Here is a 288,358-nt window from a genome sequence, read left to right as displayed (position 1 = left end):
GTGGCTTTGCATGCATCTGACTTAAGTGCGGAACTAATGCCTGTTTCACGGGCATACATCCTTGAAGAACTTTTATTGATGTGATTGTGGTCGCGCTGCTCGAAGCGTTACTCTCCTGCGCCCTCCACAGCTCGGCGGATGCTGTCCAAAGTGGCGTCACCCTTCACCTTTCACCCTTCCCCAGGCCGATCCTGCCCCGGAGTCAAAACTCTGCGCAATGCGCTGGGCCAAATCCACTACCTTTTGTAGGATTTTCCATTCAAAGGCACTGGTGTTCCCATACCAGGCTATGGTGCCACTGCGCTATGTCTCCAAATCTAAACTCCATCAGATACAAATCTAACCTGCCTTCCTTCCAGGAGTTAAGTTGGTAAATCGTTATGCAGTAGTGTTCACGGATTTATTGTCCATTCATAAATCTGATGCCAGAGGGGAAGAAGCTGTTCTTAACACGTCGAGTGTGTGTTCAGGTTCCTGTACCTCCTCCGTGATGGTAGTAATGAGAAGACGATATGTCCTGGGTGATGGCAGTCCTTAATGCTGGACGTCACCTTTCTGAGGCATCTCCTTTTGAAGGTGTCCTTGATGCTGAGAAAGCTCATGCTGATGATGGAGCAGGCTGAGTGTATAACCCTCTGCAGTTGTTTGTTTTCCTCTCTCTGATCCAGCGCATTGCTGCCCCCATGCTAGCATCTGAAGTTTCCTGTGTCTCCATTTAACGTGGAGCAGCTTTGGTATCAGCACACAGGGTTTTGAATCCGGGGCAGGATCCACCTGGGGAAGGGTGAAGGGTGACACTAAGGTGGGACAGCACCCACCCAGCTGCGGAGGGCGCAGGAGAGTAACGCTTCGAGCAGCGCGACCACAATCACATCAATAAAAGGTCTTCAAGGATGTATGCCCATGAAACAGGCATTGTATTCGCACTTAAGTCAGATGCATGCAAAGCCACACTCCAACTGTTTGAGTAAATATTTTGCGTGGTGTGTTTGGCAGGTAGGACGCTGGATGTGGTCAGCAGTTAATCTGGCAGTCACCAAGCCCCTGGTCCCGGTCCAATCTCCGTTTCCCTCTCAGCTCTGTATCTGGGAAGCCAGAGGGAATGAGTGTGGGTACACAGGACCTCCCACTCACGGTATTACAGAACTGCCTATGCAGCAGTTGGCAGCTGGACAGACACAAGCCGCACAGCTCCAGATGTTTACGAGCAGTTTTATTTCACCTGAGGTGTGCTCTAGCTGCTGGCATGTGCCCAGCTTTGCAGCAAGATCTAAAGATAAATGGCTGTGGCAGGGAAAGGAAGAACTTGCTTCAGTCTTGAAGACGGATCTCAGAATCAAATATGGACTGTTTACTCTTTTCCATAGATACTTCTTGGGCTGCTGAGTTCCTCCAGCATTTTGTGTGTAATACAAGTAACTGTTTGATTGTGGTCATACAGTATATATATAAGGATAGCTTATAGACTGATTGTGTATGCTGTACATTAAGAGACAGTAGGTGCAGGAGTGTTTGTGCGTAAGGTGACTGACTGGAAATTATAAAGTGACTCTTGGCAAGAGGAACTCTTCTAGGTAGCAGCAGGGCAGATGAAAAATTCAAAGTTCAAAGTAAATTTATTAACATGTCACCATGTACAAATCTGAGATTCATTTCATTTTTTGTGGGCATACTTAATAAATCCATTTTTGAAGAATAACAATAATAGGATCAATGAAATATCGCGCCAACTTGGCAGTTCAGCCAGAGTGCAGACGACAACAAATTGTGCAAATATAAAAGAAAGAAACAATAAATAATAAAATAATAAACGTACAAAGGGGACAAGTTGCACTCGAATCCGAGAGGGACCAATATTCTTGTGGGCATGTTTACTAGAGCTGTTGGGAGTGGTTTAAATTAATATGCAGAGGGGTGGGAACCAGGATGATAGAGCTGAGAATGAGCCAGCAGGTTTACAAGTAGATGATGGGTGTAATATGAATGTAAAAAAGGACAAGCCAGTGATTGGGTACAAATGCAGACAGAGCAAAGGGTTAAATTGTTTCACAGAGGCAAAATTCAAAAGGGCGAAAAATGCAGGACTGAAGGTGTTGTATTTAAATGTGCGCAGCATCAGAATAAGGTGACAAACTCGTGCACAAATAGAGATTGTTCAGTATGATGTTGTGGGCAGCACTGAGTCATGGCTGAAAGAAGGTCATAGTTGGGAGCTTAACATCGAAGGATATACTTTGTACGGAAAGGAAAGGCAGGAAGGCATAGGCAGTGGTGTGGCTCTGTTGGTAAGAGATGGGATTACATCTTCAGAAAGAGGTGACATAGGGTCAGAGAATGTTGAATCTTTGTGGGTGGAGTTAAGAAATTGCAAGGGTAAAAATAAACATTATGGGAATCATGTATAGGCCTCCAAGATGTGGGGTTGAGACTGCAAAGGGAGCCGGAAAAGGCATGTAATAAGGCAAGTGACAATTGTAATGGGGGACCTCAATATGCAAGGGGATTGGGAATATCAGGTTGGTGACGTATTGCAAGAGAGGGAATTTGTTGAATACCTACAAGATGGGTTTTTAGAGCAACTTGTGCTTGACTCTACTCAGGGAAAGGCTAGCTTAGATCGGGTGTTGTATCATAACCCAGATCTTATTAGGGAGCTTAACGTAAAGGAACTCTTAGAACATAAAACATAGAAATCTACAGCACGTTACAGGCCCTTCGGCCAACAATATTGTGCTGACCTGGATTTCAGTGCTTTAAAAGGGATGGCGGGGAGGAGAGGAGGAGTGGTATTACTGATCAGGGATACTATTACAGCTACAGAAAGGGTGGGTAATGTAGCAGGATCCTCTTTTGAGTCAGTATGGGTGGAAGTCAGAAACAGGAAGGGAGCAGTTATTCTATTGGGAGTATTCTATAGGCCCCCTGATAGCAGCAGAGATACCGAGGAGCAGATTGGGAGGCAGATTTTGGAAAGGTGCAAAAATAACAGGGTTGTTATCATGGGTGACTTTTATAACTTCCCTAATATTGATTGGCACCTGATTAGTTCCAAGGGTTTAGATGGGGCAGAGTTCGTTAAGTGTGTTCAGGACGGATTCCTGTCACAGTGTGTCCAAGACGAATTGCTGTCACAGTATGTTGACAGGCCGACCGGGAGAATGCCATACTAGATCTAGTATTAGATAACGAACCAGGTCAGGTCACAGATCTCTCAGTGGGTGAGCATCTGGGGGACAGTGACCACCGCTCCCTGGCCTTTAGCATTATCATGGAAAAGGATAGAATCAGAGAGGACAGGAGAATTTTTAATTGGAGAAGGGCAAATTATGAGGCTATAAGGCTAGAACTTGCGGGTGTGAATTGGGATGATGTTTTTGCAGGGAAATGTACTATGGACATGCGGTCGATGTTTCAAGATCTCTTGCAGAATGTTAGGGATAAATTTGTCCCAGTGAGGAAGATAAAGAATGGTAGGGTGAAGGAACAATGGGTGACAAGTGAGGTGGAGAATCTAGTCAGGTGGAAGAAGGCAGCATACATGAAGTTTAGGAAGCAAGGATCAGATGGGTCTATTGAGGGATATAGGGAAGCAAGAAAGGAGCTTAAGAAGGGGGCATGAGAAGACCTTGGCAAGTAGGGTAAAGGAAAATCCCAAGGCATTCTTCAATTATGTGAAGAAAAAAAAGGATGACAGGAGTGAAGGTAGGACCAATTACAGATAAAGGTGGGAAGATGTGCCTGGAGGCTGTGGAAGTGAGCGAGGTCCTCAATGAATACTTCTCTTCGGTATTCACCAATGAGAGAGAACTTGATGATGGTGAGGACAATATGAGTGAGGTTGATGTTCTGGAGCATGTTGATATTAAGGGAGAGGAGGTGTTGGAGTTGCTAAAATACATTAGGACAGATAAGTCCCCGGGGCCTGACGGAATACTCCCCAGGCTGTTCCACAAGGCGAGGGAGGAGATTGCTGAGCCTCTGGCTAGGATCTTTATGTCCTCGTTGTCCACGGGAATGGTACCGGAGGATTGGAGGGAGGCGAATGTTGTCCCCTTGTTCAAAAAAGGTAGTAGGGATAGTCCGGGTAATTATAGACCAGTGAGCCTTACATCTGTGGTGGGAAAGCTGTTGGAAAAGATTCCTAGGGATAGGATCTATGAGCATTTAGAGAATCATGGCCTGATCAGGGACAGTCAACATGGCTTTGTGAAGGGCAGATCGTGTCTAACAAGCCTGATAGAGTTCTTTGATGAGGTGACCAGGCATATAGATGAGGGTAGTGCAGTGGATGTGATCTATATGGATTTTAGTAAGGCATTTGACAAGGTTCCACACGGTAGGCTTAATCAGAAAGTTAGAAGGCATGGGATCCAGGGAAGTTTGGCCAGATGGATTCAGAATTGGCTTGCCTGCAGAAGGCAGAGGGTCATAGTGGAGGGAGTACATTTAGATTGGAGGATTGTGACTAGTGGTGTCCCACAAGGATCTGTTCTGGGACCTCTACTTTTTGTGATTTTTATTAACGACCTGAATGTGGGGGTAGAAGGCTGGGTTGGCAAGTTTGCAGATGACACAAAGGTTGGTCGTGTTGTAGATAGTGTAGAGGATTGTCGAAGATTGCAGAGAGACTTTGATAGGATGCAGAAGTGGGCTGAGAAGTAGCAGATGGATTTCAACCCGGAGAAGTGTGAGGTAGTACACTTTGGAAGGACAAACTCCAAGGCAGAGTACAAAGTAAATGGCAGGATACTTGGTAGTGTGGAGGAGCAGAGGGATCTGGGGGTACATGTTCACAGATCCCTGAAAGTTGCCTCACAGGTGGATAGGGTAGTTAAGAAAGCTTATGGGGTGTTAGCTTTCATTAGTCGAGGGATAGAGTTTAAGAGTCGAGAGGTAATAATGCAGCTCTATAAAACTCTGGTTAGGCCACAATTGGAGTACTATGTCCAGTTCTGGTTGCCTCACTATAGGAAGAATGTGGAAGCATTGGAAAGGGTACAGAGGAGATTTACCAGGATGCTGCCTGGTTTAGAGAGTATGGATTATGATCAGAGATTAAGGGAGCGAGGGCTTTACTCTTTGGAGAGAAGAAGGATGAGAGGAGACATGATAGAGGTGTACAAGATAATAAGAGGAATAGATAGAGTGGATAGCCAGTGCCTCTTCCCCAGGGCACCACTGCTTAATACAAGAGGCCATGGCTTTAAGGTAAGGGGTGGGAAGTTCAAGGGGGTATTAGAGGAAGGTTTTTTACTCAGAGAGTGGTTGGTGTGTGGAATGCACTGCCTTAGTCAGTGGTGGAGGCAGATACACTAGTGAAATTTAAGAGACTACTAGACAGGTACATGGAGGAATTTAAGGTGGGGGTTTATATGGGAGGTAGGGTTTCTATCTAAGAGGTTCTTAAAAGACCCTGTTGTATCCACCACCACCACCACCAGCAGCAGTGCATTCCACACACCCACCACTCTCTGTGTGAAAAGTTTACTCCTGACATCCCCTCCGTACCTATTTCCAAGCACCTTAACACTACACCCCCTTGTGTTAGCCATTTCAGTCCTGGGAAAAAGCCTCTAGCTAACCACACAATCAATGCCCCTCATCATCTTATACAGGAGAAAGATCATAATACGTTTGAATTCATACTGAAATTTGAAAGGGAAAAGCTAAGTCACATGTATCAGTATCGCAATGGAATAAAGGGAATTACAAAAGCATGAGAGAGGAGCTTGTCCAGGTGGTTTGGGGGAAGATACTGGCGGGAATGGCAGCAAAGCTGAGGTGGCTGAAGTTTCTGAGAATAGTTCACAAAGCGTTGGATAGGTATATTTTACAGAGTAAGAAGGTGATAAGGTGCCACATTTGAGGCTGCTTAACAAGTTAAAATCTTATGGTGTTACAGGAAAGATATTGGCATGGATAGTGGAATGGCTAACAGGCAGAAGGCAGCGAGTGGGAATAAAAGGGGCCTTTTCTGTTTGGCTGCCCCTGACTAGTGGTGTTCCTCAGGGGTCAGTATTGGGACCTCTATTTAGCACATTGTTTGTCATTGATTTAGATAATGGAATTGATGGCTTTGTGCCAAAGTTTTTTGGATGATACGAAGATAGGTGGAGGGGTAGGTAGTGCTGAGGAAGCAATGAGATTGTAACAGAACTTAGACAAATTGGAAGAATGGGCAAAAAAGTGGCATATGGAATACAGTGTTGGGAAATGTATGTAATGCATTTTGGTAAAAGGAAAAATAGTGCAGATTATTATCTAATCATTTGATGATGATGAGGGAGAAGGTTCAAACATCAGAGGTGCAGAGGAACTTAGGAGTTCTCATGTAAGACTTCCAGAAGGTTAATTTACAGGTTGAGTCTGTGGAAAAGAAGGTATATGCAATGTTGGCATTCATTTCAAGGGGTATACAATATATAAAAAAGTGATTATGCTGAGGCTTTATAAGACACTAGGTAAGTTTTAGGTCCCATATCTCAGAAAGGATATGCTGTCATTGGAGAGAGTCCAGAGGAGATTCATGAGAATGATTCTGGGAATGAAGGGGTTGACATATGAGGAGCATTTGGCAGCTTTGGGCCTGTCCTCACTGAAATTTAGAAGAACGTAGGGTGATTTCATTGAAACATGCCAAATATTGAAATGGCTTGATAGGGAGGATGTGGAGATGGCAGGAATATCCAGAACTAGAGGGCGCAATCTCAACACTGAGGGGCAACCCTTTAGAACAGAGATAAAGAGGATTTTTTTAAGCCAAAGAGTAGTAAATCTGTGGAATCCTCTGCCACAGACTGTGCTGGATGCCAAGTCCATGGGGATATTTAAGGTGGAAGTTGATAGTTTCCTGATTGGTCAGGGCATCAAAGGATAAGGCGAGAACTCAGGTGTATGGACTTGAGTGGTATCTGGGATCAGCCATGATGGAATGGTGGAGCAGACTTGATGAGCTTAATGGCCTAATTCTGCTCCTATGTCTTATGTTCTTATGGTCTAAATAAATAAGCAATAAATATCGAGAACATGAGAAGAAGAGTACTTGAAAGTGTGGCCATAGATTGTGGGAACAGTTCAGTGAAGGGGCAAGTGAAGTTGAGTGAAGTAAACCCCTCTAGTTCAAGAGTCTGATGGTTGAGGGGTGACAAGTGTTCCTGAACCAGGTGATGTGAGTCCTGAGGCTGCTGTACCTCTTCCCATTATCCATTGTTGAGGCCCAAAGGTTGAAGTCCTGTGATTGATGAGTCAGGAAGTAGAAACCTGAAGGTTAAAATTTTGAGATTGGTGAGTCTTGAAGTTGAGGTCCAGAGGTCAAAGTTCCATGATCATCGTGTCCTGGGGTAGTCAGAAGGCTGACGTCTCTGACTGTGAGAGTCTGCGACCAAGGACTGGAGGCCCAGTGGTGTCCTGTCCTCAGACTGGGGACCTGTCTGTGTGTGTGAGTGGGTTGGAAGAGACTTGCTGCTTTGCTTTGTTTTCGTTCTTCATTTTCTTGTTGCTTGCGTTGCTCTACTGCACGTGCTGGATGTGCGTGCTGACACCAGAGTGCGTAGTGACACTTACTAGCTGCATCACAACATCCCTGGGTTGTGTTGGTTGCTTAACGCGAATGATGCCCATCACTGTATGTTTTGATACACACAAGAAATAAATGAATCTGAGTCTGTGGCAGACACTGAGTCATCGAGGGCTTTCGGAAGGGAGCTGGATCAGCACAAGAGCAAATCATTCAACCGAGCTCCCAGGGAAACGGGTCAGACAGGGTGGCTGTAGCAGGAGCTGGCACCAACACGAGGGGCCGACAAGCCTCCTCCTGTGCCGCCACGCTCCTGTGCTTCTGTGGGACCAATCCATCACACTGACTGCGAGACGGGTGCCAGTCAGTCAGGGAGAGGGCATACAGAGATGGTGAGTCACATTTTCTGCCTGTAATTACAGTTGCTGAGCTAATCAGTAAGCAATGCACACTGCTGCACAGTCAGGCTCCCGCTGCTCGCTCCTCGGACTGCAAGCACCAAACCTTCTCTCCCAGTTTAACACTTTGTGCAGAAGACTTCTCCTTAGCCTTTTCTTCCCCTCTTGAATTGGATTCGGTGCCTAAAAAGGGTCATCAATTCAAGCCCCTCACAGTGGAGATCAGAGTGCATTACAAAACATTAAAAGATTTGCTTTATTTTTATTATTTTTGATCATTTAAAGATTAGACTCATTGAAACACTGAAACATACTGTGAAGCGTGCCATTGGTGTCGATGATGTGCTGGGGGCAGCTCTCCAATGTCACCATGCTCTGGCGCCAACATTGGCATGTCCACAACTCACTCTAACTCATACGTCTTTGGAATGTGCGAGGAAACCAGAGCACCCGGAGGAAATCCATGCAGTCACGGGGAATACGTACACACCCCTCATAGGAAGTGGCTGGAGATGCAATACGATCAGTGATCATTGGTGCTGTAAAACGATTGCACTAACCTCTACGCGAAGAGTAAGGAGGGAGTGCCACAATGGCTGCTGAGACAAGGAGTTAATCCAGGAACCTCGACCACTCCATTCACGTGACTATTTCAGCACCTTGGAGGGTGTTAGTTATGGGGAGAGATTGGATAGATGAGGCTGGATTTCCCCAGGGTAAAGGAGGTTGAAGAGAGACCTGATTGAAACATATAGGACCATGAGAGACTTGTATAGGGCAGATAGTGAATGACACACAATGTTCCCTCTAATTTTTTTAGAGCTGTGCGAACCAACCATTGCTCTGAGCAGGAAATTTTTTCAAGGCCTGAAAACTATGTGGCACTTTATACGTTTTTTTTAGTATGCATACTATGACTATTTTGAATGAAAATTGAAAAATCACATACTTTTGATTTTATTTATTAATTGAAGCGTATAATGAAATGCAGTACAACAAAGAAAATCTTCTACATTTCATAAACTTTTTCTAGCTGTGTCCAATGCCAGCTGCGAGGCAACAAAGGCTATGTGCGCGGGAGCATGGCAGCTACTGTGCGGCCGTACACCAGCACACCCATGCAGCTTAGAATGAACAGTGGTTATACAGCCCAGTAACACGTTCTTCAAACCCAGCTGTCCATACCTACTAAAATGCCCATCTAAGATATTCCCATTCCCCCACGTTTGGCTCGATTCTATATAAAGCTTTCCTATCTGTATATTAAAGAGATTTTTTGAAAGAAATGAGCTTTACTTGTTGTGTGTACATCAAAACAATAAAACATTCAGTCAAATGCATTGAATAAACTTTTCTTGGGCTTCCAGCCATGTACAGGTATCGATTATAACCAATGTTTTGAAGACAAATTCTGCCATCTTCATCAGGGATGATGCCTGGGTGCGTCTAGACCAGTAGTATTAATACCCCTGTGTCCATCCCTCCTGATTGGTTCGTACTCATCTGATCAGGTTTCCACTCTTCCATTTCATTTACAATTGAATTCCAGTTCTTACTTAGAGTGAGACCTTCGTCTTTGTTAAAATTCTTTTCCTCTAGTTTGTATTTCAATAGCTTCCTTTACCAAGCAGTTCCAAAGGCCATCGGCATGCACCGTAGTTTTGTGCATCATTTGCGTCAATGACCAGCACAGTGAGAGGTTGTGCAGGGGCTAGCCTGCAAGTGTGGCGATGTTTCCAGTGCCAACATAGCATGCCCACTCCTCATTAACCTGTACACTTTTAGACTGTGGGAGAAACCTGGAGCACCCAGAGGAAGCCCATGCGTTCATGGGGAGAACGTACAAACTCTTCACAAATAGCAGTAGGAAATGAACCCTGATCACTAACACTGTGATGCAGGGGAAAGAATACTGAGGGCAAATAACTAATAGAGAGTGGTGGGTGCGTGGAATGCACTGCCAGCGGCGGTGGTGGGGTCGGATACAATGAAGTCTTTTAAGAGACTCTTAGATAGGTACATGGAGCTTAGAAAAATAGAGGGCTGTGCAGCAGGGAAATTCTAGGTGGTTTCCAGAGAAGCTTACATGATTGGCACAACATCGTGTGCCGAAGGGCCTGTAATGTGCTGTAGATTTCTATGTCCTATGTTCTATCAATAGTGATGTGGATTGTGCTGATGGAGTTTACACAGAACTGCAGACAAAAGTAGAGACATGGAATGCAGCAGTGATGACACCCAGCTTTTCGGAACTTCACTAATGATGTTCCAATGTGCACCCACTGTTGTGATAGAAAATTAGATTTACTGTTAGGCCTGTGGATTACCATTTCACTCTGTTATCAGCACCTAGTCTGTTACTTAACTAAGACTTCCTGTCACCACCGTTCAGTTATCAAAACATAGTTTTACTGGTGATCTTGTCGACTGAGAATGTAAAAACTGTATCAAATGCATGATCAGGTCGACCAGTTGGGTGCCCATCAGTTTTTAATAAAGTGCCCGTTATTTTAAACACCAACTCCATGTGGCCTTTCAGTCTGCTCCTGTAATAGTATTATGCTAGCCTCTGCACCACCGTGCTACCCTGAGTGATCACATTATGTAGCAGGAGCTGTTGACTGTATACATTGGATCACCTGATGTATTGGAACATTTGAGTGCATTACAACGTCTCAGCATTATAAATCACCAGCTTCGGTTAGGTCACACAGTGAGTTGAAACTCCTGCATATATTAGATTACAATACCTGAGTTTATTGGATTGCTAAGGGGTATCAGATTACTTATGTGTACGGGCTCAATTGGGTGCATTAGATTAATTTAATGTATGCAATCCCTTAGGTCTGTTAGATTATCCGTGTCTATTGGGTGCATTCCTCAAGTTTGACCTCCTGTAGTTAGCCGAGGGGTGGTAGGGGGGACAAGTTCCCATTACTTGTTAAATGCTCCCAATGGCGTGTGTCTCAAATAGCCTCTGACAACCAACTCCAGCGCTGGACTTCACATGTGGCTTAGCTACTAAGCCCGGCGGAACTGTCTCTACTGACAGGAGAAGGGGCAGAGGCAGTCTACTGGTGCTTCGGCCAAACGAGGCTCGTCGGCAATGGTTGGCAGCTCATCTAGGAGAAGGAAAACTCAGATCTCAAACCTCTGGTGCCTTGTGGCTATACCCACTCATGGGGAACGATCTGGGAGTAAACCCCAAGGAAAATCTGGAGCTGGAGTCCCTAAGGCAGTCCTATATTGATTAAATGCTGACTGCCATCTCCTGCGATGTTATATGGGACAAATTGTACCGGTCTCTGCCATTTCTTTGGATTCATCATCTGCTTGGAGAGGGGGAGCCTTCTGCGTAGGCAACAGCTTGTGCTCCATATTGTATCCACATGGCTTGCATACACAGCTATGATAGAGCATCCATAGTTGACCCTGACCAATGGGGAGCCTCAATTGTGTGCAGATTTACCTCAATGTATAGGATCTCTTGGGTCTGTTAAATCACCTGTGTCTATTGAGTGCATTAGGTTGCTTGAGTAGGAGCATTATAGACTTCTTGGTGAAGAGGCTAATGTTATCAAAGACCCCTCCCAGCCCAGACATTCCCTCTTCTTTCCTCTCCTTTCGGGCAGAAGATACAAAAGCCTGAAAGCAGATACCACCAGTTCTAGGACAGCTTCTATACCACTGTTGTAAGACAATTGAACAGATCTCTAGTTTGATAAGACCCACACTCTACCTCACCATAATCTATGCATCTTATTGTCAGTCTGTACTGCACTTTCTCTGTGACTGTTAATACTTTATTCTGCATTCTGTTATTGTTTTCCCTTGTACTGATGTGATGGGTAGCAGGCAAGACGTTGCTCACTGTACCTTGGTACAGCTGGCAATAATAAACCAATGTACTAATTTAGATGCAGGAATTTGATGCACTGGATCAGGGATTCCCAACTTTTTTTATGCCATCGACCCCTAACATTATCCAAGGTGGCCACGGAGCTCGGGCTCTTCCTTCAGTTAGTCCTGACGAAGGGTCTCGGCCTGAAACGTCGACTGCGCCTCTTCCTATAGATGCTGCTTGGCCTGCTGTGTTCACCAGCAACTTTGATGTATGTTGAGAGACATTGGATTGCTTTGTTCTATTAGATTGCCTAAGCATGCTGGATTCCTTGGAGGTTCTGGACAATCACTTGGGCCTGCAGGGTGACCTGGGGATGGGCATGCAGGAAAACACAAGTGAATACTATAAAGCCCTCAGTGAGTGGCCAGGATCGGGGGGGGGGGGGGGGAAACATTTGGTCTCATTCTCTTCCCCATTAGGGACTGTGACTGACCTTCCATCTCTCGACATTGGCTTTACCAGCACGCCCGCAGATTGTGTTAGTTATTAACGCAAACAACGGATACATGAGGGGCATGGGCCAAATGTTGGGAAATGGGACTAACTCAAGAAATCAGTTTGGACAGATGGATGAATTGGGCCAATAGCTCTTTTTCTTTACTGTAAGACTCTATGACTAGAGTCAACTTAAAATCCAATTTTTAACCTCTCTATTCAATTTTAGACCATACAACCATAAGATATATAATCTTTACCTAATTAAATGGCCACTGAGTGCATTTTCATGGTCTTCTGCTGTTGTACCCCATTAATTTCAAAGTTTTACATGTGCATTCAGAGATGCTCTTCTGCACACCACTGTTGTAACACGTGGTTATCTGAGTTACTGTCGCCTACCTCTCAGCTTGAAGCTGTCTGGCCATTCTCCTCTGGCCTCTCTCACTAACAAGATGTATTTGCCTACAGAACTGCCAATGATTGGATGTTTATTGTTTTTCAAACCAATTTCTGTAAACTCTGGAGACGAGCAGGTGCACGGATGTAAATACTAAAGAGGCCACTGAGTGTTTTCCCGCAACACACAAAAATTGCTGGTGAACACAGCAGGCCAGGCAGCATCTCTAGGAAGAAGTACAGTCGACGTTTTGGGCCGAGACCCTTCGTCAGGACTAACTGAAGGAAGAGCTAGTAAGAGATTTGAAAGTGGAAGGGGGAGGGGGAGATCCAAAATGATAGGAGAAGACAGGAGGGGGAGGGATGTGGCTAAGAGCTGGAAACTCATTTCTGCATACCTCGACACTGTTTTATCCCCGCTTGTTCAATCCCTTCCCACCTATGTTTGTGACACTTCTCATGGTCTGAATTTTTTCAATGATTTTAAGTTTCCTGGCCCCCACCACTTTATTTTCACCATGGATGTCCAGTCCCTATATACCTCCATCCCCCACCAGGAAGGTCTCAAAGCTCTCCGCTTCTTTTTGGATTCCAGACCTAACCAGTTCCCCTCTACCACCACTCTCCTCCGTCTAGCAGAATTAGTCCTTACCCTTTATAATTTCTCCTTTGGCTCCTCCCACTTCCTCCAAACTAAAGGTGTAGCCATGGGCAGCTTCGCCTGCCTTTTTGTTGGCTTTGTGGAACAATCTATGTTCCAAGCCTGTACTGGCATCTGTCCCCCACTTTTCCTTCGCTACATCGACAACTGCATTGGTGCTGCTTCCTGCATGCATGCTGAGCTCGTTGACTTCATTAACTTTGCCTCCAACTTTCACCCTGCCCTCAAATTTACCTGGTCCATTTCCAACACCTCCCTCCCCTTTCTTGATCTTTCTGTCTCTATCTCTGGAGACAGCTTATCTACTGATATCTACTATAAGCCTATGGACTCTCACAGCTACCTGGACTATTCCTCTTCCCACCCTGTCTCTTGCAAAAATACCATCCCCTTCTCGCAATTCCTCCATCTCCGCCGCATCTGCTCTCAGGATGAGGCTTTTCATTCCAGGATGAAGGAGATGTCTTCCTTTTTTAAAGAAAGGGGCTTCCCTTCCTCTACCATCAACTCTGTTCTCAAATGCATCTCTCTCATTTCACGCACATTTGCTCTCACTCCATCCTCCCGCCACCCCACTAGGAATAGGGTTCCCCTGATCCTCACTTACCTCCCCACCAAGCTCCAGGTCCAACATATTATTCTCCGTAACTTCCGCCACCTCCAACGGGATCCCACCACCAAGCACATCTTTTCCTCCCCCCGCCCCTTCTGCTTTCCACAGGGATCGCTCCCTATGCGACTCCCTTGTCCATTCGTCCCCCCCATCCCTTCCCACCAATCTCCCTCCCGGCATTTATCCTTGTAAGCGGAACAAGTGCTACACATGCCCTTACACTTCCTCCCTCACCACCATTCAGGGCCCCAGACAGTCCTTCCAGGTGAGGCGACACTTCACCTGTGAGTCGGCTGGGGTGATATACTGCGTCCGGTGCTCCCGATGTGGCCTTCTATATATTGGTGAGACCTAACGCAGGCTGGGAGAGCGTATTGCTGAACACCTACGCTCTGTCCACCAGAGAAAGCAGGATCTCCCAGTGGCCACTTATTTTAATTCCACGTCCCATTCCCATTCTGATATGTCTATCCACGGCCTCCTCTACTGTAAAGATGAAGCCACACTCAGGTTGGAGGAACAACACCTTATATTCCATCTGGGTAGCCTCCAACCTGATGGCATGAACATTGACTTCTCTAACTTCCGTTAATGCCCCTCCTCCCCTTCTTACCCCATCCCTTATTTATTTATTTATTTATTTTCCCCTTTCTTTCTTTCTTTCTTTCTTTCTCTTTTTTCTCCTTCTGTCCCTCTCACTATAACTCCTTGCCTGCTCTCCATCTTCCTCTGGTGCTCCTCTCCTCCCAACCCATGATCCTCTCCCTTCTCCAAACTTGTATCCCTTTTGCCAAACAACTTTCCAGCTCTTGGCTCCATCCCTCCCCCTCCTGTCTTCTCCTATCATTTTGGATCTCCCCTCCCCCTCCCACTTTCAAATCTCTTACTAGCTCTTCTTTCAGTTAGTCCTGATGAAGGTCCCGGCCCGAAACGTCGACTGTACCTCTTCCTACAGATGCTGACTGACCTGCTGCGTTCCACCAGGATTTTGTGTGTGTTGCTTGAATTTCCAGCATCTGCAGATTTCCTTGTGTTTGAGTGTATTTTCCCTCTCAGCACGGTCTCCTGTCTTCTCCCGAAATCTTCGCTTAGCACTGTCTGCTTCAATTATGCCATTATCTAAGAAGAACCTGGTGACCTGCCTCAATGACTATCATCCAGAAGCACTTACATCCACAGTGACGGAGTGTTTTGAGAGGTTGGTGATGAAATGCATCAACTCCTGCCTGAGAAGCAACTTGGATCCGCTTCAGTTTGCTTACTGGCACAACAGGTCCACAGTGGATGCTGTTTTATTGGCTCTTCACTCAACCCTGGAACATCTGGACAGCAAAGGTGCAAAATCAGGATTCTGTTAATCAACTACAGTTCAGCATTCAAGACCATCATCCCTCAAGACTAATCAATAAACTTCAAGACCTTGGCCTCAATACCTCTTCGTGCAATTGGATCTTTGATCTTCTCACCTGCAGACCCCAGTCAGTTCGGTTTGGCAACAAAATCTCCCCCACAATCTCCATCAGCACAGTGCGCCACAAGGCTGAGTGAACAGCCCCCTGCTCTACTCGCTTTACATTTATGACTGTGAGGCTAATCACAGCTCCAATGTCAGATTTAAATTTGCTGACAATGCTACTGTCATTGGTTGAATCAAAGGAGGTGACGAATCAGCATGCAGGAGTGAGGTTTAAGTTTGGCTGAGTGGTGCTATAACAACAACCATAGCCATAAAGTGGCCACAGAGTGTATGTATGTATGTATACACATATATACTGTGTGTATATATATATATATATATATATATATATATATATATACACACATACACAGTGGATTCCTGTTAATTGGGATACATCAGGACCAGCACATTTAGGCTTAATTAAGCAGCTGCCCCAATTAGCCGAAGTTTCATGAAAATAATTAGAGGTTTTAAAAAAGACAAACTACCATTTGATGAGTAACAAATTATGCATTTCAATGAAATACAGAAAAAAATTCAAACACTTCTAATCCAACTATGGTATAGGTTGGGTACCCCTTATCCAAAATTATAAAATCCGAAAACTTCTGATATCCAAATTTATTTAGAGCACCAACATAATGTAACAAATGGAAAATTCCACAAGTTGCCGGGTAGGTTCCCAGGCGATGCGCAGGTCTCCGCACCGCAGACCGTTCTGAGAAGTGACCCCACATATGTACTTTATTAGGTTCACCTGTACACAGGCTTGTTAATGTAAGTATCTAATCAGCCAACTCAATGCATAAAAGTGTGCAGACATGGTCAAGAACTTGAATTGTTGTTCAGACCAAATATCAGAATGGGGAAGAAATGTGATATAAGTGACTTTGACTGTGGAATGATTGTTGGTGCCTGATAAGGCAGCTTGAGTATCCCAGAAACCACCAATCTCCTGGGATTTTCATGCACAACAGTCTCTAGAGTTTACAGAGAGTGGTGCAAAAACCAAAAAACAAACAACCAATGAGTGGCAGTTCTGTGGGCAAAAATGCATTGTTACTGAGAGAGGTCAGAGGAGAATGGCCAGACTGGTTCAAGCTGACAGGAAGGTGACAGTAACTCAAATAACCATGTGTTGCAACAGTGGTGTGCAACAGAGCATCCCTGAATGCTTGATAAGTCTAATCTTGAAGTGGATGTGTTTCAGCAGCAGAAGACCATGAACATAAACAATGAGGTAGTGTTCATGGGTTGGTTCATGGACCATTCAAAAATCTGATAGCAGAGGGGAAGAACCTGTTCTTAAAACATCGAGTGTGTTGCCTTCAGGCTCCTGTACTTCCTCCCTGATGGTAGCAGTGAGAAGAGGGCATGTCCAGGGTAATGGGGGTCCTTAATGATGAACGCCACCTTCTTGGAGTATTGTCTGTTGAAGATGTCCTCAGTGATGGGGAAGCTACTTCCCATGATGGAACGGCCAAAAGCAATGGTTTGGTATGGTCGCCGCACAATTACATGTTTTATTTCTAAAAGACCACTTGCATGGAAATGAAACTCTTATTTCAACAGGACTGGGATCACAGAAGTATCATAACACAAGAAATGTTCCCCCACGGATCAGTGGTCGGATCAGATGTCAACACTGTGAAGGTGAAACCCTCGACCGGCCCATTTCGGCAGAGCAAGACTTTTTTCTTAAACTGGAAAATCTTACTTGCTCCTGAGGGGAAACCTTAGTGTAAACACAACTTCGTTCTGTTTTTTAGCCAGCAGAAATGATAAGTCATGGTCATTTAGTTCCTTCATAATATTTCGAGAGGTTTAATGTCCAATTGCTTGGCAAGATTTTCATCAGGTCAGGTAATTGACTTCACAATAGATGTGTTGCTACAGAAGCACAGTGCTCGGTGGGTTAGTGAGGCTGTAAACACTGGGTGTGACATTTCAGCAGTGTCCAGATGCAACAACAGTCTGAAATTATTTCTGTTCATCTTGTAGACACGCAGATACACTCATGGCTCTGTAAAGGTCAGCAGCAGAGGCTAAGCCAAATTTCCTTGATGACATCAGTGGAAAGGCCATGAAGTTTGTGGAAAGCATATCTAAGTACTGGCACTGGCGAGCATCCAGAGGAGGATACTGGGAATGAAAGAGTTAACATATGAGGAGTGTTTGATGGCTCTAGGCCTGTACTCACTGGAGCTTAGAGGAATAAGGAGGGATTTCATTGAAACCTATCGAATATTGAAAGTGTGATAGAGTGGATGTTAGGAGAATGTTTTCTATACGGGGGGGGGGGGGAGGAGTCAGGACCAGAGAGCATAACCTCAGAATAAAAGTATATCCATTTAGAACAGAGATGAGGAGGAATTTCTTTAGCCAGAGGGTGGTGAATCTGTGGGATTCTTTGCCACAAATGGCTGTGGAGGCCAAGTCATTGGGTATATTTAAAGTGGAGGTTGACAGGTTTTTGATTAGTAAAGGTATCTAATGTTATGGGGAGAAGGCAGGAAAATGGGGTTGAGAGGGATAATAATTCAGCCATGATGGAATGGCAAAGCAGACTTGATGGGCCAAATGGTCCATTTCTGCTCTGATGTCTTATGGTATTAAATTTATTTCAGCTGAAGTTACTTCTTTCATTCTTCTTTTGTGGAGGTGTCCCTTTCTGCCCATTGATGCTTCCCCCCAGCCACGCCTCCTCCATTTCCCTAACACTTGTGCTCACCTTCCCACCACTAACAGTAACAGAGTTCCTCTGTCCTTACCATCCCATGAGCCTTCGTATTCAACACATTATCCTCCACAACTTCTGCCATCTCCAAAGGGATCCTACCACCAATCATATCTTTACCTCCCCCACAATCTATTGTGGAGTCATCTATTGTGTTCTGTGCTCCCAACGTGGCCCCCTCTACATCAGTGAGACATGTTGTAAATTGGGGGGCCATTTTGTCGAGCATCTCCGCTCCATCCATCAAAAGTGGAACTTCCCAGTGGCAAACATTTTAATTCTGATTCTTATTCCTATTCCAACATGTCAGTCCATGGTCTCCTCTTGTGCCAAAATATGGCCACCCTTAGGCTGGAAGAACAACACATTATATTCCGTATGAGTAGACTCAAACCTGATGGCATGAATATAAATTTCTCATCCCGGTAAAAAAAATCCCCCCCCCTTCCCTCTTCTACTCCCCACACTGGCCTTTTATCTCTCCTCACCTGCCTATCACTTCCCCCTGCGTCCCCTCCTCCTTCCCTTTCCTCTATGGTCCACTCTCCTCTCCTATCAGATTCCTTCATCTCAAACCTTTCATACCTGTCTGGCTTCACCTGTCACCTTCTAACAATCCTCCCTCCCCTGCCCCCACCTTTTTCATTGTGGCATCTTCCCTCTTCCCTTCCAGTCCTGAGAAGGGTCTCAGACCAAAATATTCACCTACGTAGACGTTGACTGACCATAGGAGCAGAATTAAGCCATTTGGCCCATTGAGTCTGCTCTGTCATTTCATCATGGCTGATCCAATTTTCATGGGCCAATCTCCAGCCCTCTTCCTGAATACCTTCATGCCCTGACCAATCAGGAAACCTCAAATATAAGTAAAGATTTGGCCTCTATAACTGCCTCTGGCAGCAAATCGCACAGATTCACCACCACCTAGCTGAAGAAATGCCTCCTCATCTCTGTTCTAAATATCGCCCCTCTATTCTGAGGCTGTGTCCTCTGGTCCTAGACTCTCTGACCCTGGGAAACATCCTCTCCATATCTATTCTATAAAAGCCTTTCAACATTCGATAGGTTTCAATTAAGTCACCTCTCAATCTTCTGAATTCTAGTCAATACAGGCACAGAGCCATCAAACGCTCTTCATATGACAAGCTATTCAATCCTGGAATCATTTTTGTGAACCTCCTTTGAACCTTCTCCAGCGTCAGTACATCCTTTCTAAGATAAGGGGCCAAAACTGCTCACAATACTACAAGTGAGACCTCACCAGTGCTTTATAAAACCTCAGCATTACGTGACCTGCTAAGTTCCTCCAGCATGTTGTGTGTGTTGCTATGACTATTGCTCCACATGCATTTGCTGCTCCCTGCATCAGAATTACTTCTGCAAAGGCATTAAACTCCCCTCCTTCTGTAAGTTACCCATTACAGAGTCTTTAACACCCTGACCTGCTCATCCCTCCTTGCCCACCTCTCCCTGACCCCTGGTATGTTTCCATGTCCTTGCAGTAGATGTTAGACCTCCTCCCTCCACTATGAGACATAGGAACAGAATTTCTGAACGACTGAAATTCCACTGAATTAGTTTAGAACATAACATCTGGAAAATTATAAGGAATAAACAAAATCAGCACTGAAAAGGCGGAAGGTCTAATGTTTCCTGGAAGGGATGTTGTTTTGTTTTACACAGAGTTGTGGATGTTTGGAACACCCTGCCAGAGGTGGTGGTAGAGGCAGGTATGTTAGGGACACTAAAGAGACTCCTAGATAGGCATTTGGATACATGGCCAAATTTTGCAGGTAGCTGGCAAAACCTCTAGATATATGTACCTCATCGGAGCTACTATCACTGCAATCTGCAACTTGTAATTTTTCTTTAATAAACATACTTTTGAACTGTGAAAATGAGCTAACAATTTCACAATTATTTAGTTTTTTTTCGGTATTCTCACAGTTTGTCTTCTTTTGCACATTGCTTGTTTGCCAGTCTTTCTTTGCATGTAGTTTTTCACTGATTCCATTGTATTTCTTTGTATCTACTGTGAATGCCCACAAGAAAATGAATCGAAGTATGACATGCGTATACTTTGATACTAACTTTACTCTGAATTTTAACAACTTTAACTTTGAAAGGAAATGAAGGGCTTTGTGGGAGGAAAAGGTTAGACTGATTTTTGAGTAGAATGAATGGTCAGCACAACATTGTGGGCCGAAGGGTCTGTACTATGTGGTTCTGTTCTATGCACTATGTTCCACCATTACACATCCACTGTAGTGTAGCATCAGTGCTGCTGGGGAACGACTGTCAGTGGAGCTTTCCCAGAGGACCATGATCAATTCATTCTCCTCATTACCTGAGGGTAGCCCAAACTCTTACCCTTGCAGCTGGACTTTCATACGCATCAGCTTCTGCCAGCAACAAACAATCTTCTGGAGAATATCAGCGGGTTGAGCAGCATCTGTGAGAGGGAGAGGAACTGCTGAGGATCCAGACGGAGACCATGAATCAGGTTGAAACCCTCTGCACTGATCGGAGTGGCAGAACATAGCACAATTTTACCACCGGTGACTGGTGTTCAATTTCCATTGCTATCTGCAAAGAGTTTTATGTTCTCCCCATGACCACATCGGCTTCCTCTGGGGTGCTCCAGTTATTTCCCACATTGGCAGCAGAGGCATGGCAACACTTGCAAGCAACTCACAACACATCTTGGATTGACACAAATGATGTGTTTCTCTGTATGTTTCAATGTTTCAGTGTACATTTTTCTCTCCCTGATATAACAATCTGACACTCAATGTCAGTAAGACCAAGGGATTGACAGTGGACTTCAGGAAGGGGAAGTCAAAGGAACACCAGTACTCATCGAGTGATCAGCAGTAGAAAGAGTGAGCAGTTTCAAGTTCCTGGGTGACAACATCTCTGGAGATCTATCTTGGGCCCAACATATTGATGCAATTACAGAGCAGGTTATACTTCATTAGGAGTTTGAGGAGATTTTGTGTGTCACCAAAGACTCTGGCAAATTTCTACAGATGTACCATGGGGAGCATCCTGACTGGTTGCATCACCGTCCGGTGTGGAGGGCCACACAAAGGATCAGGAAAAGCTGCAGAGGGCTGTAAACTCAGCCAGCCCCGCCATGGGCACCTGCCTCCCCGCCATTGAAGATATCTTCAATAGGCACCCCAAGAAGGCGGCATCCAACATTAAGGGCCCCCATCACCCACAACATGCCCTCTTCTCATTATTACCCTTAGGGAAATGGTGCAGAAGCCTGAAGATACATACTCAGCACTTTAGGGCAACTTCTGATGGGGACACTGCCACCAGATTTCTGAATGGTCCATCAGTCCATGAACTCACAACGACCACCTCACTATTTTTTCTCTCCTTTTGCACTACTTGTTTATTCTTGTGTGTATGTATACGTATGGATTCCGGTTAATCAGGACACATCAGGACCTGTACATTTTGTCCTGATTAAGCAGCTGCCCAATTATATGAACTTTCATGGAAATAGTTAAAAAGGTATTAAAAAAGACAAACTACTGTTTAACTGAGTAGCAAGTTGTGTATGTAAATGAAACACAGAACAAATTAGAACACTAACAATACTGCTACAGTATTATAAAGCTCTATTAGTTCGTAATGGTTACCAGCTCGAGAGGAATTCATCGAGGTATGCTGGCATAGGATTCGACTGGCAAACTATCCATTCTTAGCCCCTTAAAGCATTGAGATTCAACACTTTTCCCTAAAACCGACAGTTTCTTTTCAATCACTTCCTGACAACATAACAGTTATGTGATACATTGCATTCTTTGAACCAGATAGTGTTGCGCGTTTGTAGCAGAGGGAAGCGTCTGGTGTGGCACAATAAAAAGACTTCTTTCATCGGTATTGTAGACATAGACCATAAGACCTGGAGTGAATTAGTCCATTTGGCCATCGAATCTGCTCCACTATTTCAGCATGACTGATCCATTTTTAACACAGCCCCGATCTCCCGCCTTCTCCCCATATCCCTTCATGCCCTGAAGGGATATATCACCTGCACAGAGTTTTTGAAGCAAGTTCTGTAGGTTTCAATACAGCATCAGCACTACCTTTCTTGCTGTGGGCTTTCTTGAATTTAATGTGATGCCTACACTTCCACCGAGGCAACCAACCACTTGTTACTTATAATCTTCGTGACCCAGCTTCTCAGCTAGCTCCTTGGACTTGTTTTTTTGACATTGGTCCACTGACAAACGCACACACATCTCATCCAGTTACAATGGGAACCATTGATTGAGGTCCTCTTCAACATCCGGATCCCTTACCTTCACACTTACATTTTTGGAAATTTCCCTTTTGTCCCTCATTCTCACAGTTTATCTTGCTGACGTATCGAGTGTGCAATTATAGATTTCGCCACTCCAGTTATCCCTACCAGCTGAAGATAAGCAGTGTTAAGCGGATGGCTTTTAATTTGGTCCCGTGAGGTAATATTTTTGGTTAGTGTCAAATATTTTTGTAGCATCTTGGCAAGGGTCTCAAACATTTCAAGTCAAAATAAAAAAAATCAAACTGATCAAAAATCATTGCTTTTTGAATCGGCGTCTGTCAGCCCAAATGGATAACATAAAACAAGCACATGCAACTGACGCATCTATTTGCTCTAAGCGCAGTGTAGTGTCTGGTGACTACACAAGTGCATGTGACTGGCTGTGTCCTGTTCCAGTTAAGTGGCATGGTATTCCAGATAAATAAAGGCAATCCTGACTATCTTCTCGATATGTCTTTGTTCTTTAAGAGTTGTCCCAAATAAGTGGCTGCCCCAATGAACCAATGGCCCAATTAAAATTCTTATTTTTATGTATAGTTATAGTAAATTTTATATATTGCTGCCACAAAACAACAAATTTCATGATATAGGTTAGTGAAAATAAACCTGAAACAAAAGAAAATCTGCAGATGATGGAAATCAGAGCAACACACACAAAATGCTGAAGGAACTCAGCAGGCCAGGCAGCACCAATGGGAAAAAGTACAGTCGACGTTTTGGGCGAGACCCTTCAGCAGGACTGGAGAAGAAAAGCTGAGGAGTAGATTTTAAAGGTGGGGGGAGGGGAGGGGAGAGAGAACCACCAGGTGATAGGTGAAACCTGGGGGGGAGGGATGAAGTAAAGAGCTGGGAAGTTATTGGTGAAAGAGACAGAGGCCTATGGAAGAAAGAATAAAGGGGGAGGAGCACCAGAGGGAGGTGATGGGTGGGTAAGGAAATAAGGTGAAGGAGGAATAAGGGGATGGGGAATGGTGAAGTGGGGGGTGGGGGGAGGCATTACAGGATGTTTGAGAAATCGATGTTCATGCCATCAGGTTGGAGGCTACCCAAACGGAATACAAGGGTCGCCTCATCTGAAAGGACTGTTTAGGGCCCTGAATGGTGGTGAGGGAGGAGGTGTAGGGACAGGTGTAGCACCTGTTCTGCTTGCAAGGATAAGTGCCGGGGGGAGATCAGTGGGGAGGCACAAATGGACAAGGGAGTCGCGTAAGGAGTGATCCCTGCGGAAAGCAGAAAGTGGGAGGGAAGGAAAGATGTGCTTGGTGGTGGGATTCCTTTGAAAGTGGCAGAAGCTTGAAAGAATTACGTGCTGGACGCAGAGGCTGGTGGGGTGGTAGGTGAGGACAAGAGGACCCTGGTAGGGTGGTGGGAGGATGGAGCAAGATCATAATAAACCTGTTTCTGATTCCTTACTAAAGTGTCCTGAGCTTTGGGCTTTCGGAATTCTGCGTGTTTTCCTTACTCTGTACCTCAGGTGTGCTCGCTAATTCATCAATATGGAAATATTTCATCACTCAGACCTGGAGAAAACCCAGAGCCCCTGCGGTCTGTATGTGAATGTCATGAGAGTTTAAGACCAATGCCAAATAGACATGGTGCCCAGAAGCCATGCCCAGATGGAGCTGCCCCAGAGCAGCTGTTGGAGTCATGTTTCTCCTGCTGGCAGTGGAGCAGTCCAGGGAACTTTCAACGGCTGCTCTAACTTCCCTGACTATAAGCGCTCACCTCTGCCCTTCGGGCGGGCCGCATGCCCAAGGATCAAAACTGCACATTCCACAAAGCTGGATCCTGGCTGGTTAGTCAGGAAAAGGAACGGTCTCACTGGGAACGAAACCTGATGTGTTCCAACAGAAGCAGAGAAACGTTAACATTAGATCTGAGATGCAGAAATGGAGGAAGGGCCACTATTAACTGGCCTGGCTTACAGCTGACTCCTCCTTCCAGTAGAGGAGTACCGGTCCCCGTAGTTATGCCCGAGCACACCGCTTGACCAGTATCCTGACTGGTTGCGGCATGGCCTGGTAGGTAATACCAGCGCACACGGATGCAAGGGTTTGCGCAGGGTAGTGGACGCAACCCATCCCGGACACAGCCTTCCTCACCACCAGCAGCATCTGAAGGTCCTGGGAACTATCGAAAGCCCATCAAAAATATTGCATTCTCTTTGAACACTCCAAAAACTTTGAACTTGGGCATCAGATGACAGCTTGCAATAGTCTGGAGGGACAATTTGAATGTACAGCGCATCAGAGAAGTTGCAGCATGTAGTGGACTCATCCCAACACATCACAGACACCTTTGGTAGTATCCACAGGAGATACTGCCTCAAGAAGGCCATATTCTTCTTCAATGCTCTTGAACGGAAAATCCTACAAAAAGTAGTGGACACAGCCCGGTCCATCACAGGTAAAGCCGTCCCCACCATTGAGCATATCTACCTGGGACGTTGTCACAGGAAAACAGCATCCATCTTCAGGGACCCCCACCACCCAGGCCATGTTCCCATCTCACTGCTACCATCAGGAAGGTGGTACTGGAGTCTCAGAAGTCCAAGTTCAGGAACAGTTATCACCATTCAGCCATCAGGCTCTTGAACCAAAGAGGATAACTTCGCTCAACTTGACTTGCCCCATCACTGAACTGTTTCCATAATGTACGGACTCACTTTCAAGTACTCTTCATCTCATGTTCTCAATATTCATTGTTTATTTATTTATTTTTTATTATGTCTTTCTTTGTGTATTTGCACAGTTTTGTTGTCTATTGCACACTGGTTGAATGCCAGTTAGTGCGGTCTGTCATTGACTCTATTATGGTTATTATTCTAGTGTGGATTTACTGAGTATGCCCTCAAGAAAACAAATCTCAGGGTTGTGTATGGTGACATATATGTACTTCGATAATAAAATTACTTTGAACTTTAAAGATCCCCAGTATCTGGGCCATGCCTTCCTCTCACAGCTACTGTTAGGAAGGAGGTTCAGAAGCCTGAAGTCCCACACCAGCAGGTTCAGGAACAACCAATAGGTTCGTGATTGGTTGACTAGATATTTGCATTAACAAACATGTGCAAACGTACCTAATAAAGTGGCTGCTGAAATTTCAATGTACACGTAACAAATAAAATTAACCTTAAAAACTTCCCATGCATATTTTTATTGATGGCAATTCACAGCAATGTGTCATTGCACAATGGTATTGGAAGAGTTGGCATTGAATGGTCACTGTCCTCTCCAGTCAGATTCCTTCTTCTTCTGCCCTTTACCTCTTCCACCTAACACCTGCTAGCTTCTCACTTCATCCCCCACTTCCCAACCCACCCTGCATCCCACTCACCTGATTTCACAGATCATCTGCCATATCGTACACTTCCCCCTCCTTGCCCCCCCAGACTTCTGAGGAAGAAGAATTCTGATAGAAGGATGGTGGACCATGGAAGAAAGGGGCGGAGGAGGTGAACCAGAAGGAGGTAGTGGGCAGGTGTGGAAATGAGAAGGGGCGAGAGGGAAATCAGCATGGGAAATGGAAAATAGGGAAGAAGGATGGGAGAAATTACTGGAAATTTGATAAATCAATGTTCATGCCATTGGGTTGGAGATTACCCAGACAAAATATGAGGGTTGCTCTTCCAGCCTGAGTGTGGCCTCATCATTGCAGTAAAGGAGGCCATGGACCAATAGTTCGGAATGGAAATGGGAAGTCGAACTGAAATGGGTAGGTATCTGGAAATCCCTCAATTGGAGTTCCCATTCCCATTTCTCCCTCCTCGGCCTTCACCCTTTTTGGCTCCTTTCCAGTCTTGGTGGGTATTGACTGTTTATTCCCCTCTGTAGACGTTGCCTCACCTGCCGAGTTCCTCTAGCATTCTGGGCGTGTTATCGACCACAGGGCCTGAGGGTTGGCATCTCCACTGGAGCTGAGCTCGTGTGACAACACAGCTCTCAGTGAAGGGTCACCCTGGCCCAGTCCGAGCACCCGCGGGCAAGCACGGTGTTGTTCTGCAACATGGTGCATGCCAGAGGGAAAGAACGCGGAGAGTAGCCCTTAAACATACTGAGGAAAAAAGTTTTAACAGCACAATAATTTATGTCTGCTTGCTTTCCCTTGCTCTCACACAGTGTTGTGCCAAGTTTCTGGATCCTCTTATTTCCTCTCTCACTCCTAATGCCATATTTCACTCCCTCGTCTGAAATGAAAGAGTCAGTCGAATGTAAAGTGGGACCTGGGAGCCGACCCTGTGACCAGGAAGCAATAACTCTATGATTTAAAGCCCCCTATCACAAAGTCATCTCCTCTGGCTGAGAGGAGACTTTTTTTCTTGACTGGTCAGTTCAGACCCCATCCCCCCACCCTGGAGGCCAAGCGGTATCAAAATAAAATGACAAACAAAAACTTAGTTTCAGTTTGCAGTTCCTCCAATGTCACTTGTTCCTTGGAGAGCAATTAGAGAGAAGATTTAACCCTTTCATAGAACATAAAACATAAAACAGTACAGGCCCTTCGGCCCATGATATTGTACTGACCATTTAACCTACTCTAAGATCAATTTAACCCTTTTCTCCCCGCATAGCCCTCCATTTTTATTTCATCCACATGCCCATTAAAAGTTTCTTAAATATCCCTGATATACGTGCCTCTACCACCACTTCTAGCAGTGCATTCTGCACACCCACCACTCTGTGTGAAAAAAACTACTTCTGATATCCCCCTATACTTTCTTTCAATTACCCTAAAAGTATGTCCTCTCATACTAGCCTGGGAAAAAGTCACTGGCTTTCCGCTCTGTCTCTGCCGCCTATGGAGGAGATTTGGTATGTCACCAAAGGCACTGGCAAATTTCTACAAATGTACCATGGAGAGCATTCTGACTGGCTGCAACACTGTCTGGTATGGGGGAGAAGGGCACTACAGTGGATCTATACAAGCTGCAGAAAGCTGTAAACTTAGTCAGCTCCTTCATGGGCAGCAACCTCTGTAGTGTCCAGGAAATATTCAAGGAGCGATGACTCAAAAAGGCGACATCCATCATTAAGGACCTACATCACCCAGTATAAACCTGATTCTGATTCTGTCAAGCCACCTTTCATCCTCCTTCATTCCAAAGAGAAAATCCCTAGCTCGCTCGATCTTTCCCCATAATACATGCCCTCTAATCCACATAGCATCCTGGTAAATCTCCTCTGCACCCTCTCTAAAGCTTTTACATCCTTCCAATAATTAAATCAGAAATGAATATAATATTCCAAAGTGTGGCCTATTCAGAGTTTTATACAGCAGCAACATAAGCTCACAAGTTTTGACTCAATTCCCTGACTAATGAAGACCAACACTCCATGTGCATTCTTAACCACCCTATCTACTTGGAAAACAACTTTGAGAGATCTATGTACTTGGAATCCACGATCTCTCTGTTTGTTCACACTGCTACAAATCCTACCATTAACTTTGTACACTGCTGTTAACATCCACATTCCAAAGTGAATCACTTCACACTTTTTTGGGTTGAACTCCATCTGTCACTTTTCAGCCCACTTCTACATCCTGCAAATATCTCATTGTAACCTACGACAACTTTCTACACTGGTATGGAAGTTGTCCTGTCCAAGACCGGAAGAAGCTGCAGAAGATCGTGAACGCGGCGCAGCACATCACACAAACCAATCTTCCGTCCGTGGACTCACTTTACACCGCACGCTGTCGGAGCAGTGCTGCCAGGATAATCAAGGACACGACCCACCCAGCCAACACACTTTTCGTCCCTCTTCCCTCTGGGAAGGCTCAGGAGCTTGAAGACTCATATGGCCAGATTTGGGAACAGCTTCTTTCCAACTGTGATAAGACTGCGGAACGGATCCTGATCTAGATCTGGGCCGTACCCTCCAAGTATCCGGACCTGCCTCTCGGTTTTTTTGCACTACCTTACTTTCCATTTTTCTATTTTCTATTTATGATTTATAATTTAAATTAATATTTACTATCGATTTGTACTCCAGGGAGTGGGAAGTGCAGAATCAAATATCGCTGTGATGACTGTACATTCTAGTACCAATTGTTTGGCGACAATAAAGTCTAAAGTATCCGCCATACCACCACCCTTCATGTCATGTGAAAACTTGTTAATCCATCCTTCCACTTCATCGTTTAAATCATTTATAAAAATCTCAAAGAGCAGGGGTCTCAGAACAGATCCCTGTGGAACATTGCTAGTCCCAAATCTCCAAGCAGGATACTCACCATCTACTACCACCACCTGCCTTCTGTGGGCAAGTCGATTCTGAATCCATGCAGCCAAGTTTCCTGGATTCCATACCTGCGGGCTTATTCTAGAAGTTCAAGTCTCCCATGACATCAACCCAATCCGAAGAAGTAGAATGAGTGTAGTTATCCCCTTTTGTTCAAGAGCCTTATGGTTGAGGGGTAGTAACTGTTCCTGAACCTGATGGTGAGAGTCCTGAGGCTCTTGTACCTTCTACCTTCTACCTGATGTCAGCAGTGAGAAAAGAGCATGGTCTGGGTGGTGAGGATCTTTGATAATGGATGCTGCCTTTTTACGGCAACTTTTCATGGTGATGTGCTCAATGGTTGGGAGAAACGAGTACTCTCCCATACCTTCCCCTGAAGATGTCCATCCCTGAACAAAGCCACATGAAGCCCCCTTGCCCTCCCTGTTCCTCCTCTGGCCTGCAATGTCTGCTGGTTGCAGGGAGTCTGTTGTGCCCCTGGCCCTCTCCTTTCCTCCTCTGGCCTGCAGTGTCTGCTGGTGGGGAGAGCCTATTCCTCCTCGACCTGCAGTGTCTGCTAGTGGCAGGGTGTTTGTTGTGTCCCCGGCCCTCTCCTTTCCTCCTCTGGCCTGCAGTGTCTGCTGGTGGCAGGGATCCTGTTGTGTCCATGGCCCTCCCTGCTCCTCCTCCGGCCTGCAGTGTCTGCTGGTGGCAGGGAGCCTGTTGCAGCCGGTCTGGGTTACTCATTCCACTACCACATTACTCGCCGCTCTTTTTGTTGGAACGGTTCTCATTGAATGATGTCAGCGGGCAGGAAGGAGCCTGAACCCATGGCCCTGTCAATCCTTCACTTCACTGAGAAGTGTGCAGGTGATGTCTGACAATAAATCTTGATCTAGTGAACTTGGATGAAATGGTTCTGACACGCAGTCTGTTACTTGCAGCAGCGACACTCAAGTACTTCATTTTTCATGCATCTTAGTGAGTGATATAGACCACGACTACAGCAGGAAACAGGCCCTTCAGGCATCTAGTCCATGCTGACCTGCTTTCCTGCCTAGTTCCATCAACCTGTACTTGGACCATAGCTCTCAATAACATTGCCATCCAAGTACTTATCCAAACTTCAGAAGATGATAATGAGCTGCTTTCTTACAGTCATAAATTCATATGAACTACAGCAGATACAGGCCCTTCAGCCCATCTACTTCATGTCAACTGTCTACTCCCATTGATCCATACCAAGACCATAGCCTTTTATACCTCCCCCTTCCATGTAACTATCCAAACTTCTCTTAAAAGTTGCAATTAAACACACAACCACCACTTCTGCTAGCAGCTCATTCCACATTCTCACCACCCTCTGAGTGAAGAAGTTCCCCTTAAATTTTTCACCTTTCACCTTAAACTTATGACCTCTAGTTGTAGTCCTACCTAACCTCAGTGGAAGAGACCTTCTTTCCTAATTGTATAAACTTCTATCAAATCTCCCTTCATTCTCTTGTGCTTCTAAATTATGAGGAGAGATTGAGACACCTGGGACTGTACTCATTGGAAATCAGAAGAATGAGAGGAGATCTGGTAGAAACATATAAAATTATGAATGGAATAGGTAAGATAAAGGCAGGAAAGTTGTTCCTACTGATAGGTGAGACTAGAACTAGGGGACATAGCCTCAAGATTCGGGGGAGTAGATTTAGGATGGAGATAAGTGGTGAATCTGTGGAATTCTCTGCCTAATGAAACAGTGAAGGCTACCTCAGTAAGTTTATTTAAGACAAGGTCGGATAGATTTTTGCATAGTAGGGGAATTAAGGGTTATAGAGAAAAGTCAGGTAGGTGGAGGTGAGTCCATGGTCAGATCAGTCATGATCTTATTGAATGGCGAAGCAGGCTCGACAAGCCAGGTGGCCGACTCCTGCTCCTATTTCTTCTGTTCTTTTGCTCTTATATCAGGCTAACTGGTCTATAATCTCCTTTCTGCTGCCTCCATCCTTTCTTAAAGAGTGGAATGACATTCACAATTTTCCAGTCCTCCGGATCCATACCAGAGTCCAATGATTCTTAAAAGACCATTACTAATGCCTCCACAAACGCTACCTCTTCAGAATCCTAAGGTGCAGTTCTTCTGGTCTGGGTGACCCCTGCAACTTTAGGTCTTTCAGCTTTTTGAGCACTTTCTCTCTTGTAATAGTAACTGCACCCACTTCTCTTCCTTCACACTCTTCAGTATCTGGCACACTGCAAGTGTCTTCCACAGTGAAGACTGATGTAAAATACTCATTTAGTTCATCTGCCATCTCCTTGTTCCCCCATTGTTATTTCTCCAGCCTTATTTTCTAGAGGTTCTATATCCACTCTCACCTCTCTTTTATTTTTTTATATATTTGAAAAGGCTTTTTCTGTCCAACTTCATATTGTTTGCTAGCTTGCTTTCCTATTTCATAACCAGGTGATTTACTTTTTTCAGACACATACTCACATATTTTCCAAATCCCTAACTGAATTTTTTAAATTCCCCTTTACTTACCAAGGAAAATTATCTTACAATCAGTGGTGTAATTTTCCCTGTTTCTGTCTAATAATACATTGGTTTAATTTACATAACACCAGATTACCATTAATTACATTCATCAGGCCTGCAAGAGCATCATTATTGCCCAACACAAAGTTATTGCATGTTTTAAAATTTTACCGTTACCTTTTCTACCAATCTCCTCCCAGCTTCTTACTTCATTCCCCTTCTCCCACTCACCCACCTTCTCCCTCACCTGGTCTCACCTATCACCTGCCAGATTGTACTTCTCCCCCTCCCCCCACCTTCTTAGTCTGCCCCCCTTCCTTTCCATTCCTGATGAAGATTCTTAGCCCAAAATGCCAACTGTTTATTAAGTTCCACAGACGCAGCCTGACCTGCTGAATTCCTCCAGCATCTTGTCAGTTCATTGAGCTTGGGGAGCATCTGGCACCATAGACAAGGCGTGAACTCCCAACTCTGTTGCCTCAGAGACCTAACCTTCTGGAGGAGACCTCTTTGCTATACCTCACCTTTCTGCCGCTGAGTATAAAGCCCGTAAAATTTCATGTTTGTTTATTTAGCGCAGAGTAGGCCCTTCCAGCCCTGAGGCACGTCGCCCTTGCAACCCCCGACAACCCCGATTAACTCTAAACTAATCACACAGAACAATTTACAATGACTAATTAACCTACCAGTACATCTTTTGACTGCAAAAGGAAACCAGAGAACCCAGAGAAGAGCCACACGTTAGATGGGGAGGATGCACAGAGGCTCTTTACAGACAGCAACGGAATTGAACTCTGAAACAAGCCGAGCGGTAATAGCTTCACACCAACAGCTACGCTACCACGGCGCCCAACGTTTTAGGACTTATACCCAAGTGATTTTTTGTTCAGACACATACTCCCATCTTTTCCAAATCCCTATCTAAATTCTTTAAATTCCACTTTACTTACCGAGGAAAATTATATTACAACCAGCGGTGTAAACTTCCCTGTTTCTGTCCAATAATGCACTGGTTTAATTTACAAACATTAGATTACCATTAGTTGCATTCATTAGCCATGCAAGAACATCATTATTGCCTAACATAAAATTATTGTAAGTTCTAAAACTTAGACCAAGGTTTCCCATTTATCTAAATCGTTCTATTTTTTGAAAACCTTTTGACAAGTTAGTGATCTGAAATTTCTCTTTACAATTGCACCTATGCTAGTCCAAAACTCCTAGATCTGAGACTCTCTATCTCCCTCAACTGGATCCTTGACTTCCCGACCTATGACCTCAATCACAGAGGGATATCCCATTAGAACAAAGAAGAGTAGGATTTCTTTACCTAGTGAATCCGTGGAATTCATTGCCATAAACAGCTGTGCTGGCCAAGCTATGTCCTATCCTGGATAACGTTGTTCCGTTGTTCACGGATGGTAAAAGTCTTAAGTAATAGTCTTAAGTCTAAACATTTAACCACTCCCACTTCAATACCTGAAAAACATCTTCTTCCCAAACGCTTTTGTGCAGCTGAATTATGCTACACCCTAGCTCGCCAATGGCCTTTGAGTGTTATGGACTATCAAAGTCACTTGTTGCATATAGATGTGGGAATTTATGTTAATTAAGCCATACCACATGCATTGTAAGTACCTGTTTTACATGGACTGGAGTGGCACTGCAATCTCGTTGCTTTGACCATTGACAATGAAGTTCTATTCTCTTGCTTCATGGAGCTTAATCCAGACAAGTGTGAGGTGCTGCACCTCAGTAGGTCAATTGTAAAGAGACAGTACACAGTTAAGGGCAACAATAGTGCTGGTGAGCAGAGGGATCCTGGGATCCAAGTTCATATCTCCCTGAAAGTGGATGGGGTTGATAGGGTGGCTAAGGCGGCAAGTGGAATGCTTGCCTTTAGTAGTTGAGACATTGAGTTCAAAAGTCAGGAAATTATGTTGCAGCTTCTTTCAAACTCTAGTTAGGCCAAATCTGAGAGCATTGCACACAGTTCTGGGCATCCCATTATAGAAAGGATGTCAAGGCTTCAGAGCTGGTGCAGAAGTAGTTTAACAGGATGTTGCCTAGATTAGAGGCCATGTATTTAAAGTGGGGGCGGGGGTGTGAGGGGTAAATTCAAAGGAGATGTGAGGGGCAAGTTTTCTTTTAAACAGAACAGTGGGTGTCTACCATGCACTGCCTGGGGTGATGGTAGAGGCAGATACATGAGGGACTTTTAAGAGATGTTTAGATAGGCACATGAATATGAGGAAAATGGAAGGGCTGGACATTGTGTAGGCAGAGGGGATTAGTTGAATTGACCATTTGATTACTGTTTACATGGTTCGGCACAACATTGTGGGCTGAGGACCTGTTCCTGTTCTATACTATTCTATGTAAGCCAATAGCATCTACATATCCTTCTTAGCTGTGATCCCACGCTTAAACTGAAAGAAAACATGTATTTCTTGGGACAATGGTTCAGAGCCCAAGGGGTTAATTTTTCAATTCTTAATTTCCTTCTGCCACCATGGGGAAAGAACCTAAATATAATAATGCTCAAATCATTTATGCCCAAGCTGTTACTTAGAGAATTATAAACCGGTTTAATCTCTTACTGGGGAGTAAGACTTACAATCTGCAGTTGAAAGAGTTAAGTTCTCTTTAAAATGTGACCCAGACGTCATCAATCAAAGCCACCTCTCAATTAACATTTCTCCAAATAAAATGAACCAAACTCTCTTACTTTGGGTTAGAAAGTTGGCTCAGGTAGTGGTGCCAAGTTAGAACTATCAAATTTCTTGCTCATTACATACAGCAGCAGATATTCATTTCCATTGTCTGCCTGTTGCTGTCTGAGACCACCAATCAGTTATAAACTTACCATTCTGGTGCTAGTAAAGCTCCCTATAAGATCCAGCTCCCATCAAGTTCAGAAATATCTTCTGCTTTATCTCTCCTTTGCCTATTCCTAATAAAGACCCAAATCTTTAGAGGAACTCAGCAGGCCAGGCAGCATCTATACAGGGGAGTAAACAGTAAATGTTTTGGGCCAGGACACCTTATCCTGAACTATTGAGTTCCTCTAAAGATTTGGGTATTCATTCAAATCTCAAAACATCGACTTTTTACTTGTCTCCATAGAGGCGGCCTGACAGGTTGACTTCCTCCAGGGTTTTGTGTGTGTGTTGCTCAAGATCTCCAGCATCTTCAGAATCTTGTGTTCCAAATCTTTAGAGCCATGAGATGTGCATCAAAGTACAATTTTACTTTGAACTTTGACAGAGAGCATCCTATCTGGAATCAACCACTCTGCCAGTGATTGCAAGAAACTGCTGAATTGTGGGCACAGCTCAGACCATCACAGGAACCAGCCTCCCTTCCATATATTCTGTCTACACCTCTTGCTGTCTGAGTAAAGCAGGCAGTATAATTAAAGACCCAGGACATTCTCTCTTCTCCTCTCTGCCTTCAGAGAGAAGGTACAAAAGCACATATGACTAGGCTCAAGGGAAGCTTTGACCCTGCTGTTATAAAGCCAGTGAGTACTTTCCCAGTATAATAAAACTTTGACAATCTACCTCGTTACACTCTTACACCTTATCGTCTGCCTGCATTGCACTCTCTCTGTGTCTGTTGGAGCTCCTTCTGCGTTGTTATTGTGATTCACTCAGTTCTGCCTCAATGCACTCTGTAATGATCTGATCTGATCTGTATGAACAGTGTGCAAGGCAAGCTTCTCACTCTGTCTTAGTACATGCCACATTAATAAACCAATTCCAATTCCATTTCAAATTACCACTTATAAACACATACACTCAGTGACTACTAGCTGATAAAGCAGCCACTGAATACATGTTCATGGTTTAGAAACAATGAAACATAGAAAACCTACAGCACAATACAGGCCCTTCAGCCCACAAACATGTCCCTACCTTAGAATTACCTAGGCTTTACCCATAGCCCTCTATGGGTGGCTGCTGTTTCAGAGATACTCCTCTGTACATCACTATTGTAGCATGTGGCTATTTCAGTCTCAGCTTGAAACAGTCTGGTCATTCTTCTCTGACCTCTCTCATTAACAAGGCATTTTTTCCCACCGAACTGGGATCACTGGATGTTTCTTTTTATTTTTCACAACATTCTCTGTAAACTCTAGAGACTGCTGTGCATGAAAATCCCAGGAAATCAGCAGCTTCTGAGATACTCAAACCATACCTTCTGGCACCAACAATCATTCTGTGATCAAAGTCACTTGGATCACATTTCTCCCCATTCTGATGTTTGGTCTGAACAGCTGAACCTCCTGATCATGTCGGCATGCTTTTATGTACTGGGTCGCTGCCACATGATTGGCTGATTAGATACTTGCATTAATGAGCAGGTGTACAGGTGTACCTAATAAAGTGGCCACTGAGTGCTACAAAATATTCATCAGAATCAGCTTTATTGTCACCAGCATGTGACGTGAAATGTGTTAATGTAGCAGTAGCACTTCAATGCAATACATAGCATAGAAGAAAAAATGAAATAATAATAAATAAATTACAGTACGGTATACGTATATTGAATAGATTAAAAATTGTGCAAAGAAACAGAAATACTATATATTAAAAAGTGAGGTAGTGTTCAAGGGTTCAATGTCCATTTAGGAATCAGTTGGCAGAGGGGAAGAAGCTGTTCCTGAATTGCTGAGTGTGTACCTTCAGGCTTCTGTACCTCCTACCTGTTGGTAACAGTGAGAAAAGTGCATGCCCTGGGTGCTGTGGGCCCTTAATAATGGACGCTGCCTTTCTGAGACACCGCTCCTTAAAGATGTCCTGGGTACTTTGTAGGCTAGTGCCCAAGATGGAGCTGACTAGATTTACAACCTTCTGCAGCTTCTTTTGGTCCTGTGCAGTAGCCTCTCCCCCCATATCAGACAGTGATGCAGCCTGTCAGAATGCTCTCCACAGTACATCTATAAAAGTTTTTGAGTGTATTTGTTGACATGCCAAATTTCTTCAAACTCCTCATAAAGTATAGTCGCTGTCTTGTTTTCTTTATAATTGCGTTGATATGTTGGGACCAGGTTACGTCCGCCGAGATCTTGACACCCAGGAACTTGAAGCTGCTCACTCTCTCCACTTCTGATCCCTCTATGAGGATTGGTTTGTGTTCCTTCATCTTACCCTTCCTGAAGTCCACAATCAGCTCTTTCATCTTACTGGCATTGAGTGCCAGGTTGTTGCTGTGACACCACTCCACTAGTTGGCATATCTCACTCCTGTACGCCCTCTCGTCACCACCTGAGATTCTACCAACAATGGTTGTATCGTCAGCAAAGTTATAGATGGTATTTGAGCTATGCCTAGCCACACAGTCATGTGTATACAGAGAGTAGAGCAGTGGGCTAAGCACACACTCCTGAGGTGCGCCAGTGTTGATCGTCCGTGAGGAGGAGATGTTATCACCAATCTGCACAGACTGTGGTCTTTGGGTTAGGAAGTTGAGGAAATAATTGCAGAGGGAGGTACAGAGGCCCAGGTTCTGCAACTTCTCAATCAGGATTGTGGGAATGATGGTATTAAATGCTGAGCTATAGTCGATGAACAGCATGCTGACGTAGGTGTTTGTGTTGTCCAGGTGGTCTAAAGCCGTGTGAAGACCCATTGAGATTGCGTCTGCCGTTCACCTATTGTGGTGATAGGCAAATTGCAGTGGGTCCAGGTCCTTGCTGAGGCAGGAGTTCAGTCTAGTCATGACCAACCTCTATAAGTATTTCATCACTCTCGATGTGAGTGCTACCGGGCGATAGTCATTAAGGCAGTTCACATTATTCTTCTTAGGCACTGGTATAATTGTTGCCTTTTTGAAGTAAGTGGGAACTTCCACTCATAGCAGTGAGAGGTTGAAAACGTCCTTGGATACTCCCACCAGTTGGTTCCCGCAGGTTTTCAGAGCCTTACCAGGTACTCCATCAGGACCTTCCACCTTGAGAAGGTTCACTCTCTTTAATGACAGTCTAACATCGGCCTCTGAGATGGAGATCACAGGGTCATCAGGTGCAGCAGGGATCTTCACAGCTGTAGTTGTATTCTCCCTTTCAAAGCGTGCATAGAAGGCGTTGAAACATTAGAAGGTGTCATGCCACAAAATAACAAATTTCATGACCTATAAACCTGATTCTGAATCTCTGACCGTGTCATGTTCCATTTCTCTATCCAGGCCATACCATTGTGCATTCTACAGCCTAATCAAGGAGCACACAGAGGTTAACAATCCTCCCAGATCCTAACTGCAGTGCTGCCTCACCCACACTCTGCTCTGTGCTTAGATGTCTGTGTGCAAACCTGGAGCAGGGTTTGAAGCTGCAGCTATCCAAATCTGAGACGAGAGTGCTGAGTACTGGACAGCAGCCAAGCCGTAATAATGACCAATTTATACTGCATAATGAAATAGGATTCTCTTTGACTGGAATCCAGCTGAAACAGAGCGATTTGTAAACTTTGTGTAGCTTTACATAATTGCATCAGTAAGCCTTTATCAAAATAAATCCACTTCAGTTTTTCCAACTTAAAAAAATTTTCCCCAAATCTTAAAGATTAGCTTTACTTGTCTCATATACTTTGAAACAGCAAAACATGCAGTGAAGTTATTTTCATAGTGAAATTATATTATATTTTTCATAGAATGAAATTATATTTTTGCAACAGTACGTTTTCTGCTATCGTAACTATATGTGCTATAGGCTGTGTGCTATGTGTGACTGTTGGTATTGTGTTTTGCACCTTGACCCAGGAGGAACTCTGTTTCATTTGACTGTATGATTGAATGACAATTAAACTTAAAGATCAATATAAATACATTGTTTGTGACGACAACCAACTCAGTCTGAAGATGTGCTGGAGGCAAACAGCAAGTGTCACCATGTTTCCAACATAGTATGCCTGTTAGGGAGTATTCTGGAGTTAGGGCATATAACAAATATTAAGTTCAACTGCCACCCTTCTTCAGATTTGGATGTGACTTGCAGATGGAATTTAAAATGCAAACACAATGAATAGTTTTCCTAGAGCTGTGGACTGAAGTTGATTGCAAACGAGACGATGCTGAATAACATTCATTTTGGGTGTCTGGAGTGTCAGTGTAAAGAAGGAGGCATGAACCTGTATGTAATTCAAAGGAAGCATTGTAGATATATTGTAACTGCAGAACTGTCTTGCTCTTACCTTTGATCTTTAACATATAAATATGACGTGTAATATTGGATCAAGAGGCCGAGCATGTCATTTTGTTGAATAAAACATTTCTGTATCCACTAGCTTCAGGGTCTCTCCAGTAACTGTGTTCACATTACAATATGCCCACAATGAAAGTGTTTACTGTCCACTGAATTTGCACACAACCGTTGTGTTAATCATCTGCTGCCCCACCTGTGGCCAAATTTGAAGTCACCACTTTTACCTCAGTAGTCACCTCAAAACCCACAGTCTTGGGCAGAAGTAAATCATCCTCGAGTCCTTGGGACTATTCACAAAAGAAGAGTGATCATTTTTGGTCCCCCGATTCTGTTCCTTTTTGATTCAATTTCCCTTCAGAGGATAATGTCCCAGTCCAATAAATAAGATAAGATAAAATAAAACTAGTTATCCTGAAGAAAATTATTGGTACAAGGTTGCATAGTCAGAAATCATCATCATCATCATCATCATCATCATCATCAGGTGCCATGCCCAGTTTGAGCTTTGACTGCCATGGCCCACACACTCCTGTTTCGGGTCAAGAGGATCAATTCATTTGAATTCATTTCCAGTTCTCTGGCTGCTGTCTCCATCATCATTTGTCTTTGTCTTCCTCTTGCTTTCTTCCCTTCAATCTTTCCCATAATTACCGTGCATTCTAACTCCTCTTTCCTAATCACATGTCCAATGAAGTTACGTTGCCTTTTCATGATCTCACACATCATTTCTCTTTTTGTGTTTGTTCTGTTCATGACATCCTCCTTAGATATTTATTTCATCCATGATATTCTTTGCATCCTCCGCAAAAACCACATCTCTGCTGCTTCAATTCGTTTCCTCATGTTACTAGATATTGTCCGACATTCTGAGCCATATAACATAATTGGATAAACGTAACATTTCAGTACTCTGTGGTGGGTTGTCATGCCTAGTTCAGTATTGGTCAGTATACTCTTCATTCTCGTAAAGGTGTCTTTTGCCATCCCTATTCCTCTTTTGATATCCATGTCGCACCTGCCATCTGATGTCACCCAGCTTCTTAAGTAGCAAAAGTTTTGTACTTGTTTTATGTCTTCCCCGTTTATTCTCAGCCTGCGGATAGGATTCTCCTTCTTTTTGGATATCACCACAACATTCTGTCTTTTTGCAATTGATAGATAGACCAATTTTTGCACAACACCACAGAACACAACAACAGTGAACACAAGAACACGGAACACAAAACACAACAATACAGAGCACAGCAGCACAGAAGACAACAACACCAAACACAACACAGAACACAACAACACCGAACACAACACATAGAACACAACACAGAACACAACACAGAACTTAACAACACAGAACACAACACAGAACTTAACAACACAGAACTCAACAACACAGAAGACAACATCACAGAACTTAACAACACAGAACTCAACAACACAGAACACAACAACACAGAACTCAACAACACAGAACAGAACAACACAGAACTTAACAACACAGAACTCAACAACACAGAACACAACAACACAGAACTCAACAACACAGAACACAACAACACAGAACACAACACAGAACTTAACAACACAGAACACAACACAGAACTTAACAACACAGAACTCAACAACACAGAACACAACAACACAGAACTCAACAACACAGAACACAACAACACAGAACTCAACAACACAGAACACAACAACACAGAACACAACAACACAGAACACAACACATAGAACACAACAACACAGAACACAACAACACAGAACACAACAACACAGAACTCAACAACACAGAACACAACAACACAGAACTCAACAACACAGAACACAACAACACAGAACACAACAACACAGAACACAACAACACAGAACTCAACAACACAGAACACAACAACACAGAACACAACAACACAGAAGACAACATCACAGAACACAACAACACAGAACTCAACAACACAGAACACAACACAGAACTCAACAACACAGAACACAACAACACAGAAGACAACATCACAGAACACAACAACACAGAACTCAACAACACAGAACACAACAACACAGAACACAACAACACAGAACTCAACAACACAGAACTCAACAACACAGAACACAACAACACAGAACACAACAACACAGAACACAACAACACAGAACACAACAACACAGAAGACAACATCACAGAACCCAACACAGAACACAACACATAGAACACAACTACACAGAACTTAACCACACAGAAAACAGCAAAGCAGAAAACAACAATGCAGGACACAAGATAGAACACAACAACACAGAATTCAGCAATATGGAACACAGCAACACTGATTTCTTCAGCGGTTTGATCAGGGCATGATTGCGCAAGCGTGTAGATGTCAGCTGGTTAGAACAGCAAGAAGAGTTTGAAAGGAGATGGATATTTCTTCAGTGGTTTGATCGGGGCATGACTGTGGATGTCAGCCAGGTAGAACAGCGAGAAGAGTTTTAAAAGAGACAGCTTTATAGAGCAGGTGAGAGAGGAGCGGGTAACAGAGTAGAATGAGACAGAGTAGGAAGGCTTTGGCTCAACGGGGCTTCGGCGATAATGGGTCAAAGCGAGGTAGGTTGCCTGTATAGAATACAGACAGGAGGAAAGTGTATGAAGCCGGTGTTCTCTGCTTGGTGTCAGATGAAGGAAGTCGTGGAGACTCCCAGCCTCCCAAATGGCCACATCTGCACCCAATGTGTGGAGCTGCAGCTCCTTAGGGACCGGTTTAGAGAACTGGAGATGCAGCTCAATGGCCTTCGTCTGGTCAGGGAGAGTGAGGAGGTGAAGAGAGAAGCTAAAGGCAGGTAGTCACACTGGGCATCAGGAAACAGATAAGTAACAGTCAGGAGAGGAAAGAGCAGGAGTCAGAGGTTAGAGAGTACCACCTGTGGCTGTCCCCCTTAACAATAAGTACTCCTGTTTGAGTGCTGTTGGGGGGGGGGGAACAGCCTACCTGGGGGAAGCAACAGTGGCCGCGCTACTGGCACAGAGTCTGGCCCTGTGGCTTAGAAGGGTAGGGAAAGGAAGAGCATGGCAGCAGTGATAGGGGACTCTATAGTTAGAAGATCAGACAGACGATTCTGTGGATGCAGGAAAGAAATGCAGATGGTAGTTTGCCTCCCAGGTCCCAGGTTCTGGGATGTTTCTGATTGTGTCCACGAAATCCTGAAGTGGGAAGGAGAACAGCCAGAGGTCGTGGTACCAACAACATAGGTAGGAAAAGGGAGGTGTTGTGAAGAATTGGTGAACCCAAATGCAGGACACTGGCACGGAGATAGAGTTGGGATGCAGATGAGGGTGTGAATGTGGCTGGAGCTGAACGGCAAACAGTTTGTTAGGTGTTCAGGAAGGTTTCTTGAAACAAGGTGTAGATAAGCCTACAATAGGAGAGGCTATACTTGATCTGGTATTGGGAAATGAACCTGATCAGATGTCAGATCTCTCAGTGGGAGAGCATTTTGGAGATAGTGATAGGAGATAATTCTATCTCCTTGACCATAGCATTGGAGAGGGATAGGAACTGACAAGTTAGGAAAGTGGTTAATTGGAGGAAGGAGAAATATGAGGCTATCAGGCAGGAATTTGGAAACAGATGATCTCAGGGTAACATACGGAAGAAACATGGCAAATGTTTAGGGGATATTTGCATGGAGTTCTGCATAGGTACATGCCAATCAGACAGAGAAAGGATTGTAGGGTACAGGAACCATGGTGTACAAAGGCAGTTGAAAATCTAGTCAAGAAGAAAAGAAGAGCTTACAAAAGGTTCAAACAACTAGGTAATGATAGAGATCTAGAAGATTATAAGGCTAGCAGGAAGGAGCTTAAGAAGGAAATTAGGAGAGCCAGAAGTGGCCATAAGAAGACTTTGGCGGACAGGATTCAGGAAAACCCCAAGGCATTCTACAAGTATGTGAAGAGTAAGAGGATAAGACGTGAGAGAATAGGACCAATCAAGTGTGACAGTAGAAATGTGTGTATGGAACCGGATAGCAGAGGTACTTAATGAATACTTTGCTTCAGTATTCACTACGGAAAAGGATCTTGGTGATTGTAGGGATGACTTACAGCGGACTGAAAAGCTTGAGATATTAAGGAAGAGGATGTGCTGGAGCTTTTGGATGTACCCCAGTCTACTGTGGGAAGCGAGGGAGGAGATTGCTGAGCCTCTGGCAATGATCCTTGCATCATCAATGGGGATGGGAGAAGTTCCAGAGGACTGGAGGGTTGTGGATGTTGTTCCTTTATTCGAGAAAGGGAGTAGAGATAGCCTAGAAATTATAGACCAGAGAGTCTTACTTCAGTGGTCGGTAAGTTGATGGAGAAGATCATGAGAGGCAGGATCTATGAACATTTGGAGAGATATAATATGATTAGGAATAGTCAGCATGGCTTTGTCAAGGGCAAGTCGTGCCTTACGAGCCTGATTGAATTTTTTGAGGATGTGACTAAACACATTGATGAAGGTAGAGCAGTAGATGTAGTAAATATGGATTTCAACAAGGCATTTAATAAGGTACCCCATGCAAGGTTTATTGAGAAAGTAAGGAGGCATGGGATCCAAAGAGACATTGCTTTGTAGATCCAGAACTGGCTTGCCCACAGAAGGCAAAGAGTGGTTGTAGATGGGTTATATTTTGCAGAAGTTCAGTGACCAGTGGAGTGCCTCAGGGATCTGTTCTGGAACCCCTACTCTTGGTGATTTTTATAAATGAGCTGGATGAGGAAGTGGAGGGATGGGTTAGTAAATTTGCTGATGACACAAAGGTTGGGGGTGTTGTGGATAGTGTGGAGGGCTGTCAGAGATTACAGTGGGACATTGATAGGATGCAAAACTGGGCTGAGAAGTGGCAGATGGAGTTCAACCCAGGTAAGTGTGAGGTGGTTCATTTTGGTAAGTCAAATCTGATGGCAGAACACAACAACACAGAACACAACACAGAACTTAACAACACAGAACTCAACAACACAGAACACAACACATAGAACACAACAACGCAGACTCTTGGCAGTGTGGGGGATCAGAGGGATCTTGGGGTCTGAGTCCATAGGACACTCAAAGCTGCTTCGCAGGTTGACTCTGTGGTTAAAAAAGCATACGGTGCATTGGCCTTCACTAATCATGGGATTGAGTTTAAGAGCCGAGAGGTAATGTTGCAGCTGTATAGGACCCTGATCAGACTCCACTTGGAGTACTGTGCTCAGTTCTGGTCGCTTCACTATAGGAAGGATGTGGAAACCATAGAAAGGGTGCAGAGGAGATTTACAAGGATGTTGCCTGGATTGGGGAGCATGCCTTATGAAAATAGGTTGAGTAAAGTCGGTCTTTTCTCCTTGGAGCGACGGAGGATGAGAGGTCCCTGATAGAGGTGTATAAGATGATGGGAGGCATTAATTGTGTCAGAGGCTTTTTCCCAGGGCTGAAATGACTAGCACGAGAGGGCACAGTTTTAAGGTGCTTGGAAGCAGTACAGAGGAGATGTCAGGGGTAAGTTTTTTACGCAGAGTGGTGAGTGCGTGGAATGGGCTGTCGGCAACGGTGGTGGAGGTGGATACGATAGGATCTTTTCAGAGACTCCTGAATAGGTACATGGAGCTTAGAAAAATAGAGGGCTATGTGTAACCCTAGGTAATTTCTAAAGTAAGGACATGTTCGGCACAGCTTTGCAGGCCGAAGGGCCTGTATTGTGCTGTAAGTTTTCAACATTTCTATGTTTCTAACACTGTAAACAATAACACAGACCACAACAACACAGAACATAACAACACAGAACACAAGAACACAGAACACGAGAACGCAGAACACAAGAACACAGAACATAACAACAGAGAACACAAGAACGCAGCACACAACTCAGAACAAAACAGCACACAACACAACAACATGGAACACAGCAACACAGAAAACAAACACACAGAACACAACACAGAAAACAGCAACATAGAACACAACACAGCAGACTGCAATGCAGGACACAGCAGCACAGAACACAAAAATACAGAAAAGCATACAACACAACCACAGAGGACAAAGCAACACAGGACACAGGAACATGGAATGCAATGACACAGAACACAGCAACACGGAATACAGTAACACAAAACACAAAAGCACTGAACACAATAACATATTACACAGCAACAGAATATATTAACACAAACACAAGAACACAGAACACAACAACACAAAACAAAATATAACAGAACACAACACAGCAACACGAAGGACAACAATGCACAACACATCAACAGAGAGCACAGCAAAATAGAATGGAATAACTCAGAACACAACAGCAAGGAATGCAGCAACATAGAATACAATGACACAGGACAGAGCAATGCAGAACACATCAACATGGAACACGATAACGCAGAGCACGATATCACAAAGCACATGTACTCACAACACAACATCACAGAACACAGCAACGTGGAACACAATAAAGCAGAACTCAGCACCACGGATCGCAGCAACACAGAACACCACAGCATCACAGGACACAAAAACACAGAACACAGCAACACAGAACACAACAGCAGAGAACAGTAGAGTCTCTATAGGCTGGGTTAAGAAATGACAAGGGTAAAAGGACTCTAATGGCAGTTGTATACAGGCCTCCAAACAGCAGCCAGGATGTGGATTACAAATTACAGCAGGAGACAGGAAAGGAATGTCAGTACGGCAATGACATGATAATTGTTGGGGATTTTAATATGAAAGTGGATTGGGAAAACAAGGTCAGTAATGGACCTCAAGAGTGAGAATTTGTAGATTGTCTAAGGGATAGCTTTTTAGAACAGCTTGTTGTAGAGCCCACTAGGGGATTGGCTGTGCTGGATTGGCAATGATCCAAAGGTGATAAGAGAGCTTAAGGTTAAGGAACCCTTAGGGAACAGTGGTCACAATATGATTGAGTTCACTTTGAAATTTGAGAAGGAGAAACTAAATTCGAACGTGACAGTATTTCAGTGGAATAAGGGAAATTACAATGGTATGAGAGGGGAACTGGCCAAAGTCGACTGGAAAGGGACACTAGTAGGAAGGATAGCAGAACAGAAATGGCTGGAGTTTCTGTGAAAAGTGATAGAAATGAAAGACAGATATATTCCAAATAAGAAGAAAGTTTTGAATGGAAGAAGGACACTACCGTGGCTGACAAGTGAATTCAGTGTCAAAGTAAAAGTGAAAGAAGGGACATACAAGGAAGCCAAAGCCAGTGGGAAGATAGAGGACTGGGAAGCTTTAAAAGACTTGCAGAAGGAAACTAAGAAGGTCATTAGAAAGGAAAAGATGAATTATGAAATGAAGCTCGCGACTAATATCAAAGAAGATACTAGAAGTTATTTCCAGTATGTAAAGGGTAAAAAAGAGTTGAGGGTAGATATAGGACCAATAGAAAATAACGCTGGAGATATTTAATGAGAGGTGCAGAGTTGGCAGAGGAACTTAATGTGTATTTTGCATCAGTCCACAGTGGAAGACATCTGCAGTATACCGCAAGGGTCCCCAACCTTTATTGCACTGCGGACCGGTTTATTATTGACAATATTCTTGCGGACCGGCCGACCCGGGGGCAGGGTGGGTAGGGTTGCCAACAGACAAGAGTAGCAGTCAAATACATTGTGTTTACCCCAAGAAAGACTACGATGACCATGAAGCCTTGCGCGAGCGCCAGTGTGCATGCATGTACATGCCGATTTTTTTCCTACAAATTGTTTTTGGCGATTCTGTTCGGGGGGGGTGTGGTAGTGGAGTTAATCACGACCGGAACATAGGTGATAAGTGGCTAATACACTCAATTTCGTTTCAAATAGGGTTCATCTAATGAATTTAATATTAAACACACAGCGCATATTTTCCTCGCATGAATATAGTGATAAGTCAATTATTGGGGAGGACAGGGGAGTTTGAAGTAAGTGTTGAACAAACTTCCAGTAGAAATGGTAGAGGCAGGTTCGATATTATCATTTAAAGAAAAATTGGATATGTATATGGACAGGAAAGGAATGGAGGGTTATGGGCTGAGTGCAGGTCGGTGGGACTAGGTGAGAGTAGCGTTCGGCACGGACTAGAAGGGCAGAGATGGCCTGTTTCTGTGCTGTAATTGTTATATGGTTATATAAGTCAATAGCATCATAACATTTTAAGTAACGTTTGAATATTAAACACACAGCACATATTTTCCCTGTATGAACATATAAAATCATTGCAACACACCAATATCGCTGAATCAGTGGGAGCCCTGGGCTTGTTTCCCTGCAACAACACGGTCCTATTGAGGGGTGACAGGAGACAGCAATACTCGAATGGGTTCCTTATGTCCAGTCTATTCCGCAATTTAGTTTTCTTTGCATTCATTGCAGAGATATGTTGGAAATGGAAGCAATGTTTTCAGTGCTTCCGTGGCTATCTCAGGATATTTAGCCTTGAATTTGATCCAGAATGCCGGCAGAGATGTTATGTCAAGCATATTTTTCAGCCCGCCATCATATGCAGGCTCGAGAAGCTGATCTTCTTCCTGCGCTGACATGGATGACGCGCGGGTAATGACCTCGCGTGCGTTCAAGCTCAATAGTGGGCGTGACAGGGAATGAGGAAAGGTGCAGCTGACTCATATCACCAAATCATATTGTTTCCTCGCAGTCCTGTAGCACATGCTTTGCGGCCTGGTACTGGTCCGCGGCCCAGTGGTTGGGAACCGCTGGTATACCAGACATTCGAGAGTGTCAGGGAAGTGAAGTATGTGCAGTGAAAATTACAATTGAGGAGGTGCTCAGGAAGCTTAATGGTCTGAGGGTGGATAAATCTCCTGGACCTGATGGAATGCACCCTTGGGTTCTGACGAAAGTAGCTGGTGAGATTGCAGAGGCATTAACGATGGTCTTTCAAGAATCAATAGATTTTGGCATTGTTCCGGATGACTGGAAAATTGCAGATGTTACTCCACTATGTAAGAAGGGTGGGAGGTAGCAGAAAGGAAACTATAGACCTGTTAGCCTGACATCAGTGGTTAGGAAGTTGTTGGAATGGATTGTTAGGGTATGAGATTACAGAGCCATGGAGGCACATGACAAGATAGGCCGAAGCCAGCATGGCTTCCTGAAAGGAAAATCCTGCCTGACTAACCTACTGCAGCTTTTTTTGAGGAAATTACAAGCAGGGTAGACAAAAGAGTTACAGTAGATGTGGTGTACTTGGATTTTCAGAAGGACTTTGACAAGGTGCCGCACATGAGGCTGCTTAGCAAGATAAGAACCCGTGGAATTACAGGGAAGTTACTAGCACGGGTGGAGCATTGGCTGATTGGCAGAAAACAGAGAGTGGGAATAAAGGAACCTTATTCTGGCCGGTTGCCGGTTACCAGTGGAGTTCCACAGGGGTGGGTGTTGGGACCGCTGCTTTTTACGATGTATGTCAATGAGTTGGACTATGGGATTAATGGATTTGTGGCTAAGTTTGCCAATGATACAAAGAAAGGTGGAGGGGCAGGTAGTGTTGAGGAAATAGAGAGCCTGCAGAGAGACTTAGATAGTTTAGGGGAATGGGCAAAGAGATGGCAAATGAAATACAATTTTGGAAAGTGTATAGTCACGCACTTTCATGGAAGAAATAAACGGGCAGACTATTATTTAGATGGGGAAAGAATTCAAAATGCAGAGATGCAAAGGGACTTGGGAGTCCTTGTGTAGGATACCTTAAATCAGGGGTGGCCAACCTTTTACATTCCATGCGTCCATTTTTTCACGCATGAGTTCAGATGCAATTTTTTCATGCAGGAGTTCTATGTTAACATATTTTTACAAGAATTGAATGGGGGTACAAGAGTCGTATGGCATATCTGAACTCATGAGTGAAAAAATTGACGCATGGAATGTAGAAGGTTGGCCATCCCTGCCTTAAATGTTAAGCTCAAGGTTGAATCAGTAGTGAAGAAAGCGAATGCAACGTTGGCATTCATTTCTAGAGTTATAGAATATAAGAGCGGGGATGTGATGTTGAGGCTCCATAAGGTACTTGTGAGACGTCACTTGGAATATTGTGTGCAGTTTTGGGCTCCTTATTTTAGAAAGGATATACTGACATTGGAGAGGGTTCAGAAAAGATTCATGAGAATGATTCCAGGAATGAGAGGTTTACTATATGAGGAACGTCTGGCAGCTCCTGGGCTGTATTTCCTGGAGTTGAGGAGAATGAGGAGGGATCTCATAGAAACACTCCAAATGTTAAAAGGCCTGAACAGATTAGATATGGCAAAGTTATTTCCCATGGTAGGGGAGTCCAAGACAAGAGGGTACAACTTTAGATTGAAGGGCAGCTATTTAGAACAGAGATGCGGAGAAATTACTTTAGTCAGAGGGTGGTAAACCTGTGGAATTTGTTGCCATGAGTGGCTGTGGAGGCCAAGTCATTGGGTGCATTTAAGGCAGAGATAGATAGGTTCTTGATTAGCCAGGGCATCGAAGGGTATGGGGAGAAGGCGGGGAAGTGGGGACCACTGGAAGAAATGGACCAGCCCATGATTGAATGGTGGAGCAGACTCGATGAGTTGAATGGCGGACTTCTGCTCCTATATCTTATGGTCTAGAACACAGCAACAAGAATATAATAACATGAAATACAACCACACAAAGCACAACACAAACACAACAACACAAAACAGAGCAACACAAAACACCACCACACAGAACACAACTCAGAACGCTACAAACCGAACACAACACAGACGACAACACACAACACAGCAACACAAAAGACAACAAAGTACAACACATCAACAGAGGGCACAGCAAAATAGAACACAACCACACAGAACACAATAATGCAGAATTCAATGGCAATGAACACAGTAACAGAGAACTCAAGAAAAGAGAACACAATAACACAGAACACATCAACATAGAACACAACAACAGAGAACACAGAAATACAGATCAAAATAACACAGGACACAGCAAAACACAGATCACAACAACACAAAAGACAACAAAACAGAGCACATTAACAGAGAACACAGCAAATCAGAACAAAACAGCACAGAACACAGCAACACAAAACACAATAACATAGAACACAGCAACACAGAACACAACAACACAAGAGCACAGCAACAGGGAACACAGAAATACAGATCAAAATAACACAGAACACAGCAAAACACAGAACACAACAACACAAAAGACAACAAAACAGAGCATATTAACAGGGAACACAGCAAGGCAGAACACAACAGCACTGAACACAATAACGCAGGTCACAGGGACACAGAACACAAGAGCACAGCATCAAACAACACAAAATACAATAACACTGAACTGCAGCACAGAACACCGCAGCACAAAACACAATAACACAGAATACAGCAACACAAAAGACAACAGAACAGAACACAATAGCACAGAGCACAACAACGCAGAATGCATCAATGCAGGATACAATAACACAACACAACACAACAACACAAAAGCGGATTATTGGCACCCAATTGCCCACCATTGAGAACATCTACCATAAACGCTGCCTGGGCAGGATGAAAAGCATTATCAGGGATGCATCTCACCCTAACCATGGACTTTTTACTCTCCTCCCATCCAGTAGGCGCTACAGGAGCCTCCGCTCCCACACTAGCAGGCACAGGAAGAGCTTCTTCCCTGAGACTGTGACCCTGCTGAATCTCATATCACAGCGCTAAGCAGTATTGCATCTGTATTGTACTGTCTCAATACTTTTACTTTTACTTGTACTGTCTTAGAAACGGGGATGGTGCCGGAGGACTGGCGTATTGCTCATGTTGTTCCATTGTTTAAAAAGGGTTCTAAGAGTAAACCTAGTAATTATCGGCCTGTGAGTTTGACGTCAGTGGTGGGTAAGTTGATGGAAAGTATTCTTAGAGATGGTATATATAATCATCTGGATAGACAGGGTCTGATTAGGAAGAGTCAATATGGATTTGTGTGTGGAAGGTCATGTTTGACAAATCTTCTTGAATTTACTAGGAAAGATGACGAGGGTAAAGCAGTGGATGTTGTCTATATGGACTTCAGTAAGGCCTTTGACAAGGTTCCACATGGAAGGTTAGTTAGGAAGGTTCAATCGTTAGGCATTAATATGGAAGTAGTAAAATGGATTCAGCAGTGGCTGGATGGGAGACGCCAGACGGTAGTGGTGGATAATTGTTTGTCAGATTGGAGGACGGTGTGTAGCGGTGTGCCTCAGGGATCTGTACTGGGTCCAATGTTGTTTGTCATATATATTAATGATCTGGATGATGGGGTGGTAAATTGGATTAGTAAGTATGCAGATGATACTAAGATAGGTGGCGTTGTGGATAATGAAGTAGGTTTTCAAAACTTGCAGAGAGATTCAGGCCAGTTAGAAGAGTGAGCTGAAAGATGGCAGATGGAATTTCATGCTGAAAAATGTGAGGTGCTACATTTTGGTAGGACTAATCAAAATAGGACATACATGGTAAATGGTAGGGCATTGAAGAATGCAATAGAACAGAGGAATCTAGGAATAATTGTGCATAGTTTCCTGAAGGTGGAATCTCATGTGGATAGGGTGATAAAGAAAGCTTTTGGTATGCTGGCCTTTATTAATCAGAGCATTGAGTATAGGAGTTGGGATGTAATGTTGAAATTGTATAAGGCATTGGTGAGGCGAAATTTGGAGTATTGTGTACAGTTCTGGTCACCGAATTATAGGAAAGATGTCAATAAAATTGAGAGAGTACAGAGGAGATTTACTAAAATGTTGCCTGGGTTTCATCTCCTAAATTACAGAGAAAGGTTGAACAAGTTAGGCCTTTATTCTTTGGAGCATAGAAGGTTGAGGGGGGACTTGATAGAGGTATTTAAAATTATGAGGGGGATAGATAGAGTTGACGTAGATAGGGTTTTTCCATTGAGAGTGGGGGAGATTCAAACTAGAGGACATGAGTTGAGAGTTAAAGGGCAAAAGTTTAGGGGTAACATGAGGGGAGCTTCTTTTCCCAGAGAATGGTAGCTGTGCGGAACGAGCTTCCAGCAGAAGTGGTTGAGGCAGGTTCGATGTCGTTTAAAGTTAAATTGGATAGATATATGGACAGGAAAGGAATGGAGGGTTGTGGGCTGAGTGCAGGTCGGTGGGACTAGATGAGAGTAAGAGTTCGGCACGGACTAGAAGGGCTGAGATGGCCTGTTTCCGTGCTGTAATTGTTATATGGTTATATGGTTTTATATTTGTGTGCTGTAGCACTTTTTTTTATTCGCAGTTATTTTGTAAATAACACTATTCTTTGCATTTCTGGTCAGATGCTAAATGCATTTCATTGACTTTGTATCTGTACTCGGCACAATGACAATAAAGTTGAATCTAATCTAATCTAATCTAATCAAAAGACAACACAGAACACATCAACAGAGAACACAGCAAAGCAGGACACAGCAGCACAGAACACAATAATGCAGAACACACAGCAATGAACACAAGAACACAGAACACAACAACAGAGAACACAGGAACACAGAAAACAACAGAAGAGAACACAACAGTGCAGTACACAGCTACACAGAACACAATAACATGGAACACAGTAAACCAGAACACTGCAACACAAAACACAGCTAAATAACACAACAAAACAGAACACAAGGACACAGAACACAACAAAATGCAGCAACACAGAACACAACAAAATGGAACACAATAACACAGAACACAACAACACAGAACACAACAATACAGGACACAATAGCATGGAACACGACAACAAAACACAACACAGAATACAACAGAACACAGCAACAGAACACAACAACACAGGACACAATAACACAGAAGACAACACAGAACACCACAAGCAACAAGTTAACAGTGAACCTGACTGCTTTGTTGCCTCCCACCCATCCACACACACGGACAGTCCCCCACCCCCAGGTTTGGCATACAGCCTCCAGCCTCTGGGCTTCAGACATCGGGCTTCTGTTTCTGGAAACCTGATTGACTTTCGGGTTTTGACCTTTGGTATCAACACCCACACTAATCAAAGATGGATCACAAACTCTGGGCTTGAACTCTGATCTTGCTAACTGACAATCCCTTGTGCATGGACATCAGCTTCCAGGGTCTACCAGCCATCCACATTGCTGGCTTTTAAAGTTTAAAATTCAATCTAAAACTTCATAAATGTCTCCATATACACCCAGAGATTCATTTCCTTGCAGGCATACTCAATAATCAAATAACCATGACAGAATCAATGATGGACAGCGCCAACAGGGTGGGCATCCTGTGTGCAAAAGGCAACAAACTGTGCAAATACTAAAAAGCAGTTAAAAAGGGTATGTTATGCAGGACTAGGTGTTAATGTCCCTTATTTGCACTCTGAGTCATGCTGCCTAGACTCTGTGGGGTGGCCAAGTGAGAGGTGGCATCTTTTGGGTTATCAAGAGGGCGGCCTCTTTCCTCAGTGTTTCGCTGATAGGCCCACGACACCTCCGGAGGGTTCAGCACTGAATCCCAGCATCCCGGGCTCACCCCCTAGATGCCTTTCACTCATTTGGGGGCCCAGATGGAATCCTTTCTCTTCATCCAGAGCCACTGACTACTCTTTTCAGCAGCTCTGGAGAGGTCTTTGACTGCTTGTCGGTGTGTCTTCCCTCGCACTCCCAGCTCCCGGATTAGCCTTGATGTTGATGTGGCTACATCAATAAATAAATAGATAGGTAGATGGATCAACAAATAAATAAATCATAGATAGATAGACAAATAGCCAAATAAATAAATACATTTTGAGAACATGAGATGAAGCGTCCTTAAAAGTGAATCCATAGGCTATGGGGACAGTTCAGGTGTGGAAAGGACATCTGGAATGTCCTCTGTCCTATGTTCGTATAGTTGGCCTTCAAGAGCAGGATGAAGGCTTGGACACCATATGTCCTTCATTATCCTTTAATCTGACCTAATCTCTAACTCCTCCGCATCCCTGTCCCTAAACCCCAACCTGACACTTAACTCTCCTCTCTGTCCCTATGAACTTAAAGAGGAACTAAGTCTGAGCCAAGACCTCAATGGAAACCCTAGCTGAGTCCTATCTTGACTGATGTTCTGAGGTCGCCTGCTTTATATACTTGTCTTTCAATTATGGAATACTGCACTCTTAGGGATATTAGAATGTTAAGCCTTCCTTCAGAGTTGAACCTCAGAATACACAGCTAGCCCTCAGTACTGGGTCTTCACAGCCCTTTGCCTTGGCAACAAGGAGGGCTGCCACGAGAAGCAGTCTACCTCCACCATCCAGGTCCTGCTCTCTTCTATGAGACCCTACCACCAAACACATCTTTACCTCAAACTCCTTTTTCCTCAGGGATCACTCCCTCTATAATTCCCTGTCCATTTGTGCCTACCCAGTAATCTGCCTCCTGGCCCATATCCATGCAAACTACAGAAATGCTACACCTGCAGTTCACCTCCTCCATCACCTCCATTCAGGGCCCCAAACAGTCCTTCCAGGTGAGGGCAACACTTCACCATCAAATCTGTTGGGGTTGTCTATTGCACCTAGTGCTCCCAATGCAGCTTCCTCTACAATGGTGAATCTGTCACAAATTAGGTGACCACTTCATCAAGCTCCTCCACTCCCAGCAAAAAGCGAAATTTCCTGGTGGCCAACAACTTTAGTTCCTATCCCCATCCTGTTCCAACATGTCCACCCATGGCCTCCACGGTGAGTTGAGCAGCAACACTCCAGCTAGAGAAGCAACACTTCATATTCCGTCCAGATAGTCTCCGACCTGGCGACATGAACATCGATTTTTCCAACGTGTTCTAATCCCCACTCTGGCCTCTTACCTCTTCTCCTCACCTGCTTATCACCTCCCCCTGGTGCCCCTCCTTCTTCCCTTTCTCCCACGGTCCACTCTCCTTTCCTGTCACATTCCTTACTCTCCAACCCGTTGCCTTTTCCATCTATTGATTGCTTGCCAGTCTTTGTGCACAATTTTTTAATTGAAGCTATTGTGTTTCCTTGTTCTGTGAGGAAATGAATCTCAGCATTGTATATGGCGACATACGTGTACTTCGATAATAAATTTACTGTGAACTTTAAACTTCGTTTTGAATGTTAATCCCTCATTCAGAGCGGAACGCCATAATACGCAGACACCCCTCAACTAAGGATCTACCCTCACAGTCCTGTGCCTCTGCAAGGTCACTACAACAACCAGAACCTCAGAATCACTGGAAATGTGCAACTGAGAGAAAGGATGGCTGCAGCTTCGGAAGAGCAAAAAGGCCCCAACAAAAAAGCCGAGGGGAGCACCCGGCTCCGGGCAAACTCTCTCCTCCCATAAACAAGGCAGCGAAAACAACTCACAGGCAGAGAAAACATTACCTCACACTTGCCCTCCTGTACAAACATTCCACTTCAAAGTCTCCCTCAGCAGGTTTATGCCATTCTACACGTGTATGCATGACCATTTAATGTATTATTCTTCCCAGTTTCTCAAACAGCCAGCATTACTTATTTTGTTAATTTTGGAAAGGCCTTGCTCTCAGGAAACCACTTGATGCCTGTACAGCTTTGAACAATATGTAGGCCTATCAGTGCATGTCCTTGCTTATTTTAAAATTTGGAATCCATAAAGTGCGCTAACATAGGACACTCAAGTAGCCCATGCGACATAATACTTGAGGCTTTTTTTTCTTTTTAATTCCTCCGTGTTTTATCAAGTTTACTGAAAAGCACACACACCGTATCTTTTGTTTTATAGAAGTTCGAGTGCACAAAGAATAATTTGACCACAATTGTCCCACTAGACTCTGATGAATTAATAAAATTTTTGTCTGCTTCAAGTCAGGCGAGAAGGCTGCACAGATGTGTGAAACCCAACTGGCTTGCACTTTCAGCCGTCTCCATACCCTTGCATTCCTCTGAGCAGCTGACTTTCTACATTCTAATACTGGAAGGTTAAGAAAGCAAAAGTCAGCTCTCTGACAAACTCCTACAATTCTGTTGCAAAGTAATTTCTTTTTAACATGAAAAATTCTCTAATGTTTACAAATGTTCTGCCAAGCAAGATGTTGGACTGTTTCTTTGAAGGGTTTAATTAATGGAAAATGGCTCCAGCCTTTCCTGGGCTCCTAGTTCCCACATCTTAATTTATTTTGCCTCAGGTCAAAGACTCCTCATCAGACCCTTCATTGTGTTGAGAGACTGTGGACCTGAAGCATGTACCACTTCTCTTTCCTCAGATGCTGCCTGAACTGCTGAGTGTTTCCTGCATTTTCTGAGTTTATTTCAGATTTTGAGCTCAGCACTGACTGCCAACACTGAATACCATATTTAATTTTGCTCTCTGTCATTGGCCAAATCAAAGGTGGTGACAAATTAGCATATAGGAGGGAGATTGAAAATCTGGCTGAGTGGTGCCACATCAACAGTCAACATCAGCAAGACAAAGGGAGGAGAAATCATGGGTCCATCACAGGTAAAATCCTCCTCTCTACTGAGCACATCTATACACGGCACTGTTGCAGGAAAGCAGCATCCACCATCACCACCCAGATCATGCTCTTTTCTCACTGCTGCCATCAGAAAGAAAGTACAGGAGCCTCAGGACTCACACCACCAGATCCAGGAATAGTTATTAGCCTTTAACCATCAGGCACTTGAACCAGTAGGGATAATTTCACTTGCCCATCACTAAACTGTTCCCTCAACTTGTGGACATACTTTCAAGGACTCTTCATCTCATATTCTCTATAATTATTATCGATCTATCTATCTATTTATTTATTAGAATTGTTTTCTCCTTTGTATTCGCAGTTTGTTGTCTTTTGCACATGGTTGTTTGTTGGGTATGGTCTTTCATTGATTCTATTGTGTTTCTTGGATTTACTGAGTATGCCCACAAGAAAACGAATCTCAGGGTTGCATTTGGCAACGTATATATACCTTGGTAATAAACTTTGAACTTTGAACTTCTGCAACGCAACTGGTGCCAAACTTTAATTGTTTCTGCCGTTCCTTTGGCTGATCAGCTGTGTAGAGAAGAGGAGCCTGCTGCATGGGCAGTAACTTGCTCTTCATATCGAAATGTCCTGGCTTGGGAATCAATATGCAGGCAGCTGGGACGCAACAGCCACGATCGACCCCAACGAATGGAGGGCCTCAAATTTGGATTTCCAGCATTTGTAATTTTTACACACTTTTCATTAATGTGTTCCTGACCAAATATTCTTCTGCAGTGATATTAATTAGATTTGATTACTGATATATGGACACGGAGAGAACTCCCTTTTCTTTTTCAAACGAGTACAGTAGAGACTATTCCATGCACTTCCCAGCAACACAGGTTTGATGTTTTGGTAATTTCTAATTGGTGATTGGTTTATAATTGACTCATATTTCAGGATACAGTGAAAGGCTTTGTTTTGCATGCCATCCAGATAAATCACTTTAAAGGTAAGTACATTGAGGCAGTATGAAGAGAAAAGCAGTAACAGAATGTATAATTTAGATTAGCAAATCGATTTGTTATTCTCAGACGTACAGAAGCACAGTGAAAAACTTTGATTTGTGTACCATCCATATAAATCATTGCAGGACATCAGTTCATTGAGGTAGTTCAAGGGAAAAGCAATTACAGAGTGCAGAATTAAGTGTTATGGTTACAGAGGAAGTGCAGTGCAGGTAGACGATAAGGTGCAAAGTCACAACAAGAGCCCATCTCATCGTACTAGGGGACCGCATAACAGTGGGGTAGAAGTTACCCTTGAGCTTGGTGGTTGGTGCTTTCAGGGTTTGATATCCTCTGCCTGATGGGAGGTGAGAGAAGAGAGAATGCCTGGGGTGGCTGGGGATTTTGGCTATTCTGCTTGCATTACCGAGACAGTGACAAGCGTAGACAGGGTCCACAGAGGGGAAGCTGGCTTCTGGGCTGTGTTGAGTTGTGTCCACCACTCCCTGCAGTTTCTTGCAGAGCAGAGCCGTTGGAGCGTGTGACTGGAATCTGGACCGCATCGCCTGCAGGTGTGGTGGGGCAGATTTCTCTGCAAGGGGGAACCGAACGAACCCAAACTGAGGAAGAACTTGAGGGTAGGAGACGGTGTGGTGAGTTATTTGGAAGTAATGAGGTGCTCCTGTGAAGAACAGAATGGGTTGAACGGCCTCGATCTGTAGACCTCTCACATGTGTTTGACATTTTCCCTGGAGGGGAGGCTGGTTTCCATGATCAGCTGAGCTCTGTCCACCGTGTGACCTTAACACAGATTAAAACCACGGGCTGTCTTGTAAATACGTGGCTCATTCCTTGAGATGATTCAACCTGTATTCCGTGCCTTCGTGACCCTGAAGCCAAGCACACAGTGCGCTGTGCCAGGACATGACACTCTGGAGGAGTAACCCGTCATGACCAATCTCGATCCAGTCTCTGCGCTTCCAAAACCATAAACTCTGCTTGGTTTGGACGCTAGAAGTGGGCTCTGCTTTTATGAAACCAAGTTTAATTTCCAAGAATATTAATCTTGGGTTTTTCCAATTTTGAGAAAAACAAATTTAAAAAAGCAAGAAGTGGTTCTTGGCAGAAAGCATAGGATTTAACAGAGTGAGTACACTGCGAAGTAATGCTAAATAAATCTCACAGTGCTGGCACTAGGCTGACGCAGGGACAATTTTCTATATTTTTGTGGGTGAATTTTATACCCATTAAGATGATTGATGGCAGTGCTGGGGGTTTGGAATAGTTTTTTCAACTTTGCCCAACGTTCTAAGTATCAAATTATAAAAGGCTCACAGGATCACAATAGCATTTACCGGACAGAGTCTGTTCTCTTTAGTTTCCCCAGAATCTACTCAATTCCAAACCAGAGGAGGGCATTGTGAATTCCCACTCTTCCAGCCATCCTCTATGAGTGCAACAATTAAACTCGGATTGGATTCAGAGTCAGGCCATTCGGCCCATAGAATGTGGGCTAGCATTTATGCTCTACTTCAGTTTCCCCCCCCCCCCTTCATTAACTGCCCTTTCTGCTTCATTTTACTTACAAGATTCAAGATTCAGGATCCCACCTCTCCAACATAGTACACTAGAGGGCAAAGCCCAGACCTGCTCATAAAAGATTCAAGGTAGTTCAATGTCTTTCCTAGTACACGAGTGTAAAGAAGAACAAAATAATTTTTACTCTGGATCTGATGCAGCACGGAAAAAAAAGATTAAGATTGTTATGAGCACCTGTATTTGTTAATTGTTGTCTTATCCAGAGGCATTAAACCTTTGTGCTTTCTGTTTAAACTTGTCAAGCTTATTTTGACTGCCACGGGTTTTCAGCAAACTGTGATTATTTAAAGTGGACTCTTATCACAGGGTATTTGTGTTTCAAAAGTTATTTGTCTCACTATATCACTCGATGAAATCACTGCAGTTCAGTTGGAGTTCTGATGAATAAATTCTTGTTTCTATCTCTATATAGGAGTCAGTCATTCCTCTACAACTGATTTCAGTCATCTATCAACACACACCGTGACATTGGGACCCCCACGGAAAGTGGATCCGGTGGAGGTTCAATAGCTGCTTGGCCATTGGTCGGCTGGAGGCAAGGGTGCTTTCTCAATGCTTGATCTGAGGCTACGTCCTATGTCTCCCAAAGCTATCTTCTGAGTTTCTTAAGTCCACGTTCCAAGCTTGTCTCATCTACATTCAATGTCAATAAGTTTCCCAGGTTTTCCATGGCCCTCAAGGTGTCCAAGGGCTATTCCAGGTTTTTGGGCTATGTTTCTGAATTTGGTTCTATGTTCCTGAGTTTGATGCAATGCTTCTGAGCTGATCAGATCTGTCTTGAGAACATCAGGTCTGTCTCAAGTTCCCCAGGGCTCCCTGGGCCTTAGGGAGGAAGGTACTGTCATGAGGCCTGCATGCCTGTGCATCGGTATTTGTTAATTGTTGTCTTAACTAGGGTCATTAAGCACTTGGGCTTTCTGTTTAATCTCGTCAAGTTTATTTTGACTGGCACGGGTTTTCTGTATTCTATGATCATTTAAAGCGGAGTCCCAATTAGTGCTTGTTGCGGAGTCCTTGTTTTTGGAGAGTGATTCATCTCGCAGTTTCGCTCAGTCAATCAGAATTCCTATGAATAAATTCTAATTTCTGTCTCTACATGGGAATCTGTCATTCCTCCACTCCTGGGTTCAGTTCAGTCATCTGGTGCGTGACAAAGATAAAGAAGATAATAATTTTAAAGAACACAATAAATACAAATACATAAGATAGTTCTTATACATAGATTGGTTGTATATCCATAATGTGATGCTAAGCATAATAATGTCTGTACATAAGGGGACTGAAGCAGAATGGGATTCAGAATAAGAATAAGGTTTATTATCACAGATATCTGTCATGAATTTGTTGAGCTGATATGTGTCGAAATACAAACACTAAGCAATAAGCACTGTCTTGTACCTTGCACATTTTGTTGCACTATTTATTTATTTAATAATTCATAGCAACTTTTATGTCTTTGTACTTTAGAGCTGCTCAAAACAACTAAATTCACATCGTATGTTAAGGTCAAATCAAATTCATTATCGAAGTAGCAGTACAGTGCAATACATTAAAACAAAGTTGCTATCAGTTACAACAAGAAATAAGCAAGTCATGCAAAGAAAGAGCAAAATTAATCATGGGTTCATAGACTGTTCATAAACCTGAAGCTGGAGGGGAAGAAGCTGCTCCTAGAATGAGTTCCTGTACCTCCTCCCTGAAGGTAACGATGAAAAGCGAGCATGTTCTGGATAGTGAGGTTCCCTAATGATGGCTGCTTTCTGAGGCACCACCTTTTGAAGATGTCCTCGATACTGGGGAGACTATTGCCCACGATGGAGCTGGATGGGCATACAACTTTCTGCAACTTTTTCCAATCCCCCCCCCCACCATACCAGACAGTGGTGCAACCATCTGGAATGCCGTCCACAGAAATTTGCAAGTGTCTTTAGTGGCATACCAAATCTCCTCAGAACTCCTAATGAAATATAGCCGCTATTGTGCCTTCTTTGTAATTGTATCGATATGATGGGCCCAGGACAGATGCTCAGAGGTGTTGACACCCTGGAACTTGAAACTGCTCACCCTTTCACTGCTGATCATTTTCATGCTGGCTGTCAAACTTTGTTGCACTCATCCAATTGGTCTGCATTTGGTCTGTAGCCTTCAGTGTTTGGCTCCAACTCTCTAGAAGGTGTTTTTCTGTTCCTCAAAACTTCTTGTGGAGGAGGAAGGGGTCAAGGACTTGTGGGTATGTGGTAGTGTGGATTTTTGGGGTAGTGTGAAGAAAATGATTTTCACACGGTGGATGGTTCTGTCTGAGTGCGCCTGTTGAAAGTTTGCTTGCGTTAGTTTCAGTTGTGAACTTCAGAATGGAAATTGGGTAGATATCAGCTGCTCATGAACCAGATCCCCAGCTATGAGTATGTAGCCCCAATGCCTTGTGAATAGCCTCAGGACAGACGAAGACTACCTCACTATTTTCCCCTCTCTTTTTGTACTACTTAGTTAATTTAATGTTCTCTTTTTTATATATACTTAATGTAATTTGTAGTTTTTGTTGTTATGTATTACAACGTACTGCTGCTGCATAGCAACAAATTTCATGATCTATGCTGGTGATATGAAACCCGATGTTGATTCTGATTCAGGTGGACCTTGAAACTTACATTAAAATGTGTCACTGCTGTAAAATCCAATCAGCAAGAATTGTGCTAGGCAGCCCACAAGGATCACAATGCTTCTAGCACCAACGCAACACAACCCTAACTCATACGACTTTAGAATGTGGGAGGAAACCAGGGAACCCTGAGGAAACCTACACGGTCATGGGAAGAATGTGCAAACTCCTTACGGACACTTAAAGTAGAGTTTGGCAAGTTCTTGATTAGTCTGGGCATCAAGGGTTATGGGGAGAAGGCAGAAGAATGGAGCTGAGAGGGATAATAAATCAGCTATGGTGGAATGGCATAGCAGGCTCAATGGGATGAACAGCCTAATTCTGTTCGTATGGTCTTATGGAAAGGAATTGTCAATGTTTCGGCTTGAAATCCTGGATCAGGAGATGACAGCTTGTCAACTACAGATGATCTTTCTGGGGGAGGGGTAAACAGGAAAAGTGAGGGGACAGAAAGGATTAGAGCAGTTACTATAAATGTGAAATAAGGGAAATGATAAGAAGAGCAGGTCAGGCAGCATCTACACACAGTGGCCACTTTATTGGTTATACCCATACATCAGCTCATTAATGCAAACATCTAATCAACCAATCATATGGCAGCAACTCAATGTATAATAACATGCAGACATGGTCAAAAGGTTCAGTTGTTGTTCAGACCAGTTGATGTTTCCTCATCCTGTTGGGAAATGTGAAGAAAGATCCATCCAAAATCAGTGCAGCAGAGATGATTCAGCTGTAAGTGACATTTTACTAATAAACTGCAAAATAACAATCCATGAGGGGCCAGAAAACAAGACAGAATGGATACTTAACACAAGATAACCGAGGGCTAGAAGCAGCTGGTTGAGGCTGGCTGGTTCAATGGGTGAACAAGGACTGTAGATGAGAGCTGGGTTTAAGTAGGTTGCAGGTGACTCCTATTAGCTGGGTGGAGACTGGGAGGTGCCTTCATGTGCAGGCCTGACAGGTGATAGCTGTGTCATCACCTGGTAATACTACAGGAGACCAAGTGGGGGAAGCTCAGCTCAGAGCAGGCATGAATGGACCTGATATTCAGCACCATTGCTAAATATGGGCAAGTGATCTGGTATCCCTAGTTCTATTCCATCACTGGGAGAACCTATAGCTCTAAATATCACCATTCTATGGTTGTGAGGTAAAACTCAGTAGAGTGAAAGTGTTGGGGCAGTGGGGTGCAAGAGCCAGCATTGCCACAAAGGAAGAAATGGCCTCTAGATGCACAGGGTGAGCCAATGCTAGAAAGAAAATGTCTACCAAAGCTGCCGACAGGTCATAAAGTCCAGGGTAGGTTGATGTGGTGGGTAAGTTACTTGAATGTTGGACTATTGACTGAATGGTGTCAATCCTAAAGATTTCCAACTTAACATCAAAATGAATCCGGAATTTTAAAAAAAGATGTGAAATTACTGGATTGGATCTTCCTTGCTTCAACTACAATTCATATTTTCAATGTCATTTATTTACTTTTTCATTATTTGCATGATGGTCCTCTTTTGAACATTGGATGTTCATCGGTCTTTGTTATGTATGATTTTTCATGGATTCTATTGTATTTCTTTATTTTCCTGTGGGTGCCTGCAAGGTTGCATATGGTACACATACTTCGATAATAAATTTACTTTGAACTTTGAACTTTCCTCAGGGAAGGAGATCTGCCAGCCTTACTTGCTGCAAACTACACGTGACTGGCAGGAGATCTGTGCCTCTAGGCAAGGGTCATTACAGAACGTACAGACAGCTGAAAGGGAGCACTCATTTACTCCGGTCAGTAAGACGTGTGAACACACCAGCACAGAGATCTCGGAAAAGTACAGGTTAAGTAATTAGCTGAGGTAAGCGTTAGATTTCCTTGAGCACATGTCTGTTAAAACCTTTCAGCAAGCCTTGTCCGAACTGTTAGGCAAGAACACACTTGGGAAAAATTATTTTAAGGCCTCATCATAAAAAGTTAGCCTTAAATTTCTCATTTTTTTTAAAGTAACTATGGCAACTCAAGGTAGGGGCAGTGAGGGTAAATGTGCTGTAATGTCTAAGCATAATGAGGTTCTAGATACCAGGGAGAAGAGCACGCGGTGTGAGTGAGAGAGTCAGAAGCTGGACAGGGCAATGGGTTGTGGTGGTCTCTCCATTCCTGATAATTGTCCTAAGGTCTGCTTTTCAAACTACACAATGTTTTAGAATCAGCTGAATAATAACTAAGAGGGGTTAACGCTGGTTAATAGTTACCTTGGGACCAGTACCTGTGATATATTGCCACCTCAGTGAGACCAGACTGACTATGAACACTCCCACCATGAGAACCCTTGCTTCGTCGATTTTGCAAAACAAAATCTGGAATTCAGTTTGGAAAGTTTTTTTTTGTTTCAAATTTTCCTTAAATTCAAGCATTACGTTAGCATGCTAGCTGTGATAATTTTGACCACTTTTCAATGGTCGCCTGGCACCAATTTTATTCAAGTTCAAGTTCAAGTTTATTGTCATTCAACCATACAGCTAAATGAAACAATGTTCCTCTGGGGCCAAGGTGCAAAACACAGTCCATATAATTACTATACAGCACATATAGTTACAATCCAGCAAAATCTTGCAATAAAGCTCACAAGCGTAGCGCCATGATGGTCCATGGAAAGACACAGTAGTGTAGCGGTTAGTGCAGTGCTCCTACAGCTTGGGGTGTCGGAGCTCAGAATTCAATTCCAGCACTGTCTGTAAGGAGCTCATACATCTTCCCCATGACTGAGTGGGTTTCCTCCAAGTGCTCCGGTTTCCTCCCACAGTTAGAATACAAAATAGATAGTAGGCTAACTGGTCATTGTAAATTACCCTGTCATTAAGCTAGTGTTAAACAGATGGGTTGCTGGACAACGCGGCTCATTTGGGCCCAAAGGGTCTGTTTTGCACTGTATCTCTAAATAATATTAGCACAAATCTCTGACATGGCCTGAAGATTGATGGTGCATGGGATGTTGTCCTGGAGCCACGTTTCTGTAAGAATAGCACGCCGCAGTTCCTCAACTCACACTGAATCAGTTGCAGATGAAGATAATTCAGCTTGTTTTCCTGCAAGAGCAATGTTGACTATTATATTTAATATTATTCCTGTCACCTGGTTTGTTCTTGAAACCCTCCCATGTTGCTCTGAGAGTCTCTCTAATATCTCATAAAAAATAGTTGGAGATGCCAGAGACCACAAGTGCTGGAATATATAACATTCAAGATGCTGGAGGAACTCTGTTAATCAGACAACATCTGTGGAGAGAAATGCAAAATGTTGACTTTCCACTTCCCTCCACAGATGCTGCTTGACCTGCTGCGTTCCTCCAGCATCTTGTCTGTTGCTCAGAGATAGTTTTTCACCTTGGTTTGAATTTCAAAGGACTCTTCGAGCATCAGTGGCATCACAGCCAAAGGCAATCCTCAGCCAATCGTCCAGAAACGCTGCATCAATTGCAGCCTATCTGGCAGTGGGTGAGGATGAGATCCCAGCTTAAGCAACTTCCACCAGAAGGAACAACCGCAAACACCCCCACCTTCCCATGGATCCCATGTTGGTGACTCAAACGCTCTGCGGTCCAGAAGAACTTATTGAGGAGGACACCACAGTCACCAGGGCAACAGGGTTAAATAAATAAATAAACAAACAAGTAAACAAACAAACAAATAAATAAAACTAATAGTCACATTCAAGTAGCAGGCAGGCAAGAGGATTGTGGGAAAGCCTAGTGTGTAAAATCCTATCACACCATAGTAGTGTGCTAAAGGCAAAGTCCAAACCAGCTCGTAAAAGATTCAGGATTGGTTAACGTCATTTCTAGTAATCGAAAGTAAAGGAGAATGAAAGAATTGTTACTCCAGATCTGATGCAGCACAAAAACACTATAAATATAAATGCATATGATAGTTCATATGTATTTTAATATAAAATACAGCTTAATGTGAAAAAGACAAAGGAGCTGGTGGTAGACCTGAGGAGAGCTAAGGCACCGGTGACCCCTGTTTCCATCCAGGGGGTCAGTGTGGACATGGTGGAGGATTACAAATACCTGGGGATATGAATTGACAATAAACTGGACTGGTCAAAGAACACTGAGGTTGTCTACAAGAAGGGTCAGAGCCGTCTCTATTTCCTGAGGAGACTGAGGTCCTTTAACATTTGTCAGACGATGCTGAGGATGTTCTACGAGTCTGTGGTGGTCAGTGCGATCATGTTTGCTGTTGTGTGCTGGGGCAGCAGGCTGAGGGTAGCAGACAACAACAGAATCAACAACTCATTCGTAAGGCCAGTGATGTTGTGGGGATGGAACTGGACTCTCTGACGGTGGTGTCTGAAAAGAGGATGCTGTCCAAGTTGCATGCCATCTTGGACAATGTCTCCCATCCACTACATAATGTACTGGTTGGGCACAGGAGTACATTCAGCCAGAGACTCATTCCACCGAGATGCAGCACAGAGCATCATTCCTGCCTGTGGCCATCAAACTTTACAACTCCTCCCTTGGAGGGTCAGACACCCTGAGCCAATAGGCTGGTCCCAGACTTATTTCATAATTTCCTGGCATAATTTACATATTACTATTTAATTATTTATGGTTTTATTACTATTTAATTATTTATGGTGCAACTGTAATGAAAATCAATTTCCCCCGGGATCAATAAAGTATGACTATGACTACTATATACATAGATTGATTGTATGTCCATAAAGTGATGCTAGGCACAGGATTTTCTGTAAATAATGTGGCTCTGGCAGGAAGTGATAAAGGAGTGCTGGTGGGGGTGTGGAGGGATGGGTTAGTGAATGGAGATGTTGATCAGCCTTACTGTTTGGGGAGGTAACTGTTTTTGAGTCTGGATGTTACTTAGCCTCCTCCCTGATGGGAGAGGGACAAACAGCCCATGAGCAGGGTGGGCAGGATCCTGCATGATGTTACTGGCCCTTTTCCAGCTCCTTTCTATACATATGTCCTTGATGACAGTTCTGGTTCTGGTGATGTGTTGGACAGTTTTGACTACGTATTGTAGAACCTTCCTATCTGCTGCAGTGCACCTTCAGAGGTGCTCTCTACTCTGCACCAGTAGGATGTGAGTACAGATGTGCGTAGTCCAGCTCTCTTCTGCCCCCTCAAAAGAGAAGAAAGTAGAGTAAAAAATGTGGAGATTGTGTATAAGCAGAATCTCAGGAGCACTTGATTGCATTGGTTGTAAATATGTTCAAGATTCAAGGCTGTTTATTGTCATTTTTCAATGCACGAGTGTAAAGGAGAACAAAATTATTGTTATTCCTGTACTTATAATAAGCATAAAGGACATGATAAAAAACTAAAGTATCACAATAAATATAAACACGAAAGAAATCCTATGAAACACATTGTACAAGTAACTGGTGAGTATGGTGGTATGTACACTAGATTAGCATATATACACTACATTACTGTATATACTGTATACTAGATTAGCTTATATACATGGAAAGATTGTATGTACATAAAGTGCTGGAATAGAAAATGACTCTGGCAGGAGATGATGAAGTAACAAATTGAGTCTTCGCAAGAGGAGCTCTTCTAAGTAGCAGCTTACTTATTTGCTGATCTGGCATCGTCCCTCTTCCTATTCAGTCCTGAGGAAGGGTCTTGGCACAAAACATCATCTGTTTATACCTTTCTATAGATGCTGCCTGACCTGCTGATTTCCTCTAATATTTCGCGTGTTGCTTTGGATTTCCAATGTCTGCAAATTTTGTTGTGCTTATTACTTACTTAACCCGGCTGGTGGCATAGTGGCATCAGTGCCAGACTTCGGGACAAAAGGTCCTGAGTTCGAATCCAGCTGGCTCCCCTGCAGGCTTTCCATCCATGCTGGGTTACGAGCTGGTGATCTCTTTGGAAACTCACCTGGCAGAAGGCAATGGCACACCACTGCTGTAACTTGCCTCGTACGTGGTTCCCTACTACGTCAGAGAGGCATGGAGGGATATCATCCGCTAACTGGAGAAACTCCTGATACGACGTACCTTTCCTTATATTACTTACTTACTGCCTGTTACACTGTTGCTGTATGGGGTAGCAATGAAGGTCCTCCATCTCTGTTTGTGTCACAACCAGGGATCGTCCTTAAAGAAAGATTTTTCTTGTCAGTTAGTATGTGGGCTGTACTTTCTCAGTGTCACACAGTGGGTATTCATTATCCTAGACAAGAATACATCTACGGATGCTGGAATTCCAAGCAACACACGCATAATGCTGGAGGAACTCAGTAGGCCAGGCAACACCTATGGAAAAGAGTAAACAGTAAATGTTTTGGGCTGAGACCTTTCATCAGAACTGGAGAAGAAAAATGATGAGAAGTCAGAGTAAGAAGGTGAGGGAGGGGAGGAAGAAATACAAGGTAGTGGGTTATAGGTGAAACCGGTGGGGGGGGGGGTTGAAGTAAAGAGCTGGGCAGCTGGAAGCTGGAAAGAGATAAAGGGCTGGAGAAGGGGGAATCTAATAGGAGAAGACAGAAGTCCATGGAAGAAATGGAAGGGGAGAAGCACCAGAGAGAGGTGATGGGCAGGTAAAGAGATGAGATGAGAGAGGAAAATGGAAATGAGGAATGATGAAGGAAGTGGGGAGCATTTACCAGAGGTTCAAGAAATCAATGTTCATGCTTTCAGACTGGAGGCTACCCAGATGGAATATAAGGTGTTGCTCATCCAACTGGAGTGTGGCCACATCGCAGCAGTAGAGGAGGCCATGGACTGACATGTTAGAACGGGAATGGGAAGTAGAATTAAAATGGGTGGCCACTGGGAGATCTTGGTTTTTCTGGCAGACAGAGCGTAGGTGTTCAGCAAAGCAGTCTCTCAATCTACATCAGATCTCACTGATATACAGGAGGCTACATTATCCTTGGATTGTTTACCTTTTATATCTAATTGTTTGACTTTGCAGTAGCTCTGGTTTTTCGCTTTGTATTGCAAGTGTCTCATTTGGGATCATGGGAATCGTTAAGCTGTCTTTGTACTTATCACTTTTATTCAATTTAGGATAATCTAGCTAGTGTGGTATTTTCAATGTCCGGAATTACTACGTGCTCCAGGGTGTACTTCAGGGGGCATGCCAACCATTCTTTGCTCGGTCGTTGTGGTTTCTTGTCTGGTGAAACTCAGATAGAGTTCTGTGTATCGTGGGTAAGTTCAGTTCATCAAGATTCTGTATTGTTTGCCTGAGCTCTTGTTAGTTTTTCTGATTAATCTATGTAATACATCTTTGGTTTTGGTTGAATTGCTGAAGTCACCTTGATTCCTGCACTTGAGTTTGCTAGTGACCCTGACAATCTGTCCTTGACCAACAGAAAGCAAGTTTGGTCCTTGTCTTGGTGGTTTCAGGCCTTATTTCATCCTACCAGTAGTTCCTCTCGGTGTTCACTACTGTCAACTACGCAGGTCTTAGGTGGAGACTCAGGAATACCGTGATACACAGATGTAGAAGGATTCTTCATTGCTTTTTCTGTAACAGTTTTGTTTGACTAGTAAAGGTTGTTAGCCAAGAGCTGAACCCCTGAACCAGGAGGACTAACCACCATTTGACCTGTTCGACATGGATGACCCTACCAAAAGCCAAAGCATAAAGCCCTGACTCCAGCCAACGTAGCTCACCGGGTCATTGAGGCACACAAACACCCAAACCATGACAAGGTTTGGTCCTCCTGCAGATAGGTAGCAGCAGTGCGTATGAAAACACGTTAGGACAGTGACTCCCAGCGTGGGTTGAAATGTGGAGTCTAAGTGTAAGGTGGCACTGCAAGATATTGCATGTGTTTTCCTTTGCAAACCTTGTCTGTGAAATGATTGAACTTTACAGAGAAATGTTGGGGGCTTGTGGTGATTTGAATAGAATAAAGAACGTAGAACAGTACAGCACAGGAACAGGCCCTTGTTGAGAGGCCATGATGTTGTGCTGAACCAATTAAATTAGTAACCAAGTGGCCAACTAAACTAATCATTTCTGCCTATACAATATCCATATCCTTCCACTTCCCTGGCATTCATGTGCCTGTCCAAGCGTCTCTTGGAAGTCTCTAATGTTTCTGCCTTTACCACCGCACAAGGCAGCGCGTTCCAGGCACCACCACTCTCTGTGTAAAAGAACTTGCCCCTCATACCTCCTTTGAAATTAACTCCTCTCACCTTAAACGGATGCCCTCTGGTATTAGAATTTCAACTGTGGGAAAATTATACTCTCTGTCTGCTCTATCTATGCCTCTCAAAACCTTATAAACCTCGATCAGATCATTTGATCCGGCCTCAGTTGATTGGAGGGGACAACAGGACTGTTGGAGGCTGCTCATGAGGGAAACGAAGGCTGCAATGCAGTCAGTAACTGACCAGAGCACCAGTCCCAGGACCGTCCCTTGCCCTGTGACACTGGGCAAAACCAACGTCTGCATACAGTCAGTAACTGACCGGGGCACCAGTCCTGGGACCGTCCCTTGCCCTGTGACGCTGGGCAGTGCCAACCTCTGCAATGCAGTCAGTAACTGACCAGGGCACCAGTCCTGGGACCGTCCCTTGCCCTGTGACACTGGGCAAAACCAACGTCTACAATGCAGCCCGCCCCATCTGCATGCCTCCCTCTCTTCTCGCTGCTACCATCGAGTGGGAGCAGCAGGGAACCTGGATCCTGCACCGCCAGGTTCAGGAGCAGTTGTTGCCCTGCAACCATCAGGCTCCTGGACCAGACACACTGAACTGACTCCACAGCCTGTGGATTCATTTTTGGGGTCTCTGCAGTTTGTGTTCTCAGCATTATTTGTTTTTTTTTATTATTATCACCATTTGTCCTCTTTTGTTTTGCACATCGGAGTTTGTCAGTCTTTGCCGTGTGTGTGTTTTTTGTAGATTCATTATTTTTTATTTAAAGATACAGTATGGAACAGGCCCTCCCAGCCGAATGAGCCACACCACCCAGCGACCCACCTAGTTAACCCGAGCCTAATCACGGATAAGTTACAATGACCAATTAATGTACTAACTGGTACATCTTGGACTGTGGGAGGAGACCAGAGCACACGGAGAAAACTCATGTGTCACAGGAAGGACATACAAACTCCTTACAGAGCAGCATCAGAACTGAGCCCTAAGCTTTGATGCGCCGAGCTGTAATAGCATCACATTGACCGCTGTGACCCTATTGCATTTTATTTCCGATTCGCTTGTGTTTCTTCATTTTGTTTTGTGGTTGCCTGTGAGAAGGTGAATATCAAAGTTGTAAATGGTATACATACTTTACCTATGGACTCATTTTCAAGGCTCTTCACCTCACATTCTTGACATTTATTGCTTATTTATTCATCATTACTATTATTTCTTTTTTTTATTTTGAATTTGCAGTTGGTATTTTTTGCACACTGGTGGTTTGTCTGTCCTGTTGGGTGCACTCTTTCATTAGTTCAGAATCAGGTTTAATATCCCCAGCATACGTCGTGAAATTTGTTGTCTATTTTTAATTGTTACCTATTATCATTCTTGGATTTACTGTAAATGCCCACAAGCAAGCAAATCTCAGGGATGCATACGGTGAGATATATGTACTTTGAAAATAAATTTACATTGAACTTTGAACTTTTGAACTGTGAATAAATGCACTTTGTATTTTGAAGTATCTTATATCTTCTTCGGGTCCAATTTGGCCAGCCTCCCTCTGATTACTCCTTGCCCTAATTGTGTACAACATAAACCTTTTCCCTCTCTATAGCGTCCTTCTCCCCACCCTCTCTGGATGGCAGATAAACATTCCTTTATTCGTTGACTAACTGCTGAAGGAGAAGAGAGAGAGTGAACAGATGCCCTGAATTTATACTGGAAGCTTGTTAATCCTGGGCCAGAGGCAGGAGATGGGAAAACGGCTAATGTTCCACTTTTTTTTCCAACAGCAAGGTCAAAAGCCTGATCCTGGGAATTATCAGACTTGTAGGCTTAACGTTTTGTAGCAGAAAAATAAACAAGGAGTCTGTTAGCAAGGAAACAATTCAAGCTTATTTAACAAGCATAAAGGCAATAACTCTAAACCTACATGGATTTGTGAAGGGTAGGTGATGCATACCAAATTTATTGGCATTCTTTAAAGAGCAAACCGGATTGGTGGTGGATTGTTATATCTCGACTTACTGAAGACATTTGATAATGTGCCTTGCAAGGGACTAGTAAATAACGGCAGGCCCGGTGGGACTCGGGGAAAGTACTTGTCGGTTAATACGTGGCCTAAATGATAAGGAACAATATACTGAGGCTAGAAATAATAGTTCTAATTGGACAAGGTCAGCCAAACGAGAAAGCCCAAGGTCAGTCTAAGGAATTCTGTCATGTTTGTGCCGTTCAGAAACAGTTTTAATGAATGGGTGTAAATAAAAATGTCAGTCTTTGCAGAGACTGCAATGTGTGTGGGGGAAAAAGGTACTTTCCTCTCAGTCATCTTATGTTCACTTTATGGTCATACAATCAATCTATGTGTATAAGCTATCTTATCAATTTATATTTACTGTGTCTTACTGTGCTCTTTATCTCATTGTAATTTTCTTGTGCTACATTGGATGCGGAGTAACAATTATTTCATTCTCCATAGCACTTGTGTACTGGAAATGACATTGAACGATCCCGAATTAAATAATCTTGAATACTGTGAAGAATTTGAATTTCTCTCTCAGATCTCAAAGGTGTGCTGACGGATCAATTGGCCTTGTTAAGTTATCACTTAGAGTGTAGATTAACACCAGAGAGAATCAAAGAACGGATGATGAATGTGTGAGAGAGAATGCTTAGCAAAGATGCCAGAAAAAAGCCAGCAATGTCATGAAGGAAGCCACCCACCCTGCTCAAGGACTGCTTGTTCCACTCCCATCATGGAGGAGGCTACGTAGCTTCCACGCCAGGACCACCAGACCATATGCTATCTTATGTCTTTATATTTATTATGTTTTTTTTACTCATTAGGTTCTTTACCACAGTAGCATAGTGGTTAGCACAACACTTTGCAGTGCAGGTGACCCGGGTTCAATTCCTCCCAATGCCTGTAAGGAGGTTGTACGTTTCTCCCTGTGACTGCGAGGGTTTCCTCCGGGCTCTCCTGTTTCCTCCCACAGTCCTAGGACGTACCAGTGGGTAGGCTGATTGGTCATTATAAATTGTCCAATGATTAGACTCGGATAAAATCGAGGATTGCTGGGCAGCACGGCTTGAAGGACTGGAAGGGCCTCTTCTGCACTCTTTCTCAATAAGTAAATAAATAATGTTTGTCTTCAGCTGCATCAGATCTGGAGTTCTCCTTTATACTTGTGTACTGGAAATGACATTAAGCAATCTTGGATCTGGGATGTTAAAAGCAGTGAAGAGGAATTCTGAGAAAGGGCTGCAAGGATTCAGGGAGATGGTGAAAGGAGACCAGACTCCATTTGTGGGGCTTCGGGCCAAGTCCAATGCAAAATAACTAGAATCCAGGAGTATTTGCAACATGAGCCTTAAAAGTCCCACAAAAAGAGTCCACAGACTCTCTAATAAATCCTTCAAAGTGTATCCTAAGACTCCTGCCCTTTCCTGTAACAGCAGTGAGCGAGAGGGAGAGAAAGACCGGTCAAATGCAGGCAGGCAGTGCCAAGCACCGGCCTGCCCTCCGCACTGGTCCTCATCGACATCAACCTTGGCCATTGCTTCAACGGCAAAGAAGCAATGGAGTTGACCGTGGGCTCACGCCCAACGTTCCCTCTGAGGTGTGCGTGTGCACACATCTTTTGCTGCTAGTGCACAGTGGAACTTAAACTGCACACAGAAGTTTGTCACCCTCTACCTCATTGGTATATGAAGTATATTTCACGATCGTACACATTCTACTTCCTTTTCCGGTTTCTGATGCGGACGGAGTTGACAATGTGGAATTTGCGATGCTTTATCTGCAGATTTTAGAACTGGCTTATTTATATTGCTTTTATTGAACAAATTATTCAGTGAGCACATATTGTTATCACTGGGCAAAAAATTGCACACTACAAGATTTTTGCATACACTGGTCATTACAAATTAGAGGGAACATTGCTCGCACCCTCGACACCTCAATTGAGTAGAAGCTCTTTCTCTGTAATGTAACACTATATTCTCTATTTATTTTTTTCTCCTACTTATCAACTCCATGCAATTACGTATGGAATATCTGTCCGGGCAGCACATAAACTAAAGCTTTTCACTGTGTCTCAGTACACAGGATCAGATTCATTATTCTTGACAAAAGATGTAAAATTTATTGTTTTGCAAGTGCAGTACAACACAAAGACATGAAATTACTATAAAGTACAAAAATAAATAATGAACACAATAAAAGAAATACAAGGTAGTATTCATAGGTTCACAGACATGTTCAAAGTTCAAAGTACATTTATTATCAAAGTACATATACAATACACAACCTTGAGATTCGCCTCCTTACAGGCAGCCACAAAACAAAGAAACCCAAAAGAACCCATGAAGAAAGAAGACCATCGAACATCCAGTGTGCAGTAAAAAAGCAAATCGTGCGAACAATAAAAGTAAGCAAACAGCATTTGGAATGTAAGTGAGCCTACAGACACGAAGCCTGGAGCAGGCCACCGCCTCAGCGTCAGTGCAGCGAAAAGTGGAGTAAATGTTGCGAAAGACAGCCAACAGAACTGGCCTGACCCTAGTCTCCGGTCCCCACACTCTGCCTTTTCAATCCATCTGGCCTGGCATTTAAATTGATCAAACATCGGTTCGTTCCCCATTCTAGGACCCAGGCCTCATCGCATCGATACGCTCTGGGCTTTGACACCTCCACCACGTATCGGCCCGTACCCGATCTTTCCAAATCAACCCAGCGCTTAGATTCTGATTCCAACTCTACTTCCTTCTTAATTTGCTGACAAGCCATTCTGCCATTCTGACTCATCCTATGACATTTGTTACCCTCTGCCCTCCCTCCCATTTTCCCCCTACAGCTAAAAAAATTAATTTCAATAAATAAAATCAGAATTAACAAATCTAATCTCAGGATCAGTGAGCACTTGAATTTAGAAGAATGTGGGGGGATCTCGTGAAACCTACCGAATGTTGACAGGGTGGATGTAGAGAGGATGTTTCCTATGGTGGGAGTATCTAGAACTAGGGGGCACAGCCTCAGAATTCGGGGTGACCTTTTAGAACAGAGGTAAGGAGGATTAGTTTCTAACCAGAGTAGTGAATCTGTGGAATGCTCTGCCACAGACAGCTGTGGAGGCCAAGTCTGTTGGTATATTTAAAGCAGAAGTTGATTGTTTCCTGATTCGTCAGGGCATCAAAGGATTTGGCGAGAAGGCAGGTGTATGGGGTTGAATGGGATCCGGGATCAGCCATGACGGAATGGCAGAGCAGACTTGATGGGCTGAATGGCCTAATTCTGGTTCTATGCCTCGTGTCAAATGGACCACATAGCTTCTTGTACAATAAGATGGACTTATCAGAATCAGGTTTAATATCACTGTCATGTTGTGAACTTTGTTGTTTTGCAGCAACAGTACATTGCAATACACAATAATAAAAAACGTATATGTATATATACTAACAATGTACTCTTTTGCTGACTTCTACACTTCATTCTGCGTTGTTCTTATGTGAACCTACAGAAGTGGGGTGTAGCGCTTTCGCTGGCTGCTCGCTGTACAGAACCTACTCTCCCCTGGCATCACAGGGGCTGCAAGGCAAAGAGCCACCAGGACCGGCACAGAGGCTGCTGAGCAAGCCCACAGATGGATTTGGATCGAAAGGCATGAGCCGCAGACACAAGTCAGGGCCTGATCATCCCTGGCCGGGTTGCATGGGGGAGCTGCCTGATGTTGAAAGACCCAATACCCCAGTTTATTTGACTGATGATTTGTCCGAGCACATTCTATGGCGTAACTCAGCATCATTTATTTTTTTCTAGCTCAATGCGCTGTGTAATGATTTGATCTGTACAAATGGTATGCAAGGCAAGCTTTTCACTGTATCTCAGTACATGTGACAATAATAAACCAGTACCAAAAGGACTGGAGGGCTTGAGGTTTATAAAATCATGAGGGGTTTAGATAAGGCGTTGTGCTTTCAACTACTTGATGAGAGACATGGGATCGAAAATAATTGGATTGATTTTACGTTGTCAAATCAAAGACAAAATGGTTCTATCTTTCATTAAAGAGCTTTTGAATATTTCTCGACAATGTTGTGTTTCATTCTCAGAGGTTCTGATTTAACAGTCAGCACGTTTATGTGTGGTGGATTCCGTCAGCAACAGAACGTGGGACAGTTCTAAACCTGCTCCGGAGGGAGGAAGTATTTAATGTCCCCAGGGTCTAGGAGCAATTAATTAAGCAGTTGAGAATTCCAGCTTGTTTTTACAGAGTTATGGGCTCCAGATAGATTTGTGTTGAGAATGTTGGAGTGGGACTGCGCAAGGTTTAGTCTCATTGGGAGCAGAAAGGCTCCAGTTTTGGATTATGGTGGGAAAAACCAGGGATCATTAATGAACGGTGCAATTCTTTGAAGCAGCTGCTAGAAAATATTGTTCTAGTGACCGTTCGATGATTTTTATTAGATTGGATTTGTTGAGGGAATGTGAACTTGATTATATCACTCTGTACTTCACCAAGTAAGTGTGCTCTTTCTCCTATCTCAATTAGCTTAGGTGACCAGATTCTACCAAGTAGATAACTGGTGACATCACAAAGTTATGACCAACAGCAGGAGTTTCTGGAAACACTCAGCAGGTCAGGCTGCATCTGTGGAAGGCGAGATAGTTTCAAGCCCAGAGTCTTTCATCAGTACTGAGACAGAGAGAAACAACTTCAGTCAGTGTCCACTTCATTAGGTACAGGAGGTTCCTAATAAAGTGGCCACTGAGTGTGGACCTAAGTAGAAGAAAGCAAAGGTTTGAAAAAGGGGGATTTCTCTGATGAGAGCACATAAAATTGTAGAACTTAGAGTACAGCACAGCAACAGGCCCACAATGTTGTACCAATTTAAATAAACTAGGAATTAAATGCCTATCAAAACTAATCCCTCCTATCTACCCAGTGTCCATATCCCTCCATTCTCTGCACTTTCATGTGCCTCTCCAAGAGCTTTTTCATGTCTCCGTCATACTGGCCTCCACTACTATCGTTGTACTATATTCCAGGCACCTATTACTGTGTATAGAGTCATAGAAGACTACAGTAGAGTAACAGACCATTCTGCCCATCTAGTCCATGCCAACTATTCACTTGCCTAGTCCCATTGACCTGCAACCGGACTGTAGCTCTCCATAAACCTCCCTCCATGTACATATCCAGAATTCTCTCAAAGGTTGACATCTAAACCAACCCCCGCACATGTATAAAACTTTCTCTACATCTATGCCACTCATAACCGTATAAACTTTTAGCAGGTCTCCCCTCAGCCTCCATCACTCCAGTGAAATTACCCAAATTTGTCCAGCCTTTCCTTGTAACACATGTCTCTAATCCAGACAGTAACCTACAAAAAACAAGAGATTCTGCAGATGCTGACATTTTATTTATTTATTTGAGATACAGCTTGGAACAGGCCTTTCGTTCCTTTGAACTGCAACACCCTGATTTGATCCTAGCCTAATCACCAGGACAATTTACAGTGACCAATTAACCTACCAACTGGTAGGTCTCTAGGCTGTGGGAGGAAACCAGAGCACCCGGAGGAAACCCACACAGCCACAGGGAGAATGTAAAGACTCCTTACTGGCAATGGCAGGAATTGAAACCGGGTTGTTGGTACTGTAATGCGTTGTGCTAACCACTACGCTACCGTGCTGGCCCAGATTCATGGTCACCAACACATAGATGCTGGGGATTGAACCCAGGATTTCATACATGCAGATTTAGTGCTCTCCCTCTGAGCTACAAAATCTTGAAACACACACACACACACACACGCACACAATGTTAGAGGACTCAGCAAGTCAGGCAGCTATGTAGAGGAATAAATTGATGTTTTGAGAAGAAACACTTTATTAGGCCAAGAAGTACATGGAGCTTAGAAAAATAGAGGGCTATGGGTAACCCTAGGTAATTTCTAAAGTCAGTACATGTTCGGGCAACATTGTGGGCCGAAGGGCCTGTATTATGCTGTAGTTTTTCTATGTCTATGTTTCTAAGTAAGCTGGTAAACCTCTTCTGCATCCTCTCCAAAACTTCCACCTCTTTCCATTAATGGGACAATCAGAACTGAATGTATTATTCTAGATGTGGACTAAACTGTGTTCTATGAAGCTGAACATAGCTTCCCAACCATCACACTGTGGGCACCCAATTAGCATAACATCAGCACTGCCACACAGGGATAACGAGAATTATGGGGCTACTTTGGGGGAAGGGGGAGGAAGAAAAAATTACTTGTTGTAGACCCTCTCTGTCACACCAGCTCTGAAGCATGATGCCTCGACTAATAAAGGCGAGCGTGCCATAAGCCTTCTTTACTATCCTATCAACCTCTGCAGCCAACTTCAGGCAGCTCTGAACTTGGAACTCAAGATGCCTCAGTAGATCTGTACTATTAAGGGTAATCTTCCTTGTGTGTAATCCCTTCACTCTGTCTGCAACAAGCAGGGTTTCCTGCTGGCCAACCTTTTTACCTCCACTGCCCATCCCCTTTCCACAGTGACGCTACTCTTAGGGTGGAGGAGCAACACCTCATATAGTCAAAGTCATAGTCATACTTTATTGGTCTGGGGAGCCTCCAACCCGATGGCATGAACATCAATTTCTCCAGCTTCCGGTAATTTCTACCTCCTTCCCTTCTCTCTGTTTCCATTCTCCATTCTGGTTCCTTCTTACCCCTTCTGTTCTCCTTGCCTCCCTCTGGGTCCCCTCCTTCTTCCCTTTGTCCCGTGGTCCACTCTCCTCTCCTAGCAGATTCCTTTGTTCTCAGCCCTCCACCTCTTCCATCCATCACTCCCCAGCTTCTCACTTCAACCCCCCTCTCTCCCATCCACCTACCTTCCCTCTTACCTGGTCTCACCCATCACCTTCCAGCTTGTGCTCCTTTCCCTCCTCCCACATTCTTATTCTGGCTTCTGCCCACTTACTTCCCAGTCCAAAGTGGAGCCGAGACCCTTCTCTATAGATGCTGCCTGACAAGTTGAGTCGCTCCAGCACTTTATATGTGTATCATGAGTGTAATAAGACCATGAGACATAGAAGCTGAAATAGACCATTCGGCCCATCAGCCATTTGTTTGTGTCTGATCCGTTTCCCCCTCAAACTCATTCTCCTACCTTCTTCTTGAAACCTTTCTCTCCCTGACTTATCAAGAATCTATCACCCTCCACTTTAAATACATCCAATGACTTGGCCCCCACAGTTGCCTGTGGCAATGAATTCCATGGATTCACCATCCTCCAGCTAAAGAATTTCCTCTTCATCTCCACTCTAAACACACGTCCCTCTATTCTAAGATAGAGTTCTCTGGTCCTAGACTTACACACTATAGGAAATATCCACCCTATCTAGGTCTTTCAATATTTGATAGGTTTCAATGAGATCCCCCCTCCCCCATTCTTCTGAATTCCAGTGAGTACAGTCCCAGGACCATTAAACACTCCTCATATGATAAGCCTTTCATTCCCAGCTGGCGCCAGTGTCGCATAACCGGGATTTGTGATATACACCAGCCGCTCATACGATCATTCACCACCTGCTCCCACAGTTTCATGTGACCCTGATCGGGGGTCTAAGCAGGTGCTACACCTTGCCAAGGGTGACCTGCAGGCTAGCAGAGGGAAGGAGTGCCTTATACCCCCTTTGGTAGAGAAGTATCTCCGCCCCGCTACCCAACGCTACCCTGAACTAGTTGGAAGTGTGGTTGAAGAACTGGGGCATACATGATCCTGATGAAGTGTTTCTGTCCAAAGCATCTGCTTTTTATTTTTCTCCACAGATGCTGCCTGACCTGTTGACCTGCTGAGTTTCTCCAGCATTGTGTGAGTGTATGTGTGGTGTGTGTGTGTTTGTGTATCTCAGGGCGTCAAGGCCTGAAGCAAGGGATGGGCCAGTTCAGTTCACTGCTCTGTGGACAGGACAGTCTTTGTAGAATTCTGTTCAGAACACTCTTTGCTTCTGTTTATTGTTTACATGATTTTTCTTATCTCTCTGCACATTGGGAGTTTGACGGTCTTCTTTTATTCAGACTTTTTTTGTTTCTTTGTTTTGCATCTGCCTGTTAAGAGGCAAATCCCAAGGTTGTATAATGTATAGATACTTCGATAATAAGTGTGCTTCGAATTTTGAATTACTCAGGGTTCTAGAGCTGATTCTGGAAGGAGAGATTAGTCAGAGTGGCTCCTTTTTAACCAGCACAGAAGGGATGGGGTAATTAGCCTCCCCTTGTGCTAAATTTTCTACAATTTCCTGAGACAAGCAAAGGCAAGTTTGTTTGACATTTCATTGGAATTGAGAACAGTTAGAAATAAAGCCAACTATTCCCGCTGAACCTTCCCAGTGACTTCACGTTTCCAGTATGCACAACATTTTGTTTTTGTATTATTGCGGTTTGCAGGAGCTTGCTGCGCACAGCTTGCCTCCCAGGATTCTGACGACGACATCAACACCTCAGAGTGCTACAGCGGCTGCCAGGGTCACCGGGAGATCCAGTTGTAGGAATCACAGAACATCACACACAAAATGCGGGAGGAACTCAGCAGGTCAGGCAGCTTCTGTGGAAATGAATAAACAGTCGACATTTTGGGCAGAGACCCTTTATCAGGACTGGAAAGGAAGAAGCCAGAATAAGGAGGTGGGGGAGGGGATGGAGGACGGCTAGATGATAAGGTGAAGCCAAAAGAGTAGGGGAGAGAGGATGAAGTAAGAACTGGGAGGTAAGAGATAGAAAAGGTAAAGGCTAGAGAAGATGGAATCTGAAAGGAGACCATAAAACATAGGAGCAGAAACAGGCCATTTGGCTCATCAAGTCTGCTCCACCATTCACTCATGGTTGATCCTTTTTTCCCTTCCTCAGTCCCACTCCCTGGCCTTCTCCCCATAACCTTTGATGCCGTGTCCAATCAAGAACTTATCAAGTTCTGCCTTGAATACACCCAACAAGCTGGCCTCCATAGCTGCCTGTGGTAACAAATTCCACAGATTTGCCACCCTCTGGCTAAAGAAATTTATCCGCATCTCTGTTTTAAATGGATGCCCTTCTATCGTGAGGTTGTTCCCTCTTGTCCTAGACTCGCCTGCCATGGGAAACATCCTTTCCACATCTACTCTGTTTAGGCCTTTCAACATTCGAAAGGTTTCAATAAGATTCCCCCTCATCATTCTGAATTCTGGCGAGTACAGACCCACAGCCGTCAAACGTTCATCGTATGATAACCCTTTCATTTCTGGAATCAGCTTTGTGAACCTCCTCTGGACCCTCTCCAATGCCAGCACATCTTCTCTTAGATGAAGAGCACAAAATTGATCACACTACTCGAGGTGAGGCCTCACCAGTACCTTATAAAGCCTCAGCATCACATTCCAGCTCTTGTATTCTGGATCTTTTGAAATGAGTGTTAGCATTGCATTTGCCTTCCTCACCACCGACTCAACCTGCAAGAGCAGTTAACCTTCAGGGTGTTCTGCACAAGGACTCCCAAGTCCCTTTACATCCACTACTAAAGTGCATGAGCATGCATTTTCCGACATTATATTTCATTTGCCATTCTCTTGCCCATTCTCCTAATCTGTCTCGGTCCTTCTGCATCCCACCTGTTTCGTCAACACTACCTACCCCTCCACCAAACTTCGTATACCTGGAGACTTGGCAACAAAGCCATCTATTCCATCATCTAAATAATTGATATACATCATAAAAAGAAGTGGACCCAACACTGACCCCTGTGGAACACCACTAGTCACTGGCAGCCAACCAGAAAAGGACCCTTTTATTCCCACTCACTGCTTCCTACCAATCAGCCAATGCTCTAACTATGCCAGTAACTTTCCTGTAATACCATGGGCTCTTACCTTGGTAAGCACCTTCATGTGTGGCAGCTTGTCAAAGGCCTTCCGAAAGTCCAAATATACAACATCCACTGCATCCCCTTTATCTATCCTACTTGTAATCTCCAGAAACAATTCCAACAAGTTCATCATGCAAGATTTTCCCTTAAGAAAACCATGCTGGCTTTGTTCTATCTTGTCCTGTCTCCGTATCCTTATCCTTAACAATTGACTCCAACATCTTCCCACCCACTGAGGTCAGGCTAACTGGTCAATAATTTTCTTTCTGCTGCCTCCCTCCTTTCTTAAAGAGTGGAGTGACATTTGCAATTTTCCAGTCCTCTGACATCATGATTTTTGAAAGATCATTTCTAATGCCTCCACAAACTTTAGCGCTACCTCTTTCAGAACCCTAGGGTGCAGTTCCTCTGGTCCGGGTGACTTATGCACCTTTAGGTCTTCAGCTTTTTGAGCACCTTCTCCTTTGTAATAGTAACTGCATCCACTTCTCTTCCCTCACACACTTCAGCATCTGGCACAATGCTCATGTCTTCCACAGTGAAGACTGGTGCAAAATACTCATTTAGTTCATCTGCCGTCTCCTTATCCCCGTTATTATTTCTCCATTCTTATTTTCTGGTGGTCCTCTATCCACTCTCATCTCTGTTTTTTTTCACATACTTGGGAAGCTTTTACTATCCACTTTGATATTGTTTGCTAGCTTGTGTTCATGTTTCACCTTTTCCCTTTTAATGATTTTCTTAGTTGCTCTCTGTAGGGTTTTAAAAGCTTCCCAAATCTCTGTCTTCCCACTAATTTTTGCTTTGTTGTATGCCCTCTTTTGCTTTTACATTAGCTTTGACTTCCCTTGTCAGCCACATTTGTATTATTTTGCCATTTGAGTATTTTTTTTCATTTTTGTAATGCATCTATCCTACACCTTCCTCACTTTTCCCAGAAACTCACGCCATTGCTGCTCTGCTGTCATCCCTGCCAGAAGCTCCTTCCAGTTTACTTTGGCCAGCTGCTCTCTCATACCACTGTGATTTCCTTTACTCCACAAAATACAGCTACGTCAGATGTCTTTTTCTCCCCATCGGATTTCAAGTTGAACTCAATCTAACTGTGATCACTGCCTCCTTAAGCTCCCTAATCATCTCTGGTTCATTACATAATACCCAATCCAGTATAGCTGATCCCCTAGTAGACCCAAGGACAAGCTGCTCTATAAAGCCATCTCATAGGCATTCAACAAACTCACTCTCTTAAGATCCATTGCCAACCTGATTTTCCCAATCAATGTCTATGTTGAAATCTCCCATGACAATCATAACATTGCTCTTTTGACACGTCTTTTCAATTTCCCATTGTAATCTGTGGCCCACCTCCCAGCCACTGTTGGGATACCTGTATATAACTGCCATCAGGGTCCTTTTACCTTTGCAATTTCTTAACTCAATCCACAAGGATTCAACATCTTCTGATTCTATGTCACATCTTTCTATTGATTTGATGTCATTCTTTACCAGCAGAACCACGCCACCCCCTCTGCCTACCTTCCTATCCCTCCGATACGATGTGTAACCTTGGACATTCAGCAACCAACTACAACCATTCTTTAGGCGTGATTCAGTGATGGTCACAACATCATACCCAAAAATCTGTAAAAGTGCAATACGATCATCCACCTTATTTCTTATACTCCGTGCATTGAGATATAACACTTTGAGTACTGTATTTGCTACCCTTTTTGATTCTGCATCCCTAATGCACTGATACTCACCCTGCTGGCTGCAATTTTGTCCTATCATCTGCCTGCCCTTCCTGACAGTCTGACTGCACACTACCTTTGCCTTCTTACCGTCCATCCTATCCTGAGTCCTGACGAAGGGTCTCGGCCTGAAACGTCGACCGTACCTCTTCCTAGAGATGCTGCCTGGCCTGCTGCATTCACCAGCAACTTTGATGTGTGTTGCTTGAATTTCCAGCACCTGCGGAATTCCTGTTGTCTGAGTCCCTTCAATCTGGTTCCCAGCCCCCTGCCAAATTATTTTAAACCCTCCCCAAAAGCTTTAACAAACCTGCCGCAAGAATATTGGTCCCCCTCCGGTTTGGGTGCAATCCATCACTTTTGTACTTTCTCCTCCCTCAGAAGAGTTCCCAATGATCCAAGCTCTGCCCCCTACACCAGCTTCTCAGACACGCATTTATCTGCCAAATCATCCTGTTTCTACCCTCACTGGCATGTGGCATGGGCAGCAATCCAGAAATTACTACCCTGGACATCCCACTTCTCAGCTTTCTGCCTAGATCTCTCTTTCCAGGACCTCTTTGCTTTTCCTTCCCATGTCATTGGTAGCAATATGTACCAAGACATCTGGCTGCCCTCCCTCCCTCTCCAAAATGCTATGGATGGGATCCGAGAAGTCCTTGGCCCTTGAACCTGGAACCTGGGAGGCAACATATCATCCGGGTGTCCTGTTCACGTTCACAGAATCTCCTGTCTGTTCGCTTGACTATTGAGTCCCCTATCACTACCACTCCCCTCTTCTCCCTCTTTCCCTCTGCACCAGGAACCCGTGCTCAGTGTCAGCAACCCATTCTCCATGGCATTCCCCTTGGAGGACATCTCCCACAACAGTATCCAAAATGGCATAGTAATTATTTAGGGGAATGGCCACAGGTGTGCTCTGCTCTAATTGCCTATTCACTGTCCCATTCCTTTTCTTGATAGTCACCCAGCTACTCGCCTCCTGCAACTTCTGGGTGACTACTGTACTTCCCTGTAACTCTGATCGATTATCTTCCCACTCTTCCGTACAGCCTGAAGGAGAGTGGACCATTGAGCAAGGGGAGGGAGAGAGGCATATGAGGAGAACATTTAAGAGGCTGGAGTGGGGAATTGAAGGTGCGGGAAGGGGAGTGGGTAGACATTACCAGAAGTTAGAGAAATTGTTGTTCATGCCCTCAGGTTGGAGGCTGCCTGCATGGAATAAGAAGTGTTGCTCCTCCAACCTGAGTGGCCTCATTGTGGCAGTAAAGGCGGCCATGGACTGACGTCTCAGAATGGGAATGGCGATCGGAATCAAAACGGTTGGACACCGAGAAATCTTGCTTTTTGCAGATGAGGCAAAGGTGCTCGACAAAGCAGTCATCCAGTCGACGTCGGGTCTCACCAATGGAGAGGAGGCTGCAATCTTTCTTCCTTTCATATTCCCTCTACTTTATTTGTTTCTTAAGTCAAAGGATCTTGCTGAATTTGACTGTTTTGAGCCACATTTTAGTTCTCCAACATGCACCTTTGCCTGAGGCAAATGCTTCCCCACTGAATGTTAGTGCATGAATTACCAGCAAATATTTTAATAACCAACATAACTCCCTAATGTTCCCTATGTTGAAATGAACGTGACCTACTTGTCTGGTTTAGAATTTCGGTTTACTTTAATGCAGCAAACTCTTGGAAAGAAAAAGCAAAGGATTTTGTGACTATTAACCATTAATTCAGAAACAATGTGGTTTTAAAGAAAATTAAAATATAAGATTGTGCAATTACAATTTGTTCCTGCATCAATTCCAGAATGTGATAATTCCCACGGAGTCTCCTGCTCTCCCCGGGGCTGCTTCCACTCCCATCTGGGACGGCCTGCGGGGCCTGCGCGGACTCCGCTGGTGCCGGGGTGGGAACGTTCGTTTAGTGTTCCATGTTTTCCGTAGTTACCCGGAGTAGTGAGCGGAGAGCACCGTGTTCGACTCAGAGTCGGACTGGAACAGTTGGGGACCGGAAACTCGAGGGGAAGGTCAGGACAGCATCGGCGGGGGGATGAGTGGAGGCTCCCTGGTGAGTGAGGGGAGGGAGAGGAGAAAGAGTGGAGGTTCTCTGGTGAATGAGGGAGGGGGAAAGGAGCGGAGGCTCACTGGGGAGTGAGGGTGGAAGAAAGTTTTATCCCTCTGATGAGGGATTGAGTGAGAGGTGTCCCTCTGCTGAGGGAGTGTCTTCAAATGAATGATTGAGGAAGGACTGGATTTCTGACAGGAGAGGGAGGGTTCGCTGGTGAGTGAGTGAGGAGGATGGTGAAGGAAGCAGAGGGAGAGGTGGGAAGGCATGGAGAGGAGAAAGGGAATGGCGGCTCACTGGTGAGTGAGGGAGAAGTGGATGGACGGAGGGAGTGAGGGGTGTCCTTCAATGATTGAGGAAGGGTGGATCTCTGATAAGGGAAGGAGAAAGGGGACGTTCACGATTGAGAGGGGATTGAAGTGAAGGAAGGAGATGGAGGGTGAAGGACGGGGTGGTAGTCCTCTTGTAAGTGGGGGGAAGAAGGGGTCATGGGGTTATTCTCTGGTACGTGAGGGGGTAGGGAGTGGGAAGGAGAAGGCAGTTGGAGAGTCTGCAGACTGATGGAGTGAGGGGAGAGGGTAAGAGGAGGGTGAGGAGCTGAGGCAGAGAGTAGGGGCAAAGAGTGTTAATGTGATGAACCTAGTGGAACTATTGATTCCTCTGTGATGGTTATTGAGGAAGTGATCTGTAAATCACTATGAACAGATATTTGCTGGGTGGGCTTAAGGAAGACCTAGATAAAGTGGATATGGGGAGGATCTTTCCAATTGTGGGACAGTCTAGGATCAGCGATATCAGCCTCAGAACAGAAGGCAGCCCCTTTGGAACAGAGGTGAAGCAGAATTTTGTTTTAGTCAGAGGGGGTGAATCTGTGGAATTTATTGCTCGGGATGGCTGCATAGGCCAATTCATTGGGTATATTTAAAGAGGATGTTGATAAGTTCTTGATTAGTAAGAGCTTTGAAGGTTACAGGGAGAAAGCAAGAGAATAGGTTTGAGACGGAATATAAATCTGGCATGATTGTGTGATGGTGCAGACTCTGTGGGCTGAATGGCCTAATTCTGCTTCTATGTCTTAAGGCATTGCTGTGCTGCCTTTTTGGTGGCACTTGTGTCTGTTGGTTTCAGGACAGATTCTCTGATGTGATGACCAGAAGGCATAGGAACAATATTAGGCCATTCAGCCCATTAAGTCTGTTCTGCCACTCCATCATAGCTGATTCATCATCTCTCTGAGCCCCATTCTGCTTTCTTTCTATAACCTGACTCATCAAGAACCTGTCAACCTCTGCCTTAAATAAACCCAATGACTTGGCCTGCACAGCCGTCTGTGGCAATGAATTCCACAGATTCACCACTCTCTGGCTAAATGGCGCCGAGGAATTTTAAACTGGTTGCTGGAGGTTGTTCTTATTCACTGCTACTGTAGGGGGTTGTGTATTTGTGAGGTGCTGTTAATGGATCTTGTTAAGTAATTGCTGTGCGTTCACTTGATGTCACACATGTCAGCAACAATACGTCAGTGAGGGACGGAGGGCGGTGAACAGGGTGTTTGATAGCTTTGTGTTGTTAGAGTTAAGCACATATGAGCTATTCACTATTACTTTTAGAGTCATGCAGTCTTTCATCCATTTAGAAAAGCAATGTGTTCCTCAAAAAAAATTCTAAGAGAAATTTTGCAAATTAAAAAGATTGGGTAAAGGTATTATGCATATTTTAGCATATTGTTTTTCTATGTGTGGAGTGGCACACTTTTTTTAAATAGAAAAATAAAGGTTCATATATTGAATGTATGCCAAATTCACAACTTTGTTGCAGATGTTGTTACATAGAGGAATATCTATTATTGCTTCATGGTATTGAAAGCTGTGCTGAAGATGTGTGAATGTATCAACAGAATATCCCCCCAGAATGCACAGAATTGGGTGGCAGGTTAGCTGAATGCTGTTACAGCCCCAGTGAGCCAGGTTCAATTCCATTGCTGTTTAAGGCATTCATACATTCTTCCCGTATTGTGAGTTTCTTCCAGGTGCTCTGGATTCCTTCCATATTGCAAAGACCTATGAATTAGTAGATTAGTTGGTCACATGGCTGTAGTTGGGTGGCACAGGCCCGTTGGACAGGAACACAATGAGGAAAGCTCACCAAAGCCCCTGCTCACATCATTCTGCAATTGCGCAGTAGAGAGCATCCTAATACGCTGCATCACTGCATGGTACGGAAACTGCACTGTGGCAGACAGAAAGACTACAACAGGTAGTCAAAACTGCCCAACGCATTACCAGCACCATCCTACCCACCATCAAGGACATATATACAGTGTAACGCCCAGGTTCATAGTCAGTCTCACGAGTTTGGTGAGACCGGAGATTGTTTACTCTAGACTCATGCAGCCAACGAAACTGGGGGTTTCAACAGCATAGTGCCGGAAAAGGACCAGTGACCTTAGGAAGGATGTGACCCACTCTGCTCATGGACTGTTTGTCCCACTTCCGTCAGAAAGGAGGCTACGTAGCATCTACGCCAGGACCACCGCACACAAAACAGATACTTTCCCCAAGCAGTAAGGCTGAGCAACACCTCCACCCACTAGCCCAACCTAGCACAGCACCAACCACCACTACTTTCGCATTTGCTGTCAGTCTGCTATGTACCTCCTTGTATGCGCCTCATATGTTAACCCCTTCATTCCTGGAATCATCCTCGTGAACCTTTGCTGCATTCTCTCCAATGACAACACATTCTTTCTGAGATATAGGGTTCAAAACTGTTGACAATGCTCCAAGTGCAGCTTGCCTAGTGTCTTATAAAACCTCAGCATAATCACTTTTTTATATATTGTATGCCCCTTGAAATAAATGCCAACATTGCATTTACCTTCTTTACCACAGACTCAACCTGTAAATTAACCTTCTGGGAGTCTTGCATGAGGACTCCTAAGTTCCTCTGCACCTCTGATGTTTGAATTTTCTCCCCATTTAGATAATAGTCTGCACTATTGTTCCTTTTACCAAAATGCATTGTGATACATTTCTCAACCACTGTATTCCATTTGCAACTTTTTTGTTCATTCTTCCAATTTGTCTGAGTCCTTCTGCAATCACATTGCTTTCTTAACACTACCTACTCTTCCTCCTATCTTCATATCATCTGCAAACTTTACCACAAAGCCATCAATTCCATTATCTAAATTATTGACAATGTGAAAAGTAGTGGTCCCAATACTGACCCCTAAGGAACACCACTAGTCATTGGCAGCCAAACATAAAAAGGCCCCTTTATTCCCACTCTCTGCCTTCTGCCTGTCAGCCAGGATCTTTCCTGTAGTGCCATGGGATTTTCTCTTGTTAAGCAGCCTTCTGCCGTACCTCGTCAAATCCCTTTTGAAAATCCAAGCAAATATACCCAAAACTTCATCCTTAATAACGGACTCCAACAATTTCCCAACCACTGGAGGAAACCCATAGGAAGAACATGCTCTTTACAGAGATCTGGGGAATGGAGCCCAGTCGTTGTGCAGTAATAGCGTTACTCTGACATGTATAGAGTCACAGAAAACTACAGCACAGAAATAGGCCCTTCAGCTCAGCTAGTCCGTGCCGAACTATTTAAACTGCCTATTCCCATCGACTTGCAGCAGGACCATAGCCCTCCATACCCCTACCATCCATGTAGCTATCCAACCTCTACTTGAAATCAAGCTCACATGCACCACATGCTGGCAGTTCATTCTACACTCCCATGACCCTCCGAGTGAAGAAATTTCCCTTCGTATTCTCCTTAACTTTTCACCTTTCACCCTTTACAGGTGATCTCTAGTTGTAGTCCCACCCAACACCTGTGGCAAAAGCCTGCTTGCATTTACCCTATCTATACCCTTCATAATTTTTTATACCTCTATCAAATCGCCTCTCAATCTACATTCTAAGGAATAAAGTCCAAACCTATTCAATCTTCCCTTATAACGCAGGTCCTCCAGACCAGGTAACGTCCTTGTAAATGTTCACTGTACCTTTTTGATCTTTTGTGTTGTACTATGGGGTCATATCAGCAGGTCATGGGCAAATCACCGACTCCATTACAGTTCAGCACACTTCAGAGTCGTACTAGTTGACCCTCCACTGACATTTCAGTGCATTACAACATTCAGTGCCAGGTTTTACATGAACTTGTTAAAAGAAAGGCTTTGTATGCCTTTCAGGTAGGCATAAAAGACCCTATGTCATTACTTAGATCAGGATTTTCTCCTTGATGTCCTGATAGATATGTGCATGGGTGGGTGAGAGGGAGAAACTGGGCTTGTTCTGCTGTCCTGAAGAAGAGTCTTGGCCCAAAACGTTGATTGTTTATTCCTCTCCATAGATGCTACCTGACCTGCAGAGTTCCTGCAGCATTTTATGTGTTTTGCTCTAGATTTCTAGCATGTAGAAACACAGCAAATCTACAGCACATTCCTGACACTTCGGCCCACAATGTTGTGTCGACCATGTAACCTACTCTAGAAGCTGCCTAGAATTTCCCTACTGCATAGCCCTCTATTTTTCTAAGCTCCATGTACCTATCTAAGAGTCTCTTAAAATAACATTGTATCCACCTCTACCACCTTCACTGGCAGTGCATTCTACGCATCCACCACTGTGTGAAAAACTTACCTCTGACATCCCCCTTGTAACTACTTCCAAGCACGATAAAACTATGCCCCCTCATGTTAGCCATTTCAGCCCTGGGAAAAAGCCTCTGGCTGTCCACACGATCAAAGCCTCTCATCATCGTATACACCTCTGTCAGGTCCCCTCTCATCCTCCGTCGTTCCAAAGAGAAAAGGCCGAGTTCATTCAACGTGGCACATGATGATGATTTGATAGCACAGTTGGGAGCTGACATTAGCACTGAATCAGATTGGTTTTTTTAGATCTTTTTGCGAAGTAATGTTCCTCACTTTGGGGACAGGATGTGGCCCCATAGCCCAGGAGCTGCTCCACCAAGCATTCTCCTCATAGCTGACCTCAGATGGAACCGAGGTAAGTTACCAGGGATTTGCCAGTGTAAAGGGAGTAAATTTAGATGGGTGAATGTTGACTGTGTGTTAGGAATACTTCACAACACATAAACAGACCATTTGACCATTCTGCTGCTGCATTGAGTCTGCTCTGTGGATGTGCATGGTCATTCAGAAGCCTTAACGAAGTTGGAAGAATGATTGCGTCTGACATCTGGTCACAGCGCTCCCAGGATCAGAAGTGGCATGTGGGGTGGTAACCCCTCCCTCTGATTGGTGAGTCCTGCAGTTGGAGGTGCGTGCAAGTCCAGAGTTTGGGGTCCCGCCATGGGCGAGTCTTGGGATCAATACTTGAATACTGAACCCAAAGGTTGAAGAATGAAGTCAGTGAATCTGGAAGTTGAGGCCCGATATCTGCGAGTCCATTGGAGGCTTGGAGGTGTGTCTGTGGGAGGGAGAAAAGGGGCTTGTTTTGTTGCTGTTGCTGCTTATGTTGGTCTGTTGAACATTGTGGGTATGCTGTGTTGGTGCCAGAGTATGTGATGACACTTGTGGCTTCCCCCAGCACATCCTCAGCACAAGAGATTCTGCAGATGCTGGAAATCCAGAGCAGCACACACAAAATGCTGGAGCAACTCTGCAGGTCAGGCAGCATCTATGGAAATGAACAAACAGTCAACGTTTCAGGCCAAGACCCTTCATCAGGATTGGAAAGGAACGGGGAAACACATGTTCAAGTTGTGTTGTTTGTTAATGCGATGACACATTTCACTGTATGTTTCAATATCCACGTGATCAATAAATGAATCTGCATGATGGGGTGGCCGGGCAGAATATTGGCATTGTAACATAGTGGTGACAAATGAACACAGTTGCTCAGGCTACACAATACAGAATCACTAGTTGTGGAACCAGTATTAACCACCTTGGCCTGCTGAGCCGGAGTTTTCTTGTTACATACGCTTGCACCTAGTGGCACAGTGTAGAGACGGGTGCTGGCAGTAGTGCAAGTCTAATATCTTCTGAGGCGTTGTCTGTTGTGGGGTCCTCAGGCTGTAGTGGCCATTCTGGGGTCCACACCAGCAGGTTCAGGAACACTTACTACTCCTCAGCCATCAGGCTTCTGAACCAACGGGGACAGTTTCATTCACCCCAGCAATGACCTGTTTGCCACCGAATCGAATAATTGTATTTTCCATGGACTCACTTATAAGGACTCTACAACTTGTGTTCTCGATATTTGTTGCTTTTGTATTTATTATTGTTATTTTCTTTTTGTATTTGCACAGTTTGTGCTCTTTTGCACTCTGGTTGTTTGTCTCTATCCTGCGTGATTTTTTTTGTTAATTCTATTGTGTTTCTTTCGTCTTATTGTGAATGCCCACAAGAAAATGAATCTCAGCGTAGTATATGGTGATATATATGTACTTTGAAAATAAATTTGCTTTGAACATATTCTGCCTTTAATGGAGAATACTTGTGCTTGGCTTTGTTTAACATGGGGTGGCTGATGCGCGAACAGTCACCACGTGGTCCTTGACAGATCGGGGTCAGGATCCGGTGGCGTAGCATGAAAGATGACTGGGGATCCTTCACTGCCATTGTGATGTGCCATCATCTTCTGCCAGCTCCACCACTGAGGTCTTGGTTGGATCGTTCTTGACCTTACTCCAGATGGCCTCGCTCTCAGGAACTCTGGAACTCTCAAGCCTGTCCACTACCACGAAGTGACAATCCTCGGAGGGGAATCGGTGAAGTTCAAGTGATTGCCAGATTGCCACAACGCTGTTCAAAAGCAGGAGGGAGTTCTCTTCACATTTGTGTCAACATTCAACCTATACAGGAACCAACCACACAACACTTTAGTTTTTGGTGCACAAGTTCACTGTCAGGTTTGCCTCCATGTCACTGCAGTTCAGAACAGAATAATTGTATTTTCTGAGAAAAGATTAGTACTTATCTGATGGCCCTCCACCCTAGCTATTGAAGTATTTCTGTCTATGAAGTAGGAACTATGGCAATCCTTGTACACAACAAGCCCCACATACTATTAACTTGATAATGATGTAAATTAAGTGATAAATGTTGCCCAGCAACTGAGAGACGGCCCTCTTTCACCACTTTGAATAGTGCCGCAGGATCTTTTATTTATTGAGATACAGTACAGAGTAGGTCCTTCCAGCCCTTTGAGCCACGCGGCTCAGCAACCCCCATTTTAACAGCAGCCTAATCACGGGACGACTTATGATGACCAATTAACCTATCCACTATTACGTCTTTGGGCTGTGGGAGGAAACAGGAGCACCTGGAGGAAATCCATGTGGTCACTGAGTGTACCCGAGTCGCTGGTGCTGTAAAGTGTTGTGCTAACCACTACTCTACTGTGCCACCTCAGTGCGTATCTGTGAATGAAGGCAGAGCCTCCTTTGCCTGGGGATGTAATCGAGAGGTGATGGGGCTTTGAGTCAAATGCAAGTCGTATCCAGCCCCTGGCTAGCTTCTTTCTGGTAATGTTAGAATTTTCTCTGCGGCATTCCCCTGGAGGGTTTTAGTATTAAAACTGCATTTGGTTAATGCTCCACAGTGAATAGATAATAGGCAGTGAAACTGAGAAGCGATTAGGAAGGATCCTTTATTATTGAACTATGAGCAATTGAGGGATTGGTCTACAACCCTCTCGGTTAGTACATGCATTTAACTGGATAATGGAATGAAGTTCAAATGATTTCTCAGTACTGCAGAGATTTCTCGGATAAACCGTGGCTTTCCATAGCCATTCTTCCCTGTCAGGGTTTCCCATCCGTTTTTATGCCATCGACCTATACCATTAAGCAAGACGTCTGTGGACGCCAGGTTGGGAACCCCTGTTCCATGTGTAGTTTTGAAATATGTGCTGATATACTGTGGCTTCAGTAAAATGAAAGCCATATTGTGATGTTTAACATTAAATCTGGAAATGATAATGATTGAAAACTGTGAGAACACGATCACCACAGAATACTAACGCAATCTTTGGAAATTCTAAAGGCAGGCAAGGATCAGAAGTCTTTGCCAACCTTTATGGAGATCAAATTTCAGGGATCACATTTGCAAGAAAATGCATTGTACAAAATGTTCCTGCTTTTTCTGGAAGGGCTAATTTTTGACGACTTTAGTGTCAGAAACAAGTGCTCCAACTTTTTGTGAAGGTCACGGCTGGTCTTTTAGCTCACCACCCTGTTACACTAACCTCAAACAGACTTCAATTCCCCTAAGATCCAAAAATCCATCAACCTTTTTTGAATACACTCATGAATACATCATGCACAACCTTCCTGGGTAGAAATTTCCCAAGTTTCATCCTCTGGGTGAAGCATTGTGACAGGGAGTCATAGAAATGTCCAGCACAGAAATAGGCCGTTCGGCCCATCTAGTCCATACCATACCATTTAAACTGCTACCCTATCAACCTGCTTTGGGACTATAGCCCTCCATACCCCTACCATCCAGGTTCCTATCCAGACTTCTCTAAAACATTGAAATCAAGCTCACATGCAGCACCACTTGTGCTGGCAGCTCATTCCACACTCACATGACCCTCTGAGTGAAGAAGTTTCCCCTCATGATTCCCTTAAACTTTTCACCATAATCCATGACCTCTAGTTGTAGTCCCACCTAACCTCAGTGGAAAAAGCCTTCTTGCATTTTCCCTATCTATAGTCCTTTATAACTTTGTGTACCCCTATCAAGTCTCCCCTCAATCTTCTACGTTTCAAGGAATACAGTCCTAACTTACTCAGTAGTATGAATTGGAAGGTTTGAGTGGTCTTGTCCTTTGCTGCAATGATGCTATGAATCAAAGTATGCAGATCATGGTCATGCAGATTTGTATGTGCGCTAACCCTGTAATCTGGTACACAGAGACTAATTTCTACAGTTTTTGGGAAAATGGAACATACATTATATTGCACAAGCTGTTATGTAAGAGGAAGTTATTCAGTCCTTCTTCCTCTTACTGGCTCGACATAAGAGCTATCCATTTAGTACAAGCCCAGTCTTCTGATCCGTGTCCCCTGAGTCTTGGAAATTGCTTTCATATATTCATCCAATTTCCTTTTAAATGTCGCTATTCATTTTGCTAACCTTCAACTTTCCTGTTGGTGCCTTCTGTATCAAAGCATGTCACTCTACGTATAAAATAAAATCTCTGTAAAATCCGGAATCCCAGCCATGAATTCTGGCACCTGGCTATATTGCAGGTGATTATGTGCAGCTCAGATTGGTGGATTTCTGCCTGTGACAGTCCGGCGCTCATTCCAAAGTCCCTGTGAGTCACTGGAGACTCCAAATCCAATCCAAACGGTACCTAAGTATGATTGCACACAACACAGCACAATTGGTTTCTGTGATGGGGTGCTTTTGTCCTGGGTGTTTTTTTAATACTTAAACCAGCATCATTATTGTAATGTTTCCTACATTACAATAATAATTCAATGTCAATGTACCACAATGTCTTGGATGTTTCTAAACTGGTGTCACAATGGGCATTTCTAAAAATAAAGGCAATGAAGATCAAAGGGTTTGATTTTTGAAGGCTTAATCACGCAGTTTTTCAGAACCAAACACAACCACCCAGGTCATGCTTTCTTCTTGCTGTTCCCATGAGGAAAAAAGTACAGGAGCCTCGCCTCAGGACTCACACCACTAGGTTCAGGAACCCCTCATCCATCAGGTTCTTGAACCAGAGGGGATAACTTCACTCCATTTGCTCCATCACTAAACAGTTTCCACAACTTTTTTAAAGGATTCTACATCTCGTGCTCTCAATATTTATTACCTATTTATTATTATTATTTTTCTTTTTTATTTACACAATTTGCTGTCTTTTGCACATTGTCCATTCTGTTTGGTACAGTCTTTCATTGATTCTATCGTGTTTCTTGTATTTACTGTGAATTGCCGACAAGAAAATGAATTTCAGGTTGTATATGGTGACATATATGTACTTTGGTAATAAATTTACTTTGGACTTTGATTTCAATGCAACAGAAATATTTGGGGTGCTGTGGTAGCATAGGGATTAGCACGATGCTATTACAACTCAAGAGGGTGGAGTTCAATTCTGGCATTCTTTGTAAGAAAGTTTGTACGTTCCTTCCTGTTTCAATAGGTTTCAATAGTACATTTAATGTCAGAGAAATGTATACTGTATAATATATATCCTGAAACGTAGGTTTGCACATAGGTTTCTTCCTGGTGCTCCGGTTTCCCCCCTCAGTCCAAAGATGTGCCAGTTACTAGGTGAATTGATTGTTGTAAATTGTCATGTGGTTAGGTTAGGGTTAAATAGGTGGGATGCTGGGCGGCACAGCTCGAAGGGCTGGAAGGGCCTGTTCTACACTGTATCTGTAAATAAGCACTGGTAGTCACGGAATTGTGAGAGACAGTTTATATATAAATTATACAAAGCCATCTGGATGTTAGTGCAACCAACTTTACCCTGAGGCTTGGTTGCACAACTTGGAATGAGCGCCCTTGCCAAATGCTCAGCAGCCTATTTGCATTAAGTGACTTTTTCCCAGCTTCCCCAAACAGAACTGATTATTCCTGTGACTGGAACTTGTCATCTGCATTGTGCTTCTCTATAATTCATGTCTATGATAAAATAGGTGTATAATCTACACAATCACACTCTACCTTGTTAAAACCTTGCACTTTATTGTTTCCTCCAAGGGTCCATAATGTTGTCATTCGTACGGAGGCTTGCATGCTTCAATGACCCGGAGAGCTGTGTTGGCTTGCATCTGGACTTTATGCTTTGGCTCTTGTTAGGGTTACCAATGCCAAACAGGTCAAAGGGTAGAGACCAGTCTAAGAGTGGTCCTCTGGTCCTTCAAGTTCAGGGGTTCAGCTCAGGGCTAATAATCCTGACTGGTCAAATAAAACCATTAGAGAAACAATCATGAAGAATCCTTCTACATCGTGTGTGACAGTATTTCTGAGTCTCCACCTGGGACTTGCATGGCTGACAGTAGTGAAAACTGAGAGGAAACTACTGGCACGATGAAGGCAGCCCTGAACACCACCAAGAACAAGTTTCTACAATGATGGCAAAGTACAGACAGTGACAGAGGACCTTCATCGCTGCCCTGAGCGCAAGCAGGCATATCAGGCATGAGTACCTCATTTTTTACCTGCACTGAACTTTCTCTCTAGCGTTTACACTTTATTTTGCATTGGTATTGTTTTACCCTGTTTGAGCTCAATGCACTGTGTAATGATTTGATCTGTTTGAAGAGTATGCAAAACAAGCTTTTCTCTGTAACTCAGTACATGTGACAGTAATAAACCAATTCCAACTTACTTTACAACTATCCTGCAAACCTTGTTAAATATACCTTGTTTCTCCACCTGGAACCAGTTATGGCAGATGCTCATGTCTCCCTTCTTTCACATGTCTCAAAAGCACTCGAGCTATGTGGGACCTGAAGTCACAAAGAAATTTGTTTTTTTCAGACTGGGACTGATCAGGTGGAAAGCTGCATTTCTCAATGCTTTAAAACACGACAGTTTATTGTTGGTGGATAGACATGTCTCTCCGCGGATGGGCCTTCTAACCTTCACAGCCACAGTTCACTCCAACTTACTCACTTGTCTGATAATTCCCATAAATCACCTGAATTTCTGGGCCCCAACAGCAGTGCTTTTGGATATTCTCATGCTTTCATCCCAACATCTCCAATTGTTTTTGGTTTTTATTTGCCTATTATTTCAAATCGATATCTTCCAGTTACCAACCTCCTGCCAGTGGGAAGAGTTGTTTCTGATTGTGTAGTGGTTAGTGTAAGATTGGCGTTCGGTTCCATGCCTTGTCTGTAAGCAGTTTGTAGGTTCTTCCCATGACCGGGTGGGTTTCCTCTGGTTGCTCCGGTTTCCTCCCACCTTCCGGAGAGCTACTGATTTGGGTAAGTGAGTTGTGGGCACACTATGTCGGTGTCGATAGTGTGGCAACTTGCAGGCTACCTTCAGGACCTTTTAGATTGAGTTGGTTATTGACGCAAAACAAGACATTTTATTGTATGTTTTGATGTATGTGGGATAATTAGAGTTAGTATTTATTTACTCCACCAAACCTCCATCAAACATAGTGCGTTTGAAACAATAGATGTGCTTTTTTTTTTGCACAAAGGGTTGTCTGTGAGCTGTGGAATGGAACTGCTCAGCTGGCTCAGCCGGGAGCTGGCATTGACCCAGTGGGCTAAGTGGCCTGCTCCTGTTTTGTGTTGGAACCTGATGAGTTTGTGATCCATGAGTTCTTCAGAAGTCAAAAATGAGGCAGAAAACTTGGTGATTATGGTGTTTATTAAGTGTAATAAGGATACAAAGAAAAGACATGACAAGTAAGTTGTGGTCATCCTATATTAAAAGCTATCTCAAACTAGAAAAGTAATAAGACATTCCAAACTTTTGAATAGCCACATTCAGGTGGTGTGCTGCTTGCTGCAGAAAAACTGAAACTCGTAGATCAGGGGTTCCCAACCTGGAGTCCACAGACCCCTTGCTTAATGGTATTGGTTCATGGCATAAAAAAGGTTGGGAACCCCTGCCCTAGAAAAATACAGAATCAGCTATACTACACTTACTAGAAAATTCACTGAGCAATTACATGTATATAGTTAATTATATCAAAGTACCTGTATATGCAAGAATAGGAAAAGTAAAGCTACAAGGAAAAAAAAGTAACAATTTTATTCACTAAAATGCAACACTTGTAATAAGTAAATTAATCCTGACTCCAACTCCCAGATGCATTGTGCATTCTGGTGCTCAGTTAGGGAGCACTGTCACTGACTACAGGTGTCCCCCGCTTTTCGAATGTTCGCTTTACGAAACCTCACTGTTACGAAAGACCTACATTAGTTCCCTGTTTTCGCTAACAGAAGGTGTTTTCACTGTTACGAAAAATATCAGGGCGCGATAAAAGGCAGCGTGCACCCCGAGCAGCCGCTCTCCTCCGGATTCGGATCTGCATTCTCGCCGGCATTGCTTAAACATGTGCCTGTGAGCAGCCATTTGCAAGATGAGTTCTAAGGCATCGGAAAAGTCTGAAAGAGCTCGTAAGGGTGTTACACTTAGCATAAAACTAGACATAATTAAGCGTTTCGATCGTGGTGAACAAAGTAAGGACAAAGTGAGTTTGGCTTATGGAAGTTGGTGTAGATGATGTTGAAGAGGTTTTGGCATCCCATGACCAAGAACTGATAGATGAAGAGCTGATGCAATTGGAAGAGGAAAGGATAACAATCGAAACCGAATGCAGTAGCGAACTGAACGTGAAGCAACTGCGTGAGATTTTCGCTGCAAATGATAAAGTACGACTTTAATTTTGAAAGGGTACGTAGGTTTAGGGGATATTTGCAGGATGGTTTGAGTGCTTACAAACAACTGTATGATAGAAAAATGCGCGAGGCTCAGCAGTAAAGCAAGCCTTCCACATCAGCCACAGCAGACGACAAACCTCGACCTTCAACATTGAGGCGGGCAGTCATGGGAGAAGATGAGCTGCCTGCCCTAATGGAAACAGACGATACCCCAGTGTCCCACCACCCCAACCCACAGGCCGGGGACAGATACCAATTCGCGGAGAATGCAGCGGTAGCCGGGAGGCACACAGCACATCTTTAAGAAAAAAGCCGAAATAAGCATGCTAATTAATTAGGTGCCGCCCGACATGTAATTGTCGGCCCAGATCAGAGGCGATGCAATTGGCAACCGCCTCTGATCTGGGCCGACAATTACGTGCCGGGCGTAATTACGTGACAATTTACTATACGTTACTGTTATTTTAGGTTTTATGTGTTATTTGGCATGATTTGATAGGATATTTTTGGGTCTGCGAACGCTCACAAAATTTTCCCATATAAATAAATGGTAATTGCTTCTTCGCTTTACAACATTCCGGCTTACGAACCGTTTCATAGGAACGCTCTACCTTCGGATGGCAGGGGAAACCTGTATCTATTTCTGAGAACAGTGCAGCCCAGGAGGAGGCCATTCAGCTTTTTGTCCTTGTGTCTATCCCATTGCAGCTATTCCCTTGTTGCTTCCCCGTAGCTCAATAAATGTTCCCTTTCAAGTATTTACAGAATAGGCCTTTAAGGTTACTCCCTCAATCGCACTGTCAGGCAGAACATTTCAGATCATTACTGCCCTGCTCTATGCTGTGTGTAATAATCTGGCTGGTGTAAAGTGGTTTAATTTCTTATTATATAGCTACATTATCTGTGACCTATGATGAGGAAATATTTTGTGGTTTAGAAAGTCCTGCGTGTATTATTACATATATAAAATCTTCCCCAGTAATTTCCTTTGCGATTTGGTAGCAAGTTGCAATAAAGAGGGAGGGCCATTCTTCTCATTGTTTTCAACTGGAACGTGGTCAGCGAGTGATCTGATGCATTTCAATTCTTTGGTGTTCCTGTATATTTTGGCTTGCTTTAGAGCTGGAGGTAGTCATGGCAATGGAACAGTTTGTAGTTCCACCACTGTCTTGTGCTACTGTCAAGACGTCTCATTCTTCAAAACAGAGTGCATGAGCTAAGTGGCTTCGTCATGGGAGTACATGAGCCATTCAACCTTTGCATTTGACATAAGTGAGCTGGTGTTTGAAATTTGGTTATTATTTAAACTTTGCAGTGACCTCCAACACTGAAGTCCTGTATTAGCACTTCAGCAATTGCAGGGGATCACGAAGGCTTTGGAATATTGGATGGTACCTATGGGAAACTCACCTCACTGTGTGAACTTGGAATGGGTGATGAGATTTAAGGTGGCACAATTATTCAAATGAATAATTTCTTACCTGTGAAAACCGGTGAGGACAGTTGCTTCCAGTTTTCTCTGAGCACAAGTAAAATTCACTAGTAATGGGGAAATAGAATATTACAGCACAGTACAGCCCTTTTGGCCCACAATATGCTCACCTTTTAACTTACTCTATGATCAATCTAACCGTTCCCTTCTCCATAGCCCTCCATTTTTCTATCATCCAAGTGTCTATCTAAGAGTTTTTTAATGTCCCTAATATTTTTGCTTCTGCCAGCACCCTCACAATATATTCTATGTACCCACCACTCTCTGTAAGACAAAGCCTCTGCCATCCTCCCTAAGCTTTCCTCCAAATACCTTTGGTATTGCCCATTTCAGCACTGGGAGACAGTCTCTGGTTATCCACTCTCTTTGCCTTTTACCGTTTTAAACGACTCTTGTCAAGTCTCGTGTCATCCTTCTCTCCAGAGAGAAAAGCCTCTGGACCTCTTGCTCAACCTATCCTCATAAGACATACTGTCTAATCCAGCCAGTCTCAGGATAAGTCTCCTCTGCACTTTCTAAAGCTTTCACATCCTTCCTATAATGAATCCACCAGAACTGAACACACTCCTCTTCCCTTTGAGCACGAGCAAGAACTCACAGTAGGTGATGTGATGGGGGAAACGTGGCCGTTGTCCTTTCACTTCCACTGATCAGAGCAGCGGACAGATTTTGGTATTTGTGCACTACGTAGATTTGACTTGCCTTTTCGTTTTCTTTCAGCTCCGTATGTTGCGGCAGAGTGCAGGATTTGGCATCAATATCTTCATGCTGGGCAGCCCTGCCTTGGGCAGTAGGCTATTGCGTGCAGCACCTGGACAGCCGCTGCCATTCTGGGCTGGGCATTCCACACCAAGGGTGAGTTCTGTGAGGGGAAGCGTGTGATCTCTACAAAAATCATGCAAAGCTTCAAAACCATCTGCTTCCTCCCCCAAACCTCAGGATTGCTCCTTGACACTGAAATATTCCTGTTGTCAAGCTATTTATCAGCTTATTTGCAATTCAAAGCAAAAAATCTTGAGACTAGATAATTAATCGTCACCTTCCCCAACTCTGTATCCTAGATATCTGTACTCGACAGGTATACCAGGCAACCAGGCTGTTTTTACTGAGGTTGAGTGGGACTACAACCTGAGATTAAGGGTGAAAGGTGAGAAATTTAAGGGGAACATGAGGGGAAACGTCTTCACTCAAAGGGTTGTGAGAATGTGGAATGAGCTGCCAGCACAAGTGCTGCACTTGGGCTCAATTTCAAAACTTAAAAGAAGTTTGGATAGGCCCCCCAGGCCTGAGTCGACGTAGTAGTAGTAGATAGGTACATGGATAGTAGGGGTATGGAGGGCTATGGTCCTGGTGCAGGTCGATGGAAGTAGGCAGTTTAAATGTTTTCAGTATGGAGTAGATGGGCCAAAGGGCCTGCTTCTGTGCTATACCTCTCCATGATGCTCTATGACTCTAATTCAACTTTATTGGTTGTGGACGGGTGGCTGTTAGGCTTCTTAATACCCTGTTGTGATCTGGTACACATGTACACCCTGTCTGAATGCTCTCCTCCCACTCCCCTACTCACAGACACGCTCTCATTCTGCGCTGGTCACTTTTTATCTTTTATTGCTGCTGTTTTACATATTTATACAACTGCTTGTTTTATTATGATAGTGTCAGTGACATTATACTGTCTCACATAATCATGTACCTCACACTTTATGTCAACCTGTCACTCTCCAGGCTATGCCACACATGGACTTGTGCTGATATTATTTTGTGACTGGATGCGCTGTATTGTAACTATATGTGCTGTGTGTGACTCTATGTACTGTGGTTTGCACCTTGGCCCCAGAGGACTAATATTTCGTTTAGATGGATACATGTGACAATAAACTTGAATTTGACTTGAATGTGCTGAATTTCCATCACAGATTAAAGTGAATTACTCAATGTATTGGACAGTTCAAAAGGGAATCTGAGTTCGTTTTTAATTTGTACAAAGCCACAACCCAATATGAAGCTTTATTTAGCCAGTGTATGTCAAAGCATCATATGGGGCAGAAACCAGCCCTACCAACCAAGATGCCCATCTAAGCTGGTCCCACTTGCCTGCCTTTTAGCCCATAAATTTTTCTTATCCATGCACCTGTCCAAATGCCTTTTAAATGTTGTTAATGTACCTGCTCGGTGGCAAAGCAGAGATATGTCTCTACCGGAGGAGCTGTAAGGCGCTGCTTCCCTCTGCTGGCCTGCAGGTCATCCTTGTGCAAGGTGTAGTACTGCTTAGACCCTCCTTCCCCCACTCATCAGGTTCGCATGAAGCCATGGGAGCAGGTGGCGGACGGTCTTGTTAACAGCTGGTGCATATCATAAGTCCTGGTTATGCGACCACTGGCGTCAGGCAGACAATTTCTGAGATGTATTGGTAATGGCTAGGGTCACCCATCTTGTAAAGGCATTGCCCAGAAGAAGGCAATGGCAATCCATTTCTGTAGAAAAATTTTCCAAGAACAGTCGTCTTCATGAATAGGCCATGATAGGCCATGTTGTACGACACAGTGCAAGACGAATAAACGAATGTACCAGCCTCCATCACTTTCCCTGCAGTTCATTCCATATACTGACCACCATTTATTTTTATTTATTTTATTTGAGATGCAACACGGTAGCAGGCTCTTCTGGTCCACAGGCCCACACTGCTCTCTTACATTCATGTGACCAATTGTCCTATTAAACCTGATGAAGGAACTCGGCCCGAAACGTTAACTGTTTACTCTTTTCAATAGATGATGCCTGACCCATTGAGTTCGTCTAGCGTTTTGTATGTGTTCCTTTGGATTTCCAGCATTTGCAGGTTTTCTTCTGTTTGTGAACCTACTAACCCATACATCTGTGGAACATGGGAGGAAACCTGAGCACCTGGAGGAAACCCATGTGGACAAATGGAGAACGTACAGTACATACCCCTTACGGTGGGAATTGATCCCGGGCCACTGGCACTATAAAGCAATGTGCTAACGGCTACACTACCACGCCTCCCCTTGAGCTGAGTTTAGCATTTCTGATTCTAGCATCCTGCTGCTGCAGTCCACCCCATGTTTTCTCCATTTGAAGTCCCACTGCTTACTTCTTATCTGAGGTCATAAACAGCACCCTCCAAAATCTGTGACCTACAATCCAGGAGGAGAGGAACAACAGACATTAGAGTACGCTCTGCAAGTTCTCCACAGCATTTTGACATGGAGATATTTTGTTGTTCCTTCTTTGTTGCTTGGTTTGAATTCTGGAACTGCTCAGCCCGCAGCCCCTGAGCACCAGCAGTTAAAGAGGGCAGCTCAACACCACCTGTTAGGGTTGAGAATTTAATACTGTCCTTGCCAGCAATGCCTATATCTCATAATTGAATAATAATAAATCTGAGGAGACTTGGCAAGATTAGTGCAAGTATGTCAATGAAAGGAATTTAGATTTGATCCAAATGCAGGAAATTCTGGAAAATTCAGCACGGATTTTGGCTGTTCTGCCTTTCCCCATATCAGAATCTGTTCGCTCAGGGATACCACTTCCTGCTCTATTATCCACTTCTGTCTGCTTCCCCAGGACTCGGCTTGCTGACTTGCACCACATCACTTTCACCAGAAACTGTCAGTGAACGTCAGCAACACCATATCAACTATAGTAAAAAGCCCGGAGGTCCATGAGTCAGTCCTCGTTAGGGGATCAGAGGTGAAGAGGGTCGGTAAATTTCTTGGCGTTAATATACCAGTCGATCTGTCCTGGAATTAGCATGTAAGTGCCCTCACAAAGAAGGCACAACAACTTGCTTAGATATTTGCATTGATTCGGTAAGTCACCTAAAACTTCAGCAAACATCTATAGATGCACAGTGGAGAATGTCCTAACTGGTTGTACCACAGTCTGGTATAGGAACACTAATGTCCAGGAGTGGAAAAATCTGGAGGGGATATTTGATAGCTATATTAAATTTTGAAGGATATAGATAGAGGCTTTTTCCACTGAGGTTAGGTGGGGACCACAGCCAAAGGTCATGGGTTAAGGGTGAAAGGTGAGAAGTTTAAGGGGAACTTGAGGGGAAACGTCTTCACTCAGAGGGTTGTGAGATTGTGGAATGAGCTACAAGTGCATGCGAGCTTGATTCCAACGTTTAAGAGAAGTACATGGAAAGTAGGGGTATGGAGGGCTATGGTTCCTGTGCAGGTTGATGGGAGTAAGCAATTAAAATGTTTTCAACGTGGAAGAGATGGGCTGAAGGGCCTGTTTTTGTGCCGTACTTCCCTGTGATGGAAAATGATGGGCACAAAGAATTCCCCACCTTTGAGCACATTTACATGGATCGCTGAAACAAGAAAGCAGCATCCACCGTCAACAACCCCACCTCCCAGGCCATACTCTCTTCTCCCTACAACCATCAGGCCGGAGGTGAAGAATCCCACACCACCAGGTTCAGGGACAGTTATTACCCTACAGCCATCAGGCTCCTGAATTGGCACAGATAATTTCACTCACCACAACTCTGATTCCACAATCAGGCTCATTTTCAAAGACTCAACAACTCATGTTCTCAGTGTTATTTATTTTGTTATTTGCACAATTTGTCTTCCTTTGAACATTGGTTGTTTGTTAGTCTTTATGTATAGTTGATCATCAATTGTATTCTATTTCTTTAATATCATATAAATACTTGCGAGAAAATGAATTTCAAGGTAGTAGATGGTAACTTGTGCATACTTTGATAATTACTTTAACAATGATTTTGAACCAGTGATCCCTCCTAGTAAATTCTAAATTTCTTTTCCCCATTCCTTCCTGGCTTTGTCCTTCACTATCTCCATAATGACTTCCAAACTATAATACTTGTGCTGCTCCAGTTCCAGCCTCTTAAACACTCTCCAGATTTCACCCCTTCGTCACTGGTAGTCATGTTTTCAGCAACCCATGATTAAAATTTCCTCCTTACAGATCTATGCACTTGTGTCATAAGACTATAAGACAGACATCCCACCTCTCCTGGAAGTTCCAGGAGTCTCCCGCATATTAATAGTAGCTCCCTGATGCCCACAAATTATATACAGTGTCCCAGAAATTGATATTTTTGAGAGTGAGTGCAGGAATGAGAAAGCAAGCGCAAGAGAGTGAGTGAGAGAGAGAGAGAGAAAAAGAAAGAGAGATCTCCCAAAAAAGTCAGAGTGGCAGAGTGTTCCAAAAAAAGAAAATATAAAATGTACATCACCCCAAACTACACTAAAGTGTACCCCTGCCTAATAGGGGTCAAAAATAATGACAGTGTTGCTCGCTGCACTGTTTGTAACAGTGACTTTTCTATTGCTCATGGTGGGTTAAAATGTAAAAGACATGTTGAGGTGAGTTTAACGGTTGTCATTCGTTCATTAGCATAGCGAACGTTATTTGAACTAGCTGGCTAGCTGCTAAGGAGCTACTTTATTGCAGACATCCCACCTATCCCGGAAGTTCCGGAAGTCTCCCACAAATTGATGGTGCTACCTCCCTGAAATGAGTTTTTGCAAGGTGGGATGTCTGATTAAGACATAGAGTAGAATTGGGCAAATGGCCTGTTGAGTCTGTTCAACCCTTTAGTCTTGGCTGATTTATTTTTTCTCTCAACCCCATTCTCCTGCCTTCTCTCCCTAACCTTTGACATCCAGACCGTTCAAGAACTTATGAGCTTCAGCTTTAAATATACCCAATGACTTTGCCTCCACAGCCTCACTCTGGCTAAAGAAATACCTCCTCATGTCTGTTCTGAAGAGGCTTGCTTGTATTCTGAGGTTGTGCAGTCTGGTCCTAAACTCTCACTATTGGAAACATCCTCTCCAAGTCCACCCTATCTAGGCTTTTCAATATTTGGAGGAATACCCTCAGCAAAGTATTCCTTCAAGCCTAATCCTTTGCAAAGCATTTGATTGTCTCGTATCTTCTGTTCTGGCCCAACGTTGACTCTTGTCTGATAATGTTCCTGTGAAGTGGCTTGTTAGTGCATGTTTGGCTATTGTTGTCCCTGGCATTTGATTTCATGCTTTGATAAATAAGCATTGTTCTGCTGACCTATTGCTGACACGTTTGCTCTGTTTTTGACAGTTTTACAATGTGAAAGATGCAGCCCAGCCTGTTGAGGAAGAAGTTGGACCCTTCACCAAACTGATAGAAGCGTTAGGATTCACTGGACCTCTGAAGTACAGCAAATGGGTACTGCTTTTGTTTTATACTGATGCATGTGGGAGATTTTGGAAGTTGTGCGGTCTCTCCTTTAAAAAAAAGTGGGTTCTAACGCTGTGGTGTTCAGAATTGGATTTATTAACACTGACGTGTATGCTGTGAAATGTTTTTTTTATGGCAGCAGTACAGAGCAGACATAGAATGAATATAAATTACAGAAAGAGATCATGCAAAACAAAATGGACTAATTGGGTTGTGTTCATTGACCATTCAGAAATCCGATGGTGAAGGCAATGAAGCTGTTTCTGAGCCATTCAGTGGGATCTTCAGACTCATGGGTGGCCCAGTAGCGTAGAGGTTAGCGGGGTGATTTTCAGGGTTCGGTTCCTGCAGCAGTCTGTAAGGAGTTTGTATGGTCTCTCCATGGCCATGTATGTGTCCTCTAGATCAGGGGTAGGCAACCTTTAGCACAAATGATTTTCTAGCATGTGTTATTCATTAATTTGAGGCAAAGCATAACTAGATGTATTTAAATGGATAATTCCCATATTTCAAGTTTTTTATGGCATTTATCTAATATAAAAGTGGATAAGTCTCTGGGTCCAGACAAGATATTCCCTAGGACCTTGAGGGAAGTTAGTGTAGAAATAGCAGGGGCTCTGACAGAAATATTTCAAATGTCATTAGAAACGGGGATGGTGCCGGAGGATTGGCGTATAGCTCATGTTGTTCCATTGTTTAAAAAGGGTTCTAAGAGTTAACTTGGCAATTATCGGCCTGTGAGTTTGACGTCAGTGGTGGGTAATTTGATGGAAAGTATTCTTAGAGGTCGTATATACAATTATCTGGATAGACAGGGTCTGAATTAGGAACAGTCAACATGAATTTGTGCGTGGAAGGTCATGTTTGACAAATCCTATTGAATTTTTTGATGAGGTTACTAAGAAAGTTGATGAGGGTAAAACGGTGGATGTTGACAAGGTTCCACACGGAAGGTTAGTTAGGAAGGTTCAATCGTTAGGCATTAATATGGAAATAGTAAAATGGATTCAGCAGTGGCTAGATGGGAGACGCCAGAGAGTAGTGGTGCATAACTGTGTGTCAGATTGGAGGACGGTGTGTAGCGGTGTGCCTCAGGGATCTGTACTGGGTCCAATGTTGTTTGTTATATATATTAATGATCTGGATGATGGAGTGGTAAATTGGATTAGTAAGTATGCAGATGATACTAAGATAGGTGGTGTGGATGATGAGGTAGGTTTTCAAAACTTGCAGAGAGATTTAGGCCAGTTAGAAGAGTGGGCTGAAAGATGGCAGATGGAGTTTAATGCAGAAAAATGTGAGGTGCTACATTTTGGTAGAACTAATCAAAATAGGACATACATGATAAATGGCAGGGCATTAAAGAATGCAGTAGAACAGAGAGATCTAGGAATAATGGTGCATAGTTCCCTGAAGATAGAATCTCATGTGGATAGGGTGGTGAAGAAAGCTTTTGGTTTGCTGGCCTTTATTAATCAGAGTATTGAGTATAGGAGTTAGGATGTAATGTTGAATTTGTATAAGGCATTGGTAAGGCCAAATCTGGAGTATTGTGTTCAGTTCTGGTCACCGAATTATAGGAAAGATGTCAATAAAATTGAGAGAGTACAGAGGAGGTTTACTAAAATATTGCCTGGGTTTCATCTCCTAAGTTACAGAGAAAGGTTGAACAAGTTAGGTCTTTATTCTTTGGAGCGTAGAAGGTTGAGGGGGGACTTGATAGAGGTGTTTAAAATTATGAAAGAGATTGATAGAGTTGACGTGGTTAGACTTTTTCCATTGAAGAGGAGAAGAAGAAGAAGAATATTGTCATTGTTGTGGAGCAATGAAACACAGTTTAGCAGCTCAATGTTTTGCAGCATGACAAAGAATATATACATAAAATAAACTCTAAAACCTCAGGAGTGCAGTCCAAAATTAATAATATATGGATGGGGGGGTAGGACTATTGCACACCTGCCATTCCTGGAAGTGTGATGCATTTAGCTGCCGCCGTCTTAGGAGGGGGCCAGGAGAAGGGAAGGGGGTGTTATACATGTCACTGCTTGTGGGTAGAAGCTGTTAAGGAGTCTCTTTGTTTTCGTCCTTAGTGCTCTGTATCTCTTCCCAGAAGGTAGAGGGGAAAACAGGTGATGTCCAGGATGAGTGAGATCCTTTGAAATACAAGTAGTCTTCTTTTGAAGTCTGCCAGTATAAATGTCTCTGAGGGAGGGTAATAAGAGTGGGGGAGATTCAAACAAGAGGACATGGGTTGAGAGTTAAAGGACAAAAGTTTAGGGGTAACATGAGGGGGAACTTCTTTACTCAGAGAATGGTAGCTATGTGGAATGAGCTTCCAGCAGAAGTGGTTGAGGCAGGTTCTACGTTGTCATTTAAAGTTAAATTGGATAGATGTATAGACAGGAAAGGAATGGAGGGTAATGGGCTGAGTGCAGGTCGGTGGGACTAGGATAGGGTAAGAGTTTGGCATGGACTAGAAGGGCCGAGATGGCCTGTTTCTGTGCTGTAATTGTTTTCTGGTTATATGGTTATCTGGCCCACTGTCCACTCATTAATACGCGATCCGGCCCACAGAGGCAAAAAGGTTGCCGACCCCTACTCTAAACGCTCTGGTTCAATTTGTTTGTTTATTCAGTGATACAGTGCGGAATAGGCCCTCACTCACACATTCCAAAGATGTATGGGTTAGTAAGTTGTGGGCATGCTATGTTGGTGCCAGAAGCTTAGCAACACTTGTGGGCTGCCCCCAGTACTTCCTTGACACAAATCATGCACCTCACTGGATGTTTTGATGTACATGTGACAAAGCTCATCTTTAATCTCAATCTTTAATTATAAATAAGGATCAGACTCATGTTTGTTATCACTGACAATTGTCATGAAATTTATTGTTTTGCATCAGTAGTATACTGCAATACTATAAATTAGAAGAAATGTTTATATTTATAGTCATTAAATAAGTAGTGCAAAAATATTGAGGTACTGTTCATAGATTTATTGTCTGTGCAGAAACCTGATAGTGGATGGGAAGACACTGTTCTTAAAACGTTAAGTATTTGTGTCTTCAGGCTCCTGTACCTCCTCCCTGATAGTAGCAATGAGAAGAGGGCATGTACTGGGGTTGTGGGGTCCCTAATTATGGATGCTGCCTTTTAATGATATTGTAGAGTGAGGTCAAGGATCCATCTTATCGTACAAGTAGTCTGTTCAATAGTCATGGGATCTTGTTTTAAGGTTTCTTTTGGAAATTTAGTACCACGGCGATCACTCCCTTCATGCTGCATCTGCACCGTTGATCTCGACTTCGGTCTTGGTCTCAGTGAAATGGAGTCTAAACATCTGATGTTGCCAGGCTTCCAACCCACTGAACTGTTGTTGGTGTTGCTTGATGCTCGCCAACTGCAAACTGACAGTACAGCCTGGAGTGCAAGAAGAATCACATTCTAACTGAGTTTTCCGATAAACTGGGTAACTAACTTCCAGTTCAAAAGTATATTATTGATTATATAGACATTCAAAATTGCTCCAGGGGAAATAGTGCAGACTACATGATAGGTAACGTCAACATAAGTCAAATATGAAACAGGTGTGCCAACACAACAAATATGTTGTTGTCAAACTGTCAGTGGCTTCAGTATTAAAGTCTATGTTTGCTCTAAGACTTGTCCTCACAGTATGACACGTGCAGATTGGAGGTAATAAAGTGGCCACTGAGAGTATTTCTGTGTTTGTGTCGTTTTCTGCTGCTATAGCTCTTCCACTTCAAGGTTCGACATACGCTTCAGAGATGCTCTTCTGCTCACCACAGTTGTAACACATGGTTATTTGAATTGCTGTCGCCTTCCTGTCAGCTTAAACCAATCTGGCCATTCTCCTCTGACCTCTCTCATTGACAAGGCATTTTTGCCCACAGAACTGGATGTTTTTTGTTTTTCACACCACCCTCTATAAACCCTAGAAACTGTTGTTGCGTGAAAATCTCAGGAGATCAGCAGTTTGTGAGATACTCATCCCTCCCCATCTGGCACCAACAATCAATCCACAGTCAAAGTCACTTAGATCACATTACTGTCCCATTCTGTTGTTGGTCTGAACAACAGTTGAACCTCTTGACCATGTCTGCATGCTTTTATGCATTGAGTGGCTGCCACATGATTGGCTGATTAGATATTTTCATTAATGAGCACACGTACCTAATAAAGTGGCCATTGAGTATATTCTGATGAAATAACTGGAGTCTAAATTCCACAAGATTGATGTTCTGTATGAAAACGATGATGAGTATAAATTGCATACAGGGAAAAGTAGATTTAAGACATCATGTAGCATTGTTGGCCCAGCTCTCTAAGCTGGAGCAATAATTTATGGGCATACTAGATCTGGACATAAAATTGAAATAGTTAACAGATGATGAGTGCAGCTAAGCTATGGGCAATATATGACTAATAATAAATCAGACAAAAAACTTACACTAACCAGGGTTCAGTACCTAGAATGTCAAGTGGCGATTTGGTAAAATTTTACAACCAGTTGAGATCTATTTGTTTGTGCGATGATGTTGCTGGTAAGGCTTAATATATGAGGAGTGTTTGATGGCCCTGCACTTGTAATCACTGGAGTTTAGAAGAATGAGGGCGGAATCTCATTGAAACCTACTGAGTATAAAAAGGCTTAGATTAGGGGTTCCAAACCTTTTTTAAGACATGGTCCAATGCCATTAAGCAAGGGGTCCGTGGAACCTCTCGCCTAGATAGAGTGAATGCAGAGAGGATGTTTCCTACAATAGGTTCTTGATTACTAAAGGTGTCAAAGGTTATGGGCAGAAGGCAAGACAGTGCCATTCAGAGAGATAATAAATCAGCCATGATGGAATGCGGAGCCGACTTGATGGGCTGAATGGCCTGAATCTGCTCCTATGTCCTGTGGTCTAATTGCGTTTATTGCCCAAACCTAATGTTCCTTTGACTAAAGTGACTTGCTAAGCCTTCTCAGAGGGCAGTCATCCATACTGGTAGGCCTGGTGTCAGATACAAGCAGGACTGGGCAAAGATGGTAGACTTTTTTCCCCCTGAAAGACATTTGTGAGCCAGGTGTGTTTTTACAGCAGCCTGGTCATTTATGTGGTCACATTACTGAAACTAACTTTTCATTCCAAATGGACTTAATTATCTGAATTTAAATTCCAAGTCACGTCTCTGAATCATGAATCCAAAGTCAAAGTAAGTTTATTATCAAAGTATGTGTATATCACTATATACTTCCTTGAGATGCAATTTCTTGCAGGCATTTATAGGAAAATAAAGAATTGAAATAGAATTTCTGAAAACTATGCATAAAGAAATTGACAATTACGTTTGTGGCCCTCTGTTGGTCAGGGTCGCAAGCTAAGGTGTTAACGATATGGAGAGCTGCTGTCCATGCAGCAGGTTCCCCCTCTCTACGCAGCTGATGAATCTAAAGGAAATACAGAGAGCGATACTGCTTGGCACCAGCAGAGTCACAGGAGTTCCGGTCAATGTTGAACTCAACATTGGACTGCCTTAGGGACTCCAGCTCCGGATTTTTCCTCAGGGTTTACTCCCGTAACCTTCTCCATGAGTGGGTGTAGCCTATGGCGGTAATAGGAATAAGCTCCCATTACCTGTTAAATGTTCCCAATGGCTTGCATCTCAAATAGCCTCTGACAACCAAGCGACTTCCTCGCCTTCATGTGTGGTTTAGCTACTAAATCCAGTAAAACATTTCCACTGACAGAAGGAGGTGGGTTACTGGCGCCTTAAAACCAGTTCTTTCGGGCAGATGGGGCTCGTTAGCTGTGGCTGGCAGTGCATCTAGGAGAAGGAAGTCTGATCTCAAGCCTCCTCTGCCCTGCGGCTATACCCACTCATGGAGAAGACTAACAAACAACCAATGTGAAAATGAAGACAAAATGTGCAAATAAAAGAACATTGAGAATGAGTTGCAGAAAGGAAGACAAACTGCAAATAAAAATAAATTACCAAACAAACAATACTGAGAACATGAGTTATAAAAGGTCCTTGAAAGTGAATCTGTTGGTTGTAGAATCAGTTCAGAGTTGTAGGGTAATGCTCTCAATATTATTTATTATTATTATTTTGTTTTTCTTGTTTGTATTTGCACAATTTGTTCTCTTTTGCATACTGGTTGGTTGTCCCTCTTTGTTGTGTGTGGACTTTTCATTCACTCTGTTGTGTTTCTTTGTATCCACGATGAATGACTGGAAGAAAACGGTGACATACGTACTCTGATAATAAAATTGCTTTGATCTTTGAATAGCCTTGCCTGAACCTGGTGGTGTAGGACCTAAGGCTCCTGTAACTCCAGCCCGATGGTAGTACCGAGAAGAGAGCATAGCCTGGATAGTGAGGCCAGTTTCTATCCAGGTAACTTGCATGTTATGCTGTAATGATATAGATCAGATACTGGGGTCCACCGACACCCCATTCAATGCTAGGGGTCCATGGCGTAAAAAAGGTTGGGAATCTCTGATAGAGATAGAGAAGCACTATTTCTGCTTGCTGGGACAGCATTGGCTAAACAGTACACCCAGGAATGAAGCACAGATGAGAAAATCTGCAGATGCTAGAAATCCAAGCAAGACGCACACACACAAAGTGCTGGAGGAACTCAACAGGTAGGGCAGCATCTATGCTGAAGAGTAAACAGTCGATGTTTCGCACCAAGAACCTTCATCGGGACTGGAAAAGATGAGAAATCAGAGCAAGAATGTGGGAGGGAGGGGATGAAGAATTACAAGGAGGCAGGTGATAGGTGAAACTGGGAGGGGAGAGGGGTGAATTAAAGAGCTGGGAAGTTGATTGGTGAAAGAGATAAGGGCTGGAGAAGGGGGAATCTGATAGGAGAGGACAGAAAAAAGGGAAGGGGAAGGAGCACCAAGGGGAGATGATGGGCAGGAAAGGAGATAAAGTGAGAGGGTGATAGGAATGGGGCAATTACACGATGATGAATTAAGGGGCCCCACCATTCGGTCATACACTCTTCTTGCTGCTACCATCAGGAAGAAGGTGCAGGAGCCTCAGGACCCACACTACCAGGTTCAGGAATAGTTATTACCCCATAGCCATTAGGCTCTTGAACCAGAGGGGATAACTTGACTCAATTTCACTTGCCCCACTGTTGAACTGTTCCCACAACCTCTGAACTCACTTTCAAGGACTCTTCATCTCATGCTCTTGATATTTATTGCCTATTTATTTATGATTATTATTTCTTTTTTTTGTATTTGCACAGTTTGTTGTCTTTTGCACATTGGTTGTCTGTCCTGTTGGGTGCGGTCTTTCTTTGATTTATTATGTTTCTTGAATATGTCCACAAGAAAACAAATCTCAGGGTTGTATATGGTGACATATATATGTACTTTGATAATAAATTTCCTTTGAACTTTGAACTAAACTAAATCTTTTGTGTCTGCACATAATTCCTATCTGTCCATAATCGTGTATGTCTAACAACCTCTTAAACACCACAGTCGTGTCTGCTTCCCGTCTCTTGCCAAGGCCGTTCACTCAAGGCACCTAACACTCTTTGTGGGGGGGGGGGGGGGGAGCTTGTCCCATTCAGTTCTTTTAAACTTGCCACCTCATGTTAAATGCATGTCCACTAATACTTGAGCAACATGCAGAGAATGCTGGAGGAAATCAGCAAATCAGGCACCAGGAGAGGAATAAACAGTTGACATTTCAGGCCAAGACCCTGCATCAGGACTTGCTGAGCTCAGATTCAGATTTGTTTACCACATGTACATCAAAACATACCGTGAAATGCACCTTTTGCATTAACAACCAACAGATCAAAGGGTGTGGTGGTGGCAGCCCATAAGTGTTGCCACACATTCCATCGCATGCTTACAGTGTTCAACACAACACACAGTACAGAACACAAGCAGCAACAGAACAAAAGAAGACCAGAGCAAAACAAGCCCCTTTTCCTCCCCTCCCAACCACTCATTCACACAAGCCTCAAACCCCAGGACAGGCTGCCTCCAGGTCTCTAGTCTTTGGCCCCGGATTCTTAAACTTGCAGGTGCCTCTAGCATGTTCTGTGTGTTGCTCAAGATTTCCAGCACCTGCAGAATCTCTTGTGTTTAACTTCTATTACTTGACATCTCTTCCCTGGGGAAAAGATCCTGATCATCTAGCCTATGTATGCATTATAAACTTGTATCTGGCCCCCACTCAGCCTCTAAAGCTTTATAGAAAACAAGCCATTTGTCCAACCTCTCCTGATAACTAATATCCTCTAACCCAGGCAACAACCTCTTGTGAAAGGCTTTTAATAGAGAGGAGCTATGTAGTCCCAAGTTCCTCCTTCCCTATTCAAAATGGCAAACTTGTGTTCATTCTTTACTTTGTATGTTAGGATATATTTTTAACTGGATGGAAAATGAACGTCTGCTGCGTTCACCATCTCCAAGGCAGAATCAGCCAAGAAGTAAAAGAGAGGCTTACAGAAGAATCTAGAAATAACAAAGTATTAAAGGAAATCTTTTGTAAAAATCTAAAGGCTTTATTCAATGGTGAGGAGACTTAATAAATGGGAAATATAAACAAAATTATACCCAGATGGGTTATGGATCTGATAGGAATCAGAATTAGGTATATTATCACAGGCATATGTTATTTAGTGGCAGCAGTTACAGTTCCAGACTTATAAATTAGAATAAACTGCAAAATAAAGACAAATAATGAGATAATGTTCACTGATTGTTCATAAATCTGATGACGGAAGGGATGAAGTACACTTCACTGGTACTGTGCTGTGCTGTATTGTTCTAACCACTAAGAATCCGTGCCACCCTCTGACTGCACAGGTTTCCTCTTGGTGCTCCGGTTTCTTTCCACATTCCAAAGACGTATGTTGGCTCGTGAGTTGTGAACATGCTATGTTGGCACCCGGCGTGGTGATGCTTGTGGGCTGCCCAACACTGATTCGATTTGACAGAAAGGAGACATTTCACTGTCTGTTTTGATCACTTTGATATGCATGTGACAAATATAGATAATCTTAGTGACAAATAACACTTATCTTTAAGGGCTGAATGGCCCCTCTTCCCTACATTTCATTACAACCTGAGAACCAGCTCCTCTCGTTCACTTTAGACCCACCTGCATAAACACTGCCACAATTCCTCAAGTATCAGATTATTTACATGGGGGAATGAAGCTGCTGGAAAGGGAAGAACAGTTTGTAGTGAGCTTTGTACAAAGAAAACTGCACTAAATTTTTCTCATATTAACTCCGCTTACAGTGGCTACATGTGGATGTGATTGGCCAAAAGGCCTGCTCCTATGCTGTTCTGTGTTCTAAGAGCTGATGTTGGTGACCGACTATAGATAATTATATAAAATCCTTGTGTTAAGTTTATTGGGTTAAGCAAGGCTCATTTAGATCATAAGACCTAGGAGAAGAATTAGGCCATGTGCCCCATTATGTCTGCTCTGCCATTTCCATAGTGGGTGATATATTATCTCTCTCAATCCCATTCTTCTGCCTTCTCTCTGTAACCTTTGACACCCTGACTAATCAAAAACCTATCAACCTCCGTTTTAAATATACCCAGTGACTTGGCCTCCACAGCCGTCCGTGGCAACGAATTTCACAGATTCGCCACCCTCTGGCTAAAGAAATTCCTTCTCACCTCTGTTCTAAATGGACGTCCCTTTATTCTGAGGCTGTGCCATCTGGTTCTGGACTCACTACAAGGAACATCTCCACATACACTCTATCTAGGCCTTTCAATATTCAATACGCTTCAATGAGATCCTCCCCATTCTTCTAAATTACAGAGAATAAAGGTCCGGAGCCGTCAAACGATCTTCATAGGTTAACACTTTCAAATCCCGGAATCTTTCTCATGAACCTCCTCTGGACCCTCTCCAATGCCAGTATATCTTTTCTTAGATAAGGAGCCCCAAACTGCTCACAGTACTCCAAGTGTGGTCTAACCAATGCCTTATAAATCCTCAGCACCACATCCTTGCTCTTATATTCTAGTCCTCTTGTAATAAATGCTAACATTGCATTTGTCTGCCTTACCACTGACTCAATCTGCAAGTTAACTATTAAAGAATTATGCACGAGGACTTTCAAGTCCTTTTGCACCTCTGAGTTTAGAATTTTCTCTACATTTAGAAAAACGACTCTGCCTTTATTCCATCTACCAAAGTGCACAACCATATGCTTCCCTACACTCTTCTGTCTGCCATTTCTTTGCTCATTCTCCCAATCTGTCCAAATTCTTCTGCTGACTTCCTGTTTCCTCAAAACTGCCCGCCCTCTACCTATCTTTGTCTGCAAACTTGGCCACAAAAGTCATTAATTCTGTCATCCAAATCATTGCCTTAAAATGTGAAAATAAGTGGTTCCAATACTGACCCTTGCATATCACCACTAGTCACTGGCAGCCAACCAAAATAGGCCCTCTTTATTCCAGTTCTTTGCCTCCTGCCAGTTGGCCAGTCTTCTACCTATGCTAGTATATTTCCTGTTAAGCAGCCTTATGTGTCACCTTGTCAAAGGCTTTCTGAAAATCCAAGTAAACAGCATCCACTGATTTTCCTTTGTCTATCCTGCTTGTTATTTGTTTGAAGATTTCCGACAGATTTGTATGGCAAGATTTCCCCTTAAGGAAACCAAGCTGACTTTGGGCTGCTTTATCATATGCCTCCAAGTACCCTGAAACTTTATCCTTAATAATGGACTCCAACTTCTTCCAAACAGCTGAAGTCAGGCTAACTGACCAATAATATCCTTTCTTCTCCCTCCCTTCCTTAAAGAGTAAAGTGACATTTGCAATTTTCCAGTCCTATGAAACCATTCCAGAATCTAGTGATTCCTGAAAGATCATTACTCATGCCTCTATAATCTCTCCAGCCACCTCTTTCAGAATCCTGGAGTGTCGTCCATCTGGTCCAGGTGATTCATCTACCTTCAGACCTTTCAGCTTCCCAAGCACCTTCTCCTTAGTAATAGTAACTAGACTGACTTCTGCCACCTGACACTCAAATTTCTGGCATGCTGCTAGTGTCACAAAATTCTTAATAAGTTTGTCTGCCATTTCTTTGTTTTCCCATTACTGCCTTTCCAGCAGGATCTTCCAGCGGTCCATTATCCACTCTTGACTCTCCTTTGTTCTTTATATATCTGAAAAAAAGACCTAGTATCCTCTGATAAAAACTTGATATTTCATCTTCTGACTCATGCTTTTTTTTGGTTCCCTGCTGTTGGTTTTTAAAAGATTCCCTCTAATTTCCCATTAATTTTTGCTATATTATTTGCCTTCTCTTTTGTTTTTAATGCTGTTTTTGATTTCCCTTGTCAGCCAATATTGCCTCATTCTCCCTTTAGAATACTACTTCATCTATGGGATGTACCGATTTCTGTATCTTCTGAATTGCCCCCAGAAACTCCAGAACTGTTCTGTCGTCATCCCTGCTAGACAACTTCGGCCAGCTCCTCCCTCATGCGTCTGTAATTCTGTTTACTCCATTGTAATACTGATACATCTAACTTTATCTTTTATCTCTTAAACTGTAGGGTAAATTCCATTATATTATCATCACTGACTCCTAAGGGCTCCTTTACCTTAAGCTCCCTAGTCAAACTTGGTTCATGACACAACACCCAATCCAGAGTTGCCATTCCCCTAGTGTGCTTAATCACAAGCTGCACAATAAAACCGATCTCCTATAGACTACACGTGAAGTGACAACGCTGTAAATTTCTGGCAGTCTGTTTCTCTTCCATCTTAATTTTTCACTTATCAACTTTCTTCCAATGTATTCTTTTTGCAGAAAATTAAGATTGCTGGTCTACGCATGTACACGTGCTGTGTGGAGAAAATAGACTACGAAGAAATCTTTGAAAGTATGTACAGTCAAAGGGGCTCTGTAGCATATTAACCTAGGCTCTATTTAATACTTGCCTTTTTATTAATTCAGTATATAGAGTTGCATTTTGAAATTGTCTCCTGAGATCCAAAGTCATATCCCATTCTACCAATGTCAAACAATCTAAGGTATAATGCTGAAAGAAAGCCCCCAGTTACAATGGTTTCCTGTCTTTTACAATATAATGGAAGCTTAAAATTACTAAGATATTAATGGATTAAGTGGATGGCCAAAATCAGCACAGGCTGTCCCCAGGTAACGAATGGGTTCTGTTTTTATAGTCGTTCATAAGTTGACTTTGTACATAAGTTGGAAAAGTAAGCAAAGGTATGCTGTGGTAACCCAAGCAGTATTGCAATGAATGGCTACAAAAGCACATAAGACTGATTAAAAGGGAATATTTACTAAAAATTGAGAAAGAAAGGAAGCTATTTCTGATGGTTGTAGGAAAGAACATATCTTGAACTTTTGAATTTAGCTATATTTTGGGAGTTCATTCATATGTAATGGGTGTCGATAAGTTGGAGTATGGTAACTCAGGGTGGCCTGCATAGAGGCACAAGCACATGTTCAACTACTTTTGAAATTAAAAGGAGAGGGAAGAGACTTCTCTGAGTAATAAAGTGAGAGGCAGTAGAGCACCTCACTGCTTCATTGGTTTATCCAGATATCCCATCCACATCTTGCAAATGGAGACTGCGCTTGAAATCTGACTTGGAAATCCAAATTTTTAAAACACGCGCTTGAAGGTTAAAGAGGAACTCAGCAGGTCAGACAGCATCTATGGAGAGGAATAAATAGTTTGACATTTTGAGTTGAAAACCTTCTTCAGGACTGGCAGTCCTGATGAAAGTTCTCGACCTGAACTTTGACTGTTTATTCCTTTCCGTAGATGCTATCTGACCTGCTGAGTTCCTCTTTAACCTTCAAGGGCAAGTTTTAAAAATTTGGATTTTCAAGAGAGATTTCAAGCACAGTCTCCCATTTCCAAGATGTGGATGGGATACCTGAAAAGGCCATGGAGCAGTGAAGTGGAAGAGCCACTTGGAATCGTTTCAGAGTAGGAAGGGAATGAGGCACTCAATGCATGGCCAGATCAGTAGGTTTGATTCATGAAAAGAGCACTGGCCTGCTGGGCTAATCATCCCTTCCTGTTCCTAAAGTTTCTTACGAGATAGAATTCCTGCAGAGAACTGTGTTGCAGCCAAGCAGGCAATGAAAACAAGGTCAGGAAAAGTCACTTACACTTTTTCTTCCTTTTTTGGAGTTACTTTGTAACATTGAAAACATTTGGTGGGACTCCTGAGAATTTGGGTTGTGGATATTGAACTCTTTTATGTCGTTTGGCTACTGTTAACCCTCCTTTTTTTAAATCCATGTCTACGTGATGCATGTGGGAAGGAGCTCCTTTTTGAGAAGGGCTCTTGGACTGAACCCCAGTGTGGTTCAAATTTGTTAGTTGAGTTTGGATTGGATGAATGGATTCAAACCAATTGGGTTCAGGTTGGGCATGTTGTACAAGCAAAGAAATAGAGAGAAAGACAGGGTGACCGTCCAAAATCAGGCCCCTCGTGCCAAACTGTTAAGCTGCCTAGTCCCATCAACCTGCATCTGGACCATAGCCCTCCACATCCTTCCCATCCTCGTACCTATTCAAACTTCTCTTAAATGTGGCATTCGAACCCACATCCATCGCTTCACTGGCAGCTCATCCAATATTTGCACCATCACCTGATTGAAGAAGTTTCTCCTCAGGACCCCTTTAATTATTTCACCTTTTACCCATAACCTATGACCTTTTGTTCTAGTTTCACCCACCCTCAGTGGACCCTCCTACCTTAATTCTTTGAAGACTGCAACGCGTTTTGATGGCTTTGTGACCCCATCACAGTAGGATACAGTGTGCTTTTTAGAAATACCCTTTGAATTCTGTTTGATCAATAATTCAGTAGACTCTTTGTGAAGGAGTTTCTTCCCATGGAGCTATCCAAACTAATTTATTTCTGAGTAACGCATACAACATACTGGAGAACTTAAACAGGATCTATGAAGAGGAATAAACAGTCGATGTTCCATGCTGAGACCTAGTCCTGATGAAGGGTCTGAAATGTCAACTGTTTATGTCCATTGTCTATTGTGTCCAGTGCTCCCGAGGCAGACTCCTCTACATTGGTGAGACCCATCATAAATTGGGGCACTGCTTTGTCGAGCATCTCCACTGCATCCGCTAAAAGCACTGTGGGAGCATGTTCAGTAGACGTGTCAGTTCATGGTGTTCTCTTGTGCCAAGATGAGGCCACCCTCAAGTTAGAGTATTTAGTATTTCATCTGGGTAGCGTCCATCCTGATGACATGAATAACGATTTCTCCTTCTGCTTTAAAAAAAAGTTTCTCTCCTCCTCTCTTCTATTCCCCACTCTGGCTTCTTACCTCTTCTCACTTGTCTATTACCTCCTCCTGTGTCCCCTCCTCATTCCCTTTCTCCTATGGTCCACTCTCCTTTCATATCAGATTCCTTCATCTCTAGCCGTTTACTTTTCCTACTCACCTGACTTCACCTATCACCTTCCAGCTATCCTCCTCCTCCCCCCCTCCCCACACATCTTATTCTGGTGTCTTCCCCCTTCCAGTACTGAAGAAGGTTGTTCTTGGCTCAAAATAGCTGTTTATTCGTTTCTATAAATGCTACATGACCTGCTGAATTTCTCCAGCATTTTGTGTGTGTTGCAAAGGATTAAATTGACTATCCAGCCAAAAGGCTTGTTACCTAAAAGAACTATAAATAAGATAAATCAAATTATAACACTGATGTCTGCCTGTCTCTCCCTTTGAATCCCTCACACTCCTCAAAGGTTTAGACTTAATTGGGGTGCAGTTTTAGGGTTGGACGGTGCCAGTTGACTTCCTTGTTTCCCAGCCAGTGGCCCTGATTTCACTATGAACCTGAAAACTGTGTGTCAGCGATGAAGCAAAGAGTGTGTTGAATATGATTTGAATACTTAACCATCCTCGCAGAGTATTCTGCTGTAATTCTACACTTCCGTCACAGAGAGCATCCTCACATCAGCCATTACTGTCTGGTTTGGTGCAGCATCCTCTCACAGTATATGAACATTACTGCAAACTGCCAGGTCCGCAGAAAAGATCATTGGCTGCAGTCTACCATCTCTGCAGGACTCATATGTGTCCAGGACAAAGGAGTGGGTGGAAAAAATTACTGTGGACACTACCCACCCTGCAAACTGCCTTTTCCAAAATCTCCCTTCGAGAAAGTGCTGTAGGGCTATTAAATATAAATGCTTCACACCATTTTAAAAGTTTCTTCCCCCAGACAGTTAATCTGATCAACCATTCTAGCTATCCCCCACCCTTCTATTACCCCCATCACTACATTGTACTGTAAATACTTTAAACCACTCATTATAATGCTATTTACATTGTAAATTCATGCTGATAGATGCACATTTTATTCCATATCTGTACTTTAACCTCTAACTTTATATTTAATGTAATTCTTTATTCCTTATAGTTATTGAATGTTTATTGTTGTATGTCATGCCCTGACCAATACACCACAACAAATTCCTAATGCATGTTAATGTAAAGTTGATCCTTAATCCTTACTCTGTAGACCTAGAAGTTCAATTTCTCCCATCAAGTGCCTATCTGGTTCTCCTTTCACAAGCCCTTTTTGCCTTGTTATCCATTACCTCCCAGCAGTGAGTTTCAGGTTAGAGTCGCTCTCCAGTTCAGAACAGGGCACCATGTTAGTGTTGCGGTTAGCGCAATGCTATTGCAGTTTGGGGTGTTTAGAGTTCAAGGTTCAGTTCCGGCGCAGTCTGTAAGGAGTTTATATGTTATCCCTGTGAGCCATGTGGGTTTTCTCCAGGTGCTCTGGTTTCCTCCCACAGTCTAAGGACGTACCTGTTAGTAGGTTAATTGGTCATTGTAAATTGTCCTTTGCTTGGTTAGTGTTAAATAGGTTGGTTGCTGGGCAACGTGGCTCATTGGACCAAAAGGGCCTGTTCCATATTGTATCTTTAAATAAATAATAAATGCTTCCTCCTAATTCTTCCCATAGCAGCACCCCTCCCTAAATTATCACACATCACTTTTGTCAGTCATGCACCTCTTTCACATCTCCTATCACCCTCTTTTACTTCAAAGCAAACAAGCCCAGCTAACTGCTGGCATGATCCAATTCGTCTAATTCGAGGGCTAAGTAAGTGTGGACCAGGGGATTAAAGTTGGCACTGTCTTCGACTCTGGATAAATGCCTAGAGCTACTGACGGAAATATTAAGAGTGGCAGCTTTAGAGGAACCTTCTCTAAATTGAGCCTTGCAGTTGCAGTGTCCTTGCATGGTCCCTTGTAAAGAAACACACCTTTCTTTTACCAGCATTAGGTAACAGAGGCCAAGAGAAAGCAAGGCTGTGTTAGGATAAAGCACAGAATTGGCCTGGTGTCGAAGAATTGCACAGTGCTTGATCCACATGACTGCTTTACTAATTAATTTCACCATTCCTGTATAATATTACCTTTCATTTCTACATCCTGAGAAATCAAACAGTTTTTTTTAAGACCCAAGAGATATCACCATTTGGTTTTGCAATGACTTATGAGGTTAACGTCATTTTGTGTTCTGAACACCTTCCTGTGGTTTTATAATGACTGCATCCCTCCATTCCAATTTCTCTTATTTGTCAGCAGCCTTAAGCGCTCTGACTCCTGTGCCCAAGTTGCCTTTATTATTAAATTTTGCAGTGGCCGTGACAAGCCATTTAGACTTTAGAAGATGTCACACACTGTCCTTGTGTAGCACTTGAGTAGCGCCCTTGAGCATAATTGCTTATGCCCCCAGAATCAAAGGGAATTTTTGGAGGGAAAATTTCCAAGAGGTATCTGAGGGGTTAATCTGCACTGTTTTATTTCTACAATGCAAACTTATGTATGGTTCTTGACTATAGTTTCTTTTTATTACCTCCCTGTTATAGTTCCCCCTATACCAGCCAGACAAAGAGTTGGTAGTAACACACGCAAAATGCTGGAAGAACTCAGCAGGTTAGGCAGCATCAATGGAGCGAAATAAAAAGAAAATATTCTGGGCCGAACCCCAGCTGTTTATTCCCTCTATAGATCCTGCCTGACCTGATGACTTTAAATAGATTTGAAAACCATTAGATCAAAAACATTAAGTGAAAAATGTATGACTTTTCATAGATTTGAAAACCATTAGGATAGATTAGTTCCTGGGCCAAATGTGATATATCCCAGGTTACTATGGGAAGCGAGGGAATAGATTGCTGTGTCTTTGACAATGGTCGATATGTTCTCAGGGACCACTGCAGTAGTACCAGATAATTGGAGGGTGGCAAATGTTATTCCTTTGTTCAAGGAAGGGAGTAAGGATAAACCTGTGAGTCTTAGTTCAGTTGTCGGCGAATTACTGGAGAAGATACTCAGAGACAGTATTTACAAGTGTTCAGAGAAGCATAGTCTGATGAGAGATGGTCAGCATGGCTTTGTGAGGGGCTGGTTGTTCCTCACGAACCTGATTGAATTTGAGGATGTGACAAAGCACATTTAGAGTAGTGGATGTGGTATATATGGATTTTATTAAGACCTTTGATAATGTTGCCCATGGTAAGAAAGTCGAGAGGCATTTGATCCAGAGAAATTTGGCTATATGGGTACAGAATTGGCTTATCCTCTTGGTGCCTCTCATGAATTTTATCAATGAGTTTACTTTGGTCAGCTGCTGTTTTGAGTCAGACCAGTTCCGGTCCTGTGAAGGCCCTCTCAATGTGCTGTTGGTAGGGAGCTCTCATGTCTGGACCTATCAACTAGTGAAGAAAAGTCAGTGGATTTTCACTTTCACGGAGTTCACGGTTTAGAGGGAACTCAGAACAGCAAAGCCCTTACCTCTTTAGGTGATGGAGCTGTGAGTTTGTATTGAAGCCTTGACCATTTATTGCAGCACATAAGCACAAGAGATTCTGCAGATGCTGGAGATTCAGAGCAACACACACAATGCTGGGGGAACTCAGCAGGTCAGGCAGCGTCTATGGAAATGAATAAAGAGTCGAAGTTTCGGGCTGAGACCTAGTACTGATGAAGGCTCTTAGCCTGAATTGTCAACTCTTTACCTCCTTTACTGACCTTATATTCTTTGCCTCCTTGACTGATTTATTTTCTATCTCAACCCCATTCTCCTGCCTTCTCCCCATAACCTTTGCCATCCTTACTAATCAAGAACCTAACAACCTTCGCTTTAAATACACCCAATGATGGCATCTATAGCCGTCTGTGGCAATGAATTCCACAGATTCACCACCCTTTGGCTAAAGAAATTTCTCTTCAACTTTGTTCTAAGGCTGTGCCCTCTGGTCCAAAACTTCCCTACTATAGGAAGCATCCTCTCCACATCCACCCTATCTAGGTCTTCCTGTATCATAATTCTAGCTTTGGGTTATTACTGTCATTAATTCTATTGTGTTTCTTTGAATGCCTGTAGGAAAATGAATCCCAGGGTAGTATACAGTATGGTGACATATACGTACTTTGATACTAAATTTACTTTGAAATTTGTCTAACCGAAACCAAGTAGGAATTTGATTATACCTGTTCCTTGATTGTCACTCTCCATTGCAATGGCTTTCAGTTTGGGACATTCTGGTTCTGTGTTTAGCTGATCAGGGCATTTAATCTACATGGCATTACACACTAGCTGGTCCTGCCTCATTCCTCCACTCAATAACCAATATTATGGTTTCCTCACTTTGAGTTATTTCCCCAATTTTGCTTCTTTTTTTAAATTAATTTTTTTATGCCCTTCTACAAAACCATCAACAAAATGGAGATTTATACAGTGCAAAACAAACGTGTCCAATATATAATTCATAACAATAAGGATAAAGCACCCAAAATAAGTTCATATAAAATTAGTGTCCTCCCCACCCTCCCTCTATAAAACCCAGGCCAACCATTTCTATGTATAAAAGAAAAATGAATCGGAGCATTCAACCCCACAGAGCTGTAAGTATATATAAAAAAAGTAAATATAATGCCAACTACCAAAACTATAATGTAATTCACAACAAAAAACCGTAAAATTTACAGCAAAAAAAGCTGAAAGTAAGGGATTGTAGTACAAAAAAAAGGATAAACTTAATCTAAAGAGGAGTTATGAAAGTATTCAAGAAAAGGTCCCCACACCTTATGAAACTTTTATGTCTGAATTAAGAAGTGAATAATGAATCTTTTCAAGGTCTAAGCAGGACGTAATATCACTGAGCCATTGAGCATGAGTGGGTGGGGCAGCATCTCTCCACCTAAGAAGAACTAACCATCTAGCCAAGAGAGAGGCAAAAGATAATGTTCGACGTTTAGTGCATGTCTACTTCCCCCAAAGTGCCAAAAAGAGCAATCAGAGGGTTAGGTTCTAAGTGGCAATTAAGAATATGGGATAGAGTTGAAAAAACTTCTCTCCAGAATTTCCCTAGACTAGGACAGGCCTGGTACATATGGATAAGAGAAGCCTCACTCCCTTTACACTTATCACAAATGGAACTAATGTCAGCGTAAAACCGTGATAAGTTAATTTTAGATATATGAGCCCTGTGTACAATCATAAACTGCAAAAGGCAGTGGCGAGCACATAAAGAGGTTGAGTTAACTGACTTAAGAATTGAATCCCAAACCGCATCAGGTAAGGAAATATTTAAATCATGCTCCCAGGCAGTTCTAATTTTATCAAAGGGGACACACCTCAAGATCACTAACTTATCCCGAATAGCAGATATTAAACCTTTACCCAATGGATTAATACAAAGAAACAGGTCCACAACGTTCTTCTCAGGCATCTCAGAAAAGTTTGATATTAAGGGGTTAATGAAATGTCTAATTTGAAGATTTCTAAAGAAATGAGTATTAGGTAGGTTAAACTTTACAGACAGTTGTTGAAAAGTTGCAAAACGATTACTTATGAAAAGATCTTCAAAGCTCCTAATACCCTTCCTGTACCAATCATGAAATGTTGAATCCCGCATAGAAGGTAGGAAAACCAATTTTTTGCTTCTAACATAAACAGGTTGTTAGTTACTTCAAAGTCTCATTTCCAAAAGCATGTTTCAAGACAAAGGGAGCTCCTATCATGCGCTTTCCACTGATTGCCAGGACACTTTATTAAACACTCAGTGCCCACTTTATTAAATAGGTAACCCCTGAACTTAATAAAGTGGTCACTGCGTGTATGTTTGTGACCTTCTGCTGCTGTAGCCCATCCGCTTTAGGGTTTGATGTGTTGTGCATTCAGAGATGCTCTTCTGCACACCACTGCTGTAACGCGTGTCTATTTGAATTACTGTCGCCTTCCGTTCAGCTTGAACCTGTCCGGCTGTTCACTTTTGACCTCTTTCGCTAACGAGGCATTTTCACCTCAGAATTGTCACTCATTTGATGTCTTTTGTTTTTTGCACCATTCTCTGTAAACTCTAGAGGCTGTTGTGCATGAAAGTGTCTGGAGATCAGCAGTTTCTCAGATACTCAAACCACCCCATCTGGCACCAACAATCACTTCACAGTCAAAGTCACTTAGATCACATTTCTTGCCCATTCTGACATTTGGTCTGAACAACAACTAAACCTCTTGACCATGCCTACATGCTTTTATGTATTGAGTTCCTGCCACATGATTGGCTGATCAGATATATGCATTAACAAATCCCTAATAAAGTGGCCACAGTGTAGATCAGTTCTTAGGAAGAGTCCTTTTCTGGTTTGGCTAGGATAAAGCTCTAAACTTGGGTTTTTGTTTTTTTTTGTTAAGCTGAAATAACTGTGTTTCTGTTTGCATGCAGGATGCAGTTTGTCAGACACACTGAGCTCGTGGTTTCTGGTCACACAGCTTCACGTCTGGTGAGTAAACTAGTGTTGAAATATTGTAAGGATCTTGCAAAGAGTCCAGTGTGAAGAAGTAGGAGGCTGCTGGTCTGTTTACACCTGTTCTAACTATTTATTTAATTTGTGGTTGGGCTTTGATCTCAGCACCACTTCCCTTTAACAACCACATGTCCCTTCATTCCTTTCATGTCCAAATATTCATCAGTCTGTGTTGTGACTACAGCCAATGATACCAGCTCCACAGCCCAAGGGCGTAGAATTCCAGGGTTTCACTGTTGGATGCATGGCGTAGGGTTTGGTTACTGCTACCTCATAAATCCAGTGACTCAAATTCGATCCTGTCCTTGGATGCTGTCTGTGTGGAACTTGCAAGTTCTCCCCATAACCCTGCTCCAGTTTTTTTCCACATCTCAAAGACCTGGGTAAATTATTGTCAAAAACAATTTTCATTTCATAATTCTATATCAATCCTGCACATTCCTCATTATGATTTTTGCTTCAACTCTTCCTGCTACCATTTCAATAAGAATAAATCCTAGAATTTTCCCTCGTACTGATCGGTACGTACCTATGGTATTTAATCTCTCTCTCCTTTCTAAACAATAGACTTACATTTGTTATGTTCCATTCCGTGGGAGCCATGTAGAATCTGGGCTATTAAAGAATCGTAAACCATGTATTCACGATCTTTGTTGCTTCTTTCAAAATCTTTGGATGCTATTCTGAAGATTAAAGATGAAGATTAACTTTATTTGTCACGTGCACATCGGTACACAGTGAAATGTGTTGCTTGTGTCAGGGATGCGTTGGGGATATCCTGCAAGTATCACCATGATTCTGGTGTCAACAAACCCAGAGCTTATTAACCCTAACCCTAAATGTATATCTTTGGAATGTAGGGGAACCCATGGCCCCAGGAAGAAACCCACGTGCCCACAGGGAGAGCAAACAAGTTCCTTACAGACAGTGGTGGAAATTGAATCCAGATCTAACAGCTGGCACTGTAAAACATTGCTCATACTGCTACAATACCATGCCACTTAATAATTAAGTGAAAGATTTTGCGAAACTAATACTTCTGGTTCAACATTCAATATTCTTCACTATTTCCAGAGGTTTTCCTTTGCCTTCCATGGAGATGGGCACAAACAATTTGTTTAATACTTTGAATAGTTATTTTTTATTTAATACAGTACATGAAACCTATGAACTAACTTATTTACTTCCTTCAGTTAGTCCTGACGAAGGGTCTCGGCCTGAAACGTCGACTGCGCCTCTTCCTATAGATGCTGCTTGGCCTGCTGCGTTCACCAGCAACTTTGATGTATGTTGCTTGAATTTCCAGCATCTGCAGAATTCCTGTTGTTTTTATTTACTGCTTGTTATGCCATTGTTGTTTAGGGCAGCAGTGAAGGTCCTGCATCTCTGGCCTTGCTTCAACATGTTAGGAGCTTCCTCTCAGTTTTCACTGCTGTCAGCCATGCAAACCCAGGGTGGAGACTCAGGAATACTGCTGCACTCAGATGAGGGAGGATTCTTCATTGCTGTTTCTGTAACAGCTTTGTTTTACCAGTCAGGGTCATTAACCCTGAGCTTAACCCCCGAACCTGAGAACTGGTGAACCATTCTTAGTCTGGCCTTTGACCTGTTTGGCATGGGTGACCCTACCAAAAGCCAAAGCATAAAGCCCTGACTCCGGTCAGCATGGCTCTCTGGGTCATTGAGGCACGCAAGCCTCCAAAGCACAATAAGGTTGTGGTCCTCTTGGAGGAAAGATGTACGGGTTAGTGTTAATAAGTTCTGGCCACGCAAGGTTGTGGTTCTCTTGGAGGAAAGACGCACGGGTTAGGGTTAATAAGTTCTGGCCATGCTAGGTTGTGGTCCTCTTGGAGGAAAGATGTACCGGTTAGGGTTAATAAGTTCTGGCCACGCAAGGTTGTGGTTCTCTTGGAGGAAAGATGTACGGGTTAGGGTTAATAAGTTCTGGCCATGCTAGGTTGTGGTCCTCTTGGAGGAAAGATGTACGGGTTAGGGTTAATAAGTTCTGACCACGCAAGGTTGTGGTCCTCTTGAAGGAAAGATGTACGGGTTAGGGTTAATAAGTTCTGGCCACGCAAGGTTGTGGTTCTCTTGGAGGAAAGATGTACGGGTTAGTGTTAATAAGTTCTGGCCACGCAAGGTTGTGGTTCTCTTGGAGGAAAGATGTACGGGTTAGTGTTAATAAGTTCTGGCCACGCAAGGTTGTGGTTCTCTTGGAGGAAAGACGTATGGGTTAGGGTTAATAAGTTCTGGCCATGCTAGGTTGTGGTCCTCTTGGAGGAAAGATATACGGGTTAGGGTTAATAAGTTCTGGCCACGCAAGGTTGTGGTCCTCTTGGAGGAAAGATGTACGGGTTAGGGTTAATAAGTTCTGGACACACAAGGTTGTGGTCCTCTTGGAGGAAATCCATGAACTTTACCTTGGTATTCATTCTCTTTTATATCTTTGCACTGTACTTCTGCCACAAAATTCATGACATATACAGCAGTGATAATAAAATCTGTTTCTAATTTCTCTATCCCTTATTCCCCAGTTAATTTTTCCTGACTTGATGTGAGAAGTTTGCACGTTAACTTTCTTTTCATAAAGCTACAGAATTTTTAAACCCAAAGTAATATAGGAACTCAGCAGCTCAGGCAGCATCTATGGAGGGGAATGAAGAGTTGACATTTTTGACTGAGACCCTTCATGAAGAACATTGAAGTCCCTGATGAAGGGTTTCAGACTGAAACATCCACTGTTCATTCACCTCCAGAGATGCTGCCTGACCTTTTGAGTTCTTTCAGCATTTTGTGTGTGTGTGTATATATATATATATATATATATATATATTACTCTGGATTTCCAGCTTCTGGAGAATCTCTTGTGTTTAGAAATTTTTAATAGCCTGCTTCTATATTTCTTTCTAAGCTGTTCTTGTATTTCTACTTTCTCATTCCTGATTAGTGTTAAGTGTTTTCCCATCTGACTTTTGCCTGCTGGACTGGAGTTCCTGCGTGCAGATGACAGCAGCTGAGTAAACTGGCGTAGTTGACAGTATGGCGTGCCAGGGTAATCATCGCCATCTGCGCCCAGTACGCTCTGCTGCCAGAAAACGCAACTGCAGCTGCCCACTTCTGTCGTCTTTCATCTGTGCTTCAGGTCCAGGTGGTGTTGGCAGTGAGCAGCCTAGTTTCCATCGTAGGGAGAGAGTGAGAGACTGAAAACTGGGCTTTATTCTAACACCGGCTACAAAACTAAATGGGCAATTTTCAACCGTGCATTCGTTTTGGCACGGCAGCATGATCTACGGCTAGTTTTGTTTCTTACTTCAAAGTCCAAGTCATTTCAATTTCATTTCAATTCAATATTATTTAATGTCATTTCAGTTACACAAATGCACAAGTGTTTTCAGGCTGATCAACACCTCCACCCACTAACCCACCCATCCACAGCCCCCCACCACCATTTTATCATTTCCTGTCAGTCATCAAGAATGAAATAATTGTTACTCCAGATCTGATGCAGCACAAAAACGACAATAAGATAAAGAACGCACACAGAATAAAAAGAAACACAATAAATACCTATAAATGCATTAGATAGCTTATAAACAGAGTTATAAGCTCTGGCATCCGATTATGAATGTATATTGAAACCATGAACACTACCTCATACTTTTTTTATTTTTGCACTACTTATTTAATTTAACTAATATGTATATACTTTCTGTAATTCAAATTTTTCTATTATTATGTATTCATTATACTGCTGTCGCAAAGACAAATTTCTCAGCATATACCAGTGATATTAAACCTAATTCTGATTGCATGTCCATAAGTTGACTCTATCCACAGGATCTTAAGATGACTGTCAGGAAATGATAAAGTGGTGGGGGTTGTGGATGAGTGGGTGGAGGTGTTGATCAACCTTTCTGCTTGAGGAAAGCACTTGTGTATTGGTTTAATTTTCCTTGCTTGATATTGTCAATGACTAGGCACTTGTTACCCTGACTATTTTGACCCCAGTCTTATTTTGAAAACTGGAACTGAACCAAAGGTAACATTCAGAAACTCGATTATTTTAATCCAGTCACAATTCTCATGTATGGAGCTTGCTTAGAATAGAGGATTTCTTTATTTATCTTGGTTTTCTGGGCCCCAGTGTTCCAAGCACATTTGAGGCAAGTTCGCCTTTGAGAAGTAGTTGGGCTATAAGTAGAACATGTGCCTTAAGATTCTGCTCCCAGATATTAGCACTCCACTGAGTGATAACTACAAGCTTTTCATTCATGAAAGAGAAACAAGCAAGTTGCGCTTAAATTTCAGACTTCAGATTTGGATTTATTTATCACGTGTACATCATAACATACAGTGAAATGTGTCATTTGTGTTAACACCCAAGGGTGTGCTGGGGGCAGCCTGCAAGTGTGACCCCACATTCTGGCGCCAACATAGCGTGCCCACAAGGCTTGGCAGAACACAGCAAATAGAATGTACCAAGCAACAAAGCTACAACAGTGAAATAAGCCCCATTCCTCCCATCCACCCATTCACACGCATACACAGTCCTTTAGCTCCAGGGCAGACCATCTTCTTCAGCCTCCAGAAGACACATGGGTTCACAGACACTAGGCCCTGACTTCCCCATTAGACTGGCAAAAATCAGCCTTCGGGCTTCAATCCGGACCTCCGATCGGCCTTCGGGCTTCGATCCGGACCTCCAATCGGCCTTCGGGCTTCGATCCGGACCTCCGATCGGCCTTCGGGCTTCAATCCGGGCCTCCGATTGGGCTTCGGGCTTCGATCCGGACCTTCGATCGGCCTTCGGGTTTCGAAGCACATACTTAACAAAGTAAAATATCTTGAGGCTTCTCATTTAAATGTTAGGCAACAAATGTCGATAATTGTATATAAGTTGATGGGATAGAGGGGAGGGGGGTGTGCAATAAAAGAAGATTGATCAAACCTTAGGTATTAACAATCCATTTAAAGGAGGGGGGAGAGGTGGAAAAGTTTGGGGAGAGCCTGACTGGTGAATGCAGGAGAATGAACCTAGATGATGTTGGATGCTAAATTGGGAAGGAAGCAATCTTCACAAAATGCTGGAGGAACTCAGCAGGTCAGGCAGCATCTATGGAGTAGAATAAACTTTTGACATTTTGGGCTAGACGCTTCCTCTGACTGGTCGTGGTGGTGGGCTTGCAGAAATACAGTGAGCTTTGGTGGCATGGTAAAACTTGTATTTAGATGAGGCATAGCTGTATCTCCACCTTCCCTCAGGGCTCATCAGTGAACAGGTCATGGTGACAGTTGGAGTATAGATAGAAACAGAACTCAAGACTATAGAGGATGAGGGACTAGCTTGAAGAGCTGCTGAGTCCAGAGGGAACAAAAGTATGGGTGAGGTTTGAACATAACTGTTCTGTCCCCAGGAACAGTTCGTTTATCATGATAGCCATACAAAAGACATTGGGTGGTGGGGTGGAGATACGTCTCTACCAAAGGAAGTGTAAGGTGCTCCTTCTCTCTGCTAGCCTGCAGGTCACCTGCTTAGCCGTCCCCCCCCCACCCCACCCGATCAAAGCTGAGGTCACCCATCTTGTAAAAACACTGCACAGAAGAAGACAATGGCAAACTAATTCTGAAGAAAAATTTCCCAAGAACAATCATGGTCATGATGGCCTATGTCATACAACATAGCACATAACATACGAACGACACATGGACAGGGTGTAAATGCCATGAAAGTTAACTTGTTTTGCTGCAACAGCACAGTACATTACAAACATGGGTGTAAATTAGCATAAGCTAAATTAACATAAAAGTTAATTTAAATATTGCAAAATATACAACAAATGTAGTGACACTAGTGCAAGTCCTTGAAAGGCCTCGAGAGAGTGGACATGAAGAGGATGTTTCCAGCAGTGGGGGAGTCTAGGTCCAAAGGGCACAGTCTCAGAATACAAGGACATCCCTTAAGAACAGATATGAGGAGGAATTTCTTTAGCCAGAGGGTGGAAATCATCATCACAGACAGCTGTGGAGGCCAAGTTACTGGGTATATTAAAAGCAGAGGCTGATAGATTCTTGATTAGTCAAGGCATCAAAGTTTACAGGGAGAATGGGGTTGAGAGAGATAATCTTAATTAGTAAGAGTGTCAAAGGTTATGGGCAGAAAGCAGAAGAATGGGATTCAGGGGGAAAATAAATCGGCCATGATGGAATGGCGGAGTAGACTCAATGGGACGAATGGCCTAATTTTAGTCCAGTGTCTTAGGGCCTAATGGGAAGTCAGTGAAGTATTATGAAAAAAAGTACTGCTAGAGGAACTCAGCAGGTCAGGCAGCATATGAGGAGGAAATAGATAGTCACAATTTTGTCTTGAACCTGCTGATCCAGTACAGATCTCAACCCGAAGCACTAATTTCCATTCTCCTCCTCCACAGATACTGCCTAATCCACTAAATTCTTCCTGCAGCTCGTTCTTCCTCACTCCCAAATTTCAGCATTTGCAGTCTCTTGATTCTCTGACCAATGTAATACATTTAAGATGGCGTGAATCTTTTTACAGCTAAATGTGATTACCAGTGATTAGTGAGGGAGAGTATTCGCTGTTCCAGAAGTGTAGGGGGTTGTGTGTAGAAATCTTGTTTTCCTGGGATCAAATGTGTGCGTTCATTATTTTGAAAGAGTTGTTTGAATCAGTAAGTCATTATCTTGTCTGAAGAACACAGACGAGGATATTTTGTGCTTGTCTGCTAAATAGTTACTTTACTAAATTTGAGTGCAGTGGTTTCAGAGAGTAACAAACTGGCTTGAGGATAGATACATTGCCATTCTAAACACTTTTGTACAGTTCTTTAAATGTTAATCTCTACATCTACAAAAGTATATATTACTGTGGCCAAGTTTAATCGCATAGAACATAGAACAGTACAGCACAGTACAGGCCCATGATGTTGTGCTGACTTATTAGCATACTCTAAGATCTATCTAACCCTTCCCTCCCATATAGCCCTCCATTTTATTGAACATAGAGCGCGTATATTGAAATACAGTTTATGTATTTTATTTAGAATACGGTGTGGAACTGGCCCTTTTGACCCTATTAGTCACACCACCCAGCAACCTACCTATTTAACCCTAGCCTAATCACAGAACAATTTACATTGACCAATTAACCTATTAACCAGTATGTCTTGGGAATGTGGGAGGAAACAGGAGCACCCGGAGGAAACCCACACAGTTACAGGGAGACCGTATAGAAACCTACAGGGATGCCGAAATTGAACTCCAAGCCCCGATGCCCCGAGCTGTAATAGTTTTGCGCTAACTGTTATGCAACCGTGCCGCCCCATGGGAAAGGCGAGGGGAAGAAGCAAAAAGTCGGGCTATTTTGCAGGAACTGTGATGGAGGCAGAAACAAAAATCAAATTGAGCCATGACCAACTTTAGCCAAGCCAACATCATCAAAGAGCTCCTCTCAAGGCAGTTAGTGAATGCCATGAAGGTCTCATTGCAACATTATCGGGCAGTCCCTTAACCACTAATTCCTATAGGAAGTCTCTGCCCAAATACCAAACTGTATGAAACATCTTTGGTCAATCAGCAGCGATTTGTTTTTATGTGGTTGTTTTAATGGCTCTGATTAAGGCTCTGAATGTTTTCCTTTTAATTTAATTGTTGACTTAACATTTTTTTTGAGAAAGGGAGCATTTTTAGTCGAGTGTTCTGGTGACAATTGACCACTGTGTGAATGTTTCTTTTAATCAGTGCCACAATATGTTAAGCTTGCGGAGCAGTTAATGTAAGGAAAAGCCCGTGACAGTCACCATAATAAACAGCAGCAGTTTAAAAAGAAAATGGTCACTTCCATTACCTCACCCTCCCATAATCTCTGATTAATGAGGCTAAGGCTGTGCAATATGTCAAGCAAGTGGACTGCTGTGGGTGAGAAAGTTTTGAATGAGTGACGTGATTTATTTGAGAACGAGACGGTGGGGTGGTGGGGGCTGGGCTGATGAAATGACTGGACTTTTTTTTTAAAGATACCGAAAAAACGGGTTGCTGCTCATTCTAAAGATTACTTTATAAATGGCTTTGGTGAAGGCTCTTGGTCCAAAACATGGGCTCTTTATTTTTTCCCATAGATGCTACCTGACCTGCTAAGTTCTTCCAGCTTTTGTGTGTGTGTTATGTTTAATTTTCAACTATTTTGAAAGGACATGTCCAATGACGCATAGCTGTACATGTATATTTCATAAAACATAACAGCACAGTACAGGCCCTTCAGCACATGATGTTTTGGCAACCTTGTAACTTACTCTAAAATCAATCTAACCCTTCCCTCCCACATAGTCCTCCATTTTGCTTATCATCCATGTGCCTGTCTTAAGAGTTTCTGAAATGTTCCTAATGTATCTGCCTTTACCACCACCCCTGACAGGGCATTCCACACACTCACCACTCTCTGTAAAAAGAAAACTTATTTCTGATCTCCCCCCTACACTTTGCACCAATCACTTTAAAATTATGCCCACTCATATTATCCATTTCTGCCCTGGAGAAAAAGTCTGACTGTCCACTCAATCTATGCCTCTTCCCTCCTGTATAGCCTCCATTTTTCTATCATCCATATGCCTACCTAAGGGTTTCTTAAATGTCTGCAATGTATCTGTTTCTACTACCATCCCTGGTAACACATTCCACATACCTGCCATTCTCTGTATAAAAAAAAACTTACCTTTGACATCCTGCCTGTATATTACCCCAATTAAAAGAGTAAAGATGCTGAAACCACAGGCATTTGAAATTTTTTTTAGAAATGTAATTCTAACGCAGGGGTTCCCAACCTTTTTTATGCCATGGGGCCTTACTATTAACCAAGGAGTCCATGGACCCCAGATTGGGAACCCCTGGTCTAAAGAGAATGCAGGTTTAACGTGAGGTGGGAAAGATTTAAATATTTAAAAGGGACTTGAGGGGCAACTTCATGCAAAGAGTGGTGTGTAGATGAAACAAGAAAGTAGTTGAGGCAGGCACAATAGCAACATATAGAAGATACCTGGATGGGTACATGGATGGGGAAAGGTTTAAAGCAGGGGTTCCCAACCATTTTTTTTAATGTCATGGATCCCTACCATTAACTAAGAGATCTGTGGACCCCAAGTTGCCATTCCCTGGTTTAGAGGGATATTGGCTAGACGTGGTCAAATGGGACTGGCTTAGGTGAGCACAGTGGTTGCCATGGATGGGCTTAGGCTGAAGGGTCTGTTTCTGCTCTGACTCTAAGTTGGCCAGTAGCCTTGGGAGCTTAGGACTTGCTCAGCCGGCTGCTTATGTGCGGCTTGAGTGTTACTTGGATCCGTATGCCAGTTTTCAGTGAGGACATCAGCTCTCTGTTCATTGTTTGAGTGGTACGCCCTATTGTAGTGATTCAGATTCACTTATTTATTTCACGTAAATCGAAACATAGAGTGAAATCATTCATATCATGCATCAATCATGCATCATTCATATTACAACCAACACAATCTCAGTATGTGCTGGGGGCAGCCCACAGGTGTCATCACACATTCCAGCACCAACGAAACATGCCCACCGTTCTCAGCAGAAAACGCAAGCAACAACAAAACAACAGCAAGTGCCTTTCTTCATCCTCCCTCCCACCCACCCATTCACTCACACATTTAGGCCTCCAACCGCAGTACAGGTCGCCTCCTGGCCTCCAGCCTGCAGTAGCCTTGGAGACATTGGGCCTCTGACTTCCTCAATAGACTCGGAGACCAAAAAAGACAGCATGATCATCAACCCCAAATCCCATCTCCCCGCAAAAAAAAAAGAACAAAAGTCGGACAGGCACATCAACCCCTAAATCCCTCCTCCCGCACAAAACCAAGCAAAATGGATCAGTCTCTCCTCCCACACAAAAAAGAACAAAATGGGATCAAGGCACACTGACCCCCAAATCCCCAATTTCCAAGTAAAAGTAATCAAATTTCCAACTAAATTTCTGCCTACACAATGGCCATAACTTTCCATTTTCCTCACATTCATGTGCCTATCTTAAAAAAACCCGAAATGTATCTGCCCCCACCACCCCGGGCAACACATTCCAGGCATCCACTACTCTGTGTTTAAAAAAAAACGCACACACACACACACACACACAAACTTACCCCTCACATGTCCTTTGAAATTACCCCCTCATAGTCATAGTCATACTTTATTGATCCCGGGGGAAATTGGTTTTCGTTACAGTTGCACCATAAATAATTAAATAGTAATAAAACCATAAATAATTAAATAGTAATATGTAAATTACGCCAGGAAATAAGTCCATGACCAGCCTATTGGCTCAGGGTGTCTGACCCTCCATGGGAGGAGTTGTAAAGTTTGGTGGCCACAGGCAGGAATGACTTCCTATGACGCTCTGTGTTGCATCTCGGTGGAATGAAGTCCCTCACATTAAATGCATGCCCTCTGGTATTAGACATTTGAAGCCTGGGAAAAAGATGCTGCCTGTCTACTCTGTCTGAGCCTCTCATAATCTTATAAACCTCTTTCAGATCTCCCCTCAGCCTCTGTTGCTCCAGAGAAAACAGCCCAAGTTTGTCCAACCTTTCATTATAGCATATACCTTCTAATCCAGGCAACATCTTACCCTTTGCACTTTCCTCCCTAAACTCCCCTTGCCTTTTACCCTCACAGCTGGGAAATTCTCCTCCTCTTCCACAGAGCTTTTAGTGTGGAAAGGAAGTTTAAAGGAGATGTGCAGTGTGAGCTTATCTTTACATAGCAAGTGGTGGTGTACTGGGAATGGACAGCCAGGGCTTGTGGTGGAAACAGATAAGACAATGATGTTTAGGAGGCATTTAGACAGACACATGAACATGCTGGGAATGGAGGAAGATGGATGTGTTAGTTTACTTTAACAACATGGTCAACACAGGCATTGTGGGCCAAAGGGCCTTTGTATGGAATAAAATGTGCATGAAGGCATAAACAACAGCATGTATTTACAATGTAAGCATTATCAAAAGTGTAGGTAAAGTGTTTACAGTGCAGTGACGGGGAGGGGGAGGGGCTAACTAGAAGGGTTAATCCATTTAACTGCCTGAAGGAAGAATTTTTTTAAGATGGTGTGTTCTTGTTTTAATAGCGCTATAGCACTTTCCAGAAGGGAGCTTTTAAAAAAGGTTACAGGACGGAGAGGCTTCTCTAGCAAAGGGGTTCCTTCCCTCCGCTAGCCTGCCAGTCGCCCATGGGCAAGGTGTAGCACCTTCTTCCCTGCCCCGCAATCGGTGTCACACGAAGCCATGGGAACAGATGGTGGATGGTCGTCTGAGCAGCTGATGCAGAACACAGTCCTGGTTATGCGACCACTGTCGTCAGGCAAACAATCTCTGAAGAGCATTGATAATGGCTAGGGTCACCGTCTTGTAAAGACACTGCCCAGAAGAAGGCATTGAAAAACCACTTCTGTGCAAAAAATTTGCCAAGAACAATCATGGTGAAGACCATGATGGCCCACATCATAAGACACGGCATATAATAATGATGAATTTATTAACAAATCTGAGTGCTTCAGTGATTGGAAGGGAGTGTTGGTGGTTGTTTTGCCCATTTGTAAGTCTTTAAGATAGTGGAGAAAGTTGATTTGAGAGGTGCTGTCAGAGGAGCCCAGGCGAGTCACCACCATGCAGCATGTAGTTGGTACTCCATGTTGCCACAGGGTTCTGGTGGCGGAAGGAAAGAATGTTGCAGGTGTTAGGAGCGTTGCCAATCCAGTGTGCTGCTTTGGCTTGACAGGTGTGCATCTTTGGGAGTGTCAGTGTTCCACCTATCTGGTGCAGTGAAAAACAATCTATTGTTATCCTGGTAGGGCTTTGATGAATCAAAACTCTAGTCTTTTGCTGCATAGTCCTTAGCATTTATTTTCCCTTGGTTATGTTTATTTAGTCAGTTCAAAGCTGAGTTTAATGTGATTAGATGATCTTCATTTATCATATGTGCATCGAGACATACAGCGAAATGCATAATTTGCATCAACAACCAACACAGTCCACAAGTATGGCCGTGCATCCAGCATTAACATAGTATGCCCACAACTCACTAACTCTAACCTTTGGCAGGATTCCTCCTCATCTTTTTTTCTCCAGTCCCGCCAAAGGGTTTCAGCCTGAAACATCGATTCTACTCTTTTTCTAGATTCTGCCTGGCCTGTTGAGTTCCTCCAGCATTTTGTCTGTTGCTGGGATTTCCAGCATCTGCAGATTTTCTCTTGTATATTCTCAGTATTTTTTATTTGCACAGTTTGTCGTCTTTTGCACATTAGTTGTTTGTCCATCTTTCTTTATAGTTTTTCATAAATTCTACTGTATTTCATTGTTTTTCTGCAACTGCTTGCAAAAAAATGAATCTCAAAACCGCATATGGTGGCATATATATCGTGGCCACTTGATTTGGTACAGGAGTGGAACCCGTTGTGTTCATCTGCTACTGTAGCCCATCCACTACGAGGTTCGATGTGTTGTGCACACCACTGTTGTAAAGCATGGTTATTTGAGTTACAGTCACCTTCCTGTCAGCTTGAACCCTTCTGGCCATTCTACTCTGATCTCTGTCATGAACAAGGCATTTTCGCTCACTGCATGTTTTGTTTGTATTTTGCCCCATTCTCTGTAAATTCTAGAGTCTCTTGTATGTAAAAATCCCAGAAGATCAACAGTTTCTCAGATACTCAGACCGCTCTGCCTGGCACCAACAGTCATTCCACTGTCAAAGCCACTTAGATCACATTTCTTCCCCATTCTGATGTTTGGTCTGAACAACAACTGAACCTCTTGACAACGTTTTCATGTTTTTATGAATTGAGTTGCTCCCACCTGAGCGTCTGATCAGATATTTGCATTAATGAGCAGATATACCTAATAAAAAATGGCCAGTTAGTGTAAGTATTTTGATAATAAATTTGACTCTGACTTTGAAATTCACCTCTCTTCAGGAATGCTGGGTCCATGTTTGGACTGAAGCTTTTTATGGGGAAAGATGGCTTGAAGTTTGACAAAGTGTCAGTGATGATTTGAAATCCGGAGTGAATTTATTTCAATGTTAAGCCCCAAAGGTGTCCCTGTGGATTTTTTCTCCACAGGTTTTTCCCTTTGTCTGTTTTGCAGTGACTTTATTTTGCTCTTCGACATGAGTTGCTTCTGAATGAATCAGTCTGAATAATGAAACTTGACAACTTGTGCCCGTGGCGCATTTACTCAGAGCTTGTCTTTCCTGTTGCTGATCTGAATCAGTAAGTTATTTTGCATGTGTGCTCCTTCTGGATTCCACCAATGATGTCATATACTGAAGTTTCATTGTTGCTGTACTCACTGCTTTGCATCTTCAACGTCAAACTTATCATCAAAGTATGTAAATGTCACCACTTACTTACTACCTGAGATCCACATTCTTGCATCCATTTGCAGGAAAAAAAATACAATGGAATTTATGAAAAATATGCATTAGCATAGACTAACAAACTACTAATGTGCAGAAGACAAATTTGCAATTTATAAATCAGTTCAGAGATGAAATGAGTGAGCATAGGAGAACGAGGGGAGATTTGATAGGGTATAGCGGGCTTCTTGCACTCAGGTTAGGTGAGACTAGAACTACTGATTATGGATTAAGGGTGAAAGGTGATATGTTTAAGGGGAACATGAGGGGACTTCTTCACTCAAAGGGTGGTGGAAGTGTGGAGTAAGCTGCCAGCGGAGGTGGTGGATGTGGACTTGATTTCAACAATTAAGAGAAATTTAGATTTTCACTGTTGTGACTGTGAACGAAGGCACTGGAGAGATACCGAAGCTGGTGAATATAGAAACCTTCATTCAGCAAAGCAAGCAGGCATCATACTAGAGATGTTCTTGGAAAAAGAGGCCCCTAAACTCAGAGTACATCACATTTTTATACCCTTAAGATCAATGATAACTCAATACAGTTTCAGTGGTTAAAATTACATTGTTTACTTCAATACTTTGGGTTGACAATGCTTCCTTCGCGTTGCATAGATAGATACTTTATTGATTCCAAAGCAAGTTACAGTGCTATAATAGTACTACAAGTGCACAGATATAAATATTAGAAGAGAAGCAGAAAGAATTAAAAAGTTACCTTAAACAGTCTAACAGGAGGGGGTCATCACTTCCCCGGCTGTAGGTTGACTCATTATGGAGCCTAATAGCTGAGGGTAAGAATGATCTCATATGGTGCTCTTTGGAGCTGCGCAGTTGTCTTACTCTTATTACTAACACTGCTTCCTTGTTCAGTCAAGGTGTTATGCAGAGGGTGAGAAACATTATACAGAATTGCCAGGATTTTCCGGAGAGTCCTTTGTTCTACCACAGCCTCCAGTATGTCCAGTTAGACTCCTATAACAGAGCAAGCCTTTGTAATTAGTTTATTAAGTCTGTTGGCATCACTCATGTAATTTTCAAACACCTAAGTCTTCACACCAACACTCCAGTCACTCTAGTTTGAATGTTAATCACCACCGATACTCTTGTTGCATTCATACATAGGCAGACATCTCAGGTGAATGGGTGTTTCCTGGTTTGCAATCAACCCCAGTATGCAGCTCCAGGAAGGCTATTGTTCGGAGCTGCATTTTAAATTCCATCTACAATCCACATTCAGATCTGAAGACTGGTTGCTGTTGAAATTAATATTTGCTATATTCCATAACTCCAGAATATGCCCTAAAGGGCACATGGATATGGAGGGTTATGGTCCGGATGCAGGTCGATGGGACTAGGCAGATTAAGAGTTTGGCATGGATTAGATGGCCAACAGCCTGTTTCTGTGCTGTAGTGTTCTATAACTCTATGCCTCTAAGTTGTCCACGCTGGTTTAGGAGCCTGATGGTTGAGGGATAATAACTTCCTGAACCTGCTGGTGTGGGACCTAAGGCTTCTGTATCTCCTGAATGATGGTAGTAGCGAGAAGAGAGTGTGGCCTGGATGATGGGATGATGCCTTTTTGTGGTAGTGCTCCATGTATGTAAATATGCTCAATGGTTGGGATGGTTTTGCCTGCGATTGACTAGGCTGTGTCCACCTTTAGATTTAAATTAGCTTTGTATTGTGACCAGTCACATGGGGAGTTCAGACTGTTCTGCATTTGCATTTTTTTCTTTCCTTTTTCTGCAGTCAGTAACTTCCTTAAACAAAAGTGATGGCACCATTTGCTGTGTTGAGCATACTAAATCCTTCTTGAGAATGGTCCCATTGTGATAATGTTCATCCTACTATCTGTCCTGGAAGGAGCAGCAAAAGGCTTCCTTAAATTTGTGTCCGTGCATAGTTACTTGTGGTATCTATTGTGCTTAAATGAAATGCATAATTTTAAGGTGATTGAGAAAATATAGGGAATATGGCAAAGAAATATTTTTTTACACACTGGGTAGAACACCCTGCTAGGAGCAGTGGTACAGCAGATACATTAGGGGTATTTAGATAGGCACATGGTTGATAGAAAAATAGACAGCTATTAAGGAGGGATTGGTTAATTTTAGAAAAGGTTAAAAGGTTGGCACAACATTGATCAGAGTTACAGGGAAGTAGACACACCCAAGTTCTAGGAGGGGAGTAGCAGGGTGACTATCCAGAGAAATGGAAACGTGAATAGGCAATTAGTACAGAGCTCCTCTGTGGCCATTCCTCTCAATAATAAGTATACTGCTTTGGATACATTTGTGGGGGAATGACCTCCCAGTGGAATGCCACAGAGACAGGGTTCCTGGCACTGAGCATAGGTCCATGGTGTGGAGGGAAAGAGGGAGAAGAGGGAAGTGGTAGTGATAGGGAACTCAATAGTCAGGGGAACAGATAGGAGATTCTGTGGATGTGAAGGGGACACCCGAATGGTATGTTGCCTCCCTGGTGCCAGGGTCAGGATTTTGGTGGATGATCTTGTTGCACTATTACAGATTGTTGAGTATGATGTTGTGGCCATCACTGAATCGTGGCTGAAACATGGTTGTAGTTAGAAGCTGAATTGAATGTCTAAGGTTACAGATTGTATCAGAGGGTTAGGAAGATAGGCAGAGGGGGTGGTGTGGCTCTGCTAGTAAAGAATGGCATCAAATCAGTAGAAAGCTGTGACATCAGATCAGAAAATGTTGAATCCTTGTGGGTTGAGTTAAGAAACTGCAAGGCTAAAAGGACCCTGATGGCAGAGATATGCATGCATACATACATACATACATACATACATACACACACACACACACACACAAATGATAGGAGAAGACAGGAGGGGGAGGGACGGAGCCAAGAGCTGGACAGTTGATTGGCAAAAGGGATATGAGAGGATCATGGGACAGGAGGCCCAGGGAGAAAGTAAAGGGGGAGGGGGAGGAAAAACCCAGAGAATGGGCAAGAGGTATAGTGAGAGGGACAGAGGGAGAAAAAGGAGAGAGAGAAAAAGAATGTGTGTATATAAATAAATAACGGATGGGGTGCGAGGGGGAGGTGGGACATTAGCGCAAGTTTGAGAAGTCAATGTTCATGCCATCAGGTTGGAGGCTACCCAGACGGAATATAAGGAATATAAGACCTAAGGGTACCTAAGTCTCTCAGGCCTGATGAACTGCAGCCTAGTGTTCTGAAAGAGGTAACGTAGAAATTGTGGAAGCATTAGAAATGATCTTTCAATAATCATTGGACTCTGGCATGGTGCCAGAGGACTGGAAAATTGCAAATGTTACTCCACTCTTTAAGAAAAGCGGAAGGCAGCGGAAAGGAAATTATAGACCAGTTATCCTGACCTCAGTGGTTGTAAAGGTGTTAGAGTTAATTGTTAAGGATGAGGTTATGGAGTACTTAAGTGACATAGGACAAGATAGGACAAAGTCAGCATGGTTTCCTTAAGGAAAAATGTTGCCTGATGAACCTGTTGGAATCCTTTGAGGAGATTACAAGTAGGGTAGCTAAAGGGAATGCAGTGGGTGTTGTATATTTTAACTTTCAGAAGGCCTTTCACAATGTGCCATACATGAGGCTGCTTACCAAGTTAAGAACCCTTGGTATTACAGAAAAGTTACTGGCATGGTTAGAGCATTGGCTGATTATAGGATGCATCAAATGGGAGTAAAAGGATCCTTTTCTGGTTGGGTGCCAATGACTAGTGGTGTTTCTCAGGGGTCAGTGTTGGGACTATTTCTTTTTAAGCTGTATATAAATGATTTAGATGATGGAATAGATGGCTTTGTTGCCTTGTTTACAGATGATGCAAAGATTGGTGGAGGGGCAGGTGGTGTTGAGGAAACGGGTAGGCTGCAGAGGGGTTTGGATAGATGAAAAGAACTGGTAGGAAAGTTGCAAATGAAATACAATGTTGGAAAATGCAGACGTGCGGTTTGGTCGAAGAAATAAATGTGCAGACTATTTTCTAAATGGGGAGAAAACTGAAAAATCTGAGATGCAAAGGGACTTGGGAGTTCTTGTGAAGGTCATCCTAATATTTAACTTGCAGATAGAGTCAGTGGTGAGGAAGGCAAATGCAGCGTTAACACTCATTTCAAGAGGTCAAGAATACAAGAGCTGGGATGTGATGCTGAGGCTTTATAAGGCACTGGTTAGGCCTCACCTTGAGTATTGTGAGCAGTTTTGGGCTCCTGATCTAAGATAAGATATGCTGGCATTGGAGTGGGTTCGGAGGAGGTTCACAAGGATGATTCTGGGAATGAAAGGGTTATCATACGAGAAACGTTTTTTGATAGCTCTGGGTCTGTACTCGCTAGAATTTAGAAGGATGAAAGGGGATCTCTTTGAAATTTTTCGAATGTTGAAATTCGTAGACATAGTAGATGTGGAAAGGATGTTTGCCATGGTGGATGAGTCTAGGACAAGAGGGCACAGCCTCAGGATTGAGGGGTGTCCATTTAAAACATAGAGGCTGAGAAATTTCTTTCACCAGAGGGTGGTGAATTTGTGGAATTTATTATCACAAGCAGCTGTGGAGGCCAGGTCTTTGGGTGTATTTAAGGCAGGGCTTGATGGGTTCTTGATTGGATCAAAGGTTACGGGGAGAAAGCCAGGGAGTGGGGCTGAGGAGAGGGAGAAAAAGGATCAGCCGTGATTAAATGGCAGAGTAGACTCGATGGGCCAAATGGCCTAATTCTTCTCCTATGTCTTATGGTCTAACATAGTGAGCTGAAGGGCCTATACTGTGTTGTAATTTTCTATGTTCTACTGTAACTGAGTTGTCCAAACAAAATGAGAATAAGAAGGTGGAGAAGGGGAAGGAGCAGGTGATTGGTGAGACCAGATGAGGAGGAAGGTGGATAGATGGAGGGAGGGGGAGGAGGTCTGACCTGGAAAGTTGGGTGGGGGAGTTCGGTGGAAAAGGTAAAGGACTGAAGACCGAAGGCAGTGAACCATTGAAGAAAGGGAAGGATGAGGGAAACCAGAGGGAGGCCATGAGGAGAAGAGGAGAACCAGAATGAAGAATGGAAAAAGAGGTAGGAGAAATTACCAGAAGTTAGTGAAATCGATGCTCATGCCAGACCTTTCTGATTAAACTCTACTAATGGAGGCTCTTCTAATTAAGTAATTTTACTCAGGATTGTACCTTAGTCTTTCTCCTGGTTAATCTAAACTTACAGTGCTTCTCAGGCTCACAAAGAGGAATATTTGACACCCTTGGTCGCATTAACAAGAATACATTTTGTATTTTTGGAGAGGATAGGATAAGATTAGAGGGGAAAGGAAAGATGAAAAGAACGTATTTCCCAGTTTTTCTTCAAAGCCTGAATTTGATTTATGTTCATTACAATGATGCACCTCAGTATTATGAATGGAGTGCACGCTTATGCAGCACTTCATGTGACCTCTGGATGTAGTAAAGTACTTTAAGGACAGGTGAAGTGTAGTTGCCGTGGTAACGTGGGAAATACTACAGCCTCTTGTACACAGCAAGCTCCCATGATGGGTTTCTATAAAGTAATTAATTATAGAGGGCAGTGGAGTGGGTGAAGGATTTCTTTATGCTGTCCACTGCTGCTTTGTGGATATTTTATGGAAACCCTGAGCAGCAATGTCACAGGAGGTACCGGTATGTGCTAGTGTCTGGCAATAACAGGAAGGGAGGTAAGTTAACATGAGAGAAACGGTCATTAATCTAATGAGGCTCACCTTAAGTGTGTTATTTCAACTCCACCACAGTCTCAGGCTCCCTTCTCCAATGAGATTAGACCTTGCTGTTTTAAAATGTTCTTCAAATCCATAGAACAGTAAAGAGCGATTGAGAATATCCCGTAATTGTTTATTTTCTCTGCATGACTACTTAAGTACATTTTTCTTTTAGTTCCTCTGAATCGTTTCCACTTCTTTCTTGCAATACACAAGTGAGTTTTTAAAGATCTTCTAAGTCATACACCTGCAAGTGAGTTAGAGCCTTACTTTTGAGAGTCTAGGGAGGCTGTTAGGTTGGGAGATTTTCCTCAGCTTTGTTTGTTTGGACTGATCCCATGGTTGACTCTTAATCCTTTCTACTTGCCCCCACCCCCCATACATCCTTTTAATATCATCCATGCACATTAATGAATGTTTGGGGAAAATCTGTTTCTTTTCAGAGCACTGGTACAGCAGGGCTTCTGATTGTTGTTGAGATGAGTGACTTAAAGGAAAACATGACTTGGTGATAGAATAATGGCTACCTGGGAGTGATTACTGGGTGTAATCTAATCGGGTGGCTGGATAACTTTACGAGAAGAGAGCTGAAATTTCAGGTACCTTTTCCTGTGTGAATATGCCAGTTGGCAATAACTTTTATTTATTTTGAAATGTTGTTTTCTCATCAATCTGCAATAAGATGATTCATATTTTTGTGTTGTTAACACCGCTGAATTTCTAGTACTCCCTCTTGCATCTTCTGGTAGTAAACTCCAGGGATGTTTAAAGGGGTTTATGATCCCATTTACAGCAGGTTTATATATACAGTGAATTCCAGTTAATTGGGACACACTAGGATCAGTACATTTCGGTCCAATTAAGTGGCAGCCTCAATTAGCCAAAGTTTCATGGAAATAATTAAAAAGGTATTAAAAAAAACAAACTACTGTTTAACTGAGTAACAAATTGTGTATTTAAATGAAATACAGAATAAATTAGGACACTGCCAATACCATTACAGCACTATAAAACTGTACTAGTGCCTAATAGTTATCGACAGAGGAATTCATCCGGTGTATGCTGCCATGTTCTTTTGATTGACTGTAAATGAACAAAATCAGCGCAGATTATAGGCTGCCTTCATACAATTCTTTTGACTATTGCATCATCCAGACCTTCATTTTCATTTTAATATTCAAGATGATTGGTGATACCTTCAAATTCTTTGTGGTTCCTAACTTGATGAAGTAGTGAAATCGTTTCATTTTCACTCCCGGCTGTTCTTGACATCTCCAAGCACGAATGTGTGAAACTGCAGTGAGCAGAAGTGTTCTGAATTGTCTTAATGCTTATTATTCACCAGCTGTCAGTGACAAAAATCATACGCAACAGATGCTGCTTAAAAACAGCTCGTTCTAAGCACAGTGTAGTGTCTAACGGCCACAAGAGTGCATGTGACTGACACTATTTAGAAACTGATCAGCAACAGTCTTCCGCCCCAGATAAGCAGCATAGTGTCCAGAATAAACAATGGGAACCCCAGCTATTTTCATAATTAGATTTTGTTCTGTAATACTTGTCATAAATAAGTGGCAGCCCTGATTAACCAGTGGTCCAATTAACTGTTGAGCAAACAGCTTGATCTTTCCAGAGGCCAAAATCCATGTAAAATGGAGCTTCGGTAGCTTACTGTGACTTGCAGCTGACCAATCTGAGATAAATTTGCATTGCTGTGGTGTCTTGTCGCCACCTCTGGATGTTGTACAGTGTTTTATAACTATGGCCTGCATACTTGAGATTCTACTCAATTGCAGAGAGCAACCCCAAAGACCTTCTCAAAATATTCAGGCTATTTTCATCAATGATTCAATTTGTTGGTGATATATTTAATAAAGTCATCTGTGCATTTTTGCTTTGGGAATGTGGCTTTTAAAATAGGTATATTGTGGACTAATTTGTGACTGTGCATATTTGTTTGAGGATAGGTTACTAAGTTGTTCTGTCTGATGATTGGATAATTCATGGTAATAATCTGGATTATTAAAATTTCCATACTTAATTGTGCTTGAGTAAGTTAGTGTTTCACTGTTAGCTGAAAATTGTTAGAGAATTAGAAAATTTGTGCATTTTCTTAACTTTTTCAAAAAAAACAAAAATACCCAATTTTTGAGAGACTTGTAGACTCAGGGCTTCTGCACTTGGGCCTCAACTTCAAGACTTCTGATTGACTTTTGGGCTTCGATCTTTGGTATTGACCCAGGACTCACCGATGACAGGACACTAATCTCCAGGCCTTAAGCTTCAGATTCGCGATGATGGGACTCCAAACTCCAGAAGCGCCAACTCATGTACCTTGGTGGTCACCTGACCTCATGCTTCTGCCTCCTGCCCTAATGGACCTCTGATGCCGGGACTTCCTGACAGACTCCCTGCTTGTCATCATCCATAGCGCTTACCAGCCTGACCTCTTAACTCTTCTACATCCCTGTCTCTAAACCATAACCCAAACCCTAACGCGCCTCTCTGTCCCCAAAACCATCCCTATGAATCTAAAAGAAAAATTAAACCTTAGCCAAGACTGCAGCTTGGTGTCATCTTGACCAGATTGATAGGTATAAAGTGACAAAAAATAATTTTATTATAAGAACATCGCCATTTTTATGGCACCTAAAAAAAAACTCCAACACACACAAAATGCAGTTATTCATCTTATAGCCAGGGTGAGGGATTTGCTGTCAAGGTTGTAACAATCCTAAATTCTATTATATCAAGAGGTTCTCAAGGGAACCAACTTCGAGAGCAATCATTACCTTTCAACCATCAGGCTCCTGAACCAGCATGGATGACTTCACTCACCTCAACACTGAACTGATTCCACAACTTATGGACTCACTTTCAAAGGCTCTACGCTCTTGTTCTTAATATTAGCTGTTTGTCTCACATTGGTTGTTAGTCTTTGTGTTTAGTTTATCATTGATTATGCTGTATTTCTTTGTTCTACTGTGAATGCCAGCAAGAAAATGAATCTCAAAGTTGTATATGGTGATGTATATGTACTTTGATTATAAATTTACTTCGGACTTTGAGCTGCATTAAAGCCATCCCAAAGTCACCTTGAATAAATGTATCAGTTACCAACTGATGCATTCTCTCTTAAACAGTGGAGAAGTATTTGGGAATTTACTGAATTCTAAGTCCCATGACAGGAAAAGGTATAGGGCATGTAAGAACAGCAGAAGGTCCAAACAAGGAATCCCTTCACCTGTCTTGCCAGGCAGTGTCTGGCCCCTCTGTAGCAATCTGCAGAACTTCTATCAGACTCTTCAACCACCTCAGAGCCTACAGTGGAAGCAATGCATACTTTGTCCAAGGAACTGCTGAAGAGGAGGTCTGGTTCAAATAACCCTCAAGTGACATTCATCCACATGGATTAAATCATAGACTTTCGCTGGGTTATGTTCTGATTAATACAAATCCTTTGTTATTTTACAAGTTTTGTGAAATAGAGCCTGGTATGCCTCTATCCAGCTAAATTGTTAGTCAAATATGGTACACATTTCCAGCAATAACTAGCTAGTCCTACAGTGTGAAACCATTGTCATCAGACTCCTGTAGATGTTTTTAAAGTAGGGCAAGTAATTTTGACTCAGTCCTTCAAATCCTGCATGTTCCCATGCAATGGCATTCACTACACGTTTACCCTTTGTGGAACATCAGAAAGCCTCTGAGGCTGTAGTACTGCCACTTTCTAAGTAAAGATACATTGGTGAGACTCAATGTAGATTGGAGATCCACTTCGTCGAGCACCTTCCACCATAACAGGCCGGATTTCCTTGTGGCCACCCATTTTAATTTTACTTCCTGTTAACATTCTGACATGATGGTCTGTGGCCTCCTCTGCTGCCACTCTCAGGTTGGAGGAGCAACACCTCATATTCTGTCTAGTTAGCCTCCAACCCAGTGGCATGAGAATTGATTTCTCTAACTTCTGGTAATTTCTACCCCCTCCCCTTCTCTTTTCCATTCCCCATTCCGGCTCACCTCTCACCCCTTCCCTTCTCCTCACTTGCCCATCCCTTCTCACTGGTGCCTCTTCTCCCTCCTTTTCTCCCATGGTCCACTCTCCTTATCAGTTTCCTCCTTTGTCAGCCCTTTACCTTGTCCAATTATCCCTTCCCAGCTTCTTACTCTGTCTGCCCCTCCTCCACCCACCCACTTTTACCCTCACCTGGTCTTAACTATCACCTGCCAGTGTGTACTCCCCCTTCCCCCACCACCTTATTCTGGCTTCTACCCCCTTCCTCTCCAGTTCTGATAAAGGGGTTGACCCGAAACGTCGACAGTTTATTCCTGTCCATTGATGCAGAGTTCCTGTAGTGTTTTGTGTGTATTGAGCTGGATTTTCAGCATCTGCAGGGTCTTTTGTGTTAATGAGAAGGTACTTCGATAGGCCAGGATAGATGAAATCAATGAAGTCAGCTGAGTCTATAGCACTCAGGGTACATGTGCCTCTGCAGTAGCTACAGGCCAGTTGTCCACCAGGTTGACTTCTTCTCCATGGTGATAGCACTAACTCTTCAGACTCTTGTCTAATCTCTTCCTGGCTATTCTGGCCTACTCTGAACCCAGAAACCTTGCTTCCATTCACTGAAGAAGGGTCCAGGACTTTTGAGCTGGAGGAGTATGCCTACGATGAAAACATTGGTTCTTTAGTTGTGTTCTGCTGAGCATTGTGGGCATGCTGTGTTAGTGTCAAAATTTGTGTTGACACTTGCGGGCTGCCCCCAACACATGCTCCAAAGTGTTGGTTGTTAACATACAGTGGAATGTGTCATTTGTGTTTCGATGTACGTGATAAACTATTTATTATTATTTAGAAGTACAGTGCAGAACAGGCCCTTCAAGCCCAACAAGCCACACTGCCCAGCAACCAATCTATTTAACCCTAGCCTAATCAGGGATGATTTACAATGACCAATTAACCTTCTTCAGGTGTTCAAAACGCCACCCCCTTTTCTCAATTCCTTTGTCTCCGCCGCATCTGCTCTCAGGATGAGGCTTTTCGTTCAAGAGTGAAGGAGGTGTCCGCCTTTTTCAAAAAAAAGGGCTTCCCTTCCTCCTTCATTAATGTTGCCCTCAACCACATCTCTTCCTTTTCATGCACTTCTGCTCTTACACCATCTTCTCACCACCCTACCACCCCACCAGCCTCCGCGTCCAGCACATAATTCTCCAAAACTTCTGCCACCACCAATGGGATCCCAACACCAAGCACATCTTTCACATCTTTCCCTCCCCCCACCCCCCCCAAACTCACTCTCTGCTTTCCACAGGGATCCCTTGTCCGTTTGTCCATTTGTCCCTCCCTACTGATCTCTTTCCTGGCACTTACCCTTGCAAGCAGAATAAGTGTTGCACCTGCCCTTACACCTCCTCCCTCACTAGCATTCAGGGCTCATCCAGATGAGGTGACACTTCACCTGTGAGTTTGTTGAGGTCACTTACTGTGTTCAGTGCTCCTGGTGTGGCTTCCTGTACATCGATGAGACCTGACGTGATTGGGAGACCGCTTTGTCAAGCATCTACGCTTCGTCTGCCGGAATAAGTGATATCTCCCAGTGGCCACCCATTTTAATTCTACTTCCCATTCCCTTTCCAATATGTCCATCCATGACCTCCTCCACTGTCACGATGAAGCCACACTTACATTGGAGGAACAACACCTTATATTCCGTTTAGGTAGCCTCCAACCTGATGGCATGAACATCGATTTCTCCAACTTCTGGTAATGTCTTCCCAACCTTCCCCTCCCCTCCTGCTCCATTTTCCATCCCTTTTCCCTCTCTCACCTCATCTCACCAATCAGCTTCCCAGCTGTTAACTTCATTCCTCCCCCTCCAGGTTTCACCTATCACCTGGTGGTTCTCTCTCCCCTCCTCCCACCTTTTTTTTCTCTAGTCCTGCCGAAGGGTTTTGGCCTGAAACATCGACTGTACTTTTTTCCATAGATGCTGCCTGGCCTGCTGAGTTCCTTCAGCATTTGTGTGTGTTGACCAATAAACCTACTAACTTTGAACCTTGGGAGGAAACTGGAGAATCCAGAGGAAACTCACACAATTCACATGGATAACGTACTGCAGAAGACACTGGAATTGAACTCTGAACTGCAGAACATCCCAATAACTCTACGCTAATCACTACTGTGGCACCCTGCATCTGAGGAATCTGAATGTGAAAAATAGTTTAGGCCTTTAGAGTTGGGGGAGTGTGCCTACAGCAAAAACATTGGTACCTGATCCAGTTGGGATGTGGAATTACACTGGCAATACCAGTGTTTATTGTCCATATTTATTGTCCATGGTTATTTCTTCAGCGGTTTGATCAGGGCACGACTGTGCAAGACCGTGGACGTCAGCCAGTGAGAAGAGATTAAAAAGAGACAGCTTTATTGAGCGGGTGTCTGAGGAGCAGAGGGAGACAGAGTAGGAAGGCTTTGGCTCAACGGGGCTTCGGCGATAACGGGTCGAGGTGAGTTAGGTCGCCTGTGTAGAATACAGACAGGAAGAATGTGTGTGTGAGGCCGGTGTTCTGCGCTTGGTGTCAGATGTGGAATGTCTGGGAGACTCCCAGCCTCCCAAACGGCCACATCTGTGCCAGGTGCGTTGAGCTGCAGCTCCTTAGGGACCGTGTTAGAGAACTGGAGATGCAGCTCAATGACCTTTGTCTGGTCAGGGAGAGTGAGGAGATGACATAGAGGAGCTATAGGCAGGTCGTCACACTGGGGCTCAGTAGACAGATAAGTGGGTAACAGTCAGGAGAGGGAAGGGCAGGAATCAGATGCTAGAGAGTACCCCTGTGACTCTCCCCCTTAACAATAAGTACTCCTTGAGTACTGTTGGTAGGGACAGCCCACCAACAGTAAGCAACATTGGCCACACCTCTGGCACAGTGTCTGGCCCTGTGGCTCAGAATATAGGGAAAGGAAGAGGATGCAGCAGTGATAGGGGACTCTATAGTTAGGGGGTCAGACAGGCGATTCTGTGGATGCAGAAAAGAAGCACAGATGGTAGTTTGCCTCCCAGGTGCCAGGGTCCGGGATGTTTCTGATCGCATCCATGATATCCCGAAGTGGGAAGGAGAACAGCCAGTGGTCGTGGTACATATTGGTACCAATGACCTAGGCAGGAAAAGGGAGGAGGTCCTGAAAGCAGACTACAGGGAGTTAGGAAGGAAGTTGAGAAGCAGGACCACAAAGGTAGTAATCTCGGGATTACTGCTTGTGCCATGTGACAGTGAGTATAGGAATAGAGTGAGGTAGAGGATGAATGTGTGACTGAGGGATTGGAGCAGGGATTCAGATTTCTGGATCATTGGGACCTATTTTGGGGCAGGAGTGACCTGTACAAAAAGCACGGGTTGCACATGAATCCCAAGGGGACCAATATCCTGGTGGGGTGGTTTGCTAAGGCTCTTGGAGAGTATTTAAACTAGAATTGCTGGGGGAGTGGGAACCAAACTGAGGAGACGGAGGAAGAGGCGGTTGCCTCACGAATAAAGAAAGCTTGGAGACAGTGTGAGATGGAGGATAGGCAGGTGATAGAGAAGGGACGTGCTCAGACTGATGGCTTGAGATGTGTCTATTTTAATACAAGGAGTATTATGAACAAAGTGGATGAGCTCAGAGCATGGATCAGTACTTGGAGCTATGATGTTGTGGCCATTACAGAGACTTGGATGACTCAGGGACGGGAATGGTTACTTTGAATGCCAGGCTTTAGATATTTCAAAAAGGACAGGGAGGGAGGTAAGAGAGGTGGGGACATAGCACTGTTGATCCGAGATAGTGTTACGGCTGCAGAAGAGGAGGAAGACATGGAGGGATTGTCTACGGAATCTCTGTGGGTGGAAGTTAGGAATAGGAAGGGGTCAATAACTCTACTGGGTGTTTTTTATAGACCACTCAATAGTAACAGGGACATCAAGGAGCAGATAGACAGAGTCTGGAAAGGTGTAATAATAACAGGGTTGTTGTAGTGGGAGATTTTAATTTCCCAAATATCGATTGGCATGTCCTGAGAGCGAGGGGTTCAGATGGGATGGAGTTTGTTAGGTGTGTTCAAGAAGGTTTCTTGACACAATATGTAGATAAGCCTCCAAGAGGAGAGGCTGTACTTGATCTGGTATTGGGAAATGAACCTGGTCGGGTGTCAGATCTCTCAGTGGGAGCATTTTGGAGATAGTGATCACAATTCTATCTCCGTTACCATAGCATTGGAGAGAGATAGGAACAGACAAGTTAGGAAAGCATTTAATTGGAATAAGAGGGTATATGAGGCTATCAGGCAGGAACTTGGAAGCATAAATTGGGAACATATGTTCTCAAGAAAATGGACGGAAGAAATGTGGCAAATGTTCAGGGTGTACAAAGGCTGTTGTAAATATGGTCAAGAAGAAAAGAGCTTAACGAAAGGTTCAAAAAACTAGGTAGTGATACAGATCTCGAAGATTATAAAGCTAGCAGGAAGGAGCTTAAGAAAGAAATTAGGAAAGCCGGAAGTGGCCATGAGAAGGCCTTGGCGGGCAGGATTAAGGAAAACCCCAAGGCATTCTATAAGTATGTGAAGAGCATAAGGATAAGACGTGAGACAATAGGACCAATCAAGTGTGACAGTGGAAAAGTGTGTATGGAACCGGAGGAGATAGCAGAGATACTTAATGAATCCTTTGCTTCAGTATTCACTAAGGAAAAAGATATTAAGAAAGAGGATATGCTGGAGCTTTTGGAAAGCATCGAGTTGGATCAGTCACCGGGACCGGATAAGATGTAACCCAGGCTACTGTGGGAGGCGAGGGAGGAGATTGCTGAGCCTCTGGCAATGATCTTAGCATCATCAATGGGGACGGGAGAGGTACAGGAGGATTGGAGGGTTGTGGATGTTGTTCCATTATTCAAGAAAGGGACTAGAGATAGACTAGTGAGTCTTACTTCAGTGGTTGGTAAGTTGATGGAGAAGATCCTGAGAGGCAGGACTTATGAACATTTGGAGAGGCATAATATGATTAGGAATAGTCAGCATGGCTTTGTCAAAGGCAGGTCATGCCTTACGAGCCTAATTGAATTTTTTAAGGATGTGACTAAACACATTGTTGAAGGTAGAGCAGTAGATGTAGTATGTTTGGATTTCAGCAAGGCATTTGATGCAAGGCTTATTGAGAAAGTAAGAAGGCATGGTATCCAAAGGGACATTGCTTTGTAGATCCAGAACTGGCTTGCCTACAGAAAGCAAAGAGTGGTTGTAGGCGGGTCAAATTCTGCATGGAGGTCGGTGACCAGTGGTGTGCCTCAGGGATCTGTTCTGGGACCCCTACTCTTCGTGATTTTTATAAATGACCTGGATGAGGAAGTGGAGGGATGGGTTAGTAAGTTTGCTGATGACACAAAGGACGGCGGTGTTGTGGATAGTGTGGAGGGCTGTGAGAGGTTACAGTGGGACATTGATATGATGCAAAACTGGGTTGAGAAGTAGCAGATGGAGTTCAGCCCGATAAGTGTGAGTTGGTTCATTTTGGTACGTCAAATATGATGGCAGAATATAGTATTAATGGTAAGACTCTTGGCAGTGTAGAGGATCAGAGGGATTTTAGGGTCCGAGTCCATAAGACACTCAAAGCTGCTGCGCAGGTTGACTCTGTGGTTAAGAAGGCATACGGTACATTGACCTTCATCAATCGTGGGATTGAGTTTAAGAGCCGAGAGGTAATGTTGCAGCTGTATAGGACCCTGGTCAGACTCCACTTGGAGTACTGTGCTCAGTTCTGGTCACCTCACTATAGGAAGGATGTGGAAACCATAGAAAGGGTGCAGAGGAGATTTACAAGGACGTTGCCTGGATTGGGGAGCATACCTTATAAGAATAGGTTGAGTGAACTCGGCCTTTTTTCCTTGGAGCGACGGAGGATGAGAGGTGACCTGATAGAGGTGTATAAGATGATGAGAGGCATTGATCGTGTGGTTAGTCAGAGGCTTCTTCCCAGGGCTGAAATGGCTAGCATGAGAGGGCATAGGTTTAAGGTGCTGGGGAGCAGGTACGGAGGAGATGTCAGGGGTAAGTTGTTTTATGCAGGGAGTGGTGAGTGCGTCGAATGGGACGCTGGCGACGATGGTGGAGGCAGATACGATTGGGTCTTTTAAGAGACTCCTGGACAGGTACATGGAACTCAGAAAAACAAAGGGCAATGGGTAACCCTGGATAGTTCTAAGGTAAGGACATGTTCGGCACAGCTTTGTGGGCCGAAGGGCCTGTATTATACTGTAGGTTTTCTATCTCTATGTTCTATATTTAATTGCCCTTGAACTGAGGAAGACGTTACCAGTCGAAAACGTTGGTAAATCTGGAGTCGAACATAGATCAGACTGCGCAAGGGTGGCAGATTTTTCTTCCCTGGACAACGCTTGTGACCAAGGTGGGTTTACACAAGAATCTGGTAGTTTCTTCCTGGTTTTAGCAGCAAGCAGGAGATACAAGGGACTGTGGATGCTAGAATCTGGAGCAACAGACAAAGCACTGGAGGAAGTCAGCATCTATGGAGGGAAGAGGGCAGTTTTCTGAAAGATCTTGACTGAAAACATCAGCTATCCATTTCTCTCCATCGAGGCTTGACCTGTTTTACAACAAGCTAGTAGATATGGTTTAGTACTGTTATTGGTTTAGTATTGTCACATGTACCAGGTGGTGAAAAGTTTCTTATATACTGGTCATCCAGATTAAATTGTGGCAGTGTATCAAGCTTGACTCAAGTAAAACAATAACAATGCAGAATAAAGTGTAAAAGCTACCGGCAGAGGTAAGCAAAGTGTGGGATCATAACGAGGTAGGTTGTAAGGCCAGGAGTCCGTCCTACTGTAAGAGGCGGCCGTCCTGTCGCTTTACTTTTCACATAAACATTGGAATATACGGTCAAATGCATCATTTGCGCCAGCGGCCAACACAGTCGAGACATACGCTCAGAAGCATCACCACCAACATAGCAATCCTACAATTTACTAATCCTAACTGGTACATCTTTGGAATGTAGGAGGAAACCCACACTGTCATGGGGAGAACATACAAACTCCTTACAGACAGCGGCAGGAATTGAACGGCTGGCAATGTAAAGCACTACGTTAAGCACTGTGCTACCATGCAAGAAGTCCATCTTATCGACCAAAATATGTGGTTACTGTTCTTGAGGCTACCTTTGCTGGACTTCCTCCAGCAGACTGTGTTGTGGCCCATGGTGTACCTTGACCCATTCCTAATTTCCATAACTGACCTTCTTAACACCATCTATCCATCTTGGTTCCTCAATACCCTTGCCTAACAAAAAAATCTATCAATCTTTCTTGTGAAATTCTCTGGTGAACTGCAGTTTCAAATTTTATGGTATAGTGCAGGCGTTCCAGATATGTATGCGAAGAGGTTCAGCTGGCTCTAATTTGAAGGCTTTTCCTTCTAGTTCTGGGCTTTGCACCAAACTGCTGCACACCAGAAGAAATATTTTATCTCTTTCCAATTGCAAGTCCTCAACTATCCCAATTAGATCATCACTTAATCTTCTGTATGCAAGGGAATTGCTGCCAAGCACTCTGCAACCTGTGTTTGTAACTGGAACTTTTTTTTGGCCCGCTGGTTCTTTCTCAAGTCTCCAGTCACCCAAAAGCCTGGTTAGGAACTCATGATTAATAACTATAGTATTTGTGGTTTAAATGGAACTTGGTAAGTGCCAGCTCATGCAGGACTGAGGGCATTTTTACCACGATGCTATGAGAGATCAAGATTAATTGGTCAGTACTGTCAAAGAGCTGGCACAACCACAGTGGGTAAGCTGCCGTACAAGTTGATAGGGTTGTCAGAAAGGTGTGTGGTGTGTTGGCCTTCACTAGTCGGGGGACTGAGTTCAAGAGCCGCGAGTTAATGTTGCAGCTCTATAAAACTCTGGTTAGACCACATTTGAAGTATTAGACCATAAGAAATAGAGGCAGAATTAAGCCATTTGCTCCGTTGAGTCTGTTCTGCCATTCCATCATGGCTGTTTTATTATCCCTCTCAAACCCATTTTCCTGCTACTTTCTTGTAACATTAACACCCTGACTAATCAAGAACCTATCAAACCCTGCTTTAAATATACCCAATAACTTGGCCTTCACAGCCGTCTGTGGCAATGTATTCCACAGATTCACCACTCTCTGGCTGATGAAATTCCTCCTTAGCTCTATTTTAAATGAATGGCCCTTTATTTTGAGGTTGTACCCTCTGGTCCTAGACTCACATACTATAGGAAACTTCCTCTCCACATCCACTCTATTTAGGTCTTTCACTATTCGATGTTCTAAGTATCGTGTTCAGTTCTGGTCGCCTCATTATAGGAAGGATGTGGAAGCTTTAAAGAGGGCACAGAGGAGATTGACCAGGATGATGCCTGTATTAGAGAGCATGTCTTATGAGGATAGGTTGAGTGAGCTATGGATTTTCTCTATGGAGAGAAGGAGAATAAGGGATGATTTGATAGAGGTGTACAAGATACTAAGAGGCATAGATCAAGTGGACAGCCAGAGACTTTATCCCAGGGTGGAATTGCTAATACAAATGGGCATAATTTTAAGGTAGTTGGAGGAAAGTATGCGACAACATCGGATGCAGGTTTTAACAGGGTGGCGGGTACATGGAATGCCCTGCCAAGGGTGGTAGTAGAGGGCAATATATTAAGTGCATTTAAGAAACTTAGATAGGCAGACAGATGATATAAAACTGGAGGGCTATGTAGGAGGGAAGGGTTAGATTGATCTTCGAGTAGGTTAAAAGGTTGACAACATTATGGGTCGAGGGGCCTGTACTGCGATGTACTGTGCTTTATAATGTATGTTTATTCCCTTCTCTGTTGTGTATTTTGTAATCTTGGAGGGAAATGCGTTCTCAGTTCATTTAAGGAACTTGGAGAGCACAACCTGCAAGGTACTTGTGTTCTCTAGTACTGTTTCTATCACAATATTGCAGAGGTAATAAATCAGTTAGCTGCGATATAAAATCATGGATTCTTTTCTCCCTTCAGGGTATGGGAGACGCTGGAATGCCCAGCATTTATTGCCCATACCTCTTGGTCCCTGAGTCTTTCCCCCAAGCCACAACACATGGGAGACCATGATCACTGGAATCTGGAGACAATTTGATACAGCAGTTTTGATGCATTTCACCGGACAGTTTCAGGAAAACTATTGCCATTGGTCTGAAAACATGTAAAACCCAGATGAGTAACTGTGGCAGACATTATCAAGTTGGATGAGTTTTAATCCCAGAAGGGTCTCAATCCAAAAACATCAACTATCCATTTCCTTCCACAGATGCTGTCTGGCCCACTGAGTTCCTCTGGACTGCAGCATCTGCAGTCTCTTGTGTCTTGAGTTATTATTGATTTATTCTATTAACTTATTTTTAATTCTCCAGCTGCTGTGGTGAGACTTAACTCCATCTCCTGTGCTTCAGACCAGATTGCCATTCCAGTAACATGTGCATAGTGTTACTGTACCCCAAATGAGGCTGCTTAGTGATCAGTAGAGCTTCAGGTGGTGAATGGCTCCCTCTGGTGGCCTTAACAACGACATTCAGTCTGGTTCACTCTCTCGAGCTACAGCTTTAAGAACAGTGAGAAGAATCGGGATTGTTTAATGTCATTTCCATTTCATTTGTTCGTTCGTTTTATGCCATGTCGTACGTTGTGGGCGATCATGTTCTTTCAATGACCATGACTGTTCTTGGCAAATTTTCCTACAGAAGTGGTTTGCCATTCCCTCCTTCTGGGCAGTGTCTTAACACGATGGGTGACCCCAGCCATTATCAATACTCTTCAGAGATTGTCTGCCTGGCATTGATGGTCACATAACCAGGACTTGTGATATGCACCAGCTTCTCATAAAACCATCCACCACCTGCTCGCCTGGCTTGACGTGACCCTGTTCAGGGAGCTGAGCAGGTGCTGCACCTTGCCCAAGGATGACCCGCAGGATAGCGGAAGGAATGAAGGCCTTACATGTTCTTTGATAGAGATGTATCTGTACCCCACCACTCAAAGTGATATACTGAGGAGTAGGAGTTTATTCACCAACTTCACCTTTTAAAGGAAGCTGAAGTCAAAGTGACCCGGCAAGTTCGAAGGTTCAAAATACACAACTCTGAAATTCTTCTTCTCCAGATAGCCACAAAACCAAGAGAGAAAAGTACAGCAGCACAATGATCAACCCCCACATCGCTCCTCCCCACACAAAAACACGAACAAAAATGGAACAGGCACATCAATCCCCAAATCCATCTCCCCCAGACACAAAAAAAAATGAGAACGATTGGGCAAAAAACAGAAAACATGAAAAAGCTATAAGACTGAAATAAAGTCTATAGTCTAAGTCCATATCCAAAATGCAGAAAACCTGGCTAACACTCTCCGGGTACAGCAGCAGGCCTTTCCCTCTTCGACAGCAGAGCAATCCCACCAGCGATCAAAAGGCAATCTCCCCTCTCCAGTAGCAGAGCAATCACACCAGTGATCAAAAAGCAGTCTCCTCTCTCCAGTAGCAGAACGATCCCACCAGTGATCAAAAGGCAATCTCCCCTCTCCAGTAGCAGAGCAATCCCACCAGTGATCAAAAGGCAATCTCCCCTCTCCAGTATCAGAGTGATCCCACCAGCGATCAAAAGACAATCTCCCCTCTCCAGTAGCAGAGCGATCCCACCAGTGATCAAAAGGCAATCTCCCCTCTCCAGTAGCAGAGCGATCCCACCAGTGATCAAAAGGTAGGCAGCTGACGCTCACCCTCTGCATTCGCCTCCTTGTTTCAATCTCCCTCATTGCTTTAATCAGCGAACAATTGAAGCTTTAATCAGTGAAACGGAGTAGGTTGGCAGCTCATGGCCTTTTTGCCACGAGGCTCGCGCACGCTGCCTATGCCTTCCAGAATCCTCAGAGACTGCAGGGGGCTGGAAACCCAAATGATCTCCAAACTGCAACTCATAGGCTCCAACAGTTCCAGAATCACATTCAAGATGAAAATAAAAGTAAAAGACATAAAAGAAGTGAAATATATGGTTTCATGATCTATCCAGAAGATGTCGATGGTAGGAGCATTGTACGCAGGTGCCATCTTGACTAGAAGATTTATACTGGTTCTGATTATGCTTTGATAGTTTGGTTTCTGGGTATAATTCTCTGAAGGATTTATGTGGCTGTAATTGATAATTCTACTCCTGAGGCAGCTGCTTTCATTGTGTAACTAGAAAGGAATTGGAGGATTGGAATATCCCTGACAGGATAACAAAATGCTTATTTTCTGAAATCCATCCAGCTTTCACAAGCTGTCTCCATTCTTCAAAGCAAGCTTGTATCAGACACTCGCCATTCACTGCATTGGTCCACTTTTGAGTTTTAAGGTGTTTGGAGGAAAATAAGAGGTCGGCACAGCATTGTGGGCCAAAGGGCCTGTACTGTGCTGTAATGTTCTACTTTCACTCTTGGTTATCATTGGATATATTTTTGGGCAAATTAGCAAACATTATGAATGTAGGAAGACTTTTGACAGCAGTGTTCTGTCTTAGGCTGGTAATGGTTGTAGGAACTATGGATGCAGATTGTCCACTTCTATCACCAGATCTGTATTGCCACCCTATCTAATATAAGTTAAAACTGTCAGTACAACTTTAGTGCACACTCTCCCTCCCCTCTGTCCCCCTTTCCTCTTCAATCTTCTACCCACTTTCCCTCTCCCCCTTTCCCCCTCCCCTTTCCCCGCCCCCCCTTACCCCTTCCCTCCCCTTCCCCTCCCCTTCCCCCTTCCCCCTCCCCCTTCCCCCTCCCTTTCCCCCTCCCCTTTCCCCGCCCCCCTCCCCTTCCCCCTTCCCTCTCCCCTTCCCCTTCCCTCTCCCCTTCCCCCTTCCCCCTTCCCCCTTCCCCCTTCCCCCTTCCCCCTTCCCCCTTCCCCCTTCCCCCTTCCCTTCCCCCTTCCCCTTCCCCCTTCCCCTTCCCCCTTCCCCTTCCCCCTTCCCCCTTCCCCTTCCCCCTCCCCCTCCCCCTCCCCCTCCCCTTCCCCCTCCCCTTCCCCCTTTCCCCCTCCCCTTCCCCCTTCCCCCCTCCTCTTCCCCCTTTCCCCCTCCTCTTCCCCCTTTCCCCCTCCCCTCCCTTTCCTCTTTCCCCTTCCCCTTTCTCCCTCCCCCTCCCCATCTCTTCTCCCTCCCCCTCCCCCTCCTCCTCCATTTCTCCCTTTCCCCTTCCCCCTTTCCCCTCCTCTTCCTTTCCTCTCTTTCTCATTCTCTCTCTATCTTTCTCTGTATCCCTATCTCTGCCTCTATCTCTCTGTCTTCGTTTCACTGTCTCTCACTCACTCACTAACATACAGGAGATTTGCAGATACTGGAAATCCAAAACAACACACACACAATACTGGAAAAACTCAGCAGACCAGGTAGGATCAATGGTGAGGTATAAGCAGTCATCTTCGTACACTGAGGCCCTCCAGCATTTTAAAACTATATGATACAGGAGTGGAATTAGGCTGTTTGGTTCATCGAATCTGCTTCTTGGGTTCCTTTTAAATCTCTCCCCTGTCACCCTAAAGCTATGTCTCTTAATTTGGGTTCTGTCTGAGGAAGAAGACTGTCACTATCCATTCTATCTATGCTTCTCATTATTTTAAATGCATCTATAAAGTCAACTGTCATTCTCCTACGTTGCAAGAACTAAAGACCAGGCCTGGCTAAGCTCTCGCTTTGCAAACACATACAAAATGCTGGAGGAGCTCAGCAGGACAGGCAGCATCTCAGGAGAGGAATGAACAGGTGATGTTTTCAACCAAGACCTTTCTTCAGGACTGGAACAGAAAGGAAAGGGAAAGAAGCTAGAATAAAAAGGTGGGGGGGGAGGAAAAAGAGTACAAACTGGCAGATGATATGAGAGATCAGGTAAGGGGGAAGGTGGGTGGGTGGGTGGGGAAGAGGGGAAGAAGTGAAAAGCTACAAGGTGATAGATGGAAGAGGTAAGGGCTGAGGAAGAAGGAATCTGACAGAAAAGTAGAGTGGACCTTGGAAGAAAGGGAAGAAGGAAGGGCAGTGGAGGGAGGTGATGGGCAGGCGAGGAGAAGAAAAAGAGTGAGGGGGAGCCAGAATAGGGAATTGAAAAGGAGAGAAGCAGGACGGGAGAGAAATTAACAGAACTGAGAAATCGATGTTCATGCTATCAGGTTGGAGGCTACCCAGATGGAATATAAGGCGCTGCTTCTCTAACCTGAGAGTGGCTTGATTGTGGCAGTAGAGGAGGTCATGGACCAACGTGTTGGAATGAAAATGAGAAGTCGAATTAAAAAGGATAATCACCAGGAAAATCCTGCATGTAGCGGCAGACAAAGTAAAGGTGTTTGACGAAGCTGTCTCCCATGATAGAGTAAAGATCCTAGACCATTGACCTGGTGCATGGGTGGGAGAAGACAAACTCAGGACCTCTGGTCCTGGCAACATCTTTAGAGGATGATAGTGCTGCCTGAGTCATGCTCTGCTTTTCTGTTTGCAGGATGTCCCTGGTGCGTATGAAACAGGAAGGTCGTGAGGGCAAATATATGTGCAGATATATTGTGCACTCCATGTGGGAGGACTTGCAGCAACGGGGAAAATTAATGGGGGTAAGTCAGTGATTCTGCAACATGTCTGGAAGATGTTTCCTCCTGATATTTAATAGGTATGTAAAAAAAAAATTCACACTAGGTATTGCTAATTCACTAATGCCATTCACTTAACGTTCAAGATGAGGTAATAAATAGGGTTGGACATTGGCTTTGTGGGAGAAGCCAGGGAGTGATAGTAGAAAGTTGTCTCTCTGACTGGAGGTCTGTGACTAGTGGAGTGCCCCAGGGACATCATCAGTGCTGGGTCTGTTGTTGTTTGTTGGATGATAATGTGACAAATTTGTGGATGACAGAAAGATTGGGGGTGGATTGGACAGCGAAGAAGGGTGTCAGAGCTTGCAGTGGGACCAAGGCCAGCTGGAAAAATGGAAGATGGACTTTAATGCACTTTGGGAGGACTAACCAAGATAGGTGTTACACAGTGAGCAGTAGGGCAGTGAGGAGTGTGGTAGAACAGAGAGATCCGGGAATACAAATCCCATAATTCCTTGAAAGTGGTGTCACAGGTAGATAGGGTCATAAAGAGCTTTTGGCACATTGGCCTTCATAAATTAATGTATTGAGTACTGGAGTTGGGATGTTATGTTGAACTTGTATAAGACATTGGTGAGGCTTAATTTGGTGTATTGCGTGCAGTTTTGGTCGTCTAAATACAGGAAAGATATAAATAAGATAGAAAGAGTGCAGAGAACATCCTGGAGGATGTTGTCAGGACTTGAGGATCTGAATTATAGGAATGGTTGATTAGGTTAGCATTTTATTCCTTGGAACATTGAAGATTGAGAGGAGATTTGATAGAGGTAAGCAGGTTCCACTGAGATTGAGGAGTGAGACTACGCTAGAGGTCATGGGTGAGAGGTGAAATGTTTAAGGAAACATGAGGGGGAAATTCTTCACTGAGGGTGGTGTGAGTGTTGAATGAGTTGCCAGTGCAAATAGTGGATGCTGGGTGTGGATAGGTACATGGACGGGAGGGTTATGGAAGCAACACACATAAAAGTTGCTGGTGAACGCAGCAGGCCAGGCAGCATCTCTAGGAAGAGGTGCAGTCGACGTTTCAGGCTGAAGGGTCTCGGCCTGAAACGTCGACTGCACCTCTTCCTAGAGATGTTGCCTGGCCTGCTGCGTTCACCAGCAACTTTTATGTGTGTTGCTTGAATTTCCAGCATCTGCAGAATTCCTGTTGTTTGGGTTATGGAAGCTATGGGCCAAAGCAGGTTTATGGGACTTGGCAGGTAGATGAGTCAAGTGGACTGTTTCTGTGCTGTAGTGTTCTATGATTCTATCACTACATAATTCATAAGAACCAACCATCCCAGTGTGTGATTATCATGAACATATTTGACAATAAATGGTGGGATAATTTGCTCCATGTTGAGAAGCTGCCTGTTAGTTTGTTATTAGTATTACCATCGGGATAGGAGACCAACCTGACAGGAGAGAGATCAGAATTGTTCTGACATCGTGAACTTGAATACACTTCAGTTGTGTATTTGCAAAAGGAGAAATTCCCACCGTCAAGCACCATCACAAGAAAGCAACGTCCATCATCAAGGACCCCCACCATCCAGGTTATGCTGTCACTTTTAAGGTTTCTACAACTCATGTTCTCAGAATTATTTATCTGTGTGTCTTTTGTCTGTCTGCCATTTATTTATTATTATTGATGTTAGTATGATTAGTCTTTGTTCATATATATAGTTCTACATAAATTCTATTGTATTTCTTTGTTTTCCTGTGAATGCCTGCAAGAACATGAATCTCAAGGTGACACTGGTAATAAATTTACTTTGAACTTTGAAATTTTTGAAGAGGGGAAAGACTTTCAGGGCTGTGGTCTGGGAGCAGATGGGAGTGGGGCCAATTGCAAAGAGCCAGAATTTCAAGGTGAGTTAAATAGCTTTCTCATGCTCCTATGCCTCAGAGAATTACTGAATATGGTCTTTGTGTGCTTTGGTCATTGGTCTAGTGGGCTGTGTGCTTAAATCAGAATCAGGTTTTTTATCACTGACATGGTTTTGTGGCAGTAGTACAGTGCAGTATATAAAGGTCCTGTAAACGATACAAAGAAGTATATTAAAAATAAATAAGTCGTACAAAACAAGAGCAAGATAGTGAGGTAGTGTTCATGAGTTCATGAATCATTCAGAAATCTGATGGTGGAGAGGAAGAAGCTGTTCCTAAAAGCTGTCTTTTCAAGCTGCTGTACTTCCTCCCCGATGGTAGTAATGAGAAGAGGGTATGTCCCAGATGATAAGGTCCTTCATAATGGATCCTGCCTCCTGGAGGAATTGTTAATTGAATTTGCTGTAGATGGTGGGTAGGTTAGTGCCCATGATAGGGCCAGCTAAGTTTACAGCCCTCTGCAGTTTTTTCCAATCCTGTGCAATGACCCCTCAGTACTATACCAGATGGTGATGTAAATAGTTAGAATTCTCTCCACGGTACATCTGTAGGAACTGCATGTATAAATGGTTCCAAAATACTCTGGAAATCAAAATAAGGCTGCAGGACTGGATGGTGTCAGTACCAGGGTGCTCAAAGCCTGTGCCCCTCGACTATGTGGAGTACTTTGCCATGTCTTCAACCTGAGCCTGAGGCTCCGGAGGGTTCCTGTACTGTGGAGGATGTCCTGCCTCGTCCCTGTGCCGAAAACGCCGCGCCCCAGCGGCCTCAATGACTACAGACCGGTGGCATTGACCTCCCACATCATGAAGACCCTGAAGAGACTTGTTCTGGAGCTGCTCCGGCCTATGGTCAGGCCACACTTAGATCCCCTCCAGTTCACCTACCAGACCCGACTAGGAGTTGAGGATGCCATCGTCTACGTGCTGAACCATGTCTACGCCCACCTGGACAAGCCAGCGAGCACTGTGAGGGTCATTTTTTTGACTTCTCCAGTGCGTTCAATACCATCCGCCCTGCTGCGCTGGGGGAGAAGCTGACAGCGATGCAGGTGGATGCTTTCCTGGTGTCATGGATTCTTGATTACCTGACTGGCAGACCACAGTATGTGTGCTTGCAACACTGTGATCTCGACAGAGTGATCAGCAGCACTGGGGCTCCACAGGGAACTGTCTTGTCTCCCTTTCTCTTCACCATTTACACCTCGGACTTCAACTACTGCACGCAGTCTTGTCATCTTCAGAAGTTTTTGGATGACTCTGCCATAGTTGGATGCATCAGCAAGGGAGATGAGGCTGAGTACAGGGCTACGGTAGGAAACTTTGTCACATGGTGTGAGCAGAATTATCTGCAGCTTAATGTGAAAAAGACCATGGAGCTGGTGGTAGACCTGAGGAGAGCTAAGGCACCGGTGACCCCTGTTTCCATCCAGGGGGTCAGTGTGGACATGGTGGAGGATTACAAATACCTGGGGATACGAATTGACAATAAACTGGACTGGTCAAAGAACACTGAGGCTGTCTACAAGAAGGGTCAGAGCCGTCTCTACTTCCTGAGGAGACTGAGGTCCTTTAACATCTGCCGGACGATGCTGAGGATGTTCTACGAGTCTGTGGTGGCCAGTGCGATCATGTTTGCTGTTGTGTGCTGGGGCAGCAGGCTGAGGGTAGCAGACACCAACAGAATCAACAATCTCATTCATAAGGCCAGTGATGTTGTGGGGATGGAACTGGACTCTCTGACGGTGGTGTCTGAAAAGAGGATGCTGTCCAAGTTGCATGCCATCTTGGACAATGTCTCCCATCCACTACATAATGTACTGGTTGGGCACAGGAGTACATTCAGCCAGAGACTCATTCCACTGAGATGCAACACAGAGCATCATTCCTGCCTGTGGCCATCAAACTTTACAACTCCTCCCTTGGAGGGTCGGACACCCTGAGCCAATAGGCTGGTCCTGGACTTATTTCCTGGCATAATTTACATATTACTATTTAATTATTTATGGTTTTATTACTATTTAATTATGGTGCAACTGTAACAAAAACCAATTTCCTCCAGGATCAATAAAGTATGACTATGACTATAAGTGCAGGCGCAGCAGATCTTAAATCAATGACAAAAGTGCTGGAAACACTAACTAGCATCAGTCTCGTGCACTTGTGTGGCCTTTGGACACTACACTGTGCTTGAAACGAACAGTTTTTGAATAGCGTGTGTGCTTGTATTCAAAAAGCAGTAGTTTTTGTCACTGATAGTTGGTGGACAAATGTGCAGTAAGACAATTCAGAACAGTTTTGGTCACTGCGGTTTCAAGCATTCAGGCTTGGAGATGCCCAAAACAACCGGGAGTGAAGATGAAATAATTTCACTACTTCAAGTTAGGAACTGCGAAGAAATTGAAGGTATCAAAAGTCATCTTGAATGTTGCAATGAAAATGAAGATTTGGAGGATCCAATCATTGAAAGCATTATATGAAGGCAGTCCATTATCTGCACTAGGTGTCAGCACTGATTTTGATCATTTACAGTCAATCAAAAGAACACTGCAGCCCACACTAGGTTGATTCTCAATGTGCTTAATGGTGGGGAGGGCTTTGCCTGTGATGGACTAGGCTATGTCCATCACTTTTTGTAGACTTCTCAAGCAAGAGCAGATCAGAGTTGTGAAGAGAAGCATCCCTTTGGAGCACTGAAAGAGGAGGAGGTGATGGAATCTCATTGCAGGTAGATGATGAAGAATTGCCGGTTGGATATGGAGACTGGTGAGGTGGTAAGTGAAGACCAGGGGAACTCTAACCTTGCTCGGCCATGGGTGTTCAGGGATCTCTTCTAGCTCTTAGCACAAACACGAGATTTTACAGATGCTGGAAATCCAGAACAACCCACACAAAATCCTCGAGGAACTCAGTAAGTATGGAAAGGAATAAACAGTCAACATTTTGGGCCGAGACTCTTCACTGGGACTGGAAAGGAGAAGGGAAAGAAACCAGAATAAGAAGGGTGAGGGAATGTAGTGGAGGTCTCACAGCTGGAAGAAAGTGATCTAGTCATTCTTCTGTTCAGTTCACCCTCTCATGAGCAAAATCACTCATCCCCTCAAGCATTAAAACAACGCAACACAAAATACTGGAGGAGCTCAGCAAGTCAGGCAGCATCTATGGAGAGGAATAAACAGTCAACGTTTTGGGCTGAGACTCTTGATCGGGACTTAGAAACGTAACAGCTCTGCTTGTTCCATTGTGGGTACATGAGTATGCAGAGCAAAAAAAAACCTCCTTCTCTCCAAAGGCCGCTGCGCTGAAGTTGGAAATTCCCCACTGATGTACGAGGAAAATGCAGGGGAGTTCTGCTAGACAGCCTGATGCAGGGCACCTGTAAGCACTCTTTTCCACAGCTCTGACATTGACTGATTGCACCTTGAGAAAATCATTGTTAACATCAGTCTTTGAAAAGTAAATCTGGCTGATGATTGAGCAACACAAGGTACCAATGAAAATTCATTGCTGTAGATTTGGAGCTGTCTTTGAGATCAGGATATAGTTCAATGAGTTGATTAATGTGAAGTAACACCTGACCACATGGCTACATCTACTCCATAATCTCACGTGTGAGTCCTTGAGATAACTTGAAATAACAAAAAAGCTTTTCCACCGAAAACTTCAGTAAAGGATTTTTTCTTATATAAACTTCAGTATAGATATTAAAATCTATTTAAGTTGAGAAACCCCATTTATTCCATGGTTATCTGTTCTATGGTTTATAATTTCATTGTTTCAAGTAGAGTTTAGTAAAAGTTTTGAAAAACAACTGAACTTCAACAAAGTTTAATTTATCAAAGGTTCTATGGTCCACAGCCTCAAACTTCACCCCAGATGCTTTTTTTTCTTATTGGATGCTTACAGAAGCTTCCAAGACGTGAACTTACAAATTTGTGGGTACAGTAGCATAATGATCAGCATCACACTATTGGAGTGCCCGCAAGCCGGGTTTGATCCTGTCACTGTCTGTAAGGAGCCTGTACCTTCTCCCCTTGACTTCATGTGTTTCCTTCCATATTCCAAAGACATATGGGTTAGTAGGTCACATGGGTGTAATTGGGTGGTATGGGCTCGTTGTGCTGGAATAGCCTGTTGCCATGCTGTATCTCCGAATAAAAAAAAATAACTGTTAACACCAGAAATCCAGAGCAACACCCACAAAATTCCGCAGGAACTCAGCAGGTCAGGCAGCATCTGTGGAAATAAATAAGCAGGCTACGTTTCGGGCTGAGACCCTTCAGATCTGCAAAGGAAGGGGGAAGATGCCAGAATAGAAAGGTGGGGGGACAGGGAAAAGGCAAGCTCAAAGGTGACAGGTGAAGCCAGGTGGATAGGAAAGGTAAAGAGTTAGAGATGAAGGAATCTAATGGAGAGGAGAGTGGATCATAGGAGAAAGGGAAGTGGGGGGGACCCAGGCACAAGAAGAGGGAAGAGGCCTGAGTGGAGAATAAAAGAGGGGAACAGGAGGTAAATTTTTTTTACCGAAAAGAGAAATTGGTATTCGTGCCATCAGGCTGGAGTCTAAGGTGTTTCTCCTGCACCCTGAGGGTAGTCCCATCATGGCACAAGAGGAGGCCATGTACTGTCGTGTCATAATGGGAATCAGAATTAAAAATTTGGCTTCCAGGAAGTTCAGCTTTTGGCGAATGGCGCAGAGGTGCACCCTGAAGTGAGTAACAGCAGTTAAACTTTTTTTTGTTCTGGTCTATGTCACATGTCCTGCCGGTTTTATACTTGTGTAAGTACCATTCTGCAGTCTTCTCCTTCCATGATGGTTCTCTCTGCAAGTTAATCAGGGCACCAGCTGTATGGAGTAATTATATTTAACACTGTGTTAAGAACTCCAAATTCCTTATAAAATTTTAAACATTTCTTCTGGCTCATGATAGCTTGATATATGAAGAGCAGTCCCATTGGAGAGAATGCCACAGAACTGCAAATAGCTTCTTGGTTAAGTGGCCGTGTCAGTGAACCTTATCTGGTGTTGCCATTGCAGCTGTGTTTCTCTTAGAGCAGGGGTTCTCTCAATCTGGGGCCAACAGACCAATTACTTAATTGCATTGGCCCATGGCATAAAAAAGGTTGGAAACCCCTGTCTTAGAGCTATTGCACTGTGCAAAAGGGATATGAAGTCAAAGTCATGTTTATTGTCATAGGAATACATATGCACAGGAGCAATGGACAAACTTACTTGCGGGAGAGTCACAGGCACAAGGCATCAGATAAGCAGCATTCACAAAAAATACTTTTTCTTGTGTTTTCAAGAAATAATTTTTGTGAGAAAGATCACAGTAGGAGAAGTAACTGTCCATTTTAGTGCAAAATGCTCAAATTGTAGTGATTAGAATTTTACCAGATGGTTGATGTGAAGAAGCAGTTGTTGAACCTGGTGGTGTGGGACTTCAGGTTTCTGTACCTCCTGCCCAGTGGGAGCTACAATGCTCTGCTCACTGCTTAGTGACGTTTGCTCTGCTCTGCACTACATTGAGTCTGAGGCTCTGGCCTGCTCTGGGCTTTGTGTCTGAGGACTCACTTTCGTTCTAAATGGTATTTGCTTACTTTTATTGTTTACACAATTTGTTTTTTTTTCTCCCTCCCTGCTCATTGGGTGTTTGATGGTCATCTTTTTGTATGGGTTCTTTTGGGTTTGTTTGTTTTGTAGCTGTCTCTACGAAGACAAATCTCAAGTTCGTATAATGTGTACATACTTTGATAATAAATATACTTTGAATTTTGATACCATAAAATGTTTGTACTCATTCCAACATATCTTGAAATGACAGCAATCAGAAATCAACAAAATTTTACACTCAGATGCCTGTATCTAAATATTTTATACTCAGTTTTATTGACACTTCAATCTTGAGATCAAATCTCTACTTTTTGGGTTTTGGTTACCTTGTTTTAGGAAAGATGTCATGAAATTGGAAAGAGTGCACATATTTAAGAGAATGTTGCCAAGACTTGAAGTCCTGAGTTAAATGGAGAGGTTTGGCAGGCTAGAACCTTATTTCTTGGTGTGTAGGAGGTGGATGACCATATAGAAGTTTTTAAAAATCTAATACAAGGGGGCATGATTTTAAGGAGATTGGAAGAAGTTCCAGGGAGGATGTCAGAGGTAAGCTTTTTTACACAGAGAGAGGTAGGTGCATGGAAGACACTGCCAAGGGTCTAAAATACTCCTAAAATACTTTAGGAGTATTTAAGAAATCCTTAGGTACAGGGATAAAAGACAAAAAATGGAAGTCTATGTAGAAGGGGAGGGTTAGATTGCTCTTAGAGTACGTTGAAGGGTCAGCACAATGTCATGGGCCAAAGGGCCTGGACTGGGCTGTATTGTTCTATGTTCTATAAAATCATGAGAGGCATAGATAGGGAGAATATGCAGTGTCGATTCCCAGGGAAAGGGAATCAAAAACAAAGATTCATAGTACATTTATTATCAAAGTATGTGTGCAATATACAACCCTGAAATTTTCTTCCCACAGACAGCCATGAAACAAAGAAACACCGTGGAACCTGTTCAGTGAAAACATCAAACACCCAACGTGCAAAGAAGAGAACAAATCACACAAGTGGTAAAAAAAAAAGAGCAATAAACACACAGATTATGAAACAAGAGGGCAGAGATAGGTTTAAGATGAGGGGAGAGATTTAAAAGGAACCTGAGGGTCAGTTCCACCTGCAGGCTGGTTCATATATGGAATGTTGCTCTATGATTCTTTAAAAATGTCCATAATGTTTGCACGGACAAAGCGTTGGTGTGGGCACATTTCCTAAGCAACTGCTGGAGGAACTCAGTAGGTCAAGCAGCATCTGTGGGGGTTGGAAGAAGTGTTAATGCTTCAGAGGACGGTCAGTGCTGCTCGACACGTTGAGTTCGTCCAGCTGATTGTTGCTTCAAGTTCCAGCATCTGCTGTCTCTGTTTCTGAGTTTGATTTGCTTCGTGCAACTGACCCTGTGCAATGGAACTGACTTAACTAAACCTACACACTGATATCATTCCCTGTACACCAGCTGCCATCCAGGAGGACATACGTACAGGAGCTTGAAGATCCACAATGAACATTCAACAGGTTCTTCCCCTCTGCCATCACATTTCAGAATGGACAATGAACACATTTTCCCTCTCTTTTTGCACTACTTATTTAAGTTTTATATATATATATATATATAAAACTGTGAAAAAGTCATTAGGCACATACAGCGTATATAGCTAGGGTGCCTAAGACTTTTACACAGTATTGTAATTGTCAACATGGAGCAGAGAACGAGTTTGTAAATCTGGCAGGAGCAAAGGATGTTGGAAGTGGCGAGGGTGGAGTGGCACATGAGGGGTGTGGGATAGGTGACAGACAAGGAGTGCCAGGAACTGTGGAGAGGCATGGGTTCAGACACACCTAGCCCTGAGACACCAGGCAAGGTCATTTGATCATTACATCAAACAATTCATTTATTGATCATTACAGGATGTTTCTCTGGTGCATCCCACTCCCTCCCCCCTTCCCCAACCATGATTCCCTTCTCCCTGCCCCCTTCCCACTCTCACTCCACAACAAAGACCTATATCAGAATCGGGTTTATCATCACTCACATGTCATGAAATTAGTTTTTTTTTGTGACAGCAGTACAATGCAATACATAAAATTACCACAGTACTGTGCAAAAGTCTTAGGCACGATATATATTATAATTTATAATTGTTATTATTATGTACTGCTGCTCTAAAATAACTAATGTCATGACATATGCCAGTGATATTAGACCTGCTTCTAATTCTGATTCGGTCACTCTCTCCTCTCTGTGCAGTGGGTACTACAGCAAGGACACTTTAAATAAGCACTTGAAATAGTATTGAGAGAAAACAAAATGTGATAAAATATTGACAAGAAAGCCTTTTACTTTGTTGATATGGTGACCTCTGGCCTTATGGATTTTGAGTTAAGACATATAAAATAAAGGTGAAAGGTTTGTACTGCCACTGTCTACTGCCTAGTGAGTATGTAGATAGATAGCTAGCTTTCAATACTGACAAGAAATGACCTGCTAGTGTATGACCTTTTAGTATCTGTTTGTCTTGATACAAATCCAAGATAACTTGCCTGATTTATCATTCCTCTGTTGGACTCGTCTGTCTGTTCATTTTCTGTGCTTACTTTTCCCTGGCCAGCTGTTGATAGGGAACTCGTATCCTCTGTGTGGTGTTCTCCTGTCAGTCAGAAAGCTGTCAAGTTTCTTTGCTCGGAGTTGCGCCCCGTCACTTCACTGAAAACAACGAGTGCTGTCATAAACTGGCGAGCACGGGAGCTCAAAGCCCACTAACTCTGTAATTGAATGAAGAACTTGTTCACGCTGAGCATGCCACTTGGGATCGGAAACAGTGCACAAAAGGTCACTCTTCTGCACTGTAAACCTCGTAACTAATTTCATTTCAGAGAGATATCTGACCATTCTTCCTGACCTGAATCAGCCTCTCAAATTCCACCTCATCTCAGTTTTAAAGAGACATCCCTTTATTCTGAGGTTGCTCCCTCTGATCGTAGATTCTCCTGCTGATCGAAAGATCCTCTCTATGTCCACTATCACTTACACAGGTTTTTCAGTATCTGGTAGGTTTCCTTTAGATCACCTCCCTAATCTTTCTGAATTCAAGGGTAGAACTTGTTGAGTCCGTCTCTGAACAATTGTGTGCAGGTGTAGGGGTTTCCTGCTGAAAGGATGCATTTGCAATAGCAAGAGATTACATTGAGGATTTCTGGAATGGTAGATTTGTCATCTGAGAGATTAAGCAGATAAAACCTCTGCTCTCCTGAGCTTTGAATGATAAGTGAAGTACTCAAATTCTTCAGTGGCTTGTCAGGGTAGATGCAGAATTGATGTTCCCTTGTCTGGACTGCTCAGAACTAGGAGTTACAATCTCAAAATAAAGGTTGCCCATTTACGACCAATAACAAGTTGTGAATCATTTTGGATCTCTATCTCAGACTTTATTCAAGGATGAGGTAAGTAGATGTTTAGGTGGTAAAGAGCAGCCATTTAACTGAAGAGCACAGCAAGCATAAGGTGCTGAATGATCTAAATTTATTTATCGTCTTACATATTTACATTTTCGGCATAGACTGACTAGTGGAGGATTTGGATCATCGAGGCCTTTTGGCCCAACTGATCTATGCTGTTCAAAATTTCCATCTAAGCTAGTCTCATTTGTCCATATTTGGCCCATAATGTGAATGAACTAACTGAGTCTGGGAAATTCACAGTCACTGACTGATCATGGAACCTTGCTGAGTAACTTTGCAGCACTTAATGCTAATACAAGGGGGGCATCATTGTAAGATGATTGGAGGAATGCATAGGTGGGATGTCAGAAGTAAGTATTTTACAAAGAGAGTAGTAGATGTGTGAACTGCCCTATCATAGATGGTGGTAGAGATTTGTACATTAGATGCAGTAAGAGATTCTTAGAAGAATGGAGGGCTATGTGGAAGGGGAGGGTTCGATTCACCTCAGAGTAGGTTATAAGGTCAGCAGAACTCGTGGGCCAAAGGGATGGTACTGTGCTCTACTGCTTCTGTGTTTCTGAATAGTTTCCAACTATCTATCTGAAACAAAATGCGTGTCTGTCTGTTTGAAAACAACCCAGGGGAACAATGATGAGACAATTGCAACAACACTTGGAAGATGTTCTTAAAACTATGGAATAAGTGTTGTTCTCATTAAGGCCCTGTACTGTTCCTTGTTCTTAATGAAACCATTTGGGCCATTGTGCTGTACTGGGTCTCTGACAGTAACCATGCTCTTTGCTTCCCAGCTATTTCTTTCTGATGATCCTATAAATTGGTGTTCTCCATTAGCTGTCCAGCTCCTTCCCAAAACTATTTACGGGATCCCACTTCCACTTTTTTTTTCAAACAGGTCTTTCTAATTTCAGATCTAAAGGAAGTCTTTAAACTGAATTCAGATTGTCAGCTGCCATCTGTGTCGGGCAGACGAAAATGAAAAGAGCAGTTATTAAATGGGAGCCAGTTTTCCATGAAAGCATTCTCTATGACTAGTTGTCCTCCCTGGAAATCCAGGTCAGTTCACCCAGCCTGCGTGCTTTTAAGTGGATGTTTCCAAAATGGAAGCACAATAGGGGTCCTTCACTAATACCAGAGCATTCTGAAATGTGGTTTGTGAAATGCAAAGCAAATAAGCTGCTCCAAGCTAAACTTTCAATGTTAGTGGTTCCTTCACCTCTGCCGTCTGCTTTGCCAGCAACCTCATGCAGCCGTGCCAGTACGTGGTGTTCAGTATTTAAATCTGCCTCTGAGGTTCTTTCTGTAAAGCTGTGCTGCTGTTTTCTTATCGACAAGGCGGTTTAGTTGATGGTACAGTATAGACATATTCCCCTCACCCCACTCTTTAACAATGGCTTGCTTTATTTCCCGTCTTGTTCCGCATATTTTTCAGTGTCAGAATCCGGTTTAATGTCACTGACATATGTCACCAAAGACTTGCAAATTTCTACAGATGTACAAGCGAAGAGAGCATTCTAAATGGTTGTATTAGCATCTGGTATGGGGGGGGGGCCACTACAAGGGATCAGAAAAAGCTTTAGAGTGTTGCAAACTCAGCCAGCTCTATTGTGGGCACTAGCCTCGGCACCATTGAGGACATCTTTAAAAGGCAATGCCTTCAAAGGTGTATCCATCACCAGGACATGCCCTCTTCTCATTACTACCATCAGAGATGAAATATATATTTCTTATATTTTTTATATTTATTATTAATGTGATTTATATTACAGTGCAATACATTAAAATCCTACAAATTGCATTAAGAAATACATATATTAAAATTAAATAAGTAGTGCAAGAAGAGAGCCAAAGTAGTGAGGTAGTGTTCATGGGTTCATTGTCCATTCAGAGATCTGATGGCAGAGGGGAAGAAGTTGTTCTTGAATCGCTGAGTGCGTGTCTTCCTGCACTCGTGCCACCTCCTCCCTGATCGTAGTAATGAGAAGAGAGCATATCCTGGATGGTCGCAGTCCTTAATGATGGTTGCCATCTTCTTGAGCTATTGCCTTTTGAAGATGTCCCCGATGCTAAGGACACTGTTGCCCATGATGGAGCTGACTGAGTTTACAACCTTTCTATAGCTTTTTCTGATCCTGTGTAGTGTCCCCTCCATACCAGACGGTGATGCAACCAGTTAGTATGCTCTCCACGGTATGTCTGTAGAAATTTGCTAGAGTCTTTGGTGACATACGAAATCTCCTCGAGATCATAATGAAATATAGCCGCTGGCATGCCTTCTTTGTAATTGTATCAGTATGTTGGGCCCAGGATAGATCTTCTGAAATGTTAACACCCAGAAATTTGAAACTGCTCACCCATTTCATTGCTAGCCCCCCCTCAAAGAGGACTGGTGTGCATTCCCTCAACTTCCCCTTCCTGAAGTCCACAATCAGTTTCTTAATCTTACTGACATTGCGTGCGAGGTTGCTGTTATGACACCACTCAGCCAATCAATATCTCATCACCATGTGAAAGTGTGCCAATGACAGTTGTGTTTACTTGCTACGCAATTTGATGGTGGATCACACAGCAAAACCTTGTTATATTACCTCCGCAGAGATATTACTCTGCTGTGAGAGGAGCCAAGATTTTCTTGAGGACGATGATGTGTTTTATTAATGTTGTAACAAGAACTGTTAGGATGGGAAATGGCTTCTTCCCCCAGGCCATAAGACTACTGAACTCCCTGCCACCACCCAGGTCTCATCATGTATGAAGCGCCAGTAGTGTTATACTGTTTACATTTTAACGTCATAAATAAACCTTATTATTTGTTAATTTATTCATGGTAATATTACATTATGTGTTGTGTACGCGAGTTATAAGTACTGCGCTGTGCACTTTGGTCTGGAGGAATGTTTCGTTTAGTGGTATACATGTGCACGGTTGAATGACAATAAACTGAACTTGAACTTTATAGATTTTCACGATTTTCACCCTCCTTAGCTGCTCTGGTCTGCTGAGAGAAAGTACCCTCCTTCAGGAAGTTGTTCAAAGTAAATTTATTAATATGTTTTGTATATGTCACCATGTGCAAAGCTGAGATTCATTTTCTTGTGGGCACATTTGCAGGCATTTTGTGTGTGTTGCTCTGGATTGCTAGTAGCTGCAGAATCAATTTATGTACCCTATCCTTCCACCAACATAACAAGGATAGGATTCCCCTGGTCCCTCCCTAGCTCCCCATGAACCTCTGTATCCAGAACACTGTTCTCTGTAACTTCTGCCATCTACCACTAAATACACCTTTCCTTCCCCCCCACTGATCTCCCTGCTGCCACTTATCCCTGAAAGCAGGATATATGCTACACCAGCCCCTGCGTCTTCTTCCTCACCACTATTTGGGGGTCTAAACTGACTTTCCAAGTGAGCCTACACTTCACCTGTGAGTCATTCAGAGTCCCCTCTACATCAGTGAGACCTAGCATAGATTGGGAGACCACTTTGTTGAACACAAAGTGAACTCTGTCTGTCACAAAAGGCGGGCCACCCATTCCAATTCGCCTTTCCATTCCCATTCCAACATGTCTGTCTGTGGCCTCCTCTACTGCTATTATGAGGCTAAACTCAGGTTGGAAGAGCAGAACCTCACATTCCATCTGGGTAGCTTCCAAGCTGACACAATGAACATCAGTTTCTGAAACTTCCAGTAATTTCACCCCCCCCCCCATTCTCTCTATTTCCATTCCCCATTCTCTTCTCCTCACCTGCCCATCAACTCCCTCTGGTTCCCCTCCTCCTTCCTTTTCTCCCATGGCTCCTGCCTTCTCCTATCAGATTCCTACTTCCTCAGTCCTTTACCACTTCCACCTATCACTTCTCAGCTTCTTACTATACCCCTCTCCCCCCACTAACCTACCTTCCCCCTCACTTGATATTACCTATCACCTGCCAACTTGTACTCCTTCCCCTCTTCCTGTCTTATTCTGGCTTATGCCCCCTTCTTGTCCAATCCCAATGAAGGGTCTTGGCCCAAAACATCAGCTGTAAAGCATTGCTACCCCAGATTTATTATGAGGACTTTATTACTCTATTAAGCAAATGAGGTGAACCAAATAAGCTCTTCTCAAGCTTCCAACCAAGTATAGGTAACAATTATAACTGGCGCTTTGATGACCAACTCTGCAGCCTTCATCAGGGATGATGCTTGATGAAGATGGCAGAGTTTGTCATCGAAGCATCAGTTATAGTCGATACCTGTACCCGGCTGGAAGCCCAAGAAGTGTTTATTCATCACATATGTCAGGAAAGCACTGGATCCTTTTTTAGGTGAGGTCAGCATTCGTGATCATCATTATGTTCCATGTCCTATGTCATGGGCGATCATAGTCTTTCCGTGACCGTGACTGTTCTTGGCCAATTTTTCTACAGAAATGGTTTGCCACTACTTTCTTCTGGGCAGTGCCTTTACAAGATTGCCGTTATCAATATACTTCAGAGATTGTCTGCCTGGTGTCAGTGGCCGTATAACCGGGACTTGTAATATGCACCAGCTGCTCATACGACCATCCACCACCTGCTCCCATGGTTTCATGTGACCCTAATGGGGTCTAAGCAGGTGCTACACCTTGTCCAAGGATGACCTACAGTCTAGTGGAGTGAAGGAGCACCTTATACCTCCTTTGGTAGAGATGTATCTCCACCCCACCATCTATTGCATACGTTTAAAGAGGGGAACAGAATGTGGTTATCCATATGACAAAGCAATGAATATGTTGATGTGGTTAGATGAGGATGGAAGGAGGTTCATGTGGAGGATAAACACTAGCAAAGACCATCAAAAGATGGGATTAAAGAGATTTAAAGATAAGCTTTATTTGTCACCTATGCATCAAAATCTACATGATGTCTCTGGTGTTACCTGTATGGAGTCTGTCTGTCTTCCCCTTGGGATGCATGGTTTCTTCTGGGTGCTCTGGTTTCCTCCTACAGTTGCAAAGACCAAAAGACATAGGAGACATTTCACCCATCAGGACTGCTCCGTCATTCAATCATGGCTGATCCCTTTCTTTCTCCCTCTTCAGCTTCACTCCCCGGTCTTCTCCCTGTAACCTTTGATGCCCTGGCCAATCAAGAACCTATCAATATTTGTCTAAAATACACCCAACGACCTGACCTCCACAGCTGCATGTGGTAACAAATTCTATAAATTCACCACTCTCTGATGAAAGAAATTTCTCCACATCTCTATTTTAAATGGACATCCCTTTATCCTAAGGATGTACCCTCTTTTCCTAGAATCCCCACCATGGGAAACATCCTTTCCACATCAACTCTGTCTAGGCCTTTCAACAGTTAAAAGGTTTCAGAGATTTCCACTCATCCTCCTAAATTCCAGCGAGTACAGGCCCAGATCCGGTAAACAGTCCTCATATGATAACCCTTTCATTCCCAGAATTATCCATGTGAAGCCTCAGCACCACATCCCTGCTCTTGTATTGTAGACCTCTTGAAATGAATGCTAACATTGCATTTGCCTTCCACACCACTGACTCAACCTGCAAGTGAACCTTGAAGGTGTTCTGCAGCAGGACTCCCAAGTCCCTTTGCATCTCAGATTTTTCAAATTTCTTCCCAATTAGAAAATAGTCCACACATTTATTTCTACTACCAAACTGCATGACCATGCATTTTCATGTTCCACTTTCTTGCCCATTCTCCTAATCTGTCTAAGTCCTTCTGCAGTCTTCCTGTTTCATCAACATGACCCACCCCTCCACCAATCTTCATATCATCTGCATATTTGGCAACAAAGCCATCTATTTCATCATCTAAATCATTTATATACAGCATAAAAAGAAGTGGTCCCAAAACCAACCCCTAAGGAACATCACTAGTCACTGGCAGCCAATCAGAAAAGGATCCTTTTATTCCCACTCGCTGCCTTCTTCCAATCAGCCAATGCTCTAACCATGCTAGTAACTTTCCTGTAATACCATGGGCTCTTAACTTGGTAAGCAGCCTCATCTGTGGCACCTTGTCAAAGGCCTTCTGAAAGCCCAAATATGCAACATCTACTGCATCCCCCTTATCTATCCTACTTGTAATCTCCTCAAAGAGTTCCAACAGGTTTGTCAGGCAGGATTTTCCCTAAAGGAAACCATGCTGACTTTGTCCTATCTTGTTCTGTGTTACTAAGTACTCCATAATCTCAATTTTAACAATTAACTCTTAACATGTTCCCAGCCACTGAGGTCAGGCAAACAGATCTATAATTTCCTTTCTGCTGCCTGCCTCCTTTCTTAAAGAGTGGAGTGACATTTGCAATTTTCCCATCTTTAGGCATTATGCCTGAGTCTAATGATTTTTGAAAGATCATTTCTAATGCCGCCACAATCTCTACCGCTACCTCTTTCAGAACCCTAGGGTGCAGTTTATCTGGACAGGGTGACTTATGCACTTTTAGGTCTTCAGCTTTTTGAGCACCTTCTCTTCCATCACACCCGGCACACGGCTAGTGTCTTCCACAGTAAAGGTTAATGCGAATTACTCATTTAGTTCATCTGCCATCTCCTTGTCCCCTGTTATTATTTCTCCGGCCTCATTTTCTAGTGGTCCTGTCTCCACTCTTATCCGTCTTTTATTTTTTATATACTTGAAAAAGCTTTTTCTATCCACCTTGATTTTGATTGCTAGCTTGCTTTCATATTTCCTCTCCCCCCCCCCCCAATGATTCTTTTAGTTGCTCTCTGTGGGTTTTTAAAAGCTTCCAAGTCTTCTAGCTTCCTGCTAATTTTTGCTTTGTTGTATGGCCTCTCTTTTGCTTTTTCATTAACTTTGACTTCCCTCGTCAGCCACAGTTGTACTATTTTGCCATTTGAGTATTTCTTTGTTTTTGGAATACATCTATCCTGCACCTTCTTCATTTTCCCAAGAAACTCAAGCCATTGCTGCTCTGCTGTCATCCCTGTCAGTATCTCCATCCAAATTACTTTGGCCAACTCCTCTCTCAGACCATTGTAATTTCCCTTACTCCACTAAAATACTGCTACACTGAAATACTTCTCCCAAGGGTTAGAACATAGAACATAGAATAGTACAGCACAGTACAGGCCCTTCGGCCCACAATGTTGTGCTGACTCTCAAACCCTGCCTCCCATATAACCCCCCACCTTAAATTCCTCCATATACCTGTCTAGTAGTCTCTTAAATTTCACCAATGAATCTGCCTCCACTACTGACCCAGGCAGTGCATTCCACTCACCAACCAGTCTCTGAGTAAAAAACCTTCCTCTAATATCCCCCTTGAACTTCCCACCCGTTACCTTAAAGCCATGTCCTCTTGTATTGAGCAGTGGTGCCCTGGGGAAGAGGCGCTGGCTATCCACACTTAATATCTTGTATACCTCTATCTTGTCTCCTCTCATCCTCCTTCTCTCCAAAGAGTAAAGCCCTAGCTCCCTTAACCTCTGATCATAATGCATACTCTCTAAACCAGGCAGCATCCTGGTAAATCTCCTCTGTACCCTTTCCAATGCTTCCACATCCTTCCTATAGTGAGGCGACCAGAACTGGACACAGTACTCCAAGTGTGGCCCAACCGGAGTTTTATAGAGCTGCATCATTATCTCACAACTCTTAAACTCTCTCCCTCGACTTATGAAAGCTAACATCCCATAAGCTTTCTTAACTACCCTATCTACCTGTGAGGCAACCTTCAGGGATCTGTGGACATGTACCCCCAGATCCCTCTGCTCCTCCACACTACCAAGTATCCTGCCATTTACTTTGTACTCTGCCTTGGAGTTTGTCCTTCCAAAGTGTACCACCTCACACTTCTCCGGGTTGAACTCCATCTGCCACTTCTCAGCCCACTTCTGCATCCTATCAATGTCTCGCTGCAATCTTTGACAATCCTCTACAATATCTACAACACCACCAACTTTTGTGTCGTCTGCAAACTTGCCAACCCACCCTTCTACCCCCACATCCAGGTCGTTAATAAAAATTATAAAAAGTAGAGGTCCCAGAACCAATCCTTGTGGGACACCACTAGTCACAACCCTCCAATCTGAATGTACTCCCTCCACCACGACCCTCTGCCTTGTGCAAATAAGCTTCTTTTACCTTAAGCTCCCTAATCGCCGCCAGTTCATTACATAACACTCAGTCCAGTATAGCTGATCCCCTCGTGGGCTCAACAGCAAACTGCTATAAAAGCCATCTCGTAGGCATTCAACAAATTCACTCTCTTGATATCCATTACCAACCTGATTTTCCCAATCTACCTGCACATTAAAATCTCCCATGACTGTCATTACATTGCTCTTACGGCATGCCCTTTCTTTTTCCTGTTACAATCTGTGGTCCACACCCTGGCTACTGTTGGGATGCCTGTATATAACTTCAAGATCCTTTTACCCTTGTGGTTTTTTAATTCGGCCCAAAAGGATTCAACATCTTCCGATCTGATGTCACGTCTTTCTACTGATTTGATGCCATTCTTTACCAACAGAGCCACACCACTCTCTCTGCCTACTTTCCTATTCCTTGGATATTCAGCTGCCAACTACAAGCATTCTTCAGCCACAATTCAGTGATGGCCGTAACATCATATACGACAATCTGTAAAGTGCAACAAGATCATCCACCTTATTTTTCATACTCCCTGTATTGAGATATAACACTTTGAGTACTGTATTTGCTAACCTTCTTGATTCTGCACCCCCAATGCACTGATGCTCACCCTGCTGGCTGCAATTTTGTCCTATCAGCTGCCTGCCCTTTCCTGACAGTCTGACCGCACGCTATCTTTGCTTTTTTACTATCTGTCCTATCTTAAGTCCATCACGGTTCCAATCCCCCTGCCAAAATAGTTTAAACCATCTCCAACAGCTCTCACAAACCTGCCCTTAAGAATATTGGTCCCCCACGGGTGCAGGTGCAACCCATCGCTTTTGTACCAGTCAAATCTCCCCCAAAAGAGATGCCAGTGATCCAAGAACCTGAAGGCCTGCCCCCTGCACCAGTTTCTCAGCCATGCATTTCTCTGCCAAACCATCCTGTTGCTACTCTCACTGGTGCATGGCACAAGTAGCAATCCAGAAATTACTACCCTGGAGGTCTTGCTTCTCAGCTTTCTGCTGAGCTCTTCAAGTCCTCTCTTCAGCTCCTCTTTACTTTTCCTTCCTATGTAATTGGTACCAATATGTACCAAGACATCAGGCTGCTCTCCTCCCGCTCCAAAAATGCTGTGGACACGATCCGCGATCTCCCATCCCTGGCTCTTGGGAGACAATATACCATCTGAGTGTCCCGTTCACATCCGCAGAATCTTTTGCCTTCCTCTGACTATTGAGTTCCCTGTCACTACCATTCCCCTCTTCTCCCTCTTTTCCTCTTCTCCCTCTTTCCCTTCTGTACCATGGACCCATGCTCAGTTCCAGTAATCCAGTCTCTGTGGCATTCACCTGGGAGGTCATTACCCACAGCAGAATCAAAAACGGTATACATATTATTGAGGGGAATGGCCACAGGGGTGCTCTGTGCTAACTGCCTATTCACCTTCCCATTCTTTCTCCTGACAATCACCCGGCTACTTCTCTCCTGCAACTACTTCCCTATAGCTCCCGATTGATGAGCTCCCCGCTCTCCTGTACAAGCCAAAAGTCATCCAGCTGCTGCTCCAGATCCCTAACATGATCTTTAAGGAGCTGCAGCTGGATGCACTTCACACAGAGGTAGTTCCCTGGGAGACTCTCCCAGTACTGCAACATCCAGCATGAGGAACACACAATGGCCACTTAAACTACACTAAGTACCCCTGACACAGTAAGAAAAAAAGGAAACTTAAAAGAAACTTTCCCAAACAACTTACCCACGGCCAACGCCTCTTCTGAGCTGAAGCCTCCTATCAGCCAAAGCCTGGCACTCCCTCTCACCTCTGGCCCACTCCCAACAATGGTCGCTCCGCTTGTCCCTTCTGTACTTTTATTTACTCCTCTCTGTGCTGCTCCTGCCACTGTTTGGGCCGCCAAAATGACAACAAATACCCACAAAGCTCTCCTTTTAAATGAACGCCACTGACCTGTGAGTAATCTCCGCACTGTGCACTGCTCCCGCTGCTCATTGGGCCACCGGAATGATGCGAGCATCCTTTTAATTGAGCACTGCCATCCTGCGAATGACCAGATAGGTTCATTGTTAATAGGGTTAAGTCAAGGTTGTCAAGTGTTGGTGGGCAGCACAACTCAGGAGGGCCTCTTCTGTACTGTATCTCTAATTATGTAGATAAACATACAGTGAAATACGCTGTTTGCATCATCAAGCAACACAGTCCAAGGATGTGCTGAAGGCAGCCCGCAAGTGTCATTGTGCTTCCAGCACCAAAATATCATTACCACAGCTTACTAACCCTAACCTATACATCTTTGGAACTTGAGAGGAACCAGAGCACCCAGAGGAAACCCACACGGTCACAGGGAGAATGTTCAAGCTCCTTGCAGAGGGCAGTGGGAACTGAACTCCAATGGGTGATCACTGGCATTGCAAAGCATCACGCTGACCGCTATGCTACCATGTCGCCCTGTGTACAGTCAGGGTGAAATATTTTCATTCAAGACTGTAAATACCTTACAAAACTGACTCATAGCAAACTGTGAATTACATCGTGATTAAATATGACATTGCATGCTAGTTATAGTTAAAAGTACTCATTTGCAAATACACGTAAGGAGAATTACCAGACCTTGTCATCTACCTGACATTCAGGCTGCAAATAAAATATGCCTCTTGGATTTTATTGTTCACTGCCAGTAACCGCAGAAGTGTGCCTGGCTGAATTAATTTGATTTGTTTTTTTACTTTAGCTCATAAATTTTCAAGTCAGTTTCCCAAGGGTCTATGAGATCATCAGACTTGAGGTTGGCTCTTTTGCAGAGCACCGGGGTAAGGCCTTGGGTAAAGTAGAGGTGATGTCGGGCAGCAGAAACCAGCAGCTCTCTTCTGTTTTAAAAAAAATGTAGTTTTTCAGGCAGGGAGACAGATTGAAGCTTCAAAGACTGAGATTTTTGATAAAGTTCTGTAGATGCACTGTGGAGAATATTCTAACTGATCACCACAGCCTGGTGTGGAAATACCATTGCCCAAGAACAGAAAACTCTACAGAAAGTGGTGAATGCAGCCCAGTCCATCATGGGACAAGCCTTCCCACCATTGAGTACATTTACAAGGAGCTCTGCCACAAGAGAGTAGCATTCACCATCAAACCCACCCCCTCACCAACCAAGCCATGCCTTCTTTTCACTACTGCCATCAGGCACTTAGGTTCCACACCACCAGGTTCAGGAACCATTATTACCCTTCAACCATCAGAATCCTGAACCAGTGTGGATAACTTCACTCACCTCAACAATGAACTGACTCCACAATCTATGGACTCACTTTCAAGGACTCTACAACTCATGTTCTCAGTATTTTTTTATTTGTTTGGTTTGTGTTCATTTGCGCATTGGTTGTCAGCTTTTGTTAATGTATAGTTTTTTTTGTAAGTTCCATTGTATTTTTCCTGTAAATACTTGGTAGAAAATTAATGTCAAGGTAGTATATGGTAACACATATGTACTTTAATAATAAATTCACTTAATTATTTAGAACTGCGATGAATGAGTTGTAACTGGGTAAGGGTATTAATGATTGTGGAGCAGCTGTCCACTAAGTAGTGAAACTGGCAGCGATCTACCTAAAACAAGGGTTCCCAACCTGTTTAATACTATGGAGCCTTACCATTAACTGAGGGGTCTATAGACCCCAGGTTGGGAACCCCTGACATAAAGGGTGGGATATCCTCAGGGGAAGGAATGGCTGGTTCTCCTTCCTTTGCGTGCACAGGGTATCTGTCATACAGTACTTTGGGTATGTAAGCTCTGCAGATACACGAGGAAGGATGTCTCTAATGTTACAAAGTTTGCATGTGGTGTAAGAGATACCCATCTGAAAGATGATAAATAATATCCTTGGAGATTTAACAAGCCATTAATGTCTGTCCTGGCAATTGATAAATAAATGCATGGGAACTCACCAGCTTCACACTAGCCATTAAATAATATGGGACAGCAGCAGTTAGCGAAATGCTTCCAGTTGTAAGATCGGGGTTCAGTTCCCATCACTGTCGGTAAGGAGTGTCTACGTTCTCCCTGTGACCGAGTAGGTTTTCTCTGGGTACTCTGGTTTCCTCCCACATTCCAAAGTCTGATGGTTAAGGTTCGTGAGTTGTGGGCATGCTGTGGTGATGCTGGAAGCATGGCAATACTTGTGAGCTGCCCAACTCAATCCTCGCTGATTTGATTTGACATGAACAATGCATTTCGCTGTATGTTTTGATATACGTATGATTAATAAAGCTAATCTTTATCTTCTTTACTAGCATATCTTTGGGATGTGGGAGGAAATTGGGGCACCCTGAGAAATCCATCCAGGTACAGGAAAAACATGCAAACTCCACACAAACAGCACCCAAAGTCAGAGCTGTCCCCAAGTTACTGGATCTCGAGTCACTGCACCACTGTATCTCCTTTAGAAAAAGCTCTTATGCCCATTACACTGAAAAGCCTGCTGATTCATTGTTATCAAAGAGATAAGTACAGTCAAACAATTTACTTACGGGTTATTACAAGCAAGGTGAAGATTTATTTCAAGGAAAAAGATAAGAGCTCTAAAAGCTGTGGTGAAAAAGACAAGGGTAATTTGATGTTTAAGTTGGTTTATTATTGTCATATGCATCAAGATAAAATGAAAAACTTGTTTTGAATGTGCAGGTATCTGCAGAAATTCATACAGATCATATTAAGGTAGTTCTAAGGAAAGGCATTAACCGAATGCCGAACAAGAGAAAATCTGCAGATGCTAAAATCCAAGCAATACATACAAATGCTGGAGGCAGTATCTATGGAAAAGAGTAAATAGTCAACCTTTTGGGCTGAAACACTTCATCAGGACAACAGAATGCAGAATCGTTTCAGTCACAGAGAAAGTGCAGTACAGGCAGACAATAGGTACAAGGTCATGACAAGGTAGATTCTGAGGTCAAGTCCATCTTCTCGTACAAGGGGACCATTCTCTAGTTTTATAATAGCAGAAAAGAATCTGTCTTTGAGCCTGGTGGTACGTGTTTTCATGCTTCTATATCATGTGCCTGATGGGAGGGGAGAGAAAAGAGAATATCTGGGGTAGGTTGGATTATGATTTTGCTGACTGCTTTCCTGAGGCAGTGGAAAATGTAGACAGAGTCTGTGGAGGGGAGGCAGTTTCCTTCAATATGCTGAGCTGTTCCCACAACTCTGCAGTTTTTTACTGTCACGGACAGTGCAGTTGCCATACCAATCCATGATGCACCCAGATAGGATGCTTTCTATAGTGTGTTAATATGCTGTTAGTTGAGGAAGCATAGAAACTTGGCTGTTTCTCGGAGTTGAGGCAAAGAGGTGATATAAGGGAGTCTGTGTGAATGTTCTTATATTGAGAATAGAGTAGCACAATAGCGTAGCAGTTAGCACAATGTTTTACAGCTCGATTCCCGCCACGATCTGTAAGGACATTGTATATTCTCCTCGTAGTCACATGGGTTTCACCCCACATTCCAAAGGTATATGGGTTAGTGTTAGCAAGTTGTGGGCATTCTATGTTGGTGCTGGAAGTTTGGCGACACTTGCGAGCTGTCCCCAGCAAAATCCTGTGATTTGGTTTGATGCAAATGATACATATGACAAAGTTAATCAGTTTTGTCTTGGAGTTTAACAAAAAAGATCATTTCAAAGTAAATTTATTATCAGAAGACATATATGCCACTATATACTACCTGGAGATTCATTTTCTTGCAAGCATTCACAGTAGAATAAAGAAGTACAATAGAATCAGTGAAAAACTACAAACACAGACTGACAAACTGTGCAAATACAAAAAGAAATTAGTAACAATTATAATAAATAAATACATTTCATTGACACTATGAAACCCTTTGGTGAATTTGTTGATGTAACTGCAAAGAAAATGTCTTTTTAGTTCTGAATCTCTGGCTAGAGGTCTAGAACTTAGGATAAGGTATCTGTCTACAAGAGCAGAAAAAATACTTTCTTCACTCAAAAGGTTTCGAATCTTCAGACGTCTGTATGGTAGAGGGCTGCAGTTGTGCAGGCTTTAAATACGTTCAATGGGGAATGTTCTTTGGGGGAAGCAATGTGGATTTGTGGGGTGTGAGTATGAAGTAGAAAGGTAGTGTTTGAGATGGTACATCAGTAATGATCTTATTGAATGGCAAAACAGCCTTAATGAGACATTTGACCAATCTTTGTGTATCCTAATGCTCAAAGATTAATTGTCTACAGAAATTAAAGAGAAAGTGTATTTATAATGTGAAAGGGATACAAGTGCACAAGGGTTAGTGTTAATGAACATGAACCCTGTTATTGTCGGGAGTGCCTCAATGTCTAGCTCAAGTTTTCCGTTCTGGTTAATCTCTCACACAGATGGCTGCAGACCAGCATGAGCCAACTCCAGGAATAGAGTTGTGTGGACCACTTCTAGGGTTGAGAGAGTCGCTGAGCCAAATCAACCCATGACTGATTTAGAACGGTGCAAACTTGAGAATCATTCAATACATTTTCTTCCTGCACCACTGATGAAGATAGCTAAGACTGATTGCGCCTTTAGGGTCATGCCAAAAAACAAGCAGGCCATTTGGCACAACTCTCAATGTCTGCCAGGTTTTCTACTTGAGCTGGTCCTATTCCCCCATGTTTGTCCCACATCCCTCTAAACCAGGGATTCCCAACCTTTTTTATGCCATGGACCCCTACCATTAACTGAGGGGTCCATGGACCCCAGGTTGGGAACCCCTGCTGGAAACGTTTCCTATCCATGTACCTATCCAAATGATTTGTAATCATAGTAACTGTACCCACCTACTCTGATAGCCCATTCCTTACACCCAGCACCCTGTAAGTCCCTTCTCCTCTCACATATGGGGTGCTTGGTAGTATAGCAGTTAGTGCAATCGCTGTACAGCACCAGCTGTCTGTAAGGAGATTTTATGTTTTCCCCATGACTTTGTGGGTTCACTCCAGGTGTTTCTGTTTCCTTCCACATTCTAAAGATGTATGGTTAGGGTTAGTGAGTTGTGTGCATGCTATGTTGGCTCCGGAAGTCTGGTGACACTTGTAAGCTGCTCAGAGCAATCCTCAATGATTTGATTTGATGCTTGTTGTTGTTGTTGAGCCCACTAGGGGATTGGCTGTGCTGGATTGAGTGTTGTGCAATGATCTGCAGGTGATAAGAGAGCTTAAGGTTAAGGAACCCTTAGGGAACAGTGATCACAATATGATCGAGTTCACTTTGAAATTTGAGAAAGAGAAACTAAATTCCAGTGTGTCGTTATTTCAGTGGAATAAAGGAAACTACCATGTCATGAGAGGGGAACTGGCCAAAGTTGACTGGAAAGAAACACTAGCAGGAAGGACAACAGGGCAGCAATGGCCAGAGTTGCTGCGAAAAATGAGGGAAGTGCAAGACGGATATATTCCAAATAAAAAGAAACTTTCGAATGGAAGAAGGACACTACTGTGGCTGACAAGTGAAGTCAGACCAACCTACTTCAATTTTTTGAGGAAATTATAAGCAGGGTAGACAAAGGGGATGTAGTAGATATGGTGTACTTGGATTTTCAGAAGGCCTTTGACAAGGTGCCGCACATGAGGCTGCTTAGCAAGATAAAAGCCCATGGAATTACAGGGGAGTTACTAGCATGGGTGGAGCATTGGCTGATTGGCAGAAAACAGAGAGGGGGAATAAAGGGATCCTATTCTGGCTGGCTGCCGGTTACCATTGGAATTCCACAGGGGTCAGTGATAGGACCGCTGCTTTTTATGATGTATGTCAATCACTTGGACCGTGAGATTCATGGATTTGTGGCTAAATTTGCCGATGATATAGAGATAGGTGGAGGAGTGGGTAGTGTTAAGGAAACAGAGAGCCTGCAGAGAGACTTAGATAGTTTAGGGTAATGGGCAAAGAAGTGGCAAATAAAATACAATGTTGGAAAGTGAATGGTCATGCACTTTGGTGGGAGAAATAAACAGGCAGGCTATTGTTTAGACAAGGAGAGAATTCAAAATGCAGAGATGTAAAGAGACTTGGGAGTCTTTGTGCAGGATATCCTGAAGGTTAACCTCCAAGTTGAGTCAGTTGTGAAGAAGGCGAATGCAATGTTGGCATTCATTTCCAGAGGTATAGAATGTAAGAGCAGGGATGTAATGTTGAGGCTCTATAAGGCACTCGTGAGACCACACTTGGAGCATTGTGTGCAGTTTTGGGCTGACATTAGAGAGAGTTTAGAATGATTCCAGGACTGAAAGGGTTACCGTATGAGGAATGTCTGGCAGCTCTTGGGCTGTATTCCCTGGAGTTTAGTAGAATGAGGGGGATCTCATAGAAGCATTCCGAATGTTAGAAGGCCTGAACAGATTAGATATGGCAAAGTTATTTCCCATGGTAGGATACTCTAGGACAAGAGGGCACAACTTCAGGATTGAAGGACGTCCATTTAGAAAAGAGGTGCGGAGATAATACTTCAGTCAGAGGGTGGAATTTGTTGCCATGAGCAGCTGTGGAGGCCAAGCCATTGGGTGCATTTAAAGCAGAGATAGATAAGTTCTTGATTAACCAGGATATCAAAGGGTATGGGGAGAAGGCAGGGGAGTGGGGATAACTGAAAGAATTGGATCAGCCCATGATTGAATGGTGAAGCAAACTTGATGGGCCGAATGCCCTACTTCTGCTCCTATATCTTATGGTCTTATGATCTTAAATGACACATTTCTCTGTATGTTTGATGCATCTGTGACAAATAAAGTTAATCTTAATAATCTCAAAGTCTTAATCTCATTTTAATTCTATGCCTTCTGGTCCTGTACTTCCATATCCTGGAGAAAAGACTTGCCCATCTTGTCTATACCCCTCATGATTTTATAAACCTCTCAGCCTCCAACACTCAAATTGAGAAAAGTCCTAGCCTATCTGGCTTCTCATTAGAGCTCAAACCCTCAGTCCTCAGTAATATATCTGTGAATCACTTCTGCACCCTTTCCATTTTAATGACATTTTTCCTGTACTCTGGCGGCCAGAACTATACTCAGTATTCCAAGTATGGTCTCACTACAGCTGTAACTTAACTTGTGTGTGCAGTGCCCTGGCAGAGTGTGTGAAACACATTCAGTACCCTGTCTATTAGGGTATGCCATGATACAAAAATAAATAGTCTTAAGATGCAGGAGCAGAATTAGGCCATTCCACCCGATTGCTCCACCATTCCATCACGGCTGATTTATTACCCCTCTCAACCCCATTCTGCTGCCTTCTCCCCATAACCTGTGACTTCCTGACTAATCAAGAATTTATCAACCTCCATTTTAAATATGCTCAATGGCCTGGCCTCCACAGCCATCTGTGGCAGTGAATTCCACAGATTCACCACTCTCTGGTTAAAGAAATTCCTCTTCATCTCTGTTCTAAAGGGATATCCTTATATTCTGTGTTTATGCCCTCTGGCCTTAGACTTGCTCGCTCTTGGAAACATCCTCTCCACATCCACTCTATTGAGGCCTTTCAATATTCATTGGGTTTCAATGAGATCCTCTTTCATTCTTATAAACAGAGTGCCCCTCATATGTTAACCTTTTCATTCTCAGGATCATTCTCGTGAACTTCCTCTGGACCCTCTTGTATACCCACATATCTTTCCTGAGATAAGGGGTCCAAAACAGCCCACAATATTCCAAGTGCAATCTGTCCAATACCTTATAAAGCCTCAACATTAATCCTTGCTTTTATTTTCTAGTCCTCTCGAAATGAATGCTGATATTGTGTTTGCCTTCCTCACCACCGACAAGCCATGCTCCAACATTATCAATGACTTTGCTATTTAAGTAACAAGCAGGACAGACAAAGGAGAATTGGTTGATGTTGTGTACTTGAATTTTCAGAAGGCCTTTGACACATGAGGCTGCTTAACAAGCTATGAGTTCATGGTATTACAGGAAAGATTCTAGCATGGTTAATCCAGTGGCTGATTGGCAGGAGGCAAAGAGTGAGAATAAAGCTAGCCTCTTCTGATTGGCTGCCGGTGACTAGAGGTGTTCCACAGGGGCTGCCTTGGGACTGATTCTTTTTATGTTATATGTCAATGATTTGGATGATGGAATTGTTGGCTTTGTTGCAAAGTTTGTAGATGATATGAAGATAGGTGAAGGGGCAGGTAGTTTTGAAGAAATCGGGAAGCTACAGAAGGACTTAGATTAGGAGAGTGAGCAAAAAAGTGGCAGATGTAATAAATGGTCAGGAAGTGTATGGTCATGCACTATGGTAGAAGAAATGAAAGGGTCAACTATTTTCTAAATGGAGAGCAAACACAAAAATCTGGGGTGCAAGAGGACTTTGAGAGTCCTTGAGCAGGATTCCCTGAACTTTAATTTGCAGCTTGAGTCTGTGGTGAGGTAGGAAAATGCAATGTTAGCGTTCATTTCAAAAGGATTAAAATATAAAAGCAAGGATATAATGTTGAAACTTTATAAAGTTTATAAAAGTCTTCACTTAGAGTATTGTGAGTAGTTTTGGGCCCCTTATCTAAGAAAGAATGTGCTGAAACTGGAGGGGGTTCAAAGAAGGCTCCGGAAAATGATTCCAGGATTAAACGGCTTGTCATATGAAGACCATCTGATGGCTTGGGGCCTGTATTCACTGGAATTCAGAGGGATGAGGGGTGACCTAATTGAAACCTACCGAATGGTAATAGAGTGGATGCGGAGAGGCTATTTTCTGTAGCGGGAGTATCTAAGACCAGAAGATGCAGCCTCAAAATAGAGGGGTGTCCTTTTACAACGGAGATGAGGAGGAATTTCTTTAGTGGTGTATCTGTGGAATTCATTGCCACAGGCATCTATGGAGTCTTTATGTATATTTAAAGCAGAGGTTTGATAGATTCTTGATTGGTCAGGGCATTAAGGGATATAGGGAGAAAGCAGGAGATTGGGGCTGAGAGGAAAAATGGATCAGCCATGATGAAATGGTGGTGCAGACTCCAAGGGCCAAATGGCCTAATTCTGCTCCTATATCTTATGGTCTTAGGGTCTAAGTATATGAAATGGGGGTAGGGAAACATTGTACTGAACATCTACAAAACAAAGGTTCTTTACAAACTTCCCCCTTTTGTACAAGAGCTTCTGCAGGCTGAAAACATGGTCCTGTTACTGTGTCTCATAAGCCACCTGTCAGTGAATGCCAGCATTAATGAGATATTCACTGTCACCTTCAATGCTGTGGTGTAGCCTTTGGCTGACTGAAGATGAGGATGTTTGAAAAATCAAGACCTCAAACCTGGCACAAAGCCCTCGGTGTACTGAGCACAGCGATCCTTGCCTTCCTCTCTTGGACTGCCTTCAACAGGCACCTCAAGGGATCGAAGAAACTTCATCAATGTTGCCTTTGTAAAATACTCCAGATCCACTTGAAGGAGCAATGAGGGTGTTCTGTCCCAGGCCAACATCCCCAGAAACATGGTCCCAATTGGCCACATCATTCACATGCCCTACACCCAAAACACATGCTCTGTTCTAAACTATGTTACAGAAAGAGGTTACTGGGCAAGCAGACTAAAAGGTTCAAGGATGTTCTCAAAGCCTCATTGGGGGGGAAAGCTGTAACATCCCCACTCTCTCCTGGGAATCCCTGGAAGTCGAGAAGAAGCCTTCTAGGTAGCAGTAAGAAGCCTCAGTCTATGCATCAGGACAATGTGTGGACTCGGGTGGATGGAGGGGCACTGGTTCACTGATCTTATCCATTAGCCATCCCCTGCTCCAACTTTGGAAAAATCTGTTGGTCTCATTAATCATTTCAGAAGCCATAAAACCAGTGGAAGTACAGAACAGAAACAAGCCCTTTCGCCCTCTTGTTAAAGTGAATTAACCCCATCCATATCCCTCCATTCCCAGCATGTTCATGTGTCTGTCTAAATGCCTCCTAAACGTCACTATAATATCTGTTTCCTCCACAAACCCCAGATGTCCATTCCAGGCACACTACCACTCACTGTGTAAAAATAAACTCACCCTGCACATCTCCTTTAAACTTCCTTTCCGCACTGAAAGCTATGGAGGAGAATTTCCCAGCTGTGAGGGTAAAAGGCAAGGAGAGTTTAGGAAGGCAGGTGCAAAGAAGGTAAGATACTGTCTTGATTAGAGAGCATGTGCAATAACAAGAGGTTGGACAAACTTAGGTTGTTTCCTCTGGAGCGGCGGAGGCTGAGGGGAGATCTGATAGACGTTTATAATATGAGAGACACAGATAGAGTAGACAGACAATATCTTTTTCCCAGGGTTAAAATGACTAATACAAGAGGGGATACATTTAAGATGAGGTGGTAATTTTGAAGAGACAATGTTTTTTTTACAGAGTGTGATGGCTGTTTGGAATGTACTGCCTGGGATGGTGGTAGAGGCAGAGACATTTCCATTTTTTAAGAGACAGTGAGATAGGCACATGAATGTGAGGGAAAGAGACATTGTGTAGGCAGAGGAGATTAGTTTAATTGGCCATTTTATTACTAATTTAATTAGTTTATGGGCTGAAGGACCTGTTCCTCTGCTGTATTGTTCTATGTCCTATGCTCTAAGATGTGGCCTGTACACTGATCCCAGTTATTAAAGTAATTGGCCAGAGGGGCTGAATCTGTGAGGAAAGAGAGTGAAAGAGTGTTCATGCCTTGCAGTGATAATGTTTTTTCCGGCATATTCTCCTATTTCAGACCTGCAGCATCTGCTCTGGTTTGCTTTTCTATTCTCTGTCACTGTCTCAACACAGTGAATAAATGTCTTCCAGCTCAGAGGCTAGTTGGCACGTCTAATCAACCACTTGGTCTTGAGCCAATTTCAGCTCATTACAACACTGACAAAGGGCTGTCTTCTGTACCAGAAGCATTCGTTCCCTTTGGGTGGTTGACGTTAACAAAAGTTCGTCTGAGGCCTCCCGAGATTGGGTAATTACTTGTGGATCTCTCTAAATAGTATATTTGTACAGGTCCCTCCCACACAGAAAATAAGAAACTCTCTTTTTATCGATGTACGTAAGAAGCGCTGCCACTGGGATTCCTTCAGTCCCCAAGCCAGTGTTGTCACTGGCACCAGTACACTACAGCAGAATGTTAGACTTATCCCGATATTATTTAGTTTGTGCTGTGTCGTAAAGATTGCAAGCATTTTAGGCTATTGAGAGGTAAGAGGATCATTTGAGCACTGCAGACAGTGGGCTGGAACAGTGACTCTTCATTCCTCTCCATAGATAGCATCTAACAGGTTAATCAATGCCTCCACCCACTAACCCACCTTTCCACACTCCCATGCACCACAACTTGATCATTTCCTGTCAGAGTTGCCTTATGTGCAGATCAAATCAAGTCACTTTTTATTGTCATTTCAACCATAACTGCTGGTACAGTACACAGAAAAAACGAGACAATGTTTTTCAGGACCATGGTGCTACATGAACAATACAAAAACTACACTGAACTATGTAAAACAACACAAAACTACACTAGACTACAGACCTACCCAGGACTGCATAAAGTGCACAGAACAGTGCAGATATTACAATAAATAATAAACAAGACAATAGGCACAGTAGATGGAAGTAGGTTGGTGTCAGTCCAGGCTCCAGGTATTGAGCAGTCTGATGACTTTGGGGGGAAGAAACTGTTACATAGTCTGGTCATGAGAACCCGAATACTTCGGTGCCTTTTGCCAGATGGCTGGAGGGAGAAGAGTTTGTATGAGGGGTGTGTCTGGTCCTTCATAATGCTGTTTGCTTTACGGATGCAGTGTGTGGTGTAAACGTCTGTAATGGCGGGAAGAGAGACCCCGATGATCTTCTCAGCTGACCTTACTATCCGCTGCAGGGTCTTGCGATCTGAGATGGTGCAATTTCCGAACCAGGCGGTGATGCAGCTGCTCAGGATGCTCTCAATACAACCTCTGTAGAACGTGGTGAGGATGGGGGGGTGGGAGATGGACTTTTCTCAGCCTTCGCAGAAAGTAGAGAAGCTGCTGGGCTTTCTTTGCTATGGAGCTGGTGTTGAGGGACCAGGTGAGATTCTCCACCAGGTGAACACCAAGAAATTTGGAGCTCTTAACGATCTCTATGGAGGAGTCGTCGCTGTTCAGTGGAGAGTTTGCTCCGTGTCCTCCTGAAGTCAACAACCATCTCTTTTGTATTGTTTACATTCAGAGACAGGTTGATGCTCCTGTACCTAGTGTCCTTTTATGTACATGTAATCAAAGTAAATTTTATTATCAATGTACATGTATGTCACCATATACAACCTTGAGATCCATTTTCTTCTGGCACAATCATTCTATATAATAATAACCATAACAGAATCGATGAATAGCCGCCCAACTAGGGTATTCAACCAGTCTATGCATATAAGCTAATCTTATTTATTTATATTTATTGTCTTCTTTTTGCTTACTGTGTTTTTTAAGCTGCATTGGATCTGGAGTAGAAACATAGAAAACCTACAGCACAAGACAGGCCCTTCGGCCCACAAAGCCGTGCTGAACATGTCCTTGCCTTAGAAATTACCTGGGCTTACCCATCGCCCTCTATTTTTCTGAGCTCCATGTGCCTATCCAGGAGTCTCTTAAAAGACCCTATCATATCCGCCTCCACCACCGTCGCTGGCAGCCCATTCCACGCACTCACCACTCTCTGAGTCTTGACTTGCTGAGTTCCATTTTGTAGGTGTTGATCAAGATTTCCAGCAAGTCAGATTCAAATTTATTTATCACGTGTACGCTGAAACATACAGTGGAATGTGTCATTTGTGTTAACAGCTGACATACCTAAGAAAGTGTTGGGGGCAGCCTGCACTGTTACCACACCTTTTGGTGCCAGCATCGCATATCCACAATGTTCAGCATAACAATACAAGCCCCTTCCCCAAGCTCCCACCCACACACAGACAGGCCTCCAACCCCAGGACCGGCCATTTCCAGTCCTTGACCCTGGACTCCCAGACTCACAGACATCAAGCTTTCAGTTTTGGACTTTGCCCCAGGACTTGGCAATCGTGGGTTTGACCTTTGGGCCTCAAGTTCTGGACTTGCTCAGACCTCCGACCCCGGTGGCCTCGGCCCTTGTGACTCCTTTGGGCCTTTACCTTTGGTATTCATCCTTTAGGTTTCTACCCCTGGACTGGCCATGCTCTGTAGAATTACTTGTCAATGCAGGGGCAGGTCTTATTGCCACAGTCAGCTAACTGAATCATGTAAAAAAAGGCAGAGAAGACTTGGGAGTACTTGAAGGATCTCCGTTGGTCAGAGTCAACCATGGATATTGCGTCCTAGCAGACAACCAAGTCCAGCTCCTGGCCTTCATGTGTGACTTAACTACTAAGCCCAGCAGATCCATTTCTACTGACAGGAGAAGGAGCAAAGGCGGGTTACTGGCACCTTAAAACCAGTCGCTTCAGGCAGATGGGGCTCTTCAGTAGTGGTTGGCAGCTCATCTAGGAGAAGGAAAACTCTGATCTCAAACCTCTGCTGCCGTATGGCAATGCTCACTCATGGGGAAGGCGTCGGGAGTAAATCCCGAGGTAAAATCTGGACCTGGAGTCCCTAAGACTGTCCTGTGTTGAGTTCAAAGCTGACTGCCACTGTGCCAAACTATATTGGTCTCTGCCTTTCCTTTGGGTTCACCAGCTGCATGGAGAGGAGGAGCCTGTGCTTAGTTAACAGTTTGCTCTCCATATCATACTGCCCAGGCTTGCATATCCACTGTTTGAGATGCAACCCATTGTGAGTATTTCATCAGAAGTGGGTGCTAAGTCCCACTAGCCCCCACACCTGACTATAACTATGTCAAGGAACAGTGACAGTACAAACTGTTACTAAGTGTGCAGAGTGTGTTCCACTTCCAAAATGTGCTTGTATTAATTTTAAGGGAAGGGAAGTCAAAGTCTGGAAATACAAGGACATCCCTTTAGAACAGAAATGAGAAGGAAATGCTTTAGCTGGATGGTGGTGAATCTGTGGAATTCATTGTCACAGACGGCTGTTTGGCCAAGTCATTGGATCTATTTAAAGCAGAGGTTGATAGGCTCTTGATTAGTAAGTGTGTCAAAGGTTACAGGGAGAAGGCAGGAGAATGGGGTTGAGTCGACACAAAACATTCTGCGAATGTCTTATAATGGGGTGGAGAAGGATAATACATCAGCAATGATTGAATAATGGAGCAGACTGAATTGACCAAATGGCCTAATTGAGCTCTGATATCTTATGTTCTAAGTGCAACCCGTGGCTGCTGGTATATTATACGCAGCAGCAATGAGTATGATTTTGAAGAGGCTGTCTATGATTATATATGGCTCAAGTGTTGGGTCCATTTTTACCTCCTTGCCTTTTCAGAATTAGTGTCTGAGCAGTGATCTCATGGTGGCAAGTTAGGTAACTGAAGGGATCCAACCCTTAAATGCTCACTTCCCTAAAATTTAGAACTGGACTGGGATGATATCTATACTCCGAGGAATGTATACACATATGCAATGGTACAAATTAAAACTCTAGAACAATTAACACACACAAAATATGCTGGTGAACACAGCAGGCCAGGCAGCATCTATAGGAAGAGGTACAGTCGACGTTTCGGGCCGAGACCCTTCGTCAGGACTAAGTGAAAGAAGAGATAGTAAGAGAATTGAGAGGGGGAGGGAGGAGGGGGAGATCTGAAATGTTAGGAGAAGACAGGAGGGGGAGGGATGGAGCTAAGAGCTGGAAAGTTGATTGGCAAAAGGGATATGAGGCTGGAGAAGGGAGACGATCATGGGATGGGAGGCCTAGGGAGAAAGGAAGGGGGAAGCCCAGAGGATGGGCCAGGGGTATAGTGAGAGGGACAGAGGGAGAAAAAGGAGAGAGAGAGAGAAAAAAAATTAATAATAAATAAATAACAGACGGGGTACGAAGGAGAGGTGGGGCATTAACCGAAGTTGAGAAGTCAATGTTCATGCCATCAGGCTGGAGGCTACCCAGGTGGAATATAGCACCTGGAGGAAACTCACATGGTCACAGGAAGAACATACTGTACAGATTTCTTACAGACAATGTCAGAATTGAACTCTTGACGCCCCAAGCTGTAATAGCTTCATGCTATCCGCTACGCTACTGTGGCGCCCATTTTATTAAAAACTGTTATTTGGGAATGCAGGACTGCTCTTGATAGATGAATCCACATTGCCCTCATTCATATCTTGTGGCCGTTCTTCTGCACTATTCCTAACTCATCATGAATTTGCTCTCCACAGTGACAAGCTTAAAATTCCAGTGCTTCATCGTAGCATTCTATTGCTCCAAGTACTCCCCTCAGAAATGGCCTCTCTGTACACATCACACAAATTGATTTCAGTTGGATTTAGATTTATTTATCACATCTAGATCAAAGCATAAAATGAAATGCTTCATTTGTGTGAAAGCAAATGAAATCAATGAGGATTGTGCAGGGTAACCCGTAAGTGTCCCCATGCCTATTTACCTGACTTACTTCCTTAAAGGAATCACAATGGAAGGATAAAAACCCTCCAATTTTCTTCCTCTACAAGTATTTATTCAGTTTCACTGTTTTAACCAGATGCTATGACTGAATCTGCCACCACTCTCTCTATCAATCCATGTCCATTCCACATCCTAACTACTGACTGAAGTTCCTCCCTGTGTCACTTACGGCTCTTTAGCCTGTCAGCTTCACCCGTCGTCTGACTGCCTTTCGCCAATCTACCTCCTCTCCAGTACATCTCCCCACAGATTCAGATTTATTTATCATGTTCTTGGAAACATACAGTGAAATGCATTCATTGCTTCAACACCCAACACACCCAGGGGTGTGTTGGGGAACGGCCACATCACCCTCCATTCTGATACGAATATTACATGCCCACAATGCTCGGCAGAACAACACAGAACTCAACAAACCAGCATATAACAAGTAACATCAGTGAAACAAACCCTGTTCCTTTCTCTTTCCTTGACGCCCACTGTTTTGGAAAAGTGCATTTCCCATCCACCATTCTAATTGCCTGGGTAACAGTTGCTTATTGATAATGTGTGGGGTCACCCATCTTGTAAAACACTGCCCAGAACACTGTCCTAAAGCAATGAATCGGAATCAGGGTTAGTATCACCGGTATACAGTATGATGCCTTTGCATGAGCATGAGGCCTCAGTCGGTCAGGGTCGACATGGACATTGCATCCTAGCTGTCTAGATATGCAAGCCTGGGCAGTACAATACGGAGAGCAAGCTGTTGCCCATGTAGCAAGCTCCCCTGTATGCATCTGGTAAACCCAAACGGACAGCAGAGACCGATATAGTTTGCCATCAGCAGTGTCGCAGGAGTTGCCAGTCAGTGTAGAATTCAACATAGGACTGCCCTAGGAACTCCAAATTGGGGCTTACTCCCAAAAGCTTCCGCATGAGTGGGTGTAGCCACAAGGCAGCAAAGGTTTGAGATCAGTTTTCCATCTCCTAGATGAGCTGCCAACAACAGCTGATGAGTCCCATCTGCCCAAAACGACTGGTTTTAAGGTGCCAGGAGCCCTCCTTTGCCCCTTCTCCTGTCAGTAAAAACGGTTCCGCCAGATTTAGTATCTAAGCCACACATGAAAGCCAGGAGCTGGACTTGACTGTCAGAGGCTATTTGAGTCACACGCCATTGGGAGTATTTATTAGGTAGAGGGAGCTTGTCCTCATTACCACCCCCAGCTATAACAACATTAAAGTAGTACAATGCAATACATAATAATAGAAAAACATTAATTACAGTAAGTGTGTGTGTATATATTTAAATAACTAATGCAAAAATAGAAATAAAACAGTAGTGAGGTAATGCTCATGGGTTTAATGTCCATTCAGAAATCTGATGGCAGAGGGGAAGAAGCTGTTCCTGAATCATTGAGTACACCCTATCCTCGTTATATACGGGGGATACATTCCTCGCAGTCGACACATAATGTGAAAAATTATTTAAATGGAGAAAATAGGGATGCGTTCCAGAGGGCTTCCAAAATATGTTTTATCTGTAATTTATCCACATTTTCATACCAATACGACACAAAAGCAGTACCACAAGATAACATTTGTATTCTATTTCATCAATTTAAGGTAATATTCAAAGTAATAAATCATAGAAAGTTAACATCCTAAGGTGTACAGTACTCGCCAACAGTGGCAGGTGTGTTCGCTCCGGGAGATGAGTGGTTGTTGTGGTGTCGGGCAGCTTTACATGGATAAGGAGGATGGTTGTGGTCGTCAGGATCATATCAAGCACAGCAAGGGGTGAAGGAAGATCACGGAACTCTTAGAACTGCCGGCAGCAGGAGATGACACCGATCTGAAGAAAGTGGTGAGGGTTGTTTGCTTGGCAGCATTTTGTTTTTCAGCATAAATTTGCTTGTAGGGGAAAAGGGTTGACGGCAAGAAACGACTGAAATGCTGACTCCATTCTAAACTTGGGTTCATGTCCATCACCATTTGTGCCAAGTGTTCTGACTTCCACCATTCCCTCACCGTTGGTAAACTCCTGGGATTTTCAAAATTGTCTGTTGCTTGCAGCATCTGAGAGATAGTTCGCCGTAAAAAAAAATACGTACACATCACACCTTGGTCGAGTGATTGAATCAATGATGCTGTGTTAGGCGGCAGGAAACACCCTGCTATGTTAGGATGAATGCTGTCCAAATGTTTAGGATGGGCTGGCACATTGTCAAGCAACGAAAGAACTTTAAAGGCAAGATTCTGTTCCTGGCAGTAGCGTCCCAGAGCTGTGTTACCTTCAGCTGATGGCCCAGGACATGACATCGGACGCTTAGAAGGCATAGTTAAATATTTCAAGCAAAAAATCACTGCACCGTAGGTAAAACCAGCAAAAGTTTAAGAGCGCAAGATGGCGCATCCACACCTTGCCAAAACCAATGCGAGAGTGGCGGGAGAGAGATTGAGGCGCGCACCTGACTTGTATTGGCGGGAAAGCGGTGCTTTTCATCCCAACAGTGAGACTGTAAGGCGTGCGCGCGTGACTTGTATTGGCGGGAAAGCGGTGCTTTTCATCCCAACAGTGAGACTGTAAGGCGTGCGCGCGTGACTTGTATTGGCGGGAAAGCGGTGCTTTTCATCCCAACAGTGAGACTGTAAGGCGTGCGCGCGTGACTTGTATTGGCGGGAAAGCGGTGCTTTTCATCCCAACAGTGAGACTGTAAGGCGTGCGCGCGTGACTTGTATTGGCGGGAAAGCGGTGCTTTTCATCCCAACAGTGAGACTGTAAGGCGTGCGCGCGTGACTTGTATTAGCGGGAAAGCAGTGCTGCTTGCATAACTGTGAATCTTGGACGCATATAAGGAAATGTTGGTAGAAATAGGTTCCTCGCATAACTGTGAGTCTGCATTGTCAGAAGACGCATATAACGAGAATAGGGTGTATGTGCCTTCAGGCCTTTCTAGCTCCTTCCTGATGGTGCAATGAGAATAAAGCTGATTTATACTTGTGCATACGGGCTACTCCGTAGGCCTGATTTATACTTTTGCGTAGCCCTACGCCGTAGCAAGCATGCGTAGTTGTGTCAGCGTCGCTTTGCAATTCACTGCCAAAACACTAGTTGGCAGTGGGGTTTCTATGCCACTGTGTTGAGAGACATGGACGAGGAAATGCATTACAAATATTTTCGGATGTCGGCAGGTAGATTTGACGATTTGGTTTATCGTATCCAACCATTTATTTCGCATCAGTGTAGAGACTTGGCGGAGAAAAGCAACTGGAAATGTGGACCAATCACATTTGATGCACAAGTATAAATCAGCCTTAAGGCATGTCCTGGGTGATGGAGTCCTTAATGATGGATGCCACTTTTTTGAGGCATCACTCCTTGATGGAGAGATGGCAAACCAGTTCTGCAGAAAAATTTGCCAAGAACAATCATGGTCATGGAGACCATGACTGCCCACATCATAAAACACATAATGGTGATGATGATGAATATAGTTGTGAGGTCATGGAATGATGAGTTGAGGGGGGGCCTTGAGGTATATGAATCAAAATCTGAACAGTGGAATTGGAAAGACCAACTTTGAGTTAATTTATACATGTGTGTGCACGGGCAATAAAGCAGTAAGGTGCTGTTGCAAAAAAAAAATTCTAGACACTTAACTTAATTGATGTGAAGTTAGTGCCTCACTTAGAAACATACAGAGGCCAGTTGCAACACCCTTGTCATTGGGGCAAAGGTCAAATATATATGGCCCGGGACATTCTGAACAGCTCCTTCCCTCTAGCACACCAAACAGTACAGCTTTGTTTTACTAGGTGGCTGTTTATGATCACATTAACTTGGCAGCTTATTGTCTTGCCAAACTGGCAACGGGGCCCAGTGCAGAATGACAATGAGCTTGTTCAAATCTATTTTTGCTTTCACTTATCCAGGGATGTAGATGAAAGCACACTCCAATCCTCAGTCGGAGCACTCCCCAATCCAAAGTGTTAGATGCAGATTGGAAGTTCCTCCAGTCCTCCACACTATTGAGCCTAATAAGTCCTGATATTTTCCCCCATTTCCCTCAGTGAGTGAAATTGACCATTGGTGCCAAATAATTGGCTGTTAGGCTTGTGGACTGATGCCCAGCAGGAGCTGGATTAACATTGTCTTTCCATCACTTTTCTACTGTTCCCAGAGGAGACATTTCAATCCCAGTCTGAAATGGATATGAGTCACAGCCCCAGATGCGAAAGGAATGTTTTCACTTGTGCTTACTGGGACCTGAAACCTCTCAATTCTGCTGCCGTCTGATCTCCTGGAAATGCAGTTGTTATTGAGATGAAACCAGCCAGATTCTCGATCTTCCAAGTGAGCATATCTCCTCACACTGGACCGTTCAAGTAAAATTAAACACAAGCAGTCAGTTATTTCTTGTGACAGCGGGGTTGGTAAATGCTTTAAAGGTGATACCCCCTTGGCTCACCCTCCCTTTGCCTCCCTGCAAACACCAGCTTATCCAGAACTTGTTTTAAATCAAAATAAACTTCAAAGTTCAAAGTAAATTTTATTATTGAAGTACTGTACAAATATGTCACCATATGCAACCCTGAGATTCATTTTCTTGTGGGCATGCTTGATAAATGTAAAGAATTATAACCATAACTAACTCAATGAAAGATCTTCCAACTAGTGCATTCAACCAGAGTGCAGAAGACAACAAACTGTGAAAATACAAAAAGAAGAAATAATAATAGTAAATAAATAAACAATAAATATTGAGAATATGATGTGAAGAGTCCTTGACAGTGAGTCCAGAGGTTGTGGGAACATTTCAGTGATGGGGCAAGTGAAGCTGAATGAAGTTATCCTCTTTGGTTCAAGAGCCTGATGGTTGAGTGGTAGCAAGTATTCCTGAACCTGGTGCTGTGAGTACTGAGTACCTTGTTCCTGATGGCAACAGCGAGAAGAGAGCATATTTTGGGTAATTGGGGTCCCTGATGATGGATGCTGCTTTCCTGTGACAGCGTCTCACATAGATATGCTTAATGGTTGGAAGGGCTTTACTCATGATGGACTTTTTGTCGAATGTCCCGTTCAATGGCATTGGTGGTTCCATTCCAGCCTGTGATGCAGCCAGTCAATATACTCTCCACTACGCATCTATTATTTTTTTTTATTTATACAATGTATTTCCAAGAATAATGCATGCCAGACTGAAACACCAAGCAATGAAGATGCTTCCTCTACCCAGCATCTTGTTAACGAATGTACTGTACAGTCACTGGAGAAGAAGATTGAGGACCTCAGAGCAAGATTGCTGTGTTGGAGGGAAATGAGGAATTCCTGTGTTCTGTGTATCCCAGAAACATGGCTCACTATGGATGTGCCGCATATGTCAGTAAACCCAAAGGCTTCTCAATACACAGTCTGGACCAGACTGCTGATTTGGAGAAGGCAAAATGTAGGGGGTTGTGTTTCAAGAGAAACTTTTTTTGGTGCTCAGACTTGGCAGATTTATTGCTCTCTTGTTCCCCTGACCTGGAGCATCAAACTATTAAGTGCCAACTGTTCTACTTACCAAGGAAGTTCTCCTTGGCCACAGTTTAGATACTACTAAAAGCCGACTAATCAGGCATATGCAGTATTGAATGCTTCCATCAACAAACAAGAAACAGCCTACTCCGACGCATTTCAAATCATTGCCATGGACTTTAATCAAACTTGTTTGAAGAAATCTCTTGCCCAATTATCATCAGCATATAATCTGCAGCACCAGGGATTCCAACACACTAGACCACTGTTATGCTTCGATAAGGAATGCTTACACTCCATGCTTAGACTGCATCTTGGGAAATCGGATCACTTGACTGTCATTGAGGTGGTCTCGGGAGGCTACAGGATTGCTTCAGGTCAGTGCACTGGGCCGTGTTCAAAGACTCATCAGAGGATCTGAAAGAATATACCATGGTTGTCACGAACTTCATTAAAACAGTCGTAAATAAAGTGTGTTCCCACAAAATCATCAGAATCTTACCCAACCAGAAGCCCTTGATGAAGCACAAGATCCAGAATCTGCTGAGGGCCAGATCAGAAGCATTCAGGTCTGGCAACCAAGATACAAGAGGTCCAGATACAATTGCCAGGAAGCCATCTCATGTGAGGTGGTAACCTAGACCAGACTTGAATCACTGAAGGGTGCTTGACAGCTTGAATGCTACTTCTTACAAAGTGAAACCAAGTGATATAGGTGACAACAAAGCTTTGCTCTCAGATAAGCTCAGTGCCTTCTATGCTCGCTTTGACCATCGAAACATGGAGGTACCTTCACAAACTCCCACAGCCCCTGATGACTGTGATTTCCATCTCTGAGGCCAACATGAGAGCATCCTTCAAGAGGGTGAACCCACTGAAAGCATCCGGCCCAGAGAGGCTACCTGGCTGGTGCTGATCAACTCACTGGAGTGTTCACTGATATCCTTAACCTCTTGCTTCGGTCATCTTGAGGTATCCACCTGCTTCAAGCAACCTTCAATTATACTGGTGCTTGAGAAGAATGTGGTAAGCGGCCTCAATGACTGTGGTCCAGTAGAACTTCCATCCACTGCAGTGAAGTGCTTTGCAAGGTTGGTGATGGAGCATAGCAACTCCTGCCTGAGAAGCAACTTGGATCTGCTCTAACAGGCCCACAGCAGATGCCACTTCATTGGTTCTTCACTCAATCCTGGAACATCAGAACAGCAAAGATGCATACCTCAGGATGCTCTTCCTTGATTATAGCTCAGCATTCAATACTATCATCCCCTCAGAACTAATCAATACACTACAAGACCTTAGCCTCAATACTTCCCTGTACAATTGGATCCTCGATTACCTCACGTGCAGACACCAGTCAGTTTATAATGGCGACAGCATCTCCTCCGCAATCGCCAGGTGCACCATGAAGCTGTGTGCTTAGGCCCCTGCTCTACTTGCTTTATACTGATGATTGTGAGGCTAAGCACAGTTGTGATGCCATATTTACGTTTGCTCACAGCACCACTGTTGTTGGCTGAATCAAAGGTGGTGAAGAATCAGCATATAGGAGGGAGGGTGGAAATTTCACTCAATGCCAGCAAGACCAAGGGACTAATTATTGATTTCAGGAGGAGGAAACTGGAGTTCCATGAGCCAGTCTTCTTCGGGGGATCAGAGGTGGAGAGGGTCAACAACTTTAAATTCCTTCGTGCCACCATTTCAGAGGATCTGTACTGGGCCCACCACATAAGTGCAGTTACGAAGAAAGCACGGTATTGCCTCTACTTGCTTACAAAGATTCGGCATGACATCTAAAACTTTGACAAACTTCTATAGGTGTGTGGCGGAGAGTATATTGACTGGTTGCATCACGGCCTGGTATGGAAACACCAATGCTCCTGAACAGAAAATCCTGCAAAAAGTAGTAGATGCAGCCTAGTCGACAGTTATAAAACCCTCCCCACGATTGAGCATATCTATACGGAGCGTTGTCACAGAAGATCAGTATTCTCTGTCAAAGAAGAACCCCACCACCCAGGCCATGCACTCTTCTCACTGCTGCCATCAGGTAGAAGATACAGGAGCCTCAGGACCCACACCACCAGGTTCAGGAACAGGGTTTACCCCTCAACCATCAGGCTCTTGAACCAGAGGGGATAGCTTCACTTGCCCCATCGTTGAATTGTTCCCACAACCTATGGACTGACTTTCAAGGACTCTTCATCTCATGTTCTCAATATTTATTGCTTACTTACTTTTTTTCTCTTTTATCTTTGCAGTTTGTTGTCTGTTGCACATTGGTTGTCCGTCCTATTGCCATTTCATTGATTCTGTAGTGTTTCTTGGATTTGCTGTGTATGCCCACAAGAAAAGGAATCTCAGGATTGTATATAGTGACATTTGTACTTTGATAATAAATTTACTTTGACCTTTGAACATGTAATGCCCTTTAATATTTTTACATTCAGAGTCAATATTTTCTTTACTGTTCTATTACATTCCTACACATCAGCAGCATTGCTGCCCCTCATGTGGCACTCAGGGGTGGTATACCAGTTTATCCAGAGCTCTCTTGTTGTCCACTGTACTGCATCACCTCCTTAGAATTCTTATCATTCTCCCCATGACCTTATTTCACCCCCTGCCCCCGTTAAGCCTACAGAACCCTCTCGAGATTTCTGCTTATCTAATCTCGCTCATGCGTGTAACCCCCCCCCCCCATGCCTATTACAACATCAACAATCAAAGCTGTAAACTCTGGAAATCCCTAGTTAAATGTCTCTGCTCCCTTGTGATGTTCCTTAAAACTGATCAATTTGGAGATTTTTTTTAATGGTCATCTGTCCTGCTAATACCTTAAGCATAACAAAGTTAAGTGAGATCAGATAAAGCTCCCATGAAGCACAGTGGTGGCTTATGGGGTGATCTGTCTCAGCTTGTCTCTAGTTTGGTTGGCGATAATGGCTAGTGAGCCGGGTACCTTCTTTCTCAATTCCATTAGGACATGTTTTGAAAATGGGGATTTTAAAAGAAAATTTCCAAATAGCTGGTTACTAACACGTTCTTATGACAAACCCTCATCCCAGTGTAGGCTGCAAGTCAGCTGCAGACATGTGGTAACCATTATTAGATAGCTAATGTTTGTTTGAATTTAAGTCATCGAATTCTGAGATTTGAGGCTAGGATAAAATGCTCAGCAAAGCTCTCAGTGCGAGGCTCCCCTCTTTTTTGCACGTCCTCTAGTTAATCAGAGGAGCTTGAGCTGGACTGGTTGAAGTTTAAGAGTGGAACATTGACACAGCTGTGTAAACATCACAAAGAGCTCCTGACCTCAGCGCTTTCAACTATTCCACTCAAGTTTCATTAAGGGTATACATTTTTTTAAAATTAAAAGTTGCAAGACTGATCAAGGCTAGAGAATAACTCAAGGTCATTTATCTGGTGTGTTTCCGTGAAGGGTTTTGTTTCTGTGCTGTAGCTGAGAAATGTGTATTGATTATTTTAGCTCAACATATATTCATCTGTTAAAGATCTGTGCATAAGTTACAGCTTTGCACAGCGTGGTTGCTTCCTTTGTACTGCACCACTTCCACAGAAACTTGCCAACCTAATGTCCTCTTCACTTTAATGAATGGTGACTTATCCACAGAGGTTCCCTGAATTTTACACTCTTAGATCTCCATAAGACATGAGAGCAGAATCAGGCTATTTGGCCCATCTGCTCGGCCATTCCATCATGGCTGATTTATTATTCCTCTCAACCCAATTCTCCTGCCTTCTCCCCATTACCTTTGATGTACTTGCTAATCAAGACCATATCAACTTCCACTCTAAATATACCCAATACTCAACCCTGGTCTCCTGCCTTTTTCCTGTAACCTTTGATGCCTTTACCTTACTAATCAAGAATATAATGCAGTTTACTAGTGCTATTAGGCGTGGTTTAAACTAATAATGGCAGGGGGATGGGAGCCAGGATGATAGAGCTGAGGATGAGCCAGCAGGTTTACAAGTACATGATGGGTGTAACATAAGTGTAAGGAAGGACAAGCCAAATTGGGTACAAATGCAGACCCAAGAGTTAAATTGTACCACAGAGGCAAAATTCAAAAGGGTGAAGAATGCAGGTCTGAAGGTTCTGTATTTAAATGCATGTAGCATTCAGAATAAGGTGGACGAACTTGTGGCGCATTTACAGATCGGTCGGTATGACGTGACCATCACTGAGTCGTGGCTGAAAGAAGGCCATAGTTGGGAGCTTAACATCAATGAATATACTTTATATTGAAAGGACAGGCAAGAAGGCATAGGCAGTGGTGTGGCTGTGTTGGTAAGAGGTGGAATTGCATCTTTAGAAAGAGGTTACATAGGGTCAGAGAATGTTGAATCTTTGTGGGTGGAATTAAGAAACTACAAGGGTTTAAAAAAACATTATGCAAATCATATATAGGCCTCCAAATAATAACCAGGATGTGGGGTTGAAATTGTAAAGAGAGCTGGACAAGGCAAGTAATAAGGGAAATGACACACTTGTAATTGGAGACTTCAGTATGCACGGGGATTGGGAAAATCAGCGTGGTGTCGGATCGCAAAAGAGGGAATTTGTTGAATGCCTATGAGATGGCTTTTTAGAGCAGTTTGTGCTGAGGCTACTCAGGAAAAGGCTATCTTAGATTAGGTGTTATGTAATAACCCAGATCTTATTAGGGAGCTTAATGTTGTTGAGTAGCTCGCCGAACTGGCTTGTTAGCTTGCAGACATTTTGTTACCCAGCTAGGCAACATCATCAGTACAACTTCAAATGAAATGTTGGTGATCTACATCAGTGGTCCCCAAACTCCGGGCTGCAGACCGATACCGGGCCGTGAAGCATGCAGGGGTGCAGCGGTAGCCGGTACACACCCAGTACATCTTTAAGAAAAAAGCCGAAATAAACAAGCTAATTAATTAGGTGCTGCCCGGCACATAAATGTCGGCGGGATTTATGTGCCAAGCGGCACCTAATTAATTAGCTTGTTTATTTTGGCTTTTTTCTTAAAGATGTGCTGGGTGCATTCCGGCTACTGCTACACCCCTGCGTGCTTTGCGGCCCGGAGGTTGGGGACCACTGATCTACATTGTTCATCTTTTATGTGTCCTGTGGTTAGTCAGTGTGCGTGTGTGTGTGTGTGTGTGTGTGTGTGTGTGTGTGGATATATGTGCCATTTCTATTTGTTACCCATTATGGTTCGTTAAAATCCGATTAGGTGGTAATTGTTGTCCGGGCTGTGTCAGTCGACCGTTATGTAGGATTAACGTCATCTCCATTGATTAACACGTCCAGTCAGGTGTGAATTGGTTCTTGGCTCTGGACTGACAACATCTTAGAGAGTTTAATGTAAAGGAACCCTTCAGAGACAGTGATCATTTGAATTCATACTGCAGTTTGAGAAGGAAAAGCATCAGTCGCATGTATCAGTATTGCAGTGAATAAAGAGAATTACAGAGGCATGAGAGGAACTTGCCCAAGTGGATTGGAGGAGGATACTGGTGGCAATGATGGCAGAGCAGAGATGGCTGGAGTTTCTGGGAATAGTTCACAAGGCGCAGGATAGATATGTCCCACAGAAGAAGTAGTTCTCAAATAGCAAGGGAAGGCAACTGTGGCTGACAAAGGAAGTTAAGGACTGCCTAAAAGCCAAGGAAAGGGCATATAAGGTAGCAAAAGTGAGTGGGAAGTTGGGTGATTGGGAAGCTTTTTAAATGCAACAACAGTCAACTTTTAAAAAAGCTATAAGAAAGGAAAAGATGAAATACAAGGGCAAACTAGCCAATATAAAGCAGGATACTAGAAGTATTTTTCAGTTATATGAAGAGTAAAAGGGAGATGAGAGTTGATATTGGGCCACTGAAAAATGATGCTGGTGCGGTAGTAATGGAGGACAAAGAAATGACAGATAAACTTAATGGGTACATTGCATCTCTCTTCACTGTGGAAGGCACTAGCAGTGTGCCAGAGGTCCATGAGTGTCAGAGAGCAGAAATGAGTGCCATTGCTGTCACAAAGGAGAAAGTACTAGGCATACTCAAAGGTCTTAAGGTGGATAAATCTCCTGGACCAGATGGACTACATCCAAGAGTCCTGAGAGAGGTTGCTGAAGAGATAACGGATGCATTGGTCATGATCTTTCAAGAATTACTTGATTCTGGCATGATCTCAAAAGACTGGAAGGTTGCAAATGTCACTGCACTCTTTAAGAAGAGAAGAAGGTAAAAGAAAGGAAATTATAGGCCAGTTAGTCTAACCTCAGTGGTTGGGAAAGTGTTGGAGTCTATTATTAAGGATGAGGTTTCGGAGTACTTGGAGACAAATGATAAAATAAGTCAAAGCCAGCATGGTTTCTGTTAGGGGAATCTTGCCTGACAAATCTGTTAGAGTTCTTCGAGGAAGTAACAAGCAGGTTGGACAAAGGAGAGGCAGTGGATGTCATTTACTTAGATTATGAGAAGGTATTTGATATGGTGCCACACATAACAAGATAAATTCCTATGGCGTTAGGTAAGATACTGGCATGGAAAGAGGAATAGCTGACAGGCAGGAGATAGCAAGTGGGAATAAGGGATTTTTCTGGTTGGCTGCTGGTGACTAGTGGTGTTCCTCAGGGGTCAGTATTGGAACCATTACTTTTCAGATTGTCAATGACTTGGATAGTGGAATTGATGGCTTTGTGGCAAAGTTTACAAATGATACGAAGATAGGTGGAGGGGTAGGTAGTGCTGAGGAAGCAATGCGATTGTAGCAGGGCTTAGACAAATTGAAAGAATAGGCAAAAAAGTGGCAGATGAAATACAGTGTTGGAAAATGTATAATCATGCATCTTGGTAAAAAGAACAATAGTGTGGCCTCTTATTTAAATAGGAAGAAGGTTCAAACGTCGGAGGTGCAGAGGGACTTGGGAGTTCTCGTGCAAGACCCCCAGAAAGTTAATTTACAAGTTGAGTCTGTGGTAAAGAAGGGAAATTCAATGTCGGCATTTTTTTCAAGGGGAATAGAATACAAAAGCAAAGAGACAATGCTAAGCCTTTATGAGACACTAGTCAGGCCGCACTTGGAGTATTGTCAACAGCTATGGGCACCATACCTCAGAAAGGATGTATTGTCTTTGGAGAGAGTCCAGAGGAGGTTCTTGAGGATGATTCCAGAAATGAAGGGGTTAACATACGAAGAGCATTTGGCTGCTTTGAGCCTGTATTCACTGGAATTTAGAAGAATGCATGGGGATCTCATTGAAACCTACCTAATGTTGAAAGGACTAGATAGGGTGGATGTAGAGAGGATGTTTCTTATGGTGGGGGTGTCCAGAACTAGAGGGCACAACTTCAAAATTGAGAGGGACCTTTTAGAACAGAGGTAAGGAGGATTTTTTTTTAGCCAGAGAGCAGTGAATCTGTGGAATGCTCTGCCACAGACTGGTGGAGGCCAAGCCCGTGGGTATATTTAAGGCAGGAATTGATTGTTTCCTGATTGGTCAGGGTATCAAAGGATATGGTGAGAATGCAGGTGTGTGGGGTTGAGTGGGATCCGGAATGCAGCCATCATGGAATGATGGAGCAGACTCAATGGGCTGAATGGCCTAATTCTGCTCCTATGTCTTATGGTGTTACTGTCAACCTCCACTTTAAGTATACCCAATGCTCAACCCAATTCTCCTGTCTTCTCCCCATTACCTTTGACACCCTTACTAATCAAGAACCTATCAACCTCCGCTTTAAATACACGCAATGACTTGGCCTCTACAGCTGTCTGTAACAGATTCACCACCCTCAGGCTAAATAAATTCTATAGGTTTCAGGTTTCTTTCTAATAAATCCAGTCCTATCTGTCTGCCTTATTGTAAACTATTGTGGCTGAGCATATCCTTCCTGAGATTTTTTCTTCCTCTGTGGTGGCAGTCCAAACTCTGAGCTATACTGTATACTGTTCGAAGTACGATTGTCTGCAGTGATGTCATTAGACCTCTGGTGTTGATATTCTGATGCATCCTTAGAGTGGTGCCTGGTTGTGGTGGGGAAGATAGCCATAGAGCACACAGCACAGAAATATGCTCCTCGGCCCACCTGGTCCGTGTTGAACTGTTATTCTGCTTACTCCCATCAACCTGCACCTCGACCGTGGCCCTCAATATCCCTCCTTTCCATGTACTTATCCAAATGTCTCATAAATTTTGCAAGCTGTTTGACAATATTCACAGACGAATGTAAAACTTCCAACACCACATGTATAATCCTCTTAAACAGATCTCTTATACAATAAGAACATAAGAACATAAGAAATAGGAGAAATAAGAAAGAGTAGGCCATCCAGCCCATCGAGCCTGCCCCGCCATTCAGTAAGATCATGTCTGATCTGTCCGTAAACTCAGCTCCATCTACCTGCCCTTTCCCCATAACCCTTAATTCCCCTGCTATGTAAAAATCTATCTAACTGTATCTTAAATATATTTAGTGAAGAAGCCTCAACTGCTTCCCTGGGCAGAGAATTCCACAGGTTCACCACTCTCTGGGAAAAACAGTTTCTTCTCTTCTCCGTCCTAAATCTTCTCCCCTGATGGAGTTTTGACCTCACAATCTACCTCGTCATGGCCCTTCCATTTTATTTATTTGCCTGCTCTGCACTTCTGCTGTAATTAACGTTATCTGCTGCATTTTGCATTTTTTCCTTTTAATACTACCTCGATGTACTTATGGAGGTACTTGGCTATAAAAGTTCAAGAGCAGCTTTTATCCTGCTGTTACAAGACTATTGAACGGTTCACTAGTATGATAAGATAGAATCTTGACCTCACAATCTATCTCATTATGATCTTGCACCTTATCGTCGACCTGCACTGCACTTTCTCTATAACTATAACACTTTATTCTGCACTTATTATTACTTTTCCCTTGTACTACACCACTGTGTAACGATTGATCTGTATGAATAGCATATTTAATATTAGGGCGTCTCAGCAACATAACAGTTAGTGCAACACTATTCAAGCTCTGGGTGTCAGAGTTGGGATTTCAAATCCAGTGTCCTCTATAAGGAGTCTGTATGTTCTTTCCATGACCATTTGGGGTTTTGCTTCGTTTTCCTCCCACAACCCAAAGTTATACCAGTTAGTAGATCAATTGGGCATTGTAACTTGTAAGCGAGGGTTATATAGATGGGTTGTACGATGGCACAGCTTGTTAGGCCAGAAAGGCCTGTTCCATGGTGCATCTCTAAATAAATGAGTAAGAAAATAAATAAATAAAATATGCAAGGCAACTTTTTCACTGTACTTTGTACATGTTACAATAATAAACCAATTTACCAATTTTATCCTCATCTTTCTCTGACTTAGACCATCATAATATAATTCATCAGTTTCATTTTGGCTTTCTCCTCCTCAGGGAAATCAATCCCACCTCTGTAGTCTTGCTGCTTTGCTGAACGCTTTCATCTCTGGAACCAAAAGTTTCCTGCTCGTTGTGGGATTTTGCTGTGCGCAATTTAGGCTGGTGTTTGTTTCTGCAAGTATTTGATTATGAAAAGGACAGAGATGTGAAAGTTGCTATTCAATGCCAATTCATTCTTTTCAAGAATTCTGACATTAAGTTAAATTTGTTAAAGGTATTCCTTTGCAAAAGCATATTAATTCTGCCTAATCTTTATGTGATTTCTAAGTGCTCTGTACTGTGTCATTAAAATAATGAGTTCCAACACTTGCCAACAACTGACTGCAGGCTAGCTGGTTTGAATAGAGTCCAAGGGTTGAGAGGCTTTTGTTGTTCAAGGCCGAGCTTGATAGATGTTTGGATGTTAAAGGAATATTAAGTTAGGATAGTGAGTAGGTAAGATATATCAGCAACCACAGTCATACTGAAATCAGAACAGGTAGATGGCCAGACTGTTACTGAAAGAAAATAGAACATTACGGCAAAGTACACACTACTATACCGACATTTTAACCTACTCTTATATCAACCTAACCCCTTCCTCCCACATAGCCCTCCATTTTTCTATCATCCATGTGCATACTTGAGTTTTTTTAAATGTCTTTAATGTATCTGCCTGTACCACCATCCTTGGTAAAGCGTTCCACACACCCTACCACTCTCTGTAAAAAATGCTTCCCCTGACAGCCCCCTATACTTTCCTCCGGTGACCTTAAATTATGCCCTCTTGTAATAGTTATTTCTATCCTCCAGCTAAACAAAAAATCTCTGCCTCTTATCATCTTGTACACCTCTATCAAGTCACTTATCATCCTCTTTCACTCCAAAGAGAAAAGCCCTAGCTCACTCAACCTTTCTTCATATCTTATGCTCTTAAAGGGTTAACCCCATCGAAAATTATCCTTCAAAACAAAAACGACAGAGCTTCTGCAGATGCTGGAAATCTGGAGTAATACATACAAAATACTGGTGGAATTCTGCAGGTCAGGCAGCATCTATGAAGGGGAATAAACAGTTGATGTTTTGGACCAAAACCCTTCATCATGACAGAAGGGTCTCAGCCTGAAACGTTAACTGTTATTCCTCTTCGTAGATGCTGCCTGACCTGCTAAGTTCCTCCAGCATTTTGCATGTGTTACTTCAAGACAAAAAACAATGTGTGGATGAAATGGCATCAATGTGTGTGAGACTTTGCTTTGACACTTGCCTTCAGCTTTATGGATTGGGAAAGACTAGGACTTGTTTGGACATTGAAAGGATGTGCAGCTCCATCATTTGGCTTTTGATGCTGTTTTCTTTCTGAAGGAGTGTAGATGTTCCCGTGAGACATGAAGCCCTCCCCATCCACCTCTATTACCCCCATCGCTGTACTAAGAACACTTTAAACCCCCACTTTTTAAAACGCTGTTTACATTGTAACTACATGCTGATATTTATATATTAATACACATTTTATTCCATATCCTTACTTTCTCTATCTTTATTTTTTATATAATTCATTTTCCTTATAATTATTGAATATTGTTTTTTATTACGTGTCACACCAACATACCACAACAAATTTCTGATGTTTGTAAATGTATATGGTGAATACAATTGATCCTTGAATGAAAGCTCTATAATAAGATTCAAAATTCAAATTTATTTATCACATGTACATCAAAACATACAGTGAAATGTGTCCAAACGAGGAAATCTTCAGATGCTGGAATTTCAAGCAACACACACAAAAATTGCTGGTGAACACAGCAGGCCACAAGCAACACACATAAAAATTGCTGGTGAAATGTGTCATTAACATTAACAATCAACACACCCAAGGCTGTGTTGGGAGCAGCCGCAAAGTGCACCACACATTCCAGTGCCAACAGAGTATTTCCACAATGCTCAGCCAAGCAACCCAGAACACAACAAAACACAGCTCAACGCTAGGGCACTGAGGAATGCGGTAGAGCAAAGGGATCTGGGAATATGCTCCACAATCCATTGAATATAGCGGCACAGGTACATAAGGTTGTAAAGAACGTTGGCATTGGGACATTGGCGTTCCTTAATCAAAGTATTGAGTACAGGAGATGGGATGTCACAAAGTTGTATAAGACATTGATTAGGTCTAATTTGGAGTATTGGCTGCAGTTTGGTCACCTGCCTTCAGGAAAGATGTAAATAAGGTTGAAAGAGTACAGAGATTTACAAAGTTGTTGCTGGGACTAGAAGACCTGAGTTACAAGGAAAGATTGAATAGGTTAGGACTTTATTCCTTGGAACATAGAAGATTGAGAGGAGATTTGATGGAGGTATACAAAATTATGAGGGGTATAGATAGGGTAAATGCAAGCAGGCTTCTTCCACTGAGATTGGGTGGGACTACAACTAGAGGTTTTGGGTTAAGGGTGAATGGTGAAAAGTTGAAGCGGATTATGAGGGAAAACTTCTTCACTCAGTGGGTTGTAAGAGTGTGGAATGCAGTGTTTAATTGAATAGGAACCAGGATGGTAGGGGTATTGAGTGCTATGGTCCGGGTACAAGTTGATGGGTGTAGGCATTTTAAATGATTCAGCATGGACTAGGTGGGCCAATGGGCCTTTTTCTGTACTGTGCTTTTCTATGACTCTATAACAAAACAGAGCACAACACACAATGAAACAACAGCAGCAAAACAGCCCCCTATTTCTCCCTCCCACCAAATTGGCCTGTGTTCTTCAGCCTCCGGAGCTCTTGGATATGCAGGCATTGGGCTACCCCAGCAGACTCACGGAGATTCACATACCCAGAGCTCCATAAGAAGATATTGCTTCAATCAATTATTGCAGGGGTTAGCAGAATTTTATTTAATTAGGTTTTCTGTAAAGAGCTAGTGCAATGTTGTTTTATTTCTGCTTTTTTTGTCAGTTTATTTAATGAGGCAATGTTTTCCTTCCTCGTTGGAGACTGGCCCTTAGGCTGCTGCAGTACTCAGCTTGTAATATATTCCACCTGCCTCCTGCGCCAATGGCCCCTTGCTGCAAGTTATTGTGGGGGGAGAAGGGGTGCAGAGAGAGAACTGATGCTCCATTTTCCTCACAGACGGAGCGCATGTGCACTATTGAAGGCTCAGGGGGCAGAGCAGCAGTCCCAAAGGCCAGGGTTCTTTGCGGTTCTTGGGATGTGTGTCCTGCTTTTAATTGGCTGCAAGTTTGCCCCTGAAGCACTGGCCACAGGAGTTTAACTGCAGTGCTTTGCAGGCAGTCTGCTTCTAACTTATTCTGTCCCTGCAAGGCACCAAGCTACCACTACAGAGCAACTCAGCGGGTCATGCAGCGTTGATGGAGGGGAATAAACAGTTGACATTTTCACGCCGAGACTTTTCATCAGGACTGGAAAGGAAAGGGGCAAAAGCCATTCAGGAAGGGCCTTGTCCCAAACTGTTGGCTGTTTTAATTTTTAATTTATTTAGAGATACAGCACGGTAACAAACCTGTGCTGCCTAGTTACACAGATGTGAGCAATTAACCTACAAACTCACAGTGCTTGGAATGTGGGAGGAAACTGGATCACCCGGAGGAAACCTATGTGATCGTGGGGTGAACATACAAAGTACAAGCTCCTTACGGACAGAGGGGGAATTGAACCCAGGTCACTGACACTAATAGCACTACATTAACCACTACGCTGCCATACCACCAGTAGTTTATTCCCCTCCATTAATACTGCCTGACTTGCTGAGTTCCTCCAGTATTTTGTGTGTCTTGCTCAAGATTTCCAGTATCTGCAGAATATCTTGTGTCCACCATTACTGAGAACAGGTTTATGTCAGGGAATTCATATTCTTTCACCTCTCACCACAGCTAACTCTCTGGGAAATGTACTTCCAAGTCCAACAAAAATCTTATAAGCTTTGTGTGAACTGTTTCAGTTTAGGGACTCAGCAGATGCTGGAAATCTTGAGCAACACACACAAAACGTTGGAGAAACTGAACAGGTCAGGCAGCATCTATGGAGGGGAATCCAGATGAAAGGTCTCAGTCCGAAACATTAACTGTTTATTCCCCTCCATAAATGCTTCCTGACCTGGTGAGTGACCTGGTGTGTGCTGCTCAGTTTTAGGGAAAGTTTTAACTTGCTGTATATTGGTTGGAAACCAGAAATAGACTTGCAGAAGCCATGTGGAATATGCTTCAGAGCAAATAGGGCTTGAAGTCGTGAAAGAATGTGTAATCTGCTGCTGGCTGTTTGCTTAAGTGCACCAGAAATGTACACAGGGGTGGTACAGAGTAAGAGGAAGGAATACAACCAGCTTTGATCGCAAATGGTTTGGGTTTTCTATGAAGATTAATCTAGAAGAAATATTCGCTTATCGGGCACCTGGGTGTGATTTTTGGACAGCTGTATTCTCCTGGTGAGCAGGACGTGTTTCCAAGGTTTCAGACTTGGTAGCTTAGCAGAAACAGATAGTTCGGCTGTATTGGTATGGGCCTTTCCTGACACCAAGCTTTTGCCATGTTTCTCATGGAAGATTGACAATTTGCTAGCCTTGTTAAACAACACTGGAGGATCTGTGCATTTCAGGACTTTTGTTTGTTCCACTGTCAGGAAGCAATTCTGTGCTGGTTTTCAGTAGCTGAGACCCTCCCTTCCCTAGTCCTGTGGTGGGGGATGGGGAACAGGTCACCAGTTGGTTCAATGGGTCGACAAGCTCCTTACTCTAGAATAATGGAGGAGATCTTGTAGTCATGTCACTTCCACATGAGGAGACCACATCCCACGCGGGTTTGGCTGCTGCCAAGTGTGTTTCCCCCGCCAGCAGTGCACCATGACAGGCTCCAGGTTGGCGGGGAAGGTGGCTCGAGACCCCGTACAGAAACAGGCCCTTCAGGCTTTCCATTTATCTGTGTATAGTCCATATTCCTCTAAACCCTTCCTATCCACAAACCTGTCTGAGTTCCTTAAACCTGTGACTTTAGTTCTTGATTCCTTAACGCTGGGAAAAAGACTGTGTGATTTATGCCCCTCATAACTGACCAGAACTGAATATCTATCCCAAATGTGGCCTCACCAGCACCTTGTATAACTGCAACATAATATCCCAACTTAATACTCAATGCGCTGATGAATGCCAACATGCCAAAAGCCTCCTTTACCACTCTGTCTGCCAGCGGCGCTACTTTTAGGGAACCATGTCCAAGTTCCTCTGCAATTCAGCACTCCTGTCGTTCGTTGACAGTTACAAAACCCAGAACATACTCTAGGACACTACAGCATAGTACAGGCTTGTCAGCCCATGATGTTGTGCCAGCCTTTTAATTTCCTCTGTGATCAATCTTACCCTTCCCTCCTACATAACCCACAATTTTTCTATCCGACCTGTGAATTGTGGAAGTCATAGTTAAGGAAAATGGAACAAACATCTCAGGTGCAAGTGTGGAAATTGTGCTCATCATAACCCATGTAACAAAGCCACATAAACGAAGGGGGGGGGATGAGGGGAGGGTGGATGTATCTTGTCTTTACAAGCATTTCTCAGTGTGATGGAACAGTCCTCTTAACTTCTCCGAGAGTGACTTTACAAGGCTCGTGTTATTTTACTCATTGCCCGTTATGCCTGTCGGCATTTAGGGCAGCAGTGAGCATCCTCCATCGGTGTTCAGGGCTTCCTTCATTGTGCCAGCAGCTTCCTCTCAGTTTTCATTACTGTCAGCCATGAAACGCAGGAATACCATCGTGCTCAGATGTAGAAGGATTCTTCATTGCTGTTTCCATAACAGTTTTACTCGACCAGTCAGGGTTGTTAGCCCCGAGCTGAACCTCTGAACCTGGAGGCCGGTGGACCACTCTGAGTCTGGTCTCTACCCTTTGACCTGTTCAACATGGGTGACCCTACCAAGAGCCAAAGCATAAAGCCCTGACTCCAGCCAACATGGTTCTCCGAGCCATTGAGGCACACAAGCCTCCGAATCACAACAAGGTCCTCTTGGAGGAAGGGTGTATTTTTTTAAATCATTTTTGTCATGTCACATTTGCAAATTTTTGCAAATGTACCATGGAGAGCATTCTAACTGGCTGCATAGCCATCTGGTACGGGAGAGGGGTTGCTACTGCACGGGATTGAAGCAAGCTGCAGAGAGTTGTAAGCTTAGTCAGCTCCAGTAAAAAGGCAGCATCCATCAATAAGGACCCCCATTACTCAAGACATGCCCACTTCTCATTGCTACCATCAGGGAGGAGGTACAGGAGCCTGAAGGCACACGTTCAGCAATTCATGACCAGCTTCTTCCCCTCTGCCATCTGATTTCTGAATGAATTGAATTGAATTGACTTTATTACTTACATCCTTAATATACATGAGTAAAAATCTTTGCGTTACGCCTCCATCTAAATGTGCAATGTGCAGTTTATAGTAACTTATAATAACCAGTATGTACAACAGGATAGTCAATGTACCATAGAAATACAATTGTGTAAGCGTGAATTAATCAGTCTGATGGCCTGGTGGAAGAAGCTGTCCCGGAGCCTGTTGGTCCTGGTTTTTATGCTGCAGTACCATTTCCCAGATGGTAGCAGCTAGAAGAGTTTGTGGTTGGGGTGACTCGGGTCCTCAGTGATCCTTTGGGCCCTTTTTACACACCTGTCCTTGTAAATGTCTTGAATCATGGGAAGTTCACATCTACAGATGCACTGGGCTGTCCGCACCACTCTCTGCAGAGTCCTGCGAATGAAAGAGATACAGTTCCCATACCAAGCAGAGATACAGCCAGTCAGGAAGCTCTCAACTGTGCCCTTATAGAAAGTTCTTGGGATTTGGGGGCCCCACGCCAAACTTCTTCAACTGTCTGAGGTGGAAGAGGCACTGTTGTGCCTTTTGCACCACACAGCCAGTACGTACAGACCACGTGAGATCCTTGGTGATGCTTTTGCTGAGGGAGTTAAAGCTGTTCACTCTCTCAGACACAGATCCATCGATGTCAATAGGGGGTAACCTGTCTCCATTACTCCCGTTACTCCTGTTCAATGTTCAATGAACATTGCCTCACTACTTTTTTATTTCTATTTTTGCACTATGTATTTAACTATTTTATACACATGCGCACGCACACACATACACAAACACACATACACAACACACACACAGTATATATACTTACCGTTATTCACAGATTTTTCTCTAATTATATATTGCTGCTGCCACAAAGACGAAAATTTCATGACGTATGCCAGTGTTATTAAACCTGATTCTGATGTACCAAGATACAGTGAAAAGCCTCTGTTCAGACAGATGAAATCATTACACAGTGCATTGAGGAAGAACAAGGTATAACAATAACAATGCAGAATAAAGTGTAAAAACTACAGACAAAGTGCAGTGCAGGTAAATGATAAAGTGCAAAATCATGACAAGGTATAGTGAAAGGCAAATAATACATCTTACTATACAATTCATCCGTTCAAGAGACTGATAACAGTTAGTTAGAAACTGTCCTTGAATCTGGTGGTATGTGCTTTCAGGCTTTTGTTTCTTCTGCCCAATGGGAGAGGGGAAAAGAGAGAATGTCCAGGGTGGGTGAGGTACTTGATGACGTTAGCTGTCTTACTGAGGCAGCAAGAAGCATAGACAGACTCCATAGAGGAGAAGATGGTTCCCATGACGTGCTGAGCTGTGTCCATAACTCTCTACAGTTTCCTGCAGTCACTTACAGATCAGTTGCCGTACCAAGCTGTTATGCTTCTCGACAGAATGCTTTGTGTGGTGCCTCAATAAAAATTAGTAAGAGCTGATGGGGGCATGCCAAATTCCTTTAGACTCCTGTGGAAGGAGAGGCATTGGAAGCCATTTGAGTTTGACAGACCTGTTAGATAGAGCAGTCAGAGGAAGACCCTCATCGTTATTTGTAGGGTTGCTTGCCGAGCTTGGAAGTTAGGTTGCAAATGTTTTGTCACCACAAACAAGCAACCAACCTGAGCTACCAATCTTCTCTGTCATTTCAAACCCTCATCATTTACTGCAGTGAGTAGCAGAGACAGATAATATGAACTTCATACCACATTAACCTGGATGTTATTTGGTCCCATCCCTTTTGATGAAGAAAGAGCCAATGCAGCAATATGGGTGTAATAATTTCCATGAGCCTTGTGGTCAGTGCAATCAGAGTTCAATTCCTGGCTCTGTCTGTAAGGAGTTTATATGTTCTCCCCCTGACCATGCAGGTTTCCTCCAGGTGCTACGGTTTCCTGCTGCATTCCAAAGGTGTACGTGTTGAGGTTAGTAAGTTGTAGACATGCTACGTTGGCACCAGAAGCATGGTGACACTTGTGGGCTGCCCCCAGCACATCCTCAGACTGTGTTGGTTGATGACACAAAACAAAGCATTTCACTGTATGTTTCAATGTTCACATGACAAATAAGGGGAATTTTTCTGAACAGAAGCTATTGCAATTGAATCTGGACAAATATAAAATAGTATCCATGCAAGGGGAGAGAGTCAGTACATACTCTGTGGTCAGTGTGGGGATGAAATTAAGCTCTTTGGTCCTTTGACATGCCCAGGCCACATAGAATTAACCCAGAGCAGAAAGTAGAAAGGGTAAGACGGAGGAACACATACCAATCCTCAAAGGGGGATCAGAAGTGAAGAGAGTGAGCAGCTTCAAGTTCCTGGGTGTCAAGATCTCTGAGGACCTAACTTGGTCCCAACATATCGATGCAGTTATAAAGAAGGAAAGACAGTGGCTATACTTTATTAGGAGTTTGAAGAGATTTGGCATGTCAACAAATACACTCAAAAACTTCTATAGTTGTACCGTGGAGAGCATTCTGACAGGCTGCATCACTGTCTGGTATGGAGGGGCTACTGCACAGGACCAGAAGAAGCTGCAGTGTGTCGTAAAATTAGCTCCATCTTGGGTACTAGCCTACAGAGTACCCAGGACATCTTTAGGAAGTGGTGTCTCAGAAAGGCAGTGTCCATTATTAAGGACCTCCAGCACCCAGGGCATGCCCTTTTCTCACTGTTACCATCAGGTAGGAGGTTCAGAAGCCTGAAGGCACACACTCACTTGTTATACAATATTTCTGTTTAATATACAGTATTTCTGTTTTTTGCATGATTTTAGTCTATTCTATATACGTATACTGTATAAAGTATACTGAATAAGATTTACTTATTATTATTTCATTTTTTTCTTCTGTATTATGTATTGCATTGAACTGCTGCTACTAAGTTAACAAATTTCACGTCACATGCCAGTGATAATAAACCTGATTCTGATTCTGCGGAAGAAAAGAATCACCAGACAAGGAGCGTGCAAATCCGCAGATAATGTTGAAATCTCATTCCAGAGACTTCAGAACAAAATTCCTAGCTGATTCGCCAGTATGGTTATGCAGTGCAGCAGTGCTTCACTATGCGATGTGCAGTCTTTTCAGGTGAATTGTTAAACAGTGGCCTCCATCTGCTGTTTGTAGAACTGCAGGATTCACTGGCAGAGTTCTAAAGAAAGCTGTTAGAATTTTATTTTATTGTAGGTAGAGATGCAGTGTGGAACATTTCCTTCGGGCAACACCGTCCGGCAACCCATTTATTAAACCCCAGTCTAATCACAAGATGACTTACAATGACCAATTAACCTACCAATCAGTATGCCCTTGTACTTTGGGAGGAAACTGGAGCACCCGGAAGAAACCCACATGCTCACAGGAAGGAGGTACAAACTCTTTGCAGATGGCATTGGAATTGAACTCCGAACTCTGAGGTCTTAAGCTGTAATAGTGTCGAGCTAGCTGCTACATTACCTTGATGCCTCAACGTTATGGGCAATATTTAGCCCTTAACTCCCACAGAAATGAAGTTGTTTTTATGGCAGCCTGCTGTGCACTAGTTGGCTGCCTCATTTGAAACTTGATCACATCTAAATAGTGTTTTGGCGATCAATCAGTTTGAGATTGAGTTTACAGTTTCTTCCTCTTAAAGAGTTAAATTTTATGTGATGTAGCTGAGGTATTTCTGATGGTTCAAAGATTTTATCAAGCCAGCCAGTGGTGTAGTTGCATTAACACCGGACTTTGAGCCGAATAGTCCCAAGTTTGAATCCAGCTGGTTCCTTGCACACTTTCCAATCCGTGCTGGGTTATGCATCGAGCTAGCAACTCAGTCTCGTAAAAAAAAAACGGTCATGTGCTATGGAAATGGCAAAAAATGCCACCCAATGCACCACAAGGCACGTAAAGGAACAACAACAAAGGTTTTATCAGTTCGATGAATTGAACTATTTCCTCTTGACTTGGAATAGAATGGCACATCTTGAATTTCTAACTGCCAGGGCTGATAGGTAATAATATAATATAACTTATCATATGAGCCCTTTTCATACAGACAATGTAGTTCAACGTAATTTACAATGGAATAAAGTGTAAACATGAAAATAAAGGACAATAAGATGTTAGTTAAAAGCAAGGTTAAATAAATAGGTTTTGAGCTGGTGTTCAAAAATGCCAACTGAGTTCGTGTCCTTCATGGTTTTAGGTATTGAGTTCCACAATTTATTATTGTAGTTCAAAAAAGCTGATCTGCTAATGATGTTTTGAGGGAAATTGTTTAAATGTAACAGACCAGTGGAAGAGGACCTGAGAGGCATTGTGTATAAGATGATGAGAGGCATTGTGTATAAGATGATAAGAGGCATTGATTGTGTTGATAGTCAGAGGCTTTTTCCCAGGGCTGAAATGCTGGCCATGAGAGGACACAGCTTTAAGGTGCTGGGGCGTAGGTACAGAGGAGATGTCAGGGGTAGGTTTTTTACGCAAGAGAGTGGCGAGTGCGTGGAATGGGCTGCCGGCAACGGTGGTGGAGGCAGATACGATAGGATCTTTTAAGAGACTTTTGGATAGGTACATGGAGCTTAGAAAAATGGAGGGCTATGGGTAACACTAGTAATTTCTAAGGTAGGGACATGTTCGGCACAACTTTGAGGGCCAAAGGGCCTGTATTGTGCTGTAGGTTTTCTATGTTTCTATGTTCTATGTTTCTAACTCGAGCAGGATTATAAAACGATAGGTGGTTTGTATCGTCACAAACCCACAGGGCAATGGAACGCTGGAAGATAAAACCTGGGTCATTGAAAGTTTCAAGACAGAGATAGATTCTTGTTTTAGCTTAGTTCTTGTTCTTAGCCGGGCAAAGTCACTAAGCATTGTGGAACCAAAGGAGAGTGGAGTTGAGATATAGATCAGCTGTGACGTAACTAGCTAACTAAGGGCGGCACGGTAGTGTAGTGGTTAGCATAACACCATTTTAGTGCCAGTGACCCGGGTTAAATTCCACTGCTGTCTGCAAGGTGTTTGTATGTTCCCTTGTGCCCATGTGGGCTTCCTCCATGCTCTCCTGTTTCCTGCCACGTTCTAAAGACATACGGGTTAGGGTTAGTGCGTTGTGAGCATGCTGCATTATTTTGACACTGGATGTTTAGTGACACTTGCCGGTTGCCCCTTCTCACATCCTCGGACTGTGTGGGTCATTGATGTTTCGATGTAGGTGTGACAAATGAAGCTAACCTTTAAGTATTGAGATAGGCACAGGAGATTCAGTGTTCCTGAAATAGTCATTGGAAGACCTGCTAATGGCAAGACCTAGAAGGATCTTGGACTCCCTGAGGGTGGCTACACAAGTTAGCAGGGTGGTAAAGAAGGCAGGTGGCATGCTTCCCTCTATTCATCGAGACACTGAATTCAAGACTCAAGTTATCTTGCAGTTTTGTAAAACTCTGGTTGGGCCACTTATGGAGTGTTTGCCCCATTATAGGAGGAATTTGGAGGTTTTGAAGACAATGCAGAAGAGGTTATATTTGTTTAGAGATACAGCAGGGTAACAGGCCCTTCCTTCCCATTGGCCTTGTGTTAGATTAGACTAGATTCTGACAACACTCAGTCCTCTTTTATTGTCATTTAGAAATGCATACATGCATTAAGAAATGATGCAATGTTCCTCCAGAGTGTTATCACAGAAAACAGGACAAACCAAAGACTAACACTGACAGAACCACATAATTATAACGTATAGTTACAGCAGTGCAAAACAATACCATAATTTGATAAAGAACAGACCATGGGCACGGTAAAAGAAAAGTCTGAAGTCCCGATCGACTCCCGAGTCCCCGATAGCAGGCGGCAAAAGGGAGAAACTCCCTACCATAAACCTCCAGGCACCGACAACTGCCGATGCCTTGGAAGCAGCCTACCACAGCGGACACCGAGTCCGTCCATCCAAAAACTTCAAGCCTCCGACCAGCCCCTCCGATACAGCTTCCCAAGCAGCATCCTTTGCCGAGCACCTTCCACCTAGCCCCGGACGCCGAAACAAGCAAAGCCGAGGATTCAAGGCCTTCTGCTCTGGAGATTCCGGTTACCACACAGTAGCAGCAGCGGCGAAGCGCCCATTTCAGAAGTTTCTCCAAATGTTCCTCTGTAGTCTCACATCTGTCTCCATCAAATCAGAATTGTGCACGATCCCCTACTTGACAAATTGCAGATATCATTCACCAGAGAGGCTGCGTGCGCTGCATCGCGCCGCCATCTTCTCCTCCTCCTGTGTTCCCCAATAATACCCATGTGACCAATTAATCTACTAACCTGTACGTTTTTTGGAATGTGGAGGAAACCCACACAGTTATGGGGAGAACATGGGTGATCGTGGTCTTTCCATGACCATGATGGTTCTTGACAAATTTTTCTACAGAAGTGATTTGCCATTGCCTTTCTCTGGGCAATGTCTTTACAAGACAGGTGACCCCAACCATTATCAATACTCTTCAGAGATTGCCTGCCTTGCATCAGTGGTCGCATAACCAGGATTTGTGTTACGACCTTCCACCACCTGCTCCCATAGCTTCATGTGACCCTGATTGGGGGGCTAAGCAGGTGCTACACCTTGCCCAAAGGTGGCCTGCAAGCTAGCAGAAGGAAGACCCACCTTACATTTCCTTTGGTAGACACGTATCTCCACCCTGCCACCCAACAAAATATGTAACCTATTTATGTCTCCCGTAATCTGATAAACTTCTGTCTGGTCTTCCTTCAGTCTCTGCCACTCTGGAGAAAATAACCCAAGTTGTCCAGCCTCTCCTTATTAGACTGCAGGTGCTCAATTCCGCAGCAAGAAACAACCTGCTGGAGGAACTCAGCGAGTCGGGCAGCATCTGCCTGAGGGAAGGAATTGACAAACATTCTGCATTCAGCACTGATGCAGTGTTGCTGCTCGACCCACTGAGTTCTTCCAGCAGATTGTTCGCTGATCTAGTTTTGTTTGCTGCCTTGAGGCTAAAGTTCAAAGTAAATATATTATCGAAGTAGGTACCCTGGGATTCTATTTCCTGCAGGCATTCACAATAGAGCAAAGAAATATAATAGAATCAACAAAAAACTACACTCAAAGATTGACAAACAACCAATGTGCAAAAGAAGACAAACTGTGTAAATACAAAAAACACAAAAATAATATTAATAAATAAGTAAATAAATAATATTGAGAACGTAAGTTGTAGACAGCTTGAATGTGAGTCAATAGGTTGTGAAATTAGTTCAATAATGAGGTGAGTGAACTCCACTCTGGTTCCTGAGTACTTCAGCAAGGAGCTCGATCTCCTTGAGGAAAAGCAAGTAGAGTAAAGCAAAGAAAATCAGCAGAAAAGAAAAGTTACACTGCAGAAACAAGCAGTCAGCATACTAACCACCAACACCATCCAGCTCTTCCCCCGAGAACAACAATTTCTCAAAAAGTACAATCTTTCATAAGCTAGGGAGTAGTGATGGCAGGTCTGCAGCCAAATGTTGAGGTGCTGACATTGGTCAGATTTGAAATTGATCCAAGGATTAAGAGCACTGACATTTTTTCCTCTTGCATAAGTGAAAGGAATTCCGCGAGGAACGCTGTAACAATCCCTTAATGGTGAAGGCCTTTCATTCCCTGAGTTAATGTCAACTCTGGGCGCCACCTTTCAGAGAAGGAACATCTGCCCATGTCTGAAACATATGCAAACTGGGTTTACCCAGATTTCCCAGCCATCTGTGACCCCTCTGTGTTGTCGCTCCTCCTCTCCCAGTTAAGTACACGTGTTTTCCCTAATGGAGAAAGGGTTAGGATGGGGAGTAGTGGTGGGAGAGATTAAATAAGTGACAGGGAATATTGAAAGCTGCATTGAGGGGGAAAAGTGCTATATAAAATATACAGGTCACTCACCTAGCTAGTGCACGCTGGCATTTGTCTTACAGTTGAGCAATTTATAATATATAGTGCCTTGTTAATGGTACATTGCAGATGGGGTAAGAATGCCCTTATAGAGTCATAGAACACTACAGCAGAGAAGCAGGCCCTTCGGCCCATCTAGTTCATGCCGAACTTTATTCTAAACATGACAAGGTCTGCACATTGCTGGGAATCCAAAGTAATACACACAAAATGCTGGAGGAACTCAGCAGGCCAGGCAGCGTCTATGGAAATAAATTAACAGTCTATGTTTCGGGCTGAGACCCTTCTTCAGGACTGGAAAGGAAGGGGGAAAGACGCCAGAATAAAAAAGGTGGGGGGTGGGTAAGAAGGATAGCTAGAAGGTGATAAGTGAAGCCAGGTGTGGGAAAAATAAAGAGCTGGAGAGGAAGGAATCTGATAGGATTTCCGCACCTGGACAATGGCCCTCCATACCTCTCCCATCGACGTACCTATGCAAATTTGTCTTAAATGTTGAAATTGAACCCACATCTACCATTTCCGCAGGCAGCTTGTTTCACACTCTCAGCTTGCTGTTGTCAGCTGCTGGAGAGTGCATTTCTTAAACTCTCTGCACTTCAGAAGCAGACTCAGAATTGGGTTTAATATCACCGGCATTTGTCGTGACACTTGTTTACTTTACGGCAGCCGTACAATGCAATACATAATAATAGAGGAAAAAACTGTGAATTACAGTAAGAGTGTGTGTATGTATGTATACATATATTAAAAAAAGTAATGAGGTAGTGTTCATATTACCAGTTCATTGTAATCTGCTGTTTGTCTTCTGCCCACTGCTCATTTCTGCTGCTATTTGTGTCCTTCAGATCGAATCAATTGTGTTGAAACAGCACATACGAGCTATGACCGAAAACTTCTACGCTGCTATATTTGGGTATGATGAGGTGAGTGTTTTATTTTGAATTTCTGGTCCTCTATCACTTTTTCACTTTTGACCAAGCAATACTTAAGATCAAATCATTAATGTTTGTGCACCACACAAACTAAAGAAACTGTGCATACTGAAGCCCAATTACACAAAGCCCTCCAGTCCCTAAACCTGCCTGTTCTTTCTCTTCACCTTCTGGGACTTTTAGTTTACATTTCTACTTTCACTTCCTCGGGAGATAAAGAAAGGTGCTCTTTTACCCTCACCAATTTTTATCAATGCACCATAGAAAGCATCCTATCCGGATGCATTGTGGCTTGGTATGGCAACCACAAGAAACTGCAGAGTTGTGGGCACATCTCAGCACTTCACAGAAACCAGTGTCCACTCTATAGATTATCTTTACTTTCTGCTGCCTCAGTAAAACAGCAAGCATAATCAAAGACCCCACCCACACGGAGCATTCTGTCTTCTCCCCTCTCCCATTGGGCAGAAGATACAAAAGACTGAAAGCACATACCACCAGGCTTGAGGACAGCCTCGATCCCACTGTTGGAGGACTATTGAATTGTCCCCTAATACGATAAGGTGGACTCTTGACCTCACAATATACCTCATCATAACTTTGCATTAAATTTTACTGCATTCTCTTAGTAATATTTTATTCTGCACTCTGTTTTTGTATTACCTGAGTAATGAAATGATTTGTGTGCCTGACATGCAATACAAAGTTTTTCACTGTCTGTCAGTACAGGTGGACAATACCAATAAACCAGATTATGGGCTTTCATTCTCCTAACCATCTACTATCTGCATTTCTGTAGTCCACCTCGACAAGATCAAGCTCTAGCATCCTCATTCCTCTGTCATTCCCCACGCAAGCCTGTTGCTGCTGGCGGAACTGAAATTTCGTAGAATAATGCAGCCCAGCAACAGGCCCTTTGGTCCATCCTATCTGTGCTGAATACAGTGCCAAAATAAACTAAATCTCTTCTGCCTGTATGTGATCCATATCCCTCCATTTCCTGCATTCCTTTGTTACGTGACGTGGCTGATCATGGTTTTTCTATGACCATGATTGTTCTTGGCAAATTTTTCTGCTGAAGTGGTTTGCCATTACCACCTTCTGGGCAGTGGCTTTACAAGATGGGTGACCCCAGTCATTATCAGTACTTTTCAGAGTCTGCCTAGTGTCAGTGGTCACATAACCAGGACATGATATGCACCAGCTGTTCATACAACCATCTCCCATGACTTCACTTGACCCTGATCAGGTGGGGGTAAGTAAGTGCTACACCTTGCCCAAGGGTGACCCGCAGGCTAGCGGAGAGAAGGAGTACCTTACACCTCCTTTGGTAGAGATGTATCTCCAGCGTGCCACCCTAATATCATGCAAATTCTATCTAAAAACCTCTGAAATGCCACTATTATATCTTTTTCCACCGCTACCCCTGGCAGCACATTCCAGGCACCCACCTCTATAAAATAAAAACTTGCCTTGCACACCTCACTTAAACTTTCTCCCTCTCACCCTTCCAGACAAGATGCACCTGTTTATAATGCTCCCATGGCCGATATCTTCTGGATTGGCCATTAAACCATGTATTTCACCTTTTTTATGTCTTTTACATTTGTTTTTCCTCTTGAATGCAATTCTGGAACTATTGGAGCCTGTGATTGGTAGTTTGGAGATCATTTGGGTGGGTGCTTCAGCGCTGTGCAATCTCCAAGAGGATTTAAGGAGACAGAGCCAGTGAGCGCGAATCTCATGGCGAGAAGGCCGCTGGAGAGGACGTGAGCCAATGTTCGACTCCATTTTGCTGATTAAAGCTTCCATTGTTCACCAATTAAAGCGACAAAGCAGATTGAAACATCGAGGCGAGTGCAGAAGGTGAGCACCGGCTGTCTACCTTTTGATCGCTGGTGGGATCGCTCTGCTGCTGGAGAGGGAGACTGCCTTTAGAACGCTGGTGGAATCACTCTGCTGGCAGAGAGGAGAGAGCCTGCAACTGTGCCCAGAGAATGTTAGCCAGGTTTTCTGCGTTTTGGATGTGAACTTGGACTATGGACTTTTTTCAGTGTGTTTTTTATATTTTGTGTTTTTTACTCGATCCTTCTCATTTTTTTTTATGTGGGCGGGATAGGAGGATTTAGGGAGGGGGTTGATGTGCCTGTTCCATTTTTTCTTCATTTTTTTTGTGTGGGGAGGGGGGATTTGGGGGTTGATGATCGTGCTGCAGTTCTTTTCTTTCTTGGTTTCATGGCTGTCTGGAGAAGAAGAATTTCAGAGTTGTGTACTTTGATTAGAAATAAACCATTGAACCTTTTAAACGCGTGTCCTCAAGCTCTGCCCCTTGTCCTCCTGTGCTCCAATCAATAAAGTCCTAGCCTCCCTCTGTAACTCAGTTGCTTAATTCATGGCAAAATCCCCCGTAAATCTTTACTGCACTCTTTCCAGTTTCTTTCTTTTTTGGGTGACCAAAACAACACACTATTCCAGATGTGGCCTCACCAACATCTTATGAGAACGTAACAAAACATCCCAACTTCTGTACACTGCAACACACACAACATGCAGGAGGAACTTGGGTCAGGCAGGGTCTATGGAAATGAACAAACAATCAAAGTTTCAAGCCGAGACCCTTCTTCAGGACTGGAAAGGAAGGGGGAAGATGCCAGAATAAAAATTTGGGGACTGGAAGGAGGCTAGCTAGAAGGTGATAGGTGAAACCAGGTGGGTCAAGGGCTGGAGAGGAAGTAACCTGACAGAAGAAGAGAGTGGACAGTAGGAGAAAGGGAAGGAGGACGGGCACCAGAAGAAGTGATAGGCAAGTGAGAAGCAGTAAGAGGTCAGAGTCAGGAATAGAAGAGGAGTGGAGTGGGAGAGAAAACAGTTTTTTACTGGAGGGAGAAATCAATGTTCATTCCATCAGTTTGGAGATTACTCAGACAGAATATAAGGTGTTGCTTCTACACCCTGTGAGTGGCCTCATCATGGCACAAGAGGAGGCCAGGAACTGACATGTTGAAACAGAAATAGGAATCAGAATTAAAATGTTGGGTCACTGGGAAGTGCCACTTTTGGCGGATGGAGCATGGGTGCTCTGTACTCAGTGCCCTGACTGATGGAATGCCAGCATGCCAAAAGTCTTCTTCACCACCCGGTCATTCTGAAGTGTGTTGTGATTTTCACTGTTTGCTTTACACATCCTACAGTCAGATGTAGCAGAACCAAGTGCTTAGAGTAGGGAACCGTGGCCATTTAGCCCTGGGATCCATGCTGTGCACAAGCCTGCTCCTACCCCACTTTGTCTCACCCTGTCAGCATGTCCTACGAAGGGAACCTCCCTTATGCCCACCTCACCTTTCCACAAACAGTAGTGGCCTCAGTTACCCCCTCTGTGGAAGCTAGTTCACCATTCTCCTGTGAAGAACATTTCTGTGCTCCCTTCTGGATTTGTTAGTGAGAGTCCTATGTTCATGGCCACTCATTCAGGATGTTCGCTCCTGATTTGGTCCTTTCAGCAGCCAAAAACTCTTCATACATGCTTTACCCACAAGGTATTAAAATAATACTCCTTCCATCAAAAAGCTTGGGTCAGAACAAGCCTATAGTGTATTTCTAAACCAAAATCATTTGGCACCGATTTGCCTTATTTTGTTTGGAATGAATCCCTGTGAAATGCCATTAGGCACTTGTACAGTACACTCGCTTCCTTGCTTACCTTCTACACGAATCCTAACCTCACTAAAATGAATTCTGCCGAGACAAGATAGGTGTCCCCTTTCCCTGCCTGGCTTCCTCTCTCTGTCGCCACTGAGTGAATTTGAAAGACGAGTGTTTATTTCATAATAGAGCTCCTTTGTAGCCCGTTTGAGAGTCACAGAGCAGCTGAGAACCAATTTGGGACTTTGCTGTAATGTTTGATCTGAAATCTGTAGTTGGCATAAGATATGGTTTAACCTGCTTTGCTTATGATAATCACAAACAAGAGAAAATCTGCAGATGCTGGAAATCCAAGCAACACACGCAAAATGTCGGAGGATGCCAGCAGGCCAGGCAGACCCTGCTGAAGGGTCTCAGCCCGAAATGTCAACTGTACTGTTTTCCATAGATGCTGCCTGGCCTGCTGAGTTCCTGCAGCATTTCATGTGTGTTGCTTATAATATACTGTAGCTTATACCATCTGCTGGGCATTGAGTGTATTCTATTTTAATACTGAATCTATTTTTCAATCACCATTATCCCTGCTTTTATGTTCCATTTTTTAAATCAAAGTAAATTTATTGTCAATGTACCTTTATGTCATCATATGCTACTATGAGATTAATTTTCAAAGATTAAAATAAATTTCTTACTTCATTCTTGTAGGTACTTCAAAGTTCAAAGTAAAATTTATTCAAAGTTCAATTAGATTTATGATGAAGAGTACATACATGTCACCACATACAACCCTGAGACACCTTTTCCTGTGGACATACTTAGCAAATCTATTAAACAATAACTGTAAACAGGATCAATGAACAACAAATTGCAAATGCAAATATAGATAAATAGCAATAAATAACGTCTATGAAATAACAAGATAAAGAGTCCTTAAAGTGAGACCATCAGTTGTGGGAACACCAGAAATAGAATGAGTGTAGTTATCCCGTTTTGTTCAAGAGCCTGTTGGTTGAGAGGTAGTAACTGTTTTTGAACCTGGTGGTGTGAGTCCTGATGCTCCTGTAGTTTCTACCTGATGACAGCAGTGAGAAAAGAGCATGGCCGGGGTGGTGAGGGTCTTTGATGATAGATACTGCTTTCTACTGCAACATTTTGTGTAGCTGTGCTCAATGGTTGGGAGGGCTTTGCCCATGATGTACTGGGCCAAATCTACCACCTTTTGTAGCATTTTCCGCTCTAAGGCTTTGGTATTCCCATCGCAGGCTGTAATGTAGCCAGTTAGCTCATTTTCCACCACACATCTACAGAAGTTTGCCAAGGTTTTTGATGACGTGCCAAATCTTTGCAGACACCTGAGGAAGTAGAGGTGCTGCCGTGCTTTCTTTGCACGACACGACAGGCATTTACATAAAAATACAGAAATACAATAGAATTTATGAAAAAGTATATGCAGAGGACTGACAAATAGAAAATAAATGATACTGAGAACATGATTTAAGAGTCCCTGGAAGTGAATCCTTAGGTTGTTGAATCAGTTCAGAGATTTGGTGAGTGAAGTTATCTACCCCATTCAGAATCCGATAGTTGCAATTAATAACTGTTTGTGAACTCGGTGGTGTGGGACCTAAGGCTATGTACCTCCGACCCAATGATAGTAGTGAGAAGAGAGCATGGCCTGGATGGTGGGGGTCCTTGTTGAAGGCCGCTGCTTTCTTGTGACAGTGCTCAATGTAAGCATGCATCATCTCTGTAAAGTCCCTAGCCTTCAATTCAGACGTAGAGCAAGGTTCCTCAAACAGCAATGTGCTGATGATCAGTTCATTGGCATTAGATGTTGTTTGGCCATTAAGTATTGGCCACAATCCTCTGCTCTTCAAAATTATGCCACAGGATCTTGAGATGATAGATGACCCCTTGATTAATCTTCTCTTCTGAAAGATACCAGCTCTCTCAATTGGATAGGGATAGTGGCACTCCCTTCTTCTCTGAGGATCGTTACTTTGTCCTGCTGGAGAGACTTGTGAGTTCTTGAGAACACGACAGCGATGCTGTCTGGACTTTACTCCTGGTAGTGTCACCAGGGCTGTCAAAGTCAAGGGGGAGGTTCCAGACAAAGAGCGATCCAACCAAGAATCTAACGGGGGAGCTAACAGAAGATGATGACACATCACAACAGCAGTGAAGGTGGAGGAAGGCTGCAGCTTTGAAGGGTTCCCAGTCGTCTTGTATTCCATGCCATTGGACGCTGACCCTGATCTATCAAGGACTTTGTGGTGGCTGCCTGTGCATCTGCCTCCCCATGTTAAACAAAGTTCTCCACTAAGGGAATAACCCCTTAGGAAAACATCACACTCGATTGGAGTGATCACATTTCTACGAGTGGCACCCTCTCAGTACTGGAAGAGGGTTTCAGCCCAGAATTCATGCTTATTTTCTGCAATAGGATTTAAGCATTGGGATCAAAATCCAAGTGTGTTAGTCAGGGACTCACAGCTGAGTGTTAACCAGAGGAAAACAAGAGTTTTCTCAGTTTTGGAGAGGGAGGAGAGCTGCCAGATGCCTTGGTACATATTGGGACCAATGACATAGGAAAGAAAAGCAAAATGGTCCTAAAAAGAGAAATTAGAGAGCTAGGTAGAAAGCTGAGAAGCAGGACCTCCCGGGTAGTAATTTCTGGATTGCTGCCTGTGCCACACGCCAGTGAGAATAGAAACAGGATGATTTGGCAGATTAATGCATGGCTGAGAAGCTGGTGCAGGGGCCAGGTTTTCAGTTTCTTGGATCATTGGGATCTCTTCTGAGGGAGGTATGACCTCTTCAAAAGTGATGAGTTTTCAAAAGCACCTGAACCCAAGGTGAACCAGTATTCTTGTGGGCAGGTTTGTTAGAGCTTTTGGGGAGGGTTTAAACTAAATTAGCAGGGGGTGGGAGCCAGAGTGAAGAGACTCAGGATAGGACATATGGTAAAAAAAAAGCAAATATAACGTGCAGTCAGACTGTCAGAAAGCACAGGCAGATGATAGGAGATCATTGCAGCCAGTAGGGTGAGTATCAGTGCATTAGGGATGCAGAATCAAAAAGGGTAGCAAATACAGCACTCAAAGTGTTATATCTCAGTGCGCGGAGAATAAAAAATAAGGTGGATGATCTTGCTGCACTATTACAGATTGTGAGGTATGAGGTTGTGGCTATCACTGAATCACGGCTGAAGGATGGTTGTAGTTGGGAGCTGAATGTCCAAGGTTACATGTTTTATCAGAGGGATAGGAAGGTAGGCAGAGGTGGTAGAATGATGGAGTACTTGGTGACACAGGATAAGATAGTACAAAGTCAGCATGGTTTCTTTCAGGGAAAATCCTGCCTGACAAACCTGTTGGAATTCTTTGAAGAGATTACATGCAGAGTAGATAAAGGGGGACAGTGGATGTTGTGTATTTGGACTTTCAGAAGGCCTTTGACAAGGTGCCACACATGAGACTACTTACCAAGTTAAGAGCCCATGCTATTACAGGAAAGTTACTAGCATGGTTAGAGCATTGGCTGTTTGGTAGGAGGCAGCGAGTGGGAATAAAAGGATCCTTTTCTGGTTGGCTGCCAGTGATTACTGCTGTTCCACAGGAGTCAGTGTTGGGACCATTTCTTTTAATGCTCTATATAAATGATTTAGCTGATGGAATAGATGGCTTTGTTGCCAAGTTTGCAGATGATATGAAGATTGGTGGAGGAGCAGGTTGTGTTGAGGAAACAGGTAGGCTGCAGAAGGACTTAGACAAATTAAGAGAATGGGCACGAATGTTGGAAAGTGCATGGTCATGCACTTTGTTAGTAGAAATAAATGTGCAGACTATTTTCTAAATGGGAAGAAAATCCAAAAATCTGAGATGCAAAGGGACTTGGGAGTCCTTATGCAGAACACCCTAGAATCGGTGGTGAGGAAGGCAAATGCAATGTTAGCATCTCAAGAGGTTGAATACAAGAGCTGGAGATGTGATGCTGAGGTTTTATAAGGCACTGGTGAGGCCTAGTCTTGAATATTGTGCACATTTTTGGGTTCCTCATCTACGTTTGTAAGAAAAGATGGCTGGCATTGGAGAGGGTTCAGAGGAGGTTCACAAGGATGATTCTGTGAATGAAAGGGTTATCATACGAGGAACGTTTGATAGTTCTGGGTCTTTACTCCCTGGAATTTTGAAGGATGGGGGGTGGTGATCTCATTGAAACCTTTCAAGTGTTGAAAGGACTGGACAGAGTAGATGTGGAAAGAATGTTTGCCATGGTGGCCAAGAGGACACAGCCTCAGAATAGAGGGGCGTCCATTTAAAACAGAGAATCAGAGGAATTTCTTTAGCCAGAGAGTGGTGAATTTGTGGAATTTATTACCACTGGCAACTATGGAGGCCAGGTTGTTGGGTGTATTTAAGGCAGAGCTTGATAGATTCTTGATTTGACACAGCATCAAAGGTTACGACGAGAAGGCTGGAGAGTAGGGCTGAGGAGGGGAAAAAAAGATCAACTATGATTGAATGGCGGAACATATTCGATGGGCCAAATAGCCTAATTCTGCACCTATGTCTTATGGTCTTACTGTCTTTGCTCTTGTTTGCGATTGCACCACAATAAAATTTTCTGCTGACATCGCCGCCAAATTATGAGCTAATTATTGCATCAAGTGTTGGCACATGACCAAGTGGTTAAGGTGTTGGGCTAGTGATCTGAAGGTCACTAGTTCGAGCCTCAGCTGAGGCAGCGTGTTGTGTCCTTGAGCAAAGCACTTAACCACACATTGCTCTGCGACGACACCGGTGCCAAGCTGTATCGGCCCTAGTGCCCTTCCCTTGAACAACATCGGTGGCATGGAGAGGGGAGACTTGCAGCATGGACAATTGCTAAGATGCTAAGAGGCATGGATCGAGTAGTGTTTAGTGTATTGAAGTTTTTTCTCTACAAAATTGACCCTGCTCCCAGCCTATTGTGTTCCAGTAATGGGCAATAACGTCTTATCAGTCATCCTATTACTCCCTGTTCATTGACTGAATGAAGATTATTGTTTAATGACATGTCTAGTACACAAGTGTAAAGGAGAACAAAATAATTGTTATTCTGGATCTGATGCAGCACAAAAAAGACACAATAAAGTGAAGAGCACAATAATAATAAAAAGCACAATAAATAGATAAGACAGCTTCTATGCATAGATTGATTGGATGTCCATAAAGTTTCACTTGGCTCAGGAGTGTCTGACAGAAAATGATAAAGTAGTGGTGGAGGGCTGATTTAGTGGGTGAAAGTGTTGATCAGCCTTACGGCTTGGGGAAAATAACTGTTTTTGAGTCTGGTGCTTCTGGCATAGATGCTGCATAGCCTCCTCCCTGATGAGAGTGGGACAAATAGTCCATAAGCAGGGTGGATGGGATCCTTCATGATTTTAGTGACTATTTTCTGGCACAGTTGTGTATATACTGTATGTCTTTGATATCGGGTAGGCTGATGCCGGTGATGTGTTGGGTAGTTTGACTACCGACTGTGCAGCCTGGCTTCTATATCCTTCTCAATCTTGATAGTGATGAAACCTCCTCTTGGCTTTTTTTCTGTTAACCAGGGAATATTGTCAGATGATCGTGTCTTGGCTGCATCTCTGTGGAGACACTTCTTCAATAAACAGTGCGAAGACCCAAGGCAGCTGGAGCTGATGGTCGAATATGTCCGCAAACAGGTACTGTACCTAAATTGTTTGAGTGAACTCTAATCTGTTATCGAGGCTGAACTTCACAATGCTGCGGGGTAGGCTAGTCGTTTGAAAGTACAATGAGCATAATTTTACTTACCTATTCTTTTCCCACATCCATTTCATCTATTTGATCCTATTTTGTCAATATACATTCAGCAGCCAACATTTGCAGCGAGTAAATAGTCTGATGCTTGCTCGAAGTTAAAAGTACACTCAATGGCCACTTTATTAGGAACATCTTTACACCTGCTCATTAATGCAAATATCTAATCACTCAACTTCACTCGCCTCGTCACTGAACTGTTCATTCAACCTATGGACTTACTTTCAAGGACTCTTCAACTTGTTCTCGAAATTTATTACTTATTTATTTTTTATTATTATTCTTTTTTTATTTGCACAGTTCATTGTCTTCTGTACTCTGTTGGTGCGGTCTTTCCTTAATACTATTATGGTTATTGGATTTATTGTGAATGCAAGGAAGAAGATGAATCTCGGGATTGTATACAGTGACATATACGCACTTGGATAATAAATGTATATTTTTGAATTTTGAACTTTGAACCTTAGTCAGCCAGTCACGTGGTAGCAACTCAATACATAAAAGCATGCAGACATGGTCCAGAGGTTCAGTTGTTATTCAGAGTAAGCATCAGAATGGGGAAGAAATGTGATCTTGACTATGGAATGATTGTTGGTGTCAGATGGGGTGATTTGAGAATCTCAGAAATAGCTGATATCCAGGGATTTTCATGCACAGCTGAATCTAGAGATTACAGGGAATGGTGCGAAAAGCAGCTGTTGGGTGGCCAAAAATGCCTTGTTAATGAATGAAGTCAGGGGAGAATGGCCAGAATGGTTGAAGGTGACAGAAATTCAAATAACCACACGTTACAACAGTGGTGTGCAGAAGAACATCTCTGAATGCACTACACGTCAAACATTGAAGTGGATGGGTTGCAGCAGCAGAAGACCACAAACACTTTATTAGTGAAACCTCCCTGGTTTCCTTGACTGCATAAGTCTAAGGAATACACACACTTGTCCCACCAAACCCATGGGATTGAAATGGCTATCCCACCCCAAACCTCAATTTGTGTGGATGCTGTGTAATTTGCTACTCTATTACAACTCAGTACCAAGAAATAACAGACAGCACACTGCATTCGATTAAAGGTATTATATTTATGAATCTTAACTAAAGGGTTAGTAAAGAAAAGAAAGAGAGAAAAAAGGGCCCATTATAATTAAACAGTCAACTGTGCACAACTCTTCCCAAAATTCATATTCACCGATCCTCAGTCAGTCTCGGCATCTGACACCATCGAATCACGGTTCCCCACCGGGTCGATTCCTACGACCAGTTCTCTCCAGCGTCTTCCCTCTTCCACCAAACAAAAGACTCTGCTCACGTTCCAAAGCACCTGTTATCTCTAAACATAACCCAAACACTGCTTCTCCAGAAAGACCATTACATTAGCAGTGAACCCTTTCCCAGGATGTTACATTAGGTACAGGAGGTATCTAATAAAATAGCCACTGAGTAGTTTCTTCAACCCCTCTCGTGGTTGTTGTGGTGAATGGTCGTTACCATCCATCTATTATACCAATGAGGGTTTTCTCTGGATGCTCCAGTTTCCTCCCACATTCCAAACATAAATGGACACTCAGTGTTTCAAAGTTTCAAAATACATTTAATATCAGAGTATATATTCAGTATATAACCTGAAATTCGTCCTCCTCACAGACATCCACGAAACAAAGAAACACCATAGAACAATAGAAACAGCGAAGCCCCGAAGAGCCCCCCCATCTTTGCACAAGCGTCAGCAAAAGTATAGACTTCCCCAAGCCCCACCCACAGCAGAAGCACCCCCCAACAACACTACCGTGCCAGCAACAACAGAAGCCCCAAAGAGTCCATTAATCCAGAGTCCATCAAACTACAGTTCACAAACCAGCACTCCATCCTCTCCCTCCCTCCCTCCCCTCCCCCTCCCTCTCCAGCGAGGGAGAGAGAAGTTGTTCCTGCAACAACAAGAGTAGAGACCGGCAACTCGCTGTTCCAACTTTGCAATATTCCATGTCACTTTTCCAAGATCTCATCTCGAGGACCAACAGGTTCTCACTCTTCATCAAAAGAGAGAAGGATCGCTCGATTGCCTCTTATCTCAGAAAGGATGTGCTGGTATTAGGGAGGACCCAGAGGAGGTTCACAAGAAAAACACTGGGAATAGGTTAACATATGAAAAGCATTTGATGGCACTGGGATTGGACTTAGTAGAGGTTAGAAAAAGGAGGGAGGACCTCATTGAGACACATTGAATATTGAAAGGTCTAGATAGAGTGGACATGGAGAGGATGTTTCCTATAGTAGGGGTGTCTAGGACCAGAGATGAGCAGCAATTCCTTTAGCCAGAGAGTGGTGAATCTGTGGAATTTATTGCCACAGACAGCTGTGAAGGCCAAAACATTAAATATGCTTAAAGCAGAGGTTGATCATTTTTAATTAGTAAGCGTATCTAAGGTTACAGGGGAGAAGGCAGGAAAATAGGTTTGAGAAGGATAGTAAATCAGCCATTATGGAATGGCAGAACAGACACAATGGCCAAATGGCCTAATTCTGCTCCTACATTTTATGGTTTTATGGCTCAAAATCTGATTGAAATCATTGGTTGCAGGAATGAACAGCTTTGAAGCATACTGTCATCTTAGCATGTGATAGGATTTTGATCCGTTTATACTTTGCAAAGAAATAATCATTACCATAGCCTGTTAAACGGGTGGTTGTTTTGTTTTTCTTTTGTAAGTTGCTGTGCCATTAATGCAGGCTGACAATAGATGAAATGGCTCTCTTTCCTGCGGAGGTAACACTTGGCAGAGACACGGTGAATGAGTAAAAGTTTCTATTCAGTAAAAGCCACAAGAGGCCCCCGAAGTTTCCAGTGGTAGGATGTTTCTACCAGCACAGAGTACTCCCAGTAATTTCTGGGGCACTCCCTATTTATAGATATATAATACACCCTCTCTTAACAACCGCAGAGTTGGTCTGTCCTCCTAGAACCAGGTAAATCAGTTCTAGGAATAGCGATCAGATCGCTGAGCCAGGAACTATTCTTATTTGGCAACAGTCCAGGATCCAAGCTCAAGAGCAAGCCTGGCACAGGGAGCACACTGACAGCAAAAGAAACTTTTATTTAATCCACCAGCAACCTGAAGTGTATTCATATCCAGAGCAGATATCATCAGACCACTCTCAGCCTTTGCTGAGATAATCGGATACTTGTGGAGCCTAGATAAAGCCAACCCTTGCGAAAGCTTTAAGTCAAAGTCAAATTGATTCTTAAAGTAAAATTAATTGTCTAAGTATGTATATGTTACCATATATTACCTTGAGATTCATTTTTTTGCATGCGTTTACAGCAAAATAAAGAAATGCAATAGAATTTACAAGAAAAATTTATATAAACAAAAACACAAGCAGATCTGCAGATGCTGGAAACCCAAAGCAATGCGCACAAAATGCTGGAGGAACTCAGCAGGCCAGGGAGCTTCTATGGAAATGAATAAATAGTCGACGTTTTGGACCAGGATCCTACATCAGGACAGGGAATGAAGGGGTAGGATGCCAAAATGAAAAAGGTGGGTGGGAGGGGAAGGAAGATAGCTGGAATGTGATAGGTGAAGCCAGGTAGGTGGGAAAGGTCATATGCTGGTGAAGAAGGAATCTGATAGGAGAGAAAACTGAAGAAGGAGAGAAGTAATAGGCAGGTGAGAAGAGGTAAAAGGTCAGAGTGGGGTGGGGAATGTTTTTACCGGAATGAGAAATTGATACTCATGCCATCAATTTGGAGGCTACCCAGATGGGATATAAGGTGTCGTTCCTCATATTGGCACTAGAGGAAGCCATGGACCATGTCAGAACGGGAATGGGAATTGGAATTAAAATGTTTGGCCACTGGGAAGTTCTGCTTGTGGCAGATGGAGTGGAGGTGCATAAAGAAAGACTGAAAAACGGCAAGGTGAAAATGAAGGCAAATCATGCAAATGATAAAAATGTAGTCTTTGTGAGTCTGTGGGTGTGGAATCAGTTCAGGGTTGAGGTGAGTGAAGTTATCCACACTGGTTCAGGAGCCTGATGATTGAAGGACAATAACTGTTCCTGAACCTGGTGATGTGGGACCTAAGGTTCCTGTATGCACTGCCCAAGTGAGAAGAGAGGATGACCTGGATGGTGGGGTCATTGATGATGGATGCTGCTTTCTTGTGGCGGAGCTCCAAGTAAATGTGTTCAATTATGTGGCTTAGCCGATGATGGGCTGGTCTGCATCCACCACTTTCTGTAGACTTATCTTTTCTAGACATCGTCAGTCAGGATACTCTCCATAGTGCATCTATAGAAGTTTGTCCCAGTTTTTAGTCACATGACAAATCTGTGCAAACTTTTAAGGAAGTACAGGCATTGTCGTTCATGCCTTCTTATGTGAATCATAATCGGGTTTAATATCACTGGCATGGGTCTTGAAATTTTTTTGTTTTGCGGCAGCAGTACTTAATAAAACTCTAAATTACAGTAAGAAGTATAGCTAAAAAAAATTAAATAAGTAGTGTAATAAGAGAGGAAATAAAAATAGTGAGGTAATGTTCAGACTCCTGTACCACTTCCTTGATGGTAGCAGTGAGAAGACGACACGTCCTGGGTGATGAGTGTACTTAATGATGGATGCCAACTTTTTGATACATCATCTTTTGAAGATGTCCTTGATTTACTTTTTTCTTTATATATTATTATGTATTGCATTGAACTGCTGCTACTAAGTTAACAAATTTCACGACACATGCTGGTGATAACAGACCTGATTCTGGGGAGACTAGTGCCCATGATAGAGCTGGCTGAGTTTACAACTTTCTGCAGCCTTTTACGATCCTGTGCAGTGGCCCCTCTATATCAGATGGTGATAGAACCGGTTAGAATGATCCCCATGGTACATCTGTAGAAATTTGTGAGTATCTTTGGTAAAATACCAGGCCCCCTCAAACTCCTAATGAAATATAGCTGCTGTCGTGCATTCTTTGTAACTGTATCAATCTGTTGGGCCCAGGATAGATCCTCGGAAATATTGACAGAGATGTGAAGAGCAGATGCTGGAGGTATTTGGTTGGTTGAGTACTTTTGCAAAGGGGGAATATGTGGGGAGCATCTGAAAAGAGCAGATGAGAACTGCAGCACTCTTGACTCTGAATCAGATAGCTTTGACTTTGACACCTCCACCAGTGAAGAAGACACAAAATGCGAGGCAGACACCCAGTCCACTGCTAAGCGAGACCTGGATTTGGGAAGGCCCAGGGTCTCAGCTGAGACATTAGACTGAAGGTCCATCTGCCATTCCCACCACACCCCCGGCAATTCTTCTTCACGGCCCTTCACGTTCCTTCCTCTCTTGTGCTGATTTCCCCTTCCTCTTCAAGGTACCTCACTGTTTGTCCCAACAGCTTCTCATAGGAGTGATTTCCAGATTCTTGCTTTTCCCTAGCTAAAGGTGTGTCTCCAGAATTCTATTTTATTTACTCATTTATTTGGAGATACAGTGCATAGCAGGCCCCTTCCAGCTGCGCCACCCAGCAAACCACGTAATTAACTCTAGCTTAATCACAGGACAATTGGCAATGACCACTTGACCTATACGTCTTTACCGGTATGTCTTTGGGCTGTGGGAGGAAACCAGAACACCCGGAAGAAACCCACATGCACATGGGTTAAAACATATAAACCTGCTTACAGAATTGAGTGCCAGATTCTTGGCGACCTGAGCATTACAAACAAGAGAAAATCTGCAGATGCTGGAAATCAGAGCAACACACACAAAACGCTGGAGGAACTCAGCAGGCCAGGCAGCATCTAGGAAACAAGTACAGTCGACGTTTTGGGCCAAAACCCTAAGGCAGGACATCGGCCCAAAATGTTGACTGTACTCTTTACCTAGGTGCTGCCTGGCCTGATGAATTCCTCCAGCATTTTGCGCATGTTGTAATAACATTACATTAGCTGCTGCACTACCATGGCATCCCACAAGTGGAGGTTCTTCTGTTAGAATACTGTTCTGTCAAATCCTTCATGAATATTAAAGATCTCCCTTGGGCTTCTCTTTTGAGCGAGAGAGAGAGTATGAGATGCAGTAATTTTAGCCTCTCCCAATGGGTATGGTCTCGTGCCTTTGATATGCACCTTATTAAGATCTAATCAAAGTTCTGTGCAAGTTTGACATAACTTCACTGCTTTTCAATACCATACTTCTAAAAATAAGGCCCTTTTTTTTTGCTTTTTTTGGCAGCTTTGCAATGCGATTTTTTCTGATTTATCTGTAACCCCAGATCTTTGTTCCTGTACTCTATTTAGATTCATAGCTTCCAAATACATTGAAACCCATATTTTTCTTCCCAAAATATGATTCCTCACACATCCATTTCAAAATTTACCAATTAGATGCCTGTTGTGGAGATGTATTGAGGTTTTGTAATTTGACACATTTTTCCATATTAACCATACAGAGTAATTATTGTCAATTAAATGATGGAATTGTAGAAGGTTAAACCACAGAAGGAGGCCACTTATTTAACAGGCGTCAGCTCTTGAAAGAACACCCTTATTCCCATATCACTGTCTACAACCCAATAGGAACAACTTCTTTAGCCAGAGGGTGGTGAATCTGTGGAATTCATTGCCACAGACGACTGTGGAGACCAAATGATTGAGCATATTTGAAGTGTAGATTGATAGGTTCTTGATTAATAAGGCCGTCAAAGGTCATGGGGAGAATGGGGTTGAGAGGGATAATAAAACAGCCATGATCGAATGGTGCAGCAGATTTGATGGGTTAAATGACCTAATTTGCTCCTATGTCTTATGGTCTAACATAGAACAATACAGCACAGAAACAGGCCTTTCAGCCTACGATGTCTGCGCCAACCATGTTGCTCACCCAGTCTAATCCCATTTGCCTCCATATTGTCTATGCCCCTCCATTTCCTGCTTGTTCATGTGCCTTTCTAAATGCTTCTCATATATTGCTGTCATACCGGTTTCTACCAGCTCCCCTTGCAATGCATTCCAGGCTACCTCTCTCTGTACTCTCTCTGTATTTTAAAAAAAAAATTTGCCTCATAGATCCCTTTTAAATTTCCCCCTAAAATACATTGAAACCATTATTTCCTCATTAAGAATCCTCATCCTCCAACCCCTCTCCTCCTTTTGAAAATTTTGAAAAGGATTCATATTCTAGCAACATTTCTGGGAGAGCTTACCTGATCTTGAAAAAATCTGAAATAAAAAGCAGAAACCACAAGGAACACTCAACAGGTCAGGCAGCATCTCTTGAGAGAAAAAAACAGCTAAACAGTTAATGTTTCAGGTTGAAGACAGAACTTGTGAAACTGAGGAAAATGCTTGTCACTCAGAGGGTGATTGCTGAGTGTGTGACGGAGGCAGAAACTCAGAATTTACAAAGTAGTTAGACAAACGCTTGGAACAAAAACAACAGGAATTCTGCAGATGCTGGAAATGTTAGCAACACACATAAAAGTTGCTGGTGAACGCAGCAGGCCAGGCAGCATCTCTAGGAAGAGGTGCAGTGGACGTTTCAGACCGAGACCCTTCGTCAGGACAAGCACTTGGACTGGACAACGATCAATCGCTGAGTGGGAGCACGAGAAGAGAGCTGCCTTTTCACATAGGTTCGCACTCAAGCTTAAAAAAGCAGTGCATCCCGGCAGTTTTTCAGAGTTGGACTGCAACCAGTCACTAACCAATCATTAGAAAGAGCAAATAAAAATAAAGCAGGCACAAGCAGAGTGGCCATTGTGTGAGTGAGCCAGTGTTGGAGTGGTTTCAGCTCATCAAACTTCAGCGAGATTAGACTTGGACGAAGTAAGAATCTGGTTAGTTTCTTCTTAGTATTCTTCATTCCTCCTCTGTTAGGGCACAGTTAATGCAGTGAGAATGGCTCCATGGTCTGTGTTGTGTCCTTCAGCCTCCCAGGTACACCGAGCTGCAGCTCCTTAGAGAAAGTGTTAATGAACTGGAGCTGCAGCTCGATGACCTTCAGCTCATGTGGGAGAATGAGGAGGGGAGAGATGGGAGCTACAGGAAGGTAGTCACCCCTAGGTTGCAGGAGACAGGTAACTGGGTGACTGTCAGGAGAAGGAAAGGAAATGGGCAGCAAGTGCAGAGTACCGCTGTGGCCGTTCCCCTCAATAATAAGTATACAACTTTAGATACTATTGAGGGGGATGGCCTACTAGGGGAAACCACAGTGACTGATCTTCTGGCACTGATTCTGGTGGTGTAGTTCAGAGGAGAAAAGAGGTGAAGCAGACTGCAGTGGTGATAGGAGATTCCATAGTCAGAGGATCAGGGACAAGATCCTGTGAGCATGATAGAGACATCCAGATGGTATGTTGCCTCTCAGGTGCCCGGGTCAAGGAGGGATCAGGTCCACAACTTTTTAAGGGGGGGAGGGTGGTAAGCAACCAGAAGTCTTGGAACATATCAGCACTAATGACATAGGCAGGAAAGGTGAGGAGGCCCTGAAGAGAGATTTTAGGGAGCTAGATAGAAAGCAGAAAAGCAGGACCTCCAGCAGTAGTAATCTCAGAATTGCTGCCCGTGCTACATACCAGTGACGGTAAGAATAGGATGATTTGGCAGGTGATTGTGTGGCTGAGGAACTGGTGCAGGACCTCCAGCAGTAGTAATCTCAGAATTGCTGCCCGTGCTACATACCAGTGACGGTAAGAATAGGATGATTTGGCAGGTGATTGTGTGGCTGAGGAACTGGTGCAGGGTGCAGGGGTTCAGATTTCTGGATCATTGGGATCTCTTCTGGGGAAGGTACGACCTGTAAAAAATAGACACGTTACACATGAACCAGAGGGGTTCCGATATCCTTGCAGGCAGGTTTGCTAGAGCTGTTCGGGAGGGTTTAAACTAATTGGCAGGAGGATGGGAACTGGAGTGATAGTGCTGAAGATGAGGCAGTTAGTTCACTGACAGAGTCTGTGTGTAGTGAGCGGTTAGCAAGGAGAGGCTGTTGATAAGGCAAAATTGCAGTTAGCAGGATGAGTTGCAATGTAAAACGTGGACAAAATCGAAAAAGGTGATGAATCCAGGACTGGAAACTTATTACAAACAAGAGAAAATCTGCGGATGCTGGAAATCCAAGCAACACAGACAAAATGCTGAAGGAACTCAGCAGGCCGGGCAGCATCTATGCAAAAGAGTAAACAGTCGACATTTTGGGATGAGGCCCTTCATGAGAACTGGAGAAAAAAAGATGATGAGTCAGAGTTGGAAGATGAGGGGAGGGGGAGGAAGAAACATAAAGTGATAGGTTAAACTGGGGTGGTGGGGGTGAGGGGTAAAGTAAAGAACTGGAAAGTTGATTGATGAAAGAGATACGGGAGGGGAGCACCAGACAGAGGTGATGGACAGGAAAGGGGATAAGGTGAGAGGGGGAAAAGGGATTGGTGAAGGGGGGGGTCATTACCAGATATTTGAGAAATCGATATTCATGCCATCAGGTTGGGGGCTCCCCAGATGGAACAAAAGGTGTTGCTCCTCCAATCTGAGTTTGGCCACTGTGATAGTAGAGGAGGCCATGTTGGAATGGGAAGTGAAATTAAAATGGGTGGCCTGGGAGATCCTGCTTTTTTCTGGCAGCTGGAGCATAAGTGTTTGGTGAAGCGGTCTCTCAATGTATGTCGGGTCACACCGGGGGCACCGGACACAGTATATGACCTCAGCAGACTCACAGGTGAAGTGTCGCCTCACCTGGAAGGACTGTTTAGCGCACTGAATGGTAGTGAGGAAGGAGGTGTAGGGGCAGGTGTTGGTCTGCTTGCAAGGATAAGAGCCAGCAGGGAGATCAGTGAGGAGGGACAAATAGACAAGGGAGTTATGTAGGGAGCGAACTCTGTGAAAAGCAGAAAGAGGGAAAGGTGTGCTTGATGGTGGGATCCTGTTGGAGTTACGGAGAATTATGTGCTGGATGTGGAAGTTGTTGGGGTGGCGGAGGATGTGGTGAGGGCAGACGGGCGTGAAATGTAAGAGATGTATTTTTTTTTCTCCAATCCTGGTGAAGGGTCTTGGCCAGAAACATCAACTATACCCTTTTCCATAGATGTTGCCTGACCTGCTGAGTTTGTCCAGCATTGTGTGTGTGTTGCCTGAAGATGTTATTTTTGAATGCACTCTGTATATGGAATGAGGTACGTGAATTTACAGCACATTTACAGGTTGAGACGTATACTGTTGTGGGCATTACTGAGTTATGGCTAAAAGATTATAGCTGGGAGCTTAACATCCAAGGATACACGTTGTATCAAAAGGACAGGCAGGTAGGCAGAGGGGTGTGGCATGGCTCTGTTGGTAAAAAAATAAAATGAAATCCTTAGAAAGAAGGGACATGAGGTCCGAAGTTGCTGAATTTTTGTGGGTCAAGGTAAGAAATTGCAAGAGTAAAAAAATCGTGATGGGAATTACATACAGATCTCCAAACAGCAGCAAAGATGTGGTTTACAACTTAAAATAGGAGGTAGAACACACGTGCCAAAAGGGCAATGTTACAATAGTCATGGGGGATTTCGATATGCAGGTAGTTTGGGAAAATCAGTTTGACACTGAATCCCAAGAAGGGGTATTTCTAGAATGCCTACATAATGGTTTTTCAGAGCAGCTCGTGGTTGAGCCCACTGGGGGATCAGCTGTTCTGGATTGGGTGTTGTGCAGTGAACTGGAATTGATTGGAGAGCTTAAGGTAAAAGAACCCTTAGGAGAAAGTGGTCATAATATGATTACATTCATTCTGAAATTTGAAAAGGAGAAGCTAAAGTCAGATGTATCAGTATTACAGTGCAGTAAAGGGAATTGCAGAGACCTGAGAGAGGAGCTGGCCAAAATTGATTGGAAGAGAACACTAGCAGGGATGATGACAGAGACACAATAGCTGATATTTCTGGGAGCAATTCGGAAGTGCAGGATAAATATATCCTGAAGAAGAAATTTCTAAAGGCAGGATGACGCAACTGTGGCTGACAAGAGAAATCAAAACTACCATAAAAGCCAAAGAGAGGGCATAAGTGTAGCTATGGGCTCTCGCATGGGCCCCAGCTATGCCTGCCTCTTCGTTGGTTATGTGGAACAGTCTGTGCTCCAAACCTACCCTGGTACTGCTCCCCAACTTTTCCTTCGCTACATTGATGACTACATTGGTGCTGCTTCCTGCACCCATGCTGAGCTCGTCAATTTCATCGACTTTACTTCAAACTTCCACCCAGCCCTCAAATTCACTTAGTCCATCTCGGACACTTCCCTTTGTCGATCTCTCGGTCTCCATCTCTGGAGACAGACTGTCCACTGACATCTTCTACAAGCCCACTGACTCTCATAATTACCTCGACTATATCTCTTCCCACCCCGCCACATGCAAAAGTGCCATTCCCTATTCCCAGTTCTGCCATCTCCGCCGCATCTGCACCCAGGATGAGGCTTTCCGTTACAGGACACCTCAAATGTCCTCTTTCTTTAAGGATCGTGGTTTCCCTTCTGCCATCATCAATGATGCCCTCACCTGCACCTCCTCCATTTCCCGCACTTCGGCCCTCACCCCATCTTCCCGCCACCACAACAGGGACAGAGTTCCCCCTGTCCTCACCTACAACCCCACCAGCCTCCGGATCCATTACATTATCCTCCGCAACTTCCGCCACCTTCAACAGGGCCCCACCACTAAGCACATCTTTCCCTTTCCACCCCTCTCTGCCTTCCGCAGGGATAGGTCCCTCCGCGACTTCTTGATCCACACATCCCTCCCCACGGATCTCCCACCTGACACTTATCCCTGTAAGCGTAAGTGCTACACCTGTCCCTACACCTCCTTTCTTGCTACCATTCAAGGCCCCAAACAGTCCTTCCAAGTGAGGCAACACTTCACTTCTGAGTCTGTTGGGGTCATCTATTGCATCCGGTGCTCCTCTACATCGATGAAACCCGACGCAGATTGGGGGACCGCTTCGTCGAGCACCTCTGCTCTGTCCGCCACAACAGACAGGATCTCCCAGTAGCCACCCACTTCAACTCTGCTTCCCACTCCCATTCAGATATGTCCATACATGGCCTCCTCTACTGCCATGATGAGGCTAAACTCAGGTTGGAGGAGCAACACCTCATGTACCATCTAGGTAGTCTCCAGCCCCTTGGTATGAACATAGAATTCTCCAACTTTCGGTAATTCCCTCCCCCTTCCCTTCCCCTATCCCTATGTCACTCTGCCCCCTCTCCCAGCTGCCTACCACCTCCCTCATGGTTCCGCCTCCTTCTTCTACCCATTGTGTTTTCCCTTATTCCTTCTTCACCTTTCCTGCTTATCACCTCCCAGCCTCTCCTCCCCCACCCCTTTATCTTTCCCCTTACTGGTTTTTCACCTGGAACCTACCAGCCTTCTCCTTCCCACCCTCCCCCCACCTTCTTTATAGGGCCTCTGCCCCTTCCCTCTGCAGTCCTGACGAAGGGTTCCGGCCCAAAACGTCGACTGATCATTTCCACGGACGCTGCCCGACCTGCTGAGTTCCTCCAGCGTGTTGTGAATAAAGCAAAAATTGGTGGGCAGTGAGAGGATTGGGAAGCTTTTAAAAACCAACAGAAGGCAACTTAAAAAGTCATTAAGAAGGAAAAAGATGGAATACAAAAGTCAGCTAGCCAATAATATTAAAGAGGATACCAAAAATTTCTTCGGATATATAAAGAGTAAAAGAGAAGCAAGAAAAGATAACGGATTGCTGGAAAATGATGCTGGAGTGATAGCAATGGGAGACAAGGAAATAACCAAATGAACTGGCTATGTATTTTGCATCAGTCTTCACTGTGGAAGACACTAACAGTATACCGGAGGTTCCTGAAAGATTAATTTGCAGGTTGAGTTGGTGGTGAGAAAGGCAAATGCGATGTTAGAATTAATTTTGAGAGGATTAGAATATAAAAGCAAGGATGTAATGTCAAGACTTTATAAAGCACTGGTGAGGCCTTATTTGGAGTACTTTGTGCAGTTTTGGGGCTCCTTGTCTAAGAAAGGATGTGCTTACATTGGAGAGGCTACAAAGGAGGTTTATGAAAATGATTCTGGGATTGAAAGGCTTCATCATATGAGCATCTTGGATGGCTCTGGGCCTATACTCATTGGAATTCAGAAGAACAAGGGGTGACCTAATTGAAACCTGTTGAATGTGATAAACCTTTATAGAGTGGATGTGGAGAGGATGTTTCCTATGGTAGGGAAGTATAAGACTAGAGGACACAGCCTCAAAATAGAGGAACGTCCATTCGTAACAGAGATATGGAGGAATTTCTTTAGCCAGGGGGTGGTGAATCTGTGGAACGTATGCCATAGGCGACTTGGAGGCGAAGTCATTGAGTATATTTAAGGCAGAGGTTGACAGGTTCTTAACCAGTTAGGGCATGAAAGGATACCTGGGAAAAGCAGGAGATTGAGGGGGAAATGGAGCAGCCATGATGAAATGGCGAAGCAGACTTGATGGGCCAAATGACCTAATTCTGCTCCTATATCCTATGGTATAACTGGCAAGGTTTAGAAGGCAAGTGGTTCAACATGGACTAGAAGCTGTTTTGGTGCTGCAGTGCTCTATGAGTGTATGGTCAGGTACAGGGACAATGAAAAGCTTACTTACAGCATCATCATAGGCACGTTGATACGTACAACACAGCGGTGGTGTTAGGGGATTTGATAGTGAGGGGAACGGACAGGAGATTCTGTGGACGTGAACGGGACACCTAGATGGTATGTTGCCTCCCAGGTGCCAGGGTCAGGGATGTCTCAGATCGTGGCCACAACGTTTTGTAGAGGGAGTGGGAGCAGCCAGATGTCTTGGTACATATTGGTACCAATGACATAGGAAGGAAAAGCAATGAGGTCCTGAAAAGAGAATTTAGAGAGCTAGGTAGAAAGCTGAGAAGCAGGACTTCCTGGGCAGTAATTTCTGGATTGCTACCTGTGCCATGCACCAGTGAAGGTAGAAACAGATGATTTGGCAGATAAATACTTGGATGAGAAGCTGGTGCAGGGGGCAGGGCTTCAGGTTCTTGGATAATTGGGATTTCTTCTGGGGAAAGTACGACCTGTTCAAAATTGACAGGTTGCACTTCAGTCCGAGGGGGACCAATATTCTCACGGGCAGGTTTGTTCGAGCTGTTGGGAGCATTTAAACTAACTTGGCGGGGGGTGGGAACCGGAGTGAAGGGACTCAGGATAGGACAGATGGTTAAAAAAAAGTAAAGATAGCGGGCAGTCAGATTGTCAGGAAGGGCAGGTAGGTGATAGGACTTAGTTGCAGCCAACAGGCTGAGTATCAAATCATTAGGGATGCAGAATCAGAAAGGATAGCAAATATGGTACTCAAGGTATTGTATCTAAATGCGCGTAGTATAAGAAATAAGGTGGATGATCTTGTTGCAATTTTACCAATTGCCAGGTATGATGTTGTAGCCATCACTGAATCACGGCTGAAGGATGGTTGTAGTTGGGAGCTGAATGTCCAAGGTTACACGTTATATCGGAGGGAAAGGGACGTAGGCAGAGGGTGTGTTGTCTGTTCTACCAGTAAAGAATGGCATCAAATCAGTAGAAAGATGTGACATAGGATTGGAAGATGTTGAATCCTTGTGGGTTGAGTTAAGAAAATGCAAAGGTAAAAGGATGTTGATGGCAGTTATATACAGGCCTCCCAAAAGTCGCTGGGAGGTGGACCACAGATTACAACAGGAAATAGAAAAGACAAGTCAAAGGGTCAGTGTTATAGTAGTCATGGGAGGTTTTAACATGCAGGTTGATTGAGAAAATCAGGTTGGTTATGGATCTCAAGAGAGTGAGTTTGTTGAGTGCTTAAGAGATAGCTCTTTAGAGCAGTTTGTCGTTGAACCTGTTAGGGGATCAGCTATACTGTATTGGGTGTATTATAATGAATTGGAGACGATTAGGGAGCTTAAGGTAAAAGAACCCTTCGGAACCAGTGATCACAATATGATTGTGTTGAACTTGAAATTTGATAGGGAGAAAGTAAAGTCTGATGTAGCAGTATTTCAGTGGAGTAAGGGAAATTACAGTGGTATGAGAAAGGAGTTGGCCAGAGTAAATTGGAAGGAACTGCTGGCAGGGGTGTTAGCAGAGCAGCAATGGTGTGCATTTCTGGGAAAAATGAGGAAGGTGCAGGACATGTGTATTCCAAAAATGAAGAAATACTCAAATAGTAAAATAGTACAACCGTGGCTGACCAGGGAAGTCAAAGCTATTGTAAAAGCAAAGGAAAGGGCATACAACAAAGCAAAAATAAAGGTAAAGGTTTGAGAAGTTTTTAAAAACCTAGAGACCAGCTAAAAAAAATTACTAGAAGGGAAAAGATGAAATCTTGAAAGCAAGCTAGCAAATAATATCAAAGTGGATAGTAAAAGTTTTTTCAAGTATGTTAAAAATAAAAGAGAACTATGAGTGGATAGAGGACCGCTAGAAAATGAGGCAGGAGAAATAATAACGGGTGACAAGGAGATGGCAGATGAACTAAATGAATATTTTGTGTCAGTCTTCACTGTGGAAGACACCAGCAGTATGCCTGATGTTGTAGTGTGTGAAGGAAGAGAAGTGGGTGCGGTTATTGTTACAAGACAGAAAGTGCTCAAAAGTCTGAAAGACCTAAAGATACCTAAGTCACCCAGACCAGATGAATTGCACCCTAGCGTTCTGAAAGAGGTAGCATTAGAGATTGTGGTGGTATTAGAAATGATCTTTCAAAAATCATTGGTCTCCAGCATGGTGCCAAAGGACTGGAAAATTGAAAATATCACTCTACTCTTTAAGAAAAGAGGAAGGCAGCAGAAAGGAAATTGTAGACCAGTTAGCCTGACCTCCGTAGTTGAGAAGATGTTAAGAGTCAGTTGTTAAGGATGAGGTGATGGAGTACTTGGTGACACAGGACAAGATAGTACAAAGTCAGCATGGTTTCCTTCAGGGAAAATCCTGCCTGATGAACCTGTTGGAATTCTTTGAGGAGATTACAAGTAAGATAGATAAAGGGGATGTAGTGTATGTTGTATATTTTGTCTTTCAGAAGGCCTTTGACAAGGTGCCACACGTGAGACTGCTTACCAAGTTAATAGCCTATTACTAACATGGTTAGAGCATTGGCTGATTGGTAGGAGGCAGCGAGTGGGGAAAAAAAGGATCCTTTTCTGGTTGGCTGCCAGTTACTAGTGGTGTTCTGCAGAAGTCGGTGTTGGGACCATTTCTTTTTATGCTGTATATGAATGATTTAAATGATGGAATAGATGACTTTGTTGCCAGTTTTGCAGATGATATGAAGATTGGTGGAGAGGCAGGTAGTGTCGAGGAAACAGGTAGGATGCAGAAGGACAGACAGATTAGGAGAATGGGCAGGAAAGTGGCAATTGAAATACAGGTGTCCCTTGCTTTTCAAACGTTCACTTTACGACATCTCACTGTTATGAAAGACCTACATTAGTTACCTGTTTTCGCTAACAGAAGGTGTTTTCACTGTTACGAAAAAAGGCAGCCAAGCTCCTCCCCGGAATTGCATTCTAGCCGGCATTGCTTAAACATGTGCCTGTGAGCATCTGTGCTTTATGTCAATTTATTTTGAGCATCCGTTAGCAAAATGAGTTCTAAGGTATCGGAAAAGCTTAAAAGAGCTCGTAAGGGTGTTACACTTAGCGTAAAACTAGACATAATTAAAATGTTTCGATCATGGTGAATGAAGTAAGGACAAAGTGAATTTGGCTTGTGGAAATTGACGAAGATGATGTTGAGGAAGTTTTGGCATCCCATGACCAATAACTGATAGATGAAGAGCTGATGCAATTGGAAGAGGAAAGGATAACAATCGAAACCGAATGCAATAGCGAACGGACCGAAAGTGAAGCCATCCAGGAACTGAACGTGAAGCAACTGCGTGAGATTTTCGCTACAATTGACAACAATGATTGCAGAAAAGTATGACTTTAATTTTGAGAGGGTACGTAGGTTTAGGGCATATTTGCAGGATGGTTTGAGTGCTTACAAAGATCTGTATGATAGAAAAATGCACGAAGCTAAGCAGTCAAGCATACTGTTGTTTTTCAAGCCTTCCACATCAGCCACAGTAGACAACGAACTTTGACCTTTGACATCGAGGCAGGCAGAGATAGAAGAAGATGACCTGCCTGCCCTGATGAAAACAGACAACGATGAGATGACACCCCAGTGTCCCACCACCCCAACCTCCGACGACTCAGCCTAACACACCATCATCAGTGTGCTCACTGTCTTCCCGATTCCGGTAGCTGATACTAAACTGTACATACGTTATTTCTACTTTATACAGGCTGTGTGTCTTTATGTGTTACTTGGTATGATTTGGCAGCTTTGTAGCTTAAAGGTTACTGGAGAGAGTGTTTCTGCTGAGAGCGCTTGCGTGAGATTTTCACTACAGTGGACAGTGCAATGATTGCAGAAAATAATTTCTACTTTATATAGGCTACTTATATCATTCCTGCTTTTACTATATATTACTGTTATTTTAGGTTTTGTGTGTTATTTGGCATGATTTGGTAGGTTATTTCTTGGGTCTGCGAACGCTCACAAATTTTTCCCGTATGAATAAATGGTAATTCCTTCTTCACTTTATGACATTCCAGCTTACGAACCATTTCATAGGAACGCTCTACCTTCAGATGGCAGGGGAAACCTGTACAATGTTGGAAAATGCATGGTCATGCACTTTGATAGTAGAAATAAATGTGCGAACTATTTTCTAAACGGGAAGAAAATACAAGAATCTGAGATGCAGAGGGACTTGGGAGTCCTTGTGCAGAACACCCTGAAGGTTAACTTTCAGGTTGAGTCAGTGGTGTGGAAGGCAAATGCCATGTTAGCACTCATTTCAAGAAATCCAGAATACAAGAGCAAGGATGTGATGCTGAGGCTTTATAATGCACTGGTGAGGCCTCACCTTAAGTATTGTGAACAGTTTTGGGCCCCTCATCTTAGAAAAAATATGCTGGCATTGGAGAGGGTCCAGAGGAGGTTCACAAGGATGATTCCAGGAAAGAAAGGGTTATCATACAAGGAATGTTTGATGGCTCTGGGTCTACTCACTGGAATTCAGAAGGATGAGGGGGGATCTCATTGAAACCTTTCGAATATTGAGAGGCCTATACAGAGTAGATGTGGAAAGGATGTTTCCCATGGTGTGAGAGTCTAGGACAAGAGGGCACAGCCTCAGGATAGAGGGGCGCCCTTTTAAAACAGAGATGCAGAGAAATTTCTTTAGCCAAAGGGTGGTGAATTTGTGGAATTTGTTGCCACATGCGGCTGTGGAGGCCAGATTATTGAGCGTATTTAAGGCAGAGATTGATAGGTTTTTGATTGGACATGGCATCAAAGGTTATTGGGAGAAGGCCTGGAACTTCGGTTGAGGAAGAGAAGGAAAATGGATCAGCTATGATTGAATGGCGGAGTAGACTCGATGGGCCAGATGGCCTAATTCTGTTCCTATGACTTGTGGTCTTATGGTCTAAAACATATTATACAAGGCAGTGGTGAAAAAGGCAGTGTTAAACTGGTTATTATTGCAAAATCACAAACATGAACATGGCCATGGTAATGCAAGAGGTGGTTTGTCATGTTCCATTGCTACAGAGGTAGGGTTAGGGTTGTGCCAGTCAATTCAGCAACCTGATCTTTGCAAGAGATCCCACAAATGCTGGAAATCTTGATTATTCTGGAGGAACTCATCATCATTACATGCTGTATGACATGGGTGTTCATGGTCTTCCATCTGTCTAATTCGCGTGTGGGGAAGACCCCCTTCACGTTGTTGTTCTTATTCTTTTCTCTATCCATGACCTTGATTGTTCTTGGTAAATATTTCTACAGAAGTGGTTTGTCATTGCCTTCTTCTGGGCAGTGTCTTTACAAGACAGGTGACCCCAGCCATTATCAATACTTTTCAGAGATTGCCTGGTGTCAGAGGTTGTGTGAAGGCATTTATGGAGGGGAATAACCACTTGATGTTTTGGGCTGTGACCCTTCATCAGGTTGTAGGAAACTATTGTAGCTGTTCCTGACCATGGTGGTGTGGAACTGCAAACTTCAATATCTCCTGTCTGACAATAAATTACTCGCAGTCTCAACAGGAAAGGCAAGATGATTCAAACAGGCAGATCTGAATTAAATGCCCATCCACAAAATTGGCCCATTTCTTTGTCTTATGAGAAAAGTTTGAACAAACTAGGGTTTTTCTCTCTGGAGTGAAAATGGATGAAAGATGTGACCTGATAGAGGTGTACTGGATAATAAAAGGCTTGGATCGAGTGGACAGCCAGAGACTTTAACCAAGGGCGAAAATGGCCAGTACGAGGGGTCGTAAACTTAAAGTGAAGGTGAATGGAGGAAAGTATAGGAGGGATGTCACAGGTATGTTTTTTTAACACAGAGATAGAGGTGGGTGAGGGGAATGCCCTGCCAGAAGGCAGATACATTGGGAGCATTTAAGAGGCACAGACAAAGTGGACAGCCAGCTTCTTTTTCCCATAAAGCTAAAGTGATTGGAGGAAAGTATAAGAGGAATGTCAAAGGTAGTTTTTTTTATACAGGAGTGGTGGGCACGTGGAACACAATGCTATAGGTAGTGGTAGAGGCAGATACATTAGGAACATTTAAGAAACTCTTAGACACATGGATGATAGAAAACTAGAGGACTATGTAGGAGGGAAGGGTTAGATTAAACTTAAGTTAAAAGTTTGTCACAACATTGTGGGCTGAAGGGCCTGTACTGTGCTGTAATGTTCTATGTTCTAAAATGTAAAAAAAACCAACAAATGCTCTGATGTTCCAGCAAAACTCTGGAGATCAGAAGCATGAATGTGGATGTGCACACAAGTACTTATGGGCAATGCTGTTGGACTATCAGTAACCCTACTAACTCCACTCTCTTTCCCCCTTCCTCAAAGAAAACTCCCTGCTGAGGGCTCTTGATGCAAGGCATGAACATCTGCTGCAATTTCCTTCTTGAGGTTACCTGGAATCCTGACAGGAAAGAATAAACATTTCTGGAAGTATTAGGGGTTTAGCCACTCTAAATCCTGTCACTGAACAGATAGCCAGTTGTACTCATGACTGCAGAAAACTTAAGAGTTGTGACTAATGCAGTCAAATCTTCTGAGAACTTTCCTTTCCAATACACAAACCTCAGGTGTTGGGGCCAGTAATCGTACATTCAGGGCTTGTTTGAAATTAGGAAGTGGACAATTAACTGAATTCCCATCTTTCAGCCTGTCTTACAGTGTTGGAAGGGTTTCATAGAGTCAGGCAAGGTCACTCAGCAAAGCTGGGGAATTGCAGATCTATACAGAACTAGGCTGTGATGCCAGTGTCCACCTTTCACTTCTCCTTACTGCCAACTTCTTTTTCCTCTCATCTTTTTTTCCACAGTGTCAGTCAAAACTGAAGCAAACTCCTTCCAACCATAGTAATGTAGTGGAGTGCAGTAACCTGGTGCATATGGTGTCATCGGTTATCTGGACTCTGACGATTGCACTTGTTCCTCAATCACACTTTGTTTACTCATGCACAAGATTCAAGATTGTTTAATGTCATTTCCAGTACACAGTTTAAAGAAGAGCTAAGTAAGTGTTACTCCGGATCTGATGCAGCACAAAATAAATGCAGTACATAAAGAACACAATAAATATATCTTATATACCTAGATTGTATGTCCATAAAGTGACGCTAGGCACAGGAGTGTCTGTACATAAGGAGACTGACAGGAATGATAAAGTAGTGGTGGTTGTCAGGCCTGCTCAGGCAGGCTCCTTCTAGTCTCCCCGCAACTAGCAGGAGTCACCTGCAGCCTATTTAAACCCAGCTCTCATCCACAGTCCTTGTTCACCCATCGAGCCAGCCAACCTCAACCAGTTGCTCCTAGTCTCCAGTTACCTTGTTGCCTTGTCATGTTAAGTATCCATCCTTTCTTGTTTTATGACCCCTTGTGGCTCATTATTTTGCAGTTTATTAGTAAGTATTGTTTACTGGTGGATCACCTCCACTGCTCTGCTTTTGGATCAAGCCTCCTCTACATTTCCTGACAGTGGTGGGTTCATGGGTGGAGGTGTTGATCAGCCTGACTGTTTTTGAGTCTGGTTGTCCTGGTATGGATGCAACGTAGCCTCCTCCCCAACGGGAGTGGGACAGACAGTCCATGAGCAGGGTGGGATCCTTCATAATGTTACTGCCCCTTTTCTGGCACCTTTCTGTATATGTGTCCCTGATGGCGGGTAGCCTGGTGCCAGTCATGCATTCTGCCCCTATCACATAACTGTTCTGAAGTTTGAACAAAAGAAATGTAGTTTCTATTGACAGTTGCAGACAGATATTGAACCAATAGAAACCTTGTGTATTTCTGAATCCCATCATTTGCATATTGAAGTACCAATCATAGTACATATTTCAGCTACACACAAAAAGTGCTGGTGGAACGCAGCAGGCCAGGCAGCATCTATAGAAAGAAGTACGGTCGACGTTTCGGGCCAAGACCCTTCGAAGGACAAAGGGTATCGGCCTAAAACGTGGACCGTACTTTTTCCTATAGCTGCTGCCTGGCATGCTGTGTTCCAGCAGCATTTTGTGTGTATTGCTTGAATTTCCAGCAACTGCAGATTTCCTCGTGTTTACATATTTCAGCTATTAATAGCCAATTAAATCTAAGTGTTAAAGGCCAATAATACTTGAGAATTAGTAAGATACCTGTCCAATAGTAAGTATTGCCTGAGAACCCTTTGTTTGCATTTGTATCTTGTCTGGGTATGCTTGGTGACCTTGGTTCCCAGGCTTGAACAGAAAAGCTGTACAAAGAGGAGTTAGGCTTTCAAGGGCCGTGCTCAGCCTGGGTAACTGCACTATGTCTGGACACTGTCTCTGTCAGCTTATCATCTTGACTGTTGTCTGAGTGAATTTGACACACAGAGTGTGTGTGCTCTGTTCTGTTAGCACACCATCTTTAACTCTTTCCTTGCTGCAACTTCCACACATACATTTCTATATCTGTGCTGCAGTTCAGGTCCAGTTTGTAAAGTGTGCGCTGGCCTGTACGGACAATTCATTACAGAATTTTGTTAAGGCCTGGGGATAATTGTGTTTAGCCTCGTTCGTAGAATTCTACCCTTCACCCCGCGCCCCCCCCGCCCAACATTCAGGCGGTTACAACAAACTTAAACCAGAGAAATGGGCTATTTGGTACAACAGGTCATGTCTACGTTTATCCTCCGTCTGACACCAAGAATGATCGAAGGGCATAGAGGAGCTTGTACACGCCCTTTAGCCCACAAAGTTGTGCCCACCTTTTAACCAACTCTAAGATCAATCTAACCATTCCCTCCTACAAAGCCCTCTACTTTTCTGTCTCCAATGTGCCTGTTTAAGAGTTCCTTAAATTTTCCTATTGTATCTGCCTCTACCACCATCCACGCTTCCATCACTCTCCGACATTCCTCCTGTATGTTCCTCCAATCACCTTAAATCCATGACCCCTTCTATTAACTATTTCCACCTTGGGTAAAAGGAGCTGGCTGTCCACCCGATCTATGCTCCTTTTCATCTTGTACACCTCTAATCAAGTCATCGCTTATCCTTCTTCGCTCCCAAGCTCGTTCACCGTTTCCTCATGGGACATGCTCTCTAATCGAACCAATATAAGTGGAGAAATGAAGCCAGTATAATCCGCCCTTCCTCCCATGATGCACCTGTGAGTTGGTATTGGTTTACCATTGTCACGTATACTGAGTTACCATGAGAGAGGTCAAGGCAGGTACATTATCGACATTTGAAGGGTACTTGGACAAGTAGATAGATAGGAAAGACTTTAGGCAGAGATTCCCAACCTGGGGTCCACAGACCCCTTGCTTAAATGTATTTGTCCATGCATAATAAAAGATTGGGAACCCCTGGTTTAAAGGGATATGGACTAAACATAGGGAAATGGGACTAGCTTAGATGGGCTGAAGAACATGTTTCCATACTATTTGACTCTATAAGAGAAGAAAAATTTGTTTTGCAAGCCATCCAGACAAATCATTCCACACATCAGTACATTGAGATATAGAAAGAAAACAGAATGTGAAATATGGTGTCACAGTTCAAAGTTCAAGGTAAACTTGTTAACAAAGTACATATATGTCATGATATATAACCCTGGGATTCATTTTCTTGTTAGCATACGGAGCAGATACAAAGAAACACAATTGAATCAATGACAAGATGGACAAATAACCACATTGTGCAAAGAAGACAAATACTAAATAAATAAAGGAGGGAAGGGCGGCAGAGATTTTTTTTACACAGAGAGTGGTGGATGACTGGAATGTGCTACCTGGCGTGGTGGTGGAGGCTGGTACGTTAAGGACTCTTAAGAAATGTTTAGCTAGGCACATGTGTCGTACTGGACCGACTGATGCAAAGACAAAAGTACCACAAAAACACTAACACACGTAATTCTTTTTCAAACCTTTATTCTTTACTCATAGCATGCTGTGGGGGAAGTTACAGACTGATCTCCCAAAAGAGCCAGTCCAGACACTGCCCCCGAATTACACAATTCCCCACAATTTATAACATTGATCAGGTAGCAGGAAAGCTTACGATTATAAGTTTAGATAATATTAGAATCATTTCAATCACATGCTAAGATACAATTAGATGTAAAATAATCATTGGTCAGTTAATTATAATTATTTTAAGCCAAAGCTGACCCATCAGTTCCTCATTTGGACCCTTCCCCTTTTCTCCTGAATATTCTAGCCCTTACACTATTCTTCCCGTATTTAGCTATACCTTGAGCTGCTTCTGCAAGATCAGAGAGTTCCTTATTTGAGCCTTTGCCTCTCTTTAGAGAACCATGACTAGTACCTCACCGGTCGCTGGGTAAAGCTTCTTTGTGACTGTCTAAAACAGTAAGCTAAGGTGATTGATCATTAATTAATCATTGTTCTTAGTCTATACCCCTATTTACCTACTCCTTCACCCCATCATTCCCCCCTTTTATCATACCATGAGCAGAGTGCCATCAGTCTTTCCGTGAAAAGTCGGCAGCCAGCATTTAGGCAGGTCATTATCAAACAGCAAGCAATAATTATAACAATGAGAATAATCAGCCCATGCAGTAAATAAGATCCCCATGATCCTCCCTGCAACCATCCTAACCAGCCATCCCCCTTCTCCGAACCTTGCCTGAAATCATCCAATTGTTTCTTAATAGACTGAATGGCATGGGTCACGTTGTATGATTCGTCAGTAACATGGGTGATACATTTGTCTCCGACTATAGCACATACCCCTCCCTGTTGGGCCAACTGATAATCCACAGCATACCTGATCTGCTGTGCGTAGAGTCGCAACTCCACCAGTTCTCTGTTAACAGCCTCCAGACTTTCCATCGTACTGTTTCCCAATGCTGCCTGCCTGCAAATGAGGTAGTTGCAGTTCTTTGCAGCTATGATTCCTGCTGAATCCCCTAGAGAGAGAGTGCTCAGAAACCCATAGCCCAGAGTAACAGGATTCCTCCAGTCAGCACAGAATTCCTTACTCACGGCTCGAGCTGTCAGTCACCATCGAACATGGGCAACCTGAGGGCTGGGAACAGAAAGTGGTCCAATCGTTCCTACTGCAAGAAGGTTAGGCAGAGTGATGGTAGCTATAGAATAGGAATTATAGGCCGGTTAGCCTTACGTCGGTGGTGGGGAAACTGCTGGAGTCAGTTATCAAGGATGTGATAACAGCACATTTGGAAAGCGGTGAAATGATCGGACAAAGTCAGCATGGATTTGTGAAAGGAAAATCATGTCTGACGAATCTCATAGAATTTTTTGAGGATGTAACTAGTAGAGTGGATAGGGGAGAACCAGTGGATGTGGTATATTTGGATTTTCAAAAGGCTTTTGACAAGGTCCCACATAGGAGATTAGTGTGCAAACTTAAAGCACACGGTATTGGGGGTAAGGTATTGGTGTGGGTGGAGAATTGGTTAGCAGACAGGAAGCAAAGAGTGGGAATAAACGGGACCTTTTCAGAATGGCAGGCGGTGACTAGTGGGGTACCGCAAGGCTCAGTGCTGGGACCCCAGTTGTTTACAATATATATTAATGACTTGGATGAGGGAATTAAATGCAGCATCTCCAAGTTTGCGGATGACACAAAGCTGGGTGGCAGTGTTAGCAGTGAGGAGGATGCTAAGAGGATGCAGGGTGACTTGGATAGGTTGGGTGAGTGGGCAAACTCATGGCAGATGCAATTTAATGTGGATAAATGTGAAGTTATCCACTTTGGTGGCAAAAATAGGAAAACAGATTATTATCTGAATGGTGGCCGATTAGGAAAAGGGGAGGTGCAACGAGACCTGGGTGTCATTATACACCAGTCATTGAAAGTGGGCATGCAGGTACAGCAGGCGGTGAAAAAGGCGAACGGTATGCTGGCATTTATAGCGAGAGGATTCGAGTACAGGAGCAGGGAGGTACTACTGCAGTTGTACAAGGCCTTGGTGAGACCACACCTGGAGTATTGTGTGCAGTTTTGGTCCCCTAATCTGAGGAAAGACATCTTTGCCATAGAGGGAGTACAAAGAAGGTTCACCAGATTGATTCCTGGGATGGCAGGTCTTTCATATGAAGAAAGACTGGATGAACTGGGCTTGTACTCGTTGGAATTTAGAAGATTGAGGGGGGATCTGATTGAAACGTATAAGATCCTAAAGGGATTGGACAGGCTAGATGCGGGAAGATTGTTCCCGATGTTGGGGAGGTCTAGAACGAGGGGTCACAGTTTGAGGATAGAGGGGAAGCCTTTTAGGACCGAGGTTAGGAAAAACTTCTTCACACAGAGAGTGGTGAATCTGTGGAATTCTCTGCCACAGCAAACTGTTGAGGCCAGTTCATTAGCTATGTTTAAAAGGAAGTTAGATATGGCCTTTGTGGCTACAGGGGTCAGGGGGTATGGAGGGAAGGCTGGGTTCTGAGTTGGATGATCAGCCATGATCATAATAAATGGCGGTGCAGGCTCGAAGGTCCGAATGGCCTACTCCTGCACCTATTTTCTATGTTTCTATGAACAATAACACATATCCTGTCTTGGCCTGGTAGCAGGTATTTTTGTATCTCACTATTTTATCATACCACAGGTGCTCCTATGGATACAGGGAGGAGTATTCAGAAGTCCCTGAACCTGCTGACACATGAGTCCCATTGCAATATCCACATACATACTGAATTCCCTTAAAGACGGGCACGCATTGCTCGTGGATACATTTGCAAGAGAATATTCCCTGGTCAATTGTACATCGGCAGTCTGGACAATGTTTCTTCAGGCAAGGTATCTCCACGGGAACCCTGACAAAGACGCATCCCTCCCCCTTCTCCTGCAAAACAGAAGGGATAATCCCCAATGCCCTCGCCAGTAGTCTCACCACCCACTCTCTTGAGGCACTTTTCCATAGCCCCTCTTTTAAGCTTTCCGCTTATCCCCTTACATTCTGCCCCTGATCTATCCTCCACTATTAAGTCATGTTCTGCCCAATTTAGCCCTGATGGGTTAGCAACAAACAATACTTCTACAGATTTTACCAAAGGATAACATGCAGTACGGTTACCATGCACATATGAGTCTTATAAAATAAATTGTCCTCCAGGCTTAATACCACAGAGGTAGTTATGATAGTGAAAAGTCCAGTAATAGTCTTTAGTCCACCTGCGGAGCCCATCATTTGCAAACCCTTAGGTGGATCCAGCAGTTGAGCCCTCGAACCTTAACGGCTGTCGGTGTTTGCAGAGGTATCTGGAATGGCCCTTTCCACCGGGGTCCAAGCTTGGAGCGCTCCCAATCCCTGATCAGTACCGAGTCTCCAATTTTCAACTCCAGCCCCTCCGTTCCCTGACCTCCAGGCTCCTTAAGGGTATTCTGTGCCTGGGAGTGAAGAAACTTTAGAGAGGAAGTTAGTTGGCGAAAGTACTTCTGCAATTCATCCCCCATGACATTTAGATCAATTTGGGTGGGAGGCTGCATGTCAGCATCCCATGAGGTCCTTCCAGGATGCCCATAAACAATTTCAGCTGCAGGTACCCCTGTAGTGGAGTGTGGGGTAATTCTCATATGGTATCAAGCCAGCGAAGGACCTTCAGACAACTCAGTCCGGTTTCGGACATTAACTTAGCTTGTTTATCAGGGTGCCGTTGGCCCGTTCCACTATTCCTGCAGCCTTCGGGTGGTCAGCACAATGAAACTGCTGTTCGAAGCACAGCACCTCACATAGTTCTTTATTTATATTTCCTACAAAGTGGGGGCCATTATCCAAATTTATTTGTCTGGGCACTCCGGATCTCGGTATAATCTCTGTAAGCAACAGCCTTACCAACGTAGAAGCTTTATTATTGGTGGTCGGAAAGGCTTCAATCCATTTACTGAACACATCTACAATCACTAAACAATGCTTATAACAGTACACATGCGGTAGTTCGATAAAATCAAGCTGAATACATTCAAAAGGGCCACTTGGCAAAGGGGGTTTTCCCTGGGGCACACTCTACTCCCTTTCCCGCAAATCAAACAGGCTTTTATTTTTGCCGCAGCAGCTTCCTCCAGCCTGGGGGGTGCCACCATGTGCGGAACAAAATATTACTCATTCCCCCCTTGCCAAGGTGGGTGTCCGTATGCAAGCACTCGAGCAACATAGCCAGCAATGCATTAGGAATACAAACTTGGCCAAATGGGGTATGCCAGAGGCCTGTGGACAGCGAATGCACACATCTGTTTGTCTTCCGAAGTTGTTTTTCTGAATCAGGGGCGCCCCCCTGGAGTTTTTGAACTGTAGCCCTGTCTGGAGTGCCCGACGCTCGTGGTGTTTTAGTCAGGGTGAAGGCCAATTGTTCTGCAGTTAAGGCTATAGCGGTTGCCTCCTGCGCAGCCTGCTTGGCAGCCAAATCGGCCCTGTTATTTCCTTTAGTCACTGCAGATTCGTCTTTTAGATGAGCTGAACATTTAATAATGGCTAATTTTTCGGGGAGGAGTATGGCCTGAAGGAGGTTCCTTACACACATAGCATTCTGGATGGGGGTCCCTGAGGAGGTGAGGAAATGGTTCCGTAGCAGACAGTCATGAGGAGGCTCAGTCAACTCAACAGGTGTCGTCTCTAAAAGTGCAGCAGGGTTGATGGTATCACAGTATGCAAAGGTGAGGAGTGGGTTATGAAGTAATGCTATTTCACAACGGCATAGTCTGGCCTGAGTCAGATGTTGGGTTTGGTGGGTGGTCAGCAGCGCTACAGTGGTGTGGGACGAATACACTGTAACTGGCTGTTGGAGGGTGATGTTGGAAGCAGCCGTGACTAGGGAGTAAATGGCCAGGAGCATCTGCGAGCAGGGGGGTAATCCCTGTGCTACGGGGTCTAACTTAGTGGAATAATAGGCAGCAGGCCTGCGTCTATCCCCATGAGTCTGAGTGAGCACTGCAATGGTGCAGCCATCTAAAACATTCTCAAAGAGCTGGAACGGACGGTCATAGAGTGGGCAGCCGAGAGCAGGCACTCTCGAGAGGGATTTCTTCAATTCCTCAAAGGCTCCTTTCTGTTACTCGGTTAGCTCTAGGGGTCCCATAAGTGAACTGGAAGCCAGAGGGCTCAAATGTTTTGTATACAAAGCAACATTGGGAATCCACTGTCTGCAAAAGTTTACCAGCCCAAGGAAAGCACGCATGGCTTTCAGCATAGATGGCAGGGAGGTTGCAAGGATTGGGGTCACCGTTTCTGGGGTGAGCTGCCTTCCGGTTGCACTCAAAAGGGTTCCCAGAAATCTCACTTGCCTTTGGGCTCTCTTTACTTTTTGGAGCAGGATCACGTATCCCCGTGAATGTAGAGCATTCAGAAGCGTATTGGTGCCCTGCACGTTTGAGGCTTCTGATGGGCTAGCCAGTAGGTGGTCATCTATGTACTGTATTACCGTAGAGCCCCCGGGAAATTGTAAATGTCTAGGCTGCCTATGCAATATCTGCGAGAAAATGGTCGGGGAGTGCATGAACCCTTGGGGTAACCTAGTCCAAGTTTACTGCTGGTCTTGAAAGGTAAATGCAAAAAGGTACTGTCACTCAGGAGCAAGGAGTATCGCAAAAAAAAAAACGCATGCTGCAGATCTACTATAGTAAAAACTTGGGAGTCCGGTGGAATGTTGCTTAAAGTTGTAGGGACCACTGGATGTATAGGCTGCACAATTTCATGCTTTACTCTGGTTGGCTTGGAATCCCTGCATGACTCCAAAAATGCTCAACTGCCCTTTTCATGGCCTGCGTATTCCTATCAGGCCAGTCCATATCAGTTCTAATAGCCTTGGGCACATCCTCGGGAAGGCACTGCAATATCATCGAATTAAACTGGGGCGAAGTATTGCCGGCATTATAGGCGGCATCTCCAGCATAGGTTGCACAAAGGGAGCAGACCTTTCCCAAAAATCGCAGCCGTCTTCTCCCACCTTTGGGCGGCACTCAAGGACCTTAACGATGTCTACAGGACGCTGCAAAGCCTTCTTTATTTTATTCACCTGGTCTGCGAGTGGGGTTGCGGCGGAAAAGGACTCCCAGTTGGCATGATCCCCTATAGCTTCTCTCCATTTCTCCTGCTCACTGGTTGTAAGAGCCATGCAGCACAAACTAAAAAGATCCTGGGGAGTCGCCTGAAACATTTGGATTGAACCAATCGTATAATCGATAAATCCCTAGGGATTATTTTTCCTGTTTGAGGCCCAATTCATGATCATACACATTTCTTGGGGCCTCCAAGGACCATAAACCTGCACAGTAGCTGCCTGGTTCGGCTGCCCTACCCTAGGGTTGGGAACGGTCCTGCTGGGAAATTGCCCAGGGATCCCTCTCCCTCTGGGTCTCGAGTCTTCGGAATCATCATTTTCAATACTAGAGTCATAATCAGTATCCGTTTCAGGGTCTGTCAGGGGGCCTTCTCCCACCAAAAGGATTCGGAGGTGCCTGGGGTTGGGCAGCAGTAACATTATATGGGGGTGGTGGCGCCGTGGGTTGGGGTTGAATGCTGGCAACGGGAATGTGCCATACCTCCTCCTCCTCAGTCTCACTTTCATTAAAGGGCAGGAGCAGTCCAGACAGGTCAAGAGGTACCTCAGTTTTACTTTTACTGGCTTCATCATTATCCTTCCATCTATCCTTAGCCCCCCTATCTCTTGTCTCCCTATCCTGTTTTTCCTTATTCTTATCATGATCCTCACACAGTCCTTTTAATATCTCCCACGGTTTCGAATTTCCTTCATTGTCACATACACTAATCCCTCTGTGACGTGCATTATGCTCCCAACTACTATGCTTAGATCTGTTATTTAATTCTTCGGCCGTTTTTCTTCAATTGGACGTTAAAACTTTCCATTTTTGTCCGGTATTACGCTTTCAAATTGCTTCTTCTACCCTTTAGACACTTATCTAAATCCTATGATCCACCCAGAGGCCAAATTACACTCCCCAGTTTCTTATTTAGGCATGCTGATAACCTTCGGTAATCATTCTCTCTCTCTGGGTCATCTTTACATAGTTTAATCAATGGCGTGTTATTTACAGACTTATCTAATGTTAGCCCCATGCTCCCTAATCAGGTGGGTCCTGACCTTCGCGTGGGGGATTTCCCCTCTTAACAACTGGTCTAAGGCTGGGTGCTGATACTTAAGAGTGCAGCTTTACCACCTTATAATTTATAACCCCCACTCCCTGTTAATGTTGTGCCATGTCTCTCTGCACCCACTTCAAGATCCTGACCTTCGCATGGGGGATTTCCCCTCTTAACAACCGGTCTAAGGCAGGGTGCTGAGACAGGCAAATTGTCACAAGTATACCCCAAAACGTATTTATAGCATCCCGATAGATTGCAGAGGAGAGCCACTTCCCCTGTGTTTGGCCAAACGTCTGCTCTGCCCTGTGCTGGTCAATTTACTGCACTACACGCCCCGACCCCCCACACCAATTAGAATGGTTACCAGCTCCAAAATGTAATAGGTTACTGCCACTAACCCGCTGACCAATTTGCTGTAACACACTCAAAGAAAATAATATACATCACTACCTCTGCTACCCAATTTGTTAGCACCGGCAGGCTTTAATATTCTCAATACTTCTTCGGGGACTCTAACCCCTTACCTTACCTTATACCTCGTCAGTGACTCTAAGCTCTCTTTTAACCTGTGGTACTCGGACGATCCTCAGGTTTCGAAAGGAGTCCGTCAGAGGATTACCCGCCAGACGAGGGGATCGTCAAGGTGGGCAATTAATGAGAGAGGTCAAGGTAAATCTTACCTTGTGGGCCCACCTGTCTCAGGTCACCGCCACCGAGTCGACCACTGAAACCGTCTCACGAGACCCTCGTCTTGGATTCCTGGCTGGCTCGCCAAATTGTCGTACTGGACCGACTGATGCAAAGACAAAAGTACCACAAAAACACTAACACACGTAATTCTTTTTCAAACCTTTATTCTTTACTCATAGCATGCTGTGGGGGAAATTACAGACTGATCTCCCAAAAGAACCAGTCCAGACACTGCCCCCGAATTACACAATTCTCCACAATTTATAACATTGATCAGGTAGCAGGAAATCTTACGATTATAAGTTTAGATAATATTAGAATCATTTCAATCACATGCTAAGATACAATTAAATGTAAAATAATCATTGGTCAGTTAGTTATAATTATTTTAAGCCAAAGCTGGCCCATCAGTTCCTCATTCGGACCCTTCCCCTTTTCTCCTGAATATTCTAACCCTTACACTATACTTCCCGTATTTAGCTATACCTTGAGCTGCTTCTGCAAGATCAGAGAGTTCCTTATTTGAGCCACTGCCTGTCTTTAGAGAACCATGACTAGTACCTCACCGGTCGCTGGGTAAAGCTTCTTTGTGACTGTCTAAAACAGTAAGCTAAGGTGATTGATCATTAATTAATCATTGTTCTTAGTCTATACCCCTATTTACCTACTCCTTCACCCCATCACATAATGTGAGGAAAATGGAAGGATATGCACATTGTGTATGCAGAGGGGATTAGTTTTTTGGCCATTTGGTGATTAATTTATTTGGTTTGGCGCAACATTGTGGGCTGAAGGGCCTGTTCTTATGCTTACAGACAGCAGAAGGAATCACAGGCATTCTAAAACATTCCACTGTGCAATCCCACACATTTTAAACATGTCCTTCTCTGCCTTTCCCATCCATGCACCGTTCTAAATGTATGTTAAACACTGTAATTGTACCCTTCTTTGTGTCTTCCTCTGGCACATCTCTACATTTTACCTCTCTCAGCCAGAGGGTGGTGAATCTGTGTAATTCTTTGCTACGGTTGGCTGTGGGGAGACCAAATCATTGGGTATATTTAAAGCAGAGTTTGATAGGTTCTTGATTAGTAAGGGAGAAGGCAAGCAAATGGAGCTGAGAGGGATAATAAGTAAGTCGAAATGGAATGATGGAAGTACTCGATGGGCTGAATGGCCTGATTCTGCTCCTATGTCTTATGGTCTCTCACTGTAAACCACTGTCAGTAAAATGATAATAATAAACCTGATTCTGATTCTGTCAGTGTGACTGACCTTCTGCTCTCCCTCCTCAGATCCAGTACCTGGACTCGATGAATGGAGAGGACCTGCTGCTGACTGGGGAGGTGAAGTGGAGGCCTCTGCTCGAGGACAATCCCCAGAGTATCCTGAAGCCAGACCCACCTGCCTACAACGACGAGGGCCTCTGACTCGAGTGCGCCTTCCTGTCAGGCACCAAAGCGTTCAGTGACAATCGTAACCTGTGACTAAGCCAACTCGACTTCTCAATCCGGTTTCAAACAGAATTGTATTTATTCCTGGGTTTTTCCCCTGCCCCCTAACCCAATCCACTGGTTCGGTTCTACTCCTGGGTTCTGTGTCCCCTACTAGAAATGTTCCCCTCTTTGAGTGGGTGAGACAGGTACTGCTCCTACCCTGCATTGTTTCCTGGTTCACTAAAGGGATCTTCCTCAAAGACTTGATCCGAGCCGAACCAAGCTAAAGCTGGTCTCTGGGCAGCCTAGTGGACACGGTTTAAAAGGAGAAGGTATGTCTTGCGTTTCAGGCAATGTGGGAAACTGACTGAGCTGAAATCTTATGATTAATCCTTTCTGTCGGTTATCTAACGATGTGGCCTCTGTTAAGCTAAATGAGCCTAAGGTTCAAACCTGTAGAAAAGTGTGGCGTGCAGGCAAGGTGAACAGAAAATAAAGCACACATTACTGATGTAAAATGTTGCTGTTGAACAAAGCTCGTAAACCAATCTGTTGTCTTCATTTTAGACTGGAAAACCTCAGTAAAATCCTAAATCGCAAGAACAAACTGTAAAGCAGGGTGCTGCGTATGAGAAATACATTGTTTCAATAAAAAACCAAAGTTTCCTCTGCACACAAACTAACTAGTTATGTCAAAAATTGGCTGAAAAGTGGTGTAGAATGGGTCTACATAATGCAAAACTTTTTTTCTTAGAGAGCAGGATTAGTAGCCAAAGTCATTAAGGGAGCCAAAGGCTGAGAGTGCCCCATGTGCCCTCTCACACTCAGCTCAGCTTCTCCCAGGAGAGTTCATGTTTGTTCTTCTTATTCAGCCCATCACACCTACTGGGACATAGACTGCCAACAGCAGCTCGCCAGAGTCCTCTGTCCCTGTGGCTTCTGGTTTCACCACACAACTTCATATGCCTTCAGGCGAAGGTCCTTCCCCTCCCAGGGAAGAGGTCTTTGGAGCTCCTGTCAGCGTTTCTGTAGCTCTGGGTTTTTACTGGATGGGGTTGCTAGCTCCACACTCAACCCTCCTCCTTTCGCAATTGGGAGAGTTTATTTTTGTTTTTGAAATATACTTGGGATGGACTTCTCAGTAATTGAATAACTTGGATTGCAAGTATCGGGAACCCTGGTTTTGAACTCACTGGGATCTCATCCCCTGTTGTTTAGCCTGGGACCGTAAGATACCCAGTTTCCGTGTGTGGCCCCGAGGAGGCACTGCAGGAGTCTTGGTGGTGGAGAGGCTCTGTACTGGCAGGAGGAGGCTTACACACTCGGCTCCTCTTTTCACCCTCTATTAAGAAGGTAGCCAGCGGCAATAGCTGTAAGCAGAGAGTAGCAAGCCGAGAGCACTATGCAGCATGCACTAACTACAAGCATTACTACACTACTGCACTAATGCACTAGATGCTTCACACGCACCCTGTGAGCAAATACTCCCACCCAAACTACAGGAGATCGCGGAGCAGCAGTGGGCCCCAGAGACGTGGCGTGCAGGCCCACCACTGTGTGGACACGCCCTGGCACCCATCAACCACTGTCCCAGCTAAGGGCAAATAACCCCACTGTCTTGTGGTAAGTCTGTTGAGACAAGGCTAAGGGAGCATACCCTGACAGAAAAGCAACGCGCTGGCGGCGTACAATAGGCGGGCCTTAACAGACCAAGGACCCGGCAGCCTCCTGCAGCCGAGATGTGGGACCAGTTGTCCTGGGATCACCCTTGCCACCGCGATTTTCCTTGCACAGGTCTCCACCTCTGATCTGCAGGAGTATTGAGGCCATGATCACCCAGTGCCAGCTGCAGTGGCTTGGGCACGTGATAAGGATGCCCCCATGTCGGCTACCCTGCAGAGTGTTATACGGCCAACTACATCATGGTCGATGCTCAGCTGGAGGGCTGAAGAAGCCCTGTAAGGATCAGATGAAGAATGCTTTAAGGAAGTGCAAGATCAGACCCGAGGACCTGGAGGATGTTGCTGCTGACCGTACCACTTGGCGACAGCTGTGTAGGGACGGGGTTCATACTCTGGAGATGGAAAGAACAACCAGAAGACAGCAGAAGAGAACCAGGAGAAATGCAGCCATGGTTGCCACCACTACCACATATACATGTCCCACCTGCAATAGAGCTTGTGGGTCCAGGATAGGACCGTATAGTCATCAAAGATCTCACTGTTAAAGGAGTGGACGTTGTCATCGGATTTCGATGGACAACCCCAAGGAGAGAGATCTCATCACTGCTACCCCACCATTCCTCCCTCCGTTACACTTGAACAATGTCCTGTGCACTCTTGCTGAGAGACTGAGTTCCCCACTAAATTGGAATCCTGGTGAAAAAAAATTCAGACTGCAAATGACGATACAGGAAAACATTGGCCTGGCAACACAACAGTGTCTATTTGTATCAGAAGTAGAGAGCAGGAGGCTGCCAGTTCTCTTCCTTGGTGTGGTTTCTGAGCCTGAAAATCAGGGCTTTTTATATAACAATATATAAGTCAATTTCTATGAAGTTCCTTCAGTTTGTACTGAAAAGGGTCAGTCAGCTTGTTTCCCAGTGCAGTGGGGTTTCATTATTGCACTGTATCGGGTAATATTTCTATAAACATTCAGTTGCTACGCAGATCGTACTGTGTCCTGTGGTAATTAACTTACCTATGAGCGTCATCGTCTATACCACAGCCCCTGCACTCCACTCACTGGTGGTGTGGTCCAGAATGAAGGATTTAATAATAACTGTTCTCAGCAGGAAAAGTAGATTATTTGTCAATTTTGGTGGCAAAAAAATGTACTTGAAGGAAGAATAAAATGTGTACTTTGAGTAGTTTCCTATTGTGTACCTCTGTGTCGCTCACAGCTCAGAGGTAAAGCTCTCTTATGAGCACAAGGTTGAGAGTCTGAGATCCTCGCAAGAGACTGGAGATGAAAGATTAGCTTTACTTGTCACACATACATCAAAACAAATCCTCGTTTGATGCGAGGATGTATCTGAGGCAGACCACAAGTGTCAACATGCTTCCAGCACCAGCATAGTGCACCCACAACTTGCTGAACCTAACCCGTACTGCTGGGATAGTCCTAGAGAGTAACACACACAAAATGCTGGAGGAACTCAGCAGGTCGGGCAGTACCTTTGGAGAAGAATAAAGACTCGATGTTTCGGGCTGAGACGCTCCATCAGGACTGGAAAAGAAGCCAGAATCAGAAGATGGGAGGAGGGGAAGGAGAACAAGCTATAGAGTACTGTGTCTCTTGGAAAGACGTAATTGTTGGATGCATCCCCATCTGCTCTGTCTGTGGATATAATAGGTCCCAGTGCCCCTTTTGAAACAGCAGTGGGTTGCTGCCAATGGCTACTCCTTAACCATTGCCACAGTAGATCACCAAAGCTGTATACTATACAAAAGGTAGATTGTGAATGTTAGTACAATGTATTCCGATCAAGTTCGAGTTTAAAATCAGATTTATTACCACAGTTTTATATGAAGTTTTATATCGTGCAAGGGCATGAAATTACTAAAAATTAAAACAAGTAACTAAAACAGAAAAAAAAGGAATAATGAGGTAGTGTTCATGGGTTCATGGACCATTCAGAACTCTGATGGTGGAGAGGGTTGTGCCCTTGACAATGTTGTTATAGGCACACGAGCACTGGGTATTTTCTTTGAGGATCGTCACCTTGTCATGGTGGAGAGGGTCAGAGCCGTCTCTATTTCCTGAGGAGACTGAGGTCTAACATTTGCCAAGTGATGCTGAGGATGTTCTACGAGTCTGTGGTGGCCAGTGCTATCATGTTTGCTGTTGTGTGCTGGGGCAGCAGGCTGAAGGTAGCAGACAACACCAACAACAGAATCAACAAACTCATTCGTAAGGCCAGTGATGTTGTGGGGATGGAACTGGACTCTCTCACGGTGGTGTCTGAAAAGAGGATGCTGTTCAAGTTGCATGCCATCTTGGACAATGTCTCCCATCCACTACATAATATACTGGTTGGGCACAGGAGTACATTCAGCCAGAGACTCATTCCACCGAGATGCAATACTGAGCATCATAGGAAGTCATTCCTTCCTGTGGCCATCAAACTTAACAACTCCTCCCTTGGCGGGTCAGACACCCTGAGCCAATAGGCTGGTCCTGAACTTATTTCCTGGCATAATTTACATATTACTATTTAATTATTTATGGTTTTATATTGCTATATTTATACTCTATTCTTGGTTGGTGCAACTGTAACGAAAACCAATTTCCCTCGGGATCAATAAAGTATGACTATGACTATGAGTTCCTGAGATCCTGAGAGTGATGCTGTCTGGATCTTAGCTCCTGGTAGGATCACCCCTGGTGGTGAGGTGAAGGGAGGGGGGATTCCAGATAAAGAGCAGTCTAACCAGGACCTTAACAGTGGAGCAGGCAGAAGATAATGACACATCACAACAGCAATGAAGGCGGAGAAAGGCTGCAGCAGTGAGGGGTCCCCAGTCAACTTGCATTCCATGCCACTGGACCTTAAATCCGATCTCTCAAGAACTGTGTGATGACTGCCTGTGCATCTGCCTCCCCACATGAAACAAAGTCATACACAGGCATTCACCATTAACAGAATAACCCCATAGGAGAACATCATACTCAACTTGAGTGATCACACTACCAACTACACAGGCTATACATGCCATGAAAATGAGCACCACGGTGTGTTACATAACAAGATGAGGACAAACATGAATTAGCATAACTTATACATAATGTGCACATGTGCAAAATGAGCAATGACACTAGTACAAGAGTGAGAGAGAAAAAACAGACTGTCCGAGGTAGTGTAGGGTTTTTCAGGTTGGTTCAAAAACCTGAAGGCAGTGGGGAGGAAGTTTCTGTTGAACCTTGAGGTGTGTGTCTTCAGGTTCAAGTACTTCCTGCCTGAGGGCAGCATGAAGAGGAGGGAATGGTCCCGTTGGTGGGGTCCCTGAAGATGGTTTCACCTTCCTGAGGCATTTCCTCTTATGGATGTCCTCGATGGGGAGAGCTGTACTTATAAGACCATAAGATATAGGAGCAGAAGTAGGCCGTTCAGCCCATCGAGTCTGCTCTGCTATCCAATCATGAGCTGATCCAATTTTCCAGTCACCCCACTCCCCTGCCTTCTCCCCGTACCCTTTGATGCCCTGACTAATCGAGAACCTATCTATCTCTGCCTTAAATGCACCCATTGACTTGGCCTCCACAGATTTACCACCCTCTGGCTGAAGTAATTTCTCTGGATCTCTGTTCTCAATGGTCATCCTTCAATCCTGAAGTTGTACCCTCTTGTCCTGGACTCCCCTACCATGGGAAATAACTTTGCCATATCTAATCTGTTCAGGCCTTTTAACATTCGGAATGTTTCTATGAGATCCCTGCTCATTCTCCTGGACTCCAGGGAATACAGCCCAAGAGCTGCCAGACGTTCCTCATGTGGCAACCTTTTCATTCCTGGAATCATTCTTGTGAATCTTCTCTGAACCCCCTCCAATGTCAGTATATCCTTTCTAAAATAAGGAGCCCAAAACTGCACACAATACTCCGTGTAGTTTCACGAGTGCCTTATGGAGCCTCAACATCACATCCCTGCTCTTATATTCTGTACCTCTAGAAGTGAATGCTAACATTGCACTCACCTTCTTCGTAACCGACTCAACCTGGAGGTTAACCTTTAGGGTATTTTGCACAAGGTCTCCCAAGTCCCTTTGCATCTCTGCATTTTGAATTCTCTCCCCATCTAAATAATAGTCTGCTCATTTATTTCTTCCACCAAAGTGCATGACCATACACTTTACCACATTGTATTTCATTTGCCACTTTGCCCATTCCCCTAACCTATCTAAGTCTCTCTGCAGGCTCTCTTGTTTCTTCGACACTACCTGCCCCTCCACCTATCTTTGTATCATCGGCAAATTTAGCCACAAATCTATAAATCCCATAGTTCAAATCATTGACATACATCGTAAAAAGCAGCGGTCCCTACACCCACCCCTGTGGAATTCCAATGGTAACCAGCAGCTAGCCAGAATAGGATTCCTTTATTCCCACTCTCTGTTTTCTGCTGATCAGCCAATGCTCCACCCATGCTAATAACTCCCCTGTAATTCTATGGGCTGTTACCTTGCTAAGCAGCCTCTTGTGTGGCACCTTGTCAAAGAGCTTCTGAAAATCCAAGCACACCACATCTACTGCATCTGCTTTGTCCAGCCTGCTTGTAATTTCCTCAAAGAATTGCAGTAGGTTTGTCAGGCAGGATTTTCCTTTCAGGAAACCATGCTGGCTTTAGCCTATCTAGTCCATGTGCCTCCAGGTACTCTGCAATCTCATTCTTAACAATTGATTTCAACAACTTCCCAACCACTGATGTCAGGCTAGCTGGTCTATAGTTTCCTTTCTGCTGCCTCCCACTCTTCTTAAATAGAGTAACACTTGCAGTTTTCCAGTCATCCAGTACAATGCCAGAATCTATTGATTCTTGAAAGATCGTTGTTAATGCCTCTGCAATCTCTCCAGCTACTTCCTTCAGAACCCGAGGGTGCATTCCATCAGGTCCAGGAGATCTATCCACCTCAGACCATTAAGCTTCCTGAGCACCTTCTCAGTCGTAATTTTCACTGCACAAACTTCACTTCCCTAACACTCTTGAATGTCTGGTATACAACAGATGTCTTCCACTGTGGACTGATGCAAAATACACATTCAGTTCCTCTGCCATCTCTGCGTCTCTCATTACAATATCTCCAGTGTTATTTTCTATTGGTTCTTTATCTACCCTCAACTTTCTTTTACCCTTTATGTACTTAAAAAAAAACTTTTAGTATCTTCTTTGATATTAGTTGTCAACCTCTTTTCATAATTCATCTTTTCCTTCCTAATGACCCTCTTAGTTTCTTTCTGCAAGTTTTTATAAAGCCTCCCAATCCTCTATCTTCCACTAGCTCTGGCTTCCTTGTATGCCCTCTCTTTTGCTTTTACTTCACTTGTCAGCCATGGTGTTGTCCTTCTTCCATTCGAAAATGTCTTCTTTAGAATATATCTGTCTTGCACTTCCCTCATTTTTCGCAGAAACTCCAGCCATTGCTGCTCTGTTGTCCTTCCTGCTAGTGTCTCTTTCCAGTCAACCTTGGCCAGTTCCCCTCTCATGCCATTGTAATTTCCTTTATTCATACCGACAGATTGGAATTCAGTTTCTCCTCAAATTTCGAAGTGAACTTGATCATATTGTGATCACTGTTCCCTAATGGTTCCTTAACCTTAAGCTCTCTTATCACCTCCGAATCATTGCACAACACCCAATCCAGCAGAGCTGGTCCCCTAGTGGGTTCAATAGCAAGCTGTTCTAAAAAGCTATCCCTTAGACATTCTACAAATTCTCCCTCTTGAGGTCCAGTACTGACCTGGTTTTCCCAATTCACTTTCATGTTAAAATCCCCAATGATTATCATGACATACTTTTTTTTATCTCCTTCTGTAATTCTGCATTATTTTGCTTATTTAATTGTTTTTTATGTTTTAATTATACTTAAATATCTTGATATTTGGAGATAGAACAGGAACAGGCCCTTCAGTCTACAATACTGAATGCCCAGCAAAGCTAATCCCTTCTGTCTACACAATGTACAGTCCTTCCATTCCCTGCAGATTCATATGCCTATTGAAGAAACTCTTGAACATCTCTGTCACAGTTGCCTGCTCCACCATCCTATCCTGCACATCTATTTTATTGAACTTGCCCCCCTCACCTTAAATACGTGCCCTCGGGTAATTGACATTTCATCCCTGGGGAGAAAAACATAATGAATATCTACTCTGTCTATTCCTCTCACAATGTTATAAATTTCTTTCAGATATCCCCTCAGCTTCTGTCACTTCAGAGAAAACAACCCACATGTATGCAACCTCTCATACCTTCTAATCCAGGCAACTTCTGTGCCCTCTCCAAAGCCTCCACATGGTTCCTATAAAGGAGCAACCAGAATTGAATGCAATGCTCAAGATGCAGTCTCACCGGAGTTTTATTTAACTGCAACATAACTTCATTCTTAAACTTGGTGCCTTGACAAATAAAGGCAAAAATACCATTGCCTTCTTAACTACCCTGTTGACTTGTGCAGCCTCTTTCAGGGAGCTACGAACTTGGGCTCCATGATCCCTCTCTTCATCAACACTATTACAAGTTTTGCCACCAACATTTGATTTCCCAAAGTACAATCACTTATGTTTGGTCAGGTTAAACTCCATCTGCCATTTTCCTGCCCTTACTGCATCTCACTATATCCTTCGCCAGTCTTCTACACTATCTGTAATTCCACCAGTCTTCATCTCATATGCAGTATGCCTTATGCCCTCTTTACCACCCTCTCAACTTCTGCAGCCATTTTCAGGGAGTTTTGGACTTGGATCCCAAGTTAGAAGAGATGTCTGAATATGATTTACTCATGTCTAGGTTCTCCAGAAAGATGAACTGTCCCAGAAATTGCGCTGCTCTAGAAGGCCAGGAGCTGAGCGAGAAGAACAAGGTAATCATAAGACATAGGAGCAGAATTAGGCCATTTGGCCCGAGTGCTCCGCCATTCCATCATGGTTGATTTATTATCCCTCTTAACCCTGTTCTCCTGGCTTCTCCTGGTATCCCTTCATGACCTGATTAATAAAATTCCGCCTTAAATATACCCAGTGATTTGGTCTGCACAGCGTCTGTGGCATGAATTCCATCATTGGGCATGTTTGTGAAACTGCAAATGAAATTTGCTTTCACTGACACTGGGTGTGGGTTATGACATTTGGTATAGTAACTGCTCTGCCGGTCACCACAAGAAACTTGAGTTGGTGTCATAGCTCAGCACATCACAGGAACTAGCACAGACTCCATGGACTCTGCACTTCACACTGCCTTGGTAAATCAGCCAGCATTACGTTGTTCCTGGCACTAGAGGACGCCAGTGAGCCACCTTATAGCCAAGTAGCTTTTGATATTCTGAAAGGCCTGAATACTGATGAAAACAAGCATTCAGGTACACGGGGCTTCAAATAACTAGTTAATTCCTGGCTTCCTTAAAAGGGACAGGAGGTACCAAAGCCTAAAATCCCACACTACAACTACTTCCCTTCAACCATTCAGTTCATGAACCAAGTGGCACAACCCTAATCACACTATGACCACTCTGATCACTTTTCTGTTCTCATTGTGTTCTTGTAAAGATTTCAGAATCGGTATTTAATTCAGGATTTGTGTTTCTTCCTTATATGATGCTGCTATAAGTAACGATGTTTTAAAGATTAGCATTATTTCTCACGTATATATTGAAACATTGAGTGAAATGCATCATTTGCGCCAGTCCACGGATGTGCTGGGGGCAGACGACAAGTATCGTCACACTTCCGGCGCCAACATAGAATGCCAACAACTTACCTGAAAGTAAGCTTTTCTTTGCTACTGTGCATAAACTTAACTTTGACTTTGACTTTGGCTGGAGCTAAATTTAACAAAGGAAAATAGACAATTACTCAGCCAACATGAAATGTTTCGGAATTGCGTGTATCTGGTGGTCATAGAGAGCTCCAGCACAGAAAACAGGAATTCTGCCCACTATGCTGATCTAATCCTTTTATCCTCCCTATATTTCTATCAATTCTTTCCAGTTCAAAGTAAATTTATTATAAAAGTACACATACGAGGGTGATTGATAAGTTCGTGGCCTAAGGTAGAAAGAGATGAGTTATACAGCTCTTGTTACATGCACGTGCAGTTCAACTCAGTTTAATTTGAGCAGATGGACCTTTCTCTGACAGCAACAAGCGAGAGGCAGAGAGAGACCATCACACACAGATACCTTTCTCTGACAGCAGCAAGCAAGAGGCTGGTAAACAGTGCTGAATACAGGCTCAAAATCAGAATCACCTGCATGTGTTGTGAAATTTGTTAACTTAGTAGCAGCAGTTCAATGCAATACATAATCTAGAAGAAAAAAGGAAAATAAACTAATAATAAATAAGTAAATCAATTACAGTATACATATATAGGTGTGGACACGTGGCCAAGTGGTTAAGGCATTGGACTAGCGACCTGAAGGTTGTGAGTTCGAGCTCCAGCCGAGGGAACGTTTTGTGTCCTTGAGCAAGGCACTTAATCACACAGTGCTCTGCAACGACTCTGGTGCCAAGCTGTATGGGTTCTAATGCCCTTCCCTTGGACAACATTGGTGTCGTGGAGAGGGGAGACTTGCAGCATGGGCAACTGCTGGTCTTCCATACAACCTTGCCCAGGCCTGCGCCCTGGAGAGTGAAGACTTTCCAGGCGCAGATCCATGGTCTCGCAAGACTAACGGATGCCGTTACTTTACTTATATTGAATAGATTAAAAATTGGGCAAAAAAACAGAAATGCTATATATTAAAAAGTGAGGTAGTGTCCAAAGGTTCAATGTCCATTTAGGAATCAGATGGAAGAGGGAAAGAAACTGTTCCTGAATCACTGAATGTGTGCCTTCAGGCTTCTGTACCTCCTTCCTGATGGTAACTACAAGAAAAGGGCATGCCCTGGGTGCTGGAGGTCCTTAATAATGGACGCTGCTTTTCTGAGACACCGCTCCCTAAAGATGTCTTGGGTACTTGGTTGGCTAGTACCCACGATGGAGCCGACTAAATTTACAACCTCTGCAACTTCTTTCGGTCCTGTGCAGTACCCCCCCCCCCCCACATACCAGACAGTGATGCAGCCTGTCAGAATGTTCTCTATGGTACATCTATAGAAGCCTTTGAGTGCATTTGTTGACATACCAAATCTCTTCAAACTCCTAATGAAGTATAGTCGCTGTCTTGCCTACTTTACAACTGCATCGATATGTTGGGACCAGGTTAGATCCTCAAAGATCTTAACACCCAGGAACTTGAAACTGCTCACTCTTGCCTTCTATCCTCACCTCAATGTTTCAGTCTTCCTTGGTGAGAAATGGACTCGATCGTGGGCTGGCTCCAGTCTCTAAGCTTCTTGGTCTTAAGGCTACTCACCTCTTAGAATCTTCTTAAAGACAGCAAAGCACAATATTGCCCAAACTGAATAAATACAGAACAATAATAATAATAAATAAATTAATAGTACTGAGAACATGATTCAGAGATTTTGGCCATCTACAGATGGGGCTTGGTGGACATTTTATAGTGGTCAATAGCTGATCAATCCACATGTCTTTGGGGTGTAAGGGGAAGCATGCAGACTCCACACAGACAGCACCCTAGGTCAGGATTGAACCCATGTCTCTGTCATTGTGAGGCAACAGCTGCTCCCACTGTACTGACCTAATCTGTTGCTTGTTTCCAAATCAATGCCTCACAATGATTTCTATGAAGAGTAGATTGGATTATCATTGTCACATGTACAGTGAAGAACATTATTTTGCATGCAGTCCATACAGATCATTCCATTACCATAAGATAGAGGAGTGGAATAAGGTCATTTGGCCCATCAAGTCTGCTCCACCATTTCACCAATTTTCCTCTCAGCCCCAATCTCCTGCCTTCCCCCCTTATCCCTTCATGCCTTGACCAAACAAGAATCTATCAACCTCTGCCTTAAATATACATCAAGTCTTGGACCCCATAGTTGCCTGTGGCAATGAATTCTATAGTTTCACTACTCTCCAGCTAAAGAAATTCCTTCTCATCTCTTTTCTAAAAGTTTGTCCTTCTATTCTGAGGCTGTGTCTGCCGGTCTTGACTCTCCCACCATAGGAAACATCACATCCACTCTATCAAGGCCTTTCACCATTCAGTAGGCTTTAATTCGGTCACCCTTCATTCCTCTGAATTCCAGTGAATACAGGTCCAGGATCATCAAACAGTCTTTAAATGACAAGCTGTTTAGTCCTGGAATAATTTTCATGAACCTCCTTTGAACAACACTCACAACTCTCCTTTGAACGTTTTCCAGTTTCAACACATCCTTTCTAAGATAAAGGGCCCAAAATTGCTCACAATACTCCAAGTGAGGCTTCACCGGTGCTTTATAAAGTTTCAACATTACGTATTTGCTTTTATATTCTAATCCTCCTGAAATGAATGCTAACATTGCGACGCAGCGCATGCGGCTGTTCCGAATGATGTCGTACCTGTGAAGTAGGGGCCGTGCACAATCCTGATTTGATGGAGACAGGCGTGAGAAGCACGGAGGAACATCTGGAGTAACTTCTGAAATGCCCGCTTCGCTGCCGCTGCTACTGTGCGATCGAGAATCTCCGGAGGGGAAAGCCCCAAATCCTCGGCTTTGCCTATTGCCTGTTGCTGGGGCCGGGGTCGAAGCGCTCGGCAGAGATGGTGCTCGGTGCTCGGTGTCGGACAGCTGGTCAGAGGCTCGAAGTTTTCGGACAGACACGGAGTCGGAGTGTGGTCAGATGCTTCCGGGATTCTGCATCGGCAAGTTTGCGGCGCTGGAGGTTTACCGCCTGCGTGAGATGATAGGACTTTCGAGAGACTTTGAAACTTTACCGTGCCCATGGTCTGTTCTTATCAAATTACGGTATTGCTTTGCACTGTTATAACTAAATGTTGTAATTATGTGGTTTCTGTCAGCTTTTCAGTCTTGGTTTGTCATGTTTCTGTGATATCATTCTGGAAAAACATTGTATCATTTCTTAATGCATGCATTACTAAATGACAATAAAAGAGGACTGTGTGTCCTCATAATCTAATCTAATCTAATTTGCCTTCCTCACCACAGACTCAACCTGTAAATTAACCTTTAGGGAATTCTGCACAAGGACTCCCAAATCCTTTTATGCCTCAAATTTTTGTATTTTCTCTCCATTTAGAAAATTGTCTACCGTTTATTTCTTTGCAACAAAGCCATCAATTCCATAATCCAAATCATTGACATATAACGTAAAAAGAATCATTCACGGCCAGACCTCTGTGGAATACCACTGATCAATGGAAGCCAACCAGAAAAGGCTCCCCTTATTCCCAATCCTTGCTCCTGCCAAACAGCCATTGCTCTATCCATGCTAGAATCTTCCCTGTAATAGCATGGGCTCAAAACTTGTTAAGCATCCTCATGTGTGGCATCTTGTCAAAGGCTTCTGAAAATCCAAGTACACAACATAAACCCAATCTTCTTTGTCTATCCTACTTGTTATTTTTTCAAAGAATTCCAAGAAATTTGTCAGACAAGATTTTCTCTTGAGGAAACCACAACCTTAACAATCGACTCCAGCATCTTCCCAACCACTGAGGTCTGAGTAATTGGCCTCTAGTTTCCTTTCTTCTGCCTCTCTCCTTTCTTGAAGATTGGAGTGACATTTGCGATATATCAGTGCATTGAGCTAATTCAAGGGAAAAGCAATAATAGAATAAAGAGTTAAGATTACAGAGAAAGTGCAGTGCAGGCAAATGATGAAGGTAGGATGAGCTAGCTAAGGCTGTTCTCTATGGAGCAAAGGAAAATGAGAGGACCTCTACCACACAGGCTATACTCTCTTCACCTTGCTACCACCAGGAAGAAGATACGGGAGCCTCAGGACTCACATCACCAAGTTCAGGAACAGTTACTACTCCTCAACCATCAGGCTCCTGAACTAGAGGGGATAATTTCACTCAAGTTCACTTGCCCAGTCATTGAAATGTTCCCACAACCAATGGATTCATTTTCAAGGACTTCATCTCATGTTCTCAATACTTACTGCTTACTTATTTATTATTGTTATTTCTTTCTTTTTATATTTGCACAGTTTGTTGTCTTCTGCACACTGGTTGAATGCCCAAGTTGGCTGGTCTTCCATTCATTCTGTTATGGGTGTTATTCTATTATGGATTTATTGAGTATGCCTACAAGAAAATGAACCTCAAGGTTGATCAGGGTGCTAAGCTGCTTTGGCACAAAGCGTATTAAGTCTTTGTAAAGAGCTGCCAGAGGAAGTGGTAAAGGTGGATAAAATTACAATGTGATGGGTCCATGGACAGGAAAGGTAGATGGGCCAAATGTATGGAAATGGAATAACTCAATCAGACAACATAGTCAGCATAGGTGAGTTGGGCCGAATAGACTGCTTCCATGCTGTATAGCTTGATGAATTTTTATTAACCGTCATGTCCCCTTTAAATCATTCTCCTCTCACCTTACAGCTCTGCCCTGTAACGTTACGCTCCCCTACCCAGGGGGAAAGACTGTGACTGTTCAACTCATCAATCCATCACATGATTTTATAAACTTCTGTAAGGTCACCCCTCAGCGTCCTACACTCAAAGGGATGGAGGTCATAACCTATCCAACATCTCCTAATAACTCAAGCCGTCTCGTCCCAGCAAAACTGTTGCGAGCAACAGTTTCTTCCTGTCTGCAGACTAGATTTCTGTATAGATGATGAACCCATGAACACTATGTCATTATTTTGCTCTTTTTGCACTATCTATTTAATTTTTATATATATTTCTTATGTACTTTATAATGTATCTTAGGTATTGTACTGTACTTCTGCTGTAAAACAACAAATTTCACAGCGTATGCCAATGATATTAAACACAATTCTGATTTTGATTTTGCACATTAGTTTTTTGTCAGTCTTTCTTCATGTATAATTTTTCATAATTTCTAATGTATTTCTTTATTTTTCATGTAAAGGCCTGCAAAGAATTGAATCACAGGGTAATATATGATAAAATATACATACTTTGATCACAAATTTACTTTGAACTGAATTAAGTCAAGTTTATTGACATATGCACAGGTACAGTGAGTTACAGATACAATGAAAAACTCGCTTGTAGCAACATCACAGGTACGTAGGTACAGACAACACACTAAACATAAATTATACATCAATTTTTCAACACTGAAGAGAGAGGAAAAGGGCAACAAAAACAAGGCCATAGTGCAAAAAAGACACAATCAGGGACAAGTCAATTGTCACGGATCCCTCCCACCCGCCCCACAGTCTCTTTGATCCCCTACCATTGGGCTAGAGTTACTGTAGCATTAGGACAAGAACTGTTAGGATGGAAAACGGCTTCTTCCCCCAGGCTGTGAGACTACTGAACTCCCTGCCACCACCTGGTCTCATCACGTATGAAGCACCAGTAGCGTTATACTGTTTAGTTTTTAACTTGTGACATGAATGCACCTTAGTGTTTGCTAATCATTTGGTGGTGAACATGTACACAGCTGAATGATAATAAGCTTGAAGAACTTGAAGTCTACAGTAATGGACTGTTGCTGAAGATTGGGTTTGGGTTGTGCAGGTCATTTGTAGCTGCTCCTGAACTTAGTGGGGTGAGACTTCAGGTGTCTGTCTGTACCTCATGTCCAAAGGTAGCAGTCAGAAAAGGTCACGGCCCAGATGGGGGGGATCCTTGATATTTCTTGAGGTAGAGCCCCTTGTAGATCATAAACAGGAGAAACTCAGCTGCTGCTGAATATCCGAAGCAACAAAAAACAGGCAGCATCTATGGAAATGAATAAGCAGTCAATGTTTCTGTTCGAGTCTCTTCTTGTAGACTGGAAATGAAGGGGGGAAATGCCAGAATAAAATGTCGGGGGGAGGAAAAGAAAGACTAGCTAGAAGGTGATAGGTGAAGCTGGGTAGGTAGGCAAGGTAAAGGGCTGAAGAGGAAGGAATCTGATAGG

The 288,358-nt window shown here is 43.6% G+C and overlaps 1 protein-coding gene across 1 annotated transcript; it reads left to right on the top strand.

Annotated features, from left to right (window-relative positions):
• The first annotated feature begins 84,861 nt into the window (after nucleotides 1-84,861).
• LOC134360030 (ubiquinol-cytochrome-c reductase complex assembly factor 1) lies at nucleotides 84,862-273,462 on the top strand. Its single transcript, XM_063074049.1, has 9 exons — nucleotides 84,862-84,961; nucleotides 100,530-100,664; nucleotides 105,912-106,019; nucleotides 117,866-117,938; nucleotides 126,820-126,877; nucleotides 163,633-163,741; nucleotides 230,333-230,410; nucleotides 239,661-239,774; nucleotides 272,546-273,462. The coding sequence occupies exons 1-9, from the start codon at nucleotides 84,944-84,946 to the stop codon at nucleotides 272,678-272,680; spliced, it is 828 nt and encodes a 275-aa protein (XP_062930119.1). The 5' UTR covers nucleotides 84,862-84,943; the 3' UTR covers nucleotides 272,681-273,462.
• Nucleotides 273,463-288,358: the final 14,896 nt, after the last annotated feature.

This window comes from Mobula hypostoma, chromosome 2 (assembly GCF_963921235.1).
Source record: "Mobula hypostoma chromosome 2, sMobHyp1.1, whole genome shotgun sequence".
In the NCBI taxonomy this organism is placed as follows: Eukaryota; Metazoa; Chordata; class Chondrichthyes; order Myliobatiformes; family Myliobatidae; genus Mobula; species Mobula hypostoma.
The sequence above is the reverse complement of the archived record's forward strand: the minus strand, read 5'-3'. Positions and strand labels throughout refer to the sequence as shown.

Excerpts from the sequence above, each read along its gene's own strand:
- LOC134360030 (XM_063074049.1), top strand. Across the intron at positions 100,665-105,911 it reads CTGGGCATTCCACACCAAGG|TTTTACAATGTGAAAGATGC; the intron begins GTGAGTTCTGTG and ends TGTTTTTGACAG. Across the intron at positions 239,775-272,545 it reads TCGAATATGTCCGCAAACAG|ATCCAGTACCTGGACTCGAT; the intron begins GTACTGTACCTA and ends CTCCCTCCTCAG.